The sequence below is a fragment of the Panthera pardus genome, unplaced genomic scaffold (assembly GCF_024362965.1).
Source record: "Panthera pardus isolate Hobbes unplaced genomic scaffold, ASM2436296v1 HiC_scaffold_24, whole genome shotgun sequence".
NCBI classification, from domain to species: Eukaryota; Metazoa; Chordata; class Mammalia; order Carnivora; family Felidae; genus Panthera; species Panthera pardus.
The window spans coordinates 34,190,753-34,479,110 of record NW_026526810.1 but is presented as its reverse complement, the minus strand read 5'-3'; the positions used below and the strand labels follow the sequence as shown (position 1 = coordinate 34,479,110).

The 288,358-nt window shown below is 43.0% G+C and overlaps 5 protein-coding genes and 2 pseudogenes across 20 annotated transcripts; 4 read left to right on the top strand and 3 right to left on the bottom strand.

The window, feature by feature from the left end:
• Window positions 1-658: 658 nt before the first annotated feature.
• On the top strand, window positions 659-16,597 carry LACTB (lactamase beta). Of its 3 annotated transcripts, none has more exons than XM_019441882.2 (6): window positions 659-1,402; window positions 2,314-2,380; window positions 4,600-4,790; window positions 5,082-5,433; window positions 6,633-6,798; window positions 15,810-16,597. In XM_019441882.2, the coding sequence occupies exons 1-6, from the start codon at window positions 1,364-1,366 to the stop codon at window positions 16,339-16,341; spliced, it is 1,347 nt and encodes a 448-aa protein (XP_019297427.1). In that variant the 5' UTR covers window positions 659-1,363; the 3' UTR covers window positions 16,342-16,597. The 3 variants fall into 3 exon arrangements, with proteins under 3 accessions (XP_019297427.1, XP_019297428.2, XP_019297425.2); XM_019441880.2 differs by lacking the exon at window positions 659-1,402 and adding an exon at window positions 1,448-1,878; XM_019441883.2 differs by lacking the exons at window positions 659-1,402; window positions 15,810-16,597 and adding an exon at window positions 1,442-1,878 and having other exon boundaries at window positions 6,637-6,792.
• A 71-nt stretch (window positions 16,598-16,668) lies between these two features.
• On the bottom strand, window positions 16,669-18,935 carry LOC109262572 (CCR4-NOT transcription complex subunit 7-like; annotated as a pseudogene).
• Window positions 18,936-28,487: 9,552 nt separating this feature from the next.
• On the bottom strand, window positions 28,488-31,990 carry RPS27L (ribosomal protein S27 like). Of its 2 annotated transcripts, none has more exons than XM_019441878.2 (4): window positions 31,857-31,990; window positions 30,863-30,971; window positions 30,083-30,193; window positions 28,488-28,684 (listed from the first exon to the last, which is right to left on the bottom strand). In XM_019441878.2, exons 1-4 carry the CDS (start codon window positions 31,860-31,862, stop codon window positions 28,656-28,658), a joined length of 255 nt encoding a protein of 84 aa, XP_019297423.1. In that variant the 5' UTR covers window positions 31,863-31,990; the 3' UTR covers window positions 28,488-28,655. The 2 variants fall into 2 exon arrangements, with proteins under 2 accessions (XP_019297423.1, XP_053744965.1); XM_053888990.1 differs by lacking the exon at window positions 31,857-31,990 and adding an exon at window positions 31,075-31,792.
• Window positions 31,991-61,559: 29,569 nt separating this feature from the next.
• RAB8B (RAB8B, member RAS oncogene family) lies at window positions 61,560-118,117 on the top strand. Its single transcript, XM_019441879.2, has 8 exons — window positions 61,560-61,769; window positions 104,110-104,170; window positions 106,704-106,764; window positions 109,419-109,496; window positions 110,471-110,560; window positions 112,091-112,156; window positions 114,677-114,727; window positions 115,572-118,117. Exons 1-8 carry the CDS (start codon window positions 61,646-61,648, stop codon window positions 115,662-115,664), a joined length of 624 nt encoding a protein of 207 aa, XP_019297424.1. The 5' UTR covers window positions 61,560-61,645; the 3' UTR covers window positions 115,665-118,117.
• A 9,374-nt stretch (window positions 118,118-127,491) lies between these two features.
• APH1B (aph-1 homolog B, gamma-secretase subunit) lies at window positions 127,492-267,974 on the top strand. Of its 7 annotated transcripts, XR_002077998.2 has the most exons (8): window positions 127,493-127,710; window positions 129,137-129,307; window positions 134,867-134,937; window positions 136,557-136,679; window positions 156,281-156,408; window positions 166,710-166,904; window positions 195,518-195,595; window positions 204,064-207,386. XR_002077998.2 is itself a non-coding variant. In XM_019441875.2 (7 exons), the coding sequence occupies exons 1-6, from the start codon at window positions 127,598-127,600 to the stop codon at window positions 166,875-166,877; spliced, it is 774 nt and encodes a 257-aa protein (XP_019297420.2). In that variant the 5' UTR covers window positions 127,493-127,597; the 3' UTR covers window positions 166,878-166,904; window positions 267,538-267,974. The 7 variants fall into 7 exon arrangements, 6 of the variants coding, with proteins under 6 accessions (XP_019297421.2, XP_019297420.2, XP_019297417.2 ...); XM_019441875.2 differs by lacking the exons at window positions 195,518-195,595; window positions 204,064-207,386 and adding an exon at window positions 267,538-267,974; XM_019441872.2 differs by lacking the exons at window positions 195,518-195,595; window positions 204,064-207,386 and adding an exon at window positions 210,830-212,651.
• Window positions 152,928-156,273, top strand: LOC109262880 (keratin, type II cytoskeletal 8-like; annotated as a pseudogene).
• On the bottom strand, window positions 186,676-237,918 carry CA12 (carbonic anhydrase 12). Of its 7 annotated transcripts, none has more exons than XM_019441865.2 (11): window positions 237,702-237,915; window positions 232,588-232,608; window positions 206,432-206,611; window positions 205,423-205,565; window positions 202,989-203,084; window positions 202,049-202,112; window positions 201,708-201,865; window positions 200,317-200,443; window positions 191,008-191,040; window positions 190,043-190,130; window positions 186,676-189,216 (listed from the first exon to the last, which is right to left on the bottom strand). In XM_019441865.2, exons 1-11 carry the CDS (start codon window positions 237,781-237,783, stop codon window positions 189,147-189,149), a joined length of 1,062 nt encoding a protein of 353 aa, XP_019297410.2. In that variant the 5' UTR covers window positions 237,784-237,915; the 3' UTR covers window positions 186,676-189,146. The 7 variants fall into 7 exon arrangements, with proteins under 7 accessions (XP_019297410.2, XP_019297409.2, XP_019297412.2 ...); XM_019441864.2 differs by having other exon boundaries at window positions 186,676-189,219; window positions 237,702-237,914; XM_019441867.2 differs by lacking the exon at window positions 191,008-191,040.
• Window positions 267,975-288,358: the final 20,384 nt, after the last annotated feature.

The following is a 288,358-nucleotide window of genomic DNA, read 5'->3' as shown; positions in this document are numbered from 1 at the left end:
TGCTCTCTGCATGGCTCTGTGCTTCTATTCCATTTTTGATCCAAGGAGAAGTACAGAAGAGTACATAAAATATATGTACAAATTTAAAAAGAATACTAAAATGAGAGCTCATTGTGACCACCACTAGCTATGTCTTTTACCTTTTTGCCTTTGTATTTTTGTTCTCTTGTTGTCATGTGCTTGGAGTAGTGGGGCTTCCAGCAATACCATCTGATAGAATGCACCTGTCCATTCTAACTGCAGGTGGTGCTCTAGAGACCTCTGTGAGTTTCAGTGCCAAACCCCTGAGTCCTAGGATACCCTGATCTCTTGCTGGTAGTGGCTTTGTTAGCAGCCCCAGTGCTTTATAATTTTTTAGCCCCAGTGTCTCCCTAATAAATATATATATTGAAACCTAAATATGCATAATTGTAAAGTTGAAATGGATAAGTGTTTAATTATCTTTAAAATTAACATCGCCATTACTTGTTCAGCAATAATTATACACCTTTTACATGTAGCAATTAAAAAATGTTTTAATGTTTATTTATTTTTGAGAGGGAGAGAGACAGAGACAGAGAGAGTGTGAGCAGGGGAGGGGCAGAGAGAGAGCGGGACACAGAATCCGAAGCAGGCTCCAGGCTCTGAGCTGTCAGCACAAAGTCCCATGTGGGACTGGAACTCACAGAAGGCGAGATCGTGACTTGCGTCCAAGTCGGTGGCTTAACCGACTGAGCCACCGAGGCGCCCCTTTTTGTAGCAATTTGATGTTAGATTTCTTATTTCACAGTAATCTCTGATCATCTACAGATGTCAGAAATGATAGCTAATTGTAAATTATTTCAAGTGCAAAAAAACGTTTAAATGTTTGCAGCAAAAAGAAAAATTGTTTTTAATATGGGCCTGCATATAACAACGCTTGATGTGGTGTAACACGCTGGACCTCCAAAAGTAGATTTTAAAAAGGACTCAAGTAAATGGAAGGAGCTGAAATGAGGCATAAAGAAAGGACATGGCAAGAGAGAGAGTTGGGGGGTTGGGCGCGGTGGAAGGAGATGCCTGCAGAGTGGCTGCTGTGTACGTGGCGCTGTTCCAAGAGCTGAAAATCCAAAGTAAAAGTCACAGCTCTCCAAAGAGGTCATAGCCTGTCTGGTAAGCAATCAGATAAGTTCAATGAAAGCGTTAAGTATTATTAAGGAGGTGTGAGCACTGGGGGGGTCAAAAAGGTGTGGCGAGTACTTCCGCTGGGATGGCAACTGGGAAGGCTTCCCTGAGGAGGTGACAGTTGATCTGAGGAGAGGCAGAGAAGAGAAAACCGGTGCGGGGAAAGAAACATCAACAAAGAGACCAGGCAAGGAGATAAAGGGAAAAGAGGAAAGGCTCGATGCTATCGGCGCTCCCGAATCCGGCGTCGACTGCTAAGGTCTGCGCGCGGTCACCGCCTCCTCATTTCCATCCAGTCCCCTCCCCTCCCCGCGCCTCTGCCGCCCGCCCGGCCTGCGCGAGCTCCGAGGCTTCGGTCTCGCAGCGGACGCCATGTACCGGCTCCTGTCAGCCGTGACGGCCCGGGCCGCGACCCCCGGAGGCTGGGCCTGGGGCCGCGGGCGGCGCGCGGCCCACCACCGCGCTGGCCTGCCGCCCCTCGGCCCCGGCTGGGTCGGGGGGCTGGGGCTGGGGCTGGGGCTAGCGCTCGGGGTGAAGCTGGCGGGCGGGCTGAGGGGCGCCGCCCCCACGCAGTCCCCAGTGGCCCCCGACCCCGAGGCGTCGCCCCAGGCGGAGCCGCTGCCGCCGCAGGAGCAGCCCCTCGCTCCGTGGTCTGCACAGACCCCGATGCTGCCCCCTACCCGGCGCTTCGCCAGAGCCATCGACAGCAGCCGCGACCTGCTGCACCGGATCAAGGTGCGGAGACGGGGGCGTAGGCTGCCGAGAACCCGGCGCCCCGCCACCGGCGTCACCCCGGAATGGGGCGTCTTGGTGGTCATCTCCCGGGCCCGAGCGGACCCCACCCCAGGCGGTGGGATGCCTGCGGTCGGCTTCCAAGAAGGACTTCCCGTTCCCCGGCCGCCCGGCCACGGTCAGACGTTCTTGGGGGTTGCCCAAGTGGGGGCGGAGGTCACCTCGCCCGCCTCGGGGACCGCCCCTTCGCCCTCAGTGCAGACCAGGCACGCCCCTCACCGTTAGCGCCGGTCTTGGCCGAGCCGGGGTGGGCGGGGTCCGGGCGGAGGGGCGGGGTGAGGGCGGGGCCTCGGGAAGGCCCTAGAGGTGGGCGCTGGCGGGCGTGCGAGGTGTTTCCGCCTGTCTTTGAACTGTCTGTTCTTTCCCCTTCGCTCTTAGGATGAGGTGGGCGCCCCTGGCATAGTGGTTGGAGTCTCTGTAGATGGAAAAGAAGTCTGGTCAGAAGGTGGGCTCAGAAAAGTGTTATTTAGTGGTTTGTTTTGTGCCAGTTGGCGAATGAAGTTTTGCTGTTTTACCGCGTGGAGTGAATCCCATGAAATGTTCAGTTTTCCTAAGACCATACGTGTTGTAGAGAAAACAATTCTAACGGAATAAAGAATGGAGCCTTCTGTAAACAGCAAAGTTTAAACGTGACTCTTGAAATCATAAAGACGGCTTGTGTCTAAGGACTAGATTTACCGTCCTGAAAGTTGTATATAGAACAATCTGTTACCTCCTGCATATTTGTAGATAACACTTAATGCTAGTTAAATTTTAGTTAACGATTGAGCCCCCTGTTCTGTAAAATGCACTAAGAACTAGGGGTATGCATAATTCTCTTAGTGGGTTTTACAATCTACTTTATTACTTTTGTTTTTCCAAACAAAAACTAGAGACTTTGGGAGAGAGATTTCTAATCATTTTATGATACTTTTATCAAAGCATATTTTATAATTTGATTTACTTACCCATTGGACACGAATTGGTCCAACTGGTCATTCCAGGCTTTTAAGAACCCTTTTAGGAAATGTGTCAGATATCATTTAAAGGAATGAGTACTTGTGGGGCGACTGGATGGCTCAGTCAGTTAATTCCTATTTTGGCTCAGGTCATGATTTCCGGGTTGATGGGCTCCGTGCTGGCAGTGCAGAGGGATTCCCTCTCTCTCTCTCTCTCTTCTCTTTCTCTCTCTCTCTGCCCCTCCCTTGCTTTCTATTTCTCTCTCTCAAAATAAATAAATAAACATTTTTTAAAAAATAAAGGGCTGAGTGCTTTTTTAATGTTTATTTATTTTTGAGAGAGTGAGTTGGGAGGGGCAGAGAGAGAGAAAGAGAGAGAATCCCAAACAGGCTTCATGCTGTCAGTGCAGAGCCCAGTGCTGGGGCTTGAATTCAGGAACCGTGAGATCATGACCTGAGCTAACATCAAAAGTCTGACACAATCCACTGAGCCACCCAGGTGCCCCCAAAGGAATGAATATTTTTAAGAGAAGTTGATGGGAACAATAAGGTTTTGAATTTAAAGAAAAATGATTCTTCTCCCAAGTATAATTATAGCCTAATCAGAATACTAATTTTATAAAAAATATAATAAATTATATAAATGTCAGCTTTATGGGTGGGGGCTTTATTTTTATGTAAATATTTTTCAGCATAATCTACATTTACAATTTAAAAACAATCATTGTATCCTTTTTGTTCTTTTCAGATTTCAGTTCTTATCGCTTAGATTTTCACACTTTCAGCCTCCAGAAGATAAAAACAAACTTAAAAATTTCTCTAGGACTTTTTTCTTCTGGTTTGCAGCTGAGGTAAACTGATGGTTACCTAGATTGGGTTTGCAGGACACCTTTTCACGTTTACTTTTTTTTTTAAGTTTATTTATTTTGAGAGAGACTGAGTGCAAGCAGGGGAGGGGCAGAGAGAGAGGGAGAATCTCAAGCAGGCTCTGGGCTGCTGGTGCAGGGAAAGTCAGGAAACTGTGAGATCATGACCTGAGCCAAAATCAAGAGTTGGTTGCTTAACCCACTGAGCCACCCAGGTGCCCCTCACGTTTACTTTTCCTGCGTGGTTATTTTAAGGAATTTAGTGGAAACTCAAGAATAAAAAATAAATATAATCTGAGAACAAAGATGTTTTCTTTAAAGAATATAGAATAACTTATGTGAAATGTGGAATAACTGAATTGTTGAGATAAACTAAGAATAATTAGGATCTGAAGCAGATAGAAAATTGCTATCGTGCACAGTGTGTAATTTTGGCTCAGTTAGAAGATTCTTAGCCTTACTGTTGGCAGTGTTACTGAGGTTCTCATCCCTTAAGTGTTGACTTTTTCATCAAAGTGTAATATCAGGGTGCCTGGGTGGTTCAGTTGGTTGAGCCTCCTACTTCGGCTCAGGTCATGATCTTGAGGTTCATGAGTTCAAGCCCTGAGTCGGGCTCTGTGCTGACAGCTCGGAGCCTGGAGTCTGCTTCAGATTCTGTGTCTCCCTCTCTCTGTTCCTCCCCCACTCGCAGTCTCTCTCTCAAAAAATAAATAAACGTTAAAAAAAATTTTTTTAAGTGGAATATCTTTTCCTTTAGATAAATACATGGGATGTTTTAAGATAGTATTGCTTCAGTTTCTGAAGATTCTTTTGACCATGAAGCCTGTTAATAGTGACTTTTTGCTTTTCTTTTTCTAAAGGTTTAGGTTATGCTGATGTTGAGAACCGAGTACCCTGCAAGCCAGAGACTGTTATGAGAATTGCCAGTATCAGCAAAAGCCTCACCATGGTTGCTGTTGCCAAATTGTGGGAAGCTGGGAAACTGGATCTTGATATTCCAGTACAACATTATGTTCCTGAATTCCCAGAAAAAGAATACGAAGGTGAAAAGGTGATGAAACTCATAGTTCATTTTACTGACGGCATGTTAAATGGTTTAAAATGTTTCACAAGATTCTTCAGTTTGTTTTTAATGATTGTTAATGGATTAAAGTTTTTTTTTTTATCCAGATGATAAGTGATTGTGTATTTTTCTGAAACTTAAGGCTGAAGATGTGAACATGACATGTTTTTCCAGCAGCAGTTTAAAATGGAAAACAGTACTGAGGCATTATTCTAAGGCTACTAACTTCTTATTATACAGTTTAATATTATAATTGAATTTCCATGTTTTTACAATTAGGTTTCTGTCACAACAAGATTGTTGATCTCCCATTTAAGTGGAATTCGTCATTATGAAAAGGACATGAAAAAGGTGAAAGAAGAGAAAGCTTACAAAGCCTCGAAGATGATGAAAGGGACAGTGGAATCTGACCACGAAAAAGAGTTCAAAGAAAAAGGAGGCAAAAGTAATGAAAAGAGTGACTTTGCTAAAGCTAAGATAGAGCAAGATAATGATGCCAAAGGCCGGAATTTAAAACCTGGCAAGAAAAAGAATGATTTTGAACAAGGCGAATTATATTTGAAAGAAAAGTTTGAAAATTCAATTGAATCACTAAGATTATTTAAAAATGACCCTTTGTTCTTTAAACCTGGTGAGTGTTAATTCCTTCTCTTAACAAAGTCATCATTATTGAAGTATTAATTTTCAGACAATCTAAGATGATCTCACCCCGAGAGCACTGGATGTGGTTGATGATTGCGGCATGGGTTTCGCTGTTAGACAAGTGTGGGCCTTTTTGTCTGTAGTTCTTGACACAGCCTACCCTCCAGGTAGCAAGTTGTTTAGATTTAGCCTTATCAGTCATTTAGTGGATTTTCTGTATCAAGAGATTTTTGAAAAATTAGGGAGAAATGTTATAACATTCTCCAAATAAAATCTGGACCAAAGAGGGCATGATAAAATATTGCCAATATGTCAGTGTTCAGTGTCTAATTTAGTGTTTAAATTGCTCCACTTATTTTCTGCTTTCCCTCCTTAGAGAAAATAGTTTTCATCAACTTAATTTTATTTCCCAAAAAGCTGACTACAAAAAATGTTTGTAAACATATTTTTTGGTATGATGCCTACCAAAACCACTTAATATCTTTGAATTTACCATAAGCTTATGTACTTCTATTCCATTTCTATTTTAAAAGTTGTTTTCTACCATGAAGACATATTATATAGGTATAATTAACAAGGACAAAGGAATAGAATTCTGGATTTTGTCTTAAAAAATCAGGTTACAATTATTAGCACAGATCATACAATCTGTGTTTCCAGAGTCCCAAATGATATAAAGGTATGTATTTGAAATGTATCTGTATTTGAATATATATTTGTATTTTAATGTATATTTGAAACAAAGTCTTTCTACCTACATATACTTTATTAAAATAAGAAAGTACACAACTAATTCATGCCTTAAACAATGAGTATTAGATATACTAAGAACAAGACCGTTAACTCAAGAAACCAAATTTGCTTTTCTTCCCCTTCCTGTTTTGTTACCATTTTGAAGGATTTTAATTTAATTTTGAGGAAGGATAAGTTTGCTTATTCATTATCGCAGAAGGAGTAGATTCTTGTGAAATTTTAAGTATTCTGATCTTCATTGAATCATGGAGTAAGCAGGGCCATTGCAAAGGTGACAAAATTTATTAACATATCACCCATTATCTTTTTCTAAATGCTGAAGTAAAATATCCCAGTTGTAAAGGTATGCCAGTTTTCAGTAGGAACCGTTTTATGATTATAAATAATAATGAAGCATTTTCTTTTCTTCCCTCCCCCTTGCAATGATGTCTCAAGGTAGTCAGTTTTTGTATTCAACTTTTGGCTATACCCTACTGGCAGCCATAGTAGAAAGAGCTTCAGGATATAAATATTTGGACTATATGCAGAAAATATTCCATGACTTGGATATGCTGACAACTGTGCAGGAAGAAAATGAGCCAGTGATTTACAATAGAGCAAGGTAAATGATACCGTCTGGTGCGTCTAGCTGTATCACATCTTAACGCTGTGTTGTCCATTAAAAGTCAAACTTTCCTTGTCTCCGTTCCAAAATCACATGTGCCACATTTTAGAGCTTTTCCGCATGTCTGTTTTTCCATCTATAAAGTAAGAGAAATTGAATGTATTTGCAAAGTACCCCAAGTTCCTCAGATGAAAGACAGCAATAATAATTTCAACTCATTATTAATTGAACCAAAATTGCACCTATCATGGGCATCTATAATATGCTCTTCCATCATCTCTTTTCTTATGTTGTAGCTAATACTTTACCTTTTATTATTTTTTAATGGTTTTTCAATTTTGAAATGATTTAATACTTAATAGAAAAGTCACAAGATGAAGTACAAAGAATTCCCATATACCTTTCACCTGGATTTCCCAAATGTTGTCTTTTTACCACATTTGCTTTATTCATTCTTTTTTTCTCAACCATTTGGAAATAAGTTGCAGACATGGTGCCCCTTTACCCGTAAATACTTAAATATATATTTTCTAAAAATAAGGACATTCAGGAAATGAATATCAACACAATACTTCTATCAGATCTACAGACCTTATTCAAATTTTGCCAGTTCTTCCAGTAATGTCCTTTATAGCAAAAGAAAGGGAAAAAAAATTATTTTCTGGTTCAGGATCTAGTCCAGGTACATACATTACATTTAGTTGTCATGTCTCTCAGAAGTCACATGAGGTCAGTCCATCCCATTGTTGGTGATGGTGACTTAATTGCTTTTTGAGGTGGCACTGATAGGTTTGTCCCCTCTAGAAGTTTGAGTCATTTAATTGAAATGTATCAAGCTAAAATTTTATCATAATTTTTACTAGTGATTTGTAAAAGGGGTATTGGGAGAGAATTTTTGAGACTAATGACTATGATGAGTTGTATGGTTGTGTTTTCTTTTGCATTTCACTCATTACTATTTGGTTTGTTAGAGAGGTAACACATTTAACAAAGCAACTGTTACTTTTATTTTGTATATGTTTCTTAGTTCATGCTTTGCAAATGGCCTAATGGTACTTTCATAGTGGATTATTTTAGCTTTATCTTCTTATCCCTTTATTGGTTTTGTTCAGTCTTCTGTTATAGTTAGTTAAATTGCCATTTTAAAATTACCAGTTTATTTAAAAGGATTAAATGTACATTGCAAATCAGCCTAAAAGAGGTTTTTTTGGATCTAAAAGAAATTAGGTTAGCAGCAAACAATGAATTTTAATTTTAAAATGGCCTATGGCTCTCAACCTCTTCAAACAAGTAGTGTTTATTATTTTTAGATCCCACGTTACATTCTCCTGGAAAGCATAAGAAAATGCCGGAGTTTGTCAATTGAATCTAAAATGATTCTCTAGTAAAGATGCCATAGATGCATGACCTTATTTTGTTTTAGATCCAGGCATTTGATAAGGCTTATACTTATATGTAAGGGGGAGAGAACATTAGGTGTAATCACTGAGCTTCTTTTCTAAACCGAAAATGAAGACTCTATGAAGGTACAGACTGCAGGGCACTTACTTGCTGTTCGTGTCTTGCACGAAAATCAAAATATGGCATATCATGCTGAGTTAATTTCAGCTTATCTCCCATTCTTAAAAAAAGAAAGAAAAGAAAAGGCCATGGGTTTCCATTTCTTTTGTTAAAGGCTCCTGTCAGCTCTGATTTGTTAGATTTTGATAGTACCCAGTGGAACTAAAGGGGTAGTTGATTCATTTTAGTTCTAGTAAATGGGCTGCTGAAACAGGGCACTAGAAGAAGGGAATATTGTTACCTATGAAAATGGTCTGTCTGTTTGCTTTGCTTTTGTTTTACTTACTACAGTATCTATTTGGGCCTCTAAAACTCAACTGTGATTCTTTTTTTGGTAATAATTATTTTAAAAGAGCTTGAAAGCACTAGCTTTTTAAGTGAGTTCAGGGAGTATAAGGAAATTTCAGAGATACGGTTTTTTAAAGACAAAAAAATCTTAAAGTAAAACTTAGTAAATGCGTATGTTTCTATTTGTTTATGTTAAACACGTTCACTGCTTTGTTAGTCTCCTGACTCCTTGATCATAATCATAAATTTAAGCATATTTATATTATCATAACAGGCTTGTTAGAGTTATTATAACCCAAGAGTAAATACGTATCATCTTTATCACTTCTCTGTGTGTATATCTGTGTGTTTAAAATAATACCTCCCAGTGTCTGTCACCTGTTTAGGGTATTTCCCTGGAATCCCATCCCAAAATACTACTTATATTTCTTTGGCCACAATTTTAGCAACAGGCCACACTTAGCTGTAAGAGATGCAGAGAAATTAGTTTTTAGCTGGATACATTGATGTCTTGAATAAAACTGGGATTTTCTTAAATGGAAGATGAGGAACATTGACTTAGTATACACAAATAGATATATTAATTCTGTATAACAAGTATATTCTGTATAGGCAAGTAAACTAAATAACCCTTTAAGCAAATACCCATGGGGGGAGTGGACTGAATATTCTTGTACTGAAAGACGCTCAGTTTATTGATAGGGGAATCCCTAGTCAGTGCATTAGCTTATTTTCATTTTATTTTTTTAAAGAATATTAAAAAATTTTTTTGATGTTTATTTATTTTTGAGGGAGAGAGAGAGACAAACAGAATCTGAAACAGGCTTCGGGCTCTGAGCTGTCAGCACAGAGCCCTACATGGGGCTTGAATTCACAGACTGCGAGATCATGACCTGAGCCAAAATTAGATGCTTAACCCACTGAGCCACCCAGGTGCTCCGCCCTTTTTTTTTTTTTTTTAAGATTTTTATTTTCATTAGTTTATTTTTAGACTCTGCTCATATTTTCTGAGTTTGGCATAATAGTTGGCAACAAAAATCGCTTTTATAATTGGATGGGACCGAAAGCTAATACAATGGATGCTTTCCAAAGTGTTTGCTATAGTTTGACAGTGTAGATATGGTCTGTACCTCCAGTTATTATCTTTGTGATTATTGCTTATTAGCTTTGTTTCCTACAGTATCTTCCATAATTAAGCATTGTTACTTAGGTAGCTCTTTTCTGTGCCATTAGCTGATAGGCTCTCAAGTAATAGGTTCAATCCAAATGTTAATGCTAAATGTCAAAGTGTGGGATTGGTTTTTATAATATGCATTGTAAATTTTGTGGGTTTTTAAACTTCTCATAACAATATAACATGAACTGGTGCATATTGATCTCTAAAGGGATTTAAGAAGCATTGTAAAAATATATTTTCAATTTCTAAGTTGATATAGATTTCTATAGTTATATAATGCTGTTGTGCAGAATCTGGAGATTCTTAAATAAGTAGGAAGAGGCTGTTTGTCATCTGGCATTATTCCATCAGTTACTCAGTTACAAAGATGTCTCAGTAACTTACTCAAGAACTTGTGTCTATATTCCATTCTTTTTAGAGCAGAAATTCCTTAAGAATTTGAAATGGTAAACATATCTTTTAGCTGAACAAAATTATTTTCACCAAAAGTAATTAACTTGTTCTCTGTGAAAAGGAATCAAGAGATTAAAGCCTAGAATTTGTTTATTTAAAGTTTGGAATTCTTGATTGGAGTCTGAAATTCTCCATATTTTTATATTTTAAAAGAGGAATGCCTGAGGAGTACTAATTTCCAGCTTTGATATAAGCAGTTTGGAATGCTTTACTTTTAAAAGAAAGTTACTCACAGCTGATTATCAGCCAAAATATACTGGTGGTTCTCCCCTAGTTTACAAATTTGGAGTTCACTGTAAAACATACATTACCCAATGAGAAAATGTATTTCTATTATGTGGTTTCATTTCGATTTCACTGGCTGGAATTAGAAGTGTAATCAGAGTTCAGGAAGAAAGTAAGGAGGCCCTAAAATATGGGAGAAGCCATAGGAATGAAGGAAGGGAAAAGGGTAAGTCACAAAGCAGAAGTTGAATCATAGAATTTAGCATCTTGATGGATGTGAGAGTTGAGGGCAAGAGAGTCAACCAGGGTTTTAATGGAGATGAGAAATATGAGAAGAAGTTTTGGAAGAGATTAATTTAATTTTGGACATGTTCATTATGAGAAACGAGAAGACCAAACACATATCAAGTCATTGGTTCTCAAGAGAGCATATTAAGATTCTCTGTAGGTTCCCCCCCCCCCCCCCCGCCCATCTTCAAAGCACTTACCTTTGGCCACCCCTGCTTCTCCCAGTGTTATGCCTCAGACTTTTAGGGGACATATAAGACTCTTGAAGGAAAGAAGAAAGGAGTGATTTTTCAAATTATATATGCCCACATTCCCTCCAAAGTTATGAATTTTGAGGGAAGGGTACAATTTTGAGAGCGGGGAGGCCCACAGGTGATTCTGATAAACAACTTTCCTGCCTTTCCCCAAAACCAGATTTGAGAATTATTAATGCTAGTAGAAAATCTGATTGTAATTTGGAACAGGGGCTGTGGAACTGATGGAGATTTATAGTTATCTCTGTAGAAGAGAAGACTTGGGAAAGTGGGGCCACGGTGATTGAAGGAGATGTAGGAGATGTAGGGAATCGGGATTGAGATCTAGAAGCGGAGAGCAGACTGGCCCAAGGGGGAGTCTGGAGGAAAATCTGGTTAACAGTGCTGCAGGGGCAAATAGGATACAGCCTGGATGAGGGAATTAGGAGAGCTTTGAAAACCTACAAGAGAACTGTTGAGTGACTAAAGACCAGAAGCCAGGTTTTAAGGAGTTGAATGACTAGAGAGGGTGAGTGCGTGGAAACAGAAGGTATGGGCTGCTCTGTGTAGTTGGGAAGTAAATGAGAAGAGAGAAAGGACTGACAACTGGAAGCTGTAACGAGGATAAAAAGATAAAAGGCTTCCCCCCCCCCCCTTAGGATACAGAAAACCAGAGCATTTTGTGAACTAAAGTGAAGGAGTCAAGGCTCCTAGCGTGACATAGAAAGTTCTTTGTGACCTGTCCCCTGGCCCATGTCTTGTCTTCCAGCATCACCTTCTGCCACTTATCCCCTCAAACTCTCTGCCTCAGCTAAAAGAACGACTTTGCTCCCCAGCCTGGCCTCTGTAATTGGCCATTTCAACAAGGCTCACTCTCACTAGTGCTCAGGAGTCCTCACATCCATCTTGCTAATCACCCCACAACCTGTTTCTCAGAGTGTGGTCCAGGATCCAGCAATATTGGCATCACCTGAGAGCTTGTTAGAATTGCAGAATGTTACCCCCTCCCCAGACCCACTGAAGAATCTGCATTTTAACAAAATCCCCAGGTGATTCATATAGTGCTTTGAAATTTATCCAGCAAGACTGTTAGCACCTTGAAAGCAGCCGGTGTATGGTTTAACCTGTCTCTCCAGTGCCTTCCAAGGTGTCTCCATTAAATATTTGGCCAACAAGTGATGTTTTCATGTATTGAAAACTTTTTTTTTAATGTTTATTTACTTTTTTTTGAGAGAGAGAGAGACAGAGACAGAGGCATGAGCGAGGGAGGGGCAAAGAGAGGGAGACACAGAATCCGAAGCAGGCTCCTGGCATTGAGCTGTCTGAACACAGCCCGACACAGGGCTTGAAGTCATGAATGGTGAGATCATGACCTGAGCTGAAGTCAGACACTTAACCGACTGAGCCACTCTATATTGAACACGTTTAATGAGCACTCAGTGGATGGCAAATACTGTTCTAGATAGGGGAATCATCAAGGAGCAAGATAGGTAAGGTTCCTGCTTTTATGGGAAAAAGACAAACAGGCTAAGAATTTCAGATACTGATAGGAAGAAAATAAAAGAGAACATGGGATAAAGAGTAACATGGAGAGAGGTAGGGGATCTATTTGAAATACATTGGTTTTAGACATGACTGATAAGGAAGGCTAAATTGCCTTGTTGCAAATACAGAAATAAGTCTGGCACAAAAGAAGCAACGGAAGATGTTCTAAGTGATGAGATCAAAGAAGGAGGGACAAAATCATATTGGATGGTGAGTCTCAATGCCATTAGACCCTCTGCCCCTTAATTTCACAAATATTTTATAATACTTCTTTTAATATCCTGAAAGGAAAGTTGTAGATCATATAACATATACTCACTACTCTAAAATAAAAGAAGAGGGGCACTTGGGTGGCTCAGTCAGTTGAGCATCCGACTTCAGCTCAGGTCATCATCTCACGATTTGTGAGCTCGAGCCCCATGCCAGGCTCTGTGCTGACAGCTCAGAGCCTGGAGCCTGCTTCAGATTCTGTGTCACCCTCTCCCTCTGCCCCTCCTCTGCTCGCACTCAGTCACCCTCTCTCCCAAAATAAATAAACATTAAATAAAGAAGAAATAAGAGAAATGTAATTTATAATACATAGTAGATATTTCAATATGTTTGTTTACTCAGAACATTGGAAGACATGATAAAGTCAGATGCAACTTAATACATAAAAGCATCCTAAATGTAACAACTGTAAATGCAGACCACCACAGGTATATTGTATTGGTGCTTCAACTCATGCCTTTGTTGGCCGCCTCTGGCTAAAGGTTTGAGCAAAATAAAGTGCAGTCTTTCTTCAGTTTTCACAGTAGTTACTTTCAAGAAAAAGGCATCGTAGAATAAAAACATGCAAAAAGTACTTTGTGTTTATGTACCAAATGGAGAGGTTTGAGGCTCAGCCCACTATAAATAGATTTTTTACTTCCATGAGTGTCTGGTGGGATAGTGGAAGGTCTTACACGGTATGGGAGAATACCACTTTGTGGGACTTTTCCATACATCATAAGAAGTTTAGGACGCTTGAGCCTTTATCCACTAAATGTCAGAGCCCTCTAATAATTGTGCCACCTAAACAAATGCCTCCAAAAATGTCCCTTAAGGACTTAGTTCTGCCTCTGTTGAGGACCATCAATTGTGTTGTAGTCCATCATAAGAAACTTGGGTTTTGTCCTCAAAGTGGTAACCATTGGAAGTTTTCAAATGGATGGAAGAAGGGGGAGGGAGACACAGTCTCAGGCTTCTGCGTGGAGAATAGACTGCAAGGAGATAAAATGATCTCGGAAGTAGAACTGGTGGAACAAGGGTGTAGAGGCAAAAAGGCAGTCAGAGATGCAGGTAGTAGAATTAGTCTTAAAAATAATAGGACATTTTCATAAGTGACCGGAAAGGAGACAATAACGCGTGATAATGTAAATGCACTTTAAGATAAAAATGGCAGTTTGAGGCCATCTAAAGCACCTAGAGTAGGCTGGAATTTTCTCAGTAAAACAAAGGATATAGTTGTCTGCTCACTGGCCAGGGGTGGATGACCAAGGGTGGAAGAGATTGGAAGTAGCTCTTGTGAAGAACATACCAGATAATAACCAGGAAAAGAAGGAGATTTGGTAACAGCAGTGACAACCCTTAGCAAGAGTATGACTTGAGACCAGTCAGCTTTGTTGTGTGAGTATCTGCAGCCTTTCTTGGCAGATAAGGATCCAAAGAAAGGGGTGCCTAAATTTATTCAGGATTGGCAGATTGGTGAGTGAGGAACCCAAAGGTGCTAGTAAGACCACAGCTGAAACAGTAGTTCAGGCTAAAACAGAAAGTCAGGTGAGATCAAGAGGAACTCCAAGACCTGGGGAGATGGGGAAGAGTCGAGGGGGAATAGATGGGAGTCGAGGGGGAATAGTCACAATGAGGGCAAGAGAGCAGGTTCAGTTGGAGAGTTTGGCAGGACTGGAAATCACAGTCCCAGGAAGAAATTCCCGAGTTCGAGACCCTGCCGATAAAGCAGCTGAAAGTAATGGTGAGCTTGAGTCTGACAGTGTTAGGAATAGCCAAGGTGGGAAGAAGATGAAGGTCATCACAGATGGACAGCACACTGCAAACCTGAGAGCACATTTTGTTACGCATCTTGAAAGAACGGATTCTCCTGAACCACGTTTCATTTTATGTCTAATTATTGTGTGATTTCATTCCATTTACCTAATATGGATGGTGCAGTCTCCTCCTATTAGAGTAGAAAGCTCATGAGGTCAGGCGCTTGGTCTCTTTTGTTTAACATTTCATTCCAGCATCTAAGCAGCGCCACATGCATAGTAAGTGCTCCACCAGTAATTGTTGAGTGTGTGAGTAAATGAAAGCTAACGTTTGTTAGGTAGCTACCAGAAATGTGCAAAGGGATTCAGGCACGCATTCCTAACTCAGCAAAGCAGGTATTTTTGTCACCACTTCACAGATTAGGATGCTGAAGCAGAGAGGCAACAGACAGCCTGGGTTTGAATCCAACTCTGTCCCTTACAAGCTTTGTGACCTGGGACCAGTTAATTTATACCGTCTGTGCCTCAGTTTTCTATCTGTAAAATAGAAATTATAGTGGTACCTACCTCCAACTGTCATTAGTTCATACTTACATAGTTCTTAGAACAATGCCTGGCACGAAATAAGAGCTGTGTAAGTGTTAGTCAAATAAAATAAGCATATTTTACTAGCTAGGAAGGGTGAGTTGGGATTCAAACAGCTTTGCAAACTCCACTTTCTCTCACTACACCAAGAAAGTACCATGTGACATCGCTACACATAGTATTCCCATGGCATTTTTAACCAGGAGATGTAGTCTCCTTACAAATATTAATTTTATTCTTAAATATCCGGATGTATACACTTGTAGTTATAAAAGTTACATGTGGCACATGATTCATTGCCCCCAAGGACTGGGAATATCTACCAAACAAGAAGTGTTTTTGCATATGCACAGGGTAAATGTATCATGTATAACAATCAGTACATTTTTACCAGTATTAAAAGTATAATACACTCAGAATGGGCAAGCCATGCCAATAGGGGGGAAAAAACACACATTCTATGCTTTGATTACTCAATTATTTATGTTTTTATTAGAATCTGAATCATACTGAAAATCAGTGGTTTCTGAGAATGATCGCTCCATGAAAACACATTCTGTCTCATGTACATATTTTCCTATTCATTTTCATATGTAAAGTCAGTAGTAGACTATTAAATTTTTAATGACCATTCTTATTTCATTTTAGATTTTACGTTTACAATAAAAAGAGACGTCTTGTCAACACACCTTACGTGGATAACTCCTATAAATGGGCTGGTGGTGGATTTCTGTCTACAGTGGGTGACCTTCTGAAATTTGGGAATGCAATGCTGTATGGTTACCAAGTCGGGCTGTTTAAGAACTCACATGAAAATCTTTTACCTGGATATCTCAAACCAGAAACGATGGTTATGATTTGGACACCAGTCCCTAACACAGAGATGTCTTGGGATAAAGAGGGTAAATATGCGATGGCATGGGGTGTCGTGGAAAAGAAGCAAACATATGGTTCTTGTAGGAAGCAACGGCATTATGCCTCACATACTGGAGGTGCAGTGGGTGCCAGCAGTGTCCTGCTGGTCCTTCCTGAAGAACTGGATGCGGAAGCTATAAATAACAAGGTTCCCCCAAGAGGAATAGTTGTTTCTATCATATGTAACATGCAATCGGTTGGCCTCAACAACACTGCTTTAAAGATTGCTCTGGAATTTGATAAGGACAGATCTGACATATCTTAACATCACAGGTATAAAATGAGCTGTTTTATTCTTGTTGTTGTCTTTGGAAACATGAATCCCAAAATACATGAGGTTTTTTAAAAATAGATTTGTAATAGAGTATAATTGAATGCAGAGAATTATGTACCTCTAATTGCTTACTTTTGTAATTGTCTTTTATTGTAGGATTAGTTCTTTATACTCAGGGAAGTAACTATTATTTTTACTTTTTGAAAAAACGTGTTAATTCTTGAATAAAATATTCTGATAAAAAATATATTTTTGAACGTGTAATATAAAGCAAATGTCATTCTACAGGAAAGTTCAAATACTGTTATTTTAATATGACAGCAGAAACAAGTTTATGAGAAACTGTATATTATCTATTGCAGTTTAAAAGAACAAAAAATTAACTCATGGTTTCTGAGGCTTAAGAATTCAGTAGCCTGGCTGGGTGAGTCTGGCACCAGTCTCTAATGAGGTTGCAGACAAGATGTAGTCATCTCAAGGCTTCTCCTGAGCTGGAGGAAATTCTTCTAAAATGGCTTACTCGCTTGACTGGTGGTTAGAGGTCTCAGTTTCTCACCATGTGGGCCTCTCCGTAGGACTGCCTAAGTATCTTAGTCTCATGTTAATTGGCTTTTCCCAGAGCAAGTGATTCGAGGGACATTGAGAGAGAGGGACAGAGAAAGAGGGAGGGAAAGAGGGAGAGCCATAAGCCAGGCAGAAGTCAGTGTCTTTTATAGCCTAGCCTCAGAAATCATCTACCATCACAGATGCTATATTCTCTAGATCACACAGACCAGCCATGATACAATCTTGGAGGGATTACACAAGGTATGAATATTAGGAAGTGGATGGAGATCATGGGGGGTCATCTACCACAGTCTGACCTCTGCTCTAAAAATCGTAAGATTTTTTATGTTCTCAGCATAACAACCAACTGAGAAAAAGGCACTGATGTCTTCATACTTCTCTCATTTTGAAAAAGGCAATTCCTGTGAGCAATGAATCAGATCCTGCTTGATGCTGTGGTCCTATCCGTTCCAGCTCTAACTGTTCAGCAGCTTCCTGTAAACCACCTTTGAGATTTTTGCAGCTCTTCATGAGGTACTTCACATCATATATGACAGGAAAAAATAATCAAAGGATCTCCAAGAAGTCAAGTTCTTCAGGCAAGTTAGAGTTGGTCAGGATTTTCATTAAATAGCCAAGGTCATAACCACTATGAAATGATAACCATTTGACCCCTTCACAGAGGACCACTCCCGATGTCATAAGAAGTTCTGCAAAGTACTGGGTCTCAATTCCTTCCTCCTCATGTTTCTTAAACTGGATGCCAGATGTTGTTAGTAGCTCTATAGAGTCCTGGGCATACATGTCCTCCGTCAAATTAAATTTAAAATTAAACTGCCAAGTTGAAGTTCCCTGGAGGGTATTCTCCTTGCTCATTCACAAATGTCAGTCCTAGCTGAATTATCTTTAACAAGTCTACATTAATGTCCTTTCTACATACAAAATACGCTTACCTCCTCCCAAGTTTTCCAGAAATTTCTTTCCATTATAGTATCCGCTCATAGCCCAGTATCTATCGTGTAAATCCGGTCTAGGTATGGATAAGGTTCCTTGGGGGTAGTTCCTGAAGTATAGTTCCTCTGTATCTGAGATCTGTGAACTAAAGACAAGTTATTTGCTCCCCACATGTGGAACATGCAATGGCACAACATATGTACAGTTATTGCTATAGACCCTCCTCTTCAGAAAGTGGGGAAACGGAAGACATACATGAGTTCTAGCAATTCTGAAATCCAACCAGACGCAGGTTGGCAGCTCCTTGATTAGTACTCAAGGCCTGGGGATAATTCTTTGTTCTTGGCTATATTCTCCAGGCCGCTGGTTCCGCCCACTGAGTTATAATTTGTTCATGAAAGGTAGCATGTGTTGGTAGCTGAGTGGCTTTCTCAGCCTGCTTTCTGCTCATATAAGTTTGAGGCCCAAAGGCCTCTTTTGTGCTCTGTCCTTTCAGTCTAAGTAGTGTTCCTGCCAATATAATTTGTTTCAACCTGGCAAGTTTCCTACAAATCTCACAGGGAGGTGGGGTGGGGGGCAGGTTCATGTTAGTAAACATTAGAAACACTTGTTTCTAATAAACCCTGTTGTTTATATAGCCCTCTGAGGCACCATCTTGGTTCTTCCAGCAGTGAAAGGATTTTATAGTCAGGACCTCAGCTTCATCTTTAAACCATGTTTTCCAGGAAGTGCCCTAAATTTTATCTTTGCCTTGAAGCCATTTCTTAATTTTAGCTTCATTTGCCATCTGGAGAGTCTGGGAATTTTCCAAACCATCCATTATTGATTCTTTTTATCAAGTAGTCCTTCCTTTAGCTTATGTCTCTCGTGCCTTTGGTATAAGCAGCAGGAAGAAGCCAGGAGGCACATTGAACACTGGACATCTCAGCTGGATTCCCCCGTTTACTGGGCACATTTTCTACTTTCTGTGTTCCTGCAGGCCAAAAGTGTTTCTGCCACTGCAAAATTAGAATTCCTTTCCTCCGATTTCCAATAAGATTTTCCTTACTGTCCTTTAAGGCCACAGCTTCAGCCTCAAAGGCCATCATGCTTCTGAAGGGTTTCTTCGAGGCTCCTGAGGTTTTCACTAACACCCTCTTCAAAGTCCATCCAACTTCCAGCCCCTGCTCTGTTCTAAATCCACTCCCACATTTTGGGTTTCTGTTACAGCCACACTCTATTTCCAGATCACAAATCTGTAATGTGAAAAAACACATACTTCAGATACAATTCACAATTCATATACCTTAAAATTCACCCTTTTAAGGTGGTACAATTCATTGGTTTCTAGTATATTCACAGGTGTACACCCATTCAATTCCAGAACATCTTCACCCCAAAAAAGAAATACTCATTACCAATTGTTCCCCATTCCTTTCTCATCCGAGACCCTGGAAACCACCCACCTACTTTCTGTCTCTTTGGATTTGCCTATTATGGACATTTCACATCAATAGGATCATCCAATATGTGGCCTATTTCGTCTGCCTTCTTTCATTTTGTACAATGTGCATTAGTTATCTATTGCATTAACAAATTATCCCATCTCACAATTTCTGTGTTTCACAAATGTGGGCGCAGCTAAACTGAATGGTTATAGCTCAGGGTCTGTCCTGTGGTTGCAGACACTATGTGAGCAAAACCTTCAGTCATCTGAAGGCTTGCCTGGGACCAGAGGATCTTATGTTAACGTGGCTTCCCCATGTGGCTATAGACAAGAGGCCTCCATTACTTGCTACTGGCTTAAGGCAAGAGATCTCAGTTTCTCACCACATGGACCTAGCCACAGATCTGCTTGATTGTCCTATAGCATCCCCAAAGTTGGGTAATTGAAGAGAGGACGAGGTAAACGCCACAATGTCTGCTATAATCTAGCCTTGGAAGTCCTTTACCATCGCTTACGACAAATTCTTCTGATCACACAGACCAACCCTGATTCAGTGTGGGAGACTGGCTCCACAGATGGTTTCTTAGAGCGTTGACATATTAGGAAATTTTATTGTAACAGCCATAGACGAATATATTGGGGATACACTCAATTCAGGAAAATTCAAAAAGATGCAAAGTTTTCCTACACTCTAATAAAAGAGGGGTTTTCTATACTTCTGAGCCCTAAGCCTGTTTCTTCACTTTCCACTTTGATCTGTAAAGGTAAATACATGGATGTTTCTGAGTTGGTTGAAGTATAGAGAAAGCAGCTCTCTCACTATAACTGATCCTTTTGATCTCCTTATTCCTTTCTGGCTTCTGATCTCTAAGTCTTGTATTCATATTTGTCAAAGTTTTCAATCCATGCTGTTTTTGATAAACGTGAAAAGGTCATGCCTTCTTTTAATTGATTAAATTTAATGTTTAAATTTTAAAATATGTTGTGACTAAAAGCAATAAAATTATAGCAACTTATTTATTTTTAATGTTTATTTAATTTTGAGAGAGAGAGAAAGAGAGCACAAGTGGTTGAGGGGCAGAGAGAGACAGAGACAGAGACAGAATACACTGTCAGTGCAGAGAGCCCACTGTGGGACTCTGACTCACGAGCCATCACATGGTGACCCAACCCAAAATCAAGAGTTGGAAGCTTAACCAACGAGCCACCCAGGCACCCCAAAATTATGGTAATTTAAGAAAATGGGGGTGCCTGGATGGCTCATTCAGTTGACCATCAGACTTTAGCTCAGGTCATGATCCCATGGTTGTTGAGTTCTAGGCCCACATCAGGCTCACTGCTGTCAGCGCAGAGTCTGCTTTGGATCCTCTGTCCCCCTTTCTCTGCCCCTCCCCTGCTTGCGTGCGCGCGCTCTCTCTCTCTCTCTCTCAAAAGTAAATAGACATTTAAAAAATAAAAATAAATCAATGTTTCTGATACTGAAAGATACATACGCTTGCAACCTGATCATGTGATGTTATTGTATGCTTCAAACTTGTGTACAGACTGCAGAGTGAACTGCTCAGAGGCTCCAAAGTGCGGACATTTGAATTAGGGGAAAAGGATGAGGAAAGAACGTTATCTGGGCATTGGGGAGAAGTGCCCTGTGACTGAACTATAGGTGCAGGAGGATCCACACAGCGTGAAGAGCCTGTGAATTTAGTGAGTGTGTATTATGAACAAGGCACTTGCTTTAGATGTTTTTCATCTTCTGTAGGATTCTTAAAGCTCTGAGAAGAGCTGTGAACTTGCTCAGAAAATGAGGTGCTATGCAAATGTCAGGGCTTTGCAGACCCTAGATTAAGAATTCCTGTTTTAGAAAAAGAAAAAGAAAAAGAAAGAATTCCTGTTTTAGATATTTTTGCCATGATAACTTCTTTTCTCAATATTGTTAGAAACAGTCTTGATAAATGTACATATCTCCCAGAGTGCTATCTCTGGTGTGGCGGATCCTTAATATTAGGGAAAAGAACTAAAGAGAACTTGACACAAGTTTCTTGTATTTGGGGTTGTTGTTTTGTTTTGTTTTGTTTTTCCTGCAATTTACAAGTTGTCAAGGTGATCATTAGCTACAAATTATTTTCCTTACCTTCCTGTATTAAACTGATCTTTTATTTTTATTAAACTTTTGTGAAGTCAGAAAAAAAGCAGAAAGCACACAAGAGTCATATGGCAATCCCAATACCCAGAATTTAAAATGTTAACATTTCATTAAATTTTCTTCATTAAAAAAAATAGTATCATAAGAGATAAAGCTGAAGACCCCTTCATGCCAAACCCAAAGTTCCAGCCCTTTTGCCCTACAGGCTACAGCTATCAGGAATTGGTATTTACCCTTCCAATTCCTTGTTTAATTCTTTCACAGCCATGTATGTATCCATATCTAATAACAGTATTAACTTGTATTATTTACATTTATATAAATAGCATCATTGTATACATGTTTTATACATTCCCTTTTTAAATTTAACATTGTTCGGTGATCTGGCCAGTTTATTTTAACTGCTGTAAAATACTACATTGCTTAACTATATCGCATAATGTTTTCTCATTGACAGATTTTTTTTTTAGTAGGCAGTGCTGTAAGGAACATCTTTTTCTTGGTTGGACCATATGAAATTGCTGTTTTTGTAGGTCAAAAATATTTGAATAGGGAGTTTTTTATGATTAACCATTAGCCATTTGGATTTCCTCTAATGTAAATTTCCCACTTACATTCTGTGCTATCTGGAATAAGATAAATGAATGAAGTATTTCAAGAATTTACTGTGGGGGTACCGGAGTGGCTCAGTCGGTTAAGTGCCAACTCTTGATTTTGGCTCAGGTCATGATATCACAGTTTGTGGGATCAAGCCTGGCATCCAGCTGTATCTGATACCATGGAGCCTGCTTGGGATTCTCTCCCTCCCTCTCTCTCTGCCCCTCCCCTGTGCTTGCACACATGTGTGTACACCCTCTCTCTCAAAAATAAATAAACTTTTAAAAAAATCTTAAAATAGTTAACATAACTATACTCTAGTACGGTAATGAGATGGGTAAATAATTTAGAGGAAAATAGAACTTGAAAGTACGTGATTTTTAATAGGATCCTTTTTAATTAAAAACATACCATTAACAAAGTGCTTATTATGTGTCAGGCATTGTGCTAAGCACTTTGTATACGTTACTTCGTTTGATCTTCAAAACACTCTATTAAGTAGAAATTATTCTTATTTTGCCTAAGGTCACACAACCATTAGCCATTGGAACTCATTGCAAACCCAGGTATATCTGGCTGTAAAGCCTGTTCTAACCATTATCTTGCCTTCCCATAAAAAAAAAAAAAAAGTCTCTAAAAATTTACAGATCCAATAAAAGTCACACTTAGTGGCATGCAATTTTATAGATAGTAAAAATAGGTTAGTAAAAACTATAGATATTTATAGTTTATAAACAATAAATAGTGAGTTCTTAAGGTACATAAAATGAATAAAAATAAATATATATTTGGATTTTAATTAGTAAATCTGGCTGAAAATAAAGAAAAGTACACAACTTTTACATTACTGCACAGATAATATAAAGACAAGACGGAGGTGGCACAGTAGAGTCATGTTCTTACATTCCACCTCCTAAATACAGAGCATGGCATATAAAATGGGAAGTGGGAAAATGAGAAAGATATTCACGGACTGAAGAACACAAACACAAAACACTGAGCAGAGCTGAAGCTAATGTCTGGTGAACTCTGGGTCCAGAAGGCAGTGACAGCTTAAGTTTCTGTTCACGTGGAATAAGCAAAACTAAAACTGCTTCCATAAGGCAAGATTTGAAGGTAGGCTTTTAACTAAATCTGACAGGACTATTTTCCCTAATTCTTATCCTAAGGTGAGGTTTTGCTAAGCAAGAAAATAACAATAGACTTGGTATAGCAATGAGGGAACTGAGCTAGGATAGGTAGAAGAGATAAACTGAGAAAATTATTCCGGACTTCCCTTAGAAACAAGATTCGAAGGCTATCTGAGCCTGGGTTTAACTTGATGTAATTATTTATGCCTATAGTTAAGAAAATGTAGCATTAAACTCCTAAGAGGTTATAAGGTAAGGTCATTATTCTATAAAAGTAACTGTTTTTCTCTATAAAATGCAGTTATAAATTCTAACCCTTCCAGACAAAGATTTAAGGTTTTTTTATATGTTTCTTTTTTTTAATGTTTATATATTTATTTTGAAGGAGAGAGAGAGAGCAAGCCTGCATGCATACACACAGGCACCTAAGCAGAGGATGGGCAGAGAGGGAGGAAGGAGAGAATCCCAAGCAGGGCCATGCTGTGAGCTCAGACCCTGACTTGGGTCTTTATCCCACAAACTGTGAGATCATGACCTGAGCCAAAACCAAGAGTCGGATCCTTAACTGACTAAGCCACCCAGGTGCCCAGATTTAAGTTTTTTTCCACTGAGAATTACAAAGACACATTTCCAGAATCTGTTTTAAATTCTGGGATAGAATTTTAAAGCTTTGTATTCTGTGATAGGCAGAATACGGATGCCCTAATCCCCAGAACCTGTGAATAAGTTACCTTACACAGCAAAAGGGACATTGCAGATGTAATTAAATCAAGGATCCTGGACAGGGAGATTGTCCTGGATTATCTGGGTGAGCCCAATGTAATCACAAATGTTGTAAGAGGAAGGTAGGAAGTAAAGGCCAGAGGAGATGTGATGACATAAGCAGAGGTACGAAGATGTGGGGTCAGGGACCAAGGAATGCAGGCAGCCTCTGGAAGCTGGAACAGACAAGGAAACATCTCCCCCCAGAGCCTCCAGAAGGAACATGGCCCCACCAACACCTTGATTTTTGCCATTTTGGATTTCTGATCTCCAGAACTGTAAGATAATAAGTTTATGTTTTCCTTGTTTCCCTCTCCCTCCCTCTCCCTCTCTCTCTTTGGGGTGTGTGTGTGTGTGTGTGTGTGTGTGTGTGTGTGTGTTTTGTTTTATTTTTAGAGACATGGATGATCCATTAAGTTTGATGATCCATTTAAGTTTGTGCTGTTTTAAGCCACTAAATTTGTGCTAATTTGTTACAGCAGCAACAGGAAACTGCATTCCAACTCTTTTTAGACATATTTCTAATATGGAGAATTTGTTGTCGTTGTTGTTGTTGCTGGTGTTATTAAGAAAAGGCAAATGAGAAGGAATTCTAGGAAGATAGCAGCTTATTTTGCCTTTTTTACATTCCCACACTCCTCAGTAAGCAGATATACAAATTAGAGTTACAATGATGTATATGTAACCTTATGGTCATCAAAATGTCAAAAAATTTAGATTCCATTTATTAGTGGAAGAGATGGAGAAGGAGGAGAATGTTTTCATATATTGCTGGCGAAAAGCAATCGGTATTACCTATTAAAATGAAAAATACATTTATCTTTCCAACCAACAATCCCACTCCCAGAAATCTAACCCACAGAAATAAAAGCACCTTTACTAAAGACGTATTTAAATATATTTATGACATTTGATTACAGTGGAACAAACTAGAAACAAAGTGCCCATCAACAGGATAATACTTAATAAATTATGGCACTTCCATACCATAGAATGGTATGCAACCATTAAAAAGAATTAGAGAATAAAGTTGAACCCCTGTCTCACACCATATGTAACAATTCAAGTTAATTCACAATGGATCAAGTCCAAATGTAAGAACTAAAACTAGAAAGTTCTTAGAAGAAAACAGGCATGAATCTCCATAACCATGAATTAGGCAATGATTTCTTAGATATGACACCAAAAGCACAAGAAACAACAAAAAAAATAGGTAAATTAGGTTTCATAAGAATTTAAGATGTTTCTAAGGACAAAGTTGAAGACAACCCACAGAATGGGAGAAAATTCTTTATATGTGTAATATCTACAGTATATAAGAATTCTTACAATTCAACAATAAAACACAACCCAATTAAAAATGGGTAAAGGATCTGAACAGACACTTCTCCAAAGAAAAACAAGCCAATAAGCACATGAAAAGATGGTCAACATAATTAACCATCAGGGAAATGCAAATCGAAACCACAGTGAGATAACTCTTCACACATAGTAAGATGGCCACGATCAAAAAGGCTGATAAAAACAAGTGTCGGTGAGGATGTAGAGAAATTGTAACCCTTGTGCGTCACTAGTCAGAATGTAAGATGGTACAGCCTTTTTGCAACATAGGCATTTCCTCAAAAAACTAAACACAGAATTACTATAACCTAGCAATTTTCCTAGGTATATTACCCAAGAGAATCTAACTTACGTCTACACAAAAACTTGTACACACATGTTCATAGTACAATTATTCATAGTAGCAAAAAGTGAAAACAACCCACTGTCCATCAACTGATGAATAAACAGAAGGTATATTCTTACAACAGAGTATTATTCAGTCACAGAAAGGAATGATGTACTAATACATGCTACAGTGTGGATGGCCGTCTTAAACATTATGCTAAGCCAAAGAAGCCAGACACAAAAGGTCACATATTATGTGACCCCATGTACATAAAGTGTCCAGAATAGGCAAATCCATGGAGATAGAAAATATATTAGTGTTTGCCAGGAACTGGGAGAAAGAAGGAATGGGGAGTGAATGCTAATGAATATGGAGTTTCTTCATGAACTAAGGAAATAGTCTGGGATTAGACTATGTGATGGCTGTACAACTTGTGGATATACTAAAAAACACTGAGTTTCGTGTTGAATGAAATGTTCACTGTTCAACATTGAGTTCTATATACATCGTATGAAGAAGAACAAGGACAAGAACAAGGATAAGAACAAGAACTTGTTTGGATGATTTGCAGGCGCCACCAGGTAAGAAACCATTTGTCATCTGACCAGGTCAGAGCCAAGAATCCATTTTATTTTGTTATCTTTATGTAACTGGATTTTCTATTTAGAGAAGAGAGGAAAGTTTTCCTTTAAAAATCTGTTTACATCTGGGGTACCTGGCTGGCTCAGGCCTTAGAGCATGTGACTCTTGATCTCAGTGTTTTAAGTTTGAGCCCCATGTTCGGTGTAGATTACTTAAAACCTTTTTTAAAAAGTTTACATTTTAAAAAAATGTCAATATAAGAGTATTAAAGAAAAGCATTCAGTAAATAACTAGGTCTATTGGCAGACTCTGACATTTGTAAAAGTCCTAGTGTTCTATTGCATATTTTTCAAACCCAGGAATACTGTTTGGATTAATAATGAAGTAAAAGTCAATACACCATTCACTTCCCAGTGCCAAGTATCTCCATAACTTAATCCTTGGATATGTTTTTCGAAGTACAAACCCTTTCTTTCAGTACTATTTCCAAGGAAATTTTCAGGGATTTGCCCTCTAGATTAGATATCACAGGTTTTGCTCCTTTCCATTTCAATAGGCTGCCATCCCCACTGGCTCTCCATGGGGCCAAGTTTCCTGAACTGTGCAAGCTGAGGTGAGTTGAGGCACAAGAAAAGCTTTGATATGGGGTATCTTTTGGATACCATGCCAACTTGTAGTTCCAGGTAGTTAGTATGTGACACCACATTCCTTCCAATGTATCAGATCTTTTTTTTCTTCCATGTTTACTTTGAGAGAGAGCTGAGCAGGGGAGGGACAGAGAAAGGGAGACAGACCCCCAAGCAGGCTCCACGCTGTCAGTGCAGAGCCTAATGCCCAATGTAGGGCTCGATCTCAAGAACCATGAGATCAGGACCCCAGCCAAAATCAAGAGTCAGATGCTTAACCAACCGAGGTCCTCAGGCACCCCTGATGATGTCATATCTTTGCGAAGCTGGGTTTTGGGTCATTGCTGTGATAAAAAGCAAGCACTACGCAAAAATCAGTGTGGAAGAAAGGAGACGGCAGTTGTCTAGTCTGATTCCAATTTTGAGAAACCGTGCAGTGCCCAAAAGGGACACCCATTCGATTACTAATGTGGTCATTTAAGAATGAGATAAAAAATACCACTTTTGTTTTTAATTTACATGTATTAGAACCTAACTACTTAATGTTAACTGTTAGGTTTTGTTTTGTTTTGTTTTGGCCAAGGAACTCTGAAAAAATTACTGAGACTCTAAAGATACCATAAACCAAGCAAGTTTGGAAACGTTTGGGTTATTTACTTCTCCATATATTAAATACATTCCAAACTTTGGATAGTTCTTCAGTTTTTTTTGTTTTGTTTTGTTTTTTGAGAGAGAGAGAGAGAGAGGGCAAGCAGGGGAGAGCAAGCAGAGGGAGAGAGAGAGAATCTCAAGCAGGCTCCATACTCAGCATGGAGCCTAATGCAGAGGGCAATGCAGTGCTCAATCCCAAGACCCTGAGATGGTGACCTGAGCAGAAATCAAGAGTCGGACGCTCAAAAGGTTGAGCCACCCAGGTGCCCCAAGTTTTTCAGTTCTTGTGCCACATTCCTCTTGTATATGAATATGTTTAAGGATCAGCCTTCCAGATTGGGGGGGTGAATATATAGAAACATCTCTTGATAGCAAAGGCCCATCTTAAGTGCCTACTTTAAAGATAACACATCAAATACAAGCAGTCCAATGTGGCTAGAGGGAGATACACTCCACTTCCTAGCTCCCTAGGATCACTCCATAAACTATCAAAATGACAAGGAGACACCAGAGCCACTCAACACACATCTGTAATCAGGTGTGCTCATGTGTCTGGATCAGAGAATTCCATGCCATCTACCATTCCCAACCAGGACATCCTGGGGTAAATCATGCTACTCCTGATGTCTCCTCTCAAATTTCCTACCCCAAAAGGAGCTTCCTATAGCTCAGACCCCAGCTGCAGTTATTCTACTAAATTATGCAGCATGTTAGGGCCAGAAAAACACAAACCATTACATTATAATTACTCTGTAATTATACTGATTGTTACAGCATTAAATATGTACTTCTGTAAATGTGTTTCCATAGTTGCAATAGCAAACTATTTTTAGAATTAACAAATAATGGACTTCTTTCCATTTTTTAATTATTTAGCCCACTGACAGCAATTTGGAAAAGGGCTGAAAATCAAATATTTAGGGTTTTCAGTCTTGAAATGAGACAAACTAATCAGAATACACTTCTTAAAATGTTTATACCAAATTCACAGACACAGTATACATATAAACTTATAGCATATTCACACATACTTTAAAAAAAAGAAAAAGGGGAATTTGCCCATAATCAAAACTTTATTGAAAAACTGACACCAAAATAGGAGATGACTGTTGCATACCTTACAAAATTAAACATAATTACATTATCTTGGTAGATTAACCGGAATTATTGAACTGATAAGGCTTTCTGCGATAGAACACAAATTCAAGAGGTTGTGTGATCATTAGTGTTGCTTTCTTCTAAATGAACACCCTGCAAAGGAATCACAAGAGCATGTTAAACAAGTGTACTCTATCTCTAGTATAGTTTTAATGACAAAAAGTACTTTTTAAGTTAAAAAAAACCAAAGTTTTAGGAATATTAGATTAACATTCATATATATGTTATTTATCCTTTTATACTAGAACTTTATTATAATAAATCTTGTACATTTGAATTTATTCTGATATGACTATAACTATTATTCCTGTTTCTCAAATGCTATGTTGGAGTCTACATAAGACCATGAGCCTAAATTCAACAGGTAAAACTTTAACGCCAGCTATCAGAAAATGCAATCTTAGTTTTTAGGAATTATTTTGAATCACTTTCCCAAGAAACTAATTTTGATTAGGATGCTCTTCAAGTCTGCTAGGAAAACTCTAATACCCTATTAATCATCCATCAGCACATGGGCACAAAACTCCAAGATCATGGCATGATATAAAGGTTTAAAAACTCTTGCAAGTATACTTTTGAGAGCAACACTACACTTAAATATCGTATGCTGACCTCATACTTAGATCTCACCAGCTCACACAAAATAGATTTTAGATCAGTACCCAAACTACTTATAACTCTTCTGGTGAGAACAATGTGGAATTCACAACTCCCCAAAATATCACAAGCAAATTTCAAATATAATTATGGAACTATAAATCTGTAAGTACTACTATGGAAAACAATATTCATAATTACTTTTTTTTCTTGGTGCACAAAAGTTAAAGAGCAACTCAAACGGGATTTTTAGGGGCACCCGGCTGCCTGAGTCAGTAGAGCATGTGACTTGATCTCAGGGTTGTAAGTTTGAGCCTCACACTGGAGGTAGAGATTACTTAAAAATAAAGTCTTTAATAAGTAGATGAATAAATAAATAAAAATTTTTAAATGAGATGTTTAATTAAGCAGGTACTCACAAATCAAAACCTCTGGCATTTTAATTTATACATTAGTTTTCTGTTGCTTAGCCAGCAATGATGAAAACTGTCTTCAGTCAAATGCGTCAACTATATATGAAACAAAATATTTATGATGGAATTTTTAAAATTCTATGGTTTTAAAAATCTGTATGTCCTATTGTATGTAGTTATTGTTTGGCTCCATTTTGACTTATGTTTAATATTCCAAGTTAAACAAACTAAATGACTAACTGTAACAGAATTAGGTGTTCCAAACTAAGAAAAATAATAGTTACATGAGTTCTTTACAAAGTCAAGAATATAAACTTAGCCATCTGAGCAGGGTACTCTTTACTGAAAAAGCATACAATGAAAGATACAACTATTTTGGTAATAATGAATTTAAGATTTCTTTTAAACTGGTTTTTAGCAAAGGAAGACACTTATAATCATAAAATCTCATCACTGGGTTAGAAACGGGCAAATGACATACCTTCTGTGAGTCTGGCCTTTCCTCCCGTTGGCTGGCACAACACTGTTGAACAGCCTACACAAAGAACCACCGTCTGAGCATGGCTGAAAACCGTGGTAATCTTGTAGCAACCTAGAAAAAGGGCAAATTGAAAGCGAAAAGCAGAAGAAAATAAAGCATACTGTTCAACATATTTCTAGCAAAGACTTTGTAAAAGATTAAGACTTTAATGTTTGCAACAGCAAGCCACATATTTACGTCACATAAAAAATGTTTTTAAAAGCCAACAGGTGAAGTTAGTAATATATTTTATTGAACTCAGTATTTCCAAAATATTATTACCATTGCAACATGTAATCAATATGGTTTTTGTGTGTATATGTGCTACATCTTAAAAATCAGGTGTACATTTTACACTTAAGGAGTATTTCCCATTTTGGCCACATTTCCAGTGCTCAGTAGCTGCCTATGGCTAATGGCCACCACTATGGGCAGCACAGCTTTACATTGAAGAATCAACATACTTTTCATGATTAGTTTCAAGAAAACTAACCATCTGCATAGCTTAACACTTAGTAAGTCAAATGTCATAGCCCCTTTGGAGTCTCCTCTTCACCACCCCCGCCCCCAAATCTTTCTCCCGTGGTTTGAATAGTTTACTAGGAAACTGTCCCTTTTGACATTCCAATTCTGTAATCCCACTGCTAGTCAACAAAGGGTCCTAAGGGATCTAAACATACACACATTAGCAATCCCTTCAGAAATTTTCCTTGAGAAAGGAATTAAGATCTGAAATTTTACCTGGGCATTTTACATCCATAAAATAGGAATTTGGGCTTTGAACTAGACGTTTCTTCTTATGTTTTTTCTTTTCCTCTTCCAAGGACGGGTGGAGTAAATCTCTAGCCAACTGAATAAAAAAAACGTATTATTATTCCCAGAAGGAATCCACAATGGTGGCAGATTTAACCAGACTTAAAATACACACGCAAAAAAGGGAATAAAAGTCATACTCAGCCGACGCAACATGTCAGATACTTGTTATTTTTTTAGCCTGTTAACTTTAATCCATACTTTTTATAATGCTTGCGTTCTCTACGTCCCGGTAAAGGTCTAGAACGATCAAGAAGCATATGGTAAGGTTAATCTCGTTCTTCTTTAGTCCGCTGAGTAACAGTCTCCGATAAAAACAACACTGTGGTGCTAAGTAAGAACTTGACCCCAACCGTGCACCCGCTGAAAGTAGAAATCGCTGAGGTAGACCGGAGAGTGCCAACCCGGGGGTGACTTCTGCCCCCGGGGTTCAACATCTGATCTGACAGGAACTCTGAGCGGCTGAAGCCTGACTGTCCTTGATGCAGTTAACAAGTAAGGTAACTGCGAAGACAGTTTTGAAAAAGGAAACCAGCAGAAAATCGCTTCCGAGACGAGGAGAGAACCACCAAGCACAAGGAGAGCAAAAAGACTCCAAAGACTACAGTCTCGCGAGCGCCCACCCAAACCCAAGAAGGCTGAGTGTTAACGAGAAGCTGTGTCCCCTAGCTAGGGACTCGAGACCTAAGCACTGGGCGGCCCCGGGTCCTCCCGCTCCACGCCCATGCAGGGCCCGACACGCCGCGCTGTCCAGGCAAGTCCCAACAAGTCCGCCACGCGCAGAGGGGCTGCGCGATCCGCGCCCCTGAAATGCGTTCGGCAGGGACCCCCGGGCCCGCGGAAGCGTCGGGCTAACCCGCCCCCAGGACCCCTAGACAGAGAAGCCCGAAATAAACGGAAAGCCAGAAAGTAAACAACTCACAGGCATGTTGATCCTTTCGCAATCCCAGCCAGTCCCGATCTCTAAGGCGACACCCCTAACGAGCAGCACGCGATCTGGCGAGCTGCATCAACTTCCGGGATAGAGGCGGCTGGGCGGAGCGGAGCGTCGGGACCGGCGGGCCGGTCCGCTCTAGGCGCTCCTCTCGGTGGTGGGGGTCGGCTTCGGCCGGGTCAGCCGATCAGGGGCTGCGGGAGAGGCCCTGAGGTTCCCCTCGTGCCGAACGCCCGAACCGCACCAGCCTCGCGGACTCCTGGGCCAGGGCCGCCGACCGTAGGGCTCCGCGTCGAGCCAGCGGTGCCCGGAGTGAGGCTCAGGCGGTGTGTCCGGCTGGGAAACCACCTGGGGCTTAGGCCGCGGAGGGGGAACGCTGACGGCCGTCTGAGCCCCGCGGCGTAGGGGAACCCGGCGGACCCTGTGGGTGGCCCCCGCCACGGTCCTGGCCGCCAGGTCCCCGGCTGTCGCCGCCGTTCTCTGTTTGTTTTTTTAAAAAATAGTAGCGTCAATCGAAACCGTTAACCCGTGTTGGAGAAATTATGAAGGGTTCCTATACTTGAGCATCCACCTTCCAAGGTACCCGTTAAGTTCTTTGTGGGATGCGGCTGTGCCTTGGGTTAGCTTCGCCCTGAAGTTTTTAAGAAGCAGGATTCGCTGCCAGGCTTAGTTCACCGCATGGTTCCTTCCTGCCTCCGCGAACAACTGGGGCCTGAAAAAAATGGTGTCACTGAGAGCCAGACTTGAAATGTGGTGGGTTTTTTTTTTTTTTCTTTTTATTTATATTTAAGTTAGTTAATGTACAGTGTAGTCTTGGCCTCAGAAGTAGAACCAAGTGATTCATCTTTTACATATGACACTCAGTGCTCATCCAGGAAAGTGCCTGCCTTTTTTTTCTTTAATTTTTTTTAGGTTTATTTATTTTGAGAGAGACAGATAGTGTAGGTGGGGGAGGGGCAGAGAGAGAGGGAGGCAGAGAATACCAGGCAGGCTCTGCACTGTTAGCATGGAGCCCAGCATGGGGCTTGAACTCACCAAACCTTGAGATCGTGACCAGAGCCAAAACCAAGGGTCGGATGTTTAACTGACTGATCCACCCAGGTGTCTCCCCACCTCCCCAGCGAAAAAAGTGCCCTCCTTAATGCCCATCACCCATTTAACCTACCCCCCCCCCCCCCCCCCCCCCCCCCCCCGCCAAACCCTCAGTTTGTTCTCAGTATTTAAAAGCCTCTTATGGTTTGCCTCCCTCTCTGTTCATCTGTTGAGTTTTTCAAAGTCCACATATCAGGGAAATTAGGTATCTGTCTCTGCTTGACTTACCTCACTTAGCATAATACCCTCTAGTTCCATCCACTTGTTACAAATGGCAAGGTTTCATTCTTTTTCATGGCTGAGTGGTATTCCATTGTTATGTATATACCACATCTTCTTTATCCATTCATCAGTCATGGACATTTGGGCTTTTTCCATATTTTGGCTATTGTTCATAGCGCTGCCATAAACATTGGGGTGCATGTGCCCCTTTGAACTGAAGTATTTTTGATGAGGATGAACTTGAGGGATGGATGTGAGCAAGTGTAATTAAAAGGATACCAAGGAGAAAAATGTGCTAGATAACATTGTCAGTCACCTTTTATTTCACACATTTTGGCAAATGGAGAAAAATTGAAGAAAATTAAAATGACCATCCAGAGATAAACATTATTGACATTTTGACCTTCCCAACATTTTTTATTTACTTGCATAGTAAACAGTAATATACTTGGGGTTTGGGTTTTACATAATTGTTATCTTGTGCATATTCTTTTGTAGACTTTATTTTCCCCCATTCATTATATAATGAACATTGCTCCGTGTTACATGTTTTCCCACATTATGACTTTTTTTTTAATATTTTTATTTATTTTTGAGACAGAGAGAGACAGAGCATGCGTGGGGAAGGGGCAGAGAGAGAGGGAGACACAGAATCTGAAGCAGGCTCCAGGCTCTGAGCTGTCAGCACAGAGCCTGACACAGGGCTCGAACTCACAGACTGTGAGATCATGACCTGAGCTGAAGTCGGACACTTAACCAACTGAGCCACCCAGGCGCCCCCACATTATGACTTTTAATGCGCACACTGCATTCATACTATCAATATATAGCCTCCTTTCATCCATACACGAAAGTGGACGTTGAATTTAGGATTTTGAAATATTACAAAATACCATTTTATGAAGATAAGTATATGGAACTATAATACAGTAGTGTAGGCAGAATAATGACCCCCAAAGACTTCAGCATTAATCCCCAGGACCTATGGTTACATGACAACTGGAATTAAGCTTGCTAATTAGCTAACTAGGAGCATTGTCTGTGTAGGCCCGATGTGATCACAAGGTCCTTAAAAGTGGAAGAGGAAAACAGACAAAGAGTCAGGGAAAGAGATGCGGTGATGAAAGAAAGGTCTGAGGGATGCTGTGTTGCTGGAATTGAAAATGGAAGAAGGGGAGCCTGAGCCAAGGAATGCGGGCAGCCTCTAGAAGCTGGAAATGGACACTGCCCTGGAATCTCCAGAAGGAACACGGTCCTGCCAGCACCTCAGTTTTAACCCAGTGAGACCCAGGTTGGACTTTGAACTACAGAACTGTGACTTAAAAAATTTACGTTGTTTTAAGCCACTAACTTTACGGTTTTTTGTTCCAGTAGGAAACTAATACAATAATGAAGACCCATGTAGCTACTCCCCAATTCTGTCAAATCTTAACATTCAGTACTCCCTCCTCAGAATTTGTCATTGTTAAAATAACACTGTCGTAAACATTCTTGTAGGTAAGTCTCTGTACACGTCCTTGATTATCTCCTTAAGATAAATTCCTAGAGGACAAACTGCTGAGTCAAAAGTTATGCACATTTTGGGGAGCCTGGGTGGCTCACTCGGTTAAGCGTCCAGCTTCGGCTCAGGTCGCGATCTCAGGGATCGTGAGTTCAAGTCCCGCATCAGGCTCTGTGCTGACAGCTCAGAGCCTGGAGCCTACTTCACATTCTGTGTCTCCCTCTCTCTCTGCCCCTCCCCCATTCTCACTCTGTGTCTTTCCCTCTCTCTCATAAATAAATAAACATTTAAAATAATTTTTTTAAGTTATGCACATTGTAAGGTGTATAATATAAACTACTGGGGCCCCTGAGTGCTCAGTCAACTGAGCATCCGACTTTGGCTCAGGTTATGACTTCTTGCAGTTCATGACTTCATGAGCCCACATGGGGCTCAGTGCTGTCAGCACCTAAAGTGTCATCAGCACAGAGCCTGCTTGGGATCCTCTATCCCCCTGTCTCTTTGTCCCTCCCCCACTTGTGTGCACATGCTCTCTCTCTCTCAAAAGTAAATAAACATTTAAAAATAATAATAATATAAACTATCAATTACCCTCCAGAAAAATCAAACCAATTTACATTCCAGTTATATATATTTGAGATGCCCCTTTCTTTTACCCTTGGCAATACTGGATATTATGTTTTTCCCTATCTCAGTCAATCCTGAAGAACGGTATGATATTTTATCATATTTCACTGTTATTTAATTAATATTTTCCAGTGCTTATTGGCAGTTCACATATTTCCATTGAGGTGATCATCCATTTCTTCCTTTCTGTGTTAATGACATTAACCAGTAATCACATATGCTGCAAGTGTTTTCCCAACTCATTAGTTCCTGTTAACTTTATCCCGTTTAATTTTTTTTTGGTGATTTGAAAACTATACAGAAATTTTTAATTTTGCATGTATATTTTTATTTCAAACTTGGTTTTTCCTTTTTTTTTTTTTTTTTTTTGCTTTTGTGTTTTCACAGGCCTTGGCCATGTGAGGATCAGCTAAACTTTCTTCTAATTCTTTTGTTGTGGTATTCATTCTTTAACTTTTTAATTAACCTGGAATTGATTTTGGCACTTGATATGCAGTAGGCCTCAGAACACTTTTTTTTTTTTTAAGTTTATTTATTTTGTGAGAGAGAGAGAGAACCAGCAGGGGAGGGCCAGAGAGAGGGGGACAGAGGATCTGAAGTTGGCACCAGAGAGCCCAATGTGGGGCTCCTCCAACCATGAGATCATGACCTGAGCCGAAGTCGGACGCTTAACCGACTGAGCCAGGAGGCGCCCCCCTCAGAACACTTTCTAGTGTTCTGACTAGTTATTGCTTCCATTCCTTACTAATGCCCCGTACAGTGTCAAAACCCTCAACTTCTGAGACACAGTACTTGCATGGGAAATAAAACTCAAGGTCAGAAAGACCTGGACGCTACAACTCTGCCTCCTCCTCCAAAGCTAAGCATCTCCTAAAATGTCCCGCTGTCTTTGCACTGCTGGCCAATTAAGGGACCCAGAGGCCCTTTGCCTTGGCAGCCTGCTCTCAGGGATCCGGCAGAAGGAGCCCCCACCTGACTTCCCAAAGTGCCAGTTGGAATTCTGTGTACTGCTGAGAACTCCCCAGCGGTTCTACCTGGCCACGTCCGAGAAAGTGCTTCTGTTATCTCCCGTTCAGTACCAGCCTCACAAGTGCGCAACCGTCTCCGCTCCCTTCCCCCTTTGTCAACTTCAGACACTGGGAAAGCGCACAGGTGTTCCAATTAAGCCAGGAACTTAACCGGTGCTAAATTTCAGGCTAGCCAAGACCAGTTCTAAATAGGTCAGATCCCTACTTGCCCCGGAGTGGGGACGTGCCTCTGGCTTGTGCCCTTCTTTTCCCAGAAAGATGGTGGGAGATTCGTTTTGTCTTAAGAAATTCGGGGTACGAGGTGGGGCCCAAAGATAACTCTTCACACTCCTGCCTTCCTAAGTATTTTTCTGAGGAACTCAGAGAAATCTGTGTCATCAGCAAACTGTCACATGGTTGTATTCTTTTTCTCTTCCTCTGTGCTCCACCTGTTGTCAGGATTCAAAGCTTGAGTGGCTTACTCTCAACACATTCCTGAAATCAACACCAACTTCTGAAAGCTCGCCTCTTCTCTGCTCACCAGTTCTCCAACAGGATCACGATCATTGTCCCAAAAGCTCCGTTGTGGGGGTTGAAGTTCACCTGTCATTCATGAGGATGTTTGACACTCTCAGGTAAGCTCCCGTCTAGAAGGGGTAAGAGTCTCAGGTGCAAACTCTGTTGTCATTTTCTCTTCCATGCCAGCTGAATTTCTGACAGAAGCTGAGCCCCACTGGGCTGTACTATAGGCTGAATGTTTGTATCCCCCTGAAATTCATAGGTTGGATCCTAACTTCCCAGTGTGGTGGTACTGAGAGGTGAGGACTCTGAGAGGTGGTTAGGTCATCAGGATGGAGCCCTCATGAATGGGATTAGTGCCATTATTAAAGAAGCCTGAGAAAGCTCCCTCACTCCTTCTACCATGTAAGGACATAGTGAGAACACTGCCATCTATGAACAAGGAAGTGGGCTCCAAATCTGCCCACACCATTGATCTTGGACTTGCCAGCCTCCAGAATTGTGAGAAATAAATGTCTGTTATTTTAGCCACCCACTCTAGAGTATATTGTTATAGCAGCCTAAACAGGCTAAGTAGTCTGGCCTGGCAGAACATTTCACCTCATTCTTGGAGATTGTGCTAGGTTTTCCCTGACCTGATCTCCTCTCCATCCTTCACCCTTCTCTGTGCCCAGGAAGCTGACTTTGATGGACTGCATCTGCTGAGTTCTCTTGTCCTCTGGTTTCTACTTGAGTTGGGCCAATGGGAGGTATTAGTAGGAAATCACAAGGTGGGTTTAGAGAAATATTGGGGTATTCACTCCCCTGGATCTATCCATGGTGGGCTATTTTCTTCATGTGGCTGTGCTTCTCGAAGTTAAACAGTTGTGGGGCACTTAGGGCTCAGTAGGTTAAGTGTCTGACTCTTGATCTCAGCTCAGGTCTTTTATTTTTTTGATGTTTATTTTTGAGAGAGAAGGAGAGAGAGAGTGTGAGCAGGAGAGGGGCAGAGAGAGAGGGAGACAGAGGATTTGAAGTGGGTTCTCCACCTTCAGTGCTTTCAATGCAGGGCTCGAACTCACTAACCATAAGATCATGACCTAACCTGAAGTCAGACACTTAACCAACTGAGCCACACAGGTGTCCCTCAGCTCAGGTCTTAATCTCATGATCCTGAATTCAGGTGCCTCATTAGGCTCCATGCTGGGTGTGAGGCCTCTCAAAAAATAAAAATAAAGGGACACCTGCGTGGCTCAGTTGGTTAAGCATCCGACTCTTGATTTCAGCTCAAGTCATGATCTCATGGTTTGTGAGAAGGAGCCTGTGTTGTGCTCTGTGCTGAAAGTGTGGGGACTGCTTGAGATTCTCTCTCTCCTTCTCTCTCTCTGCCCCTCCCCCAGTAAGTAAATAAATAAACAAATAAAAATAAAAGAAACTGTTGTTTCAGGTGTCCCTTTCCTACAGCTTTTATGGGATTCCAGTCAATACATTCTCCTCTTTTGGTTCTTCTGCCTGAGGGATGGTATCCCACCATCTTTTGTTCATTTCTGTTAACCCTGCCTCAACCTTGTAAATAATACCTACATGAAGCTATCTTCAGTCATCTCTTCTGAGTGGGCCATTTGTACTCTACCAGGACCCTGACATGGGGATCCCCTGCCAGGATATGCTCCTCTTTAGCCTGCCAGGCTTTGGAGATCTGTAGATGGATCTGTCTGCCCTTCAGCTCTCAATCAGACCAGGTCACAGAAGGATGTCCTTTGCCCCTGACTGTGGAACACTTCACGTTTAACAGGTTGTGGCTTCAGATGGAAATGGGAATCTTAAGAGAGACAGCCTAGAGTCCTAGCCATGAAGATCTTTGACATGTTATGGGCAGCACTGGGATCACCTAAGAACTTTCTGGAAATGGAGACTCAGGCCCCACCCCCTACCTCTTGAGTCAGAATCTGCATTTTAACAAGATGGCCTGGCAATTTGCATGCAGATCCCAGACCTACAAACACTGCCCTAGATTTACCAACTGGCATTCTCTCTGGAGCCTTCCTACCTCCTCTGTGGAACTCTACGAAAACCAGAACCCAGATTCCCACTACTCCAGACAACAAATCAAGGCTATTTCTCTAGATTGCAACACGGAAGTTCCCCTCTTCCCTCCTTTTCCAAGATGCTTTGTCCATTTTAGTAGATCTTATTCTCTCTTACTATGTCCAGGAACCTTTTAAGTCAGTGGGACTCAAACTTGGTTGCACGTTAGAATCACCAGAGGAGCATCCCAGGTCAGTTTAAGAGCACATGGGGGTGGGACCCAGGCGGCAGTGTTTTTTATAACTCCCCAGGTAATTCCAGGAGGAGTCAAGGTTGAGAACTACTACTCTCCATTCTCCAGAGGGCTCAAAATTTTCAAAAGCAAAGCCCAGAAGAACTACAGGCTACTCCTGCTGAAAGGTAGAATGAAGGACAAATACAGAGGGGAAAAAAAATCATTAATATTTGGTACATCAAGACTCGGTAGCCAGGTGAGACCTGCCAGCACCATCTTGCCTGCCTTGATGGCCGGGTGCTTGGTCTCCATGTCTCTCCAGCTGTTGCTTCCTGCAAACCCTCTCATCGCCTGCCTGAGTCTCCAGGGGAGAAGTGAGCTACTGAGAGGCCAGGTGTTCTCTCATACTTCACTGTCTCCCCACAGCTCACAGTGAAGATATTTTATGAAGATGCTAGGGTCAGCAAAAATGTATGCAAATGTAACCTTTCCCTTTTCTGCAGCACTTACTGCCTACATTAATCCTTTCTCAATGACCACTGCTGTCTTGTGTGGTTTTTCTCTGCAAGTTCTTGTACTGCAGATTCATGCTTCTCATGTTCCTCTGAGTGTGTTCTCTTCCTTAGAAGTCCATAGGCTTCTTAAGATCAGGATGTGCTGTCATTCCCCCACTTGTCTAGTAGCATGATAGGCACAGGAATATGTCCAGAGTGCCATCTACTCAATGTAACTGGCTTGATCGTCTTTCTTTGAGAACTAACTCTTCTCCCTCTGCTTTATCCATAACCCTTCTTTTTCTCTCATAACTTTATAGGTCCTTCTTGATGCATGCCTTTGGTATTTCCTCTGCCTCAACTTGGTGTGATGAGAAGACCGAACGACCACAAAATTCTGGCCAAGCCCAAGTTAACTTGTTTTCTGAAACTGAAAAAGTAAGTGTAAGTCATTATAAGGTTAATGAGATATTACAGTGATATAGTGATATGGAGATAGTATAGCCTTCCCTTGGAAGGCATGTTCAAGCAAAAATAAATGAAAATCATTCTGTTTTCCCATTAGATAAAAGCTGATTAAAAGGCTAATGGGTCAGCAGGCTCAGAGTATTAAGAAGAATGGTGCTCTGTTTATTCACATTTAAAAACTTACTCAACTATTTGCAGAATGTCTGTATACAGAACGGGCAGGCAATGCAGAAACTTTTTAAGCCTAATAGCCACTTAACTGTGTTGTTTCCCTATCTGTAAAATGAAAATATTTATGTCTGCTTCATAAGGTTATATGAAGACAGAATGAGGTAATGCTTGTAAAGTGCACAGTATACTAAGTGCTCAGTCAATGCCAACTGTAATTCCTAGAGCTTGTTGATTACAAAGGAATCAGTTGGCTCTGTGAATCTCGGGCTGATGATGATTTCCCTCTTAGTGACTTGTAAAATTCTAGCTTTTTAGAATAGTTCTGACTTAGGGAAGACCATGAATTTGTTCCAGCTGCAGAAAATACTTGCTGGTGTCTTACCTTTCAATCAAAACCTGAGAGACTGTTCTTTCAAAGTCCAATAGGTGGCACAAGGAGCCACTTGCCATGCAGGACAAGCACTGGCCAGCAGAGAGCCTTATCTTGCCAGCTCCAGAGGGCCTTAGTCCTGGCTCTGTCTCCCTATAGACTCTTTAAATATATAGACTGGGTTATTACAAGTTTTAGGAAAAATAGATGTGACTTAGAAGGCAGTTGAGAATGAGTCTAATCTTCCCCAAATATTTCCCCCTAAATATTCCACTCATCTGAAACTAGTTAACTCTGTTAAACTACTTAAATTCCAAATCACCCTTAGGTGAAAGTTAAATACCATTGGCCCTAAGTATATCTTTCATAGAGACACATAGTCCAAAAATGTAGTAGAAGGTCTGTCGTCATTGTGAATTGTGCCAGCTCTGCAGTCATTGTGTAGCATAGACTCGAAGCAGTGGGACCCTGGAAGATGGGGGAGAGTTATGTTGCTGATCTGTAGTGTTTGCTGACTTCCCTAAATGTTTCCACAGTGGTCAATTTCAAGAACTAAAATGAAGTCACTTTACACAGAGCCGGGAAGAGGAGAGCATAATCCTCCTGACCAGGTAATGCCAAAGTCTTATTCTAGGAATATTTCTACCATCATCAAAACTGCTAATAAAATATCCATATCGACACTTTGGGGCATCCTTTTCTCTTACATCAAAAGCAGGAATCAAAAATAGGAGAAAGAATGAACTACTAGACTAACCCACAAACTGTATGGTTGGCTTTAAATGAAGAAGGGCTGACCTGCTGGATCATTTTATCACCTGAGCACAGCATATTACACAGAGTAGAAGCTCTATAAGCCATTGCTCTCGGACTTGCTAATAATGTAGCAACGTATTAAATATGGAATTTCAGGTTAGGAAGGGCCAACCCATTCCTATTTTCAAGAGGAAATCCTTTTATGTCGAAGTTTGCTTGCTTTTAAATTTCCCTATTGATGGGGCGCCTGGTTGGCTCAGTCAGTTGTGTCTGACTTCAGCTCAGGTCATGATCTCATGGTTTGTGGGTTCAAGCCCCATGTAGGACTCTCTGCTGACAGCTGAGCGCCTGGAGCCTGCTTCCGATTCTGTGTCTCCCTCTCTCTCTGCCCTCCCCCACTCATGCTCTGTCTGTCTCTCTCTCAAAAATAAATAAACAAAAAAAAAATAAAATAAAATAAATTCACCTCTTGACTTTCAGGCCTAGGAAGGGAACACAGGAAACACATGTCATTCATTTTCCAACTGAATGCCCTGAGCTAATTAAGGACAGGGTCTCCTCCTCTTAGAATCTACTTCTCCAGGATGAATATCAGAGTATTTGCCGTTTCTCATCACCCTTTTCATGTTTCTTTGGTCATGCTCCGATTTGCCCACATCCCTCTTACAGCGGGCCCAATGACTGAACACATTGTCGCCTCTGAATCACAGGGAACCATTGCTTGTCTTGTTCTGATCATCACATGTGTACCGGCACAGTCCAATATCACATAAGCTCTCTTGGCAGCATAATAGCATTGCACCATTTATTTACCTAACCGTATGGCTGACTAACATCCTAAGTCTTTTTAAGTGTTATTAAGCCTCATATTTCTCATGCTTTAATTGCATTTTAAGAAATCTAAGTCTAGGGGCACTTGGGTGGCTCAGTCGGTTAAGCAACCAACTCTTGTTTTCAGCTCAGGTCATGATCTCATGGTTGTGAGATCGAGCCCCACGCATTGGGGTCCGTGCTGGCCATGGAACCTGCTTAAGATTCTCTCTCTCTGTCTCTTTCTCTCTCTCTCTCTCTCTCCCTCTCTCCCTCCTCCCCCTCTTTCCCCCTCTCCCCTCCCCTCAAGAGAAAAAAAAAAGAACAACAACAACCCTAAGTCTAGTGAATATAATAAAAACCGTTGCACTGCACTCTGTCAGTGGGTTGTATGATATGTGACTATCAATAAAGCTGTTAAAAAATATAAGTTCAGGAAAGAAAAGCAGATGTATTTTATCAAATAACTACGAAATCTTGCCAGACACATTATCTCATATAATCCTTTCAACGATTCTTTTGTGTTCTAGAGGAATTAAGAACCTTGTGTAAGTGAAGGAGCAGGCATTTGAACCTAAGTCTGCTCGAGATGCCCATGCTCATTCCACCACATTGCTTCCTTGTCACCTGTTAAGTGCTAGGCATTGTGACTGGTGCCCAGTTGAAGTGATAGGGAAGAGGTCTTCCAGGCCAGCAGAGCTGCAGGACCATGGACCCTCAGAGTAATAACAAGCGATGTGGCAATTTAGAGAGATTCAGGTACCAAAAGAAGGTGTCCCATAAGTGAAGCAAATGTGACTATTGGCAGCAGTGAAAGTGGGGGGGCAGATTTTGGAAATAACAGTGTGAGTGACCCCGAGTGGCAGTGGGGGAGGGTCACACAGGATGAAGGGCAGGTAGCAAGGTCCCCAGCTTGGTCTGCGTTTCAGGTGTGTTACCTACAAAGAATAGGTGTATGCAAATTACAGTCCTGATTTTGAAGGGGCCACGGTCCTGGCTGGGTTATGGTGGCAGGGGCTGAAGCCTGAGGAATCAAGGAGTCAGGTCCTGTGACAGGGAATCTAACCAACTCAATCCCTGGGTGAAGGCTGAAGCCCAGAGGCCAGAACCAGAGAGTTTGATGAGAGAACAAGTCACAGGGTAACCTAACAGTGTCTCCTGAACTCCTGAGACAGGGCTCCTTGAAACCTTCCCTAGAGATAGGATTTGCCCCTGAATCTGGGGCAGAGCCAAAGCTGAGTGTCAAGTGGCCAGAATGGGGACAGACAGATCGTTAAAGCGACCAGTGCCCATCTGGTTTTTATTTTTCCCCTGCAAAATTCCTGACCGGTGACAGCTGCAGTTACATATGCCCCTGTACAAGTATTCAGGGTTAGACAAAATTCTGGGTGTGCCATCCATAATGCCACTTTCTTCCCTATTACACAAGAAAGTACATCAGGAAGTGACTAAGAACGTCGTTTCAAGAATAGCCATGAATCTGTTCCATTCGGTTTTATCGTCAGCAAAAATGATTCGTGTGCATGTCCGATTTGGGCAGGCTGTTGTGATGGGATCACCAGGGTGGGCATCATCAGGCAGACCCTGCCTGTGTAACCAGAATCCCTGGCTGAGCCTCTCTCTCTCTCTGCCAGACCACTCCCTCAGCCAAGAGTCCTTGGGTTTCACGTAACAGATACATCTTAAGCTTGCCTGAGCTAAGGTGGAGAGTGTGTTGGACATGGGCCAGGGCAGGAAGGGCAGCTGGGCCTCAGAGGGGGTCAGAACAAAGCCCTGAGAGGCCTTGGGAATGGAGACAGCTCTTCTCTTGCCACCTCCCTTTTTCTCTCAGGAGTGACCTGGTTTCTCATCTCTACTTCTCCCTGACACTCTTTCAGCCTCCTCTCCCTACATCCCAGCTTTTCTGCCTCTCAGGGCACATCATGACAGTGACTATGCCAGCCCCTTGTTATATGCTGTCCTACTTCCAGGGCCAATAGTGACTGACCCGAAGGCCTGTGTCCCAATTCCAGATGCCCTGGCAAGAGAATCTGGTTGTCTCAGCTTGGGTCACGAGCGTGTACTCCAACAGTCTGTGAGCATTTGGAGTGATAGTGACTCCTGGGGCCCACCCCTGTGCAAGAGGGTCAGGGAAGCTCTGAGAAAAGGAGGCATGGGCTGGAGAGAGACCCCATAAGGTGCCTGTTCCCTCCAAACATTGTCGCGACTGCCTTTGGTGAGGCAGCTGATGGTCTAAATCCTCCCCTCAGGCTGCCTCAGTGTTGTTCTGTCTTTTCCCTGAAACATTGAGTATTTGCTGGACATATTTGTTAACTGAAAACACCTTCTCCACAAACTTCAGCAAAGTGATGGTAAATGTATGCAAAATTTTTTTTTTTGTTCACGTAGAACAATCAGATCTAGAGACCACATGTTGAGGAGAGATGCCATTTTCAACTAAAGACTTACCAAGTACATTGGAGCTAAGCCCATTTCCAAGGGCCCACATTGCCTAGCAATATATTTTACAACCAACAAAATGCCTTTTAAATAGCCCTTACGTTATGTCTGAATGAGAACTATCTTACTCATACTTAAAGTATCTAAAGAGTAAAATCTGAAATCAGGAGCTAGAAGCAGAAAACTTGGAATTTCTAACCTATGTGGTTTCCTATTTCATATTTATAAGGCATATTAAGGGAACTATGGGGTAGGCTGTGAAATCTGGAGGCAATACTCTAAGGCTCTGAGAGCACCCAAGACTCCTCCCCCTACAATTTCTAATGGTGATGACAGTGATATCATCTGAATGTTACTTCTTGCTTATTTCGTGTCAGGCATGGCACTAAGCACTTTATATGGATAATCTCATTTAATCTTTACACCATCTCCATGAAATGTTATCCACATGTTACAGATGAGGAAGCTAAGGCACAGAGCTTGTTAAGTACCATTCCCAAGAACTCATAAATGGTCATTTGAACTAAGATGTAAGCCTAGGTCTGGCTGTAGCAGAAGAATTTTGATCTTAACCAATATAATATACTTAGATATTCCAACAAGAAATTTTTAGAAAAGATATTTGCAAATGACATATCGGACAAAGGGCTAGTATCCAAAATCTATAAAGAACTCACCAAACTCCACACCCGAAAAACAAATAATCTGGTGAAGAAATGAGCAGAAGACATGAATAGACACTTTTCCAAAGAAGACATCCAAATGGCCAACAGACACATGAAATAATACTCAAAGTCACTCCTCATCAGGGAAATACAAATCAAAATCATACTGAGATATCACCTTACACCGGTCAGAGTGGCTAAAATAAACAAATCAGGAGACTGTAGATTCTGGAGAGGATGTGGAGAAACGGGAACCCTCTCTCACTGTTGGTGGGAATGCAAACTGGGACAGCCGCTCTGGAAAACAGTGTGGGGGTTCCTCAAAAAATTAAAAATAGATCTACCCTATGACCCAGCAATAGTACTGCTAGGAATTTACCCAAGGGATACAGGAGTGCTGACGCATAGGGGCACTTGTACCCCAATGTTTATAGCAGCACTTTCAATGATAGCCAAATTATGGAAAGAGCCTAAATGTCCATCAACTGATGAATGGATAAAGAAATCGTGGTTTGTGTACACAATGGAATACTACTTGGCAATGAGAAAGGATGAAATATGGCCTTTTGTAGCAACGTGGATGGAACTGGAGAGTGTTATGCTAAGTGAAATAAGCCATACAGAGAAAGACAGATAACACATGTTTTCACTCTTATGTGGATCCTGAGAAACTTAACAGAAAACCATGGGGGAGGGGAATGGAAAAAAATAAGTTTAGAGAGGGAGAGAGCAAAACCATAAGAGACTCTTAAAAACTGGGAATAAACTAAGCGTTGATGGGGAGTGGGAGGGAAGGGAAAGTGGGTGATGGGCATTGAGGAGGGCACTTGTTAGGAGGAGCACTGGGTGTTGTATGGAAACCAATCTGACAGTAAATTATATTAAAAATAAATTAAATTAAATTAAAAATTATTTGAAAGTGAAGCTCCCCAGACAGAATGAAAGAATGAAAGAAAGAAAGAAAGAAAGAAAGAAACTCCCTATGAACATTAGGCTTTCCTATCATTTTCATCACCCATTAGGTCTTTTCATTTTCATTGTATTTGATTAAGTGTATTTTTGTGTCTCCTATAAAGAAGACACTGATGTAAAGGGCAATGTAACAATGATTAAGACCCTTTTGGGGTTTTAAAGGAGCTCCAGATTATCTAATAATAAGGAAGAGGTTGTATAAACATAATTACAACATATGATACACCATCCTAGAAACATAAAGTCTTGCAGAGATTAAGAGAAGGAGCAATCATGTTCACTTACTACGTAAATGTTAGGATTTGTTGCATATGAATGTTGTTAGATGAGTAGTGTAAGAGACACAGAAATCCCATGTTAGCCAGAGTAATCAACCGTTCCAAAGTGGAATGCTTAGCAAGGCCAGTATGACTTCTGGTAAATCATATAGCCATGTGTTTAAGTGAACCATGGAATGTGACCCCTATAAATAAGACACATGACTTTAAAGGAAGAAATGCATCCTCATTAGGCTTGATTCTTGTTGCATATTTTCAGTAAACACTGTCCCTGAAGAAAACACCTCTAGTGTGAGCTGTCAGCCAGCAAACTGAGGCAGAGACAATAGGAAGAAGTCCAAGGGAGACCTTTGGGAAGAGTTCTCTACTCGATGTGATGCTTGATAGCTCAAGAATCTTTCCAGAATGGTTCCAGGAATAAATGGATACACCTGTTTTTGAACTTTGCTTGCAGAAACCAGTCCATCATCTGCCACCGGCTAGACCCAGTGGATATTGGTGCCACCGGCCATCCAGGAATCTGAGATGGGCACTGATTACTTGCCCCAGTTCTCCACCTGAATTACCGACCCTGCTTTCTGCTTCAGGTAATGGGAGCCCCGCTGTGCTTTTCTGCACTCTTGAAGTCTGCAGCAGTCTGTGATCAGTACTTAGAGGCTTAACTGTGGCAATGGAAAGCAGGACGCACTCCAGACTTGGCAAAAAATAGTTGTAGTGCCCCTTTCATTTATGTATGACTTTACATTACAAAGCCCATTCACAGTCATCATTAATTAAACCTGCCACTCAATGTCCTCGAAGGTACGACCGAATTAGTCTACTCACTTGACCCCCTACAAAACAGATAGAAAGGCTTAGGGATTTGCCGAAGTGAAGTGGTTCAATCAAGGAAGTTTGGCCCAATTCTTTTTTTCTCATTCATTCTTTTTCGCCTGGAAGAGGCCTTCAGGGCGCCCAGCTCTTAACTCCAAGCAGGTTAAAGAAGTCAACTGGGAAGAGCATTTTGGCAGGGATACAGCAGCAGCCTAGAGCAGAGCAGCAATGTGGGCTTGAATTATTTGAAAACAGCCAAGTCATATTCTTCTGATTCCCAGTGGATGTTAGACATGCACACACACACACACAATTTCCCCTATCAGGCCAGGGAGCAGGACCAGGACATTGGGACGTAGTTGGAACATGGCTTATGAGCATGCTACAATTTGACCTGGTGGCAAAGCTGCCCACCCACCACCCACATTTCAACCCTCTGTTACCAGATCCTTTGTATTCAGTTTTTTAAAAATTTTTTATTTAAAAAAATGTTTTTTAATGTTTATTTAATTTTGAGACAGAGCACAAGCAGGGGAGGGGAAGAGAGAGGGAGACACAGAATGTGAAGCAGGCTTCAGGCTCTGAACTGTCAGCACAGAGCCCAATGTGGGACTCAAACTCACCAACTGTGAGATCATGACCTAACCTGAAATTGGACCCTCAACCAACTGAGCCACCCAGACGCCCCTGTATTAAGATTTTAAACAAGCCCAAAATCAAACCTATTCTAAGAGAGGTCCTAGTCCCATAATTTGTGGGGCTTAGAGTGCAAAAAAGTGGGGAAAAAAACAACTACAACAAACAACAAAAACAAAGAAAAGAGTGAAAACAGAGGCCCACAAATCTTATGTCTAAATATTTAACAATTATAGATGAAGATAACAAGCAAGTTTCCTACCTTAACAGATATATATTTATAATGACCTAAAAAATTGATATGAAATTTAGAATATTTTAGCTCCACAGAGCTCCACACCAGAATGTGGTGGTTTAGGGAGAGCAGTCCTGGCCTGGACCGACGCCCCTCCTTCCCCCATCCCCAACCGCCCCAGGCAGGGCCCATATCATGAAGGCATCATACACATGCGATGAGGATCCCAGACCATGTGTTCAAGCTCTGTCCATGTTAGCACCCCCTTTTGGCCATTGCTTATGGCTGTGGTGCCACACCAATGAAACAGTGCACCCTCAGAAGGATAGATCTGGAGATGAGGTCCATACCATTCCTGGAAGCAGGGCATTCGGCTGAGAATTCTGGGGTGTGGGTACCTGGAGTATATTCTGAAAAGGGAGCATGACTCTGAATGAATACATCTCCTGGCCTATGGATTCCCTGCCCAATTTGGAATAGTGACCAAAAGAGGGCAAGGGTAGGGTTCTCTAAAGAGTGGGCCCCAGGGGAAGGGACCCTCTTGCTAAGACTTGAGAACAAATGCTATCTGGCCATATAACAAATAAGTCAAAAGTCTGAGTTAATACTGGAGTCTGCACAAATCTGGATACCATAAGTAATTGCCACTTAACTATAAAACACAAAAGGCATGAGCTGTTTTCAAGTGTTTTGACTGTTTGCCTCCCACAGATAATTCTGGGCAATAGGCATGGTCTCCGGCAGGTATAAGGGCCAGGAATCAAACGAATAAACTCCATAATTAAATATTTTACCAGAGAGGTTGAGCTCCCATAAAAAGCTAGATACCAAAGCTCTAGGTGGTGATCCTAGCATAGATGACCCTTTTGTTGCCTCCCCAAAATGGACCAAGTGGAAGGAAGAAGAGAAGCATGAATCCCTGGGACACTGGGTGTCTGCTGCCCTGCTCTTTGGTCAGCCAAACTTGCAAGGAGCTGGGGGACAAAACCGATCCCTCTGTCCTCATCATGCCCCTCAGAATCAGAGTCATGATCCCAGTCCTGGCCTGACATACAAAAAAGTTAAAATTATGAGTTTCCTTGTTAACTCATCTGTTTCATTTAATGATTTACAATATTTAATTAAAAAAAAAACTATGTCCATACATAAAAAGTATTTTTAATCATCAATTTTGAAGGCAAAAGTTGTAAATAAGGAAATGTATAAGTGTATACTTTGATGTTAATTTGTTGTATATTTAAATGATGACAGTATTGGGGTGCCTGGGTGGCTCAGTTAAGCGTCTGACTCTTGATTTCAGCTCAGGTCATGATCTTGAGGTTCATGATTTCAAGCCCTGCATCGGGCTCTGTACTGACAGCACAGAGCCTGCTTGGGATTCTCTCTCTCTCTCTCTCTCTCTCTCTCTCTCTCTCTCTCTCCCTCTCTCCCTCTCTCTCTGCCCCTCCACCCCTCATGTATGCATTTTCTCTCCCTTTCTCTCACAAATAAATAAATAAAACTTAAAAAAAAAAATGAGTGATTACCGTATTAAATTCTGGATTCTTGGCTCAGAGAAAGGCTTTAGACCAACTTTCTCTGACAGCATCGTTCCTAATGTATGAAAGATGTGTTTCCATAATGATCTTGGGATGTTGGATGTGTAAATGAATTCCTTACTTTTTTTGCTTTTAAAATGGAGATAAAGGGGCACCTGAGTGACTCAGTCAGTTGAGCGACTGACTTCGGCTCAGGTCATGATCTCACGGTTCATGAGTTCAAGCCCCAAGTCGGGCTCTGTGCCTACTGGTCAGAGCCTGGAGCCTGCTTCGGATTCTGTGCCTCCCTCTCTCTGTGCCCCTCCCCCACTCATGGTCTATCTCTCTCTGTCTCAGAAATAAATAAACATTAAAAAAAATTTTTTAAATGGAGATAAAAATATATCTCAAATCAGAAAAAAAAGAGTCAACTCACATCATCAGGTAGTGGTCACTTCTGGGGTGTGGACCGATAAATCCTCCTACTGCCCCACAACCTTCTCCCCCACAGACCCACTCTCTGTTCAGAGGGAGCTACTCGGCGAGCCAAGGACAATTTGTATGCCTATGTTGACCCCATTTCTGGCTGTCACTTAACAACTTGACCCCTGTATTACTATGTTGCTGCCCAAAGTACCCACCTTCCTGTCATTGTGATTCATCCTCCTCACCCATCCAGTTCAAGTGAATTGTATGTCCAACGTCAGGGACTTAGTGCTGGTCAATAAGACCTTCCTGGGATGGCCCTGTCCTGCTATATAACAAGAAGCATGGCTCCCAGACAATGCAGATCACTGCGAATAAAACTTGATGTCACAGATGCTGCTTATCCAGAATAGTCAGGAGATGGGGCATTCTAATTCACAGGGGAATCTGCTTACCTAGAGACTACCAGTTTTGAAAGAAAAATAAGCTAATTTTGAAAGAACTGTAAATTAACACAACAGCACATTACCAGCATGTTGTAATTTTACCCAGCATTGTAATTATTTATGTGTGTGCCCCACCTCTCCTCTAAGACCACAGGCTTCTTAAGGGATGGTCTGTATCAGTTTCTTTACTGCCCTTACAGTACCTAGTGAGTTGCTTTATATATTGTAGGGGCTAAAAAAAATTGTTTTTATTAAGTGAATGAATATACAGAAAAACTGTAATTTACCAACATGACTTAATCCTTCTTTGATGACTCAGTAGGCCCTCCAGGGTCACACATTGTTTCAGGATTATTATTATGTGTGTTATCTCTGGGGATGTTTAATACAGGCCAACTGGCTGACAGGGGAATTCTACAATGACTGGAAGATAGGAGTCGGTATCTATGGACTCATTCCACATCTAAGTCTATGTACATGTATTCAAAAGTCAAACACGGAAGTGATCCCACTTATTATTTCCTGAAAGAAATACCGCATCACAGTACAACCGTTTGTGAAATAGAAGGTTACAAATAAGGAGTGTTAACTGGCTTCTGCTTTTAAACCTTAACCAGGTCAAGGAATTTATCTTTGAGATTTTTGGAAAGATAGGATGTCATTAGTACCATTAATGTATTATTATCATTATTAAAGTCTAATCATCAGATTGTAATTTACTAATGAATGCAAACATATTTATTACTGTGTGCCTAATGTATGCCAAGCCCTGTGGTGGTCATTAGGGATACAATATGAATATAATTCATGCCCTCAAGAAATTTAAATAATCTATTTTTAAAAACATTTGATTACACAGACCATTTTACAGAACTTTAGATGTCAATGTAGAAAATTGGTCTGGGTGTGATGTGACCCTTAACACATCCTATAACTCACTCAAAATAGAGAATGATACAAAAGAAAAAACCACAAATGTTAGCTTAATTACTTGGCATTAACCTTTTAAAAAAATTTTTTTAAGTTCGTTTGTTTGTTTGTTTATTTATTTAGAGCACATGCAGGGAAAGGCCAGAGAGAGAGAAAGAATCCCAAGCAGGCTCCACGCTGTCACTATGGAGCCCGAATTGGGGCTCAAACTCATGAACCGTGAGATCATGACCTGAGCCAAAATGAAGAGTCAGATGCTTAACCGACTGAGCCACCCAGGACCGTTGGCATTAGCCTTATTTCCTGAAAAAACTCAGCCTCAAGAATGTTCATTTAAGAATCTAGTTTTTTGGGGGCGCCTGGGTGGCTCAGTTGGTTAAGCATCCGACTTCGGCTCAGGTCATGATCTCATGGTTCGTGAGTTCAAGCCCAACATCAGGCTCTTTGCTGACAGGTTGGAGCCTGGAGCCTGCTTCGGATTCTGTGCCTTCCTCTCTCTGTGCCTCTCCCCCACTCACACTGTGTGTCTCTCTCTCTCTCTCTCTCAAAAATAAACATTAAAAAAAAAAAGAATCTAGTTTTTTGCACTTTTAGAATGCTGGGTAAATTTCCTTCTGCACATAAGGTGATTTTCATTTCAGTTCAGTACAATGTCTGTCCCCCAGGACTTGGGGGCAAGTCAACTGCCCCAGGTCAGGAGGAAGCAGCCATCACAGCACCCTAGACCCCTTGGCTAATCTTTCCATGGGTGTGATTGTAACAGAGGTAGCATGAGGGAGCCATGCCCTGGGATTCAGGAGAATCCTGAACAGGGACAGATGTTCTCAGTCCAGCAGGAACTCTGATAAATGGATGTTGCCTCCCTTCCTGACACCTTCCTATAAACATGCTGATTTTCTTCATGACCGTAGGACTTTACAGCTCAATCTTCATATCTAAAACTAGGGTTCAGATGAAATCACTTTCCTGACATATATACTGAACATAGGTCCCATAAGGTGCTCCATCAAAAAGGTGCCTCAGAGCACAAGTGTGGGGAAAGCCGCACTCAGCACCAGACTATGAAGAGTCACAAAGCACATCAGCATATTAAATGTTCTGAGAAGCCCTATCATCAAAACACTGTGATAGCAGAATTTGTCAAAAGGGTTTGGCCATGAAACCCATTCTTCTAGTTTCACCTACTGATTCACTTCGTATTCTGAGATACAAACTTTGGAAACAATAAATGATCTCTATACTCATTGGTTCTATACCATCTTCAAGCAGAAAATAGTCTTAGAAAACAGAAGTCCATGAGGTTAGGATCTCATAGTCAGTAGCCAAACTAGGTCCCTTTGATTTGTCAATTTCTTACATTCTATATTCCAGTAATCCCAGTGAATGAAATTTACTGTGAGGGCTCCAAAGAGCATCAGTAATTGAGATCTATAGATTTCTCTAAGCTCCAGGGTTTCCACGTTGGGTTAAATTCTCAGTTGAAGTTACTCCTGATTAAGCAAAACTAATGGTGTGTATCCATTGGCTAGGAAGGTGTTACTGAGCAGAGAATTATCCACAATTCGAGAAAGTAATGAGAAAGAGGGAAAGGCAAAATGAACAGCACAGAGTCCAAAGCCCAAGTAATTATCTCCTGGGTGACCAAGAGTAAATTCCTTTTTTTTTTTTTTTTATACTGAGTTCATGGAGATCCTTTGATTTTTTTTTTTTTTTTAAGTATTGAGTCATATATTCCTTTGGTGTCAAGATTAAGAAAAGAGAACTGATGCTTGCTATAACAACCTCAAAGTCCAGTGTCCCTAGATAGTGTCTCCTTAATGCCAACTTATAAAAGTCTCACACATCACTTCACAAGGGACTTTGCCTTGAGTTTAAAGGACAAAAATAGTTTTAGGCTTCAATTTCTTTTCATGCCGTTTGCTTGTAAAGAACTCTTTAAGTTTGGTGGCTAAGTAAACAACCGTATGCTCCTTTCAGTGAATTGGCCGTCCCACAGTCCCAGCTATAGTACAGCCTAACCCCAAAGTAATTAAAGAACCAAGCGATTTGCATTCTTTTCCTACAAAAACTACTCTTGAGTAGCAGATGGCAAACACAAATGTTTTGCTCTAGAGACATATGGAAACCTCTCTGTTTCATAAAAGCCTCAATGAATATTAAATGCTGAATGATGCCATTCATGGCAGAAATAAGATGTTGTGATAATCTCCCAAAAAGGCCTAATTAGGCCATATAGCTACTTGAGTTTCAGAAAGCAATACGTGGGAAATTACTATGTGATTGGGATTTCATTAGCAGTTTTTCTTAATCTGAATATTCATCTTGGCCCCAAAGAATCACCTCTTCAGCCTTATTTCTTTAGCATCCTATTATGTTGTCACCATCACTTATAATTGTACATCTTAAAAATGAGTAATCAAAGAGTTCTACTTGATTTCATACTAACTGCTTCAGTTCTGTCTGGAGAGTGAGAGGCAAGGAATTAAAGAGGTAAGGTGTTTTATCCTAGGTTCTGGAACATTCAACATGCACCCTGATTAAGGGTGCCTTGCTGCTGTTAAATTAGGTGGGGGGGGGGGGAAGCCTATGTTTAAGGTTATTTGGGAAATGATTATCCATATTAAATAGGAATTGGAAGCAGGAATATAACTGGATATGGCTCAAAATACAAAGCAGAATCTCATTTTTCTCTTAACCTTCTAGATTGGCAACCTAATAAATTGCTGTTGCCATCACAGAGAGGACTGAAACTTTGCACTCCTTGGAAAGAGAGAAGTACGATAACTGAGTCATAGGGTGAATTGAATGCTGTTTGGAACAAGGAACTAGGTGTCTTGGGCTCCTTTCCCAGCACCACACCCTGATTGGCCTCCAAGAGACCCGCTAGGCCTTGGGGCTGTTGATAAATCCCCTTGATTCAACAGGGTGTTTGGTTGGCCTGGGAGACCAATGTCTGTAAAACCAGAATCCCCAAGGCAGGTCTTGGGTCACCTGTTACGGGGGTTTGGATTTAACACCTAAAGGATTTTATAGACAAAAAGGAATCATCTAAACAAACTCCCCTCATTTTACAGACGAGGAAACTGAGACACAGAAAGGTTGTTGTCCTTGTTTAAGGTCACAGAGTTAGTTAGTGGCAGAGCTGGGAACAGAACCCCAGTCACCTGATGCTTTGTCTGCTCCTCTTTCCATCACAAAACCCCAGAACTTAGAAAGTTCAAGGCTGCTAAAGTGTTTAACCTTAGCTGCTTGCTGAAGTAGGGTAGAAAGGGACCAGGTGTGTAAGTGCCGATGTTAATTCTGGCTTTGGACCACCTATCCCTTCTTTCTTAAGCAAAGTTATTTCCTTCTTGCCTCTTCTTCCCAGTTCAACATCAATCCATTTGTATAAGAGAACAAGTCAGAATTTTCCTGGATTCAGCTCCATGACTTCTGCAGAAATTCCAACATAACTAACCACTTAGAGGTACTCAGTACAAAAACCAATATGCACTTGACACTGAAACAGGTGGTAGTATTCCTTTGTTGCTTCTGTCGCCTTGTCTCCTCTTCTTTTCTCTGTTTCTAACAGAATCCCATGATTTAGGTTGAGCTTGACCCTACACTCAGCCTTACTCCAGTTAGTGTAGGCCAGAATCTTAGACTCTAGGGATTGATTCATGGAAGGGCAGTCCAGTCCCGTGGAACTCAGTTTTAGGGTATTCATTTAAACTTTTGAGGAAGAGGACTCTCTACATCCTGCTTTGTTGAATCTGGAAGCAGTCTCAGGAGTTTCAGGAAGATATTTTGCAACCACATTGGGCTGGCCTGTTGAAATAAGTGTTACTTAGGAAACATTACTAAGAAAATGACAGAGAGAAAAACCAGGTACCAGGCATGTCATTTGAGCTGCTGAATTACTCACCTGTCATTAGTTTTATATCTGATTGTTTTAGTGTGTGATTAAATGTTTTTTCTTATTCAAGCTATCTAGTGTTCTATTATTTACTGCCATAAGCATCTCAATACCTGTTAGGATGCTGATTGTGAGTTTCAGCGTATCTTGACTTTGCCATTGGATCAAAGTCCATTTTAAAGTTGGTCCCAAAACTTTCTTTAATCACCCACGCTTATAAGAAACCCCACCCAAAAATGCATAGTATTTAGTGCATATGCCTTATTTGACACAAAATCCTACATAGCAATGTCTAGGTTACTGAAAGGAATGAATTTTACTAGAATCTTCTATTATTTTTTTGTGAAATATTTTATTGTCAGAAACTTTATTATCAGAAAAAGAAATAATATAAGAGGTAGTGGAATGGGTTCCTTCCAGTCCACCCTTTAGTAGAGTAAAATATTGATCTCAACTCTCTATGCAGGCTAAGGTTGGCCTCCCCTTTCTGTGGGCTGGACAGTGCCCAGAAATGGAGCCACTCAGAATTGTTGCAACTTGGGTGGCTTCTTCTGCATTGTAGATGACTAGGTATTCACTCCTGACACCCAGGAAAGGAGTTTTGCCTTCATCTGGGTGTTGGCTGTGGTCCTTGCCCATATTCTAAGGGCCCATGCTATAGATGGCCTCCCCTTCAGTCACATTGATTAACTCAGGCCTGAACGATGCAGACTATCTTCTCATCCCCTCTACACCTTTGTTATACACCTACTGACTCTGTTCTAAAAAGCTAGGTTTATAGAAATTGGTTAATCAAGCAGATACTGTAATTTCATGCAGCAATTTTTGTACCGTATCATTTTTATTTAACTTTCGTATCTAGTTGAGATATGCAACATATTTAACCATCTGTTTGGCAAGAGCATTTGATCCATCACATTGGAAGCCTGACCAATCAGAATGTATGCCCAAATAATCAAAATGGACACCCAACCAGTCAAATGGATGCCTAACCAATCTGAATTAAAAGCCAACCAATCAGAATGAACACCTGACCCATCATAATAAATGAAGAGTATACAGCCAAATACTGGTCTCCCATTTATTATTGAACTTATCACTTGTGGATTCTCCCCTCAATTAGATGGGAAGCAAACTGAGGGAAGGGATCATATGATAGATCCCTTTGTATTCTCCAAGTGGCCTTGCTGAGCTGGTTTCATAGGGTGAGCTTAATGGATATTTGTTTGAATGGACATTATTCACCCTGTGATTGCTCAGGAAACATCAGTGGGTGGAAAAGGTACAGTTTGTCTCTCTGATGAAGATAATTATAGAATTGTCTCACTGGAATATCACTAAACAAATAGCATGTTTTTGGCTGACACACAGGTGATAGGAGACATTGGTATTTTTGAGAGATTATCATTCAATATGATCTTGACAAGCTAGAGAAGTAAGATATAATCATACTGATTTCTTAAACACAACAATGAACAGTATACTTACAGAATGAATAACATATAAATATACTATAGAGTACAACCAGAAAGGTATTTGTGAGGCCAAAAATACCCAAGCAAATAATAAACTGAAGGTGAACCAGCTGTTTGAAAAACTAGAAAACTGGCATGATCATCAGGTGTTCATTCATTTATTTGACAGCTTAATTGAGTACCTACTGGGGTACACAGTGAGAAATTAGAAATGTTCTTTTCCTCAAAGAGCTCAAGTTGTAAGGGAGAAGACAAAGAAGTACACAAACTATTAGATAACAGAGAGAGAACTTATTCAATGGCTGAGTCATCAGCCAGTGAAAATAATCACCATGAAGGACATCTTTGTAGCCCACCGGGACAGCTGTGCTCAACAGATGGCAGAGGACCAGAACCCAAGAGTGCTTGGGCAGAAGCATCCACACTGCTGGGTGCAGACAGATGATCAGAAGCTGCTTTGCCCCTAGTGTTTCAGGACCATGTAAGCTCCTGGATTCGTATAGGATATAATTAAGAGGAGGAAAAGCCCCAATAATGGTAGATACCAGTTTTGCCAGCCCTTGCCAGGTAGGGGTCTCAGCCAAATTTAATTTCACTTAGGCAGTTAAGAAAGGTAACTCTTCTTACACTCAAGTGCTATAGAGCAATTCAAAACAGTTAAAGAGTGCTTGAATAAATTTGAAAATTTGCCTAGAGAACACACAGACCCTCAAGAATATGTGTAGATTCTTGGGAGCCTTTGATCCCCCATATGAATAAACTGTGAGATGTGAATAATGCCCTTGGAATTGTGCAACATGGCGGTCCTGAGGAAAGCCAGTCCAAGGACATGGTGAACACGTAGAGGAGGGCAGCAACAAGAAAATACAGGAAAACGAACTAAAGCTCTGTTCAAAACCAGCCTGAAGCTCACACAGACCTCCCACCATTCAGACCTCCTTTCAGTATCATTGCCCCACCTCATCAGGAGATTCACAGGGAAGAACTCAGGTTCACCCAGCTCGGCCTTACATCCACCTCTTTGGCTGGAGGAGTAGAGTACCCTGATTCACAGCCATCAGTGGGGGAGGAGCACTTACCAAAAGCAGGAAGAAAGAGTGCTGGTCTCACAAAAACCACAGAGAGTAAACTCCTTGGACATCGAGATTTCTGTAAGTCAAGCTGCCATGTAGATGTTAACCTTATCAAAGGCTTCAGTAAATATTTACAGAATCAGATTGAATGTGCTGGTCTTCCTAGTGCTCTGCAGTGATGCAGCATTTCAAAGATGGGTCTGGGCAACTGGCAAAAAATACTGATGTGGTTTCCTCAGAGCACAGTAGCATGGGTTTTTTGAAAGGGGTCACCAATGCCACTGAGAGAAAGAAAGCAAGGTGGCAATCAGTGATCAGTTACACGTGGTACTCTCAGCTCTACAAATAAACTTATCGTCCAGTCCTTTGAGAAAAGTACCCTGATTAAAAAAAATTTTTTTAATGTTTATTTATTTTTGAGAGAGAGACAGAGTGTGAGTAGGGAGGGACAAAGAGAGAGAGAGGGAGACACAGAATCCAAGGCAGGCTCCAGGCTTATGAGCTGTTAGCACAGAGTCCGACACGGAACTCAAACCCACAAACTGTGAGATCATGACTAGACCCGAAGTTGGACGCTTAACTGACTGAACCATCCAGGTGCCTCTTGATATAATAGTACTGTGCCTACCACCAAATCTGTTCTGTAAGTAACATTGTTGTACAAATTTAAAAATTAATAATGCATAAAGAGAAAAATTTGAATTCTTCTTGAAATAGGGCCCACATATCAAAATTTGTGAATGGTTCAACAGTGATGCACAGACTTACCACCTAGAAAGTCCCAATATTATATACTTGGTAATAGAGAAAAACCAGGGAAGTGAAAATAAGACAGATTTTTTTTTTTTTTAATTCCCATCAATTAAAAAAATTCCCCTAAGGAAATTTAGGGACTTTAAAATTCTTAACTCTAACTTTTTTTCTTTTTTTTTTTTTCTTTAGAGAGAGAGAGAGCAGGCAGGAGAGGGGCAGGAGAGGGAGAGGTAGAGAGAGAATCTTAAGCAGGCTCTATGGCCAGTGCAGAACTTGATCTCACCACTGTGAGATCATGACCTGAGTCAAAAATCAAGAGTCAGATGCTTTCCTAACTGAGACACCCAGGTGCCCCAACTTCTTTTCTGAACTTAAGTTCTATACCACATCTGTATGTTCTTATTCATACGGAAAAAGAATGGCAACAGTTGCATGCAGATAGTAGGACTAAAATTTATTTTAAATCAATACACATTTTATAAAAGAAAGATTTCACTGGTCTTTGAAGATTTTTTTCCTACTTCTTTCTCAGAATGAAGGTGCAGATATAGAACTGAGCTGTTCACCACTTGTTCAGCCCTGGTTGAGGCCAAATTCACAGACTTGCACGAGAACTGACTGGGGCAAGGAGGCTCAGCTTGTGCCAGAGGACAGAGCCCTTCCCTTAACGGGGCAGAAACTGACACTGACCTCCTTAGACCTTTGTTTCCATCAGGCAGGCTCTAGGAACTAGACATTTTATTAGCAGCAACTCTCTGGGTACTGTATTACCAATAAGTGTGAGTTAATGACACATTTCATCTTTTTTCTACATGGAAGGTGAAGGCCAATACTAAGACCAACCAAATCTTCTGCCACAAGACTAAGAATGGAGTATCACTGACACTGTATATAAAGTCACAAGCCACTTGAGGTGTTTTAGAAAAGCCTGCTGTCGGGGTGCCTGAGTGGCTCAATCGGCTGAGCGTCCAGCTTCAGCTTAGGTCATGATCTCACAGTTTGTGGGTTGGGCCCCCACATCAGGCTTTGCACTGACAACTCAGAGCCTTCTTTGGATTCTCTGTCTCCCTCTCTCTCTGCCTTTCCTCCCCCCCCCCCTCAAAAATAAACATTAAAAGAAAGGAAGGAGGGAAGGAGGGAAGGAAGGAAGGAAGGAAGGAAGGAAGGAAGGAAGGAAGGAAAGTCTGACATCTTGTTTACTGTCCCAAGTGTTTTCCTTATTCCACTAATGGTTGAGTCCACTGGTTTCCTTAATAACCTCCTCTAACCTAACCTCCTCTAACCTTCCATAAGGTGTTTCCTTAGATCTAAGGTAAATGCCTAGGCCAGTTGTTCTCTAATATTTTGGCCTCAGGACCCCTTTATCCTCTTAAGAATTATTGAGGTGGGGTGCCTAGGGGCTCAGTCGGTTGAGCCACCAACTCTTGATTTCAGCTCAGATCATGATCCCAAGGTCGTGGGATCAAGCCCTGCGTCTCTCTGGGCTTCTTGCTGAGCATGGAGCCTGCTTAAGATCGTCTCTCTCTCCCTCTGTCCCTCTCCCCGCTCTCTTTCTCTAAAATAAAAAAAAAAATTATTGAGTACTCTGAAGAGCTTTTGTTCATGTGGGTCTTATCTGTAGGTATTTGACATATTAGAAGTTAAAACTGAGAAGAGAGAAGAGATGGGAGATTGAACCCTGACTGGATGAAGCCTCTGGTCCTAGACCTCCTTAGCCATTCCTTGCCCTGTGGCTTTACTTGAGCCAGGAAACTTCCTTTCCAGGAGAACTTGTTCTGGTTGGGTTTCTGCCAGTAGCAAATGAAAGAGGCCTTAATGATACATCCACAAAACAATTATAGAATAGTCTAAAACAGTAAATAAAGGATTACATTGAGTATGACAATGCTGCCCCCTCCCCTTCATTTGTCATCCATGGAGAGAGAGGGCTTAAGAAGGTAACTATCACCACAAACATTTATGTTAGGTATTTCATTTAATTTTCTTTACAACCCTATGAAATGCTTGTTTTATGCCCATTTTACAGATGAGAAAACTGGGGCGCAGAGATTGAACAGCTGAGTCGCTGAGCCAAGACAAAATCCGATTCTCATTCCCAACGTCATAGTTCGGGCCTCGCATAATGATTTTCATTTTATAGGACATAGACCTGTAGCACAAGTCTTAATATTTTCAATTTCCAGATTTTTTTTATCCATCCTCTTGCCTTGGGAGGGGAGCGGTCTGCACAACAGATCTCTAAAATACCAATTGTATTTGGCTCTGGTCTGTGTGCTGTGAAGAGAACACAGCTGAGGTTCAAGTTAGAACGGCAATCATTCTTTTGGAGCTCTGTAACTGAGGAGCTGCGGGAGGGGGCTTGAGGTGGTGCTGATAAGGAACTGCAGGAGAAGCCAGATAACGCACTCTGCAGATAATCCACAGGCTGCGCCACAGCAGCATGAAGCAAAGAAGGCATCTCTGCTCCGGGTCCGGACCGGAGACATACGGGAGTCGTGGGACTCAGATTCCGAGGTCTGGATTTGAAAGGCGCCCACACACAAAGAAAACGGTGAACTTGAGTTCCAGCGACACTACGCGCAGAGTCCGAAAGGGGACCCTCCTTCCCGGCAGGGGTGGAAACGTCTAATCCACCGGGTCACCGAGGCCCGAGCAGCTCCTCTTATATCCCTTGGGGCTGCTCGGACAGCCCGCGCTGGGCACGCCCGAGACTCTCCAAAGGAACTACAAATCCCATCAAGCCCTGGGACGCGGGCGGTGATGACGAAGCCCCCTCGGATTGGCCGCGTGGGGCGGGGCGCGCAGGCCTTCTCCAAGGGAAGGGGCGGGTCTCAGGGCGGGGCGAGCGGTGGTGGCTCGGCGGACACGCCCCCTCGCCCGCGGCCCCCTCCCCGCCTCTCTCCGCCGCTTCTCTAGCTCCCCGGTCAGAGGGCCGGAGCGAGAAGATGGCGAAGACGTACGATTATCTGTTCAAGCTGCTGCTGATCGGCGATTCGGGGGTGGGCAAGACTTGCCTCCTATTCCGCTTCTCCGAGGACGCCTTCAACACCACCTTCATCTCCACCATCGGTGAGGGAGGGGCCGCGGCCGGGGACAGGGAGTGAGATGTGGGGGGCGGGTGCAAGGCGGCGGGGGAGAGGGCTGGAGGAGGGCTTGGGAGCCCCAGGGAGGGGACCCCGGGGACGGCAGGGTGGCGAGGGTAGTGGGAGAGGGTGAAGGCGTGAGGGAGAGGGGCGGGCGGGGACGTGAGGCTGAGGAGGGGGGAGGTGAAGAGGGAACTTGGGGGCAAAGGAAGGGGAACCAGAGGAACAAGGACTGGGGGTATTGGGGGAAATTAGAGGGTTGGGGGAGTGACAGGGAAGGGTCTTAGCAGGACAAAGTGATTGGAGCGGGGGGGGGGGGGGGGGACACACGAAATCTCATGGAGAAAGAGAAGGGGATAGTGGGTGTGAAATGGATTAAAAGACAGGAAAGAGGAAGGAAATGTGAAGGGGGAAATGAAGCTTTGGGGGGAGTAGGAGGGACGTGAAGTAAAAGAAGGGAGGACATCAGGGACAAGAGAGGTGAGAACCCGACAATCGGAAGGGAATTCGGGGGAATGAGTGATCAGGAGGTGAGGGATTGGGGGCACTGGCCGCAAGAGGTCTGGATCCCTCCTCCTGGGAGGGGCAGAACAAAATTGCAGGATGGGGAGAACAGTTCAGGGGGCCAGAGTGAGGATAGGTGGTGGAGAAAGTAAAAGAGAGCTGGGCGTGAGACAGGAGGCAAAAGGGGAAGCGGAATATACAGTTGAGCGGGTGTACCGAGAAGACGGAGAAAATGGGAAAGGGAGGGGAAATGGAAAGTGTGGGGCACAGGACTTTCTGCAGTAACCGAAAACACTGCTTACCATTTTCTCCCTCTTCTTCCTTCGGATCAAGTGCCAGAGAAAGAGCAAAAAGTGACTAAGGGTGGAATAATGTCTACAGGATATTAAATTGTTGTGTGAGTGTTAACGGGTGTTAAGAGAATTGGTGACTCTTGGGAATGGTGTGGTCAGGAAAATATGGTTCACTCCTTTACTACCATCGCCTAAGAAGCAACACTTTAAACTTTTTAAATTCTTGGGCTTGAATGTTTAATAACTTCTCAGCAGAGGAATTGATCTTACATTCTGCCTGCCTTCCTATGCATTTTGCTTTGGTTTTAATTATTACTTGCTAAATGAATCGCAACATGCACTGTACCCACCCCCCCCCCCTCCCCCAGTTGCTTTCAATTGATTCAGTTTTTCCTGATCTTGGTTGGGAGCTGTCCTTTCTGCTTTTGTACTGGCAAGACTTTGTGTCCAGGTAAAGAGATCTCTAACTTACCATAAGCTGAAGAGCAAATCAAACTGGTGTTTTTTCTTTTTGTAATTTTATTTATGTATTTTGAGAGAAAGAGCACAGGAGTGGCAGACAGAGAGGGAGAGAGAATCTCAAGCAGGCTCCGCACTGTCAGTGTGCAGCCCAGTGTGGGGCTTAAACCCATCCACCCGTGAGATTATGACCCGAGCCAAAATCAAGAGTCACACGCTTAACTGACTGAGCTACCCAGGCGCCCCAAAACTGGTTGTAAGCTGCCTATACAAGTGACCTTAACATCATTTCCTTTATTAAATAGCTGCAGTTAATTAAGTACCTTAAGAATCTTAGCTTTTGGTTGGGTGATGTCTGTGGTTTCTAATAGTAGCTCACTTAAGCACCTTTCACATGGTTCTTACAGCATATTTCACCATGAACTTCTGGGGTTATTACGGGGCTAGTGCTATGGTAATAATTGTATGTGAGTATTGTATGTTTTAAGGATTATTTACCATTAAAAAAAGAATATTTGGATATAGAGTGCTCTTAAAATTAAGAGCTGGAAAATTCTTTGGTTTGTTTGTTTGTTTGTTTGTTTGTTCTGGCCTCTTTCATATGGATTGAGTGCTCTGATTCCCCCCCCCCCCCCCCCCCCCCATGTTATGATGTCTGGGCTTAGGGAAGTTTGAGTTGCAAGTTCTTGGCAGTCATTCTTGAGTGGGACTTTTTCTTTTCTGAGGAAGCAGATTTTAAATGTCATGTCTCAAGTATATTCCCAAGAGATTTGGTGGGAGCTGTCACAGCAACCAAAGGACAGTAGTTTTGATGCTGGTACTAATTTCAAAACCCCAAATAAACCTTTTTCACTGTTGAATGCATATTGCAGTCCAGATGGTAAAGGACAATTTCTAACAAGTGGAGTGGGTAGCCTTTTGTCCATTCTCTATGTGACCCTCCCAGAAGCATTCTCTGTGTCGAAAGTGAATGAGTCTCGCTGATGCTGTTTCTGGTAAGCTCCTTGGATGACTTTTGCTCATTTGTAATAGCTTTATTAGTAACCCCCCCTTTTTTTTTTGCCCTAATTTTCGTTCCACATTTCCTCTAAGAGTATCTGCTTCCTTTTGTGATAGTAGCTTTTAAAAATTACTTTTCATGTTGTTGGCTTAGAATCTTTCTTGTGTGGATTTTTTTTTTTTTTATTATTGCAATTGGTTCGGTGAAGGGTTGCAGCCATGAAGGCAGGAAAACCAGTATCCTGAAACTGTGTAGAACAGAAGGGAGACGTTAAATGGGGTGAGTCTCGTATGTGATCTTGCTCTTTATATTTCTGTGGGGTGGATGTGGTTAAAAGAGGCTCTGAGCTGTGTCTTCAGTTGACGTGGAGGAGGGGAAATCCATGCCTCTTACTTAGCCCCAGAACCCGACAGGAAGTGGTATCACACTGCCTTCAAACAGCAGGAAAACTTGTATACCTGAAACCTAATGCTTTGCACTTGAAATTAAGCTGGGAAAAGAAGGTGAATGTTAACACCATTCTAGTGAAAAAAGTTCCACACATTCTTCACTAACCACAAACGTAGGCTTGGAGTGTCCACATCTCTAATAGCCATGTCCACTCCCCCTCCCCACCTCCTCCCCCATCCCCAGGTGATCTGAAGTTGTTGAGGTAAGAGTTGGTGGTCTATCTCCTTCCAGTCATAATTGTTTTTTGAGGTACCCAATTGTGTAAGTTCCTGGGTTTCTCCTAGGTTCTGCTACAGCCTTGCTGACAAAACTTGATAAGGTCAACGTCACAGGAAAGAGTCATTTCTTAATGCCCGAGGGGTGTGTGTGTGTGTGTGTGTGTGTGTGTGTGTGTTTGTGTGTATGTGTGTGTGCGTATGCGCGTGCTCGTGCTTTGGTACCTACGTATGTGTGCTTGTTTCTCCCCATGAGGATACACGTTAAGTCTTAATTTTGCTCTGTCAAGGTGGAAGTCATTTTTTAAAAAAGGCATCTGCCATCCTTAGACCCTGTTGGATAGTGGTTCGGCCATCATGACAGGAAGGAGACAGTCATTTTGATTACAGATACTGTTGTCTCACACACACAAGAACTTTCTTCTTACTTCTCTAAGGTCCTGCTACCTTCTCTGATACCCTGGCTTCCCTCATTTCCTTTCTGCTCTTGGGGGTGGTGGAGGGTACATTTTCCCTCACCTGGCCTATTGGGGATCCTTCAGTGTATCAGTCAGATAATATTTGTTGACTATTGCGTAGGGATGTTTTACCCGCTTGAAATTATAGGCCCAGTGCCTAGGACCAAGGAGCCTTTCAGTTCAGTTGTTTGAGAACTGAAAAAAGTTTTTCGATTAGCTCCCCCCAACCTCTTATGTAATCATAATTAATGTTTAATTAAATGTCTGTAAAATGTGACATTGAGACACTTAGGAAACAGTAGTACAGTCAGCTCTGCATCCTAATTCCTATGGGATGTGGGTGCAGTTTATTATCCGTATGAGGCCATACTGACACCTTGGAAAGGCCTGTCCTGAGCAAGGTACTGATGGAACAGAAAGAGAAAACCTAGCCCTGTCCTTTGACTGGACAGCGTGAGCGTCTTCCCCTGGCTGTCTCTCCCCTGCCCTCCCCCCTTCTTCCTGTTAGGGTATTTCCTGAGTGGTTTCATTATTTAGTTTAGTCATAGTTTGACAGCAGAAAGAGTTAGAAATTATCTACTTTATACCCTTGCCCCAATCTTGTAAATAGGAGCACGAAGGTGAAGTTGACAGCGTCAAGATCACGCAGCCGGGAGCAGCAGAGCTTAGTTCAAGTCTGTGTCACTTTTCACAGTCGAGCTGCTGCTAGTTTTGATCAGTCTGATCACCTCCATAAATCCAAGTCACCGCCTTTCCCAGGGAGGAATTAGATTTTGCACATGCGTTTTTCTGTGAGGAACTTCTGTTGGGATAACTCAGCACGTTATAGCTGTCCTTTGCCCTTTCTTTTGTGTCCATAGTTTCAGATTGGAAGATCAAAGTGCATCCTGTCATTAACGTTCCTTCCATGTGCAAAATAACTAATGAAATCATGTTAATGGCAGTGTGCTGGTTAATTGTCGCTGCCTGGTCTCATCAGAGCACTTTTCCATGTTTTATTCTGTAACAGTGCATTTTTTTTCTTGGATTTGCTTTTCCTAAAATCAGGGCTTGGCAAACTGTGGCCCCCAGGCCAAATGTGGCTTGCAGCTTTTGTGCCATCAATAAGCAAAGAATGCTTGTTAACGTTTCTAAAGAGTTATTAAAAAATAAAACAAAGAAGAATATGCAACAGAGACCATATGTGTTCTACAAAGCTTAAAAATATTTACTCACTGTTCCTTTATAGAAAAAGTGTGTCGACCCCAGCTTCAAATTAAAAACTGTTTTTGGTTGGTAGCAATTCAAGGCTTTTATCAAGACTTATTGACTGAAAAACAAACTTTGTCATATTTACATTTTTATCCAAGATGTTGTCAACATTTGGCCGAGCATAATCCAGATATGTAGAGCAAGTTGATTTTAATTTTCATAGTTGTTTTCCTTGGTTTCAGACTCTCAAACAAAACTATGCAAGGAACATGCAACTTCAAGTTGAACATTTTGTACATAAAGCTTTATTTTAATGTCATTGTGTTCTTTCAAAGCTGTCAGGAGGTTTTCCATCTAAGTGATAGCTTTGATAACCATACTATTTCAGAAAAAGTAGAACTTAATGCTTGATAATAAAGGGTTAAATTTACCTCCTCAATCAGTGTTTTAGTGCATGAGAAAAGCCATCCAACATATTAAGAATGGGTGTGGGGAAACTGAGTCTTGGATACAATATGGATGTGTCCTAAGAATAAGTGTACTTTAAAAAGAGTTTTGCCAACTGTTCTATGTGGCCGCAAATCAGGGAGGAGATTCTCTGGGCAACAGCACTGGCATTGTCTGGACCCACTGAGAAAGCTGGAGGGAAACAGGTTTGGATATTGTCTTGGGGGGAAATAAGTCTAGCCTTTGAAGACCAGGACAAATTTAGCAGTTGATCTGTGAATTAAGTCCCATAACTGAATCTGAAAAGAACCATGGAGCCAGAAGTGGAAGACCAGGGGGCTGCTGGCGTGGCCTGAGGCTGGCTCTAGTCTCGGTCTGCCTGCCTGCACACAGAGCCATCTGGGGCCCAGCTCTCTTGGGTGTAGTCGAATTGGGAATATTTTGCGGGAAAGAGATTTGATACAGGATGAGGGGAGGGTTGGAGTGGGGATGGAGAAGTAGATTTTCAGGGGTGAGTAATATTGTGGAACATAACATAATAGGGAGTTTGTGAAATGCAAGTAGCCGATCAAGTGGACTGGTTCATGTTTGGTGTTAGGGAGATATACGGCGAATTAGGAGGAGCAGTGGGGTCTGCGATCCGTTCATGTCCTGGCATCTGCCGTTCCTAGTGTTCTGGCCTTGGTGAGTCACTTGTTCTTCTAGGCCTTACTTCTTTCATCTCTAATAGAGTCTAATAATATTATACCAACTTTTCAGGGTTGCTGTGAATTGCATAGGGGCAGGAATCAAGCCTTTATTCACCTTTTAAATCTCCAAGGCCTGTATTAAATGACTCATCAACTGAACGAATGAATGGCTGGATGGATGAATTGTGAAAACACTGTATGAGCTCTACAGCATTGCTTGAGTTTTGGTTATTATTCCCTTCCATAGTATTATAATTACAGTATGTCTGAGATAAGATCAAAAGGGCTTAATCTGAATTCTTAACTCAAGAATGCCAGTAGAAAACGTAAAGGGACGTTTTAGACTAGGTACGGTATCACTTGTCTTTCAGTCTCCATAATAAGCTGTTTAACACCCCGCTTCCCACCCCCCACTGACATAAATACCAAATGGAAAATGAGTGGCATCACTGGGTTTGCTTCAGAAGAGCTTTCAGCTTTGTCTCTGCCCATTAGCTTCACACAATGCAACAGATGCCTGTTAACAGTTTCATGCCCAGTTTTAATTAGCAGATGGAGCTCTGTTTGTGTCTGTATGCTGCCTAGCGCTTGTTTGAATGACAAGGTAGCGAGTGGATTGGAACCAGGCTGGGCATTTGGGTTGAATAAAGCCAAATTCTGTTTTTCAAAAGATGATTATAAATATTTATTGTATAGAACTTCTTGTGTATCTCACCAGAGTGGCATAGCGTCTAGAGTAAAACTAATGTTTGCAGTTACGTCTTCCGCTCTTATTGCCACTTTAAAATTACATCAGGTAGAAAAAAATTACCATTTTTACGGCTTCAGTGAAGGCTTTACTGTCATCAAGTGGCTTTCTTTGAAGACCCATTTCAATATCTTGGCATGGTGTGTTGAGGCATATGCAGAGCCGGGCTGAAATAGACTTCAGCACGAATGCCAGGGCTGGCTGGTTGGTAGTGGCCCCCTGGCATGCTGCCTGGTGTGGAGTTCTGAGCTCCTAACTGAGCTCACCAAGGCCAAGGGCCCGATGGATTCCTGACCTCTGCGGTGGTGACTAAGGGAGAGAATGGGTGGCGTTGCCCTACACATTTGCCGTCTCTTTTCTCAAGTGAATAGGTAGCTATTTGTGGTTCATCCTGTTAGGGCTAAATTTCAGTAGTGAAAATGTTATCCTGGAATGATAATTGGATATACTGTATGTAGAAATGTGTCCTTTTCCTCTGCTCGGTTTTGTGTTTGGGGATTTGTCTCGTTTTGAGTTGAATTAATAAGAACCTTAAGGGAAGGTGCCTGATTGTCTTTAGAGGAAGAAGTGTTGCAAAGCAATGTAAAGTGGTGGAAACAATTGGAAACTGTTCTCTGCAGCCAACCTGTTACTTGGCTGCAATGAAACACCTATTTTCTTGCTGTATTGACTGTAGCATTCTGCATCAGTTTAATTAGGCACTCTGGTACTTACCTGTAGCTGAACCTTGGGACATTTTCCAAGTAGCTCTCCTTCCTCAGCCCAGAATTTTAATTCTTGGCACCCAGGAAAAAATGCTAAAGCTCTCTATGTCCTCATGTTCATCAAATTTAGTCTTGCTATCATTAAGAGACAGGCTATGGCAGTGCTAGTCGCAGCCCTGTGACAGCATTACAGGACTGAAGAGCACTTTGCAAATGCCGGGTTAGGTATGAAATCCCGCCTCATCATGATAAACACAACCACAAAGCAGTTAAGCAACGTGTAGTGTTGCATAGCTTTCTGCTGGCAGAGCTGAGACTGGCATGACTTCCCCACATTTTGCATATTTTGGCAAAGAACTTGGCAGTAATTATTTTAATAACTTATAGATGTTTTCCTGATATATAATGTAGAGGGACAATCTCTAAAATATAATATCAAGTTTTGACGTGAGATTTAGGATGATCTATTTAAAAGTTGAATTATAAGGGGTGCCTGGGTGGCTCAATCAGTTGAGCGTCCGACTTCGGCTCAGGTCACAATCTCACGATTTGTGGGTTTAAGCCCCACACTGGGCTCTGTGCTGACAGCTTAGAGCCTGGAGCCTGCTTTGGATTCTGTGTCTTTCTCTGTCTTTGCCCCTCCCCCCCACTTGTACTCTGTCTCTCTTTCTCTCTCTCAATATAAATCAACACAATAAAAAAAATAAAAATAAATAAATAAATAAAGGTTGAATGATAAGAGTTTGTTTCTTATGGCCTTGTGCAAAATTTGTCTGGAATAGGTATTACACAATATTGTAATCTCATATACACAAAAACACAAAGTCCATCACAAAAAAGAAGAAAAAAAGTTTGCATTGTGAGCTGTGACTAACTCCACTGTAATTTGTTTGCTGCCTATGAATTTGGATGGGGTAGCTGTTTATGGTTTTCAACAAAGAATTTTTTACTTTTTCTTTTCGAAAGGTCTCTGAATAAAATCTTCAGATGGCATGGAAAATAATTTTTTATTGAGAGTCAACTCTTTCAGTTTTGGAATGATTCAGACCACTGTCTCAGTACAGTCTCCGTTAACACCTCACCCTTACCAGGGTTTGGGGAGAGGGGTTGGATTGGGAGAGGGAAGAGAATGAAAACAACATTCTACCCTCCTCCCCCTGTCAGTTTCTCTGGCTACGCCTTTAGTCTCTTTTGCTTTTGTTAGTAGTTGGAGAAACTATTGGGTAGGAGTTAGAAACTTCTGCCGGTAAGAGTGTGAGGACTGGGGGGTTCCTGGGTGGCCCGGTAGGTTGAGCATCCGACTTTGGCTCAGGTCCTGATCGCATGGTTCGTTAGTTCCAGTTCCGCGTCCAGCTCTGCCCTGACAGTGCGGAGCCTGCCTGAGATTCGCTCTCTCGGCCCCTCTTCTGCTAACTTTCTTTCTTTCTCTCTCTCTCAAGATAAACTTTAAAAAAGAAAGTGTGAGGATTGGGGCGCCTGGCTGGGTTGTCGGTTAAGTGTGAGACTCTTGATCCTGGGGTTGTAAGCTCGAGCCCCACGTTGAGTGTAGATTATTTAAAATTAAAATCTTTAAAAAAGGAAATAGAGGTGCTTGGATGGCTCAGTTGGTTGCGTATCTGACTCTTGATTTCAGCTCAGGTCATGATCTCATGCTTGCTGAGTTCGAGCCCCATGTTGGGCTCTGCCCTGACAGCACAGCCTGCTTGGTATTCTCTCTTCCCCTCTCTCTTTCCCCCACTGCTCGCAATCTGTCTCTCCCTCTAAATAAGTAAATAAACTCTGAAAAAAAAACAAATAAAAGAGTGTGAGGATTAATAGTGACTTTTGACTTCATTGCTCCCTTACATTGTTTCGAACTCATTAGTAAAAAATTGGTGCTTGTCTCAGTCATAGCCGATAACATGAACAGTGACAGATGAGGTGTATCCACAAACAAAATAATTTGAGCGAGTGTGTTTCCTATTTTGTCTACTTACTTTTGTTTTGAAAATTTCAAATCATACAGAAGCATGAAAAATTGGTGGGACAAGCAAAATAATTTCTTTCACTTCCAGAAAATTCTATTATAATCAAATTTTAAGACATGCATGTATATAATATCAGAGGGGTGTCTCTATCTTGGCCCTTCAGCCTTCAACTTTGATAAATACCATTACATTTTAAATTTGTTTTTTTTTTCAATATATGAAATTTATTGTCAGATTGGTTTCCATACAACACCCAGTGCTCATCCCAAAAGGTGCCCTCCTCAATACATTTTAAATTTGTGTTGTGATCTCAGTATATGATTTATCACAGTTTTTATTCCAATTATCTGTTATTGCAGAATGTATAGTACTCTGAAAAACAATTGGTGCATGTTTCCAATCAGCCCTGCTTAAGCCCCTCCCCAAGGACAGTTAGACTGGGCCTGTTTTCTCATTGTGAAAGGCAGATACAGGCTTCGATGGTTTTCATAGTCTCTTCTGGCTGCATCATCCTGCGAGTCTATGAAATCAAGTAGTGTCTGTAAAGAAAAAAGGGTTTGTCCTTTCAGTGAATGACTGTGGACGAGGGTTCTTCTTGCAGGTGGACACTAGTGTCTTGATGACTTGAAGACAGAGGGAAGAAATAATGGCACTAGTTAATTCAAGCCACGCCTGTGTTGATGTTGTAAATTGGTTAAACTTTTTGTAGTCCTAAGGAGACTGCTGAAAGAATTTGAATCCTGTCTTTAAAAAATGCTTTGCTTTGAATAATAAAGCTAAATGTCACCAGAAAAATAACCATGTGAAGGTTGTAAAGAATATTTCTGTGAGAAGAGACGCATAAAGTATTTTCAAATTCTCTCATTTTCTTCACATAAAACATGGTCAAGTAGGTGAAAAATAATTGAAAAAGGTAGGAAACTTTTTGCTGCTTAGGTATGTTGGTGCTAAATTTCCAATTGACGCTTGGGGGGCCTGAGGCCGGCGGGCGTGGAGATGGCTCCAGGTCACCCAGAGCCAGGCTTTGGGTATCAGTTTTCAGACGTCAAGTCTCTTTACTCTTGCATATCATCTGCCTTCAGTTCCCTTGCTATGAAAAGACACCAGTGGTATAGCATAACATTTGGACATTGTCAACATTCTGTAGTAAAAAATTCAGTGTTTGAACCAGGAGATGTAGGGGCCAAACACATCTCTGCCCTTGATTAGCCATTTGCTTTTGGTCAAGTCTTTTAACTTCTTCTCATGATCTTTGCTTTCTCACCAGTAAAAAGGAGAGACCGCGGGTGGGGAGGTTGCTTACAAAGCTTAGGGTGAGAACTGCAGAGATTTTGTTAGTCATTTACTACTGTCAGAAACAAAGTCATTTTCATTTTCACTACATTCACTCCTTCAGCAACTTTATTTAGTCCACCAATTTTGAGAGGGGGAAAGAGTAACAAGTATTCAGGCAGTTTAACACAATGATGAAGACGGCTCCAAAGTAAACATAAGAGGTTGTGAAAGCGCAGAAGAGAAAGCTTCTAGGAGGAAATGGCGTCTAAGCTGAGATCAGAACCCGAAGGAGTACTTAGTTGGGTAGAATGGGAGAGTGCTGGGAAGGAGGGCTCCCCCGCTGCAGGTGTACCAGACAACTTCTGGAAGAACTCAGGACATCCGGTCTGGCTGAAGCCTCAAGTGAGGTGGGAGGTAAAGTTGAACAGAAATTAGAGGACATGTTGTGATGGGCCTTTAAACCTGCTCAACGGTCTGTCCTGAGAACAGCGGGGGTCACTGAGGGTTTTATGCAAGAGACCAGTTAGATTAGCAGACAGTATCAGTTGCCTACCTCACTGGGACCCTCATGTTCAACTCCTCAATGATCATCTCTATGGACAGAAGTTGCTATCTCCCTGTTCTAGACAAGGAAGCTAAAGTTCTGAGAGAGTAATTGACTTGATCAGTCACATGAGTCTTAGACAAGCCATGAGCACACTCTGTCCACAACAACCTGCTCTTCTCAGAATGGGTCCTGGAGTTTTCCATGGGGCCAAGTGTGTTGGCACTTAGACTGGAGTAGCAGGGCCTTTCAACGGTCTGTCACAACTGTGTAAACTGACTTGAGAAGTGTATTGCACGGAAAGACGAAATCAGCCTCTCCCTCGACAAGCTCCCACGCGGCTAACGCAGACATGCGTTGCATTGCCTCTTGGCCCTGGGAGGTCAGTGGACTTGCGGTTTGGGGTTGTCTACTGGCCTCTAACCCAATCCCTTAGGAAGCAGGCAAACATGTGCACAGCAGAACGGGGGCAGGAAGGGACAGAGTTTAATTATGAATCCAACTCTCTTGTGAAAAGGGAACTAATTATACCAGCATCTCAGCACTGTCTCTCCACATGGGGCCGTTGGTTGTTATGCTTGTATGTTGTTGGCCTTAGATAGATGGCGATGTGCTAGGAAGAGCTGCTTTAATTGTGAGCTTCTTTCCTTTGACAAATTAAGTTTAGACTTCGTGCTAGCCTGTCCCTTTCTTTTTTTCAGGGTGAAATCGTCTCTGCTTTGGGTTTTGTTTGTAAAGCCCTGCTTGTCAGCTTTCCTCAGAATCACGGTGACATTGTAGGCTAGACTAACACCTGATTTGTTTGCTAGCCCTGAGTCCGCAGCATGCTGCTGTGGGCCAAAAAGCAGAAAGGCCCAAGCAGCTAAACTTGATAAAACAAAGTCCATTTGCTAAAACCCATGAAGTTGCCTGCTGGCGAGTCCCTAGGTCTCTCATTTAGCCTTTGCATTCTTGATTTTTACAGTGGTCCTTTGTTTCTCTGAGCCCTTAAAAGCTCAGGAGCAGAGCTGAGATCCTCCTAGAGGCAGGCCACCAACATCAGAGAGAAAAAAGTGGCCTTGTGCTACTGTAGCAGTGGCTTTCAGTATACGACTGTGGGCAAGTCAGTAGTCAACTTCCTTGGCCTTCCCATTTCTTCAGAAGCAAAAAGGGTGTGTTGTGTTCAGTACACTCAAACGACTCTTCCAAAACTCTGATCCTAAGTGATAACCAAAGGATTCACTGACAAAGGGGAAAAATAGACTTAAGAACACGAAATAACATGGTGTAGATAAAAGAACTTGGGCTGCTGAGACAAACTCTCAAGTGAAGTCCTGTTTGAGAGCCTTGGGCAAATTATTTAAGCATTTTCTTTATTGATCAAGGAAGGATGGGAACTCCCTTTTAGGTTTTTTGTTTCATTTTTTATTTTGAGAATGAAATGCATTATAGTGTGTATATTATCTTTGGTACGTGGGACACACACAAAAGAGGAGTGCGTGTGAGGGAACTCAGTCCCAGTTCACTGAGGGTAGACCCAGACAGCTGTGAGGGAGGACGCTGGCAATCCCTCAGGCTTCATTGTTACAGCACTTGCTTTCAATAAGAGCGAACATTTATTGAGTGTCTGCTGTATACTAGGCACAGTTCTAGGCATTTTACGTGGATTAACATTTTTCATGATTGATCCATGTAATTCACAAAACAACCTCTTAGATGCGTTGTTATTATTTCCACTTTCTGAAAGAAGTAGTGGAGAAACAAAATAGTTGAATAACTTCTCTGGGGCATATAGGCCAGTTAGTAGTAAAACTGACCCAGATTTGAATCCAGGCAGTCTGGTTCCAGAGTCTGTGTTTTTAACCACTGTGCCTTTCTGTGTCACCAGCAACTCAGAAATATTAAAAAAAAAAAAAAAAAAAAGGTTAGTTATCTTCAAGGAAGCGGTGTCAACGTGGCACCACTTCTGACCAGTGACCAAGTGGTGACATCACCAAGTCTTTTGACCTCCTTGGTATCAGTTTTCCTTTGTTGCAGAGGATTATTGCGAGGTGGTTTAATGATGGTACTATAGTAAAGTAGTTAGCATAGGGTCTAGCATGCAGTCAGTCTCAGTAATTACTGAAGGGTTTTGTTTTTTTCCAGGTAATTTAGGAAGCCCTTGTTGGAATGAGTTCCATAAAAATTATGAATGGGAACATTTTGGTTACTTAATGAGGTGTGCTGCAGTTTTCTAGAGAATTAGTTCTTACGGTTGAGGCCCACATGCATTTTATGAAGCTAGAATTAGAAATATTTGTCTTTAGCCTCATTGTCACAGTGGAGGTGATTGTCCCTGGCCTTAGCTGGTGTTAAAGGAGGTGTCCAAGAACAAGCCCTTGACCCAGGGACAGCAGGTCAGTGTAATGTAAGGAGCAAATTCTCTGCAGCCTCTGGCCGCTGCAGACTCCCAGGGCATCTTGAATTCTTCCTTTGGGTGAGAACAAAAACAAAAACAAAAAACAGTGCAAAATACCCTGTCTAGGAGGGACAAATGTTTCAATTTAAATATTCCAGCTCAATGTCCTCTGTTAGGGCCCTGAATTTTAAGTGGAACGAGTTTCTGAGTGAAGTCTCCTGAATTTTAATGAGTTTGTTTGCATACATGAATTTGAACAATACATTAAATCTTGAAACACCCTCGCTGATTCTAATGGAGTAAATTACCCAACTTGAAAGTTAGTTGATAGGTTTTTCTTTACCAAATGATCAAGGTGATGATGCTTTAATCTGAAAAAAGTCATTAATCACATTTTTACAATATTGATACATGCTATTAATTTCTTTTTAATCATTAAACTGTCTTATCAAGAGAACTAGGGAAGTAAATGTGTCAGTATGAGCGTGAAGCACAATTTTCCCCCTTGTGATATTTAGTACTTAATGAATGATGACATGAACATGGTAAGCATAAAACTGAAATTGGGTTTGGTTTTGTACAGTACTTGCTTTGGACCACGAGGATGAGGTGAGATGCTCTTCACTTGTTTCAGTTTTTTTAAACATTAAAAAAATACGTACAAGAGGTGACAGGGACCAGGTCATGAAGGGCCTCGAGGGCCAGTGTAAGGAGGATAGATTTTATTGTGACTCTAGTTGAAATAACATATGCAGAGTTATGTGTAGGGAAGGGACACATACATGATTTGTAATTTTATTTTATTTTTTTCTTAATGTTTATTTTATTTTTGAGAGAGAGAATGCAAGCTTGAGCGGGGGAGGGGCAGAGAGAAAGGGGGACAGAGGATCCTAAGCAGGTTCTGCACTGACAGCAGAGAGCCCGACGCAGGACTCAAACGCAGGAGCCTCAAGATCATGACCTGAGCCGAAGTCAGATGCTCAACTGACTGAGCCACCTAGGCGCCTCTATGATTTGTAATTTTAAAAGCCGCAGTGGTTTTAAGAAAGTTCATTTTGGGGCACCTTGCTGGCTCAGTTGGTAGAGTGTGTGACTCTTGATCTTGGGGTTGTGAGCTTGAGCCCCACATTGGGTTTATTAGAGATTACTTAAAATCTTTTTTTTTTTTTTTAAGTTCATTTTGAGGTTTAATGGCACTGAAAAACCATGCCATGGAACTCTCTGGTCCAGTGCATTCCCCAAAGTTATGTTGCATCCAGAAAAGTATCTTGTTAACAACCTTCAGGTGGCCAGAGTCTTCCCTTCTAATAAAACATAAAGATTGTGATGGTGGGTTCAGTTAATGCTCCAAACAGTGAAATATGCCAAAATCGTGGAAAGAGCAGAAGCTTTCAGAACATCACTTCTGATTGTGACCTTCTGGCGGACAGGAACCATGACTCGTCTCTTCAGAGGTGGTTTATCTGATGCTCAGGCCCACGGTATCTGTGGGATAAGTAAACTAACACCATCTATTTCCTTCTGAGGAATGGATCTTGGGCTCCTGAGTAGTGACATCTCATCCATTAGCACATACATAAGCTTCAAAGGATGTGTAATTATCACCTGTTATTGCTTATGGTCTTTTTCTAGACGCAAGAGCGACAAAATCAGTCTGTTTCTTTTTTTACCCAGAGAACAAATGCCTGCTAACTTCATTTATGCTCAGCCATAAATGCACAGTTTGTGGAACATGGAAGGCCCTCAGTGAATGTTTGTTGAATGGATAGAGTTGGCAGCAGATGCCATCTTCTCAAGTCCCAGCTGTACATGTGGCTCACTCACATCTCTTCCCAATCGTTTCCAGAAAAGACCCCACAACCTCCTAACCAGAGCTTCCTCAACGTTTTTTCTTGCCATCTCTGATTTCTGGGTACTTTCACCGTCCCAACTTTCCTTTCCCCTTCTCTCCAAGGAGGCAGTGCTGACCTGTTGGTTGATGTTCCTGTTAACACCTTCCCTTTCTCTTGTGACGGGGCCCTGGCTGTTGTCCCCTTCTCTCTTGCATCTTCTGTTTTTTTCTTTCTCTTCCTCTGCTGGCCCTTTCTGCTCCACTTTCAATCCTGTTGAAATTATCCCCAGTCTAACAAGGAGACCCCATAAATGTATTGTTTCCTCAATCCCCCCATCTCTTCCTTTCCTTTCCTTTGTTGTTTTACTCCCTGAAAGAGAAGTCTTGTCACCTGCACTTTTCTGTGTCTTCACGCCTTAACCCCTCGAAATCCTGCTCCACCTGCTTCACCGCTGCGTCCAGGTCATCCTGTCCTCCTCACTGAACGGGCCAGCGGCCCTTTCTCCGTCCTTGTCCCCCTTGGCCTCTCAGCAGCATTTGGCACTGTCGATCACTTGCTTCTTGAAACTCATTCTCCTACCAGCTTCCAGGAATTGTCTGCTCCAATTTGCTTCCTACTCTTCTAACTGTGCCTTCTGTCTCCATTGGTAGCCTCATTTCACCTTTTAATTGAAGTCATTTTCCAAGTGTCTATTCTCGATTTTTTCCTTTTTTCTCTTTTGGAAATTAGACACTTTAATACACTTTGTAATCACATTCATCTGCGTCATTACTGCGTGAAGGTCTGTCTCCCCTCTAGGTTGGCACTCCGGGAGCACAGGTGCCGGATCTGTTGTTCTTCGTCGTATCCCTAGCACCTGGTACAGTGCTTGCAATGTAGAAAGGGTTAGAAAATCCCCAAGTGGGGGCGCCTGGGTGGCGCAGTCGGTTAAGCGTCCGACTTCAGCCAGGTCACAATCTCGCGGTCTGTGAGTTCGAGCCCCGCGTCAGGCTCTGGGCTGATGGCTCGGAGCCTGGAGCCTGTTTCCGATTCTGTGTCTCCCTCTCTCTCTGCCCCTCCCCCGTTCATGCTCTGTCTCTCTCTGTCCCAAAAATAAATAAAAAAAAAAAAAAACGTTGGGAAAAAAAAAAAAAAAGAAAATCCCCAAGTGATGAAGAAGGTAGGCTTGCCCCCTTCCAAGGCCTTCCATGTGGCACTCCCCAGCTTTCTATCTCATTATATCCCCAGCCTTTCCCAAACTCCTGCCCTGCATGTCCCACCTCCAAATGAATTCATCTCATCCTCTTATCTCATACCCCTTCATGAATTTTTGTATATCTTTTAATACTACCGTCAGCTTCGTTTTGTTTACTTTTTCATTTTCTAGGCTTAAGACCTGGAAGTCATCTTAGGCTCCTTCCTTTTCCTCAAATTCTGCATATGATGCGTTGCTGAGTCCCTTCCTTTCTGTCTTCCACTGCCCTGATACAGGCCCTGCACACCTTTCACCTGGACTTCGCAGCGTCCCCTAGGTGGCCTAGGCACTTCCATCATCACTTAGGCAACAGCCCTGCCCCCATTCCATTCTGTCCACTTTGCTCAAATTCACAATAGAGCATAGCTCTAGGTATTAATCATGTCAACTCCTTACCCCTCCTCTTAAAAGGCTTATTTTTTACTTTGCCTAATTGAGTATAATTTTCTCAGTGTATCCTTCCAAACTCCCTACAGTGAGGCGTCAGCTGTATTTCCTACTGTTTCTTAAAGGAGTCCTACATCCAAACCCAGGGCCTCCTAAACAGGTGTACCCAGCAGGCTGTGGCCACGCTTTTGCCTGACCAGTGTAAGGTTACTAGCTGCCCTTTTGTGAGAAGAAATGGCATTTTTAAGTTCCCGAGATTATGTGCTTCCTACATTTTTGGAATTCAAATGCTCTTTTATTTGTAAAATGATGGTGATGATAGATGGCCATTATTGATCTGACTAACATCTGAAAAATTAAAAAATAAATTGCAATAGAATTCTTGCTGTTTTGCTTCTCTGGGGGAGAAAAGCCTATTTCCAGCCCAGCAAATTTTATGGAATAACAGTTCCTAGGTTAGAATATTCCTTCTTTCAACTTCTTCCCTTCTCCCTACCACTATCTTCCCCCCCCCCCCCCCCCGCCCCCCGGAAACTTTACCGGTTCACAAAATTAAACTTTCTAGGAATCACTGCTCTACCCAGAATGGGTGGTTTCATGAACACACTTCGTATCTGCCTATAGACATCCTACCTTTCATTCCTGATGCTCCTCGGATGTTCCTTTTTTGTGTCACCATGTCACAGCCTTTTCCCAGCCCTCCACCACTGGAAGGTGCTTCCTGTTTCTTCAGTGGTACTTGGTACCCTGTAGTACTTTGGACTTGTGCACGACATCTCCCATGTTCTTCCTGTGTTCAAGTAGAACGGGCTTCCTTCTCTGCGTCCCCACCTCCCCACCCCCATGATAACTTTCTTTAGGACAGAAGCTTGTTTCTTCTTTGTGTTCTTTGCATTACCAGACATTGTACTTGGCACATAATTGTTGCTCAAAAAAAATTGTCATGGAACTGAAATCTTCGCCTGGTGCTGATGAAGTAGTTAGGTCAAGCTCTCATCTTTGGAGGAAAGGGTCTTTTAAAAGTATTCGTTCAGACTCTTTTTTTTTTTTTTTGATGATTCTGAAATTAAAATTACAGTTGCTTATTAAAATGTGCTGAGAATAATTGCCCATTTATCTTTTAAAGACACACTCATCTTAGACTGTAGCAGCTCCAGATATCTGAGTCTTGGATTAAGGTCTGCTGTGTTTGCGGTGGTTAAATTGAGAAATTTACACATTTCATTTGACATCTTTTGTGAAACCTGTGAAATCGTTGTTGGCACGTTGATTTTGATTTCATTTCTACAGAGGAGGCCCTGAAAATGTTCTTTGCCCCAGGTGGTCGGTTACGATTTCTTTGCTTCTGGCCTTCTCTAGAGTTGTCAGCACCCTGTGAACATTGGCCTGATCAAGACCATGAGGTTTTTCTCTGTGTCTATATACAGGCCTGTCACTTCTTCCCACTTTGTCTATTTCTACTGTCGCTCCCCCCCCCCCCGCCCCCCCAAATCTTTGGTTACTGCGTTTGAATTCTGCAAAAGCACACCTGGATGATAAATACATATAAAACAGCTCAGCCTCCTAGGATATGTTTGAGGCACTCTTCAGTGCCAAATACCTTCTTCTCTGGGTTCCTGACCATCCGCAGTGGGGCCATGTTTCCCCATTTCCCACTGAAGTGCTGAGATCATTTTAGACATGGAGAAAATGGCAGGGTTTCTGACACGGAAGCCCCTGGCAGGAGAAGGAAGGGTGTGCCACGCCTTCTTCTGTCCTGCCTTTCCTCCTGAAAAAGGGATGGGGAAGTGAGTAGCACTGGCCATGGTGGCAGCCACAGCTGTGGGCACTGACCACTGGGCCAGCTCTTGGCCTCCTTTTTTAAAACTGTACACTTGTTTTCTATTACGAGTGACAGGTATATAAGTAAAAGATGAGAAACTGAATTGTCTCTCCGGGAGAATGAAAGTTTAGCATCATACCACAGGCATTTTCTAGCAGCATACTGACAAGATATGTGGTATGGTTCTAATTAACTTTGAAGAGCCAGGCCTTAACTCAACCTAGAGAAACTTCTTTTGCCAAAAGATACTACTGCGCGGTGACCCATGGGAGCCCTTGCCGTATTGAAGGATAAAAGCAAGGCTAGAGTTTGGGGGAGGATTCTTTGGTTTGTTGGGGATGTGGAGGGCTTATCTGCAAAAGCCCAAGTAAAAATGAATGATCAACTCTACTTTCATTGGCTTAAGTGTTTTTTGCATTAAAATCTCTTTTGACTTCTCTGGCCTTACTTTTCTTTTTTGACAGGGGAACAAATAATAGAACATCCTTTGTACATCAGAAGTATAGAAATTGCCGAGATTATGGGGAAATTCAGGAACAGATGTTCCTGAAACTGTAGCAAAATTCTTGCCTCTTTACATGTTGGGAGGTTGGGAGATTATTGTCTCACTGGGATGTTATAACTGTCCTCTGTTCTAGGCTGTATACACTCGGTATATCTCTTATTGACTGGCTTATTTAATCTTACCGTATTTTAACTATGTTGGTCATTCAAACAAAAAAGAATATGTAAGACCCTAGAGAGAGCCTGAATTTGAATTTTCTTTAAAGCTTCTTGGTAATGGGGTGCCTGGGTAGCTCAGTCAGTTAAGCATCCAACTTTGGCTCAGGCCATGATCTCTCCACCTGTGAGTTCGAACCCCACGTTGGGCTCTGTGCTGACAGCTCAGAGCCTGGAGCCTGCTACAGATTCTGTCTCTCCCTCTCTCTCTTCCTCTCCCTTGCTCATGCTCTGTCTCTGTCTCTCTCTCAAAATAATAAACATTAAAAAAATTTTTTAAAGGCTTCTTGGTACTGCAGTTGGCAAATACTTCCTTTAAATATATCTTGTTAAAAGTAAAAGTAAGTAGGGGCACCTGGGTGGCTCAGTCAGTTAAGCCTCTGACTTCGGCTCAGGTCATGATCTCACGGTCCGTGAGTTCAAGCCCCGCGTCGGACTCTGTGCTGACAGCTCAGAGCCTGGGGCCTGCTTCAGATTCTGTGTCTCCCTCTCTCTCTGACCCTCCCCCATTCATGCTCTCTCTCTGTCTCAAAAATAAATAAACATTAAAAAAAAAATTAAAAAAAAAAAAAGTAAAAGTAAGTGTGGTAGAATTCAAAATTAGCCCCCAGTTAAATCCAGTTATGGTTTTGGTGGATTTTTGTTTTTGTTTTTGTTTTTGCCAAGCACCACATTTTCCTTCATATTGTCCCATATTGACTGACCAGTGTCTCTCATATGTATCCTATCTGAAGGTGAAATGCCCCTAATTAATTGTTCAACATCACTAGGAGCCCTGTCTTCCCAGCACAATGCATTGTGGTCCTGCCTGAGTTGGTATAAAAGCATCCTTGGTGCATAACAAACGGAGCATGCAAAACTAGTTCACAGCAGAAAACAAAATAAAACAAAAACAAAAAACAAAAAGCAACAAAAACTTGATACCTAAGTTGCTGTTGGATAGGTCACCGTGTTTGTCATTTTTAAACCACTGGCATTGTGAGATAAAGTTGTTAAGGGAGGGATTTTCATCAGCACCTTTTCTGTTTCGGTTTATGTTCACCTGTGACTCATATTTATTCTAGTCTAACCCCATTTTGCTTGGAAATTTTTTGTGTTAGAAAATGTCACTTTCAACTAGGGGAAGGGAAATTCTGCTGGAGTCTCAGAAGAGTCAAGATATTGTAGTGATAATTTGGCATTGCTTTTGACTCAAGGGAAAAAAAAAAGAATCCTCACAAAGAAAAGTGTTGTAAAGTACAAAGTGATTCTTATACATAGACACGGAAAGGAAATGTCATCTCTGAGCTCTACTGTGGGAAGGAGGAGGGTGGAGATCAGGGAAATTATTATAAAAATTTTATACATGGTGGGGGGATCGCCTCTGGACTTCCTCACGTTTCCCTATTCACTAAAACCGGTCTAGTGAATTGCCTCCCGATTGGTATATGAATAGGAAGAAAGACACTAGAACTCTTAAACTTGATCTTGAAAGGCCCGTCTTCACATATAATCATCCACAGATGTCTGTATGTGATTATATATTCCCGTAGAGAGGGAATGATAAATGTAAATGAGAACCATGATACAATTTTGCCTTGCTTGCTTGCACATTTTCAGAATATAATTAAAAGCACATGCCACTGTCAGTAGTTAACTATGAGGTTTGTGTTAGGTTTTTGTAAGACTCTGGCAGAAACCTAAAGCATGTTTTAGTATCTAAGTCTTCCCTCTCTCCTGCTTCCCTCCCTCCCCACTCTTCCTGTGTCCCTTCCTTTTTCTTCCCATTCTCCCCTTTGAAATCAAAAGGAAACTCTCTAGGTTCTAACTAATATCTCTTCAAAACTAGGGATAATTTAACCTTTAATACACAGATTAAAATAATTTTCAGTTTTCTACTTCCTAGCTGGTACCTGCAATTGTAACTAAGTTTTACAAGATAGTTGCTTTCTGACTTCTTTCTTCAAATAAAATCCAGTGAGAATAAATGTCTTCCTGGCACTATTTCACTACCCAAAACAAGTGAATGTGTAGGGAGGTGGCATGTGGGAAGGGAGGCAGAGGTTAGATTAGGGGAGCAATCGTAGATTAGGTCAGTGGATTGGTGTTTGGTAAATCATGGTCTTCCAAATAGTGCCAAATGCCCAGAAAAGCCCCTGTACTGCCTAAGGAATTTATTGTTCACTTGGTCACTCAATTTATGCTCAAAACTGTAATGTGTGCCTCTTCTGAATTCAGCAGGCTGTGCATTTATGAATTTAGATGATGCAGCTTTCATTTTAAAAATAATAATGGGGCGCCTGGGCGGCTCAGTCAGTTAAGCATCTGACTTCGGTTCAGGCCATGGTCTCACCATTCCTGAGTTCGAGCCCCCTGTGTAGGGTTTGCTGCTGTAGGCATGGAGCCTGCATCAGATCCTCTGTCCCCATCTCGCTCTCTGCCCCTCCCCCGCTCACTCTCCCTCCCTCTCTCTCTCTCTCAAAAATAAACATTTAAAAATTACGATAAAAGCTTAAGTTGTAAATTTAAATTGTAATATGGACACTAAAAAAAAAAAAAACCATGAAAAAATAAAACAGTCTTCCTCTGGTTAAGGGCAATTCTTACATGAGTTCTTTCCACCTGCTTTGTTTTGAGTATTGAAACTTAAAATGAGTAAATTTTGGTAACTTTCTACATTTTCCACTTATTCTTATATGTCTTTCATATCTGCTCTTGAGAACAAAACAAAAGTGGCCTCCTTCTCTGCACCAACTTTATAAAATGTAGAAATTTCCAGTGCTGAAAAATCCAAACTGGTCATTCTTCTCAAGGTATTACAGCATGGGAGATAAAGAGTCTGTCTAATGTAACTATCCAAGAGCTTGATTTCAGTTTGAGAAAAGAATTCTGCAGTGGTGTTGAATTCCTTAGAAATGGGTGTGCTCCATTTCTGACTTCATCCAAAGCTCACGCATCTGACAATGGATGTGACCAGGGCGGGCTCTCTTGCCTCCGATTTCAGTTCAACAGTTCATTTCTCTTTTCTTGTGTAACCCTTGTGATTCGAGATTCTGCTTTTGAGAATTCACATTTCTGGTTTTTCCCTTCTAACTTAACCACATGTAGTGGTGTATTTTTTTTTTCCTAAAGAAAAAATATTTTCTGTGGAATATAAATATAGTATTTATATTACTTTTCTTGTTTCATAATTAAGGTCTTTAAAATTGAACAGGATATCTAAAGCTCTTCTGTCCTTGTGACTTCTATCTCTTGTCAGATGTCTGCATTCTCTACAGGATTCTTGGCTGCTTCCCGATTCCAAACAGGGCAGGTACCTACTGTTGGTGGTTATGACCAAATACCACATTTGCCCCAAACCACCAGCCAGGGACCAGGAATCTGGACGTTGAAGACTGGTGTCTGCATAACTTAGTTCCAGGACCCTTCCTCTCTCATACACTTCCCTCTTCCACACTCTTATTTGGACTTTTGCCCTCTCCACCTGGACCTCAGTTTCTACTTGTGTGAAAGGGGCTTAATAGCCCCTGTGCAGGCTTGTTATGAGAATAGTGATAAAGTATAGTAAGTACCTAGCACAGTGCCTGGCACTCAGTGGGCCCTTGAGACGTGATAGCTATTTCTATTAATGATGGTCTGTCTCACAGCTGTCAACATCGTTCTGTGCTGAGTGGGTGAGCCATCGTCTCAGGAGAGGATTTTATCTGATTCCATTATACAGAATTATCTGACGCTCATTGTGATTTACTGCCTCTTGTTCTTTGGTACAGTTTGCGCTGTAGCCATTCTGGATTCATTTAAATGGGGATCCTTGATTCTTCAGGCAATCATTTCCTCATTTAAAAGGTATAGTCCTATTTCATTCATTTGGAGTATGGTCAGTTACCAAACCATGCTGACCTCTTCTGCCTTTTTGTGATGGGCCTTTCTCTCTTTTTCTTCTTGGCCTTAGGCCGATGGATCAAAGCATCTCAGGTGATACAGGAAGCTAAACCTCTGGCAATGTTATGCTCAAAAAAATTGGGCATGTTGCCCAGGCAGTATTTCCATTATTAGAATTCTCCTTTTTCTCCTTTAAGACTTAGTTCCCTGCTCCTTTCTATGTTACTTTAACCACAAAACAGAAACAACAACACACACTATCTTTTTAATGGCTTATTAAATTTAACAAATATTTTAGTGCTTGCTAGGCCCTGAAGTTGTCTTTGTTTTTTCTTTCTTTGTCATTAAAAAGTGAAGCTAGAGGGGCCTCTTCTTATCAGCAATGGATTTTCTAAAAAGAAAGAGCATATGACCTTTGGTTGACTTCCACCATGTTCTTTAAGCCAATGTTTTTCAGTATGGGTTGCAACCTATTATTGAGTCATGAAGTCAATTTAGAGTGTCCAGACCAACTTTTTTTTTTTTTTAGTGGAGGGAGAGAGAATAGACCAGCACATAAGAGAATAGAAATACAGAGTCCATTGCATGTAGAAAAGTAACAAGGGGGAAAAGTCAACTGCTATTTTGTGAAACTTTTGTTTCAGTTATATAACATGTATAACATGCACACATATGTGTATGTGTGTAATGTGGTGTGATATAAAAAGTATTTCTTAGCTGTGGGTCACAAAAGCTGGGAAGTCACTGCTGTGGCTGCATTTGGCCATGAAGAGTTAAAAAACAATTTTTTTTTTAAAGCAATTATCTGGAGGCTGTATTTAATCGGATAAAACCCTTTTTTCCCCCGTGAAAGAAAACTGGGCCTTTTAACTGTTGAGCCTTTTATTGATGGAGGGCTTCGGCTGCTGGTTTGACTTGCTCTGTTTTTGTTAGGGTCTTTTGGGTAATGAGCCCATTGTCTCTCTCCTTTTTTCGTTTCCTGCTTTCTCTTCTCTAAGTGGGGGCCCTGGAAGCCACTCTGGCTGTTGGAGCATTGGCAGCAGTTTTTCTGCAGCAGAGACATCTGCAACATATGGTTGTGATTGTTGCCAGAGTTTTAAGAAAACTGTGGTTTGGGAAGAAAGTAAAACTCTCTAACCAACACAAAATACCCAATTCTTTTTTCCCCCCTAGTGGTAGCACTTATGTTATTGGTCCTCCTGATATAATTACCGAAGTGGTATTTATTTACTCGTGTGTAGATTTTTATTGTTTTTAATTTTTAAAGTTTATTTATTTATTTGGTGAGAGAGACAGAGCGAGTGAGAGAGAAGGAGAAAAAGAATTCCAAGCAGGCTCCACCCTGTCAGCACAGAGCCTAACGCTGGGCTCGAACTCACAAACTGCAAGTTCATGACCTGAGCCGAAATCAAGAGTCAGACAGTTAACCAACTGAGCCACCCAGGTGCCCCAAGATTTTTAAAAATCACTTCCACTCCTAAGCCTGTCTAAATTAACAGGTTACTATTTAAGGATTGGAGTTGAGACAATGGTAACAGAACCTTTCCTTCAGTCCCTTATCTCTAGAAGAGACTGCACTATTGTCTTTTTTCCATTCTAAAATAAAAAGACGTCTATTTTATGTGTGCTTAATACTGTCTTTTGTGATTTGTTCTTTTCTCAATTATGTAAATGTTTTAGTGTTCGTGTATCTGTGTGTTTGTTTCTTTTTATCACCTAAAATTATCCAAATTTGTAACATAATTTGTCAGTCATTAAGATGCATTCCAGTAGGATCAGTTTGGAGATAGGTGAACCTGGTTGTATCCAGAAGTAATTAATCAATGTCAAGAAGTATTTATTGAGTGCCTGTGATGTGCTTAGCAAACAAGAAGGAGTTTCCAGGGCTCCTGCTTCTAAAGGACTTCTCTTTCATTCATCCCCGTAAACATTAATTGAGTACCTACTCATTCACCTGCATACTGTGCTAGGTTGTCTGCCTAAATCTAATTGGGAAGGCAAAACTTATCATGTGAAATAACAAGCATAATTAAATGCCATCTCTAATGATACTTATTCTAAATTTTGTAGAAATTTAGGGTAGAGAGTGAGCAGAATCGGCTAGGATATCTGGAAGAAAGAGGAGGTGGAGTTACTGAGTCTTGAGTTATTGTCAGCATTCCAGTGGGAAAGATGGAGAATGTTCCCGACAGTGGAGGAATCCTGACAAATGCTCAGAGGCAGGGAATATCAGAGTGGAGCATGAAGGAGACATTGCTGAGGGTGTGTTCTGAGGAATTGTGAAAGGTAAGGCTGGCTTTGTTGGGTGGGACCATGTATTTTAAGATGTATGGATAATTGTAGAGTTTCATAAACTGAAAGGGTACCCCACATGCTGCGTGTGCTTACAGTCTACTTTGGGAGAAGGGAGGGATCATAAGTAACTATGAGACTGTCCTGTAAAGACTGTGCTGGAAGCCAGTCGTATGATGGAAGTATTATAAGCAAAAAGCTTGGAGTCACCATTGTCAGTGGTTACCCTTGAGCTATATTGGGACTGCTTGGGCTCAGGGCTTGGCAACATCGCTGACTCAGTGACAGGCTTCCTTTTTGGAAGGCCTGGCTCCTGACTTGCCAGCATATGACACTCCCAGTTCACCAGGTCATCCTGTCCCAAACTGCCCAGTTGATTGTGAAGCTGCAAGATCATAATGGCCAGGGCTGATCATAATGGCCTCGCACCTCCAGCTGGATTCCTACACAGGAATCCTCCTCCTGCTGCATTCCTACACAGGTTCCCCAAGTGCTTCTCTTTCAGCACCAGGGCACAGTTGGAGAGCTGTACGGGTGCTTGCCCTCTGCCCCAGGCTCACAAATTAATGGTGGAAAAGTTTTCCTCAAAGCAGTTGTTGAAAATAACTATTGATATCATTTCATGTTTTTAAAAAAGTTGTTTTAAATGTTTGTTTATATTTGAGACAGAGCGAGATACAATGCAAGCGGCGGAGGGGCAGACAGAGGGAGACACAGAATCTGAAGTGGGCTCCAAGCTGTCGGCACAGAGCCCGACGCAGGGCTCGAACTCACGAACCGTGAGATCATGACCTGAGCTGAAGACGGACACTTAACTGACTGAGCCACTCGGGCGCCCCAATATTATTTCATGTTAATGGAGAACCGTGTTTGCTTATCATGCAGCTTTTGTTGTTACACAGCCCCCAGATCTCTGGCTTACAACAGTAATACACATTTCATTCTTGCAGCGAAGGGTTAACCATATTCTTGGTTAGTTTTCCCTCATCTATATTCCTCCCTCTTTTCCTGCCCAGGCTCCTGGGTTAGCTGACGGGTCAGAGACACTGGCAGGTGATTTGAAGGGAGGAGAAAACGAGACACCAAGGTATTTCTCCTTTTCCCTTTCTGCTGTGGGTAGCTTCTTCAAAGAGGTTTTTTTTCTCTGGGACCACAGTTTTCACCTCTTACTGGGTGACTCTGAACCTTCAGCTCTAGTAACACCATCTCCTCCTTTTGTCTCTCTAGCTTAGGGGTGGTCGTGGCTTCCTGCTGTTGCCAAACTATTCATCATCTCTTAGTTGGCTCTCAGCAACTTCATGGCTTAAGTGATCATTTCCCTGTATTAAATTCCTTCTGTTACAGATACTTGCAGGAGGTTCTTTTTCCCCCAATCAGACTCTGACTGATATACTTTGCTAAAAGAAAAGTTTTTCTTTTGTCTTTTATGGTGTTTTTTCCCTGTGGTGCAGCCTAAGAAATAGGTATAAAATAGCCCATATCATTATCCTATTAAATGTCTCCTAATGAAGCAGTGAGATGTAGTGAAAAGAGGACTGGTTTTGGAGCTTCAGAACAGTCTACCAGCTGGTCATATTTGAATTTTTTTATGAGCATTTGTAGTTATTTCCAACATAGTTTCTTTCTCATTATAAACTCAGAATTGGAAGATGCAACTACAATTAGCTAGAGACAAGTTATGTAAAGCATTCATCTCATGTTGGGAGAAATTAATGTGCATTTCAAAGTTACCCTCCAAGTCGCTAAGAAGTACATATGACCACTGATGATCCCCAGTATCCCACACTTTTTTGGTTCTTCCTTGCTTTCCTACAGACCAAGAGCATGTTCCCTGGGGCAGCATAAGTGTCCCAATCCCTGTTTTGTAGACTAACATGAAATGGATTTCAGTCATAAGAATAGACAATTGCCTCTTCTTCCTTCTCCCGAACTTCCTTTATTTGGGGCCTTGCCTTGGAGGGGAGATTCACTTTGATTCAAAATAAGCTTGCAATGATAGAGTCTTTTCCAGTTTGAAAGATGTCAGGATGATCTGATCTATTTCAGATTAATCCGGAAAAAGAATTCTTTATGCAGTGGTTCTACAAAGCATACTCAAAGGACTCAAAGAATGAATACCTAATATTCAGGTCCATTCAGAGCATCCTTTTGTGACACAGAGATGATCTGGAACTAGGTTCAGCTTCCAGTGCTGCGTTGGAAGCTGGCTCCTCCCCAATATTTTGCAATGTGAATTAGTACCACGTGGTGGGGAAGGGCTCTGAAAGGGATTCCCCTCTTAGTACCATGTGAGTCACAGAATTCTCATCCTTAGCATAGCGGACAGCCCAAGGAAGGGAGCTAGGCAGACTTAGCTGAGCACATAGCCCAGCTCTGCCAGCCACCCGTTTGTCGTCTTAGACACCTCATTGGGCCTCAGCTTCTTCGTTGGTGAAATGGGGGAGAATGTTAGCTATTTCCTTGGGGTATACCTAGCTTGTAGTTAGTTCATAGTAAATGGTAACTCTTCAGTATAATTTCATCATGCTTATCAGATGAAGGACTTTGGAGTCAGGAACTCAAGGTTACAGCTGAGCTGCAGAGGTTTGCCGAGCCCCTTTGCCTTTGCCAACATAGGTTTAAACTGACAGAGTTTTTAATACGTCATTCCTTGTGAATATTGTATTTGCTCATTTTGATTTTCAGCTAGTCACTAAAGTTCTTAGAATACAGAGAAAATTTCAAATTTGACCAAGACTGTAGTATGATCACTGGAGGAGGGAATGTGAAGGTGATAGTATAGTACCTTTTTGTTTCTTTTATTTTATTTTTTTTATTTTTTTTAAATATTTTTTTTTTAACGTTTATTTATTTTTGAGACAGAGAGAGACAGAGCATGAACGGGGGAGGGTCAGAGAGAGGGAGACACAGAATCTGAAACAGGCTCCAGGCTCTGAGCTGTCAGCACAGAGCCCGACGCGGGGCTCGAACTCACGGACCGCGAGATCATGACCTGAGCCGAAGTCGGCCGCTCAACCGACTGAGCCACCCAGGCGCCCCACCTTTTTGTTTCTTTTAAAGTTTACGTACTTATTTTTTTTTTTTTTTAAGTAATCTCTGTTACTTAAAACACAACCCCAAAGATCAAGAGTAGCATGCTCTTCTGACTGAGCCAGTCAGTTGCCTCCCCTTCCTTTTTTTTTTAACTGCCCTAAACCTTCAGTCAAATTGGTTTCTCAACAACAGTGAAAAATTGCTATTACCATGTTTGCCATTTGTGATAGACAAATGCCACTTGTTTACTTTCAGCCTTTGGGGAGATAATTATACGCTTGCTTGTGGAAATGACAGAATTAAAGCAGCCAGTTTCGTATCTTAGGAAATCATGTTTTCTGTTGGTTCATCATCTGTCATTAGTTCCTGCTCCTGAGGAGCAGACCTTAGAATATTATCCTTAACAAAAGACACAAGTGAGGCATAGGATTTTCACAGTAAGACATTTTACTGATCGGTCGTAGCCCAGGAGCTCCTTGGGGCCCGTAACGTTTCGTCTTTGTGTTCCTCAGTGCCTAGCACAGAGTCAGGCTCAGGTCAGGCTCAAGACTTCCTATCAAATTAAATACTAAAATTTGCCCTTTCATTAGTTGATTTGATTGACATTTGACTAAGCTGAACCTCGCTGTGCGTGTCGTATGCGGTTGAGCGCTCCTTAGCAGATCTCCTATGTAGCCAGTCAGGCAGTATATAATTGGTCGCAGGTCGGCTGGGGAATTGGTTACAGAGTTGAAAAAGGTCCGAGTCTGCTCCTTCTTTGCCCTCAGTAATCTCCAAATGTGGAACTGCAGCCTTGAGGCCCACAGTGGTTGGTCTGAAGTCGATTAAATACCAGTTTTTTCTGAATGTGCAGTTGTCTTGCTTTCTTCTTTTACTTCAGAAATTCATGCAAAGAACTGCAGTCCAGTGGTGATGATCTCTTCTTTTCCCAGAATGGCCAGTGACATTTTCCTTCAGGTTCCTCATTCTGCTGACAGCCCATTTGGGGTTAGAAATACACAGTCATTGTGTATCGTGTTTCTTTTTTTTTTTTTTTTTTTCAACGTTTTTTTTATTTTATTTTTGGGACAGAGAGAGACAGAGCATGAACTGGGGAGGGGCAGAGAGAGGAGGGAGACACAGAATCGGAAACAGGCTCCAGGCTCCGAGCCATCAGCCCAGAGCCTGACGCGGGGCTCGAACTCACGGACCGTGAGATCGTGACCTGGCTGAAGTCGGACGCTTAACCGACTGCGCCACCCAGGCGCCCCGTGTATCGTGTTTCTTAAGCCCTTTGCCTCGCTGTCGTACGCATTTCCTGACCTAATGGCAGCGCTGTCCAAACTGGGAGCGCTAACACTGTGACCACCAGATGTGGAAATCCTGCCCCAGGCTTGCCTGAGGACATCCTCGAAATGACGCTGTGTCTGTAAAGTGATCATGTGAGTGGATAGTTCTGTTTTTGCTGTTCATGTTAATAACTGAGGGTTCCACTTAACAGGGCTGCCAGTGTTCGTTTGATCAGCCAAAAACTGGGTCGATGAATTTAACATTGTAAAATACCATCTTTTCAATTGCAGAGGTAGAATTTTTACCTCAATGGTCAAGTTCGTTTTGTTTAATTTTTCTCAACTCTTTATATATGGTAACACTCTGACTTGATCCACCTGCTACACACCAAAGGCCAGATTTCTCTACCCACTGTACCCTGAGTTGACTTTAAAATAATCTGGATATACCTCCTGTTTCTTTTTTCTAAACCATATTGTAATATGGGTCCTTATGAGTAGAAAAATGAGTTGAAAATGTACAAAGCAGATGATTCACCAAGGCCAATTTTGCCCTTTGTATGTGTGGGATTTCACCATGAGCCTCAGCTGAGCGGCTTTTGAAGTCCAGTGAGCTCAGTTTATTAGAGCTTGCTCTGTTGCCCTCTCCTGTTTTACAGCTGATTAGATTAATTGAATATGATTAATAAATTATAGTATGGCGAACTCAGAATTATCTGTGTTAATTAGGGGCAGGGAGAGCATGGAAAAATGAAATCTTCAGATGTTGTCTTTCCTCTTGGGTTTGTTTCTGCAGAAGCCACAAAGATGCATCATGTTAAAAGTAAGCTTCCATTTCTTTATCCCTTTCTTTGTCTTCCATACATTCTGTTGCAGGTGATAGCAAGTAAACTGGAACTGAAGGAATTAGGGAAAGAGGGATAGATTTGTCTGGTCTGTTTGGTAGGTGATGGTTGCAGTCTTAAGACCCTTTCAGATGGAGTGTGTGAATTGGTTATTTTGTGTGCTTTTTAAATGCTTGCCCAACTCCCCCTCCCAAAAAAAAGAAATGACATTATACTCAATGGTAAGATTTTGTAAGGGCAGCCCCTGAAAGCTTCTTTAATCTAGAATTTGAAGTCTAGTTGTAGTGAGTACTGCTTCAACTATATATAGCACATATAATATTTTTTCAATGTTAAAGACATAGTGCATTTTATATTTTGCTCCTTTTATAATACTTGTTTTGCAAGTTTATGTATGATCTTTTTTTTTTTTTTACATTTATTTATTTTTGAGAGACAGAGACAGAGCACAAGTTGGGGAGGGACAGAGAGAGAATGAGACACAGAATCTGAAGCAAGTGCCAGGCTCTGAGCTGTCAGCACAGAGCCCAACACAGGGCTCGAACCCACAAACCATGAGATCATGACCTGAGCCAAAGTCAGACGCTTAACCGACCCAGCCACCCAGGTGCCCCTAGTCTCTGTATAACCTTGATAATGACCAAGGATTGCTTTTAATAGCTTCAGAATATTCCTTCATGGTGAAAAAGACACAAAGCCTTCAGTGGCTACTCTAGCATTGGGAAGTCAAGGGTGGGGATGTTGAAGGGGTGTGTGTTATTTTCAAGGAAGTGTGTGCGTACCTGCCTAAAAGAAGACATAGCTCACTCATAGGTATTCTGTTGTGGGAAATACAGGTCGTTGCCCTCCAGGACCCAAGATCAGACTAGAGACCTCCAAATGAGTCCTTTGTATCTTACATGCTTGTCATTTGGAGCAACCTCCTGCTTGTGACCTGTTTAAAAAACATACTTTATATTTACAACTTTGAAAACCTTACCTGAGAAAGACAAGTGCTAACGTTCAGTGATTCTTAATGCGTTTCTCCAGGATTTGGGAAGAATGGTCTATTTTGAAAGAAGTGGGTAAAGGGAAACATAAAGTGAATAATTCTTTTACCCAAGATTGAGGACCAGTCATTGGAAACTATGCAGTTAGTTTTCTTGCTCTGATGCCTGAGGGTCAGATGGGGAGGGTGGGGATGGGGAGCCTTGAATGGGGTGTTCCACTTTGATGTTGGTTTAATAAAAACAAGTTGATAAAATATAATTTGAAATGTGTTTTGTCAATTTTAGAAAAATTATGTTATGTGCTGCTGGATGATTCTCTGAGCCATTCAAATATCAGGATGGCTTTTTAGAAATGGTCTCTTGTCAATATTGTTCAGGTTTTCTTTCCTCCTAACCCCAAACACTTTCCTCCTAACCCCAAATCCCCAAACACTGGGATTTGGAAGTAGGGAGCATAATGATCAAACGTAAACTCTGAAGTAGCATGTTTTGGCAACTCATTCATTTTATGCTTTGCCTGAGTTATTATTCATTCCTTGTATTTGAAGATTAAAGTGGCAATTAGCTGGGGACAAGGGGTACAAAAGGAAATGGGAATCATTCTAGTCCTTTGTTAGTCCAGACTGCATCTGTAGATCTGAAATGTGAGTGAGAGAAGATCTTGGATTTACCAACTCAGTTGGTATTGGGTATTGGCCTCACTGTGTTCTGTTAAAAGTCAAGCCAAAGAAGTAGTAGGTGACAGAATCCTTTATCACCCTCTGAAGTTAGTAAAATGTCTTAAGTACGTAGAGGTGGATGGCCATATATATTTATATGTACACACACGCACACACACACACACACACACGCACATACGTACATACATACATACATGATAGCCCCATGGAAGTGTTTCCTTCCTCTGCATGAAGCTCATGGTGCTGTTAATTGTTTACTTTTATATCACAAGGGAGTATGTTTACAAATCAGGATGATGTAATCATCTGCAGAAGATTTTCATTCTGACTGGGAAAAACTATACTCTGTTCATGCCATTTGTATTGATCTTCGTGTCATCCTTTTACTTGCATATACTCCATCTGTTTGTTTTAACCTTACTCATTAGCAATAGCTTATTATAATTACCCATCTGTCACCCTGGCTACCGTGAGCTGTAAATGCTGCTTAATTTTACTCTACTTCTGTGGCATTGATGTTGGTTTTGATCAAGAAAAGGCTTTTTTTGCTAACTAGATTCAGAGCACTGTGAGTTTGCAGTTATGTTTGTTTATTTTATAATCTCTGATCACTTTCCTTTTATCTAGTGAAAAATCAGCGGGAGAAGATGGGAAGGGGTGAGGTAGGTATTGCAGGAAAGAGATGATGACTTTTGATGATTCTTCTCTTCAGCTTGCAGTTATTTGGTACAGACCCTACCCCTTTCCCTCCATTAAAAAAAAAAAAAAAAAGAAAAGTTGATTTGTATTAACTTGGTGAGGGAGATGACTAAATTTTGTCTTTTATACCAATATAAGCTGAAATCTTTCTTAAACGAGTGATTTGGAAATTTTCCTGGAAAATGCTAACATTATAGCCAAACTTTATTTCAGTCCTAGTTGCTAACTGATACATTACATCGATAACAATCTTTTTTGTGTTTACTCTTTTAAGAACTCAGTTCCCAAAGGGGAAAAAAATACATCATTTATTTCTAGATAGTTGCACCATGGCATGTTGTTACTTAGTTATATTATTTTATATGTATTTTTTCTTTTTAGCTTTCATTTGCCTCCAAATGAATGGAAAATATGATACATGGTCAATACTTAGAAAGATATAAAGGATCAGTTTTACTGCATTTTTGGTGCGACATCATTGGAATGTAGTTGTAATTTTTTCCAGTGATAATTCCAGTGATTTGGCAGAAGGTTTTCCCATAGCAACAGTGTGTCAAATCAGGGAATTGCTTTTTTATTTTCATTTTCTGAATAACCACTGTATTCCCTTCACCCTTAAATGAAATGGACCTGACCCTGAGTTGTCAAAATACAAACAAGGAAATTCCAGGTTTAGGAAAGTGATAGTGACTCATACTGGGGGGGGGGGGGGGGGGGGGGGGGTTGTGTTTGCCTACTGCAAAGGGACACTTTCTCAGAAACAGTGGATGGAGCAGAGGTGATGCAAGTGGTTTCATTTGAGAGCAGTATGGTTCTTGACATGGTCATGAATTAGTAATGGGGAAAGGGGTGGAAATCTCAGACATTCTGAACTTGTTTTCTTCAAGAAAAGTTTAATTCATATATTTGACTCTTTCTGAAAAAAAGATTTTATTGAAGGTAAAACATCTGTTCATTCAAAACTTTTAAAGTTTACATTTTAACTACTTCAAGCACGTAGCTACTTCCAGATTGAGTAATACTTAAAACACATTTCCTTTTGAAAACGCAAGATTTGCAAAAGAGACTTGTCATGTATTCATTTGGCCATTCTCAAATGCTGATAATGCTGGATAATCTCTGCTGGCCCCTTAATCAGATTTAAAATTCTCAATCTTTTCTAGGTGTTTCTGCCTACTTTTTCTGAGTTGTAGCTGTGTTATTGCACCTTATTTGCTATTTTTGTTGTGTTTTTCCCCCTTATGTGATTCAACACGTAGCTCGTTTAGCAGTTATCACTTGGTATATATAATAATTTGTTATTTTGCCCTATAATTTCCCAAAGACATGTTAAGAGTTAATTAAATCATTATAATTTAATCTACAAAGCCCTTTGAGACTCTCAAATACAGACCTTACATAAAACTATTCCTATCTGCACAATTTTTGTATCTGTTGCACATATGTATATGGCTCAAAACAGTAAATTCTTCCTAATTTCTAGAATTAGTTTATGAGTTTATCTTTTGTTGGTATGATCAAATTGTATGGGTATAGCTGTCTTATGCCAAGAATGCCAAGAGTTGAGTTTAATTCAGTAACAAGTAGAAAATTTTAAAACAGTATAAAGATGTGCATGCACCTTTTTCAGCAAAAAGGAGTAATATGTGTCACTATTTATACCATAAAAGAGTTTTAATTTACTGCTTCCTATTCACAGAATAGAAGAACCAAAGAAATCTGAATACCTCTGTCTTCTTTTGGCATATTAGTTGTCTTTTCTAAGAGCAGATTATATTTGCAGACCCACGTTTGAAAAAAAAATCCTCTTTTTCCTATGTTGGATATAACAAAACTAACATATTTGGCTGCCAGTGATCATTTGAAACTGTTGTTAAATGCCTTCTAAGCTTACTTTTCATTGTTTTTTTTTCCTCCTAAATTTTAGACTTTCTGATTTTCAAAAAAGAAACCAGATTGTAAATTTGAATATAAACAAAATAAAAAATTAAATGATTCTAAATATATGCAGCAAAATTGGTCCTTGGTGAAAATACTTTTGTGAACTTACAGAATGTGTATTTAGAAAAGAACAATGCCTTGAACTCCTCTCATTCCATCTAAGTAACATTCTTAACTTTATTTTTACTTTTACTCATTTTCTCCAAGTCCTTTTTATTTTGGAAAAAAAAAATATTTTAAAGCTCTTTTTTCCTATTTCAGTAATCTATTTTCCTAATTAGAGATTTTAGCTATTTGTCCTAAAGTCAGCTACTCTAAAATCTCATTAATCTCCATGTTTGAAAGTCCACCAAAAAAAAGCAAAATGAGGTTGTCAAAGTTTCAAAACTGGCATTATCTGTCTACACTGCATCTTTATCATTAATAATAACAATCTCAAGTGAGGAAGTGGATGTAGCATTTCTTTAAAGTGGATTTCAATATTTGGGAAACTTTCTTCTATTTCTGGAATATCTCTGAAATGTAAATAGACCAACCACATAACCCATATTCCGATAGCCTGGGATCACAGATGTTTCCAGATGTACTTTTGAAACAAAGTACATTTTTCCCCTGTTTCATTGTGAAAGTGCAGTATTGGACTTCTGCTTCTTAAAGTGGGTCAAAGGGGATAGATACCCCGTTGTTTTTTGGCTGTTGATATATGTATGTATGTTTGGCGCTGTGAGTAAACTCAGCTTTGGAATCTTGCATTGCTGTCATTATTGAAAGACTGAATGTCCCAGAAATAGGACTTCTTTTTTTTTTCATGGATCTCTTGGCTGCAGCCAGAGTGGACTTTTTATAAAAGAACTTGAGTGGGAACCGGGTGTGGAACACATCAGTTGAAGGTCCCTGCTGCTTCTCCATCCCTGATTTTCCTGGGTGAGCTGACTTCCCCAAGTAACCCAAGACAGTTCCAAGGTAGAAGAGAGAGCTATGTGTGTACTTCTTTTTTCTTTTTTTTCTTTAACAAATTACTCCAGGTTTCTGCCCCCCAGAATTTCAGATTGCATGGGTTGGGGGAATTTGCATTTTTTTAAATGTTTATTTATTTTTGAGAGAGAGAGAGAGAGAGAGAGGTAGGGAGGAGCAGAGAAAGAGGGCGACACAGATTCTGAAGCAGGCTCCAGACTCTGAGCTGTCAGCACAGAGCCCAACGTGGGGCTCGAACTCATGGACCGTGAGATCATGACCTGAGCTGAAGTCGGTCACTCAACCAGCTGAGCCACCCAGGTGCCCCTAGAGCTTATTTATCAGCACAGAGCCTGACATGGGGCTGGAAGTCACAGACCGCAAGTTCATGACCTGAGCCCAAGTCGGAGGTTTAACCGACTGAACCACCCAGGCACCCCTAGCTGTGTGTTCTAAGCTACAGTACCCACAGGGCAAAAATGCATCCAATCACAGCGATGCTGAAGGTCAGGACAACTGGCTGGCCCTGGCGTTCCAAAGGCCAGGAATAGTCCTTCTTCATACCCTTTCCACACCCGGCATAGGGTGTCTCACCCTTTCACAAACCCAGGGCAACCTACCTATTCTCTTGAAGCAGAAAAAAGTTATGATAGTAAATAAAACATCTGTTTTTGACTAGTTTGACATTGTGTAAAATAATTTTGTCAATCTATTCCTCTCCATGTTAAATTAGACCTAATTTGTGGAATGAAGGGTGGCCTAGTACTGCTCATTCCAAGCTCCTTGCCCTGCTAGGTCTATTAACTGTGGGCTTGGGTTGAGTTCAAAGGTTCCTTCCCTCTGTTCTGCTGGCCAGGCCCTCCCTCCAACTGCCTCCAACTATACTACTGGTTTCTGAGAAATATCTGATAAGCAGTGCTTTAGGCCAAGTGCTCACACCATATCCCTCCCTGGAGCCTCACTGCCAGGTCTCTGCCAGCTCTTGTTCCTGTGGGTCACCCTGGACAACGCAGAGACCTCAAGTACAACTTTACCTTCTCTTCAGAGGTGCAGGGCATAGCCCCTTCCCCCATCCTGAGCGGGGAGGGAGGCTATCCTCTTCCTTCTCCCACTGGAATGGAAAATCAGAACTCCTTCCTTTGTTCCTCTCCTGGAGTGCCACTCCCAACAGAGACCAAATGTGTATTCTTTCATTATTCTTAACCGAAAGAGAATCTTTTTTTTTTTTTCCCTCCAGGCAGGGAAGGAAATGCTCCTGAACCCCTGCCTGAAATCTGAGTGGCTAGCACTCCTTGCTGCCCCAAGGCCCTGATCTGCCCCCTCACTTTCTGACCTTGATCTAATCTTGCTATCACTCACGTTTGGTCACCAAGGGCTCCCAGGCCCTCTGTATATTGAGCAGTGTGGGGTGGGGTAACGCCTGCTTCCCCCACACCCCTGCCACCTCCCACGAAGATTTTTAAGTTACCTTTCATCTCTAAATTTGGTTTGATTTTTCTGCTATTATTAATGAGTGAGAGTCTCCAGATGTCATTTTTTTAAATAACTACTCCTTAAAAATTATGAACAATTTCAGGCATACAAAAGTACACCTAATATAAAACACTTCCACATCCAGGCACCACTACTGAGTTTTAGAAATAATAAATGACAGAGTTGAAGTCCCTCTGAACCTCTCCTTAATCCCTCCTCTTCCATTTCTCTCCAGAGGTAACAGTGATACTGATTTTGTTGATAGTCATTCTCATGTATGTGTTTTATACTTTAATGACACACAGATGTATATACAAATGATACATAGTACCGTGTTTGGTGTTTTTGAAATTTTGTAGGCATGGTTTGACTGTGAGAGATTTCTGCAGTCGCTTTTTTCACTTCATATTATGTTTTTAGATTCACTCATGTTGATTCGTGTGACTCTTGTTTGCTGCTCCTGGATAGCCCCTCTGTACCAAGGGATTCTCCCACTGCTGGACACCGCCGTTGTCACTAGTGTTAGGCCATAGACCCTTAAAGAGCAGGCCTCCCCAGGGAGACATGGCTATTCTCGTACACATCTCTTTGGGAAGGCCTGATCTTTAAATGCCAAGTTTGATTTTAACCCCTTTTCAATTAGTCTTTGCCAATCTGGATAAGTTGCTATATCTCCCTGGGCCTCAGTTTTCTTAGGCACACACGGAGGACTGACTAATCCATCTCTAAGATTCTTTCCAAGCCTAGAATTCTATGGTTCCTTTCATGCTAGTTTTCCTGGTTCCTTATAATGTATATATCAGTTGTGAGTAACTGTTTAGCATGAGAATCAATTCAGAAAAAAAAAAATGTGTGTGTGTGTGTGTGTGTGTGAATTCAAAATAAAGGGGCGCCTGGGTGACTCAGTCGTTTGAGCATCTGACTTCGGCTCAGGTCATGAGTTCGAGCCCCATGTGCAGCTCTGTGCTGACAGCTCGGAACCTGCAGCCCTGCTTCGGATTCTGTGCCTCCGTCTCTCTCTGCTCCAACCCAGTCGCATTCTGTCTCTGTCCCTCTCAAAAATAAACAAACATCCAAAAAAAAAAAAAAAATTAAATAAATAAATAAATAAATTCAAAATAAAAATGGCTTTGAGTCCTTTGGGAATGTTTTCTTATAATGTAGATTTCCTATTAACTAGATAAATATTAATGACAAAAACTGGCACTGCTTTAAAGCCATCAAAAAATTACTGTTGGGGCATGTTCTAGTACACGTGGAGACAGTGTTGGAGTCTTGTCTCCCGAACGTAGGTGTTGGGCTGTGTGGCCAGCTGGGCAGGCTGCACGAAGCCTGGTGGCTGATGGATTGCTCATGAGTTGGGATGACTCAGGGTCATCATTTTGAACATGAGTTATCGTATTATGTACTGCCAAGAAATGATGCTTTCTAAAAGGCTATTGAAATGTGAAGGGCTTTTTTTTTTTACCCTAAACATAATGCTCTTCAGAAGCTATGTTTTTAGATTGTATAGTTCTTTAAAAAAAAAAAAAAAGTTGCTCCCTTCCTGCCAGAATGAGCTGTGGTGGTTATTGCTGCTGTTGATATGACAGACAGCCCCCTCCTTCTTCATGGTCTCGACAGCCCCCTCCTTCTTCATGGTCTCAAATCATCTGGGCCTGGTGCACAGGCCACTCCTTTGGAGCTGGGACTCGCAGACGGTGAAGTTCATGATCTAGTGCGGAGAGGTCATAGCAGCTGCTTGGTTTGCTCATTGTATTTTTTTTTCCTTCATATTTTCTGCTTGTGGCTGAACACCGCATGAAGTCCTAGACTTATCATTAATCTTAGTAACATTCACGACAGGGTTGTAGTGATAGTGATATTCATATAGCTATGAATATAAAGTTCTACTGATTGGTAGATCTGAGTATTATTCTGACAGATACAATGACCAATTCAACAGCTTTTCCACTCTCTCCTGTTTTTAGCAGTCTTGTGGGTCAAGGAAGTGACCAGCTCCAGGGATGGGTTTTGATTAATCTAAATTTAGGGATGAGTTTAGATTAATTCAATCTTGGTAACTGCCCATGGCAGTGATTGGTTTCTGAACTCAGCATTAGTCCCGAGAACACGACATTCTCATGGTTGTAATTCCAGAAGTGAAACATGACGGAAAGGTCGCTGGAGGCTTTGGGAAAACATTTCCTCACTTCGAAGTGAGAGGCACAAGATGATCTCTTTTCTTCTCAGTATTGCCGTGGTGGTCAGGAACGGTTATCAGTCAGGGGATGAAACTGATACTCCCAGGAGGGCAGAGCCCAAGGAGGTACAGAGAAATGAGCCGGAACTACTGAATTGAGTCATCCCTGAACCCCAACTCATCACTGGCCTTGTTATATGAGTCAACAAATTACTTTAAGCTAGTTTGATTTGGGCTTTCTGTTATTTGCAGCCAAAGCATCCTGATTGATATAATTGTATCCCTGTATTATGACTGGTTTTTCTAATTCTGGAGTAGTCTCAGGAAGTTATCTTTCCTTTAAATGTCAAAGTGAGTGTTAATCCACCATACAGTCTACTGATGTTATTATCAAACTAATTGTAATGTAAAGACCTTGATTTTCATATTGTAATAGATTTCTTAGCATCCTTACTATTGTTACTATGGTGTGCTAAGAAAACTTGGAATTTCCAAGGTTTTCTTAATTCTCTTCACACTTAGTAGAATGTAACCTTTCCTCTCATAAGAGTATTTAACCTTTTATTATCTATGCATGTTTCTGCATGCAACCTAACTAGCAAAGAGAGGCTGGAGCCCTTGTTTGATTTGAGAGCAATTCAGAGGAGTGTGTTAACAAAACCAAATAACACAGGATTAAGCCAGGACTTGCTATGTAAGGGATGGACGTGGCCAAGTAGAGAGCTGAGGGGGGAAGGAGGGGAAGGACCCACAGGTGGCATCCTCAGGGAAGGCTGGGGGCATGAGTGGCCCTGCACGTGCGGAGGGGAGGAGGTGTGGGGCCGAGAGATAGAAGGCGGCAGGTGGAGGGAGGCTCTGAGGGTTGTCGAGTCAGGGGAGCAGTGCCTCTGGTGGCAAAGGCCGTATTGCCAGGCAGAGGGAGTTGGGCCCATAGCTTCTTAAAGATTGAGGTGACATTACCACGGAGATTGTTGACAGTTATTCTTGCAGTGGCATGCAGGGGAGATAGAACCAGGAGAGATGTTGGCACAGAGTCCTGGGACGCTTTTACCATAATTCACATGTGAAGCGACAAGATCTGTAGGATCATAGCATCTGAATATGTAATATTTTACATTTATCTGGAATTTCAGAGTTTCTAAATCACATTCAGACACATTATCTAGTTTATCTAATTAGGTCCCCTCACCTTTTCCTACCTCCAGTCTAGGTCTTTTGGCTTTCAGGGCCAGTGCTTTTCAATAATAATATAAACGACATTTTCCATCTTTAGTGAAATTCAAGTTGAGCTAATTTGACTGTGTTCTATGCACGTGTCTCTCAGCTGGCTCCTGACAGCGGCGTGAACAAAAGCTAACCCCCACAGCTCACGACTCTTTCCGAACGCTGAAAACCTCTGAATTGTGAAAAGCTGGTTAAGTTTCACAGATAATGTTAGAACCGCCTCAAATAACAGAAAGATAGTCCTTCTACAGAAAACAAAAGGCGGAGTCCATAGAAAACTCCCTAAATGTTTTAAATGACTGGAGAGTGACTGAGACTTTAATGAGCCTCAAAATGGCAGCCTTTTTGTGTGTTCTCAACGTTTATATGTAGAAACATTGTAGTAATTTAGCCGTTGAAGACTCTTCTCCCGGCAAATAACTGCATTTGATGGTTAGGTCAATATAGTGGATAATTGACATATTCTCTTGAAATGTCTTGGAGGCTGCTTTTAAGGGATTCTGTACAGGATGCAAAAGAATAGGGAAATCTAAAAGCTCAGTGGCCAGATGAAGGATTTAGCAAATTGCGTTCGAATTGTTTTCATTAACTTGTCCTGTCAGAGGGTAACAGCTTATTTCTGGTAAAATGATAGAGCATTCTGATATTCGTCAAAGACTTTGTGGTTCTTTGTAATTGAAATTGCTAAATAAGTTTTGAGCTACATAGTGGGGGGAAAATGGGTGAGGGTAGCGTTGAACGTTTAAGTGCCAGAGCCCCAAATGACTTTCGCAAACTACCTCACGGTCCCGCTTGAGTGTTATTTAAAGGTTAGAATCACCTGGAGAGCTTTTAAAATTACTAGTGCACAGATCCCACCCTTGACCAACTAAGTCAGAATCTCAGAATTTGGGGAAAGGAGCAGACCTAGCCATTAGTAGGTTTTTAAAGTTCTCCGGGTAATTTCTAAAGTTCAGTCAGGGCTAAAAACCATTCTAGCTATGTCAGGCCCAGTCAGTAAGATGCGAGAAACATTTATTAAAATGTGCATAAGATACTTGCCAGCCGTGTAAAATAAATATGCGGGTTTTCCCATCTCTGAGCTCAAACAGGCAGGTTTGGGAGCCTGGGGTTTTGTTTTTTCCCTTAGCCAGTGGCAGATCCCAAAGAACAAATGGAAGGAGACGGAGGAAGACATTGTAAAGAGGTCCCACGGTGTTTCTCAGGGAAAGATGGGCCAGAGGGGTAGGAATCATTGTTTATATGTATATCAGGAAGTGGAAAATATGGCATGCTCTCAGTCTATCTAAATTATAGAACTTTGAGGGATGTGATCCATTTGTATCAAAATAATGAGGCATATAATACGTTCCATTTAACATGTGTGGGAATTCTTTGCAGAGTAATTAGCATTCCTTTCTTCAGCCTGCATTCAGAGGAAACATACCATTCACACCCTCTCTGTGTTCACATTTTCCAGTGCGTTGGAGAGACTTTTTTTCTTTTCAATAGAAATCTTTGTCCTTTTCCTAATAAGACTTGGATTATATTTGGAGAAATTTAGCATCTCTTTCTTTCTTTTTCTGGCAGGAATTGATTTTAAAATCAGAACGATAGAACTAGATGGAAAGAAAATTAAGCTTCAGATATGGTAAGTAAAACAAAAATTATATACACAGTTTCTACCTTAAGTGGGAATTGAAAGTGGGAATTGAAATGTGAAAAATGTGAATTGTGGTAAGTTAGAGGTAACTTGTGATCACTAAAACGTCTTTTCTTTATCAGAACCAAGGGGAAGTGGGTAAATATTCAAAGGTGTCGCCACCGAGAATGAGAAGGTAAAGAATGAAGCCACTAAACCTTACAGCTGGAGGAGATCTGAGAACTCATTCTACACAAACACTAATTTTGTAGGGAAGGAAACTAAAATCTAAAGAGCGCATACACTTTATCATTGTAGTTGTTGCAGCTTTGAAATCAGATAAGGCAAAAGTATTCAGGCCGTAAGAAGCCTTAATGGCTTCTTCTGTGGGAAGTACAGATCTAGGTTCTAGGTTCTGCCTCTAATCTGAGGATTTGGACCTGTGCCTTCCCTTCTTAGGGCCTGTTTTTCATCATTTATAAATTGTTTGGTTGGACTGAAGACATTGGAGTTCCCCTCCCGATCTGATACTTTATAATCTGTTTTCATATTTCTCCTCTTTAAATAAAAAAATGAGGAACACTGGACTGATCTAATGTGCGATGATGACAAGAGTAGACAAAGCTTAGAAATTTAGAGCAGTATAGATTAAGAAGGAGGCAGGGCAAAATAGTCAAGTAATATATATCAGCTTTTTCCTTAGGCTGTTTTTCTTCCTTGAATCTCAGAACAAGAATAGAACTAGAGCATCATGTTGAAACCCACTAGTCCTTCTTTTACAGAGGAGGAACCTAGGACTTAGAGCAGTTAAGTCCATCTGAGGGCATTTGTCTGGGTTAATGTTAGAGCTGGGACAGCTACCCAAATCTGAAGCAGGATGTCAAGCTTCATATATTAGCCTAGTATAGTGAGTGGTTCCCAGTATATTTGTTGGGAAACATTGTGAAGGTTACCACAGGTTGCCCTTTTCATCTATTGATGTTTAGTAGGCCAAATATTTTAAAGATAGTTTTAAAAATTTTAGGGGGAAGCCAAGAGAATTTCTGACTCTGTGCCGAACAGTCCTGACCATAGCAATAAGAAGCCTTTCTAGGAGCCTGCAGTCGGTCAGCTAATTAGAACTTCATGTAACATCATAGCACTATTTATCAATACTCTCAGCAGCAAAATAGTCTCCATTCAGTCTTCACGACCAACATTGAGTATGGCAGGGCTTCTCCTCCGTCCTCACGGCAGAGCTGGTTCCAAATGCAGCGGTGTGTTAGATCAAAATATGGTTAGTTGGCTCAAAGGTTCTTGGCTTGTTTTCCCCCTGATTTCTTTGCCATATACCAAACCAGTGCCGTGTGTATCTAGGCCTGATCAGTGAGAGAACAGCAGGATAAGGTGACTGTGGTGTGATCCCTGGCCCTGCACTAAACAACTGAGACCTGGATGCTCCAGTGTCGTTCAAGGCGACGAGCTGCTTAGTGGCTTAGTGGTAGACTGTAGCCTACCTGAGCCTGTTGCCTCTCGTGCACAGTGAGGATGGTGGTCATCCTACCACTGCACTGGGTGGTGGGGCATCATGGGAGCACTAGAGGAAAGTATTTGGAAAGGTGGATATAAATGTTAAGGTATTTGTTGTTTCTAATTTATGATATTTCTCTTGGGCCTTCGTCTCTTGTTTGGGTTTGGTATGCATTCGATTTCTAGTACATTTCCACAAATGCCTCGCTCTCCCCTGCAATTAAATTCTACAATTTAACTTGCCTTAGTGGCACAGGGAGTGAATTAGTTCTGGGGCTCATCCAAATTTAGAAATACTGATTTTCCCAGATATCAAGTCAATGTGACTCCCTTTATAGGGATTGCTTCAATAAGCATAATGAGAAATTTGAAAAAATTTTTCAGGATGTGTTTTCATAGAATGCCATCAGCTAAAAAGCAAGAATATATTCAAGTTTATGTAATTTTGAAGCGTTGTCCATATTTTCAAGTCTTTGGAAGCATCGTCACCGCTATGTGTTAAACTCCAGGCTCCCATTTAATCCCAGGCTCTATAGCTGAAAAAGTGCTCGAGGAGATCCATTTTAGTGTGTTCTGAGCAGAATTTCCACAGTAGTAAGTCTAGCCCAATTGCTTGCGTTGTACAGAAATCAGACTTTCGGTCAAGAGAGCTAGATGCCTTAGTCATTAGGCGTTTATAGAAAGGATTATAACTACCTCCAGGGGTCTCAGAATTTAGAACCATTCTCTGTTCTCTCCCACGTGTGTTTGACTAATATGCCAGTTCCTAGCCGGGCCGTGTATTTTCCTGTTGCTGCTTTTATCATCAAGGACCAAGTTTCCCACCAAAGTCATTGTGAGCTCCTGACAGGCTCCTGTGGCCACCACCGCCTCCAGCTCACAGACAGCTGGCTCCCGCTGCGTCTCGTTCCCCTTTCCCTTGAAACCACTGCCTTTGTGAGCAGACCAGAATTATATCCACAGCTTAAGGTCTCTCCTTGGTGATGCCGGCGATAACTTTTAAAACCTCTCTCTCCTTTGTTTCAAATTTTAGGGACACAGCGGGTCAGGAAAGATTTCGAACCATCACAACAGCATACTATAGAGGAGCCATGGTGAGTGTGTTTTAGGGTTTTGTAACTCTTCCGGTGAAAGTAAAACATGAATATTCATTTGTCAAGTTGAGAGGATCCAAGCTAGAGTCTAGTACAATGGGGGCGATACATTTTTGGATGTGAAAACAAGACATTTAAAGGTTTTGTTTTTGTTTTTGTTTTTTTTATGTTCTGTGTTTAGTAACTGCATGCTTTGCCGTTGGTCTTCATAATATTAATCAGGTCAATAGCCTGTAGATGTTTGAGAACTCCTCCACACATTCTGAGCAATTGTAGATTTTTGTGAAAGCTGGGAGACCAGTTAAAGACAATGCCAGCGATTCAGGTAAAGGCTAATAGATGAGAATATGAATAAGGCCGTGCGTGCGAGTCGGGGGTCAGAATCGGGAGATATTGCGATTGTTGGGCCTATAGGATTTAGTTACTGACTGGCTGTGAGGAGGTTACTCGCAGGGGTCTGCTTGGGCGGCCTGGCAGGGTTATATTGCTCTTTATCAAAACGAGTACAAAGAGGAAGAGAAGATTTGGAGGGGACAAAGGCAACCTGCTGGTTCACTTGTTGGGTTTTTGGTGACGACAGGGGATATTTGGGAGCTGATATCCAGTCGTTGGTCTCCAAAGCATGCCTGACCCTGTCTGTCTCTTTGGCCTCATCTTGTCTCCCATTGGATCTGTTCACTCTTACCAAGATGGCTTTCTTTTAGTCAATCCAGTGGGTTCTGGGCCTTTCTGGTCAGCAAGATATTTATAATGTTTCTACTGTGTGTTGGGCACTGTGGGTTTTTTCTCCACCCCTGCCTCAACCCCATTGCCCAATTCAAGTTTGATACTCAGTCCTCAGGTCTTGGCTTTAATGTCATTCTCTCCGGGAAGCCTTCTCTGACCACCCCTATCTCCTCAACCAGATTAGATTAGCATTTATATTCAAAACTCTCCATCGTGGGGAGCCTGGGTGGCTCCTTCGGTTGAGCCTCCGACTTTGGCTGGGCTCATGATCTCGTGGTTTGTGGGTTCAAGCCCCATGTTAAGCTCTGTGCTGGCAGCTCAGAGCCTGGAGCCTGCTTCGAATTCTGTGTCTCCCTCTCTCTCTGCCCCTCTCCCTGCTCCCGCTCTGTCATTCTCTCAAAATAAATAAACATTAAAAAGTATATATATATATATATATTAAATATTAATATATATATTAAATATATATATATATATAAAACTCCCCATGCTTCTTCATAGCAATGGCGAGTTATAATTACTAGTATAATTATTGTTTATTGTTTTCTTTGCTAGCCGTGCTTGAAAGGAAGGGGCCTTGTCTATCTTGTTCACTGCTGGTAGCACTAAGTATGTTATCATACACATAGTGGGTGCTCGCTAAATATTTGTTGAATGGATGGATAGATAGGTAGATCTAGCACTTAGTATAGGAGTGTGGTCTGGTGATAGAGATTTTACAAGCATCGGCTGATACATTTAGAAGATAAGCCTTTTAGAAATACCAGACGTGAGGGTCTTTAAAGATACGATGACATTGCCTTTCATTAAACCTGTATAACAAATGTATTCTGTTTTAAGTGTCTGTGATTTACGTAGATGATAGTGACATTTTGATTAGCCCATACAAAAAGAAATAATTTTATTGTATTCATTTATTGTCAAAGATTTTATTTTTAAGTAATCTCTACATCCAGCGTGGGGCTCAAACTCACAATCCCGAGATCAAGAGTCTTTACCAATTGAGCCAGCCAGGTGCCCCTAAAAATTATCTTTTTGGGGCACCTGGCTAGCTCAGTGAGTTAAGCGTCTGGCTTTTGGCCCAGGTCGTGATCTCGTGGTTCTCAAGTTTGAGCCCTGTACCAGGCTTTGTGCTGACAGTGCGGAGCCTGCTTGGGCCTCTCTCTCTCTCCTGCTCTCTCCGCCGCCCCCCCCCCGCCCCCAAATAAATAAATAAACTTTAAAAAAAAGAAATAATTTTATTTTTATTTACTTTTTAAATTTTTTTAACTGTTCATTTTTGAGAGAGAGAGAGAGAGAGAAACAGAGCACGAGCAGGGTAGGGGCAGAGAGAGGGAGACACAGAATCTGAAGCAAGCTCCAGGCTCTGAGCTGTCAGCACAGAGGCTGATGTGGGGCTCAAACTCATGAACTGTGAGATTATGACATGAGCTGAAGTAGGATGCTTAACTGACTGAGCCACCCAGACGTCCCAGGAAATAATTTGAAAGTAGTATGGCTACAATCTTAGTATAGGGGTAAGAAGCAAGACATTTCTACTTGTAATAAACAAATAGACAACAGAAGTGATTATCTCTTTCTTTCAATGCTATTATCTCTGTTTTAACTTAAATACCCTTTTAGCTCCAGTTAGTGCTGATTCTTATCACTTGAAGTCTGGTAGAAAGGGTGTATCACCTTTACTGCAATCACTAATTCATTAAAGGTTAAGAGTAAAAATGTTTACAGACTATCTATTTACATGGTGAGACGATGGAAGTATTTATTTATTTATTTTTGCTTCTCTGTACTTTAAATTTTTTATTGTATTTCATTAAAAAGGACACAGGACAAAAAATGGTTTCTGGAGGGTAGGGTTACACTGCCATTATATTCTATTACTTTAAGTATATGAAGTACTAAATAAAGATGTTATTTTCTTGTCACAGGGAATTATGCTGGTCTATGACATCACAAATGAAAAGTCCTTCGACAATATTAAAAACTGGATAAGAAACATTGAAGAGGTATGTATGGAAAGAGAATGGTGATGCTACATAGGAGCCCTGCTGAGTACTTTAAAGGGCTCCTTCTGTTTCTGGAAGAGGCGGCTGAGCTGCCACGAAGTAGGGCACGGCCAGGTCAGGCCCCCTCGCTCTGAGGAGCACCACAGAGGGAGAGATCTCTGGTGCTGCCAGCCTGGTGACCCTGTCAGACAGGGGGGTACAGCCAAGACAGCAGTTTCACAGAATTCTAAACTTGGGCCGGATCTTGAAAATAATTTCATCCAAGTCCCCCGTTTCACACATGAGAAAACAGAAGAGACTTGCTTGCGCTCCTTCCGAGAGCTTTAACATCTGACCCCCAGGTTCTTGCCGTTGGACTGGCAAAGATACCTCTCTATTCCAACATCTTATCAGTTTTCCCTTCTAACATTTTCTCCATCTTAACGTATTTGAAATCTGGCTTAATTCCAGATTGACTGGTATTAAGATGTGTTTTTATGTCTTTGACATTTCAGAAAGCAATCTGACTTTAAAATCATTTTGTACACATTTATATTAACCTACATGAATTTATATTTTAAGTAGTTCAGAAGCCAGAGTCCCTTCCTCATTGGCCCACTCAGTACTGGGTTTTTTTTCCCCCCTTCTTTACTAATATTTGGTAATCCTTCTAAATCCTTTAGTTTCCTTCTAAACTAATATTTGGAAGTTTTGTTGTTGGACTAACCGTCCGTTTTATTTCTGTTTGTTCATGTACCAAAAAAAGGCATGAGAATGACTGCAAGCCTTTGAGGGAAAAGTTAGCACGGACTCTTAAGCTGTAGCTCTTCCCTCCTCCCATCTTTTACATTTTCCTCTGAATCAGACCCTGTGTTGAGTAAAAGCTTGTCTTATTATTAAATTTATGGATATGTTTCTGACAGGTTAGGATTTGTCTATTGAATACCTGTGTTTTTCTCAGGCTGTTTTTATAACATACTATTTTCTCCCTGCAGCATGCCTCTTCAGATGTTGAAAGAATGATCCTGGGTAACAAGTGTGATATGAATGACAAAAGACAAGTGTCAAAAGAAAGAGGAGAGAAGGTAAATTTGAACTGAATGCATAAAGATTGGAATCTATTCACACTAAGCGTTTATTTTCTTAGTATTATTTAATTATTGGTTTCAGTTTGAAAAGTATCTGTGATTTTAATCCTTTAAAAAACAACAAAGAGATGTAATCCATACTTGAATGTTGTGAATTAGTATTCGAGATCCATCCCCATATAATGTGTAGTCATGACTCATTCCTGAAGAATTTGCTGTTTTCTGGGAGATACAAATTGGTCCTTTTTCAGATTTCTACAGCTTAGAGTTCAGGCTATTTCTTCCATATCTGTGTGAAAATGTCCAGTTTTAAAGGTCAAGTAAATCATTCTCTTCAAGTAAAAGTAATAGAATAAGTGAAGTCTAAATAGTAATCATAGTCCAGTTCCTTTTTTTCCCTAAGAATATTTTACTACACATTAGGTTTAGGTCATTATGAATAAACTGCTTGTAACTCATCAAAGCTGTGGATCTCATTTACAGGGATTTCTCTATTTTGCATCCTGCAAAAAAAGCAAAAACGTTTATTATATGTACATATTTACTTCTAAATTTTCTAAATTAACATTTTCTAAATTAACTTAGAGGCTTCAATTTTTAAGTCTTGGAATTTTGCTGTGCCTTTTTTTAGTGATACATACAAAATACATTTTGTTTTTAAATCTGACTGCAAACTTTTCCCCTATGAACATTCATTTAGTCTTTGTATTTTAAGTGAACTGGGAGCTTTTGGGGAGTAGATGGAAATAGAAACCAAATAAAAACGAAAGCATTGAGTACCTAGTATTTTAAGCTTTCATTATCTCCTGCACCAATTTATTAAAAAAAATGAAAAGTCCGTATAGTGACTGTTGGGAGAGTTGTACTTTGGGAGCAGATAAAAGACGTCAATGAATCCCAAATTAATGGTAGGAGCGAGTGTCTGTTTCATAGTTTTTCTTTTCTTCTTCTTCTTCTTCGTCTTCTTCTTCCTCTTCTTCCTCTTCTTTTATTTATTTATTTATTCATTCATTCATTCATTCATTCATTCATTCTGAGAGAGAGAGACAGAGTATATGCACGCATAGGGGAGGGGCAGAGAGAGAGAGAGAGAGAGAGAGAGGGAGAGGGAGAGGGAGAGAATCCCAGGCAGGCTCCATGCTATCAGTGCAGAGCTCTATGCAGGGCTTGATCTCACAAACCATGAGATCATGACCTGGGCTGAAACCAACAGTCGGACGCTTAACTGACTGAGCCACCCAGTTGCCCATCACAGTTTTTCTTGTAAGTATATTAGAGAACTGAAGCATAATAGAAAAAAAGAAGTACTCAAATGGTGTTTTGAGTGGAAGCAGTGCCATTTTACTTATGATGAATGAGTTAGATGTCTACATTTCAAAAAATAGAAGAAAGCAAAGAAATTTGAGAACCACAAGAGTTCTCAACTGCATACTGTACCTTTGGGACTTTGAGAAACCTAGAAAATGGAAATGCTTTATATGTTGAAGCAAATTGAACTGAATTTAAATGTTTCTGTTTGCCTTTCAGTTAGCAATTGACTATGGGATTAAATTCTTGGAGACAAGTGCAAAATCCAGTACAAATGTAGAAGAGGTAAGAAAGAAATGTTTGATGACTTCTCTGGGGTAGCATTAGAGCTTAGGTACCTGTGTTCAAACAACTGTCCAAGACTTGTTATTTTCTTTCTTTTTTTCTTTTTAATTTTGTTAAATGTTTTATTATTTATTTTTGAGAGAGAGAGAGAGAGAGAGAGAGAGAGAGAGAGATTGGGTATGAGCAGGGGAGGGGCAGAGAGAGAGAGGAGACACAGAATCTGAAGCAGGCTCCAGGCTCTGAGCTGTCAGCACAGAGCCCGACGCGAGGCCCGAACCCACGGACCGCGAGATCATGACCTGACGTGAAGTCAGACGCTTAACTGACTGAGCCACCCAGGCACCCCGTCTTGTCATTTTCTTAGTAAATGTCTTGTGGGAACTCCACCTCCATCTTGTGAACTTCTGTGCTTCTCACTTTATGCGGACTCAGGTTGTTAAATGCATCCAGCCTCCATGTGGGCTATAATGAGATTGCTCAGTTAAGATTCACGGAACAGAAGGTAAAAGTTCCATTTAAGTTCACCTTTGCCCTTTGTTTGGGAAGCTGGAAATCCTGCACTCGCTGACCAAGCATAGTGTCCTCTGCTCATTTATCATGGTTCGTGTCATACTATAGTAGCCTGTAGCAGGAGAGTCTTAATTACTTTCATGTCGGTACTCTCTCAAGAGAGAGACCGTATATTGAACAGGTTCCCTTAGATTAAGCATGATACATTGTAACACAGCAGTATTTAGTAGAAATAAGTGTGTCTATCAGAGAGTAGTTTTAATACATTTTCAGTAAGTTAACTGTTAAAGACAACCAAATCATCTAAAGACTTCTAAGAATAGATTTTATTTATCACCGGCAGAGTTGTTGATAATATTTTCTTTTTTCTTTTTCTTTTTTTTGGGGGTTAATAATATTTTCATTTTTAAAAACATTTTTTAAACTGATCACAAAAATGATATATGTGCGTTAATACATGTAACTCAATAAACAATAATGTTGATGGTTTTGTAGACATTTAATTTCTTAGGCTACTCACCACTCACCATAACATTATGGCTAAAAATCGAGATTGAAATGACTTTATTGGCTAGTGAACACTGATCAGAACTTTTTCTTTGTTTTCAATAAAACTAATTTTTTTCCGGGTTGGCTAATGGGTGTTAGGAAACAGGAAGCTTCTTTTGATTTATTTACATAAGCATAGATAAGCATAGATCCGCTTGCCACAAAAAAGCAGAAAAAGGGGAGCCTCTTTGGTAGAGAGAGAAGAAAATGTGTTCACTGAGATGGCCCAGATAGGATTGCTCTCCCAGAATGAACTCCATACCCTGGCTTAATGGAGCAGGTGTAGGTCTCTTTTTGTGCACCCTACTCACACCTGTGGCTTAGAGCAAGCTTTGAGTTATGGAAACACAGAGCTGGGGAGTTGCCTGAGCTGCTTATTCTGACCAGGTGTTCTACAGAAATTAGCAGTTTGCCCAGAGCTTTAACTTAGTGCGGTTGGCTTGTCATAAGAACTAGGATGGGCTTCTTTAGAAACTTAGACCCACAGGTGACCAGTGTGACAGTGCAACACTGATAATGAGTGATGATAGTGGTTGTCACATTGTTTCTATTTGGCTTGATTGGACATAATCCTGCTGAACATCTTTGGGGGTATCAGGAGTGTTTAGGAACAAAGAAAGTGACAACAGTGGGTTTAGCATGGAGACAACTGAAGGTGCTTTAAGAGTCTTGGCTCTGTAGAGGGGTGCCTGGCTGGCTTAGTCAGTGGAGCGTGCGAAATCTTGATCTCAGGGTTGTAAGTTCAAGCCCCACATTGGGTGTGGAGATTACTTAAAAATAAAATCTTAGAAAAGAAAAAGTCCTGGCTCTGTAGAAACAAAGTAGAGATGATAGTTAAAAAATGTGTGGTTTGGGTCAAGAGACACTAGACACAAAGTGAGATTAGTCAGATTTGTCCTGCTTCCATTTGAACTGATTTCCATGGTGGGGAATTTAGCTGAGCTAAGACATGGAAGATGATATATTCTCGGTACAAGAGTGAAAGCAGTTTGAAAGGGAGGAGATTGGAGATAAAAGGTAGAGGTTTTTGGCAAAACAGATTCTAGAGCTCTAGGTATTCATTCAGTGATTAAACAGATATTCAGCATCTCCTAAACCAGGTGCTGTGTCCCTCTCTGAGGACGTGGCGGGACTTAGAGCCTCCGCCCCACTAGGTGCTCTTGGTGCACCGAGAAAGCTACCCATAACTCAGCCAGTGTCACATTAGAAACTTGTGCCGGATATTATGTGCAGAAAATATTTGGTGAGTGAATGCATGACAGTTTTATAACACTGGAAGTGTTTACGATATCATTGAAAAATAAGAGGCTATTCAAGTGTGTACTATGATTGTAGTTATGTCCTTTTCTCGATTAAAAGGTGTCAAATAATATACTTTATAATGAATTAATGAAAATTCCACATTTCTATTTTAAAATATGCTATAAACATATAATAATAAAATGTTTGGTTTACCTTTAGGCATTTTTTACACTTGCACGGGATATAATGACAAAACTCAACAGAAAAATGGTTTGTATCACTTATCATTTTTATTTTCTTTATGCTATTTGTTAAATTGGTGGTCTTATTCATGCTGTTTAATTTGATTCGTGCTTTTATTTGATTAAAAGGATAGGCCTGATTATGATATATTCACGTTGCCTCCTTTTTTTCTGGACTCACGTATTCACCTGGTTGAGCTTTGATTCTTATTTCTGTTTCTTCACGTTTCTTACTTCTGAACCACAGCTGCCTCAGTTCTTTCATCTGACTCTTAAAGGTGGTCTTTAATGGAATTTTGACCAGAATAATTAAAATATTAATGACACAAATTAAATTTTTGCCATAAAATTATGTAGCTTAGTTTTCATGCGACAGATACTTATATCTATATGTAATTATGATCTTAAAGTTGTTAACGTTTGCTTAAATTAGACATGATCTCAGTGATGAATCATTAGGACCACATTGGAGGTTTGTTTTAACCTGAAGCCTGAATATAATTGTATACCTTATGTTACCAACTCTTCCTACATCTAACAAGAGGATTGCCTATACCAATATCTTAACATCGTTTCCCTCATTACCCTTGAAATTTTACAGGCCTTTGGCTATAATTTCTCTGAACTGGAAATAGGAGCTTCCTGTCTAATATATTGTTAACATAAAAGGTGCTATCCTAAAAATATTTTTCCCGTTTGAATCCACCATTTCCAAAGAAACAATGTCAGAGCCTAACGAGTTACTTTCTAATAAAAAAACTCTACTGAATACGCATTTATGGTTTTATTTGATATTTGTGTTTTTTAGATAATTGGATCCAAACCATGAAACTTCAATTTGCATGGTAACTTTATTATCTTCCCTTTTTTAGAATGACAGCAATTCATCAGGGGCAGGTGGACCAGTGAAAATAACAGAAAACCGATCAAAGAAGACCAGTTTCTTCCGTTGCTCGCTACTTTGATGAACTCTTTCTGAGAGACTGCAGCACACCTAAAGGACCCTTTCCGGCTTCTCTGAAAGCACAGGTCAGCCAGCCTCAGAACCACACCGCCCGGCTGCTGCGGAGAACACCACTGAACCTAGACTTCTCGACACAGAACGCCACGTGGGTTCCAGCCTCGTGGCCTAGAAAGATAACAGGCTCCTTTTTTCAAACATGGAAGCAATGAAGTGGAGACATACGCAGGACTTAACTTGTTTTTTCTTTGGTTTGTCCCAGAAGCTGCTATCTTTCTTTTTCACTTTGCACATCAGTGTTAGCCTGTCCCTGCTACAGCACAGTCTCAGACTCGTATCTGCACACTTTTGCCTTGTGAAGTTCTAGACAGACTTGTGCACTTGGGGGTGTTTGAAAAAAGTAAAACATTTAACGCAGAGATTAATATGCTAAAACTAAAAGATGTTGGGTCTGGTTCATGTGGCCAAATGTTATTGCATTGATAGAATTTTTTTAAGGGCTCTAGTTTGTGATTTCCTTCAATAAGAATCATTAAATTCTGATAAAATTCATCTTAAAAGTTCATAAAAATGTCCATCTATTCATCAGAGGCCGCAATTTATTTCTCCAGGTGGTTGAGAATTTTGCTTCATTCCTGGCCTTTTGGTCAGAGAGTTTGGGTAGCTGAAGAAATCACTTTTTCAATTGATTACCTCTGCCTCATCTGTAGAAGCTACATTTGGAAATCACCTTAAGCTCACTTTTCCTGGGGTTTGTATTCACTGTTCTTTCCTATTTTTGACCTGTTGTAACTGCTCAGTTATCTAAAACATAACATATTTGAACATTGTTGTCTGTTTCTAATTGTGAACTTCTTGAGCTGAATTTTATACAGGCAGAGAGATGTACCATTTGGGTTTTATTTCAGCGTCCTGTTGTTCCGTCACATCAGCATATGTAATATATTTTTTTCTTAGGTTCACTCCCTAGCTTGCTGGTTTCGTTTGTAATACCCAGTTCCTACTGTAATCCCTGTCTGCAAGAGTTAACAAGAATTATATTTAGACCTTTGTTCGTAGAAAGCTTACCTACAGGGAGAGAGATTAACTTGTTGATATAAATTTAATAGAGATAGCTCTTGGTGATGGTAAACATAAAGATTTTTTATTCTTGTTTTATTTGGGCTTCTTTTTTTTTTTTTTAAATAAAGATAATTAGACCTAGACCTAGTGCAGCCTCTAGGAAAAGTCTTGCCCTTTTGTTAGAGAAAATATGAGTAAGGTTTCCATTCTAAAACAGCTGTTGTTGAATGTGTAGAACCCAGTTCCATCTGTTCAGGTTCATTGTTACAGAACTTGGTCCAGTCATTTGGGTCAAAGCCAACCAAGAGCTTAGCTGCCTTTCTCACCAAACACTGGTACTGGTATACCTTTTGTAGATGTGCCAAATTCAGATAATTTTGACATTGCTTTTATCCTAGCCTTCAGTGTCAAAACACAGAAGGGAGTAATAAATCGGTGATTAGGGAAATGAACTCTCTTAATAATCACTCTTCCTGTTAGGTCCTTTTTGTTTCATGGAGGGTACCACCATGCTTGATAGTTTAGAGTGGAGGGGAAAATGGAAATGGATTGCTTGTTACCACAGAGCATTGTGCTTCAAATTAAGACATAGCGTTAGAATGCTTGGACCAGTCAACCTTTATTTAGTACTTGTTTGAAAACTTACGTCCAGTTTAGCAGCAGCAAATATACCAGAGCTATTTTTGATGGATACGCTAAACTTAATGTTGACAAATTTCAGCCTTCTTGATTTTTTTTTTTTTTTAATTTACCTATCGGTTTAGAGGCACCTGCTGGTGTCCCAGTATAATCAGTAATTGCTCGATTGAAAGCTGATTGTACATCTACCATCTTAAAATTAGATACATTTTTGGAAAGAAAAAATAATTTCTTAGAAACATCTTGTCTTTGCTAATTTTCCGAAAAAATATCCAAGCGGTGAAGCTTTCTGAATGGTAACAAAGTACTTTCTAAAAGGCAAGTGCTATGACACCATGTATGAATGTAATTCTAGTAATTTACCTCTGACTATTTGGTGTCTTAACACTTTGGTTTATATCTCAGGGGTTGTCTGCAAACCAAAACTGACATTTTCTGTGGTTAGACTTTTTTTTTTTAACAGAATGCTTTGCTTCTGATTTATTCCTTCTCTCTTCTTTTGTCTTATATGGGTTAATAATTAGTCTCCATGAATTTCCCTTTGAAAGAGCCTGTAAAAGTGATGAGTCTAAAAGTGCTCTTTGAAGTAGCAGCAATTTGGGGATATATGCTCTGTTATATAGAAATAAATTGTCCTTGCTATTTTCTTACATGTAGCTTTGCTGAATTGTATATAATTTGAGCTAAGACCATAGGAAATTCCCTTTCTGCATGGTAAAATGCCCCAATAAATACTCCACTTTGCTTCATAATGTACCTACAGTGCATTATTTTTTCTATTTGTAGATGAATTTAGTGACAGATAATTGTCTGTTCCCTGCTGAAACTGAAGAAATCTAGTTTTGCGTGAACATGTTTGTGGTCTTAGGGGAAAGGTACACGCAGACTTTGGCAGCAGTTAGTGGTTCGGTGGCTGCACTTTATTGTCCGTGTGCGAATTTTTGACAATGATTGGACTAGACCTTTTCAAATAGAGTCTGAGGATGTCAGACCATGAAAATGTGCTGTAACTAAGTTAGCATGTAAACCAGTTGATTGTAAGACGTTTCGCTGGGAATTTATTTTCGCTATGTTTTACTTCATACAGATTATGAGAAAATAACCACCTGTGCGTCGGTTAGGAGGCGCCACAGGGTTTCTTACTATTTACGTGAGCATTTTGTGCAGTCTTTGTTATAAATGTTCCGAAGACTATACTATTTACTCTGAAGGACTATTTTTTAATTATACCTCATTTAGCTAACTAGTATTCTAATACCTGGTAGAAAAACAGTGAGCCAGCCTTTAAGCATCCGGGACCATTTAGATTTTATGTTTTGTTTTGGACTAAAGACATCATTGGAAGAGGTAGGAGATAGTTTACTTTAGAATAGAACATACACGTCATATCCACTTAGTGCAAAAAAGGTATTCTCGCCCTGTCTACATTAAGAAATTTAGCTGTGCAATATAGATAAATGTTTGCAGAAATTTCTAAGTAAGAGATTATAACTCCATTTTACGGATTCTGAATGCTGAGAATCTGTATTAAGACTTATAAAGTTTTTCCTGTGAACAGTAAGTGATACATTTAAGGAGACTTTCTTTTCTAGTTCATGACTTAGATTTCTTTATAAATTTAGTACTTAATCTTTAAAGATGGACTTCTGAGCTTCAAATTTTAAAACAGCATTTCATTACGTTGGTTTACTTAGCTCAGATTTTAAGCACTCATTTCTGCTGTCGGGTTTTTTAGAATTTTTCTTTTAACAGAAAGGACCATTCCTTTTCCTTCTTGTGATATCCAAAGAAGGGAGGAAAAAGGAATGTCTAAAAATGAAATTCATTGTCCTAGAGGTACATGATATGCTAATAAAAATTTAAATCCCAGCACAATTTTACAGGAGAATCAGTCTTTTTTTTTTTAGACTAATAATATTAACGGGAGTCATGTTCAATATGAAAAAATTCTAAATGACTGAAATTTACAGAAGTGAAAATTAGCAAACAGTTATTTTAGGGATATTTTCAAATTTTACTTTGTTTTTTGCAATGCTTGTGCCATATGCAATTGCATTTCTTATTGCCAAGAACTAATAGAAACTTCTTGTTTCATTTTCTTACCTTTTTTAAAATGTGAATTTAATTATTATAATTCATTCCTATGGCCTTACAGATGGGTTTTATTTTGTTTGTTTGCAGCTGACACTGTAGTTCCTTTAATGCAAAACGCCATGAACGATTTGACTAAAATCATGCCCCTAGTGGGAAATATCTAGTCTTTCCATAGAATTGTCCTATTGTGTATGTTTCGGCATTTTTTTTTCTTTCTTTTTTTTTTTTTTTCTTGCTTCAACAGCTTATTGTGAAAAGCTCCTGCAGATAAAGTGAACCTGTCATGTGGTTAATCTTGTTTAAGCCAATTCATTAACTGTATACTGATAACTGATGCTGTGTGTTTTTTTTTTTAATGGACTTTATTCCAGGTGAACTTTTTTTTACAATAATGTTCGTCTAAAATAAAAACTACATAATGAAAACACCCCCGACTCTGAAATGGACTGCACGTTTAAAAAATGTTTCTTCAAATTTGCTAAGTGTGTGTGATTCAAACCGTGGTAGACTTAAGATATGTTAGCAAACATATCTGACTTGAAGTTGTTTAAAACTTAGAAAAATGGCCACATCTGCTCATACCTACATCAGCATACATTGAGGTTGTTCTATTCTAGAACTGTAGCCTTCCCTTCTTAGTCCTCACAAGTGTGGTTTCTGTTGTTTTGTTTTCCCTTCCAAATCCCATGGATTGAGGCCCTGGACCTATTGCTGTCCTACCACTATGCTTGTGCACATTCCTGGCCACTATGCTTGTGCACATTCCTGGCCATAGCCTTTCGCATTCAGCCCCACCACCATTTTGAACGTTCACGGTTCTCGAGCTTCCTACTTCTCTCCCTTCACTCATAGTAGATAGGTCTTTCACCTCCTGCCTCACAGAGAAAAGCATCAATCAAACACGAGGTTCTTAGCCACCTCTTCCTCCCCAACCGATAGCTTCCTATGGGCTGGCTGCCCATCGCCAATCCTCATCCTCACTCCTTCCTTTTGGAATAGAGGCATCTTTTCCATTCTGTGCACTTTGCACCACTCACTGCCTCTTCTCTGAACTCTTCCTCCCCCCCTACCCTTCAGAGAACTCTCAGCTCTTTCTCTTCTACCTTTACACCCTTCTCCTGTGTCACCCCTGTCCCTTCAGCATCTAAGCAGCCCTGGTGTTTGATGTACCTGCAGCAGATCCCAGGGGAGATGTCTAGTAGGCAGATCAACTTGGAAGTTGATCCAGCCTTTGGCCTCGTCTCTGTCTCACCTATTGCCCTTTTTCCTCTTCTGTTGTAGCTAAGCTTCTTCAAAGAGTTGACTACAGTTACTGTCTTCAGTTTTTCAGTTTTCATTTATCCCTCAGCTCTCCTCCAGTTTGGCTTCCACCCCTGCCACTTCACTGACATTGTATTTACAGTTGCCTAGTTGCTAAAGTAGCTGACAATTTTCAGTCCTTATCTGGGTTAACCTCTTGGCAGCATTTGAGCAGTATATCTCTTCTTCCTAGAAATGTTCTCATGACGGCTTCTGTGACAGTGTTCTCCTGGTTTTCCACTTTTTCCAAAAATAATTTCATCCCTTTTCATGGCTTTTAAATGTTCATAACTTCTGTGGTCAGCTGAATAATGGCCCCCAAGGATGTTCATGTCCTAATCTCTAAAACCTGTGATTGTTACTCTATACAGGGAAAGGGACTTCGCAGATATGATCAAGTTAAGCATCTTGAAATGGGGGGTTGTCCTGCATTATCGGAGGGTGGGGAGCATGTAATCTCGAGAGTCTTTATGGGAGGGACACAGGAAGAGTTGGAATCAAACGGAAACTATGTGATGACAGAAACAGAGGGAGAAAAGGTGTGATCGTGAAGGGCTGTGAGCCAAGGAATGTAGGTAGCCTCTGGAGTCTGGAAAAGGTGAGGGAAGAGATTTTCTCCTAAAGTCTCCAAAAGGAACCAACCTGGCCCTAACAGGTTGGTAAGGTGTATTTCATAATTCTGCCCTCCAGAACTCTTAAGAGAATAGATTTGTGTTGCTTTAAAGCCACTAAATTGTGATTATTTGTCACAGCAATGATAGGAAACTAATACAGCTTTCAAGTTTATATCTCTAGCCCCAACCTCTCTGCAGATGGGCAGACTTCCAAGTCGATCTGCCCACCAGACATCTCCCCTGGGATCTGCTACAGGTACCTCAAACATCAAATACAGTCTGAAACTCATACTCAGCTCTCCATCTTTCCTCCTCCCCAGCAGTTCCCACCAACAGCCCTTAAACCTAAGAGGAAAAAGCTCTTCTGTCTCCTTTGTTCTTCCTTGTGATAGATAGCATCATCACCTACTTAGATCTGTACACAGTTCACTAGCCTCCAAGTCTTATTTATTTATTTTTTTAATTTTAACTAAGTAGGCTTCACGCCCAACGTGAAGCTTAAACTCACAACCCTGACATCAAGAGTTGCGCGCTCTGCTGACTGAGCCAGCCAGGTTCCCCTTTGGAGCATTCTTTTTTTTTTTTTTTTTTTAAAGATTTTATTTTTAAGTAATCTCTCTGCCCAACATGGGTCCCAAATTTATGACCCCGCGATCAAGAGTTGCATGCTCAGTAGCCTCCAAGTCTTATAGATCAAACACCTTAATCTCTTTCTAATCTGTCCACTTGTTCATTGTTTCTGCCTCTGTTCAGGCCTCGTCATCTTTTGCCTAGATGTCTGCAACCTCTCCTAACCAGTCGCCCAGTGTCGAATCTTATTTTCCTCTAAGCCGGTTTTCACAGTGCCAACAGGCTTTTAAAACTGTAATCTTCAGGGGCGCCTGGGTGGCTCAGTCAGTTAAGCCTTCGACTTCGGCTCAGGTCATGACCTCCCGGCTTGTGAGTTTGAGCCCCGCGTCGGGCTCTGTGCTGAGATCTCAGAGCCTGGAGCCTGCTTCGGATTCTGTGTCTCCCTCTCTCTGCCCCTTCCCCACTCTCTCTCTTTCTCTCTCTCTCTCTCTAAAAAATAAATAAGAATTAAAAAAATAATAAACTGGAATCTTCTATCACTGCCAAATTTAATCCTTCAGTGATACCTCATACCTTGGGGTATAAAAAGCTAAACTCTTTAGCCTGGCAAACAGAGCCATTTACCACCCCCACATCTTTCTCTCCAGCCTTGGATCTTGTCATACCCTAACTCATACCCGTTTTAAATGTCACCACTAATTGCAGTTTCCCAAATACACCACGTTTTGTCATTCCTTTTCTTATGCTACTCCTTCTGCTGACTTCCTACCCCTTTCCTGGCTAACTCTTCCTTATCTTTCAAGACTTACTAAGGGTTTTTCAGGGAAGACTTCTTGCACAACCTATCCAGGTTAGGAACCCCCTCCTCTGTAGGCCCAGAGTGTCACTGTACCGGATTCAAATTGTCTGCTTATTTCCTTCCCACTAGACTCTAAGCTCCCAGGAGCTTGAATCTACGGTATCCAGTAAGGAGCCTGGCACATAGTAGGTGTTTAATCAGCGTTGAAGGAATCAGTGAACTTCATCAAAATTAACAAGTGATTGAAGAAAGCTAAGTAATTTAGGAGTTTTTTCCCCCATTTACTTCTTAGAGAAAAATTTAAAGTAAATTCATCAATGCCTCAGTGAGTATAGCAAGAAAAAGAGGAGCTTCATTATCTGGTTTTTATTCTAGCCCTTACCTTACATTATTTTAGTCTTTATTAAATACAGAAGAATTTCCTTTTAATAAAATAAATCACCCAGAATGCTACCTATGTATTGATAAATTGAGGAAACTTTTTCTCTCCTTTTCTTCATGTGTCCTACCTTCAAAATTTGGGTTTTCCAATATTGGTTCCGGGAATATATAAGAATTCCCCCATAGCAAATAAAATTAATTTCTGTCCCTCAGAAATGCCCTGCTTTCTTTCACTTGGAGGCCTTTCCACTTGTCCATCCATTTCTCCCCTGCTTCTCATCTTTGCTAACTCCTAAGCAGAGACCTGAGTGAGTGCATGTTCTTTTTAGCAAAACCTCACACATCTGGACTGGGTGCCCTTCCCTCTTCCTATACATTCTCACAGCACCCTGTACCTGCCTATCCGGCTTCCCACTAGACTGTAATCTTCACGGAGACAGGAGCACATCTGGCTCCTGGTGGATTCCCCTTGCCCAGCATTGTGCCTGATAACTTCATCGCTATTCAGCATGCATTTTGAATGAATGAATAGATGGTTGAGTAACTCTGAATCTATCAGCACTACCAGAAACAAAGCTCAAGTGAGTTCATTAGTATCTTGTGAGTTACACGTAGGTATGTCAAAGCCTTATCTGATAAATTGCTAAAATGTGGTATTACTTTTGTACCCCCCCCCCAACCTCCCTGCCCACACCCAGCTTCCTACATGCACCCAATTCTGAGGAATTCCCAGCAGGCTATATCCAGAGCCATACCATGTGCCAGCCTCCTTCTGCCAGTCACCTCTTAGGGATTTAACCATCATCACTTAGTACCTTATGTTTTCAAGTTTTCAGGGGACGTTAATAGTGCATAAAAGCTTGAGGAGTCAATAGCACTGCTACTTAGCCTCAAACTCCTCTCTTGTAAACAGAATTGTTGAAGTCAGTGTAAAAGTGTTCTTCAAATAACAATGCATTATATAAATGTAAGGTGCTATTATTCAGAGAAAACTTGAAATCAGTTTTTCCAGTAAATAACCGTGAATGCTGAAGATGACTATTTTCTTGGTGATTTTTCCAATTTGGTCTAGTTGCTTTCTTTTCTCTTCCAAAAGACATCACTTAAAGATGTCTTTACAGATGGGGGCGGGGGGGGGGGGCAGACCCATTACATTTTACATTACCTTCCCATTGTTTTTAAGTGGATTTGAGGACCAAGATTGAACTGAAATATGGTCAAGACACTATGAATACAAATTGCCCCAACTTACAGTTCTGCCTGTTGAGTTGCCTACTACAAGATATTTGAGGCAGCTTTAACCAAGACACAAGATCTTAGTTACGATTGGGGTAATCAAATCATTAAAATAGGGATAAAAGAATACGTCATTTTCTGAGGTCATGGCAGTAATTATAATGCTAAAAAAAACCAGAATAGTTGCTATAACCGACTATTAAATTTAGCTCGAAGCTTCCAGAGAGTGCAATAAAGCCTGAATATGATGAGTTAGCTCTCAAAGCTGAGCATGTGTATCTATCGGGAGAAACAAAACTTTTTTCTAGCCCTGAACTCAAGTAGTAAAGCATGGATCTACTAAAGATATTGAACAATGATAAAGTTTTATAAAATATGCAGGAAAAATGTAGATGGCCACTTGTGGTATAAAAATCTTAATTTATGCTAAGGACATGAGTCCATTACGCTTCGTGAAGACATTTCTGCATGGAGCTGAAGTAATGGAATTGCATCTGGTAACTTTGATTCAGGATAGAACCAAAAGAATATGTAATGGTGAGTCACTCCATCATTTTGAACTGTGGTCTCAACCTGAGTTTCAGTAGGTACTATATAAGACATTTCAAAATGAAGTATATTGTGGAGTAAATGGAAAGTATATATGTCTGTTTTCAGTGAGCAAAGGTGACGTTTTATAATTAAATACTTGTAGGGATGCCCAGGTGTCTCAGTCTGTTAAGCTTTTGACTCTTGATTTCAGCTCAGGTCATGATCTCACATTTTGTGATATCTAGTCCTGCATCAGACTTTGTACTGACAGTGTGGAGTCTGCGTAAGATTCTCTCTCTCCCTCTCTCTCTCTCTCTCCCCCTCTGCCCTTACCTCTCTATCTCTTTTCTGTCAAGATAAATAAAATAAACTTAAAAAAAAAGGAAGTAAATACTTGTAGTTGTATTATTTGAAGGCCCATTATAGAGACGAGATGCAAAATATTTTCAGTCAGGTTCTGGCTACCAGCGTTTCTCTTTTCAGTGTTCATTTCCAAGAGCTTTATTCATGATATTAAAGGATGAGTAGGAATGGCTAACACTTATATACCACTTACTGTGCAGGCACAATCCTCAAAATAACACATAAAGTATTATTATCATTATTATTCCCTTTATTATTTTTTTTAAAGTTTATTTATTTTTGAGACAGAGCGAGACAGAGCATGAATGGGGGAGGGGCAGAGAGAGAGGGAGACACAGAATCGGAAGCAGGCTCCAGGCTCTGAGCCATCAGCCCAGAGCCCGAGATGGGGCTTGAACTCACGGACCGGGGAGATCGTGACCTGAGCTGAAGTCGGACGCTTAACCGACTGAGCCACCCAGGCGCCCTATTATTCCCTTTAAACATGGAGAAAAATCTTAGATGTGAAATCCAGGAACTTAACCTTCTGATTTTAATTCTTAAACCTCTCAGACGTTGTTCCATTAATATAAAGTAGCAAATGTTTATAAGTTCCATCTTTTAAATTGTTTCATTCACTTAACAGCTATTTAGTCAGCACCTTCTAGGTGTGTGGAAACAGCAAAACAAAACAAAGCCCCTACCCCCTAAAAATTTACATTTTAATCGGGGACTCAAAGGAGTAAGTGAAAAGAGAGCAGGGAGATTTTACTATTCGTATAGGGTGGGGGGTAACCGGAGAATGTCTTCAAAAACATCTTTTCTGAAGACCTGGGGGTGAGGGGACAACATAAATAGAAACAACCCTGAGGACAGCTTCGTCCACCACTATTTCGTATGTGTGAGTTACCACCTAGGTTACCGCTATTCCAGCTTGGGTTTTATATACGATGGAGCACGAAGTTTCCGCAACTGTGCAAATGGCAAAATGTGCTTTAAAAAGACACATTTAACTTTTACTTAAAAAGTTAAAAAAGACAACTTTATTTAGAGATGGAATCCTGCTTGTGTCCGGCGCTATATTTCTTTAGGGGATCTGGAATCTTCCCCCATTCTGGCTCCAAAGAGGGCTGGGACCTCCCTTCCTAGACGCCTCGCGGCCGGCACCAGCGGCCTGATCGAAATGTAGGAGCAGTGATGGTGGTTTCGGGGACTCGGGGCCCTAGGCTAATGTCGCCAGGTACCCAGGGAAGGGTACCTCGGAATCCGGTCGGCCCTAAACGCCCAATTCGGGGGGTGGGGCAGGAGCTTGGCGATGAGGCCCGGCCTCCGCCCCGCCTTCCAGCATCATTGCTTCACACCCTCCGCCCCGTCCCAACATCCCCCCCGCCCCGCCCCAACATCCCTCCGCCCCGCGCCAACCTGCCACTAACCTTCCGGGCTAAGAGCCGTCCCGCCTGCCCCAGTTCCCTCCGCCGCACCCAAACACCCTCCGCCCCGCCCCCAGCCCCCCGCACCGCCCTATCTCTCCGCCGCGCTCCGCCCCTCCCCCTTCTCCATGTTCCGCCTCGTCCCCCCTGCTGCGCCACGCCCCCGCCCCGTCTCCAGCCCCCTCCGCCGAGCCCTGCCCCACCACCCCGCTTCCAGCCCCCTCCGCTACGCCCCGCCCCCCTTCCAGCCCCCTCCGCCGCGCCCCGCCCCGCCTCCAGCCTCCTCCGTCGCGTCCCGCCCCTCCGCCCTGCCTCCAGCCCCCTCCGTCGCGCCCTGTTCCCGCCCCGCCTCCAGCCCCCACCGTCGCGCCCTGCTCCCGCCCCGCCTCCAGCCCCCTCCGCCGCGCCCCGCCTCCAGCCTCTCCGCCGCGTCTCGCCCCCCGCCCCGCCTCCAGCCCCCTCCGCCGCGCCCCGCCCCCGTCCCGCCTCCAGCCCCCTCCGTCGCGCCCCGCCCCCAGCCCCCTCCGCCGCGCCCCGCCCCCGTCCCGCCTCCAGCCCCTTTCGCCGCGCCCCGCCTCCAGCCCCCTCCGCCGCGCCCCGCCCCCGTCCCGCCTCCAGCCCCCTTCGCCGCGCCCCGCCTCCAGCCCCCTCCGCCGCGCCCCGCCCCCGTCCCGCCTCCAGCCCCCTTCGCCGCGCCCCGCCTCCAGCCCCCTCCGCCGCGCCCCGCCCCCGTCCCGCCTCCAGCCCCCTTCGCCGCGCCCCGCCTCCAGCCCCCTCCGCCGCGCCCCGACCCCGTCCCGCCTCCAGCCCCCTCGGCCGCGCCCCGCCTCCAGCCGCCTCCGTCGCGCCCTGCTCCCGCCCCCGCGCGGCGCTGAGCTCTGTCGGCGCCTGGCGTACTTCGAGTCCCCGCCAGGCCTCCGGGCCGGCTTCCGCGGTCGCCATGACGGCGGCCGTGTTCTTCGGTTGCGCCTTCATTGCCTTCGGGCCTGCGCTGGCTCTCTACATCTTCACCATCGCCACTGAGCCGTTGCGCGTCATCTTCCTCATCATCGGGTGAGGCGGTTGCGCCGGGAAACCCGGGCCCGGGGCTCCCCTCCCCCGCCGGAGATACCGGCGACCCCCGGCGTCCGCACCAAACGGCTCGATCTTGTTGGGCTTGGAGGGGGGAAAGGTTGGGAGGGGTGAGCCGGGACCCCGGTCCCCTAGTACTCCTCGTCCTCCGAGGGTCGGCGGGAAAAGAACAGGAGCCCCGGGACCCCACAGTGGGGGCTCTGGGGAAGGAGCTCACACTGGGTCTCAGAAAACCCTGATGCTAGGCTCCTGAGTTTTTGCCGAGGGTCCATGGGTGTGGGCTTTAGTGAGTCGTGAACCCATTAGAATTACATGAAAAAATTGTGGGTAAGTTCACATATTCACCTTTTATATTTCTTGGGGGGGGGGGGTCTCTAGTTTTCCTCAGTTTCTCACAGGCATCTGTAATCCCGAAGGGGTTAAGAGCACATTAGCACTTGGGGTTTAGGTGCTTTTAGAACGTAATGCCCACCCCCTACCCCGGATCAGCCACTTCGGAATGTCTGGGGGGGGGTGGTGGGTTCGGGCTACGGATTTTTTCCTTAATGCTCCCCAGAAGGACAGCCAAAGGCTGGAAACCTGTGAAAACACCGACGCACCTGTCAGTGCATCTTCTGGCAGGAGCTTGGTAAATACTGAACTCTGGTGGCGAACGTGGTCATAATCCCGGTTCTCACCTGTCCTGCAGCCTTCCCGGGGCTCCCCACGTCCCCCTCCTCCCTTGAGTCTCACTTAGTACCAGGAGAAACAGCCTTGGTAGGCCAGTGATTCCCACCTTCTCTGAGCTGTTTCACCTCTCGCAGCTGTAGTGAAAGTGCTGCATCACAGGTGTCATTTTAAACACAATAGAGATTTGGGCAAAAGGTTTGTAAAGCTGGTTATAATCATTTAAAATCCACAGGTATGTTGCAAAAGCGGGACTGGAAAGCTGATTTAGATTTTCAACCATCAGCGGTTTCCAACCTCTGAATTTTATACTAATCACTGTGTTAATAGAGATGTAGACATTTTTCTGGAAAAGGCTCATACTTACACATCAGTGGGCAAAGCCTTAATTAGGAAGAGTAGCAAATAACCAAGTTTCTAGCTAAATGGCCCTTGGCAGGTAGTCTGCAGATGTACTTAGAAATAGCAGAGTCACTGGAAAAAAAAATGACTGTTAGGAAAAATCTCACGTTCCTCTTGGAGGGCATGTTCGTCTCCCTGGGGAAAACGAACCAGTGATGAAGAACAGTTGATCCAAGCATCACTTTATGAGGATTCCCCCCCCCCCCCCCCCCCCCCGCCCGCCTTGTTAAGGAGTCAGGATATCTGTTGCTTCTCAAGTAGGGGTTGTTTGTTTGTTTTTTTCACTTTTAAGTCTTTATTAATCCTGTTCACTTAACCTTTTCCTCCCTCTAATTTTCAGAGCTTTTTTCTGGTTGGTATCTCTGCTCTTTTCGTCCCTTTTTTGGTTCATGGCAAGAACCATTACTGACAACAAAGATGGACCAATACAGAAATATCTGCTGATCTTGGGAGTGTTAGTCTCCGTCCTTGTCCAAGAAATGTTTCGATTTGCATATTATAAACTTTTGAAGTAAGTTAAATGTTTGCTTTACCTTTTTTTGCATTTATACTTGAATTATGATTTAGTAGTTTGAAAATGTTAATATAGTGTGGTGTTTGAGGGTCCGTGTCTTCCTAACAGAGTTGAAAGTCAAGGGATTGTACATTTTCAGCCTGAAAATACTGAATATTTTAACTGAGTATTTTAACTCCCTTCATTCACTCATTCAAAAAATACTTCTTCAGAATTAAATTAGTGCCAGGCACTATCCTGTGCACTGGGAATGATACATCCTGATTAAAAGACAGTTTCTGTCTTCACGGAGGTTATTTTATAGTGGAAAGAGATGACAAATGAATGAACAGGAAGATACATTGTATGTTAGAAGATAATAAGTGTCTTCCAGAAAAATAAGCCAGAGAAAGAGTTATTGAAACAACAAGAAAAACTGTTCCAGGTTAGAATTTCTGTGTGCTTCTTTTTGCTGCCACTTAAAATAAGTAATTCTTGTGGAGATTATGCCTACCACTGTTTTAAATGCATTAGGGGAAAACTGGGGTTTATTTTGTGATAGTTCATGGCATTTCATATCTATAATAGAAAAATAGATTTAAAAAGAAGCCATTGTCTTGAGTTTCATTTTTTGGTCATAGGTTGTCTGTAGGACCCATGAAGACCTCACATGAAACCACTGATTTGAAACACAGCTTGATCTTGGGACCATGTTTTCTTTCAGGCAGTCATGAGGTTGACTTTGATTATGTAGTAAGAATTAATAAAGTGATGTGTGCTCTTTTTATTTCTGCAAATGAGATGATTAAGGCATTCCACGAATTTCATAGATGAAATCAAGACAGAGCCTCAACAACATCTCTTGTAATAGGCTTCTGATAATTCTTGCCACTATGCCAGGCCTTCTGTGTTTTTTTTTACTTGTTGCTTTTAATAACAGATACTGAAATTTAACACTGAAGCTGTTTTAATTACAAATAACAAACCCAGGAAGCTACTGCTTAAAAGCAAAAGTTCTATCTTAGAACAGGTTTAAAAATGATATTTCCCCTAGTTTCTGGAAATACTAAAGAGCAAAAACAAAATACCGACAATTACTTTTCAGTTTCCACAGGAGTACAGTACCCTTAACAGATGGACCATCTATTCACCTGTGGGTATTTCTGGTATGCAGCAGTTACTTTCATTCAAAAATTTAATTTTGACTTTAGAATATATTAAGGTAGACAAAGTCTCCCCCTTTCTGACCTCTGCCCCACATGGCCAAATGAAATCTTTGTTAACATGGTTGTCATCTTGGCTCTTACAAGGCTACCCATACCTCATTTCTTCACCTGGCCCTCAGAAGACGTAGATATGGCTTCCAAACCTATTCCATCTCTGTTCTTTACGTCACTAGACATCCCCGTTTTTAGTGCCTGGAGTTCACCTGTGCTTAAGACAAGCACAGTACTCTGCTGTGGTCGAAGTGGTACTGAGCAGTGGCCCTTCCCACCCTTGACTGGGCACTGTCCTCTGAACAACTCAGCCTCAGATTGCACTGTTTTTTTCCTGTCAGCAACATCATTGGCTCATGTTAGTTTTACATTTTCCACATGATGATCCTGATTTTGAAGTAGGTTAATTTTGAACGATTTTACAGTGTAGGGATATGGGTTTAATAACCCCTTAGGGCTTTAGGTCTGTAATTCAACTTGCCTGGAGTGGCTAAATCTGCCGTTCTTTACCACCTTCGTTCTTCATGGTGTCTACCTGGAATGCAGCCTTTTATTTTGCACTGTCCTATGTTTCTAAAGGACCGCAGGCTGAACATTACCATTTTTAATAAGGGTAGTGAGGGAGTGGGGCCATATGTGGAAGGAATTACAGGTCAGTCTGATGGCTCTCAGGCCCGCAAGGTAGTAAAGCCACTTTGGCTTTCTGGGGAAACCATGTTTACTCCTCTGAAAGGGCCTTTGAAAATTAGCAACCAGGTAACACGACAAACCTGTATTCATAGGTTCCTTTAAGGACACCTGAGTGGCTCAGTCGGTTGAATTAGGCTCAGGTCATAATCTCACGGTTCTTGGGTTCCAGTCCCGTGTTGGGCTCTATGCTGACAGCTCAGAGCCTGGGGCCTGCTTCAGATTCTCTGTCTCCTTCTCTCTTTGCCCCTCTCCCACTCACACTCTGTCTCTCAAAAATGAATAAACGTTTAAAAAATAATAGGTGGCTTTATTTGCCATTGCAAAATGCATCTTTGCTGAAACTTTGGATTATTGTACCGTATCTTCCTAGCACATTTTAGACCTACTGGCTGTCACGTAGTTATGTGTTAAAACAAGTTTGAGAATTATTATGATACTTTATTCATGACTAACCTATAAATACATTTAAGTTGTTGTCTTATGCTATGCTGTATTTAAATATAGGAACTTTGGTTCAGTCGATATTTTAACTATCTTCACTGTTAAAGTGGGTTCTTAACTTTAAAGTACTGCCTTAATCACATATTTGCTATCCGAATTTGGTGCCAAGATTAAAATGTGAACATTTTGCACTGTTTTTTTTTTTTTTACATATATGAAATTGAATCAAAATAATTATCATTGTAATCTCATCGTTTTATTTCATGGGTCAGGCTTTAGGAAGAGTACTTCATCTTGAATAATGAATAATAATTTTCACCCTAGCAAAGAGTTGTACCCTGAGAAACTGGCATGTGGCCACAAGTAATAGCTCTTCCTATATTAATTTTTTAAAAAATCCAAATTATGGGCCTGTACATTGCCTACAATATACATTAAAAAAATGTTGGCTTGGGTTAACCTTTTGCAATTTAATCCAATTTTGTCTTACAATGCTGATACCATAAATATTTCCTAATTTTAGAAAATCTTCCATTCATAGAAAAGATACTCTTTACTATAGTTTCTTAAAAGGCATAATCTATTTTTAAAAATTTCTAAAATGGAATGTTTATATGCATATTTTTTGATACTGTTTGTCTCTTACTACACATACACAAAAGAAGACAAAGAAAACATGATTTACCAGTAGTTTTTCAAAGTTTGTATTTTAAAAATTGGACTTTTTCTTTTATGTTCTTGAAAATAGTAATAAATGCAAACAAAGAATTTTCCACTTCAGTAAAACTGTCAAAAATGCTGTCCATCAGGAATATGGAAACTACTTTTTCATTTCCTAATGTTAGCGTTGAGAACTGTTAATGCCATTGACCTTTCCTCTCACAAATTTGTGATGTGGAATGAGGAAGTTTATTAAACTTTTGAAATTATATATTTAATATATTTGTGATAGCAGTACTTTGCTATACCAGATAGCAAAAATCTTTTATTCATTATTGAGCAATTTAAACAGATCCTCCAAAATTTAATGATTCTGTTGTATTCTTACGTCCATTTGTTGATAGAGATTATTACTATCATATATGTCTCTAAGCATTTTTTTCTAAGCTTTATTATTTTTTTTAAGTTTATTTATTTATTTTGAGAGAGAGAAAGCACGAGTCAGGGAGGGACGGAAAGGGAGAGAGAGAGAATGAATGCCAGGCAGGCTCCATGCAATCAGCACAGAGCCCAACTCAGGGCTCAAACCCGTGAACTGTTGAGATCATGACCTGAGCTGAAGTCAGATGCTTAACCTACTGAGCCACCCAGGTGCCCCTTTTTCTAAGCTTTAATTAGCCTTTAATAACATTCTTGTGACAGGTTATTTTATTTTATTTAGAAAAATTGAACATTTTAGTTGGTTACTGCTCTAGAGAAAGATGATGACAGGCACTTAATGTCACTGTCCTTGCTACCAAATAATGCTTCTAAATGGAGTACCCTGAAATCGCATATTGTTTGTCTTGAGTCTGGAAAAGCAAAAGGCCTTTTCCATTATGCTTATTGCTATTTTGGTTGAATTCTGCATTGCCTTAATTTACTTTTAAAAAAAAAATTTTTTTTTATGTTTATTTATATTAGAGAGAGAGACAGAGTGTGAGCAGGCAAGGGGCAGAGAGAGAGGGAGACACAGAATCGAAGCAGGCTCCAGGCTCTGAGCTGTCAGCAAAAGAGCCCAACACGGGGCTTGAACTCACAATCCGTGAGATCATGACCTGAGCTGAAGTCAGACGCTTAATCGACTGAGCCACCCAGGCGTCCCCGCATTGCCTTAATTCAAAGAAATCCGTGATATTTATACTTATGTAATGAATAAGCTAGCTGTACTGAATATGTGTACCTTGAAATTTAAATTAATACAATGCCCAGAATATAAGTATGTTTTGGTTAATTTAAATTTTCTGTTTTTAGAGTTAACCCAACTCATTTTGTTTCCGCATTTGCTAAGAAATCAGTCTAAAACGTTCAGTTTCTTTATTGCTTTAACAGATATACTTTATAATAAATATAATGTAGATATCCTTGGAGTCAGGATCATTGTTGCAGAGTTTCTAGCCAACAAATGTTAGTAATAGTGACAGTAGTGGAACAGACCAGCCACGTCTTGCATTCCTACATACATCTGCATGGGAGCAGGGACTCATGGTAAGTTTCTGAATTGTTCACAGCACAGATATGATCACTCTGAAGATCATTTCACATTGAGCAATATTTTAATGTTTCATTTAGGTATTCATTTAACTCCTTTTCTGAGCGCAGCATTTTATTCTCCTCTGATTATTTCTTATCTGAAGCCTGATTGGGATATGAAACAAATATGTTCAATACTTTTATCATCCGAAGACCAGGTTAAGTACTCATATAAGAGTTCAGACCATGGGTATTCTAGGATTTAACAATAAGAAAGTAGAGCACCTTAGGGACCTAGATCCCTCACTGAGTGGCTCAGTGAGTGGAGTGTCTAACTTTGGCTCAAGGCATTATCTCACGGTTCGTGAGTTCAAACCCCATGTAGGGCTTTGTGCTGACAGCTGGACCCTGCTTCAGATTATCTGTCTTCCTCTCTCTCTGCCCCTCCCCTACTCACACTGTCTCTCAAAAATAAGCATTAAAAAAAGGGGTAAGGAGATAATAGCAATCACCAGTCACTGGCAAAGGTGGTTTCTTTGAGACACTGCTGAGTCAGTGAGACTTTGGAGGATGAGTATAATTTAGGTCCTATGAAGTGGAAGGTAGAAGGGAGGGTAGCAACATAACTATAACCCAGGCAGGAGATAGTATAAAGTACCACTAAACTGGGATTGAAGATATAGTACTTTTGAAAGAGAAAACAATTCAGAGTGATAGATGCCATAGGATATTGAATTAAATATTTACTGAGCTCAGAAAGTAGTCAGAACCATACTTTTTTTTCTTACTAAACCCAATCCTTGATGGCTTGTTTACTTACATTTTTCTTATTTTTTTCTCTTCTACATGAAAGTCAGATAAAAGGCAAAATGTTGGTTGTAAATTTCGATTGATTTAAGTTAATTGAAAATTTTCTGGGTTTCGTTTAAATGGATTTTAGATTTAGAGTATAACCTGATTAGAAACCTCAATAAGCATCTAGGTTTTGAAATATCTTGTGTATTTTCCTGATATGCTATTTTCCTTTTAAAAAATTGTCTGTATGGTTTTATTTTAGAAAAGCCAATGAGGGTTTGAGGAGTATAAACCCAGATGAGACAGCACCCTCTATGCCATTGCTGGCCTATGGTAAGTTGGAACTGCATGTTGTCGTCAAGAGAAAAAACCATGCCTGGCATAAGAGCCATTTTTACTTTCATGTCTTTGTAGATTTTAAATAGTATTTTATCCCTGCCTTGGCCTGTTGGTGTACATTGTGTCTTTTTCTAGCTTTTCAGGACCATTATATAAAGAAAAATAATTATACAGGTGATCTGTGTGTCCATTAAATATTAACTAGATTTGAAACTTGGGTTTCTAATATGTATACACCCTAACAGTTTTTTTTTTGTTTTTTGTTTTTTGTTTTTAAAATTTTTTTTTTTCAACATTTATTTATTTTTTGGGACAGAGAGAGACAGAGCATGAACGGGGGAGGGGCAGAGAGAGAGGGAGACACAGAATCGGAAACAGGCTCCAGGCTCTGAGCCATCAGCCCAGAGCCTGACGCGGGGCTCGAACTCACGGACTGCGAGATCGTGACCTGGCTGAAGTCGGACGCCCAACCGACTGCGCCACCCAGGCGCCCCCACCCTAACAGTTTTTAAGTGATGTTTCTCTTCTCTGGATGGTTACCATGACTTTGGCTATACTAGGAGGACTTTTCATATTAAATAATTAATACCCTTGTATAGTCTTCTTTCAGAATTATGTTTTAAAGACTGGATCTAGGTCCCTAAGTTGAATCACCTTTGTTTGACCCAGGAATTACTTTCTATAATCCAGTCATCCCTCAAGATCAGTTCCAGTTTTGAACCCTCAGACTTTTTTTTTTTTCATTTTATTTAGCTTTATTTAATTTTACCTTATTAATTTTTGGAGAGCTGACTATATACATTATGACATAGGTGTGCAAAGATGAATACAGTTATAGACTTTAAGGTGTGAAACATTAACCAAAACAAGAGAAGTATTAACTCCCTTACTCTATGCCTGGCAGACCAAATCTAAACACTGTTTTAAAAATGATATTGATAAAGTAATGACAGCTCAACATTCTGACCTCTTAATTTTTGACCTTTTCATCTTCAAAGACCTACCTCCAACTTTCCTTAGCCTCCCCCTCCCACGAATGGTAGGAGGCAGAGTTAGGAGGAATCTGTACATAGTTTATCCGTGTTGATTCTCTTGTCCTAAGCTCCCAGTTCCCAACCCTGGCTGCACATTAGTGTTACTGGGGAGGCATTAAAATATATTCATGTTTAAAACCCACTCTGGAATAATTAAATAGAGTTGCCATGAGGAAAGGGAAGAGATCTGTTCAATTTTAAAAGTTGCACAGATGTTTGTAATGTGTGGTCAAGGTTGAAAATTAGTTCTACAGACTGTTAACATAAACCAAAGCCAGAACTTCAGCAGTGTTTTTCTCTGCCTTGCCTATTGCTTCTGTGCCTTTCTAGATCTTTTTCTCTCCTTTTCATTTCTCTGCTACATTCCACTGTTTATTTCCCTTCCTTTTACACCATTCTTGCTCTATTTATCATTTAGCCAAGCACTCATCTTTTCTGAGCCAGCTTTCTCCACAGCTTCTCCAATAGCATGTGTCCTTTTTCTCCTTTAAAAAATAATATTCTCTAATCCTTGGAAATTTTATTTGAAGAGAAATCATAACATAAAAAGGGTCTAACAGTGTGTTTCTTCCTCTTTAGTTTCTGGCTTGGGTTTTGGAATCATGAGTGGAGTATTTTCCTTTGTAAATACCCTTTCTGACTCCTTGGGACCAGGCACAGTGGGCATTCATGGAGACTCTCCTCAGTTCTTCCTAAATTCAGGTATGTGCCTACCAGTTGTGAATGTCAAGTCTTCTGGTCTAAATGATCATCCTTATTGAAGTTACCTGGCTTAGGAATTCAAGTGAATATAAATTTATGTGATACCTTTTAAAGGCAAAATACTGTTAGATCTCAGAAGGAAAGGACCTAGGAGGGGCGCCTGGGTGGCTCAGTCAGTTAAGTGTCTGACTTTGGCTTAGATCATGATTTCACAGTTGGTGGGTTCAAGCCCTGCATCGGGCTCTGTGTTGATAGCACAGGAGCCTGGAGCCTGCTTCACATTCTGTGTCTCCCTCTCTCTTTGCCCCTCCTCCACTCACATGTGTGTGTGCTCTCTCTTTCTCTCAAAAATAAACAAACATTAAAAAAAAAAAAAAAGAAGTAAAGGACCTAGGAAAATAAAAATTTGGTTAGGGTATTTAGGATTTTAGGGTGGAATTTAGCATACATAAAATTTATTTTTATTTTTGTGTACTAATAATGTTGCTGTGTAGTTGATATATTGTAAGTGAATTTTTATAGGATATATGCTTTTTGATTTTTATTAGTTTGTATTTATTTTCAGTATAAGCAGTAGTCTTTATTTAGTCATCTTGGCCCCTTTTTGGGTTAGGCAGTATAACTGGATTTTGAAATTGAGAGGGAAAATGGTTGTTTAATGTGATGTTTATGCGTCTACAATGTATATTTAAACATACCCGTATCATTTAGAGACTAACAACAAATCTTCCCTTTTCCTTAAGAACTAGAACACTAATAGAACCTTAGAATCCCTTGTTTTTCATTGTTTCTTCCCCACAGGTAACTATTGCCTTGACTTTGTGTTATTAATTCCCTAGGTTAACCGGGTTTGAAAGGTAGGGTTTGTTTTTTTTTTTAACTTATATACGTATTTTGTTCTGAAGGTAAAACATGAAAGTTTTACCTTCATGTATGTATCTGAAAAGAAATTAATAGTTTTCCTGCTTCTGAATATTTAAAAATAAATCATGCGACATTCTTTGAAAAAAGAAATTGAGAGGAAAAAATGATAGTAGAGAAGTTGACCTTTTTTTTTTATTGCTTTTCAAATTTTTATTTAAATTTCAGTTAGTTAACATAAAGTGCAGTATTGGTTCCAGGAGTAGAGTTCAGTGATTCACCACTTACATACAACACCCAGTGCTCATCACAAGTGCCCTCCTTAGTACCAGTCACCCATCTAGCTCATCCCTCACCCACCTCCATCCATCAAACCTCAATTTTGTCTCTATCATTAAGAGTCTCTTATGGTTTGTTCCCGTCTCTCTTTTTTCTTTTATTTTTCCCCCTTCCATTTGTTCATCTGTTTTTTTCTTAAATTCCACATATGAGTGAGCTAATTGTCCTTCTCTTTTTTCGCTAAGCATAATACATTCTAGCTCCATCCATATTGTTGCAAATGGCAAGATTTCATTCCTTCCGATGGCTCAGTTATATTCCATTGTATATACATACCACATTTTCTTTATCCATTTATCAGCCGATGAACATTTGGCCTGTTTACACAGTTTGGCTGTTGTTGATAGCGCTGCTATGAACATTGGGGTGCATGTGTGCTTTTGAATCAGAATTTTTTTTTTTATGAAATTTATTGTTAGCTTGGTTTCCATACAACACCCAGTGCTCATCCCAAAAGGTGCCCTCCTCAATGCCCATCACCCACTTTCCCTTCCCTCCCACTCCCCATCAGCGCTTAGTTTATTCTCAGTTTTTAAGAGTCTCTTATGGTTTGGCTCTCTCCCTCTCTAACTTTTTTTTTTTTCCTTCCTCTCCCCCATGGTCTTCTGTCAAGTTTCTCAGGATCCACATAAGAGTGAAAACATATGGTATCTTTCTCTGTGTGACTTATTTCACTTAGCATAACACTCTCCATTTCCATCCACATTGCTACAAAAGGCCATATTTCATCCTTTCTCATTGCCAAGTAGTATTCCATTGTGTATATAAACCACAATTTCTTTATCCATTCATCAGTTGATGGACATTTAGGCTCTTTCCATAATTTGGCTGTTGTTGAAAGTGCTGCTATAAACATTGGGGTACAAGTTCCCCTATGCATCAGCACTCTTGTATCCCTTGGGTAAATTCCTAGCAGTGCTATTGCTGGGTCATAGGGTAGATCTATTGTTAATTTTTTGAGGAACCTCCACACTGTTTTCCAGAGTGGCTGCAACAGTTTGCATTCCTACCAACGGTGCTGGAAGGTTCGTTCCCCTTTCTCCACATTCTCATCAATATCTGTTGTTTCTTATATTGTTAATTTTAGCCATTCTCACGAGTGTGAGGTGGTATCTCATCATGGTTTTGATTTGTATTTCCCTGATGGTGAGTAATGTTGAGCATCTTTTCATGTGTCTGTTAGCCATCTGGCTGCCTTCTTTGGAAAAATGTCTATTCATGTCTTCTTCCCATTTCTTAACTGGATTATTTGTTTTTTGAATATTGAATTTGATAAGTTCTTTATAGATTTTGGATACTAACCCTTTATCAGATATGTCATTTGCAAATATCTATCCTTTCCTATTGCGTTGGTTGCCTTTTAGTTTTGATTGTTTCCTTGGCTGTGCAGAAGCTTTTTATCTTGATGAGGTCCCAATAGTTCATTTTTGCTTTTGTTTCCCTTGCCTCGGATGACATGTCTCATAAAAAGTGGGTCAGAGGGGTTGCTGCCTGTGTTCTCCTCTAGGGTTTTGATGGTTTCCTGTCTTACATGTAGGTCTTTTATCCATTTTGAATTTTTGTGTATGGTATAAGAAATTGGTCCAGTTTCATTCTTCATGTTGCTGTCTAGTTTTTGCAACATCATTTGTTGAAGAGACTGTCTTTTCTCCATTGGATATTATTTCCTGCTTTGTTGAAGATTAATTGCCCATATAGTTGTGGTCCATTTCTGGGTTTTCTCTTCTGTTCCACTGATCTGTGTGTGTGTGTTTTTGTGCCAGTGCCATGCTGTCTTGATGACTACAGCTTTGTAGCATAGCTTGAAGTCCAAAATCGTGATGCCTCCAGCTTTGCTTTTCTTTTTCAGGATTACTTTGGCTATTCAGGGTCTTTGTGGTTCCATACAAATTTTAGGATTGTTTGTTCTAGCTCTGTGAAAAATGCTTGTGGTATTTTGATAGGGATTGCATTTAATGTGTAGATTGTTTTGGTGTAGTATAGACATTTTAAAAATGTTTGTTCTTCCGATCCATAAGCATGGAATGTTTTTCCATTTCTTTGTATTCTCTTCAGTTTCTTTCATAAGTGTTCTATAGTTTACAGAGTACAGATACTTTACCTCTTTGGTTAGTTTATTCTTAGTTATCTTATGGTTTTTGGTGCAACTGCAAATGGGATTGTTTCTTTGATATCTTTTTCTGCTGCTTCATTGTTGGTGTATAGAAATGCAACAGATTTCTGTACGTGGATGTTATATCTGCAACTTTGCTGAATTCATTTATTAGTTGTAGCAGTTTTTTGGTAGGATCTTTCAGGATTTCTACAGAGTATCAAGTCATCTGCAAGTTTGGTTTCTTCCTTGCCAATTTGGATGCCTTTCATTTCTTTTGGCTGAGGCTAAGACTTCCAATACTATGTTAAATAGTGTTGGTGAAAGTGGACATCCCTGTCTTATTCATGACCATAGAGGAAAAACTCTCAGTTTTTCCCCGTTGAGGATATTAGCTGTGGGTTTTTTGTATATGATCTTATGATGTTGACATATGTTCCGTATATCCCTACCTTGTTGAGGGTTTTTATCAAGAATGGATGCTATATTTTGTCACATGCTTTTTCTGCATCTGTTGAGAAGATAGATCATATGGTTCTTATCCTTTTATTAATGTGATGTATCACATTGGTTTGCAAATATTGAGCCACGCTTGCAGCCCAGGAATAAATCCCAGTTGATTGTGGTGAATAAATCTTTTAATGTACTACTCGATTTGATTTCGTAGTATCTTGTTGAGATGAGTTGACCTTTTTATTCAAAGATACAGTATAAAAGGACCACCTCATTTCAAATTGCTTTTTCATCCACCAGGTAAAAATTGTCGTCATGCTGCCATGATCATACATTTAGAATTGATAATGTACATAATATAAAATTTATCTTAAATGTTCAAGAAGAATCTTTTAAAAATAGTTTTAAGAAAATTCCATTGTATTTTTTTCTCCACAAGTTATATCATTAGTGCCTGGATGGCTCTGTTGGTTAAGTGTTGAATTCTTGGTTTCAGCTCAGGTCATGATCTCATGGTTCGTGGAATGAGCCCCGTATTGGGCTTTGCATTGACAGCACAGAGCCTGTTTGGGATTCTCTCTCTCCTCTTTCTGCCCCTCCCCCCTCAAAATAAATAAAGATTTAAAAAAATACTTAACATCTTATACTAAAGGAATTTCTGTCCTCAAGGATCTTACCCTCTGGCAGAGAAAATGAGACTAAAAAAAAAAAAAAAAAAAGGAATAACTGTTTTAATACAATTTAAGGTAGCAGTAGAACCAGATATTGGAAGGTATGCCCAAATTTTAAAAACTGCCACAGGTATGGAGGTTCCTCAAAAAACTAAAAATAGAACTACCCTACAATCCAGCAATCACACTACTAGGTATTTACTCAAAGGATATAAAAATACAGATTGAATGTAGCACATGCACCCCAGTGTTATAGCAGCATTAACAACAATAGCCAAACTATGGAGAGAGCCCACATTCCTTACACAGAGGAATATTACTCAGTCATCAAAAAGAATGAAATCTTGCCATTTGCAGCAATGTGGGTGGAGCTAGAATGTATTGTGCTAAGCGAAATAAATTAGAGAAAGACAAATACCATATATTTCACTCATATGTGGAATTTAATAAACAAAACAGATGAGCATATGGGAAGGAGGAAAAGAGAGGAGAGAGGGAAACAAACCACAAGGGACTCTTAACAATAGAGAACAAACTGAGGGTTGCCTGAGAGGTGGGTGGGAGATGGGCTAGATGGGTGATGGGTACTAAGGAGGGCACTTGTGATGAGCATTCGGTGTTGTATGTAAGTGATGAATCCCTGAATTCTCCTGAAACTGTGATTGCACTGTATGTTAACTGAAATTTAAATAAAAACAAATTAAGCTGCTGAGGTAATTTAGTCATCCTGACTGTTTTAGTGATCCCCAAACCCAGTAGACTCTTGTTCTTCATTTTAGTCCAGGCCTTGGTATCTCCTGTCTAGATTACTACCATCAACTCCCAACTGCTTAGTCTTTCCTCAGCACACATTTCATATGAATCTGTCCTATATGCAGGCAGCCACCAAACTGATCTTCTTTATACAAAAATGCATGACTTGCTAAGGTCTCTTCTTTCCAGGGATTAAGTCAGGGCCCATTACATCTGGCTACAAGTTCATGGGTTGGACTTATTTAGAGGCATCTCCAACAAATCTAATTTTCTTCATCGTAAGCATTCCATAATTACAGCATTTCCGGCAGTTTTTTAAAGGAATTATAATGAACATTAGGTTTTTAGAATAAATGTAATGTTAATAGCTAAAGTCTGTTAGAGTCTAGTATAAATGAACAAAACATAATCAGGAGGGAGTATTACTGCTACGCTTTTCTGTATTTTCTGAAATTGGCCTATTATACTGCTACCTAAGCAGTTTGGTTCACGTAGCATTCTCCTAATGGAATTTCTTTTTCTGCCAGCTTCTTTCGCTAGATGGTGCTAATTCCCTTTCATAAGACTAGCTGAAGATGATTCTTTTGGAAGAAAGTGAAAGAAAGATGTGCTAGCAGTTTGGGGATTGTATTTGCAATTTCCATAAATGCAAGAGAAAATGCAATATTCCAAAGAAAATGAAGTATTTTAATGTCTCTGGCTGTTAGGATGGCAGGTTGACCATGCTGTGAATATGACCTATAGAAATAAAGAACAGCTGTCATTTTATTATATGCAAGAGTTTCTTATTTGTTATAGCATCATTATTTGGAACATAAACTCTGAATTATTCATTGAAGACATTTTCATTGCATTTTTTTTCAATATATGAAGTTTATTGTCAAATTGGTTTCCATACAACACCCAGTGCTCATCCCAAAAGGTGCCCTCCTCAATACCCATCACCCACCCTCCCCTCCCTCCCACCCCCCATCAACCCTCAGTTTGTTCTCAGGTTTTAAGAGTCTCTTATGCTTTGGCTGTCTTCCACTCTAACCTCTTTTTTTTTTTTTTTTTTCCTTCCCCTCCCCCATGGGTTTCTGTTAAGTTTCTCAGGATCCACATAAGAGTGAAACCATATGGTATCTGTCTTTCTCTGTATGGCTTGTTTCACTTAGCATAATAACACTCTCCAGTTCCATCCATGTTGCTACAAAGGGCCATATTTCATTCTTTCTCATTGCCATGTAGTACTCCATTGTGTATATAAACCACAATTTTTTTTATCCATTCATCAGCTGATGGACATTTAGGCCCTTTCCATAATTTGGCTATTGTTGAGAGTGCTGCTATAAACATTGGGGTACAAGTACCCCTATGCATCAGTACTCCTATATCCCTTGGGTAAATTCCTAGCAGTGCTATTGCTGGGTCATAGGGCAGGTCTATTTTTAATTTTTTGGGGAACCTCCACACTGTTTTCCAGATAGACTCCACCACAAGTCTGCTAGAACTGATACATGAATTTAGCAAAGTTGCAGGATACAAAATCAATGTACAGAAATCAGTTGCATTCTTATACACTAATAATGAAGCAACAGAAAGACAAATGAAGAAACTGATCCCATTCACAATTGCACCAAGAAGCATAAAATACCTAGGGATAATTCTTTGCATTTTAAAATAATAACCTCAGGGGCGCCTGGGTGGCTTAAGCGTCTGACTTCGGCTCAGGTCATGATCTCATGGTCCGTGGTTCGAGCCCCGCGTCGGGCTCTGTGCTGACAGCTCAGAGCCTGGAGCCTGTTTCAGATTCTGTGTCACCCTCTCTCTGACCCTCCCCCATTCATGCTCTGTCTCTCTCTGTCTCAAAAATAAATAAACGTTAAAAAAAAAAAAAATTAAAAAAAAAATAAAATAAAATAATAACCTCAGATTTGTATATATTTTGTGTTTGTTGTATATGTTATTTATAATTGCTATTGTAACCACTTATTTAGGTATAAGCTCATTTTTTTTAAGTTTATTTATTTTTGAAAGAGAATGAGAACATGTGCGAGTGGGAGATGGGCAGAGACAGAGGGAGAGAGAGAATCCCCAACGGGCTCCGCACTGAGCATGGAGCTCAGTCCCACGAACATGAGATCATGACCTGAGCCAAAACCAAGAGTCAGTTTTTTAACTGACTGAGCCACGCAGGCACCCTGCCATGAGCTCATTTTTAATTTGTTAGTTAAATCTGTAAGTTTATATGTTAGTTTAACATATGTCATTACACATGCCTAAGTAGTAATCAGAATAGGGCCTATGGGGTCACTATGTTAGTGTCAGAGATACACTGTATATAATACCTGTCTGTACATAAATTTTTGTGTTACAAGTAGGCATAGTTTATAAATGATATGTATTTCTAAGTTAATTATTTTTATTTATAGTTGTGTAGCAGGCGAGCATTAAATTTTATTAGAGTCATTACCATCTTAGTAATGCTGTATAGAGGCAAAAATATGGAAATTGGAGTCCTAAGTTCAAGTCTTTTTCTGGCTCATTAATTTAGTATTTTGGGCAAGTCCATTCGATCATTTAATCACTCATTCCACACAGGAATATTAAGTATTTTTATCAAACAGAAGTTATACCAAGCTATGAAAATACAGCTTAATTGGTGTCTGTGCCTTCCACTCTTAGTGGGGGATGAAGACAAACAGCTGATTATAGTAAAGTGTGATAAATGTTATGATGAGGAAGAGCCATGAGCACACAAAAGTCAAGCCCTGACCCATGCTCAGTTGACCTTGTGCTTGCCTTTTTAGTACTTTCTGCAGTTGTTATTAAGTGGTCAAGTGTGTAGTTATTTATGTCTTTCTCTCCAGCTGGATACAAAGCCTTTTAAGCGCAAGGACTGTATCTGTTTTGTTCACACCAGCACCTCGTGGAGTCCTTTATTTCTCAAATATTGATGGAAAAAATGAAAGCTGGGCACAGCTTATGGAGAAAGTGCTATTTGAGTAGAAACTGAAAGATGAATAATAGCTAGGCAGGCAAAAGAAGGAGGTTGTCAGGGAAGAATGTACTAGGTGGAGGGAAGAGGTCTTTTCCCTACTGTCCTGGAGGTAAGAAAGACGTTGTTCATTGGGTAAAGGAAGTACTAGACTTCTGTCTAACCCTCAATTTCCTCATCTTTCTTTTTTTTTTCTTTTATATTTGGCTTTTATTTATTTATTTTAAATATGAAATTTATGGGGCGCCTGGGTGGCTCAGTTGGTTAAGCGTCCGACTTCAGCTCAGGTCACGATCTCACGGTCCGTGAGTTCGAGCCCCGCGTCGGGCTCTGCGCTGATGGCTCAAAGCCTGGAGCCTGTTTCCGGTTCTGTGTCTCCCTCTCTCTCTGCCCCTCCCCCGTTCATGCTCTGTCTCTCTCTGTCTCAAAAATAAATAAACATTTAAAAAAAAAAAAAATATGAAATTTATTGTCTAATTGGTTTCCATACAACACCCAGTGCTCATCCCAACAGGTGCCCTCCTCAGTACCCATCACCCGCCCTTCCCCCCTCCCATCCCCCAAACAAAATTTCCTCATATTTCAAGAAGAACAAAAATGATGCCTAGCTCCGAGTTGTACTGAATTAAATGAAATTAATTTAGAGAGTAAATAATTGAATAAACTGTAAAATGGCATAAAGGTAGGAAAGTCGTTCTTATCAGGGTAGAGAATTTGGTTCTTGAAATTAAAAAACAGGATTTGGAGGATAATTTCTCTAGTTTATGTGGAATCTGGGTTTATTACTCTGAATTGTGTCTCATGCTTTAGAAGAAAAATGTCTTTAACTGGTACTCAGTAAGAAGGGCAGCTAATATTTTATTTTTAAAACTTCCCCAAATCATTTCATTTATATTTTCTTGGCAGTGCTCCTATCTAGGTAAGGTCTTAAACATTGTACCCACTCACTAGGAGAAATCAGCACAGGTCAGATCATCATGTTCAGTTCTGAGCACTGTGATTTAACAGGAATACTAAAGAACTAAAATTGGTACAGAAGAACATTGTGAGTATGGTGAAAGACCTAGAAGCTGTGTCCAATGGGGACTGATTGAAGGAAGAGGAATGTTGAGCCTGAAGGAAAATAAAAGTAAGAGGAACACAGGAGATTCGATATTTGTCCCAATTTGTCATTCCCGTTATAGAATTACGCATCCACATCCTTGCATGGCCTGTCGTGGCCAGGATGTACTTCTCTGCGCTTGAGGTTACACGCAGTAATGTGACGTGAGTTGGTTAATTAATGGATGTAAGGTAAGTCAGAGGCCAAAAAAGCACTTTATGGTTGGGCCTGCCTCTTTGGACTCTGGTCATGTGCCATGAGAACGTGTCCCGCATAGACTTGCATGCAGCTGTAGCAGCCTGTAGCAGTGCTGCCCGGCTGAGCCCAACCTTAATCAGCCAGAGCACAGTCAGTGAGACCTTTAGACCAATGAACATGACTCTTATAACCCAGTGAGTTTCCTTTTTTTCCTATAATATTTTAAGTATAATCCTTATAATATGTCAGTTTGTTATATGTTTAGACTTTTATTATTTTTGTTAATGTTTGTTTATTTTTGAGAGAGAGAGAGAGAGCGTGAACAGGGGAGGAGCAGAGAGAGGTAGACACAAATCTGAAGCAGGCTCCAGGTTCCGAGCTGTCAGCACAGAGCCCGATGTGGGGCTCAAACTCATAAACTGTGAGATCATGACCTGATCTGAAGTCAGACGCTTAACCAACTCAGCCACCCGGTTGCCCCAGGTGTTTAGACTTTTAAATGAAAGCTCTTTGTAAGCAACATTATCTCAAATGACTGTCTTACCAATTACAAAGTGGTAGACTAATAGATTAACATCTATTAATGATACAGAGAAAGTTTTTAACAATGGAGATTAATCTGCAATTCCTACTCTTTTCTGAATGTATTAGAATCTTAATTTCTTAGAATAAATTATCAGAGCTATCTGCCACTGCTTGTGATGCAGTAATATGTCATCAGTGTTGTCATCACATATATTTTTTCGTTATGTTTTCATTATATCAGTAGCATAATAGTCTTTCCTTCAAGCTGTCCATGTAACAGAGAATGGGAAACTCTACTGTTGGAATGTCCTTGGCTTGTTAGAGACTAGCAGCTTGTGATACGTTATCATGGGTGCAGAGCACCGACAACCGTCTTCAGGCACTGTGCAAACAGGCAGCTCAGGAGGCTGCTTCACAGTTTGGCTGAAAAGAACGACGCAGGCTGTGGCTCTAAGACTTGGTGGCTCTTTCAGATATGTTCCAGGCTACTTTCTGAGACACTGATGTCTTTTCTGTCACATGGCTGAGTGGCTGGCCCCTGCTGACCCCTATGCGGCTCAGGCAGTCTACTGGCTTCTGCTGATTTTTCTTCAGGCCATGTTTCTTCTTCTTTGCATGTGAATAAGTCCTTATTTTCTTCATCCACTACTGCCTTTAATTTTTGGTGTTTTTGTGTTTAGTTTCTTTTTCTTCCTAGAGAAATTCCCAGAGAATTTTTTCATAGCAGTGATGAGCAGGATATTACTCTGCAGATGATTTGCACTGGATAAAAGTAACATTTTTGGAATATCATCTGATATAGTATCTTTTTTTCCTTCAGTCCCATAGGGACATATATTTTTTCCACTACCTCACTATTTACAAGTTTGAAAGAGGGGGGGGGGGGGAACCCACCCTGTTTCCAGCTTTATTGACCAGTCTGGCCTTTCTCAGTCACCTCAGCGTGATCCTGTGAGCTCCGTTGCTGTGTTGGGAGCATGTTCTGGGAGTCCTGGCATTTGCTGATCTGTTCTGTGCCTACTTCTCGTCACCAAGGATGCTCTTCACTTCTGGGATCAGTGGTGCCAGTTTGCTCCCCTGCCTCTCCATGGTTCTTCTAAAGAGAACTAGAATGTTCACATCAGGGCCGTTGCATTGCATCATTTCTGGGGAAACCTTTCATATTGTAATATGTTTCACTGGTGTACTCTGAGGTTTTCCTCAGTACTCTGAGTGCTATTACTGGAGCAAGTCTTAGCCAAATTTCCTGGAACCAGACTTTTTGTATTTTATGCATAAATGTTTAGAAATCTTTGTGGTTCTTTTTTAAGGAATTAATCAACCTTGAGGTTTATTTTAAGGGATAGGTCTATTTGATTTTATCAGCTTTTTCATTATTCTGCAGTTCTTCACCAAAGAAGATATATTTTATTTCATCAAAATATCAAAAAATATTTTGATATACAAAGATTTTGATTTACAAAGGTTTACTCAAATATTAACTTTGAATATTGAATATTTTTTTCAACTTTTTAATGTTTTTTATTTTTGAGAGAGAGTGAGCGAGCGTGAGTGGGCAGGTACAGAGAGGGAGAGGGAGACACAGAATCTGAAACAGGCTCCAGGCTCTGAGCTGTCAGCTCAGACCCTGTCTGCTGTCAGTTCAGACCCTGATACGGGGCTTGAACTCGGAAACGGCGAGATCATGATCTGAACCGAAGTCAGATGCTTAGACTGAGCCACCCAGGTGCCCCTTTACTTGAATATATCAATCTTGAGATTGAATTCCCAGTTTCAGATGTTGATTTTCCATCTTTGGGGGATTTTTTTCTTCTTACATTGAATGGAACAATGATTTGAAAATCTGACTTCTCATCAGTAATTCTGGAGGACAGAAAACAGTGCAACAACATCTTTAAAGTGATGTTCTTAAGAAGTCTTCCTCATTTCAATTGATGCCCTTCCATCCTTCCTCTTGCTCAGGCAAAAACCTTGGCACAATTCCTTTCTTGGCACAATTTTTCCTTTTTTCTTATAACTCACATCCAGTCCAGCTACACATCTTACCTCCAACTTTCATTGAAATCTCCATCCAAGTTCTTTTGGCCAACTACACATTTTATCTCCAACTTTCATTTAAATATCCATCCAAGTTCTTTTGTGCTTAGTTTTGGTTTATATATAGCATTAGGAATGAACGGTTTGAGAGCTGGTTTGGAGCAAACACTTAAAGGTAAATCTTGGGATGCCTAAGTGGCTCAGTCAGTTAAGCGTCTGACTCTTGATTTAGGCTCAGGTCATGATCTCATGGTTTGTGAGCTCAAACCCCATGTTGGGCTCTGCGCTGACAGTGTGGAGCCTGCTTGGGATTCTGTCTCTTTCTCTGCCCTTTCCCTGCTTGCTCACTCTCTGTCTCTCTCAAAATAAATAAATAAACAAAGAAACAAACAACTTAAAAAAAAAAAAGGTAAATCTGATGGTGCTGAAACTATTCCAGGCCAGAGACAAACATGGAAAGGCCCTAGTTAATGTCGTAAAGCCAACACAGCATTAATACAAAGCAGTAGAATCCCGAGAACCCACACTCCCGGCCCACTGCCAGAGGATGGGTTTCCCATTAGGGAGTTGTACCCTAGGTTCCCATGAACACTGCCTTAGGCCACTCATGCTCCCAGTGGCAGCTGTAGCCAATAACTTTTGGCATAGTTATCCAGCATTTTTGTGACAATAGCTGAGTAGTAGAGTTTCAGTTTTTTTTAAGTGTGCTACATATGGGAAATAAAAGAGTTGACTCATTCTTCTTCAAAAAGCCTTCCTAGGATCAACAAGCAGCCTTTGGAGCAGAGTTTCTTAATGGCACTATTGACATTTGGGGTCAGATAATTCTTCGTTAGCGGGAGATGGAGGGCAGTCTTGTGTATTGTAGGGTGTTCAACAGCATCCCTGGCCTCTGTCTACTAAATGCCAAAAGTACCCCGCCCCCAGTTGTGGCACCCAAAAATGTCTACAGATATTGACAAATGCTCTCTGGGGGCAAAATTGCCTCACTTGTGAATCACTGAGTTAGAAGGCAGATTTGGGTTCAGTTGGAGAAGAAACTTTCCCACCGTGACTGCTTTAATGAAGTAAGCTTCTAGACTGGATTTGAAGTGGACCCTGTGGGATTTACTTTTTCATTGCACAGAGATTAGTTCGTAAAACATGTAAGAAGTTTCCCAATGCTGACTCCCCACTCTGATGAACTAATCTGAAGAGAGGATTTCATCATTTTTTAACATTTGTTAGGGAGACTTTAAACAAAATCATATCTTTGACAGTCTGTTCAGTTCATGAGAATATTTCAGAAGCATTTTCGTAAATATGAAATGATAAATGCTGTTTAAACACCAGTAGTTAATTCAGATTGCTTTCAGAACATCTCTTTTATGATCTGTATTAAGGGATAGTACTACCCCTTTCTTATTGCTATGTAATATAAGATAGTTTTCAATATGTCTTTTTTAAATCTTGGAGAATGTTATTTGATCAATGTATATATTTCTATATTATTATAATTAGGTCACAGGAATGTCATGTTTTTTAACGCTAAATTTTAAGTTAAATCACTCTTATAGGAAAAGCATTTTCAAAAATATTTAGTTCTGTGGCTTGACTTCTACTTTGGCTAGGTCAATGGAGATTGCTCAAGAATCCAGAGAGTTTCTGCAACCAAGAGGGATGGAGAACAGTCCCTCACTTCACAGAACCTTGACGCCCCAGACTCTTTTCTTACTTAGAGAAGGAAGCCAGAAGCTCATTAGTAACTACATTCTGTCTCTAGGCAGTTGAGGCTAACCCTTGGCTTTGCTAAGTCCTCCTCTGCCTGTTGCTGCCACCACCCAGCAACAGCCTTTGGCTCTTTCTGGCATAGTTGGAGATACTCTGAAGTTGTCGAGGAAAGCCAGATGATAGCAGTGTCTGTGCTGGTAGGATCTAGTATTAGAATCAGTCGCTATTTTAAGCTGCTATCTTTGCAGGGACAGAAAAGTAGATACAGGAATAAGGGAGAGAGGGACAAGCATGAAAATGAGGATATTTGTGAATCTGTGTGCTGAAACATTTAGAGTATATTCAGGAAGAACAAAAGAGCCAAATAGTAAATGTGGCCTCTTAAAGATAACACTGAAACATTTTGCTTAAAAATGGGTTAGATTAAAACATTCTTTACCAAGGGAATTTGACTTAAAAGATATTTGGAAGAGGAAGTCCATTATCAAACTAGCAGCTACAGTTTCACAAACAGATGTACAAAATTCGTTAGAATGTTAATCAGGTTTCTGATTAATGTTCCAAAACACTAGAAATTATAGAACTTCCTTTTATCAGTCTGTATTATAAAGAAGTTGTGAAATTTATATGATTAAGTTAGAGAAGTTTTTTTTTCTATTTTTAAGAATATTAGAACAAAGCACACTTAGGGTTAGATTCATTGAAGGAATTGTTGAATTTTATAGTTAGGAACATGAAATGAGAAAGTTTTACTAATGAAAAGATAATATCCTAGAGTAGCAAATCCTCTAGTTGGAATTCTCTTTACTAGAGACAAGCATCAACATAGTATGTATGTACCTCTAGCTACATGTACATGGCAGGATACTCAGGTCTCCATTTCTCTTGGACCTCTAACCAGTTGCAGAGGGAATAAACAATGAATCGCAGTATTCTAAAGAGCACATTGTAATAGGAAAGTCTTGTGATGACATGGAAGCCAGCCAGAAATTAATGCCAGCCGAGTAAATAAGCAGTCTGGTAAGCATATGCAGTGTTTTCACAAATGTCCGAGAGGTCCCCTTTGGATACTGTTAATAAAACAGGAAACTGAAAGGATGAGGCAGAGTCCCATGGGATTGTGTTTTGTGCACCGTGATAGCCCCAGTGCCTGGAACAGTGCCTGCCCATAATGGACATTGAATAAGTATGGGGAGGAAGAAGACAAATGTAAAAGTAATACCAGGTCAGAGGAAGAAATAAATGTCCAAGAGTGAAGAAGAGTGCATTTTATTTATTTTTTTTTATTTTTTATTTTTGGGACAGAGAGAGACAGAGCATGAACGGGGGAGGGGCAGAGAGAGAGGGAGACACAGAATCAGAAACAGGCTCCAGGCTCCGAGCCATCAGCCCAGAGCCTGACGCGGGGCTCGAACTCACAGACCGCGAGATCGTGACCTGGCTGAAGTCGGACGCTTAACCGACTGCGCCACCCAGGCGCCCCAAGAAGAGTGCATTTTAAAACATAGCCCAGTACCTAGGAAACTTGGATAAATGTGGTAACCGCTTGCTGCTTTGCCTCGCTTTCTTTCCCATATGACAGTATAACTCATTAAAGGCTCTGCCCTACTCATCTTTGAACCTGGAGACGTTGGCAGATGGTAGTATCATTTATTGAAAAGCTGTGGTTTATATTAAAGCACTGTTCTTCCCTGGAACAGCCCTATGAGGTATTATTGGCCCCATTTCTGAAATAAAGGAAACAGAAGGGGAGGGAGGTTAAATAATCTGGCCAAAGCCATATTGTGGAGCTCGCATTCCATCTCAGGATTGTGTGACTCCTGAGCTCCTATACAGAATCTTTAGGCCAGACTATCCAGGTGCTCAGTAAATGTGTGCTCAGTGTTTTTTAAAAATGAAGATTAGGTGTCCTAAAGAATTCACCAAGGAGATGGCATCAAGCTAGATCTTAAGTAAAAGTAAGATTTGGATGTGGTGAAATGTTGCCATCATCCCAAAGGTACATATTTTAAAACTCCTCCTCTACTTTAAAGTATTTGTCATCGTTTCACTAAATGATGTCATTATATATAAAAACTTGCCTTCTAGGGGAGCCTAGATGGCTCACTTGGTTAAGCTCCCGACTTAGGCTCAGGTCGTGATCTCACAGCTTGTGGGTTCAATCCCTGCGTCAGGCTCTATGCTGACCGCTCAGAGCCTGGAGCCTACTTTGGATCTGTCTCACTCTCTCTCTGCCCCTCCCCTGCTCATGCTCTGTCTCTGTCCCTCTCTGTAAAGTAAACAAACATTAAAAAAAAATTAGGGGCGCCTGGGTGGCGCAGTCGGTTAAGCGTCCGACTTCAGCCAGGTCACGATCTCGCGGTCTGTGAGTTCGAGCCCCGCGTCAGGCTCTGGGCTGATGGCTCAGAGCCTGGAGCCTGTTTCCGATTCTGTGTCTCCCTCTCTCTCTGCCCCTCCCCCGTTCATGCTCTGTCTCTCTCTGTCCCAAAAATAAATTAAAAAACGTTGAAAAAAAAAAATTAAAAAAAAAAAAAAAATTAAAACTTGCCTTCTTCTAATCACAACAATTATATCCTTTTAATGTATAAGAGTTTTGTCCTTTTAATATAGTTTTTAGATGTTTTTAACTTTGTATAAATAGTGGTTGGTGTCCTACAATATACTTTTGTCCCCACTAGCATTATATTATTGAGATCATTTATATTATAGAGCATATAGTATTCCATTGTGTGAATACACCACAGTTTATCCATTCTGGTAATGATGGAAATTTTTTGTTAATATAAACAATGATAGTATAAATATTCTTGTATATGTCACTTGGTGCACATATATTAGAGTTTTCCAGGGTAGTGGTTCTCACATTTGAGCATACATCAGAACCACCTGAAGGGCTGTTTAAACACAGGTTGCAAGGCTCATTGATTCAGGAAGTCTGGGGTAAGTCCCAAGAATGTGCATTTCTAACAACGTCTCAGGTACTAATGATCTATTGATCCAAGAACTAACTGCTTCAGAGTATATATCTAACTGTGGAATTGTTGGAGTGAAATAGAGAGCACATACTTTCAATTTTACTAGGTAATGCTAGATTGTTTTCCTATCATCAATGTGAAAGCGAATTGTCAGACTTGAATTTTTGCCAGACTGGTGGGTGTTAATGGTATCTTTTTATGTGGCTGAAAGGGGAAATCGATATGCTTTTTTTTCTTCATATTAAAACTTTCAGAATAGACCCTAGAAGCAGCTTCTTGGCTCCTTCTCGAACCTCAGGCAGGTTCAGCCTACCTGCCTTCACTCCAATTTCCACACTGGCCTCCACCATGTCTATCAGGGTGACCCAGAAGTCCTACAACGTGTCCTCCTCCGGCCCCCGGGCTTTCAGCAGCCTCTCCTTCACTCATGCGCCTGGCTCCTGCATCAGCTCTGCCCTGTCCTGGGTGGAAAGCGGCAGCAGCTTCCAGCGTGGCCTGGGCAGCAGCATGAGTGTAGTTGGGGGCTACGGCAGGCCCGGGAGTATGGGGGGCATCACGGCTGTCTCAGTGAACCAGAGCCTGCTGAACCCTCTTAAGCTGGAGGTGGACCCCAACATCCAGGCCATGTGCAGCCAGGGGAAGGAGCAGATCAAGACCCTCAACAACAGGTTTGCCTCCTTCGTCGACAAGGTGCGGCATCTGGAGCAGCAGAACAAAATTCTGGAGACCAAGTGGAACCTCTTGCAGCAGCAGAAAACCTCTCGCAGCAACATGGACAACACGTTCGAGAGTTACATCGACAACCTTCGGCGGCAGCTGGAAACCCTAGGCCAGGAGAAGCTGAAGCTGGAGGTGGAGCTTGGCAACATGCAGGGCCTGGTGGAGGACTTCAATAAATATGAGGAGATCAAAGAACGTGCAGACATGGAGAATGAATCTGTCCTCATCAAGAAGGATGTGGATGAAGCTTACATGAACTAGGTGGAGCTGGAGTCCCGCTTGGAAGGGCTGACTGATGAGATCAACTTCTTAAGGCAGCTGTACAAAGGGGAGATCCGTGAGCTGCAGTCCCAGATCTCGGACACGACTGTGGTGCTGTCCATGGGCAGCAGCCACTCCCTGGATCTGGATGGCATCATTGCCAAGGTCAAGGCCCAGTACGAGGAGATCGCCAACAGCAGCCAGGCTGAGGCTGAGACCATGTACCAGATCAAGTACTAGCAGCTGCAGACATTGGCCGGGAAGCATGGGGATGACCTCCATCTCCCAAAGACGGAGATTTCCAAGATGAACCAGAACACTAACTGACGCCAGGCTGAGATTGAGGGCCTGAAAAACCAGAGGGCTTCCCTGGAGGCCACCATAGCTGATACCAAGCAGCGTGGGGAGCTGGCCGTGAAGGACCCCAATGCTAAGGTGGCCGAGCTGGAGGCCGCTCTGCAGCGAGCCAAGCAGGACATGGCCCGGTAGCTGCAGGAGTACCAGGAGCTCATGAACATCAAGCTGGCCCTGGACATCAAGATCACCACCTACTGCAAGCTGCTGGAGGGCGAGGAAAGCAGGCTGGAGTCTGGGATGCAGAACATGAGCATCCACACTAAGACCTCCCACCAGCTACTTGGGTGGGCTGGTCTCAGCCTACAGGGGCCACATGAGCCCTGGCGTCAGCTATGCCTTCCAGTCCGGCTTCAGCTCTGGCCAGAGCTCTGCTTCCTCTGGCCATGTCAGCTCCTCCAAGGCTGTGGTGGTGAAGAAGATCGAGACCCGTGATGGGAAGCTGGTGTCCGAGTTGTCTGACGTCCTGTCCAAGTGAACAACCACTGTGGTCCCTCCCAACCTCCCCGCTCCCGTGGCTGGTGGCTGCCGTAGAGCCTGTGGGGGAAGGAGCTGTGCAGGGGAGCGTCGGGAATGGGAGGCCCACCTAAGCCTCACCTCAGTTCTTGGCCTACCCTTAGAGGGAGTCCACCACCCTGGGTACCCCCCTCTTGCCCATGTCCCCAGCTAAAAGCCAATTCAAGAGTTTTTTCCCAAATAAACCCTCAGATGGCTCTGCCAGTCCCCCTCTTCCCCCCAAAAAAACCTTTCAGAATATGCGGAATTGGTTCATCTTAAATAATATTTTCAGGGCACAGGAAACACATTCTTTTCCACAGAAAAATCTGGGATCAAATTCAGTTTTGGTTGCCTAAGAAGAATCTTAGATAATTGTTGTAATTTTTAATGTTTTTATTCTTCCATTGGCCTTTTTAAAAAGGAAAGAACACAGGAGCAATTCCACTTTAGTGAGACTTGTGTAAACTGAATGTACTCCGTTTAATTGAGGATGGTGCAAAAGGCTAATTTGGAAAGAGTTGATTAGATACCACACTAGTTTTATTGCGTTCCTCAGAGATACTCCTTGAAAGCCAGGTCCAAGCTGACTTTAGGTTTAACAGGTTTAACAGGTTCACATTCTGATGAGAAGCTACTGCAGACCTGGCGCCTCTTTCAGAAATGTTGCTTTCCAGGGCCGCCTGGGTGGCTCAGTCGGTTGAGCATCCAACTTCGGCTGAGGTCGTGATCTTGGGGTTCGTGAGCTCGAGCCCTGCATTGGGCTCTTTGTTGACACCTCAGAGCCTGGAGCCTGCTTCGGAAGCTGTGACTCCCTCTCTCTCTGCCCCTCACCCTCTCACGCTCTCTCTCTCTCTGTCTCTCAAAAAATAAACATTTAAAAAAAAAAAAAAGTGTTGCTTTCCAGTTTACTATTTGAGCAAATGTGTGTCAAAGTCCTGCTTCTGGCAGGTGGTAGTTAAACTCTCAAGGTGGTGTACCGCACCCCAAGAGCCTGTTGTATCATGACCAAGTGTGACTGGGCTTTGGCATCCGTGTCTGTATGACTGGACACTAATTGATAACTGTCTTTCAGCTTTCATGACGCTGGTTATCATATTGCTGCACGTGTTCTGGGGCATCATATTTTTTGATGGCTGTGAGAAGAAAAAGTGGTCTGCCCTTCTTGTAGTTCTTCTGACCCATCTGCTGGTGTCAGCCCTGGTGAGTATTGATTGTCACCATGCTCACAGTATTTTTTGGATCATAAGTCCACATACGGTACATTCCACTCTCAATGAAATACATGCTCATGGGAAGATGAAGCTCTTTAATGAGTGAATGGTAGATAGATAAATCATCTATTCCTACAGAAAAAGCCACTCTTAATTTGTTGGTTGATTTCATTAAAGACTTTATTCTATGTATCTATCTATCTTTTATGGGTATAGTCAAACCTGAAATAGTCTTGCATTAGGCTTACATTATGTAACACATCTTAAATAAGTACCATGTTATTAGAAATCCTTTTCATATATACATTTTAATAGCCTTATATCATTACATAGAATTATATTATAGTTTGCTTAACTGATCACATCTATTTCAAAATTTTGTTTCTTACGATGCTGTCTTGAACATCTTTGTACATGAAATTTTTTCAATATGATGTTTAGATTTCATAGAATGAAAATATGAAATTAAATGGTACAAATATTTTTAAAGCCCTTGATATAAATTGGTAAAGTCCTCTCCACAAGGGTTGTACCATTTCTACTCACTCTGATAAATAGCAAGGGTGCCCATTTTATTCCCTCCTCACTGAAATTATAATTATTATGCCAGTTTTCTAAATAACTAAAATTTAAAAAGAAAGCTTGACTAGCTATATTTCTTAAGAATATTTAATGGTTTGGGTTTGACTTTCATGGCAATTTGCCATGTATTTACATCAGAATTATCCCCACTACTGCCTTGTCCAGACCCTTATCATTTCTCATCTCTTAGTTTTAGAAGGGTTCTTTCTGATGGTGTCCTACCTCATGTTTCTCTCTTCTCCATCCACTTAGAATTTATATCAAGTTTTCTCATACTGGGCTCCTTGACCTCTGATGCATCTAAAATGAAGTTTTGCAGGGGTGCCTGGCTGGCTTAGTTGCTAAAGCATGTGACTCTTGATCTCTGGGTCGTGAGTTCAGGCCATCAGTTATAGGCGTAGAGATTACTTAAAAGATAGATAGTTAGATAAAAATGCAGTCTTATTGCTTCCCCTTCCTAAAACCTTTCAGCGGTGCAGGATACTAAAGTTAGTGTGATGGCAACTATGTGAAGCCAAATCTTCATGGAAAAAAAAGACTGGAAAGAGAAAGCATTAAAATACTAATAGTATTTATCTCTGAATGGATTCTTTTCTTCTTTATAATTTTTGGCATGTTCCAAATTTTCTGCAATGTACACTTCTATAATCAGAAAGGAAATTAAATGAAAAAACAAATGTCCTTTTCATGGATCCATTTGGCTAATTCATTCATTCGACAAATATTTACTGAGTACCTTCTATGTTCCAGGCACTGTTTTAGGTAAGCAAAACAGTTTAGTGAACAAAACAAAGATCCCTGCTTTTACAGTTTAGTGGTGAGAGAAAGGCAGCAAGCAGCAGGCATAATAAATAAGAAATTTTATCGTGATAGGTGCTATGGAAAGTAGAGCAGAGTTAAAAGGAATCCAGAGTGTGGGGAGGCAGAGGATGTCCAATTTTTTAATTAGGTGGTCAGAGTAGGCTTCGTTGTGAAGGTGACCTTTGAGCAAAGAAGTGAAGTAGATTGGTCATGCGGCTCTCTGGGGAAGAGCATCCTGGACTGCACAACCAGTAGCAAAGTCTAAGATCAAAGAAATTGCTTGGCGTATTTTTGTAAGTGAGGGTGGCCAGAACAGAGTGAGCTAGGGTAAAGGTAATAGATACTGTCACAGAGTTGAAGGTGGGGAGGGAAGTAGAGGTTAGAAGTGAGAACCACATCTAGATAATGCAAGACATTGACATTTACTGTCAGTGAAATGGGAGTCGTTGCAGGGTGTTAGGGCCATGATCTGACTCAAATTTTTAAAAGATCACTTGGCCGTGTTAAGAGTGAACTGTAGCAGGGAAAGATTATAGTCATCAGGAGAAGGATGGTGATAACTTGCGTAAAAAAGCAGTGGATATAATGAGAAATGATCAGATTGAGGATATATTTTTGAAAGTAGAGCCAGCAGTATTTCCTTACAGATTGGGTAAGGCATAGAGTGAAAGAAGAGGAGCCAAGGATGTCTCCAAGGTTTGGGCCTGGACAATTAGAAGGATGGAGTTACCATCAGCTGGGATGGGGGAGCTTGTGAGGGTGGATCAAGGAGTTCATCTGGACACATTATAAAGGTGAAATAGAGGTGCCTATTGGACATCCTAGTGAAAATATCCATTAGGCAGTTGGATGAGAAAGTACGGAGTTGGGGAGAGAAATCCAGGCCAGAAACCCAAAGACTGAGCTCTGGGACGCTCCCACATTGACACTGGGGAAAGAGAAGGTGCCAGCAAAAGAGACTGAGAAAGAGCCACTAGTGAGGTTGGAAGAAAACCAGGAGCCAGATGTCCTGGAAGCCAGATGTGTTAAGGAGAGAATGATCAGCTGTAGTAGATGCCTGTGGAATAAAACCCAGACTTCTTTGTTTGACATAAGCCTCTTATCAGCCTTACTGGTACAGAACGTAACCTCCTGCTGCTCCCCACAGTTCACATCATATGCTCCATCTAAATTAATCCATTGTGGCTTCCCAGTAGGTGTGCCTTGTCCATGCTGTTTTATCTGCAGTGACGCGTCTCCCCCTAACCTAAGTCAGTTTGGAAAAGTACTCGTTCCATGTAAAGCCTCCCTGGAAAAGGTTCATATTCCAGACTGAGCACGATCACCAGCCCTTATTCATAGCTCTGTTATAACACTTATCCACAGATAACACTGTTTTATTTAATATAGCTATTTATTCATTTATTTATTTTTAAAAATTTACATCCAAATTAGCATATAGTGCAATAATGATTTCAAGAGTAGAATCCAGTGATACATACAACACCCAGTGCTCATCCCAGCAAGTGTCCTCCTTGATACCCCTTGCCCATGTAGCCCATCCCCCCATCCCAAACCCCTCCAGCAGTCCTCAGTTCTCTGTATTTAAGAGTCTGCAGCTACTTTCGAGGGAGTGCTTTTCCTTTACTCTCACGATGTGCTGCACGCTTCTCCCCTTTCTCTGTCCTCTCTCTGCAAAAACAGCTCCCTACCCTCCACAGCTTCTCTCTCTCTCCCCCACTTCACCTCTCCGCACCATGTACCTGCCAAGTTCTGTGGTTCAAGTTATGCAGATTGTTGTGTTAATCCTCAGATCAATTTCCTAGATGTGCAAAATAATGTGGTGCTGATCTAGCTGCATTTCAGGGATGAGAGAATCTGAGAACTTGAGTGCTGTGCTGCTCTCCCATCTTGGCCTCACCATCTTATTTAATATCGTTTTTGTATATCTCTCTCCAACTAGAGTTTGATCATCAGGGATGATCTTATCTTGTCAATCTTTGTATCCTCAATCCTATAAATGTTGTAGAATATTGAATAGTTGATATTCTCTTTAATGATTAAAGAGAACCCAGGAAAATAAACTAAAATAAAAAAGAATTTGGGAAATTTGGAAGATTATCTACCAAAATTTTAATAGTAGTTATCTCTGAATAGCAGAGGGGGGAGGGGAACGGGGTAGTGCTTGGTGGCTCAGTCAGTTAAACATCTGACTCTTGATACCCGCTCAGGTCTTGATCTCCTGGTTGTGAGTTTAAGCCCCCTGTGGGGCTCCATGCTAGACATGAAGCCTACTTAAGAAAAATAACACACACACAGAAACATATACAGATCAAAACTGTACATCTTGTAACCTATGTAACTCGAACCTACATGAAAACTGAAACAGCAGATCCCATGAGCCTCCTACCACGGTCCTGACTTCTAACACCATGGCTTGCCTTGCCTTTTGGTAGTTTATGTAAACAGAACTATACGGTATTTACTCTTGTGTCTGACTTCTTTCGCTTAACATTATCTTTGTGAGATTCATCTATATATATTGCTCATTTATTGCACTCTAGTATTCTACTTTGTGACTGTACTATGATTTATCCATTCAACCGCAGAAATGGTATCTCTAGTTTTTGACTTTTGTGACTAATTATAATGCTTTGAGCATTCTAGAATATATCTCTTTTGAATATATGTGTACATTTCTTTTGGATGTATGCCTAGGAGCGGAATTGCTGATCATGGGGTGTGCATATGTCAGCTGTTCATACCACTCAGCTTTTCAGAGTCGTTGTATTGACTTACATTCCCATTAATTTGTGAGTGGCAGTTCCTCCACCTCCTCACCAGTGGTTGGTATGGCACTGTCTTGTTATTGATCCCCCTGGGTATGTGGTGGTATCACATTATGGTCTTAATTAGCATTTCACTAATGATTAATGAGATTAAGCAGATCTTCATATATTTATTGGCCATTTGGATCATTCTTTTTTTTTTTTTTGAGTTGTAAGAGTTGTTTATTTTTTAAATTTTTTTATATGAAATTTATTCTCAAATTGGTTTCCATACAATACCCAGTGCTCATCCCAACAGGTGCGCTCCTTAATGCCCATCACCCACTTTCCTCTCCCCTCCCACCCCCCATCAACCTTCAGTTTATTCTCAGTATTTAAGAGTGTCTTATGGTTTGCCTCCTTCCCTCTCTGTAACTTTTTTACCCTCCCTTCTCCTCCTCCCTGGTCTTCAGTTGAGTTTCTCAGGATCCAGATATGAGTGAAAACATATGGTATCTGTCTTTCTCTGCCTGACTTACTTCACTTAGCATAACACTCTCCAGTTCCATCCATGTTGCTACAAATGGCCAGATTTCAGTCATTCTCATTGCCAAATAGTGTTCCATTATATATATAAACCACATCTTCTTTTTTTTTTTTAATTTTTTTTTAACGTTTATTTGTTTTTTTGAGACAGAGACAGAGCATGAACGGGGGGAGGGTCAGAGAGAGAGGGAGAGACAGAATCTGAAACGGGCTCCAGGCTCTGAGCTGTCAGCACAGAGCCCGACGTGGGGCTTGAACTCACGGACCGTGAGATCATGACCTGAGCCGAAGTCGGTCGCTCAACTGACTGAGCCACCCAGGTGGCCCAAAACCACATCTTCTTTATCCATTCATCAGTTGATGGACATTTAGGCTCTTTCCATAATTTGGCTATTGTTGAAAGTGCTGTTATAAACATTGGGGTATAAGTACCCTTATGCGTCAGCACTCCTGTATCCCTTGGGTAAATTCCTAGCAGTGCTATTGCTGCGTCATAGGGTAGATATATTTTTAATTTTTTGAGGAACCTCCACACTGTTTTCCAGAGCAGCTGTACCAGTTTGCATTCTCACCAACATTGCAAGAGGGTTCCTGTTTCTCAACATCCTCGCCAGCATCTATAGTCCCCTGATTTGTTCATTTTAGCCACTCTGACTGGCATGCGGTGGTATCTCAGTGTGGTTTTTTTTTTTAAATTTTTTTTTCAACGTTTTTTTTTTTTAAATTTATTTTTGGGACAGAGAGACAGAGCATGAACGGGGGAGGGGCAGAGAGAGAGGGAGACACAGAATTGGAAACAGGCTCCAGGCTCCGAGCCATCAGCCCAGAGCCTGACGCGGGGCTCGAACTCACAGACCGCGAGATCGTGACCTGGCTGAAGTTGGTCGCTTAACCGACTGCGCCACCCAGGCGCCCCTCTCAGTGTGGTTTTGATTTGTATTTCCCTAATGAGGAGTGACGTTGAGCATCTCTTCATGTGCCTCTTGGCCATCTGGATGTCTTCTTTAGAGAAGTGTCTATTCATGTCTTCTGCCCATTTCTTCACTGGATTATTTATTTTTGGGGTGTGGAGTTTGGTGAGCTCTTTATAGATTTTGGATACTAGCCCTTTGTCTGATATGTCATTTGCAAATATCTTTCCCAATTCCATCGATTGCCTTTTAGTTTTATTGATTGTTTCCTTTTCAGTGCAGAGCTTTTTATCTTGGTGAGGTCCCAATTCATTTTTTGCTTTTAATTCCCTTACCTTTGGAGATGTGTCAAGTAAGCAATTGCTGCAGCTGAGGTCAGAGAGGTTTTTTCCTGCTTTCTCCTCAAGGGTTTTGATGGTTTCCTGTCTCACATTCAGGTCCTTCATCTATTTTGAGTTTATTTTTGTGAATGGTGTAAGTTAGTGGTCTAGTTTCATTCTTCTGCATGTTGCTGTCCAGTTCTCCCAGCACCATTTGTTAAAGAGACTGTCTTTTTTCCATCGGATAATTCTGGTTTTTTTTAGAGCAAGAGAAAGAACAGGCATACACACGTGAGTGGGGGAGGGGGTGAGAGAGAGAGAGAGAGAGAGAGAGAGCGAGCATGTGAGCAAGGGAGGGGCAGAGAGAGAGAGAGGGAGATAGAAAATCCCAAGCAGGCTCCATGCTGTCAGCACAGAGCCCAACTCAGGGCTCGATCCCACAAATTGTGAGATTATGACCTGAGCTGAAATCAAGTCAGACGCTCAACCGACTGAGTCACCCAGGCGCCCCTGGATAATTCTTTTGTGAAGTACCTATTCAAATCTTTTGCCTATAAATCATTTTGATTTTTAGGAGTTCTTTTTATGTTCTCCGACAAAACGTCTTTGTCAGATATACATATTGTAAATAACTTCTCCTGGTTTATCTTTATCTCCTCATACTGTTGTCTTTTTTTATAAGCAAAGTTCCTCATTCTAATGTAGTTTAATCAATTTTTCTTTATGGTTTGCAGTTTTTGTGTTCTGTTCAATAAATACTAACCTATCTGAATTTCAAGTTTTAAAATTTGTTTATTTTACTCATTTGTGTATTCTAATTTTCTGCAACAATCACAGCTGCTTTTGTAATTGTTTAAAAGAGAAAAAACATTTAAAGAAACTAAAGAGAAATACAAAAGAGCTTAGCACCCTGTAAAATAAATTAAAATTCAGTGGATTTGAGGTAAATTATTCTGAAGAATCCAGAAAATGCTCAATGCCTGCCATACCCACTGATGCCTCTTGAGAAAAGCACTTTTTCTGCATAAGTAGCTACGTGCAAAATCAGCCCATTTTCCTGGCCAGAGCTGATAGGTGGGATCATGTACAGGTATGGTGAGGGTAAGGACAGTGAGGAGCCGTGGAGGCACTTCCCCTGAAGCCCCTTATTTGCAAAGGTGTATGGTGGCAAGTTGACCCAATCAGATTCTCTCCTTTGGTACGTGTAAGTGCTGGCTTACGTGGGAACCCATCTCCTTATCTTACCCTGGCCCAGTAAAGGAAGTATCCCTCTTTCTGTCAAAGGCCAGTCCCTCCTCCTGGCCACCAGATCCAAATCTCGTTTAAGGACTTCACTCCTCTGATTGTGCCCTTTATCCCATACCACCAGCTTTTCCCTCTTTTCATCAACATACAGACATAACGTTTTGCTTTTTTTTTTTTTAGAGAGCATAAGCAGGGGAGTGAGGTGGGGGGGGGGGTGGGGAGAGAGAGAGAGGGAGAGAGAGAGGGAGAGAGAGAGAGAGAGAGAGAGAGAGAGAGAGAGAATATCTTAGGTAGGCTCCACGCTTAGCTCAGAGCCCGATGCAGGGTTCCATCCCATAACTCTGGAATCATGACCTGACCCGAAATCAAGAGTCGGACAGTCAACCACCTGAGCTACCCAAATGCCCCCATGTAGACATATCTTTAAAAAAAAAAAAAAAAAAAAAAAAAATCTCTCCTCTTGCCTTTCCCCCTCCTAGCCTTCACTCCTTTTTTTCTCTTCCACATCACAGCCAAATTTCTCAGAGTTATGTCCACTAATTTTGTCTCCACTTCCTCACCTCTCCTGCTTCAATCCAGTCTGGCTTCTGCTCAACCACCTTCTTTGTTGTTGTTGTTGTTGTTGTTGTTGTTGTTCTTAAATTTTTTTTAACATTTATTTACTTTTGAGAGAGAGAGAGTGAGCACAAGTAGGGGAGGGGCAGAGCGAGGGAGACAGAGGATCTGAAGCAGGCTCTGTGCTGTGAGCACAGAGAACGATGCTGGGCTGGAACTCACCCAGCATCCCAGCTGGAGCCACCCAGGTGCTCCTCAACCACTCTTCCAAGATTGCACTTGTCAAGGTCAAAACAGACTTTCGTTTCTCCAAATCTGATGGACATTGGTGTTTTGGTTTTGGTTTTTTTTTTTTTTTTTTTTTCATTTCAGCAGCCTTTAAAAGAGTTCACCTTCTGTGAAACATTTTCCTCTTTTGACTGCTATATCACACTGTCCTGATTTTTCTTTTACCTCACTATTTGCTCTTCTCAGACCCCTTTGCTGACTCTTCCAGTACAAGTCAAGCTAACAGATTGGGGTACCTGGGGGTAACAGATTCAGTACGAGTCAAGCTAACAGATTGGGGTACTCAGTCAGTTGAATGTCCGACTTTGGCTCAGGTCATGATCCCGTGCTTCATGGGTTCGAGCCCCGTGTCGGGCTCTGTGCTGATGGCTCAGAGCCTGGAGCCTGCTTCAGATTCTGTGCCTCCCTCTCTGTCTGCCCCTCTCCTGCTTGCACTCTGTCTGTCTCCCAAAAATAAATATTTAAAAAAATGTAAAAAAAAAAAAAAGAGTCAAGCTAATAGAAAGGTGTTGACACTTTTAATTTGCTCCTATAATACTAAGCAGCACAAACAATCTATAAATGTTCTCAGGGCTTATTCTTCTCCTTTCCCTTCTTTCTACAGTAGCTCCCTGGGTAGAGACATGGCTTTAAATACCATCTATGGGGGTGCCTAGATGGCTCAGTCAGTTGAGTATCTGCCTCTTGATTTCAGCTCAGGTTATGATCCCAGGGTCATGGAAATGAGCCCCATATTGGGCTCTGCGCTGGGTATGGGTCCTGCTTTAAGATTTTCTCTCTCTCTCCCTCTCTGTCTCTCTCTGTCTCTCTCTCACACACACACACATACACATTCTCTCTCTCTTTTTTAGAGAGAACTCTAAAAAATAATAAAATAAAAATAAAATTTTAAAAATTTTTAAATTTTATGCTTATGGACTGTGCTTTTGTATTCCTCTTTCCAGCCCAGGCCTCTCCTCTGAGCCCCATGCTCATATACCTAATGCTTACCTGACATTCCGTCCTTTGAAATCTCACAGGCATTTCACTCTTAGCGTGTCCTTATTGGACTTGATTCTTACCCATCATTTCAAGCCTGGTCTTCCTCAAGTCTTTGTCATCTCCTTAAATAGCACCATCATTTACCAAGAGCCAGAAACCTGGAAGTCATTTTGGCCTCCCCCTTTCCCTCACATTGCATCCATCAGCAAGTCCTGTCAGTTCATACTGCCCACTCTCTCCATCTCTACTGCCACCACCCTGATTTCATCAACCAGTGCAGAATCTTCCCAATGAGTCTCCCTGCTTTCACAATTGCCTCCTTTAATCCATTCTGTGCAGTTTTAAACATCTAAGCCAAGTCGTTCAGCCCCTCCATGTAAGCCTGTTCTGTGACCCTCCATTGCACTGAGGATAAAATTTACACTCCTTACCCATATGCTACATAGCTGGTCCCTGCCTTCCTCTCTGATGCCTCATCTCTTGTGCTGCCTCTCCATCCCTACACATCAGTCATAGCCCTCTCTCAGGTTCTCAGCTGCCCCAGACTCTTTGCTTTACTCTCATTCCCTCCCTCAGTCTACATGAGGCTGGCTCTCTCCTCCCAACTATGTGTCTCACTTTACGTGCCACTTACTCAGGACCTCTCCTGAGCAACCTCAATAGACCACCTTATTCTTACTTATCCTGGCACCATCACAATTAGAATTATTCTGGCTAGCATTCATCACAATGTGTAATTATTTAATTCATTTATTCTTTCATTGTCTCTCTTCCTAGCGTATAAGCTCCAGTAGGTACATACTTTGGTCTTCACTGTTGTGTAACAGAGTACCTCTTGGCTTTTCATCATTGTTTTTTAAATAAACTTTTGGAAGCCTCAGCAATTATGCAGCTGAAAAAGAAATGCTGTGCCCTCTTGTTCCCTTAAATACTGAAGGTTCATATTAAGTAACTTGGACGTGTCCTACTTTCTTGCAAATATTAAGAGCCAGCTAACACAGAAATTATTATAAACTGGGCCCAGATTATATAACATGTATCTTCTCTTGGGTATTCCATTAGATGCTGACTTCTAATTACCCTCTAGGTTTGGCATTTGAATATTGCAAAGCGCACACCTATGGGTTAGCGTCTGTTGACTAGGTTAGTTCTGTTCGTCTTTGTGGAACTCCGCAGTACATGACATACATCATATGTTTGTTGAAACACACCCCAGCTGTTGAAAGTATCCTAGATTTTCCTTTAGCTTTGGTTACTCTACATGTTTAATAAGCTTGCTGTTGCTACCCAAACTGCTTTATTTTCCTTTTGCAGACCTTCATAAGTCCTCATTATGGAATAAATTTGGTGTCAACATATATAATTGTGGTACTCATGGGCATTTGGGCATTCTTTGTTGCTGGCGGCAGCTGCCGAAGCCTGAAACTGTGCCTACTCTGCCAAGACAAGGACTTCCTCCTTTTCAATCAGCGTTCCAGATAACCTCTGACAACCAGCACCTGCCAAACAGTAAGCTGCATCTTTAGAGGAAGCACAACTGTGCCTTTTTCTAAAAATTCCTTTTCCTGGTGGGATTTAGAAAAAACGAAACCCTCTAGATAAATAAAATATGACTTCATGCAACAGCTCTCTGGAAGGATACAGCAGTGGATGTACACATCCTGGCTGCACATTAGAATCGAATCCCTTGGGGAAGCGTAAAGAATATTGATATCTGGGGCTTCACCCTCCACATATAATTGGTCTGGGCATTTGGTCATTTTTAAAAGCTTTTCCCAGATGACTCTGATGTGCAGCCAGGTTGATAATCATCAGCGTCCAGATAGGAACTTTCTGAGAACACCATAAATGAATAAAAGTCCGATGTTTAGCCGTCTCTCAACTCAGCTTGTGCTGAGCAGGTAAATCTCTGACTGTCAGATCCTGCTTAGCCTTTGTCTTTTTAAGTTATGAAGTCACAAAACGCTAAAGGGCTCTCACCCCTGTGAACTTTTCATGTTCTTTATTATACCCTAAATTTATGAGAACATGGTAGGTTGTGCTTCTAAATGCAATAGTAAATTGCACTGACTTACTATGATAATTTAGCCAAAGTAAGCTAGTGATTAACAAGCTGCATTTTTTCCTGTAGTTTTACATTCTGGATTCTGCTTTTTGAGGCATTACTTTGTTTGTGAGCGTAGATTCAGTTTCTTTACCTAAAAATCAATTATTTTCTGATTTCTGGGAAGGTATGATAAACCAAGAATTTTTGTGCAACTTCCGTAAATCTTTCCTGGGTTTAAGGCTTTTCGTGAGCTGTGCCCCGAGGCAGTGTTTCCCAGCTGAGTGCTAGCAACCAGCTGGGCTAGTTGGGGTGAAGTCCATTGTTCTATCTCTGAGCAGTTCTGCAGGTTGCTGAGTGATGTACCCTGGGACACGCTTCACTAGAGCTGGTGAAAGTTCAAAAGCATGAGGAAAACAAGCCAGTAGAATGATGTTGACACTTTAAATTTGCTCCTGTGATACTAACCAGTACTTCCTCCTCCTCACCAAGTGATGTAGTGCAGAATTAGAAATATGTCTTAAACTGCCAAATTGATGCTTTTACAGAATCCGTATAATCTTTAGAGCTAGCAAATGTCTCTGGGTTTTAGTAGCAGATACAACACTCCCTTTATAGGAATACCCAAGGTGTTTGTTCAGCTTCTGAGCAACCTTTTGATTTCCTTTATAAAGAGGAAATGCCAGTGAATTGTGCCTTTACTAACTAGAAATTGCTCCCAGTTAATGGCTTTTAGAGAGTGGATGGTGTGAAATGAAAATTCCCTACACATTAAAGTGATAAGCTCAATGGATCCCATATGTGCAGTAGAACACCCAAAAGAAATGGGAGCAGCAATGAGAGAGAGCTCACCAGTGCCATGACAGATGGAAGAATTGAACGGTACTGTGATGGGAAAGAATAATGAACGTGTCTAAAGTGGAAATGTGGCCAGTGTTTTGGGCTAGCCACACATCATTCCAGGGGCCAGACCTTTCACATGAACTAGATCTTTATCGGTGAAATCTCCCCCCATGTTTAAATTATGAGAATTTCTCAATCTAGGGATTCAAGAGAAATAGGATTTCTAGCAAGGCTGTAAACAGTCCCATAGCAATTACAGTTATTACCCTAAAGTTCACTTCACAACACAAATACCGACGCTTCCCCTGGAGTTTGCAGTTTTCCCCCTTTATACCAAGTTTTCCTTAGATGAAAAGAGCCACAGGAAGAGTCAGAGGCATAGAGACTGAGCAGTGAAATTTACTGTGCAGAGTTAAGGGAAACAGGATACCCACTGAACTGCCCTTTATTCCTATAGGAATGTGGTGTTCTTTGATGAACAGAATAAGAAAAACAGATAGTTGGTTATTAGTATTGACTTACACATCTCTTAAATGGATAGTCTGATAAAATGTTTGATCTGTAAAGTATTGAAAAATCCGAGAATATTAGTCGTACACATTCCTGCCCTCTGAGGATATCCTCTGTGCTTTAATAGTTTAATATTAAGTAAAGAAGCTGGGATATGGTACAATCTTATTTATAAAAATTTCTCAGGCCAGAGGAAAATTTTCTTTGATGCTAAGACTCTTGTCTGAGGAAATTATTTTTGACTCCCTATGAATAAAGGAACTTTGTAATCCTGATTTCTCTTAAAATGTGAGCATTGCCATAGTCAGCTTAGGCACTGTTGTCATAAATAGCCCTGATTTGCCTGATGCCAAGGACACCCAGAAGGAGAGGAGAGGATAGTATTCCTCTGTTGCTGTGTATATATCGAGGTGCCTTTTTTTTTTTTTTAAACATTTGTTATCTATGGTGAGCCTTCTGAGCCCTGATAGTATTTGTAGAGGAGGTGGTGTTGATATTTTATGTTTTCCTCCGCACCAAGCTTTCTCAGTTTGGAAGGAAATGTGGGTTATAGAGTTAAAGTTGACCTTGGAATATGAATATTGTTGCAGTGCTTGAATATTTTGCCATGTGATTAATAGAGATTGGTTTTGTTGCTCTCTAATAAATTTGTATTTATTTTGTATTCATTTAAGTCAGTAGTTGTAACTGCAGAAGTTTTGTTACCTCAATCCTGGCCCACCTGGCTGGTCATATAGTAAGTAGCAGTTTCTTTTAGAGCATCTAATGAAAACATGGCTGAAAGGAAGAAATGATGATAATGGCAGATTGTCTAGAAAATGGTTTTTGTTCTCAATGTTAATTTTTTATTTTAAATCACACTTCAGTGTTTGCTGAGAGTGGTAGATTCACATCAAAAATATTAGGTGTTCTTATCCATAGAGTTGGTGCAGTGTATAAGCAGCTGTTGACAGAAGCTTCCTCGTACCTGCTACTCCTCCCACTTCCCAGTCAGCTCATACTAGCGCCAAGACAGGGATTAGCTGTCATTATGGGCCTGAGGGCTCCAGGGAGGCCAGGGTGGCGGCCTGTCTTGGGCAGCGGCAGCCTGATCCCCAGGAAGAGCTCCTTGAAGGTGCTAGCTTTCGTTAGCTAACTGTTTCTTAGGCCCTGCTATTCCTAACTCTGGGTGGACCAAGTAGGTATCACAACAAACCAATTTTAAAGTGCTTTGCTTAGAGCATTTTGTTTATGATTGCAATGTTTACAGTTCTCATTTAATACAAGGCTTTACTTCTATTAAATTCTAGTGTTTAGAGAGGTGGGGTACTGTATGTATCATTTTATGTAAGTATGCGATATGTATCATTTTATATAAGTTACGCCGTTATGTCATGTATCCTTGTAATGTCAGGCCTTGCGTTCAGTACACAATGCAATAGACTCTTTGCAGACCTGTATTTTTCAGTGAACAATAAAAATATTGTTTGGCACTATTCATTTCCCATGTTTCCTCTTTTTGGAGTAGTGTATCCTTCAGTATGTGTTGTTACAGTTTTTGTCTCTTATAAAACTTGGCTGTATATTCTGTTGTTTATGACTGGTCAGCTCTGAGACTTTTTAAAGAGAAATCTTTGTTACCTTAAAGTTCCTAAGGCCTATTTCATTTCTGTGTGTTCAGAAACAGTTTGGTGCAGAGAAGTTCTTTGAGGTGTTCTAAACCAAGTGGAAGATTATTCTTGAAGATGCTAGAATCACCTTGAAAAATCTCCTCTAAGTAATTTTTTTAAAAAAGTTTGAGAGAGAGAGAGAGAGAGGGAGAGCATGAGCAGAGGAGGGACAGAGAGAGAAGGAGAGAGAGAGAATCCCAAGTAGGCTCTGCACTGTCAGCGTGGAACCCGATGTGGGGCTTGAACTCACCAAACTGTGAGATCATGACCTGAGCCTAAGTTGGACACTCAACCGACTAAGCCACCCAGGCATCCATCTTTCTAAGTAATTGTAAAACAATGAATTTATAAAACAGCATGTAATAGTGGCTAAAGATGGGAATTGGTTGACAAAGAGAGTATAGTTTACTTTCTACCCAGTGACCCTGAGCAGCCTATAGAGTCCTTATGTTTTTTTCTCTCCTTGATGTGGAGGCAGGGCAGCTGAGGGGTTGAGCTTGGCTTTCACCATCAGGCTGTGAAGAGAATTGTTATGGCCAGAAACGCAAACCATGTGATACCTGTTCACTCTGGTTTGAAATGAGGCTGCTCAGGTTTATGTTGACTGTGTTATTCTGTGAAATAACCTCAGAGACCAAGAGCCTTTTGGTTGTAACTTGTAAGCCAGTGGAAGAGATGTACATTCTGTAGGTAATAGCCCAGATTTGTGTACAATTTTTTGGCCCCTTCCCACTGAAACTGTGGCTCTAGTTTAATTGTTTGATATTTAGTTGGAACAAGGATTTCTCTGTGACCAGCCTCAACACATGAGAAACCTCCAATGGAAAGAAGTACATATTTTATCTACATCTCATTGAAAATGTTGAATAGAAGGAGCTACTTAACTGGCTTTTGGATTTAGTCTTAGTAAAAGAATTGGGGACTTGACACATTCTAAGGCGACTGTAATTATGAGCCCTGAGCAGGTCCTGGCTTTAAGACTCAATAATACAAGGTACATGTTGCATGAGTGTGGATCACTATAAACCTTTCTTCGATTTTGTAGTAAACCATTCTTTTTTCAGTGCTTGAGCAAAATCAGAGATGGAGTTTGTAGTGTTTAATCAGGGCCTAGCACGCACAGAACACTGTATTAGATACTTTAAAAAGATGGAAAAGAACAAGATGGTGGAGATCTTTGTTCTCTGGGAACATACAATCTCACCGCACAGATTAAAACACATAAATATTACTTTAAGGCAACTAAAAATGTACTACCAATTATGAAATAATACAGAATAGCTTGAGTGCATGATACTTGCAATTTTAGTGGTAGATGAAAGGCACCTAGGTAATGGATGTAGATCCAGAGGAGAAGGTGTGACTGAGGACTGAACCCTGGGAAACTCCCAGCTGAGAGGTTGGAAAGGGGAAGTGGAATTGTGCCCTGAAGGAGGGAGGAAAACCGGGAGGTGGCCTGAGAGGGGAAAGTATGTCACATACTGTTGGATAATGAGTAAGATGAGAAGTGAGAATTGATCATTGCATATGAAGAGATGGAATTTCATTGTATGGATGAACACCTAAATGGAGTGGGTTATAAATATTGGGGGATAAGGACGTAGACACAGCATATTGGGTACAGACAACCATTATAATTGTAGTAGGGGAATGGGATGATAGCCTGAGGAGTATGAGGGGGCAACAGAGGGTGTCTTTCTTCCCCCCACCCCCGACCCCCATAATTTATCATTATAACAACATGTTTGTATGAAGATGGGAATTATTTAGTGGAAAGGGAAAATTGATTGATGCAGGAGATGGGGAGGATAGTTGCCAAAACAAAGTACCTGAGGGAAGAGTAGAGTGAAAGTTTTAGTATTAAATGCTTATATTGGGTAAGTCAGAATGCTTAAAATAGATGACTTCAAGCTTTTTCTTAAGAAACTAGAAAAAGAGCAAACTAAAGTTTACAAAATAAGCAGAAGAAAGGAAATAATGAAAAGAATAGCAAAAAATCACATAGCAGAAAAACAATGGAGAATTTCAGTAAAACAAAAATCTAGCTCTTTGAGAAAATCACTACAATTGATAAAGTTCTGGCCAGATTGGTAAGGAAAAAAAGAGGGTACAAATTATGACTATCACTACAGATCCTACGTTTATTAAATAAAAATAGAATATTATAAACAACTTAATGCCAATAAATTAAAAACTTAGATGAAATGGACAAATAGCTTTAACAGCTCACCCAAGAAGAAATTGAAAATCTGAATGACTCTTCAGACTATGATAATTATTTATTAAACCTGCACACCATATATTGAGTAACAGGAACTGAAATAGGCTTTTAGTGTAAATTTTAATCTGAGCAGAAGTTGGATTGTATTAAATGTTTGTTGCAGCTCTAAGTACCAGAGGCTTCAGATTCCTCTAGTGTCCTGTTTTGGTCTCCCCTCTTGACTTTGGGCTTCTCTATATGCTCCTTGTCAAAGAAAGTCTAAGTCTTACAGCTCTTTCAGCTATAATCCACTGTTATTATGTTGGAAACCTATTGGTGTGACAGTAAAAGACATAAGAGAAAGAAGGTGTCCTATACTCTTAAGAATAAATTTCAATTTTGTAGTGGGCCTGCATCCTTAAACTAAGCGTCTCTTAACTTCTTACCCACCCTGGGTAAGACAGGAAAGCCAAAGAGGGCTAGAGTGGGAGGAATGCCTACCCCCCAGGTAGGATAAGGCTCTTATAAGGTCTTTTTCTGTGGAGAGTAAGTCTTTGTTATGGATAACACTGGGCATAATTTACGATATTTGCTCTTACCCTTTCCCTGCCTGAGCCATAGGGGATGGACCATGAGATTGTGGTCATGTTTCTAGAGGTAAAACCTAGAAAAATGTGAGCCTCTTAAGATTGTGTGCTAGTCTTAGGGATTTCTCACTGTTAGGCTATTACACACTCAGACTGCAGCAGTTTGTTAAAATTAGCCTGTAAGTGTCCCTATCTATTTATGACTCTGGTGGCTTCTGCCCTAGGCAAGCAAATCTCAGTTGTGACTCTGCAGGTTCCCCTGTCTTTCAAGATTTCAGGGTGGTGGCGTGTCCTGAGACTCAGTTCTCTAAGAAGTGCAAAGCATTATTGATTGTTAATTGGTTTAGTGTTTTCTTGTTGTAAGGATGGGAGCGACAACTTCCAAACTCTTTACTTATTGGAGCTAACCAGAATTCCCCTGTCTCTATTAAAGAAATTGAATTTGTAGTTTTCATGAGGGCAATTCCTAGAAGGCTTCATTGGAGAATTCTACCACACAGAAAGAAGAAAGGAGAAGGAAACAATACTGATTCTACACAAACTGTTCTACAAAATAGAAGAGATGGCACACTGTCCAGTTCATTCTATGAGCATTACCAATGATAACAAGACCAGACAAAGATATTATAAAGGAAAACAAAAATAAAAGCTACACATCAGTATCTATCATGTATAAACATGTAAAAATCTTCAACAGTCTTTTGGCAAATTGAATCCAGTAATACATAAAAGATAAGATGCATGTGACCAAATGGAGTTTATCCCAATAGTAAAAAATTAGTTTAACATATAAATACCATTCAGTTCACCATGTTAACAGACTAAAACAAACAAACATGATCATTATCAGCAGATCCAAAAAAGCTTTTGACAAAATCTAAATTCCATTTTTTTAAATTAAACAACTCTCAGCAAACTAGGAATAGAAGGGGATTTCTCTGACCTGAAAAGAAGACATCTATGTAAAACCTGTATCTAAGGCCATGCCTAACGATAAAGTACTGAATGCTGTCTCCACTAAGATTGAAAACAAGGCAAGAATGTCCACATTCACCACTTTGATTCAACATTGTACTGGAGGTACAAAAAGACGAAAGGAAATAAGTCATCGATCAAAAAGGAAGAAATAAAATTTTCTGTTTTCAGATAATAGGAATTATTAGTGTAGAAAATCCTAAGGAAGCTACAGAAAGGTGATTACAACTAATTAGTGAACTTAGTAGGGTCATAGGATATAAGACCAACATAGAAAAATCAATCATGTTTCTCTATACAAGCAGCAAACAATTGGAAATTGAAATTGGTTGGCTCTCTGGAACTAGTTTGCTTCTCAAACTGTAGTGAAGGGCCATTTTAAAAAAACCTTCTAATTCATTGCAGATCAATACTTTTGTAAAATACAACAAAAATGAATTATTATAAAAATGTAATAAAACATTCAAATTACAAACCCAAACTTGTTGTTGTTAGAGTCAACAGATATAAAATTACATTCAGTAAATAAACCAAAGCAAACATAGAGGAAAAAAAGAATTACGAAAATGTATACGTTTTATTGACCATGTGCTTATAGGCAGTTAATATGGAACCAATATTATACTCAAAACTTTCTGTTCTATAATAACTGAACAAAATGTCATAATGAAAAGGATATTCTCCATGTTGAATGCCTGTTTAACACACCATGAAGCTTTTTTATGTGATAAATAATCTTGTATCCTGTTTCTTAATTTACCTAGTCTATTCAAAGAATAAAGCATATTTATAGTATTTCTGTGTTTATCATACTAGTTACCAAAATATACCATAAATCTACAATAATGGATATGGATAGAAGATTCAGGAGCAGGCCAATGTGTATATGAAAATCTAGTATATAATAAAATCAGCATTTTAAATTAACAGGGGAAGAATCAGCTATTCAATATTTGGGCTATTTGATAATTTGATTATATTCGGGGGGAAAATGTACAGCCAGGTCTTTTACTGTAAAACAAAATCTAAACATTAAAAATTCAAATGCAAGAAGTAAAACTATAAAAGAACTAGAAAAAAATTAGACTACAGTTGATCCTTGAAAAATGTGGGGGGGTAGTGGTGTTGACTCCCCCGCCCCCTGCATGCAGTTGAAAAATCTGTGCATGACTTTTGACTCCCTAAAAACCCAAATACCACTAGCCTTACTGTTGACTGGAAGCCTTACTGATGGCATAAATAGCCACTTATCACATTTTATGTGTTATATGTATTACATACTGTTTTCTTAAAGTAAGCTACAGAAAAGAAAATGTTACTCAAAAATTATAAGAGAATGGGAATGCAAGCTGGTGCAGCCACTCTGGAAAACAGTATGGAGGTTCCTCAAAAAACTAAAAACAGAACTACCCTACAACCCAGCAATTGCACTACCAGGCATTTATCCACGGGATACAGGTGTGCTGTTTTGAAGGGACACATGCACCCCCATGTTTATAGCAATACTATAGACAATAGCCAAAGTATGGAAAGAACCCAAATGTCCATCGATGGATGAATGGATAAAGAAGATGTGGTATGTATATATACAATGGAGTATTACTCGACAATCAAAACGAATGAAATCTTGCCATTTGCAACTGCATGGATGGAACTGGAGGGTATTAGGCTAAGTGAAATTAGAGAAAGGCAAAAATCATATGCCTTCACTCATATGAGGACTTTAAGAGACAAAATAGATGAACATAAGGAAAGGGAAACAAAAATAATATAAAAACAGGGAGGGGGACAAAACAGAAGAGACTCATAAATATGGAGAACAAACTGAGGGTTACTGGAGGGGTGGTGGGAGGGAGGATGGGCTAAATGGGTAAGGGGAATTAAGGAATCTATTTCTGAAATTGTTGCACTATATGCTAACTAATTTGGATGTAAATTTTTAAAAAGTAAAAAATAAAATTGAAAAAAATTGTAAGAGAAAATACATTTATAGTATTGTACCGTATTAACATTGTAAGTTTACATCATCTGTTTACAAGATGAATTGTCTGTCAGTACCTACATCAGTATTGCCTCAAATGATACAAAACACTGTAAATGTTATATGTATTACTAACACTAGACATCAAAAATGAAAAGATAATGTGAAAAAGAAACTCATATTTATTTACAGGTATAAGAACTCATGCATTGAGAAGCAGCAATATGATTGCTTTATGATAACCATATTTTTATGTAATCAATAAGATTGCTTCATGGTAGCCTAGCCTACACTCTGATGAATTAATTGTTATAAGATTATTATGGCTTACAGTATTACAGTCATATTCATAATACAGTATTGGAAATATTGTTGCTAAAAAAAAAAACGCTTGTGAATGATAGGCTGATATGCAGTTTCTCTAATTATAAGAAGCATGCTGTAATTCCTGAAAGCAAAATTATAAAACAGAAAACTAACACATTATTAACTTTATGTTAAATATCACTCACCTTATGCCTATGTGAGGATAGGCTCTCCACTCCCATACAGGTTTCACATGCAGTGTTTTACATGATGAACACTTAGGCGATGATGGTAATGGTGACACAAAATGTCTCACACAATTACTGTACAGTTGTTAGATTTTCATATGAAGACACTCACATATATACATAACACATAAGTTTTTTGGCTGTACAGCATGATTGATTATTAAATGGAAGTGAATCACCATAAAGGTTTTCATCCTCATCATCTTCACATTGAGTAGGCTGAGGAGGTGGAGAAAGGAAGGATCGGTCTTGCTATCTCAGGGCTGGCAGAGGTGGAAGAGGTCAAAGGGGAGGCAGGAGAGGCAGGCACACTCAGTGTAACTTTATGGAAATACATCGCAATTTCTGACTTTTTGTATTTTCATTTCTCTAAAAATGTTTCTATCCAGTATCAATTGTTTTTCCACCGTTTGTTTTAGTTTCAGTGACTGTATCATAGAAGGGTCCATGTTGTAGAAGTCACAAGCGGTCTTGAATAATCAGAACCCTTCTGCCAGATTGTCTAACATCAACTTGTTTTCTGGCTTCTGTGACTCCTTCTTTGTCTCCTTCCTCATCGTCTGGCACTATCCAAAGCATTCATTTCCATCAAGTTGTCTTCTGTTCATTTTTCTGGTGTGGTGTCTATTAGCTCTTGAATTTCTCTAAGATCCTTGAAACTCTCACCCCCCACCTTTTTTTGCCGTATATAATCTCTATGACTGGCCCTGTTGTAAATCCTTTGAAGTCATGTTTAACATCTGAGCACAGCTTTCTCCAGCAGGAATTTATTGTTCCTGGCTTGATGCTTTCATGGCTTTTTCTATAACAATGATTGAATCTTCAATGATGTGATCCTTCCAGACTTTCATAATGTTTTCCCTTGCAGGGTTCTTTTCCATAGTGTTGACTATCCTTTCCATAGAGTATTATGTATAATGAACCCTAAAGGTCTTAATGACCCTCTGATCTAGAGACTGAATTAGAGATAATTGTGTTTGTGGGTAAGTAAACCACTTTGATGCCTTCTGTGATGAGCTCATGGAGTTCTGGGTGAGTAGGGACATTGTCCAGTATCATAAGAACTTTAAAAGGCAGTCACTTACTAGAGATCCTGTCTGGCTCAGTAGGAACAGCATGCAGTTCTTGATCTTGGGGTGGTGAGTTCAAGCCCCACATTGGGTGTAGAGATTACAAAAAAAAATAAACATTAAAAAAAAAAAAAAGCCTGGCTGTCACTTACTGGCAAGGTACTTCCTAACTTCAGGAACATTGATGGAACCAATCCAGAAGAAGAGTTCTGTTGTCCTCTTGTCGTATAACCAAAAGATTGGCACCTGGTCTTTTTTTCCCTTCAAGGCTCTGAGCTGAGTAGCATTACAGATAAGGACAACCCTGACTGCATCTGCACAGAACAGTAGAGGTAGCCTCTTCCTTCCTGCCTTAAATCCTGTTGCTTAATTCTTTATTAAGAAATGTCCTTTGTGGCTTTTTCTTCCCCCCTAGAATAGGGCACTTTTGTCTGTATTAAAAACCTGTTCAGGCAGATAATTCTTTTTTCAACAGTGATTTTCTTAACAGTGACTAGGAGCTCATCTGTTGCCTCTTGGTTGGCAGAAGCTGTTTCTCTTGTTATCTTGACACTTTTTAAGCCAAACCTCTTTCTAAAAGTATCAAACCACTCTGCTGGCATTAAATTTTACAGCTTTCGATCCTTCACCTTCCTTTTGCTCTGAGTTGTCACATAATCACTTTTCTTTTTCTCAAATCATGATTAGAGTATATAGGAATGCCTTTCTTATAGCAAGCCTGCACTCACATTAAGGGTGCATTTTCAGTACAAGATAAAGGTGTTTTGCAAAAAAGTGCAAGATTTTTTGCACCTGCTGGCATAGCTGCAGTGACAGCTTTGTGAATTTCGGTTTTGTTGTTGTTGTTGTTTCCCACAATGGTCCTTACACTGGATTAATTTGCCTTGGAAAAGCAGGCAACCGCAGCTGCAGACCTCAAAGTATGGTGCAATTCCACTTTTTCTTGTAACATCGTGACTTCTGTTTCTTGGCAATGTTTCCAGCATTACTTAGTGGTACTTCAGAAGGGTCCTGTAGTGGTATTCAAGGTTTATAGTATTGCACTAAACATAATGAAAACTATGTGAGACCTGAGAGAGATCACTTTTTACTGTGATATGCAAAAATACTGGAGAGGTAAATTGGTCATGCAGAGACGATTAGCGTCACACAGCGTTTTAAGCAGATGCTTGCAATGCTTGAGTCCACCTCAATAGCAACAGGAGGTGGCTGTGAACTATTACAGTAGTATGTTATGGATTGCAGTTAATTTTATGCAGTTAAGATTTAATGCTGCATTTTTGTGTGTTTACATTTCTCCTGACTAAATGACGCCATGTAGGTAAACTTTCACTTTTTATGATAGATTTGTGTATATTTCATGGAAATAAATGATAAAGTAGACCATTATCTACATCTTTTGTATGCATGACATACCTAACATTTTCTTAATTTTTTTTATATTTCTAGGCTATGCAGTTGTCTAAGTTTTTTTAAATTGTTGCAAGTCTCCAAAATTTTTTCAATAAATTTATGGAAAAAAGTCTGCCTGTAAGTGGACCAGCACAGTTCAAACTTGTGCTGTTCACGGGTCAACTGTGGTTTCATAATCTTAAGGTAGACAGAGTATTTCTCAGCACTTTACTATAAATCACAAAGGGGAAAAAATGGATGGATTTAACTGCATAAAATTTAAAACAGCAAAAGATACCCTAAAGAAGAAGACTGGGAGAAATATCTTTGGCATATATTACAAAGAATTGCCACCTATAATATATAAGAAGCTTCTATAAATAAAAAGATGACTGATTTAGTGAAGTGATCAAAGGAGGTCAACAGATAATTCACAGTATATAAATGTAATAGCCAACAAACATAAGATAAAATGCTAAACTATTAATAATAAAAAAATATAACACAATTTTTAGATTTATCAGATTGTCAAAGGTGAAAAAGATTGATAATATCAAGGGTGGTTGAACATATGGTGGAAACAGCATGTTGTGAGATAGCAAATTAGTACAACCTTTTGGGTGGTAATTTAGCAAAATTTATTGTATCTATAAAATGTTGAGATATGCATATTTTGAGCCAGCAGTTCCTTTTCTGGGAATTTATCCTATTAAAATATATCCAAGTGCAAAAGGATCTTGCATTAGTATTGGAAGGTAAGGAATTTGCAATGTCTGTCAGTACAGCTTTGCCTCAAGGAGCAGAATACTTTATAGCCATTAAAAAGAATGAGGATGGGGGCTCCTGGGTGGCTCAGTCGGTTGAGTGTCCGACTTCAGCTCAGGTCACGATCTCACGGTCCGTGAGTTCGAGCCCCGCGTTGGGCTCTGGGCTGATGGCCCAGAGCCTGGAGCCTGCTTCCGATTCTGTGTCTCCCTCTCTCTCTGCTCCTCCCCCGTTCATGCTCTGTCTCTCTCTGTCTCAAAAATAAATAAATGTTAAAAAAAAAAATTAAAAAAAAATGAGAATGTTGTTTGTTTTATTAGGAAACAAAAGCAAGGTATAGACCATTCTTCCATTCAGCACATATTTCTTAGGCTAGGCATTGTGCTAGATACTGAGAATACAAGAGTGAAAGTAGACAGGTATGATCCTAGCCCTTGTAAAGCATGCAATATGTATCCTATTAGTCCATTTTATTAAAAATTTAAAATAAATATTAAAATATGCACACACTTACATAAAAGCCAGAAAGATAAAACTAAATTACTAGCAATTTTTATTTTAGGAGTTAGGATTATGGGGGACTTTGGGTTTTATACATATATTATTTGTATTTTTTAATTAGCATATATTGTTTGTGTAATCAGACAAAATGATAAGCCCTTTCATGATTTTTGTTGTCCTTATTAGAAAGTGGATATCATTCGAGGCCTTTCACAATCTGATCCCAACCACTTTTTCCCTATCTTTGTTTCTCAGATGTTCCCAAACACATCCCTGAGAGCTCTTATTATCTATCCACTGTGGACTTTCACACCTCTACCTTTTTGCTTTTGTTTTCAGTTTCAACCAGAAAGCATCCTATTCCTCCTTCAAGGTCCTGCTCAAATTTTACCCTTTGTGAAGTCCTTCCTGATTAGACTCAAAACAAATGGCTTTCTCCACTGTTATCCTTCAGCATGTATTTTCTTAAATCAAGGAATAATTTACATATGATAAAATGCACAGATTTAGAGTATACAATTGGATGAGTTTTGACAAACGGATACACCTATTTGGTAAACACCACATCTATCAAGATATAGAACATTGCCTTTCCCCAGGTGGTTTCCTCATGCTCCTTTCTAGTCTGTTCACCCCAGAGGTAATTGCCAGTTACAACTTCTATCGCCATTGATTAGTTTCACTTGTTTTGAACTTCATATAAATGGAATAACACTAAATGTACTCTTTTGTGTCTGACTTCTTTCATCTAACATAATTTTCTGAAACTGATCCATGTTTTTGTGTATATCAGTAATTTACAACTTTTTGCTAAATACCATTCCATCTTTTGGATATACAATTTGTTTATCCATTCTTCTGTTGATAGGTACATAGTATTCTTTTCATATTACTGTTCTGTATATTATGTTTAGTGTTTTCTGCTTGCTTCCCCAAAAGACACTGTGATACCAGTTATCACTGAATATAGGAACTCTATCTAAATCATGTTTGAATCTCCATCACTTAATCTATGCTTAGCAGACAGTAGTTATTCATTAAATTTTTGCTTTTGAATAAGGAGGTGTGAGAAAGGAAGGCAGTTGGAAATTACTTTGAATGATAGAGGAGAGATCAAGGAAAATGCTGTTCTGACAAAATGTGTGAGGTTTTCCACACCAAGCAATTCTCCAGTTCTCAGTGGACACTGTGTAGATGTTCTATAATTTAACTCATTTCTAACTAACTCCCCAGACCCACAGGTTAAAGGCTCAATCCCACAAGACTGCCCCCACTTCAAACACCAGTTTGTCTGACACCAGTTTGTCCCAGATTGTCACTTGTACTTCTGACCAGGCATAAGTTGTAAGTTTCCATGGCTCCTTTCTCAGGTCTGATAATTTGCTGGAACAGCTCACAAAACTCAGGGAAACATTTACTTATATTGACTGCCTTATTATAAAGGATATTACAAAGAATACAGATGAACAGCCAGATAGAGAGGTACATAGGTCAAGGTGTGGGGAAGGGGCACAGAGCTTCCGTGTCCTCACTGGGTGTACCACCTTCCCAGCACCTCCAGGTGTTGGAAGCTCTCTGCACCCCATGGTTTAGAGTTTCTGTGGAGGTCCCATTCTATAGGTATGATTGATTAAGTCATTGGCTATTGGTGATTGAACTCAATTCCCAGTACTCCCCTGGAGGTCAGAGGATAGGGCTGAAAGTTCCAACCTTCTAATCACATGGCTGGTTCCTCCGGCAACCTGCGTCCCATCCTCCAAGCATCACCTCTTTAGCATAAATTTAGGTATGGCTTAAAGGGGCTTATTATGAATAACATTTGGGATCTCTGTACCAGGAACTGGGAACAAAGACCAAACACATATTTATTATTATATTACAGTATCACAGGAGATTAATCCAGATTTCACCCAGTGGCTAAGAGAAGGTGGTAAGCTCCAAAGCATGCTTGTCCAACTCCATGAAAGATTGTACGTTATTTAGGAAAACTTTTTTTTTTAATTTTTTAAAATGTTTATTTTTGAGAGAGTGACAGAGCGTAAGCAGGGGAGGGCAGAGAAAGAGAGGGAGACAGAGAAGCCAAAGCAGGCTCAAGGCTCTGCACTGTCAGACAGAGCCGGACACGGGGCTCAAAACCAGGAACCATGAGATCATGACCTGAGCCAAAGTTGGACACTTAACCGACTGAGCCACCCAGGCGTCCCAGGAAAACTTTTCAAATGGTTATGTGTTGGGTGGCTGGGAAGGAAGGAAACTAAGGTGCATGAGAACTATTGTTGGATGTCTAGGTATCTTGGGAAACTAGTTTCAGCAGACGAATGAACTGGTTATATTACCTGACTCACCAGGAGAGTCTTTGCTTCTTGTAGAGAAGGTAGTAGACCCTGTCATCACTGACAACAAAGTTCCTATAGAGGTCTGCATCTGTCCTTGAACCTGTGGCCCTGTGTTTGTTGTTTTCATTGCAGGTAATTAAAAGTTAATATTTGATACTAGTGAACTCAAGCAGAAACAATGACTTTGACTTCCAGTATCAAGAGGTCAGAGCTGGTCATGTGAATAGAGAGCACACTTCTTCCTGGGCTCCCACCCACAGGGTGGGTCCCAGGGAAGGTGCCAGTCCTGGGCAGGCTTCTTCTAGATGGACCAGGAGGATAAGCTCTCAATGGAAACTCCAGGACAGGGCAGGGTGTCATTTGGCTGTGTGTGGGCACATATTTAAAGTGTAAAATTTGACCAGTCTTGACCTATGCAGAGAAACCATCACCGCAAACAGGATAATGAACGTATCCATCACCTCACCAGTTTCTGGTACCCCTTTGTAATCCCTTCATCCCCCACCTTCCACCCCCACCTCATCCCTAGGCGACAACTGATCTGCTATCACTATAGTTTATTTTGCACTTTTGAGAATTTTATACAAATGGAATTAAAGTGTGTGTGTGTGTATGTGTGTGTGTGTGCATGTGCACACGTGTGTATTTATTCCTTCTCTCCAGTTCAGCCGTCAGATAGAGAAAGTTCAATGAATGCATCCTTAGGACACATTTGGTTTGCAGAAGTAAGAGGTGAGGGTTACATCCCAGGAGCTGTGCTGACTCCTTTTTCTACTTGCAGTTGGCAACCTTTGGACCGACTTTTCCTGAACAGAGGCCAGGGGTTAATATGACCAAGCAGAGTGGAGGCAGGAGGTGGTTGTTGACTTTCCAGAAATTGTTGGCACAAATGCCTTTATTTCCTTTAGCCTTTGGGGCTTTATGAGGTTGTGGCATGATTGAGATAAGCATAGTACGTTCTATTATAAGAAGGTGTTTTCATGTCACTGGAGCTGCGAAGGGCAGATCATACTGTCACTGCAGATGCCGCAGGAGCTGTGTCAACTTAGCCCAGAGCAAGAGCCCTGGTTTGGTTTCCTGCTTACAAGGGCAGTGTTTCCTCTTACCCTGGGTTGTGAGATAATGGAGTGAAGGTACGTTCAGCCTAGGATATACAGGTGGGAGACTTACTGAAGCCTCCCTGGTTGACCTGCAGTCATAACAATATGCTGACCTGGTTGCAATGATTTGTTTATGGTGAATAATTCTATTACAAGGCACTGTGGCCTTTATCCCTACCCATTCAATATAAAGTGAAAAGGCACAGGTAGAGCATGGGGCCCCTCCTCTCCAGCACTGTCTGGGCCTATGCCTTCTCTCCCACCCTCTCGTAGTGGAGTCTGAGCCAGATGACCATAGAGGATCATGCACTCCTGCCAGGCTGTGTACAATGTGGACATAGATGGCAATGCCAGAATGTGCGGTGGGCACCTCTGCTTCCCAGCAGGCCTCTCCAGAGGTCTCCTTTCCTCTTGTCTCAAGACTTCTCCCCATACCTGAATGGAAGGCAACTTACAGCCCCTTCCAATATGAGGGGCCAGGCCCAGCTGACAGTTCAAGGAACTCAGGTTTCAGGCATTTGCTCTCTTCAGGCTGGCCAGGACTGGAAGAGTGGAGACAAAGCAGCAATGTTGGGACTCTGAGATCAGGAAGAGGATGTTGTCGGGGAGGTGGGGGGGCGGGGGTGGGAAGAGGGGAGTTAGCACCTGGCACTTGGCCAGGGAAGTGCAGCAAGGTCCCCTAACAGGTTAACCAGGCATCCTTGTGCCTTTAGCTCAAACTCCTGCAAAGTCACCAGAATGCCCTAGATCGAGTCACTACTGAGCATCTGGACCCCAGGGCCTGGCCAGGGGACATTGCCAGGGGGAAGAGGGCTGGGAGCCCCCATGGAGCTACAAGAAGAGGTGTGAGGGAAAGGAGATCTATGCCTAAGGTCTGCTGCTCTGTTCACCTTGTCCTGATTTTCTGTCTGCCCTCTTTTCTTCTGTCGTCCATATCCACCCACCTGGATTCCCCCATTTTCTATCTCTCATCCCCCATCCCTTGCCCCTCAAAACTTTGTTCTTAGGTTGATTTTGCATGAAAGTTCTCTAGGTTTAACTCTCACAAAGGGTATGTCCCAGGAGGTGAGCGGTCCATATCTGCACAGTGGTTGTGCTGGCCTCTGGCCATATGTGGCTACTGAGCACTTAGGATGTGTCTAATGAAACTGAGAAAAAACTTGATGTATTTTCCTTTTTTTTTTTTTTTTTAATGTGTATTTTTGAGAGAAAGAAAGAGAACAAGTGGAGGAGGGAGAGAGGGGAACAGAGGATCTGAAGCTGGCTCTGTGCTGACAGCAGAGAGCCTGATGCAGGACTTGAACTCTTCAAACCACGAGATGACCTTAACCAAAGACACTTAACCAGCTGAGCCACCGAGGTGCCCCTGATTTATTTTACTTTAATCACTTTAAGTTTAAAAGCTGATAATTGATTCAGTTGTTGGGAAAACTTTTAAGTGTGTTTGGAGCAACTCCTGGCATGTGAATCTGCTTTTTCAACTGTAATTTTGTCAAATCTAAATACAGATCAGATATTTTCAATGAAAGTTCAGCATCTGAATCAAGATGTGCTATAAATGTAAAAATACACAGTAGGTTTCAAAGACTTACTACAGGAAAAAAGAATGAAAATAACCTCATATCAAAATATTGATTACAAAGTGTAGCGTTTTGGACCCACTTTTTTCCTTTTGGGAGGTGTGGCTACTGTGAATGTTCATGTGTCTTGCATTATGTTGTCTTGTATTCTGTTGGGCTTTGTGCTCCAGAATGTCCATATAGCTGGATTTACAAGAGGAGGTAATGGCCAACCTGAAGAAGGACTTGAGTGTCACCTGGCATCCCATGGCTCTTGCCACCTCACATCCCTGATCATCAACCCTGATGAATCTTGAGTTCAGGGAATGGGGAGAGAGGCTATGGAGAGATGAGGGAGATGATTTCTGTTGCTCGCCCCAGCCTCCCCTCCCCTGTCGCCCCAGCCCCAATGGGAATGAGAGTCACAGGCACTCTGTGTATGCCTCGCTTCACCTGTCCTCACCCCAGAAGGATGCTAAAGGGGGCAAACTGAAGAATCCCTGTGTTCTGACCAAGAGACCATCAGAACCTGGAGGGTTCTATTCTAAAGTGTTTCTATTCTAAAGCTGGGTCCACTGTTTTATCACCTACTGGAGCAAAATTACCCTTGGACAGTTCATCTATTTCCATCCTTGGGCAACTAAAGTGAAGACTGGAAGCTTTTCTAAATAACTCAAACAATTTTGTAACCGGTACAAGACTGCCTCTTTTAGCAAACCAGAATATGAAATCTGGAATTAGATAAAAATTATATGGAAGGCGATAGCATGTTTTGAAAAAAAAATCCAAAATAGGTAGCAGGCAAGCTAAAGGCTACCAACCTACTAAGTGCAGTAGCTACTAAGACCCATTCTCTATATTCATGTCACTTTGGTTAGGAATGCCTCCCTCTTTCCATCCATCTGTTCAAATGTGACATATTCTTTAAGGCACAGCTCAGATACCCGCTTCTCTCTGAGCGTTTCCCTGATTATTCTAAACTTCCCAGCTGTACTCACTAAGCAGCTGTGTGATCCTAGGACTTTACTGCACATACCATAGGCCTCCTTCCTCAGTAAAATGATTAAATACATTGGTGTATTTTCCTTTGGAGCAGGGTTCTAAGACCTGGATGCAAGTGACATCATTATGATCAGTTACATGTCACCATAGACCAGGAACTACCAAGTGCTTTGCCAACAGTAATGCTTAGCCTCACCTCCAAAAAATCAGTCTGATGTGAAAAACATTTTATTTATAATTTCTCATATTTATAGTTTAGGTCTTCATTACAATCATTCTTACAATAAATACAGAAGTGCTAAACGTCATCATCACAGTGGCCCATGATCCATCCATGACACAGGAATGGAGGGGTGCTGCAGACCCCACTGCTCCCCAGCGGTGCTCAGGAGGACTTCAGAGAGTTTAGCAAAGGGGAGAAGAATCTAAGGTCTGAACTTGAAATAGGATTAATAGTCAATGCAGCAAAATCCTAGAATGTCTATTAAGGAAACAAGTATAAGTTACTGTTTTTACCAGACGGCACTAAAGAAACAGAATACAGAAACTCAGGTTATCCGTTGGTGAAGCAAAGAAGCCAGGGCCTTCCGTGTGTCCCTTTCCCAGTCTGTGCCTGGTTTTTGTGATCTCTACCTGCTGTGCACCCAGCACAGCACCGGGGCCCTCCACCAGGTGCATGGGAGACAGAGGAGCGTCACACACCACAGTCTGGGTTCCTGTAGTGGCCACTGGTGTCAGTGGAATGAGAGAGTATCTGAAGAAAGGCTTCCCAATTCCAAAGCTGCTGGGTCCTCAGAGGTCCCGTAATGATTCACATGGAAGTTGACAGTGTTGATTCTTGGAGCCTTCTGCCTGCCTCCCTAGCATTGCTTTATCTCAGCCACAGGGCAGGAAAAAATGCCAGTTTTCATGGCTCAGTAGATCTCCCTTTCTTTGAGCAGCTGTCATGCCAGGTATGATGATCTCTTTGTTCTCTTACAAAATTTGTTCAAAAAAGGTATAGAGAGACATTCCCATGGCTCTGGAGTGGTTTATGTTGGTTTCTGATGGACAACTTTGGGCCAAGGCCAAGAAAGCATCCCCTAAGTCACATTGCTCTGTCATGAGGGCTGTCCCTACTGTCATTTGATCAGCATCAGGCATGCTAATGGCAAGGTTGGGATGCTGCCCCAGGCTCCAAAGCTGTCAGAGTTCTCATCCACACACATCTGAGTGTCCATTAGGTCTTTCATAACTTTGTTTAGCAAACTAGCTACAAAGCCGCAGGGCTTGCCATCGCTACAAAAAGTCATGACAGTAGAAAAGGGAAAAGACTTCTCAGAGTCAGAGAGAGGAGTAGAAGGAAAAAGATGTTATAAAGAAATCTGTGCTTTGACAGGACATTCCATGCTGTCAAAATGAGACCAGGAATCAGAAAGCTGTCTGTGAACTGCAAGGTGCTGGCCATGAGAGGTTGGTGCTGGAAGCTCCTTCTCAGTCATGGAACTAACTGATCTCCATGGGGCTCTTACATCTAGGAAAGAGTTAAGTCTTTTCAGAAACTGCGACTTGAGTGGAAGACCATGAAGAATCTTTATAACATTCCATTATTATTGGTCCCTAAATACCGTGGTGCCCCCACCCTGCACAGATAACTTCCCGCTTTCATATCTCGAAAACAGATTTTAACCAAGCCCCCCCCAGATTTTAACTCAATATTCCCCAAGTCAGAGAAGTAAGAAGTCCCCATTCCATCCAGCTAGGCACTAGAGATACCACAGAAGTGGCAGAAATGAAATTTGGGCAAAAGAGATGAAGCTCTTCAATCGTTTTGTATCTGCCCGTTTCCTGTAGAATCAAAAGCAGTTTGAGTCATCTCAGAACTCATGTCTAGGAGAGAGAAAGCAACAACACATTTTCAAGGAATAGCCTAATCATGTATAAAGTATGTGGAGTACAAAGCATAACTGCCCCACCTACAGGAGTCTGGGCTTGACCTTAATATTCTGTCCTTCTCACACTTATGGCTTGACAGACAACTTCTGACTCCAAAGTGAGGTTCCTCCAGACCTTAGGTGTCTTCTCATTCTCTCCCTCTCAGGTCCCTTCACTATATTTGAACCAAAGTACAGGACTTTGGAAATGCCTCTACTCTGTTTCAAAGAATCTCTCTTGTTTTCTTTTGTCTCTGATACCTTGACCCTTCCTGAATCATTCTTCCTTCCAATTGTAAGGTCAGACCAAAGCTTTTGTCATAGCAGGAGGAAATCAGAGGAGAACAACAACCCCTTCCCTGAGGAAAGAAACTGAGTCTCAAAAGCAAATCCTAAGCAGAGAGTGCACATCCAGGTCTGGAAGCTTCGACAAGAAGCAGGATTTCCAGGATCCTTGAAATCACACTCAGGTGAATCCCTGGGTCAGAGTGTTTTGTGCCCCCAGAATCCAGACACCTTAATGGTCCACACAGCTGAAGCAGACTCAGAGTTTCTGCCTCCTTGGTGAGTTATTCCCATCCATGCATCGCACTGGCCGGTGGCCGTTGCATCAGGATGGCAGGGCACCCACCGAGAAGCGCCCCCATGGGTCTGGAGTGTTTGTGGGTTGAGCGTCAGAGAACCTCAGCTATTTCAAGTGTCTAGGGAGCCACACTGTGTAGTGTCCAAACCAAAGTCCTTCCTTGGACGTGCCTGGGAGTTCTGGGGCCTCAGGCATGAGCTTCGGTCTCCTTCTTGATGGCCGGTTTGTAAATGACTCCTTTGTTGTCACCTTTTTTGCTACTGGAACAGGAAGAACACACATTTAGTCTCAGTTAAAGAGAAGAGACAGGCAGAGAGTAGCCTGACTCAGCTATGAAATAAGATGAACTTTAGGGGTCAGATTCCTTTCTTAGGGACCTTTCCCCAGTTCTGTCACTCTTGGGAGGAATGCCCCCAAATAAAGCATCAACCAAAAAGGAACCTCATCTCAAGAGCTTGTTTAAATGTAGACTTTTTTTGAGCCCAACCATCAGAGACCGATTCAGTCTGGAGTGGGGCCCAGGAATCTGCAACTGTTCTCTTTTAACAGCTGCATTTTGAAGAAGGTCTCATGACTACCCTGACTTCAAACCTTTGATTGTGTATAACAAAGCTCCTGGAAACTTTTGTTACAAATGCCAGAAGAAATAGATTTTATAAAAACCAAACATGACAATAAAAACATGAGCAAAGGGCATTAATAGCTAATGTGAGTGATGAATCAAATTTTCCTTCTTTTTTCTTTTTGGGTTCAGAGAAGAAACGGAGACAGCCTTGCAGCTTGTATTTAGCCAAATGGGGCCTCCCGCGCCCCAGTCGAGAGACTTGTCTCTTGTCTAAGGTGTTAGCTGGTGCAGCAAGGCTGGCAGACACACCTCCAGCTCTAAGCATAAGGATCCTTAAATGACCAGCATCTCCTGCAGAGGATGCGAGGGGCAATTGTGTTCTGGAAACAGCACCCGTAGGATAAGTGTTGGTACAGGTGACAGGGGCCCTTCGTTCTGCAGGCTGCCTTTCCAGACAGATCAATCCTCATGGACAAATAAGCTACCCACTCTCATTTAGAACCAAAACCAGCTCCTACCTCTTCTTTCTTCTGAAAAGCCAAATGGACACTGCCAGGACAACGCAGATGCCAAGAACGCCAGCCAGGGCCACTGAAAGGATGATGCCTGGTGAAGAGGCAATGAAGACACATTACCTTCCTCCCTTCCCCTGCGTCTCGTCCCATGGCACATGGGTGTGAAGTCATGTGACAGCTGTATAATCTGCCACAGAAAGGTGTCATTTCCCTATTTCTGTTCTCAGGTTCTGGTCTTTAGCTCAGCAGAACTGGCTGGAGTACTTGGGGGCATTTGGCATTTGGGCATTTGCAAACTGTAGTGACTCTTCAGGGGTTCTCAAACTTATACCAGGATCATCTGAAGAGCTTGTTTAAATGTAGACTTTTTTTGAGCCCAACCATCAGAGACTGATTCAGTCTGGAGTGGGGCCCAGGAATCTGCATTTTTACCAAACAAACAGCTCTAGCTGATGCTGATGTAAATGGTTCATGAACCACACTTTGAGAAACCCTGAGCTACAGAATAAGAACTTACTCTGTCTTTGTTTGCTGGATTTAAGGCCCATTGGGATGCCTCTATTGGCTTTTCCCCCAAGCTCCATTGCACAGTCCTAAGCAGTCCAAGACAACCAGGGGTCCATTGCCAAGATCACCTAGCCAGTCACCCAACCTCCACACTGGGCTCAGGCATGTTTTTTTTTTTAGACAATGGCTTCCCACCATGGCCAGCAGGTCTTGGATAGCTCGTTGAATGTACACATGCTATAGAGTGATTAGGTCTTTCATTAGGGAAGCATTTGATTGGCGGTTCATCTTTGAATCACAGAGTGACCTGAAGGTAAGACCCACAGCAAGGAGAGGACCGGGAGCAAGAGCAACAGCACAGAGAAGCAGGGAGATTGGGCTGGAAGTATCACAGGCCCAGATCACACCAAGAATCACAGAGATCACCCAGCTGCAGCATGCAAGGCCGGCAGGCCACATACCCAGACTCAGTCCTGTGTAGGTAAGGTCTTGCACTTCAAAGGGGAGAGGAAAAGGTTGAAAATTAACCAAGTCAAACCATGGTGGATTTGACCAGTGTGCTGAACATTTGGTTGGAAGTACAGGGCTTATACAGACTTTCTGAGAGCATTCATTCTTGACTCAGGTGCCTGATGGTATAGAGGGAATTGCCCACCTTGGGAGTTCACACTGTGATCCTCCTTTCCAATTTTTGTCACAGCAGTCTTTTTGCTAGGGCAAGACTTCAGTTTTTAGTACAACATGGCTAGAGTGGGAACATAAGGAAGGGTAAGGATCAGAGTCTCCTTGGGCAGGCTATTATCTGCTGCTTGGATACCTATCCCTCTTCATCTGTAAGGAATCTTCCAGGTTCTGGCTGTCTGGGGCTGGCAGGGCTTAGCTGGAGCCTGTGGCTAGACTTCTGCTCCATCCCTGTCTAGTCCTGTTATCATGATTTGGTTTTGTTTTTGCTTTGGCCCCACTGGACAAACTGGAGAAACCCCTCCCTGATACTAGCCTCCCTTCTCTGATGTGGAACGAGAAGATTGTGGCTTCTCTTAGTGAGTTCCTTTGGGGGTAAGTTAGGAGTCTTCAGTGGGGCTGAAATAGTGCCCAGCTCTCTGAAATAAAATCCCATAGTCAGCCTCCTAGGGACCTCCCTGGGGGAGGGTAATGGGTGAGCCCATCTTCTTGAGTAAGACAGTGATGCCCAGTCATGAAGCTCCCCTGGGTAACCCCAGCATGCTCCTACTACTCCCCATTCTCCCAATCAGGTCCTGCATCTAAAGAAAGTCTCTGTTACACATACCCTCTTGTCTGGTGGTTTTCTGACCTTAGCAGAAACTTCTAGCATATGTGTGTATGTGTCGTGTGGGTGCTTGTTCCAGCTCACATTGGAAGCCAGAGTTGTGGCCACCCAGCGTGACACTCAGCAGAGCCTGTGCCCACAGAGCCCACTCTGAGACTCAGACCTTGGGAGAGCCCTGGCCAGTTGTGAAATGTCAACAGAGGGCCAGGGACTCAGACTTGGGGGCACTTGACACCCTGGGGAACCAGACCTGAGACTGCAGGATGAGGGTTTTTTTGTTCACTCCCTTCTCCTGTTATGTGGCCAGAGTCTGGTTGATTCCCCCGGAGCCATCAGCCCTGTGTCTTTTCCCGGCTGTCCTCTTCCACAGTCTCACACTGACCCTGCAGCCTTCCTCATCCAAGGCTGGCCCCTAGGAGTCTCTGGTCTGGCCTCCCCAGGTGGCCCGAGGCTGTTGTCAGAATAAGCAGAGCCGGTATGGAGAGGGGCTATCCACAAAGTACAGGGTGGCCTGTTCTCTTGGCTCTTGCTCGCCATCAGCAGCCCATGGCCTCCCAAGTGGCAGAGAGAGTGTGGCTCCGATGGCCTGATTCTCTGCTCCAAGTCTCTTCTTGTAACCTGAATACAAGGACCAGTCTGTGGCTTAGGGAGACACTCAGGATATGAGTCTCCCCTGAGGAGAGTGTCCAGTATTTGTATAGCATATGCTGTGTTCTCTGTACAACCTCTGGCCTCTGCACACCGTAATTTGGTATTTTTGGTTTTTTTTTTTAAGTTACCTAGAGGCAACCAAGGCCTCTAAGATCTTAAAAACAACAGCCAAACCCCCAACTGCTCATGCTTTCTTTTCCAAGCCTTTTGATGAAATACACTTTTGTTCTTTGTTCCTAAAGCTCCAGATGTCTGTGGTACCAAACTAGTTCTCGCCACGTAAGACCATCACTAGTAAGCCTAACCACTGGCTAAGCCGCCCCAACTGAACAGTTTCTAAAGTCGTTGCTTTCACAGTCACCTCAAACATCCTTGAGAAACACACAGGGCCCCGGACAGCTGAGCAGCCCCACTCCAGACTGTAGGGGGCACCCCCAGGGAGCTTGGGGAGCAGAGCCAAGTGTACAGAAGCAAGGCCCCCAGAGATGGGACTTTTCTCAAGAGTCCATGGCCCAAGTTGATGTCTTATCTGGAAGGAAATCTGGCTGCCCTTGGCTGTATTAGGCCCTGTAAACAACGGGCTAATTTAATCCAGGGCTCTAACCAGGGTTCCTTGCTCCTGGATGACCACTTGTGAGGGCCTAAATTGCCTTTCTGTGGAAATAATGAAATGAGCAAGCAGCCACAAAGGCAAAGTAAGCCCCGGAGACTGGGACAGATGCTTTTCAGCCAAGACTTTGATGCAGCAAAGACAAAGCGGCTTGACTGAGCAAGTGAAAAGCGTAAGCCACTATGGAAGAGGAATGGTAGTGAGGGTGTCACCTCCCAAGAATTCCACCCCCAGGGGAGCCCAGGGCAGGAAAATGTTGTTGGGATGCTACCCCCTGCCAGTTGAGACAGCACCAACCATCCAGGAAGCGGGACTTCTCTGCAGAGCCAGATGAAGTCCACAGGGCTTGGGGCCCCCTGGAAGCAGCTGCTAAAGCATCTGCTAATTAACAGGAGAGGGGAAAGTCAGGGAGACTTTGGGGGCACAGGGAAAGCTCTTGAGGCAACTGAAGAAGTAGAGCCCAGAGAGAAAAGCCAAAGCCTGCATCAAGCAGAGCCTGTGTGATGGTGTAGAGAATAGGGAACACAGTTGATGATGGGAGGGACACAGCCAGAGAAATTCATCTGCAGATTAAACAAAGAAATGGTTTGGTTTCTAAATGGCGACTAACACAGGCAGTTCCCACTGAAGAACAGTGAGACAGGAGAAACAGAGACAGGCTGCTTGACGGAGATGGCCCACAAGAGCTACTGCATGAGAACACGACGAAGGGGCTTCCGAGCTGGTTGGTTAAGAGGGTGCATGCCATACAGATGTGGGAGCTATCTGCTACTAGAAAGTGCTCTGGTACGGGTCAGGGTGAGCAAAGATAGGGCAGTATGACACAGAGAATGAAATCACACAGATACAGAAGAATTCGGTTGTCACATGCCTCCCCAGGAGGGTACAGATCCCGGAGAAGGCAGACAAACTGATTGCCACAGGGGCACTGCTACCTGTTGTTGCTGGCTCAGGAGCTGGATCTTCCACTGGTATCTCGCTGGACCGAGGGATGCTGGTTAACTGCTTTTGAGGTCTTCTGAAGCCTCAAGTGCAGACACAGAAAAGCCCAGCAGAAGGAACAAGCCCCTCGTTCACACAGCTTGCCGTTCCTGGAACAACTCTAGCATTTTCGAGATCTATTTGCAATTCTGTTTATTCAAACAGAATTTTAAATAAAGAGGAATACAATCCTTACTGTTATTCCTTTCAAAATGTTATTTTAGGGGCGCCTGGGTGGCTCAATCGGTTGAGCATGCAACTCTTGATTTCGGCTCAGGTCATGATCTCACGGTTTGTGGGATTGAGCCCTGTGTCAGGCTCTGTGCTGACAGCATGGAGCCTGCTTGGGATTCTCTCTCCCCCACTCTCACTGCCTCTCCCTCAGTCATGCTTGTTCTCTCTCTCAAAATAAATAAACATTAAAAAAATATTAAAGTATGGACTATTTTGGTAAGTGACATTTTACATAGTTACATACACGTGTATACATATGTATATGCCTCTTTAGCAGTCTCCAGTCTTATAAAAGAGACAAGAAGAGCTTTGGCTTAGCAGGGATTTGATAGTTTTAAATACATAAAATCCAGTTTGAGATGATAAAAGCTCTTATTATTATGCTTAATACAAGTCATAGAGTGAAGTAACTGAAATGCTAGTCCTCTCTTTGGATGATGCTTTGGTAAGAAAAGCAAGGAAGATGCCCTCAGTGACCACAGAACATAGCTATCTTTGGAGAACATATTTAACTGGGGGACTTTTTTATTGACACTGTGGAATCCCAAAAAGAAATAATTTCTACAGATCTGCCAAAAGGTTGCCACCACATTACATCAGGGTGCTGGTTTTCTACAACCATGATAGGGACTGAGGGCTTTGCCCTCCAGATGGCAGGATTGTAGGCCCAGGACAGAAAGCCACACATTGCTCTGAGGGGCCTGAATCCCAGGGCAGTAGGCATGGGTTACAATCTCAGCACTGGGGGTTTAGTGCGCTCCGCTCCCTTCAGTGGCCAGGCACAGGCTGTCTGTGCTGAAGGAATGGTAGGTGGTGGCACGGGGGCCTCTTACTCCTTTTAGGCCAGAGCAACAGAAAAAGCCTGACAGCATCCCTAGGCGACTCTCTCCTAAGACTTTGAAACTTGCCGGCTAAGTTCTGATCTTTAAGGCTTCTTAAACCAATGGATTGATTTGAATGCCTGTCGGCAACCTGAAACAAAGCAAAAGAAGACTTGAAACTAAAAGGTGACCCCTGGCCAGGCTTATGTTCAAATCATTCTGCAGAGAAGAGCCTGGGGAGGGGAGCGGAAGGGAGCTGGCTTGGTTATATCCTCTCAAACTTGTAATGAGCACCAGGCACGATGCCTGCCACAAAAGTGAGTCCCTGTCCTTAGGGTCTTGGAGCGTGTGGATAATCTAGACATTGTTTTTCTTTTTCTGTACAGCAGTAAATCATTATCCTGTGCTATGCTAAGAACCATAACAGAGATGAACGGGTTGTTCCAGCCGCATTGAAAGAGACTGTAAGTCACCTTCAGGGGAACAGGGAAGATTTCTGGCATGACGTTAGAGTGGGGTCGTGAAGGAATTTTCCAGGTGGAAAGCTGAGGGGCATCGCCGGCAAAGGGAGTCGTGTGCAGAAGTAAATCATATGCACATGTAAAAGCAGTGCCTTGCTAAGGGAGGCCCTGCAGGGCGTGGACGGGTGCCAGGGGGAGAAATGCCGGAAAGATAGCTGGGGCCACCTCGCCGTGGGTGGGTCCAGCTTTCTGACTTTCCACCTGGTCTGCCCTGTGCCAGAGGCTTGTTTTTAAGGAGCAAGAGAACATCCACAGTGAGGTTTTTGTTCTCCATAATGCTCGGCTTGGGGTATGCTGAGGAAACATGTGGTGTGTTGAATTGCACTAGATGAAGGGGCTAGGGACTTCGTAGCACATTTGACAATTACTCCTGACTGTTCAGCCCCCTGGATCCAGGGGAATTGGAAGGTGGGAACCCCTCTGTCTTTCATTTGGATGTCTCAGTAGACTTGGTGATACTTTCCATCTAATAGTTTTTATTTAAAAATAGGAACTTTTAGAAACAAGAGGTCAATAACCACAAAGCATACAGTCTAGTCTCAAAAAGTAGATAATTAGCCATCTTAGCTTTGTAAGAGTTTTTCCTCTTTTTAAAGGTTTTATAAAACTCCCCAGGTCTCTAAGGGTCAAGCAGATTCTAATCGTGCGACTCCACAGATTTAGCACGGGTCAAAGCCCTGCCCCACTACTGTCCAGCGCTCTTGTCTAAGAGTGCCTCAGCTGGCTCTGGGCTCTGCAGTGGGGAACATGCAGTTGCTCAGCGAAAGCCCACTAACGCATGATTATAGAAACTCTTTAGCTTCCCCTTGTCCCTCGAGTGTCCCTTGCCCTGGTATATTAAAAATAGGACTAGATAACATTAGCATTTAGGTTCGATAGGCTCTTGCTTTATTACCCACCACCGTCAGGACCCAGTGTTGCTATCTTTAGCTGGGAAGAGGTCAACGTGAAGGAACTAAGAATCAGGCTCCTGGACTGTAAATCTGCCCGTGCCATCTTTCTCCTTCTTCACAGAAGGCATCTGACTCCTGTGAGATCTGGTCTGGTCACAGGATGTCTCCCCCCTCTCTGGGGTCCCACCTTGAGGGCAATGACTCTTGTCTCCCCTCTTCAGCTCAAGTCCTCCATTTGTACCCCTTGGAAGAGGCACTTTCACAAGAGCTTAAAAAAAAAGTGCCTGACGTGACTTTCACCTCTCCATCAAGAGTGGTCATTTTAACTAAAGGCAACAAGAAACAAAACACACATGAGAGAAAAAAATGGTATAAAAGCGAGGGAGAAAAATGATAACAAGTTTCCGAAGCAAATTGCTGCCTCGGAGGCATCTGGAGCCCTGATAAAGGGGTTTGTATGCTTCTCTTAAGGGTGGATAGTTCTCGCCTGTCCACTTCTCTTGGCCTTGGACATAGCCAATTATACAAAAAGCAGGTATATTCAAATTCTAAAGGAAGATAGGGAACAGGGTTTCTCTTGAGTTTGGTTGTTCTACCTTAGAAACCCAACAACCTTTCGGTTTCAAGGGTAGCCATCACCAGATTGAAAATGTCATGCTGTAATAGAGGAAAGACCAGGGCATATGATAGAAAACTCCAGAATCCTGTCATATAAGTGAAAAAAAATCAGCATGGGCCTAGGAAATTCATCGTGTAATTCCTGGGTAGTGGTTCTCAATTTTGCCCCTCATGCCCTGGAGACATTTGGCAATGTCTGGGGACATTTTTGGCAGTCATAAGTGGGGGGATGCTATAGGCATCTAGTGGGGAGAGGGCAATGCAATGCACAGGACAGCCCCCCAGTGAGAATTATCCAGACCAAAATGTCAATAGCACCAAGGTTAAGAAACCCTGCCCTAGGGCTAAATCATAGACTACCCCTTAAGGACAGATTACTACCTCTTAAGGACAGAAATTAAGTTCTTTATTCGTTTTCTAAGCACAGTTGAGGAAGCCTGGTAAAGTTAAATGATTTAGTCCCAGTTGTTCCAATTTGGCTAAACCTCAGAGCCTACTCTCAAAGTCCTTGCACTTTCTCTCCTAGAGGATTTCCTTAACATCACTTTTCTCCTGGCTCAATGTTCCAACTCCATAGTTCCTGTTAACTTCCAGAGAAAGCTCTGAATAAATCAGGCCCTAATTACAAGTTTGCCTTAATGGAAGTTTACAGATAATTCAGCACAATTGCTAAAGGTTCACACTGACACAGGCTCACTCCATAAACCTGTAATGGCATGTTATGGTCTAAGGCCCCTCCAAGTTGGTGTGAGAGCCCCTCATAAATGCAGGTGCCCCCGGGGGGTGAGGTTTGGGGCTTCTCTCCTTTGTGGCCGTCCTCCCCATTGTTCCTTGGGAAACAGCCCCAGTAGCTGCCTGTGTCTTCGAGAAGTGGGAGGGGACAATTCTAGCCAAGTTTCTATAATCAGCCTCCAAATGAACAGGTTTGCCTTGGACTGCCAGGGTTTCTCACTCCAAGGGGAGAGCTGGGCACAGCCTGGGCTCTTGGAAGCAACAGTTCTGGGTGAGCCGTGCAGGAAGGGCAGTGGCAAAGCTGCATTTGGGCTTTGATCTTGATGTCCTGAGCCTGGAGTTGGTCTCCAGGCTTCTGCTAAGAGGCCCCTCAAGCTCCCCAGCCAGACTGGGAGAGTCTATTGAAGCGCTCTGCTACAAGCCTGACTGCACTGCCCACTCTGTGAGGGCCAACTTAGACCTGAGCTGGTCTAAGAAGATGGCTAATTATTCCCAGTGCCATAGTCCATTGTTACAAGTGGAGGTTACTTTGGGATGTCAGACTCAAGTTCCTGTGTGGTTTCTTCTGATCCTCTGTAACTGCCCTCAAACACTGTCCCTGCAACGTAAAGTCAGGATGGACAGTTGTTAGTATCCACTTTGAATCCTATAGCATGTTAGCGTTGAAAGGACATTACCTCACCTTGTCCAACCTATCATTTTATGGCTAAGGAAACCAAGGCCAAAGAAGGGACATGATTTGCTTACATCATACAGCAGGGAGGAAACAAATTGAGGCCTTGAACCTAGGTCTTCTGACTACAGGGGGAGTCTTTATGACCGTATCCCTTGTGACTTATATAGACCAATCCAGAGAAGAGATCTGATTATTATCTTGAATCACAAATAAGATCTACCTTATCTATGTGGGCCAAGTCCCTTATCTCCAGGTAGTTTTTTTGTTTTGTATTTTATTGAAGAGTTGAAGTATTTTCCATTTACCCTTGACTACTACTCCATTTAGAGGAATGGGAAAAGAGAAATTTATATCCAAACTAGATCACAAAGGGATGATCTGTACATTTGAAGCGTTTTCCTAGAAAAGTTGACAGTCATCATCATATGCGTTCTCTGTGTTTAAGAAGGACCATTGTTCACAGATGACGTTTTCAGACCAGGAAACTGAGAAAAAGAGAGAAACTACCTTAACCAGTGGTGTGTGGCAAGGAGAGCACAAAAGATAAATTCTTGGCCAGGTCTGATTAAGTGATTGACAGGACATAATTCTGATCATATATATGGGTCAGTGCAAAAGGGCATGTTTCTAAAGCTTTCTGGCAAGGGCCCTGAAATACTATCTTCCTATGTTTAAGCTTAGTCAGTGGTAGTTATAATCTCACACAATAACAAAGGAATAAGAAGGTGAGACAAGGAGAACTGATTCTCGGACAAATGGGTTAATGGGGTCATCTTTAGATATGAACACCTGGCCCAGTTCCATCACAAGTGACATAAGGAGAAAAAGTGGAACTTGCACAGACCTACCTGTTTCTGACCATGAGATTCCCATGTTGGGAGTGGCCCAAGAGTCTATGGTGAGAGTGAACTTGGAGGTTTGAAGAAGGGTGTGGCCCCCCAGAGTGCTCTCTTACCTGTTTCCCTGAACCCCCAGCTTCCAACAGTATTGACAGGGGTATTGAACAAGTAAAGATGTTAAATGTCCTTCTGGGGAGTTATGGTTACAGATTTAAGAGGAAGAACGGAGCTTTCATAGCATTAGGAATAAACCAAACTATTCAGCTTCATTCAGTATAGCTCCTGTGTGTCTGTGCTTAGGCAAGCTTAAGGAGATGAGACAAAAAGGCAGTGAATGCAGACGCTTTCTTGCCTGATGGATCCTGCTACATCAGACCATGAGCTACTTATGCCCACAAATGTGGATTATGCCCACTCTCTGAAAGTTTAACGAAGGAGCATCCCTGGACGTTGGTGATGCTGATGGTGCTATGAATCACCTGGTGAGGCTGAAGATGGGCCTTGATGCTAAGAAAGCCTACAGCAAGAAGTTAGGAGTTTGTCTTGTGAAAACAGTCCTACCATGTGTCTTAGGAGACATACTTCTCTGACAGAGAGGACCCCAGAACATCCTCTCTTCCCCATCTGTGAGAGTCTCCCAGACTTAATGGGGGCTCCGGTCCAGGCACCTAGAAGCCCTGGCTGGTGCCTCCCTGCAAAGGCTCAGGGAAGTCAAGAGCAGTGGAGGGAGACCTCAGTAAACCCACACACAATAGCTTCTTACATACTTGGTTCCCTTGGCAGCCAGAGTGCTCTGAACCCACCCCCTAAGTGTATCAGTGACAAAACCCCGAGGGTAGGGCACCCGACTGCAGATAAAATGGGTGTCCTGGCACCATACGCCCCCCACACACCGCATCTTCTCACCTTGTCGGAAAGAGATATACACCAGCCTCTCGTCAAAGTTCTGGACCCGCCGGAAATTGTTGACCATCTCTCTGGGGGATGGGTCATCCACATGTGTGCAGTACAGAGCAGTCTCCAAAGCTAGAAGCTGCAAGGCAGGAACACACCCCATGGGCAAAGTGATGCTCCCTTGCCTGACCTCAGTGGGGAGGAGAACTCTGGGGCTTGGCAGGAGGCACGTCAGAAAGCAGTGGGAAAGCCAGAGAACTGTTTCCCCTCCCTCGCAGGCGTCTGGTTGCCTGGACACCGGGTGAGCTGGTCTGTCACCACCTCCCAAGGCTTGGGGGGAGGTTACAGCTCTTAGCTGCTGGGTGGTGGAGGGGCTCCTCAGCCTCTCACAGGCCTGATTTGCAACCCGACTCTAAATCAGAGGGGCCTGGGGCTTATTCTGGTGGTCCCATCACAAGGAACAAAAAGAGGGAGGCAAGAGTCTCACAGTTCCTCTGACCACTGGTTCCATGGAATTTTCGTACACCCACATACATTATATAATCTGTTTCCAAGGCAGCTTCTAGGTTACTGCTCCCCTGAACATTTCATCTCTTGATTCATCACATCTCTATTCCTGTCTGCCCACCTGCTGCCATTTATCTACATTACTCAGATCAGTAGCTCATAGTAAAAAGAACGACCAACAGTGAGGGCCTTACTGGTCCGGAAGAGGGGTTGGGGGTGGGACGGGCCATGAGCCAGTGTGCAGCACTGCCCCTGGCCCTGTCTCCTGGACAGTCAGTTTTCTTCTTGATGAATTTCAACTGTGGAGTAGGGGATGGGCAGCGACCAGCAACCCCAATCTGACTTTGGGGCTTTGTCTCCAACCAGCAGGCGATCCCACAAGCTCCCTCAACTGTCTATCCCTCACTTTCATCATCTGTAAGATGAGAAGGTTGGAGATGATTGCTGAGGCTTCTGTCCCCCAGTTTTGCACTAGACTTTGAGCTTCTTGAGAACAGAGACCATTGCCTACTCACTGCCGCAGTCCCAGCACTCTGGTTGGTTAAACCATCGAAACTGGGTCTGTCTTTATTCTGCCCTGTAAAGGAACCGTGCTCGCTCCACCATGGAGGCAAACACTATGCAGCCACTGAGGGGTATATTAGGAAATGCAGCCTAACGACTTGCTTGTAAGGAATTGTGGAGATGGGTTCATTTTTCAAGCTTGACTTGATAACTCTGTTTTTGAAGCTCGGCCTGTAATTTTTGCAGTGCGTCCAGGAACCCGCACTATTTGGAGAGGTTTTGCACAGCTGTCAGTGAAACTCTAAGTGAGGAAATCAAGTTGTTATGATATTGGGTGATGGTAGAGATGGAGGTGCCACATGGCCTCTGTCTCAGAAGAGCACGACAGTTACCTGCTCCTGGGAAATTTGCACAGGGTTCCGGAAAACCGTCCAGAGCACTGTGGGGTGGCAAGGAGGTGTGGTCAGGGAGCCTTTGTAGCGGTAGTATTCGTCAGGCCTCTCAGGAAGCAGCTCTTCAATGCTGAAACCCGGAATGAGCACTTCTTGGCCTGGAGAGACATATTGGGGAGATGGTGTCCGCCTTTCTCCCCATGGCAGAAGTGCTGCTGGGCATGCGACTGAGCCTAGAAATGTGAACAGCACCTGCCCCCTGCATTCATTTTTCTTCAGGTCACACGGGGGTGACTGTATTCTCCTCTCTAGGTGTAGATAAGCATCCAAGAACCCCTTACCTTTGTATTTGACATCTTGAAGGTGCCTGAAGATCTTGTCATAAGATGGATTGAAGGAACCCATCTGCAACATAGATGGGGCAGGTTGAACTAGGACAGAATTATATAGGCTGAGCCTGGTGTAACAGTTGCTAATGGAAGGACTGGACTAGGGGTATATAGTCATCACTGCCAAGGTCCTCCCTGAAGGATTCACTTTACTAGGACAATTATGAAGGATCGCTAGCCTGTTACAGAGTGAGGGTGATGGTCCTGTCCTCTTGCATCTCAGGACGCGAGGCACTGAGTCCTCAGGGCACTGGGGCTTGAGCGTCGCGAGGCAAAGAATATAGCCTGTGCTCTTGGCGATCAGGCTTTGAGTCTGAAAGCCACAACTAGCATGTTTTCTAACCAGAACTCAAGGGAGATGTAGTACGTACAAGCCAAGTCAGGCAAGCAAGCATGTCGAAAAACGAGGTACTTGTCTTATTAGGGAAATACATGCAAGCGAATCAGGAAACATTCCCATTTGGGGGATTAAGGAAAGAGCTCACTCCAGGGTCCATATAAAGACTACAACTTGGATGTTAGGAGTTGTGTAAGGGATTCGACACCTGATGAGGCAGCGCTGAATGATCCCCACCCCCCAACCCCATACACACAGGGCCTGCCTCGCTGGACAATTCCAAGCTTTATACAATAGGGCTAGCACCCAGTGCTCATTTTCTCCAGTGTTCCAAAGGACATGCCCATTTCTGCTGCCCAGCTACACAAAGTGCTGCCTCCTGGCCAAAAGACAAGGTCCCCTATGGGGGCATACCTCTGGCTCTAGAGGCAAGACACAGCCAAAATGAGAGTGAGCCACACACATCCAACGGACGGGCAATTCAGGGACCAAATGCCGAGCGTGATACCATCCTGGCTTCAAATTTCATGTAAAACCCCTTTCAACATCTCTTACCTCTATGAGAACAGCTAGGACGGCGAGGCCTTCTGACTTGTTACTGGCGGTGCTGGCGTTGGCATACAGGTCCGAGTTATAATGGACGATATGCAGCTGCAGTGAAAGGAAAGCTGCTCACCATGGGTGGGCGACTCATGGGAACCTTTTGCTTTTGCAGGGGGAGGACACATATTTATCCCTCCGGTGGAAAAAGAAATCACAGCCCGGCTTTTATACGGGTTTAATCAGCCATATTTCAAGAGGCCAAAAAAACAAGGACGTTACTCTCTGAATGTAGATTCTTAGCATTCACAAAAAAATTCTAAGCTCATTTTTTCAAAGCAGGAATTACTTGTGATTATTAAAGTGAGGGAAAGAGAACGTTCTGAGAAATCTTGGGTTTCAAAAGTCTAGGTAACTGGGACGCCCAGGTGGCTCGGTCGGTTAAGCGTTCGACTTGATTTCGGCTAAGGTCTCGTGGTTGTGAGATTGAGCCTCGAGTCCAGCTCTGTACTGAGCCAGGAGCCTGCTTGAGATTCTTTCTCCCTCTCCCTCTGCACTCCCCCCCGTCAACATTGCATGCACACATGCTCTTTCTCTCTCTCTCAAAAAAATAAATAAATAAATAAAAATGTCTAGGTAAGCATTAAGGTATTGTTATGATAAATTCTGACAATAGGTTGCACCTAGTTTTTAATCCAAAATGTGGTGTCTGTCACTTGTCCTCCAAAAAAACTATATTAGTAGATACATCTGTATATGTGACATACATTTTTGCTGAGTCTTTGCCTCTTGAGACTGTGACACGCTGAGATTTTCTCTTTTCCTTCATCTCTTTCTCCGTCTTACATGGTCGTAAATAGAATTCAAGCAGATTTTACTGAATACGGCTTAATGTTCCCCACCTTTCAAGTGGCCCTTTCTAATTTTCACAAGTGACATGACATCATTTCTTTTTTTAAGTAGTCCTCGCTATGAAGGATGTAGCCTGCCACCTTGCCCCCCACCACGTTAGCTTGGCACAGCCTTGAGAAATGGGGGATTCTGTATGGCTGACACCCTGCAGGTCCTAGATCCGTATTTCTTTTTACAGCTGCCCTTTGAGTGTGCGGTCTGCTTCAGCACTTTTCTTACTGTGTTCAGATTAAACAGAGAGGAACAGAATTCCCTGCTGAAGAGATGAAGAGACTCTTCTCTATAGGACCCAATCCAGAAGAACTGTGCACTTTCAAGGACCCTCCACAGGGAATCTGCCACTTTCGGGTCACCTTGATGTATTTTCTCTATTAGAGACATTTATGGCCCATCTTCACCAGGCCCTTGGTGATAATGTGGCTTCATAGCAGAAAATATAATGATGAGAAATCCATTTAAATGCCCACACTCTCCCAGCCTACACCCTAACTCCTTCTTTATTCCCCGGGTGTAGGTAGAAGCCTCCACATTGCAATTAGCCTGAAAGAAATTGCAGTCCTGGGGTTTCAGAGATGGGCCTGGTTTGAAATGCGTGCCCCTCCAAGAGTGCCGTCCTATTGGGCCAGAATTATAGCCCCTCCACACATGTAACTCTACCTATAATTAGCCTGAGACATTAAGCAGTTCAGCAGTTAAGAACAGAGGAGAGTGGTCATGTCATTATTTACCTTGGGCTCCACTGGCTGATCAGTAGCATTTATCTCCTTGTATTTATTGCCCTGTAAACAGTCAGAGCCACACCCCCAAGTTCTGTCCTCTGGGAGCACTTAAGTGGAGCACCTCAAGCACCCCCACCGTACCTCCTGCACACCTATAGTGCAGGAACAATGCTCCACTCCTTCCGTTTCCTCTGGGCATTTTGGGGCAGTGCCTCAGAACGACACAACACAATGTTGTGCCGACGTCCCAGACTATCCTCTTTGACTCTCTCATTGCCGTGATGTCCCGTGAATTATAATGCCAGTCTTCCCTTGGCTTGTGGCCCTGGGCCCCAAGGTTCCAAGCACAACCCATGCCCAGGAAAAGGAAAGCTGGAGTGGGAAAGGCCTGTGCAAACAGCACGGCTTGTGAAGAAAGATGGAGAAGTTGGGGGAAGCAATTAGCCCAGTAGGATTCAGCAGCGAGATACGATACGTCAGCCAGACAAGCCGGTGGGATCCCGATCTATGCAGGCAGAAGAGCGATGCCGACAAAAGGGGCATGTGTGCCCCACTGTGCCACCCCGGGAGCATTGCCTTCTGAGCGGCGCCACTCAGTAAAGACAGAGACAAACTCCGTACGTTCAGGAGGAAGGGGACCAGGGCACCGCGGAAGAACCGCGGGGGGATGGGAGTGGCTCTGCCTTCCCTGAGTGGGTGTGTGGAGCCTGAAGGCAGCCCTTGCTTACGCTCTGATCTTCGCTGCACACCAGCCAGGTGGAAGGGTGCCAGACCACCCACCGCCAGGCAGCCTCTGCCGGCCTGCCCGCTCCACTCACCTCAGCAGCAAAGTGCTTCCCACCGACAGTGTGCTCGGAGCCGTGAGGGTCATTCTGGTTCCCCCAGTGCAGGTGCAGCTGGGCGGCACTGTAGCGGGACCGGAGGCCCTGGATGTGCATGTCCGAGGGCAGGTTCAGCCTCACTGTGGGGAGTGGAGCCTTCAGAGCCCTGGCCAGCTGAGCACTGCCTGAGAGCAGTTAGTGATGCGACACCGGCCCGGGGCCCAGACAGGAGGCAGGTGGATGCAGTGAGTGGAGACACAGCCTGGGGCTCAGAAACCTGGGCTCTTCTCCTGAAAATGTCCCCATTTCCCTAAAGCAATTCTAGTCGCACCAGCCCCTTCTAAGCTCCCCTGGGAAAAGGAGGGCAAGAGCACTAATACTAGATGGGTGGGTGTGTTTTTACATATCCACATATTACACACCCAGCTATCAAGATAGAACCTTTAATGAAGTATCTTCCAAGCCATAGAATAATATAACAGCAACAATAATAATTGCTATTTATGAAGCATCTTCTGTATTCCAGATCCCCAACATACATAATCTCTAGTCTTTCCGCAGTACCCATCAATATGCCCATTTTCCACGTGAAAGCTCAAGGAGGTTAATATTCTTACCCAGAGTCTCATGACTCATAAGTAGTCAAGCCAGGATTCAAATCCAGGTTTGTCTGACTCCAAAGCCTGGGCGACCCCACAGTGAGTTGCGTGGCTCCTGGAGTGTTTGCACCAGGGAGCCCAAGGGCTCAAGCCTGTCCCCCGCCTCCCCCCCACCCCGCCCCTTCCCAAGAAATGTGCTTCTTATGCAAGGCGCTGCCCTGGAATAACTGCCTCTAGCATCCCCCCCAGTGAGTGGTCCAGGCATCTCTCATCCCTCCCCCCTCCCACCGCCCCGTCTCCTGGGGGCTGTATTTCAGTGCAGCCCCCTCCCTGCCAGGGGCAAGAGAGCAGGCCAAGGAGCTGAGGGGAGCTCAGACATCCCCTTGCAGTCCTCAGCATTCTCTCACCTGAATGGCCATCGTTGGTCAGGAGAAACTGCTCATTGGCAGAAACATTGTAGCCTTGGAACCCAAGGGGCACAAGGCTGGCGTCGTACTGGAGGATGTCACTGTGCAGGTCTATTGGGGACTGCAGCACGCCCCCACATGATGGGTACTTCTTGGACCAGCTCTTCTCCCCATCTGGACCTGAAAGGGGAGATTCAGGCCCTAAAATTAGTCCATTTCCCACAAAACTGTTTTCCTCACTTTCTAATTCTGTGTCCAATACAATCACTCCTTTTCTCCTCTTAATCCCCAGAGGTATATTCTTCGAGGCCCAGAAATCTCAGCCTCCTGCCATTTGTCCTTGAAGGGAGATGGGGATAGAAGGACTAGAGCAGCCCCATGCCACGGAATAGGGCCCACCAAGCTCCATTTTCATTGCTCACATTTTGGCACAGTACACATCCTTTCCATGTGAGGACCTGTTGATATTCAGCAATTTAGCCTCTGTTTATGGAGCACCTATTACGAGCAGGAATTACTCAGGGTCTTGGGGCCACCAGGTTGAACACAACCATAGGGCCCCTGCTTGCCCAAGCTTGCATCCTCTGGGATGCTCCAGGCTGGAAAAAGTGGTGTCTTACTGACCACAGCTCCAGGAAAGTCTTCAGGGCTTGTGGATTTATAGATATGATCTTCTTGATAGGAAACCTTTGAGGACATTGACTCTTGATAGCCACATCCAGAGCAAGTATAAAACCCCATCTGATAGGGATGCTTGAAAAATTCCAAGTAATTAGGGGATCACAGAGCTAAGTGCACAGTGTACCCTGAGAGAGGGTGACAACACTACAAACTAATGACAAACGATCAGTGAGGAGGAAGAGACTTAAAAATAAATCCTCCAGGGCTCAGGCTTCTTGCTAACTACCAGGTGATTGTCCTTCCTCTGGAAATGGAAATAAACAATCCAATCCCATGTTCAGATAAACTTTCTTACTCCCACAGGGAAAAATCTTTAAAGAATGTAAAGCTGTGCTTAAAAGATTATCTCCCGTGGTAATTAAATGGATTTTCAGGCTGAGGTTTCTCCAGAAAAGTGAATAATTGGCATGTCATGGCTCGTTAGGGTAAAACCATTGTGCCCTGTGGGCTCTGAGTTGGGGACCACGCTTTGCCATCTGGGGTCCATTCATCAGTATTTTGGCACCAGGAATGATGTTAACTGGAGCAGAGGGGAACAGAACTCCGCTTCCAGGGAGCCTTCCATAGACAGCGGCACCATTTCCCAAGAGTGTACGTGTATATTCTGGTTCCCTACCCCTTGTTCTCTAACTAGGGGACTTCATCTGAGAGTAAGGAGAGTCTAAAGAAGAACTTGGGTGCCCGTGTTCATTTAAAATGCTATGAGGAACTGATCCGAGGTCTGGACACGCAGTGGAACCCTGCTAATTTTTCCGACTGTCAACCTTTGGATAGACCTTTTGGGAAATGTTAGGGCTTGAAGGGATTTCACCATCTCCTGTCCAACCTTCCAACAGACACCAGTTTCCTCACTTGCACAAGCCAGTCAGAGTCTTCACTGAGATATATTTTAATTTCCCAGACCTCAGAGCCCTGGACTCAGAAGGAACTCACACCAAGATGGCAGAGGGAGAGGGAGGCCGGAGGACATCAAAGCTGTCACTCCATGGGGCAAACCGGGGTAAAAGTAAGACCGTTACTCAGCTGAGGGCAAATCCAAATTCCTTAGGGACAGTAGGAAGCATAGATGAAGCAATCATGGGGACCTTTCGAAACCCTCGGGTCAGGAAGAGGTACAGCTACCGGGTGGCAAGCCTTCTGGAGTGAGGCCGCCAGCCTTTTCTCTGATCACAACATCGTCTGGACCCACAGCCAGCGTGGCAGAAGGCTGCCAGCCAGGCACGAATGGAAAAACTCAGTGAGTAAAGAGGCGTAGCGATGAGATGATTTCTCCTTGCCCACATGACTAAAGGGAACTGGGTCAGAAGGACTTTCTCTTCCCAGAGCAGAGGTTCCAAAAGGTGTCATGAAGAGAGCCGTCTAGTGATAACTAAACCAAGAGCTCCTGGGGGACAGGGACATCTCTTGTTCATCTCTGTGAACTCATGCTGTGATTAGGGTCCCATGCATAACAGGCATTTAGTAAACAGCTTCCCAAAGAATAAAAGACCCCAAAGAACAGAGAGCTTGGGAAAAGGTTGTCAGGAGGAACTTTTCTTTTTCATTGCACCCTAAATACTCTTTGTTGGAAGTCACACTGAATTAGGTATTTGGGGGGCAGAAAGACTAGGGATATAAAAGGCAACAGAGTCTGTGTTGGCAAAACCTCCCGAGGAAAGAAAAGCAACTGCACAGGACCAGAAGAGTCCAGAAAACAAGATTTCAGCGCCAGCTGTCCCAGCACCTCAGTGAGTGACCTTGAGCAAGTCACATGCGCTGCCTGAGTCTCCTTTACCCTCGTACAAATGAGAGGATTGAACGCTGCGTTCTGGAAGTTCCATTCTGGCTCTCAGTTCCGAGACTGATTGAGATTACCTAGGACTAAGCACCTCCACCCTCGGTGTCAGGCAGGTTTGAACGGGTTGGAGACGGTTGCTCATGCCAAGGCAGCTCCTGGGCACGTGACAAGGTGCCCAGTGGGGAGCGGCGGTGAGGCTGAGCGCAGGGCGCTGCTACTCCAAGGTCTGGCTGGAAAGCCGTCTGCATCAGGAACTTGCCACAGGTGTTGGCTGCCGTCCACAGGGGGCCTCGTCTTTGAGCCCCACTCACAGGCGCTTTTATAAAAGGGGCAACAGGGTCTAGTAGAAAAGGCTACTCCTCCTGCCTTGTTATTATTTTTAGTAGTTTTGGTTGTTACATCTCTAAACTCTATAGGATCCGAAAGGCAAGAATTGCCCCATTTTACAGATGAAGAATTGACATTGAATGATTTGCCCTAAGTTAGACTTGGGCTCAGGTAACAGAGTTACCTTGCCTGGGTGCCAGGACCTCCATGCCCTTCTGTTTTAGTATGTACCCAGGAGATTTGGTGCATGCCTGTTTCCCCCCTCTCCTGTGCTCGCCATGCAGGTAAGCATCATGTCATGTTCACCTGGCACGGAGCAGGCCCTTACTTGTTTACTGAACTGGATTCTGATGCTAATTTTGTGCTTGTTCCTCTCCAGGGAAGCATGCACCTATGAATGCCCCTAGCTTCCCTTTTACCCCGTATAATTTATTTTTTCCCATTAAAAAGAAAAGAAGAAACTTAGGTCCTTTGCTCAGGTTCAAAATTTACCCTCCTAGCTTCCTCGTTTACCTGCCTGAGGGTTCGTTCTGTTTGGGGGCCACTCACTGAGAACAAAATCCGGTTGCTGCCCTGGAGCCTGGGAGATGGTCTGCCAAGTATGGGGCTTCACCACAGTTCATAGGACCCTCCACCAGCACGTGGCAGCCAGTGTCCCCTTCTTGCACATCTGGGGACACTGTCAGAGCAGCCTCCCATCGTTGTGGCTTGTGAGTGAGACAGGTGTGAGGTGCTGTGTGGGTGGACACCAGGGCAGCCGGTATCAGGGCTGGGGGTGTTGTCAGTAGACCTCTCTCTGCCCCCCACCCCTCGCCTCCGCCTGGGCAGTTTGTGACTTGTTGCAGAGGCAATGCTGGCTTTTTACAGGCAGCTCCAGCCCGGGCTGTGGTTTTTCAACTTGGCCACGATTTTCACACTCATGCCAAGTGCTCTGGTGCCAGAAAACCGCCCTTGGGATGGACTCTTCCAAAAGAAGCATTTATTATTTCCAGCTATCAGAAAAATTCCACTTTTCTCATCTGAGTTTTGACTTTGCCTTTTCAGTTAGTTGGATTCCTCGCATGATCCTGATAAAGGAGATCGTGTGTATCTCCCAGTTTGTTTTTCCAAATAAAGTCCCGGCATTATTTCTTTTCCAGCACATGTTTTTCTGCTTTAGGCAAAACAGAAGTGGACCTCATTTTTGTTTTGAAATGTGACAAGAGATTAACATGGCACAGCTCAAAATGCCTCTCGTGATCTCTGAGTGGGAATTATGAAGCCCGGGGTCCAAGATTTGATGCCCAAGGACCAGAATTTTTTTTCCATGGAGAATTTCAAATACATACAACGGGGGAGAAGGGAGCACAGTGAAACTCCGTGTCCCCCAGCTTCGACAACTAACAATTTGCAGAAACAAATCGCACCCACTCTCCCCATCCCTGGATAATTTTGAAACAAATCCAAATGTATTTTTTCTATACGTATTTCAGTATGTGTCTCTAAAACACAAGGACTCAAAACCACAAGACTGTTACCACACTTCCAGAGTGAACGACTCCTTAATATTATCAAATCTAGTCAGAACTCAGTTTTCCAGTTATCTCCTAACTGTTGAATGGTTTATTTGTAAGCTTCGGGGTTGAAGTACGGTCCACAAACTGCAGTTAATCAATCTGTTATGGCCTGGATCTCAATTTGATGGTGTGATGCCTCATCAGAGAACAACTGGCCCCACTCTTCCAAGGCTCCAGATCTCAGAGCCAAGCTGGCTGTGTCCATCCTGTGCCCTCACTTGGTCATGGAATCAAACAGAAACTGTTACCACCACCGTCTCCACCACCCTGGGGTAAGCCCTCATCATGTCCACCGTCAAGGCTTTCTGCAGAGTTCCGTGCCTCAGCCTCTCCTGTTAGCTGCCAGGCTCCTTTCTCTCGTAACCGAGTTTAACCAGACTAACCAGACGTTGCCCTGCCTCTGTGGCGCCGCCCCTCCACCCCACCCCCCTTCTCCAGAGCACGCCCACTCCACCCAACAGGACAGAGCAGAGCCATAGCCATCTTTCAAGGCCTGTTGAGGCCTTCAGTGGCCCTCATACCCTCCCCCGCCAGCCCCCATGGTCAGGCCGGCTTCCCCATCCTCAGAACAAGCTATGAACTAACTCAACCTTCCCATATGTTCTTATGCTAAAAAATGTGCTTAAAATGCCACCTTCTTTCCTCTTTGCCTTTCTGAATCCTGTTCACTCTTCCAAGTCCAGCTCAAGTCCTGCCAAAACTACTTCCAGGGCTTTCTCCCTGCCCCGGGACTCCTTGGCCAGCCTGCTGGGGGTTCACACGGTGGTACAGTGATATGAATACTCACTTAAGTCTCATGTGTGACTGCTGTCTCCAGACTAGCATATGAACCTGCTCCAGACTAGAACTCTGTCTACAAATTTCACAGTCCTTTTGAAGACTAGAGCTTTTTGTCACGTCCTTCCCCCATGTCTGATATAGCAACACTTACTAAACACTTAATAAATTGATTTGGGGGATTTCTTAAGCTCATTTCAGAAATCTAGCCATAAAGGGTTGAGAAAAGACTCTGTGTGTGTGTGTGTGTGTGTGTGTGTGTGTGTGTGTGTGTGTGTACGTGGGCATGTGCACATGGTTATAGGAAGATGAGGATAACAAGAAGGGTTTTGTTCTTAATAGACAGACTTAAGCATACTTCCATACAGAATGGAAAGGGGAGTAGAGAAGGAGAGTTGGATCCAGGAGAGAGAGGAACCTATGGATGGAATGTGGCTCTGAGAAGACAGCGGGTTGGGGAGGGTCCAGCCAGCAGAGCGCAAATTGATTCCAGGCTGAAGGAGGCACTCAGTAAGTATTCAGCAGATGAATCAGAGCAGGACACTGAAGGCTGCCTGGAAGTGAAACCCATAGACTGAAAACCTAGGCAGAAATCCAGGAGCTCAGCGGGCCCGCAATGCTGATCAGAGGGGATTGGCTATGGGAAGACAAACTTTCTCCACATTCTGCAGTATATGCAACCAAAGTGCGCCAGTGAGCCTAAACAAGTCAGTGTGATTTTTTTTAATGAACTTATATTTTGATATTTTCTTCATACATCTTGTGTCTTGTTTTAAAACTTAATTACAGAGAACTTCAAAGCAGGTGCAAAGGTACCATATAATGTACCCATCTGTCAATCCATGATTAGTTTAGTTTATGTCCCCCCACTACTGGATTACTTTGAAGAAAATCTGTGGATGCTTATCTAAAGATAAGGAGTCTTGGGGCACCTGGGTGGCTTAGTCGGTTAAGCGTCCGACTTCGGCTCAGGTCATGATCTCACGGTCCGTGAGTTCGAGCCCCACGTCGGGCTCTGTGCTGACAGCTCAGAGCCTGGAGCCTGTTTCAGATTCTGTGTCTCCCTCTCTCTCTGCCCCTCCCCTGTTCATGCTCTGTCTCTCTCTGTCTCAAAAATAAACGCTAAAAAAAAAAAAATTAAAGATAAGGAGTCTTAAAAAATAACCACAATATTATTTTCACATCCAAAAACTGTTGGCAGTAATGCCTTAATGTCATCAGATATCCAGAGACTGTTCTGGTTTCCCCAATTGTCACATAAGTTCATTGAACAGTTTGAGTCAGGGTCCAGGTAAGGTTCATGGATTATGACTGGCTAATATGGCTCTAGGTTTCTGTTTAATGGCTTTAGGTCTCTCTTTCCTGTCCCCCCTTCATCTCTCCCCAATATGGGTGTATTTACTCTGTACATATATGAGGTATGTCTTTGCCTCAAGCAAATAATAATTTATGCATTATCCTCCATTTACTCCATTTACTAATGGAGGATAATTTTATTATTTTATAACCTGTTTGCAGACGTGGTATGGGGTAAGTAAAAACTTTATGGGTTGAGTAATTTCTTATATTTTTATGCCTGGTACATATACTAATACATATGTATTATATATACATATAATAAAAGCATGGAGAGCGCCTTCGAAGATGAGAGCTATGTAGTTACTGCTACAATCGGATTCCGGTTTCTCACCGATTATTCTCTCTCCCTGACTGTACATCCTATGTGCTCAAGAATAATAAAAATTTTAATAAAAACATTGTCTGTAACTTGCACTGTATCCGATGAGTCTGGACAAAAAACAAAATGCATTCATTGTCATCCTATTTTGAGGTTTGTCTTTGAGCCTTTCTTAAGTCGGTCCCTCAGATCCACCTGCTGCCCCTGACATTTCTTCACGGTCATCCTCTCTGAGGTAGACTCATCTCCGTGTCTCTGTGAACCCTTGTGCAGGCAGCTGCCTGGGAAGCCAGTCCTGTGCCACAGGCTCCAGGGCGTGTCTCTTCAGCGTGGCCGCCGAAACACAAAGATCAAAACTTGTGCCAACAGATAAAACCATCGTGGGAAGGTTTATAAGGTCTACATATTGTGGATGTTGACATGCCTTTTTTTCAACCAATAGTCAAAGTTTCAGTGCAATAAAAGTTTTCGGTCAGTCCCCCAAAGGATCTGACTATATAATGAAAATGGACCTAGTCCTGGCATGTATATACTTAAGTGGAAGTGATCACAGATGGTGTATCAAGTTTGAATACATTTAATGAAATCGATCATGTTTGCAATTAAAAATGGGTATTCAAATGTTGAATAGAGGAGGAAATTGCTACTCTCCTTGGAATGCTACTTAATTTTGAAGTTCATTCATTCATTTCTCCAACAAATGTGCCTACTATGTGCCCGACACTGTATTGGGTACTGAAGATGCAATGGAGAACAAAACAGATGTGGTCTCTGTCCTCATGGAGCATCCATTCCAGAGGAAGAGTCTGATAATAAAGTGCAAGTAGGCAAACCAATACATAAATATAATAATTACAGTCTCCAGTCAGTGCTATGAAGGAAATCAGCAAGGACTAGGATGGAGAAAATGGAGGGATCACTGTGGACCAGGTGCTACAGGAAGGCTTCTGAGAAGAGGTGCCATTAAAATTGAGATGGAAAGGATGGATCTGAGCCAGCCATGAGCAAAAACAGAGGGATGGCATTCCAGAGAGAGGGCACCACAAGCTCAGAGGACTTGCTGCAGCAGAGAGCCTATGTATTTTATATGCATGTGATGTATCAACTCAGAAAGAACCTAGGATATATCTGGCTTCCCCATGCCCAAGATGGGCATCGCCCTATGACAACGAATCTTTCGGCACCTGCTCATGTACACTCCTCTGTTAGGTCCCCCTTTCAGGGAGCTGGTACCCACCTTTCCCTGAAGGCCATCAGTCATGGTCCTGTGGCTAGAGCCATATGGAGCATGGCTAGGCCATAGGACCCCATTCAGAGGAGAAGGCAGCCTTTGGGGCCCCCTCTAAATCCATCTTGAAACCACACATCTTGAAGATGTCATTAGGACATGGGAGCCACGTTTTAAAACTATTTAATATATACTTTATAGGTCCTGCAGTTTACTTCCAAAGTTGATTAAAAGATATACAGCTTCTCATAGAAGTCCAGTGGGTTCAGCCTATGGGGAGTAGGGAGTTCCCACAGAGTCCACCCTAGCTGGGTTCTGGCCCCCCTGCAGAAGGCCATGTTCTGCCGATTCTGCCTGTTTTCCTGCCAGTCAAGTGGAGAGGCATGGCCACAATAACCAAGATCCTGCCCGGAAGGAAAGGAGGCTAGCAGGGCTGTGGGTTAATGATTGGTGGATGAGGTCTTATGATTTTATTATAAACAAGTGGAGGCCAAGGAATCAAACTGGCATTTTCCTTTGTTAATGTTACAAATGAGTCAGAGACAGGGCAGTGAGCAAGGACTGGAGAGTCAGGGTTACTTATTATTTATACAGCTTAAAGCTGGATTGCTGAAGGAGGCCCATTCTTCTTCCTTGGATTTTATGTTATGGGTTAATAAAAAGGGAAAAGTTTATTTTTTAAGTTTATTTTTGAGGGAAACAGACAGAATGAGAGGGGGGAAAGGCAGAGAGAGAGGGGGATGGAGGACCTGACAATGTAGGCCTTGAACTCACAAACCTTGAGATCATGACCTGAGCTGAAGTCAGATGCTTAACCGACTGAGCCAGCCAGGCGCCCTGAAAAGGGAAAAGTTTTCTAAAGATGCTTTAATCTGTACTTTATCTCAAACTTTCCTCTTTGTTATTTCCATTAGTATTTGGGCCAGCTTGAGAGGGAGAGCTGATGCTGGCGTCAGCTGGGCCAGTTTGAGAGGATCAAGCCTTGCTTGGTGTCATTTCTGGCTTAACCGTAGCAGTAGGGGGAGAAGAGGTGAGCTGTGAGACTGACCGCCAACTCAACTCTCTGCTAGCCCTCAGAAGCCCCTCCCCTCTGCTTGCCATATCTAGAGGTACCCCCACAGTAGCACTGGAGTTGTGTGTGGGGGGTGGAGGTACGAGGTTAAATATCTCTCCCTGCCCCTCTCTCCCCCTAACACAGGACAGAGTGTTTCCCCCTCCTCTGCACTCCTGTAGAGCCCTTGGCGTTTCTCTTTCCTAGTAACACATACACTTTTCAAAATAGTATTTTCTATCTTTCTATCCCAGTAGACCAGTGGTTCAGTCTAGTCTCAGAACAGCTGTTGTCAAGCTTGAGTGACCATCAGAATTCTCTGGAGGGCTTTTTAAAACACAGATTGCTGAGCCCCACCTGCAGAGTTTCTGATTCAGCTACCAGGTGAGGCTGATGCTGCTTGTCTGGGGACCACACTTTGAGAACCACTGTCTACAGTAGTGTTTCTTAACCCTGGATTTACACTGGCATCTCTGAGAGCTTCTAAGTGTGCCCCTGGCCCCAGCCCCTGACATCTGGTTTAATTGGTCTTGGGTGGGATCCAGACACAGGAAGCCTTAAAAAGCTTCCCAGGTGATTCTAATGTGCAGCCAAATTTGAGAAGAGCTGATGAAAAGCCCTTCCCAGATCAAAGGCCTTGAAGTTGGAGCCCTGGCTTTTACTCCCCATCGTCAGGGTAAGATTGCTTTTTTTAAAAAAAAAATTAATTAATGTTTCATTGTGGTAAAATATATATAACATAAGTTTGCCATTAGTGACACTTGGTATATTCACAGTGTGATGCAACATCGTCACTCTTTAGCTCCAGAACATTTTCGTCACCCCAAAAGGAAACCCCATCCTCATCCCCCATTTCCCATCCCCACCCCCAACCCCTGGTAACCACTAATCTACTTTCTGTCTCAATGGATTTGCCTATTCCCTATGTTTCATCTAAGCAGATCGTACAACATGTGGCTTTTCTGTCTGGCATCTTTCACATCATAGAACTGTTTTCATGGTGCATCCATATTGTAGCATATATCCGTACTTCCTTTTTATAGCTGAATTCTATCGCTTTGTATGGATATACCTTCATTTATTCATTCGTATTGTTGCTTTTTATTGTAGTTTAAATATCTGACTCTGGTTAAATTGCTATTCTGTTGTGTAATAAAGCATCAGTGCCTCTCCTGTGAGGGTTTTAGAAGAAGTGTGACTAGAGTCAGCAGAAAAGGAAGATGGAGAAAATGCAGGCTGCTTTCCCGAGAACAAGAGTCTAGGGGTCAACGAGGCTCTTACTTGAATGAAAAGGGGAACCTTCCATCATCATGCTAACAAAGGCATGTTCCATACAAGGTGGTGTAGCCGTGTGCCCTCCCACAAGAAGGAAGTTGGTGGGAGGGCAAATTAAGTGGGCAGAGGCTGCCTTTGTGACAGGCTCTTTGGCGAAGAGAGATGTGAAAATGTCTCAGGTGCTCTGAATCATTGGTACAGCCGTCTCCTCTAGCTGACAAGAAGCTGCTTGTCTCCAACGCCACCCCCACCCCTTTGTTAAAAGGGTGAACCTGGGGGTGACAAACCGTGACTGCATTCAGGGTTAGACAGTAGGTGAGGGACAAAAGTGGATATCTAAGTTGAATGTGGCCTTGGCAAAATACTTAGTTGTGGACCTTGGATGTGTGTTTACTAGAACGAGTACTTCCCCTTTCGCTTTTACTGTGATATCTTTCCTCCACTTTTCAGCCAAGCATCTCACAAGAATTGTCTAAGCTGCTGGCTTCTGCGTCTTCACTTCCCATTCAGACTCCCTGCCCTGCGACTCTGACTTCTGGGTCCATGTGCCACTGAATTCAAATAGACTCTTCAGCCCTCGTTTTTCTTGCAGCCCTTGAACCCAATGCCCCCACCCCCATTTCTGAAACCTCTCCTCTTCCGCTATCTGTAACTCACTGCCCCCTTAATGACAGCTGTCTTATGGTTTTGTTCTTGGCTCTTTCTTTACTTTCACACATGCCTCCGGACTGAGGCCATCCCCTCCCATGGTTTCAACACCACCTCTGCCCTATGCAGTTTCCTCCTGAGCTCCAGACCGGCTGCCTACTGGATGTCCCCATTCGATGTCCATGGCTCCCTGAAACCAGACATGTTTGGAGAGGAAGGCAGATAGACAAACCATCAAAAAAGAATAACCAAACTTGCCATATTTTCCTCTCTTACCCTCCTCCTTCCAAAACCTCCCTTACTTCTTTCAAGGTTCTCTGTCTCAGCTGATGGTACCACCCACCACACCAAAGCCTGGAATCCCAATCTACCTCTTCCTGTCCTCTCCTTTGGCCCCATTGCTAGGCACAGAGACATAATGATTTTATTTTCAGGTATCTTTTTTAAAGACTTTTTATTTTGAAAAATCTTAAATGTATGGAAAATTGAAGGTACCACAATGAATTCCCATGTACTCTTCACCTAGAGTCACTAGTTGTTAACATTTTGCCACACCTGCTTTATTACTCGCTCTATATATACATATATATGCACATTATTATTGTTGTTACAGTTCCTCCTCAACCTGTGACAGGATTATGTCCCAATACACCCATTGTAAGTTGAAAATATCATGTAATTTGAAAATGCACCTAACCTCTCGAACATCTTAGCTCAGCCTCGCCTACCTTAAACATGCTTAAATTAGCCTACAAATGGGCAAAAGCATCTAACACAAAGCCTAGTTTATGAGAGAGTGTTGACTATCTCATGTAATTTGTAGAGTGCTGGGCTGAAAGTGAAAGTCAGAGTGCTTGTCTGGATACAGGATGGTTGTAAGTCCCTCAGGTCTGTACCCTCGTGATGGTGTGACTGCCTGGGAGCTGCAGCCGCCCTACCTGGTGTCACCGAATGGAATCACACCAGGTATCCCTAGCCAAGGAAGAGATCCAAATTCACAATCCCAAGTATGGCTTCTACTGAATGCGTATCACTTTCACACCGTCCTAAAGTGGAAAAATTGTAAGTTGAACCATCACCAGTTGGGGCTATCTTTTGAGAGGAAGTTTTAGACCTCATGCCTTCCTGTACTTAAATATTTACATGTCTGTCTCCTGAGAACAAGGACATTGTCCAACATAATCACAATATAACGATCCCAGTCACGAAATTTAACAATTAGTACAGTTACCTAATATACAATCAACATTCAAATTTTTTGTACCCAGTCTCAAAGGATCTTCCCATAGATTGCCTATGGTAACGTTAAAATGGAAAGCTACAGGCATTATCTTAACCATGTGATCAAAATTATCACCAATCGAGAGCCTCCTGATGAAATACATAGATATTCAAGGACACATTATTTCTACGGTATTCATGCCAAAACGGACAGCCTAATCTCATGAGAAACCCTCAGACAAACTCAAATTGAGAGACCTTCTAGGAGATATCCAGTCTATATGCTTCAGAAATGTCAGAGCATGAAAGGTCTAAAGAGGCATGCATTGAGTTACCTGGATTGACTCCTGTATCAGCAAAAGTGCTATCAAGGACCACATTAAGTTTCTTTTAAACTTGGCCTTCATGTGTTCCCACTGGCACAGCCTTTGTTCAGACCCACAGCTCCATATCTGTCCACCTTGTCTGGCCTTGTCTCTCCAGGCTTACCCCACAGCCCTCGCCTCTCCACGCTAATTCACACCACTTCTGAACATTACTTTACTGAAAATTCTTCAGTGGCTCTTCAAGCCTTTAGGATTAATCCCAAGGCCTTTGCTGCAGCCCTCAAGACCTTTGTGATCCCCCCTTCTCCAGCCTTTGTTTTCCCCACTGCCACCTGTCAAAAATCTGAGGTCAATGGAGGGGGGACCTAAAATTTCAACCAGACTAACAAGTTAGGCTACCACAGTTTCATGGGAAAGACACGAGACTCCTGAGTCAGAGACAAAAGACAGTTTAATACTCACAGCAGTAGCAGAGTGACATTTGTGTCTGTTTCCCAAGCCCCAATTCCACAGGGTACTACAACGAGGGCCAGGTGACACCTGCACATGCCAACTGCTCCGCATCATGGCCAAGCAACTCCAAGTTGGGAAAACCTGCCCAACTTTACCCCCAAGGGAGATACTGTCTTTATCTTATTGGATAGCAAACAAACCTGCTCTCTGCCCTGGAGGGAGACACTGTCTCTATCTTCTAAAACTATTTGCTACATACACATCCTTGAAATGATTGTCTGGAACAAAAGCCATCAGTGCCTCTGCCCACAGATTTGCTGAAACACAAGAGACCTAGGGAGAACAAGCTCCCAACACCACTCCTCAAACGCTAGGCTGCTGCCACCCTGATTCTCTAACCACTCCACACACTCTTACCTGCTTTTTGGACCTCTCTTGCCTTCAGTGGAAAGCCATCCTCATCCCTAAAACACACACCACCCATGCACATAAACATTCACATGCTCTTCTTGCTGTGCTCCTTTGTCTTTCAAGAAACAGCTCCTCAGGCAGTCCTGACAGTCACTCTGCCTCCAAATTGAGGCTTGTTGTCATCTCTCCGTGTCCACAGCTCCAGCACACATTGTCATAGCACTTAATTTGCTCCACTCTAATTGCCTGTTTACATGTCTGCGGGTCCCTTGGCTGTCAACCCATTGAAGGCAAGGGCTGTGTCGTGCTTGTCTCTAATCCCAGGACCAGCCCAAAAAGGAATCATTAAGGACTGCTGGCAAGAATAAGTGACTCTGTGAATGAACTGTTATTTTATAGCAGCCAGCAGTTTCTTCCTGTCACTTGAGGTAGAGTCAGATGTACAAACCCTTGAAGCTGGAAGATTGGCATGGGACAAGGGGTGGGGCAGGTGTGGGGTTCATAAGCACCTTCAACATTCTGGGGGAGGAGCCAGAAATTTGTCCACGGGGAAGCCCTCCCCGTGTTGTAGGATGGAGCACTTGGATAAGCCTTCTTAGCTCTACACACCTGAGGCCTGGAACTACCCAATGTTGCTATGAAAACGTAACCCTGCTGTAGCCATCCAAATGCTCGTGTTTCAGGCTGAGATGCTAAGCGTTCTGTTTAGTGACCCAATGATACAAACTGGGTGCATCTTTAACAGGTCTGTGTCCTTGCAAAGAACACTGTTTTTCTAAATATGAATTTAGGTGTCCTGAACAGGAACATTGTTGTCCCACTTGTGATGTTATTTCCAAAGTTTAAGTCATTGTGGTCAAGAGGAGTGATATTACCCCTCCGGGGACATTGGCAATGACTAGAGACATTTTTGGAATCCCAGCTGGCAGGTGCTACTGACATCTAATGGGTAAAGGCCAGGGATGCTGCTAAATATCCTACAATGCACAGGACAGCCCCGCACGACAAAGAATTATCCTGCCCAGAATGTCAGCAGTGCAGAGGCTGAGAAGCCCCAGGCTAGTCTATTGTGACTTCCTCTTCTGGGCGGTATGGAAGAAGGACCAGGTCATACAGTGCAGAGGAGGTTTTTCTTGAAGGAGTTGGGTGCTCTCACTGTGAATCATCCTGGGGCCACAAAGAGGAATAGAAACCTGGTGTCAGGGAGGAGGGAACACAGTCAGGAGGACTCCAGGCCAGGAGACCAAGGCCGGTGCCTACATGGTGGTAGGGGACCCATGGCAAAGGGATGATTATTGCCCTCAGGGAGATCTGTAGACTGTAATTGCCTGTGTCATTCCAGGGCCTGAACCAATTTTTTTTTTTTTTTTTTTGCTAAATCCCAAGGCCTAATGAATTGTTTTTTAGTATTAGTGTTTTCTGTTTTTGTTTTTGTTTTTTTACACTACCATATAATGAGCGCTTACTATGTACCAGGTATCACTCTGTATCTGAGGTTGGCCAATATTTTCTGCAAAAGACCAGAGAGTAAAATATCTTAGGATTTGCAGGCTGTACTGTTTCTGTCACAACTACCCAGTCCTTTTGCTATAGTGCAAAAGCGTTCCTAGCAACTGCGTCAGTGGATGCATGGAGCCGCACGCCAAGAAAGCTTCGGCTACAGAAACAGGTGGTAGGCTGCCTTTGGCCCACGGGGCATAGTTTGCCAATCCCCATTCTGTATGCGTAACATCTGTTAATTTAATCTGCGTACGAGCCCTATGACATAGGTACTATACTCTCATTTAATAGAGGAGGTGACTGGTGCACAGAAGTTTGAATAATATGCCCAAAGTCATACTGCCAGTGAGTAGCAAGGCTGGGCTCTGACCTTGGCAGTTCATACTGGCCACCATGGCAGCTCCCAGTGCGCTTTATAGGGTACAGAGCCCGGGCATCGGCATTGGTTACAGGGTGGTTAAGAGGTGACCGGCAGGTAGGCCCTGGGTAACCGTCCAGAGCTAGAGAGGAGGAGCAGCCATGGAGGCATTTGTGACCTTGTAAACATTCCCCAGGGAGTCTGGGAATCATGAAAAGAAAGGATCTGGTAACAGACAAACTTTCTGCAGTTACCCTGGGTGGAAGCTGAACTAAAGTGAAGGGTGACTGGCCTCGACACACGGGCCTGATGTTAGCTCAATCCTTCACTTACCAGCTTTCACAATGAGGAAGTTCTTTCTGATAGCTAACCTACAGCACTCTTGCTGTTACTTAAAGCTACTCCCTCAGTTTTCCTGTCTAGTGAGAAAAGCTGCTTTTTCATGGGTCTCTCCCACCTGAAGACCTCATCCCGGCTACTTCTTACTATCCCCTTTCCGGAGAGGCATGAGGCGCAGCAGGAGGGCTTTGGAGCCCTCAGGCTGAGCTGCTAAGCACAGCTCTCCCACTTACAAGCTGTGTGACCTTGGGCACATGTCATCGATGCCCTGAGCTTCACTCAGAAAATGAAAGTGACAGCACCTCCTCCCATCCCTGTCATGAGGAATAAATGTGGTAGCGTAAGATCAGTGTCTAGATGTGACAGACTCCCAAGACAGGCTGGGCCCTGGGCCATTCTGAGCTAAATTGTCTCAATCCTTTCTCTTGCGGGCCATTTGCCAACCTTTTCGAGCAAGTTCTCCCTTTCGCCTCGCTGGAAAGTAAATCTAGGGTTCCCTGTGTGTCTCCGTTTACTTCTAATGAGATATGCGTGGTGATGTGGCATTTCGTTTCAGACTGGCTTTTACCTCTGAAATCCTATCATCCCAGATCAAGTGTCACCTTCTCCCTGGTGACTTCCCCAACTCCCAAAGCCAAAAATAAGCAGAGAAATAAACCCTTCTTTCCTCCTTCACTCAACCAATGTTTCCCAAGCATCTTGCCTGGGCTGGGGTCTGTGCATCTGTCCAGGCAGCCCCTATGGGGAGGGTGTCGCTCCCCACAGGCTATGCAGTTATGTGCTCCTTCTGGATGACCCTCCTTGAGGCTGGAAATGGCTCCTTGCTCAGCCCCGTACCCTGCAGAGGCCCTAGAACACTGCCCTGCTTGCAGTAGGCTTATGCTAAAAAAAAAAAAAAAAAAAAAAAAAAGCCACTGAAGCAAAAACTTCTCCAGTGATAACTGGACACGTTAATCTTCACTGGAAAGCAAGCGCTTGGCTATTATTACCAACCCAAGAGGCACCTGTGCTTCAGGGGACAGTTATGTGAAAGGAGAACACTAAGTTCCTGCAGTTCTCCATTTCTCTCCAGGGTGTAGTAAGCTTTCGGACCAGGCAGCTTTGCATACTCAGTGTTACTTGCACACCTTCCATACTCAGGGATGGGACACTCCCTCCTTCATCCTTGCTGACGGACACATTGAAGCATCGCACCCAAAGGTTTATCAAGAGCCGGGGAGGTTCTTGGGTCACTGCCAGAAGGAGGCACAGAGGAGTCACTTGTAAGATTGCACCTGAGGGTCCCTCCAAGCTGAGTGTGTAAACAGACCATGACTCAGAAACCAGCCGAGAGGCTACGCCAGCTCACAGGCTAGGGGATGGAATTGTGAGCGTGTGTGAGTACAGACGCATCTCAGAAAGCAGATACTCACATGAATATGAATGTGGGCGTGCATGTGTGCATGTGTATGTGGGTGCATAGGCACGCCCTCCTTCCTGAGGAACCAGGACAGAGCACAATGGTCAGGCATTCCTCTTCAGTCTTGCCGGCTGCCTCTAGCCCTGCAGTGTCCCGTGCTCACACACTTGCCCACTAGATGCTCCCTCTGCCCCTGCCACCCAGCCCACTCACTTGATCTGCTTTTCTGACCTGCTTCCTCACCTCAATTCGTCCTCTACTCCCTACTCTTCCTTCCAACGCTGATCCTTCTGATTCCAATGACCACATTCCTTTAGCTGCCCTTCCTCTTCCTAAGAATCTGAGAAGGGTATTGATTCAGGAATGCCCCCAGAGGAACCCCGACAACAGTAACAGCCGTGTGTTGCCAACGGTAACGATGGCGGGGGCGGGGGGTGTGTGTGTGTGGAATCTATTGATTTTTTTCCTACCAACCACACTGGTCCTTGATCTACATTTCCCATGAGTGTGGCACATGGAACCTTATCAGATATTTATCTATGTCAAAACGTATTGTGTTTTCTTTAACCACTAAGCCTTTTATCCTGACGAGGGGAAGGAAAGCATGTTAATTTGGCATTATTTGTTCCTGGCAAATCTACATTATTTACTTTAAAAAAAAAAATCACTGCCTTTCCTCAAGGGCTTTTACACAATGTCATGATGTGCAGTCTAGGGTATGCAACACCTGGTATAAAATAAACATCCGCAAAATGACCAGGAAAGCACATGCAGTGGGAACCGGGAGACACAAGTTCTGGTCCTGGCTCAGTGCCTCCTGCTCTGTTTGGGCCACTGTGGAACTGTGAGTTTCCCCTGCCTCATTTGTAAGTGGGGGTGGGGTTTGGCTACATCAGTGTCCCATACACGCACACACACACACACATACACACACCCCAGGATCCCACGTAGGCAATATGGCAGTCTGGATGCCAGTTTGAACAGAGACAGGCACTCATCCACAATCAGGCTTCACCGTGTCTACATTTCTGTTAGGTGTCTACATTTCCAGCTGATTTATACCATCAGGTCTTTACCCCTATCCCCCCTCCCTTGGTTCAGACCCCTAAGCCCCTCTCCCACATCCCTCTGGCCTCCCTTTCTCCAGTGTTCGCGCTCCATTCACTCTCTACCCTGCAGCTGAGATGATCCTTCTAAACTGCTCATCTGATCACCTCAGGTTTGTACTTGGAATGCTCCAGCAGTCCCCTGCTGCCTCCAGAATGAGGTCCTAACTCCTCAGCTGGCTCACACTCGTCACACTCTGGCCCTGGCCTGCCTCCCCAGCCCCAGTCCCTCTCATCAAGGTTCTTGGGTGGTCCCTAGAACATACCAGCCTAGGTGGTCATTGCATAGGTTGTCCCTTGGCCCCCAGTGCCCTTTCATGCCCTGCCCTTTGCCTGGCTTGCTCTTATCTGTCCTCCAGATCTCAGATTAGATATCACCTCCTCTAGGAAAGCTTTCTCTAGTCCTTTCCCCCAAACCCTAGGTGAGGTCTCTTCCATGCTTCATCTCTCTGTATTGTAAGGCCCTGTCTAATTCACTGTCTCCTCCCAGATTCATAGTTCCACAATGGTAGAGACCATGCCTTACTCGTCATTCTTTAGCATCTAGTCCAATACTTGGCACTTAGTATTCACTCAATATTTGTGGAGTGAATGTGAACCAATTATCTTGGGCTAACTGAAAACTCTGATTGGTTTTTATGTGCATCTTTGATTAATAACAAAGGAGAAAGATTATTTCATTAATGTATTAATTTGCTAAAACAAATCTTTTAAGCAGTGGTGCCCATGGAGGGGGCAGAATAAAAAAGAGTGGTAGAAATCTAGAGTATCCCTACTATAAGGTCCCTTCTAGCTAAAAATTCCAGAAAGCTATTTGTTGTAACCTTTTGGCTCAGGACCAGGAAAAATATCTAGAAACCAGAAGGGTGATATAAGGAAGAATCTTTAGATTTGTAGGTCATAGAAGAATAGACAGTTACTCAAGTTGGAGCCACCAATTTGCCTCTGGGCTTCCTGGTGGCCAAAGCCAAAAGGGAAACAGTCATTTGCATGATTGCCTCAGACTTGCTACAAAATGTCTTGGGGGGGGGGGGAGTTTTTGTTCAACAACCTTAAGAGTCACCTTTTCTCACTTCTCCACTCCTCGTCCACCTCCCAGAAGGTGGAACACCCAGGAACAGCCGCTGCTACGACAGCACTAGGCACCATTTACCAATGTCCTTGTTCCCTGCTTTAAGTAAATCTCACTTTGAACATAAGGAGCCTTTCCAGAGTGATCAGCCCCTGGAAGGTGGGGGCTGCCTGAACCTTGCCCTGACTGTGCTGGTGTCTGGACGGGTCTCATCCAGTTCACCCAGGAGTCACCCAACTGACCTAGTCACCAGTTAATGATTGCAAAACCATTTAAAAAGTTAAGATGATTTAAACAAACCATTCCGAATTACACCAGTTCTGAGTCAGCCTTTATAGGCAGAAGGAGGTGCAGCTGGCGTTTCTTCCTTCCTGGTTGGCATAAAATCGAGTGCTTGTGAGGAAATCGGGGAGCTTCCTTCTTAAAGAAACACTTTTGTTAAAAAAAAAAAAAAAGCTCCTAAATTACTTTGTTTATGAGTACTTGTAATATTATCAAACAGAAAGCATACATCAACCGAAAATGGGAAAACGTTATAGTTTAAAATCAAATATGATGACCCATCATTCCCGTATGCTGTGTTGGGCAGTGTGCGTACCAGCCATTATTTTTACACTTTTTTGCCCCCACTGTTTTCACTATTGAGTTATCAAAAGTAATCATTTCAGCTCCTTTCCTCGTGTTCTTAGCATGTAACAGGGTGCTTCTCAGTGAGTATTTGTGGAACAACTACCATATTTCATTGCTTCCAGACACCATTGATGGTATGTCCCTATTTCAGAGATGCTAAAATGTGGGGGAAATGTGCGTCTGAGAATCAAGCCATTATGGTCTTTGTCCAAGGCAGGCACTTGGCCACATGGTGTGGCCCCTGGAAGTCTGGCTGTGCTTCTGGGCTTCTGTACCCCTCACCCCTGTGGGTGTCGCTGCATAGGACGGTAACAGAGCAGGAAGGAAGGCCCTCCCGCCCAGGGGATTGCAGAAACGGTCTCCCTCCCGGAAAACCAGACTTTCCAGTCCCTGCCTAGAGCCTCCTTCACACACCTGCTTTGAATTCAGCCTTTTTTTGCTTTAAATCTTCCTTTGAGCCAGTTTACCCCAGAGGTTCCTTTCTGTTCAGTGCTGAGGCTGGGCTGCCAAGGGCTTTCACCAGCTCCTGGGGGGCCCTGTTCTGCCCTCACCAGGAGGCCTGGGGCACAGGGCAGGAGGCGCAAGTCTGAGCACCGCAGGAGGCCTGATGGGGCCCCTGAGGAGTCCTGCTCCTAGCTCCAGTCAGCCAGCTCTCACCCTGCGGTCCCAAAGCTTGACTCTGCCTCAGGTGGGTGAGGGTTTCTGCCTGGGGCTGGGCTTACTTAGCTCACAATCCTCACAGCCCAGCCTCAGGTTTCTGCCCAGGTTCAGACCTCCACCCTGGCATCCTAAATCAAGGATCAGCCTTGGCGCTTGCCAGGGGCTGGGTCGGGAGGCCAAGGAAGCTGCAGTGACTTCAGCTGTCTGGCTGAGGTGGCTGAGGTGGCTATGGCTGTGGAGCCAGGTATCTGGTCCCTAGAGGCCAGAAAAGCACCAGGGAGATGATGTCTGACTTCTCCCTGGCCTAATGGACAGAGCTAGAAGGAACATTCTGGCCTGTGAGGAGCTCGTGTTTTTTGCCCGGTCCCTTTCTTTCTCACAAAGGAAATGTCCATTTGCTCAGAATACAAAAGGAGTACCTCCTTGCTATTAAAAGCTCAGGCAATTCAGAAAAGCCCGAAGAAGCAACCCCCTCCCAACCCAGATCACGTCTGTTTGGTGCGATAGGGTTTACAAGGCATTTTCCCACATATTAGCCAATATAATTCCACTCTGTGGGGTGGAGGGAAGGAAAATGGTGATTAGCTGTATTAGGGGCTCACTATGTGCCAGGCTCCACTAGGCTCTTTCCACACGTGATCTTACTCAATCCTCCATGAAGCAGACCCGTGCTTCTCAGACACCAGTGGGCCTCAGGATCCTCGGGTGGGCTTCCCCAAATAGATGGCTGGGCCCAGCCCCAGTTTTTTAATTTGTAGGCAGATCTGGGACGGGCCTGAGGTTTTGCGTTTCTAACAAAATCAAACACGGTGCTTTTGTTACTGCCACAGAACCGGAGCTGAAGAGGTTGCTGTTTCCTCCCAGCCTCCTTCATGTGTTCCTCTTCCAGTTCTTTCTTAGTGTTTGGGAAGGGCATCGCGAGTCCCAGGTGACGCTGATGCTACTGATCTGAGAACCACGGAGTAGACGCTATTACTCCCATTCGGTAGTTGAAAAAAACTGAAGTTCAGAGAGGTTAAGTTCCTTCCCTAAGGCCATTCAGCCAGAAAGCGGCCCAGCAGATATTCATGGAGGTCTGCCTGGGTCTGGGTTCCATACACTTTCCACTTCTTCCTCCTGGTTTTCTGCCTCCCCCACTCCCGAGCCACTACACCTGCCTTTAGGAACGAATCCTGGCTTCCCTATGGTACTACCCAGCTGGTAAGGCCAGCCATGAACACTAAAATGCAGGCATTTTGGTAGCTACAGGCCAGGATCCCCCGGAACACACAAACCTCAATTCCACAGCTCAGAAGAGATGAGAAATGAGTATGAGTAGGCAGACCATACCACATCCTAACAGACCCTGGATGTCACAACCTCAGTTAGAAGTAACTGGAACAACAGCACAGATTTCATAAATGATAGTGGGTTGGATTGCTAGCCTCAAGGGAAATCCCTAAGGCATAGGGCTGGGGATTCAGTTCCCTGGTATGAGAAACATGTTCCAGCCTTTTCCTGCTGTCTCTCCTCACTGTGCTCGGTGCCTCTTGGCATTCACCCTCAGGACAGCAACTGGAATCGGGGGAGGGGCGGGGGGGGGTCACTGGGGTGTTTGGAGTTGGTTGGGCCTCTTACCTTTGGTAAAGACAAGAACTATTTTTTTTTTTTTTTTTTAGTTTATTCATTTATTTTGAGAGAGAGGGAGACAGAAAGAGCAGAGGAGGGGCAGGGAGAAAGGGAGAGGGAGAGAATCCTAAGCAGGCTCCGAGCTCAGCACAGAGCCCAACATGGGGCTTGAACTCATGACCACGAGCTCATGACTGAGCCAAAACCAAGAGTCGGATGCTTAACCAATGGAGCCACCCAGGAGTCCTAAGACAAGATCTGTTCTTAACTAATTGCACGTGCTTCCTACCTGTGTTTTAAGTTCTCCCTTTAGCTCTTAGTCTGCTTCCCATACTACATTTGAGAATGAGGTCACAAGTTGCCTTTATCTATACTAAAGAATAGAAAGTGAAGAGTTTTTCCCCCAACCTCCCCCTTGTATCGTATCTAGCCTGTAGAGTTTGGGAAGGCCTTGGGAAGGATGTCATGTGTCAGGGAAAGCTTGTTTGTGGCAATTTAGTGTTCCAGAAGATTCGGGACAGAAGGTGGGTGGAGCCCAGAGTCGGGAAAACCAGAGAGGTTTGCCCCGTGAAGGATCCCTGCCTGATTCCCAAGGAAAATCCTTTAAGACAGGGAATCTATTGTCTGGGACCAAGGGGAGCAGCATGAGGAATGCAGTGACAGGGCCTGGATCACACGGAGTCCTGCCAGAGTCCAGGGCCTTCTGGCCACATGGCAGAGACGCTGGGCAGGAGGGCCTGTGAGGGGCTGCACCCCACTGCCCGGTGCCCCCAGGCCACGCCACCGTCGTTCCAGAGTTCCCTGCACCAGGATGGTGGGGCTGACCCAGCGGATGTCCTGCAGGGCCCCGACTCTAGGAGAGTGGGATGCCTGCCCCATGTTCCCCATCCATCCCATCTCCTTTGAAGGCTTATCTTTTATCTCCCAAATCTCTAGCAGATGATGGTATCTGTTTCTGAGCTAGCTCACATCTAAGGAGAACCATAGCAATGACTGCTATGCTCAGGGATGGGGCACGGCACCCGTTCTCTGCTCATCTGACGTGTCCTTAGGTCATTAGTTCCAACACATTCATCCTTTTTGGCTGCTCTGTCGTTTTGAACACACTAAGGGGTCTGGGGGGCATTTTTGTGGGGGGAGAAGTAAAAAAAACTTCCAGGGTAAGGACGACTCTCCCAGCCAGCTGGAATTGGTTGACTCTTTTATTGAATATAACACACGTACAGAACAGTGCATGGAGCATCCGTGAACAGCTTGATGAATTCTCCCCACTCTGAGCACAGCACCCACACCAAGGATCTAACCGTGACCAGCACCCTCCTGGTGCCTCCTTCCAGTCACCTCCACCCCATGAGGGCCCCGGCTACCCTGACCTCCGTCAGCAGACAGTGACTTGAGCGGGCTGGCGTTTATCTCCCGCTCACAGGACAACCTGACTGGAAGTGCCCTCCAGTCCAGAGTCGGCGGAGCTTCCCGGGCTCAGCAGGATTGATCTGGGACTGACGAGCGGTGGGGAGGGCCTGCTCGGCAGCTCCAAACCCCGCTGACGCACCCAGCTGCTGCCCCAGCCACCCCAGAGGGGTGCACAGGACTGGGGGTGGGGGGGGCATCTTGCCTATCAGAGGGTTCTCCTGTCTCCAGGCGGGCCATCCAGGAGCTCAGCCTGGTGACTTTGTGGAGGGGGAGGGGGGAAGAGCTCTCTTTCCATGTGCTTCTAGAAATCCTACCCTGTGTTCCAGGCCTTGGGAGGTCCCTGGTTCAGGATGACTCACCCGCATTTACGTGCAGAGTAGCTGAGGTCTGCAGCCTGGGAAAACTAGCACGTGGCATTTGGTTGGACTCGCCTCATTCAGGGCAGCCCTCACTGTTTGGAAACCATTTCCCCCGAGTACCTATGCCAGGCCCTCTGTTTCGCCAGGTGACGCTGAGCACAGGTGCCCGCTGCCAGCCTGGACCCATCCCCAGCCATCCTTCATTCGTCCTCCTTCACTGGCCCCCACTGAGGGCTGACTCCACATCATGTGTACTCATGTCACTAACAGGAAGCCAGATCTGTCTTTGTGCTCACCCCACGAATGTCACGCACCATTAGACTCTGCCCTCTGCTTCCTCAGCAGGGGGCTGCTACAGAGGTGCCGGCCAGAGCCCGTGGTCAGGAAGAAACGCTTCTGCACCGCTCCTGACGCACCCCCCAACACTGACCCTCCCGAGGAGCCCTGGGGCCCAGACTCTGTGGGTTCTTCCTTTGTCACGTCCCTTGCCCTGCCCTTTCCTTCCCTCTTCAGCCCCTACCACCACATTACTCTCCCTAAAACACAGACTACTCCCGGCCCTGCCCCTCCATCTATGGAAAAAGTGGGAAAGCTCCGCCCTGCCCCTGCCTGTCTCCCCTGTTCAATCCAACCTATCTTTCCGAACTTAGAGTTAATCGCTCCCCTATAACTCTTTTTTTTTAATATTTATTTATTTTGAGAGAGAGAGAGAGAGAGAGAGAGAGAGAGTGTGTGTGTGTGTGTGTGTGTGTGTGTGTGTGTTCAAGAGGCAGAGAGACAGAGGGAGACAGAGAGAATCCCAAGCAGGCCCCTTACTGTCAGTGCAGAGCCCAGTGTGGGTGGGGCCTGGATCCCCTGAACCATGAGCTCATGACCTGAGCCGAAATGGAGTCACATGCTTAACCAACTGAGCCACAGATGCCCCACCTCTTTCTGTACTTGTTGCCCCTCAAATACCACCTTATTTCTTGCCTCCACTCATGTGATGCCATCATCATCTTGGCCAATGCCACTTCTCTGAATCTACCACCACACTGAATCCTCTCCATCCTTCATGGCCCAGGTGAAAGTCCTTCTCCTCCAGGAAGCCTTCCTTGACCATCCAGCCCTAACCCTCTCTATCCTCCTCTGAACCATCAGAGCACTGAGCCATTTATTACCTGTCATTATCTATTTAGCTTTGAACTGTGAGCTTAAAGTATTCCCAGGTACAGACCACAGCCCACCCTTCTGATCACCCACACACTCCGCAGTGCCTTGCACACAGCAAATACATAAGGGATGTTAGTAATGATGGAGCCATGCAGTGCTAGGACCAAGGGGACCTTGACCTGTAGGATCATTGGTTAATTAGCTCAGTGACTTTGCTGTGCCTCCTGGGTTAACAAACATCCAGAGGCTAGCTTTTGCAAATCTAAGGCAGACCTTTTTTGGATTCTGCTTACGCTGTCGAGATCAACTCCTCTGCCTGTCACCACTCCTCCTGTGCCAGTGAGGCAGTCCCAGCCTCCTCACTATACCAGTCCATCTTGCCCATTGCTTGTGACCGTCCCTAACAAGACATTATTAACATTCCTGTGCTTGTCAGTGGACCTGCTACTTGGCCTCCATTCCCACCCCAGCTGACGACCAAATTTCCAGCTCATTGCGACACAGCAGCTGGGCTGATTTCAGGCTGCTAACCTTGCAGGCCCGCCAGAAGTGGCTAATGTCATTCTTGAGCCAATCCCGCAGAAACCCCATTGCTTACTCAATGTCCCTCTCTCTCCTCATGCACAAGGCAGGCATCCCTCTTTCACGAAGGACTAACTGTCACTACCCCTGAACTATGCTTGTTTACAAACATGGCAACAAGAAGTTAATCCTAGGCACACTGACAGCTTAACTCCTGGGGCCTGAGCCAAACTTCCAGAAAGGAGCCCTTTGTTCTTTGTTTTTTGGAGAATAAATGTCCTCCATAGGAGAAGGTCTCTCTCCTAGCCAAGGCCCTTGCAGTCTGGAGGTAACCCGGGCACATTCACCTGGGAGGTTTGGTAGAAATCCTTGCAGGAAGCTGGAAACCTTAACGCTGGGATTCACAGTTTAAGTGCACAGAGCAGGCTCCTCGGCTTGGAGAAAGTGCTGCGTGGAACCTGGGTGGAACTGTCCTTTACAGAAGCCGGGGTACCCCCTTTTAATGATAGCAGAGTTGCTCTTCTCAACCCCCACTGTCACCTCCACAGATGGTGGAGTTTCTGGCTTTCTCATTAAATACAGCCATCCATCTCCTCAAAAATAAAAAAGTATGCAAGATCTCTACTTACCAAAATAGCTCCACTTGGATCCTGCAAAGAACAAAACAAGGCAAAGTAAGTGCAACTGAACTTGAGCAAGCTGGAGAAAACTAGAGATTTTATTTTGAAACGGGTGCGGTCACAAAGGAGGTGGACACCCAGGCGTAAGACGTCATTGGAGTCGGTGTCAGCACAACCGGTTCCCAGAGTCACCGTGCTCCAGAGGGAGGCACAAGGCCATGGGTTCGGGCAGGGGATCAAGGATCAGGGAGGGGGCTTCTTGATTAGAAGCCTCCCAGATCTTAAGCCAAATTTTATTTTTCTGAATACGTAATAAAATTCACAAGGCTCAAAACCCAAAAGCTCCCGAAAGGTACCAGTGAAAGCTCCTCCTCCCACCCGCTCTCCCTGCTTCCATTAGAGACAGCCAGTTTTATAGTTGATGAGAACATTTTCACGGTCTGACTACGCACACACATGTAATCACGTTCTTTCTCCCCCTTTGCACACAAACGTCCGCATACTGGAAACATGGGTCTGCATCTTGCTCCTTCCCACTGAACAGCATACCCTGGAGAGCGGTTCACCTCCGTGCATAAAGAGGAGAAAAGTCATCTCAAAAGGCATGTTCTTCGTGGAGGAAGCTGCCACCCTCACCTGCGTTAGAAGGCCAGGGGCGGTAAGAACGTGGAGAAGTTCTGCCGGGAATATAATGGAAGCCGCCTACCCCCTCCCGCTCCACGCCCTTCACAGGTAGAAGTCCTCTGTTCCCACGTCAAAACACAGTTTGGGAAAAGAGGCTGCTGGGCGGCACTTTTAGTACCCCGCCTGACACCTCCCTCGTCACCTCCAGAAGGACACAGAGACCCTGAATCGAGACTCAGGGTGTCTCAGGGGACACCGCCAGGGAGAGGGACTCTCTAAATCCTAAGTGCCTCTCCTGGCTTCTCTGGAGGCCTCCATCATTCTGGGCCCACGGGGTATAGTCGGAAGAGGCTCTCACGGCTCCTTTCTCTCCTGGGAATTGATTTGCAGTAAAGCTTTAACTGACCAGCATTCTGCTCACTTAGCACAACTGGCCATTTTCTACTCAAGCCAATGGTGATTTTGCAAAGCTAAAAGAGTTTTTTAAAAAAGGGAGGGTGCGCTTGGGTGGCGCATTTGGTTAAGTGTCTGACTCTTGAGCTCGGCTCAGGGCGTGACTTCACAGTTTGTGAGTTCGAGTGCCGCATCAGGCTCTCTGCTGTCGGCACGGAGCCTGCTTTGGATGCTTTGTCTCCCCCTCTCTCTGTCCCTCTCTTGCTCATTCTCTCCCTTCCCCCTCTCTCTCAAAATAAATAAACTTAAAAAAAAGTTTGGAAATCGTTGAGTCTCCTTCTCAATCTGTAGTGTGGGAAAGAAGGGGGTGTTCAGATCTCTTAGAATATCCGATGAGTACCTAAGGACCTCTTCCCCAAAAAATGCCTGTAGGCTTGGACACACAAAATTTCACATACAGTTAATTTCCAGAGGTCCACAGACCCTCTAAAACCTGCTCTGGACCCCATAGGAGTTAACAGTCCTAAGATTAACCTTTCCTGAATTAAGAGTTAGATGAAGACATTCAGAACCATGGGGAAACCGAACTTGTACACTACCCCCAAGTGTACCGCTGGACCTTTTACTGAAACAACACTGCAAAGGAACAAAGGAGGCATTGCCGTGGAACCAAGCTACAGAAGACCTCAACCCTCTTTGCTGAACATTTTCCTTCAGCGGTTTTGCCTGAGGGGTTCATTATTAAAATACAATCATGGATTTCAGAGACAGAAGAAAGACTGCCACTTAGGCTGGGCAGCGCACAGGAAGCTCAGGATCTAGAAGTTCACAAGTAACCGGGGAGTTTATCCTCGCCCCTAACCCGGAGAGACGGGCCACTGCGGTGAGCCTGGAGACCACCAGAAACACAGCTGCTGCCCGTGAGCAGTCCTGCCTTGTCCAGAAGTTGAATTGCACCTGCCCCAAATCAAATCATAGCCCCAGTCTTCCACACCTTCCGCTCTCCTCCCCAAAGCTGGCCACGCTGGGGTTTTCCCTACTGTTGTAGCTCTTCCTCTGATGAGGCATCTGTGTGATACTTTGGAAAGCTCAGGGACCAGTGGTATAGAGTGGACATCTGGGACCGTAAAGCCTTGCAGGACCAAGGACTCGGTCTTTAAAAAGCAGCGGCATCCAGAGTAAACGTTCCCACCCTCCTCTCCCCGAGCAGGCCTGCCTTATACAAATGGCAGTCTCTGGAAAGACTCAGGAGCTGGAGGCTGGGGAGAGGAAGCATGATAAAATGAAGGGGAGAGTAGTCTAAGGGGGAGGGGGTTTCAGATGAAGGTCAAGGCCCAGCCTGGTCCATCTTCAGCTCAAAATTAACTTTAGGAAGACTTTCTAAAGGAAATGTGTGTGTGTGTGTGTGTGTATGTGTGTGTGTGTGTGTGTGTTTATGTTTGCTTTATCTGCAAGTAGCACCTCCTGGTTCCTCGCCTCTAGCTTTAGGGGCAGGAGTCTTTTTTTTTTTAATGTTTATTTTTTTTTGAGAGAGAGAGAGACAGAGTACTAGCTGGGGGTGGGGGGAGGGGGTGGGGGTGCCGAGAGAGAGGAAGACACAGAATCCGAAGCAGGCTCCAGGCTCCGAGCTGTCAGCACAGAGCCTGACTCAGGGCTCAAACTCACGAACCACGAGATTATGACCTGAGTTGAACTTGGACACTTAACCAACTGAGCCACCCAGGCACCCCTAGGGGCAGGAGTCTTAACAGACTCACCTGACCATACACAGGAGGCAGGCCAGGCCAAGGCTCCTTCAGCCACATTTCAGAGGCTTCCTGAGGGAGCAGGCTCTTCCAGAAGGAAAATTTTCCCCTTCCTGGAAAGGTGATCTTTTCTGTTAGATGTTGGAGGCTCAGCTCAGTGCCTGTTAGAACCTGCAGGCCTACTCTGTACTGGGCAGGGAGAATGCCCTGAGGGCTCACTGAGGAAGTAGTATGGATAAGGATCCAGGCCAAGGGTTCAGGGCCCGCCTGCTCCCTGTCCTGGGTGTTAGAACCTTCTCTGAGTAACTGTCGTTGGGGAGGCCAGAGACTGTCTAGCTTTCTATACCAGGTTCAGACAGAGCAGGCTCTGCAGAATTCATTGAAATGTTCCCCCACAGCAACTAAAAATTCCAAGGTTTTCTCCAGAAGACACTTGACCTCACTTTATTACATTCCCTCCTTCCCGACTCAAGTCATTTTTTTCAGACATTCACCAGTGCCAAACGCTGGAAGTTTAAGTGCTCCAGGGGGAGGGCAGACCACACTCCGACCTCTTTACCTAGTTTCACCCCCCTCCATTCCCAACCTTGGGTTAATACTGACACTCTACGTCTCAGTGACGTTTGCTTTGACCTTGTCCCCCAAGGCAGTTAAATAGCCAAGAAACCTGCATGAGGAATAGCAGAATAAAACCCGTGTTCTTCAACTCTGGGGGGTAGGCAGGCTGGCTACTCAGTGTGGGGTGAAAGTGAATTTTTTTACTTCAAGCTTCCCCCGCCCCAACTTGGAGAATGGGGAGGGAAGCAAGGCAAAGGAGGAGGGAAAGGAAAGGAAGAGGGAGGGCACGGAGAAGAGGGGAAGAAGAGGAGGGGAGGGCAGGGAGACAGGGGAAGAGACAGCAGGGAGGAGGAGCTGCCCCAGAGTGAGGGGAGTAACAGGCTTTCTGGAAGGCGAGCCAATAAATGACTGTTTCTCTCCCGTCTTGAGCAGCTTGGAACTACAAGGGAGATTTCTAGCAAAACTTGAGGTCTTGGTGCAGCTTTCTTGAGAGGGGAATATATGTCAAAGTCTGCAACTGTAAAAATTAATTTCCACTTTTAAATAACCCCTTTCTCCCACCCACCTTCTATTTCTCGTGGGCCAGATAGGGGAAATAATATCAAGCCTATCTTGCCAGCCAGCGGATTTGAGTTGAATTAAGAGTAATGCCAAAGCTGCAACAGACCAGCTCCCCAGACCTTCCTCCTGCCCTGCCCCACGGGCATACCTCCAGGAGAGGAGGAGGGTTGGAGCTTGCATGCTACAGAGGAGGTCCAATGTCCCATGACCACTGCCTAGTAGGGGAGGAACCATTTCCAGCCATCATAGTCACTTTCAGGCCTCCTATAAATGTTTCACCCTAATCTCGGTCCAGGAACCAGGCACCTACAAATGCCCCTACAACTTGGGACAGACTCTGTCAAGGGCAGGAGCCACCATCGGTTAGCCACCCAGAAGTTTCCACAAATGTCACCATCTACCCTCAAGAAAAGTGCTCTCCCGGCAGCTGGAGAGGCAGGGGACAGGTTGGAGTCCTGCTGTTTGTTCCTAAGGATGAACTAACCTTGACCTTGGCTGCTCACCCAAACTCACTGCCTTGACCTGAGCCTGCAGTTCAGGTCCTCCCCGTCTCCTGTCATCCCATTGGGCACCCTCAGCCTCCAGCCCTTCGGGGTTAAGGGCCCTAATTACACTCAGAAATGATGTGTGTATGCTCTCCTGAGTGCACACACACTTCCCTTCAGGATAGTGGAGCCCTTCTGGAGAAAAACAGTGATTAAGGATGGAATGCATCATCCCTTAGACTTGGAGGTAAAACGTCATGGTAGAGAGTCTCTCCTCCAAAGAAAAGCATCCTCCACTGTGGAAGGTTCTGCAACTGGGACGCGGCAAACCCCTCCTGGTAACCACGCAGCCCAGAAGGCCACACTCACTTCTCTGCCATCTACACGTGGACCGAGGCACAGTACCTTAAATCCCGGTTCCCTTTCTCCTCCCTTCAGCAAGTTCCCAAGCCGCCCCTGCCGAGCTGGCGGGAGCTCAAAGAACACACAAAACATCTTTCAATCCGAAGACGACATGCTTCCCCCAACCGCAACAGGTCGTGCCTTCCAAAAGAAAACGAATTTCCCAAAACGCATTTTCTAGATTGTCTTAAAAACACGCGTTTGAAAGTATGCATGTCCTTCCCGGCTCCCCCGCAATGATTTTGCTTTAGCATGAGAGAGAGAGAGAGAGAGAGAGAGAGCCCTGCAGGAAACCCTCCGTCCAGGTGTAGCTGAGCTCCTGGGACCGGGAGGAAAGAAGAGGCAGGCACTTTACCGTGGAGCGGGGCCGGGCCGGCAGGCTGTTGGTTTAAGCACAGGAGCAGGAGGACGGCGGCGGCGTGCAGGCTGCGGGGCATCGCTGGCTGCCGGGGCGCGGCGGGGGCGCAGCCTGGGCTCCCGCTCCGTCCCCTCCCGGGCTCTCCGCGCTGGGGACCGCGTGCGCGAAGCCCCGCCACCTTGCGAGCACGTCTGCTCTTCGGGCTCCGGGCTCCCCGCGGGCTGCTTTTAAGGAGCGACTCAGCCCCAAACACATGATGTCATCGTGCAGGGGTGGGGTGGGGGGGGGAGAACGCCCTGCCTACGGGAGGTCTGGTGCCCGGGGCTGCGAGGTGAGTTGTAGCCTGACTCGAGCCGCGCTCCGCGGGGCAGCGCTGACCCGGGAATCCAGGGCTCGTTGGGAGCAGCGGGCAGGTGTGGGTCGAGAGCCGCCTGCCTCGGCCCCGCCGGGACGGGTGCGGCTGGGGACTGGCTCCACTGGTCACCGCCTTGATCTGTGGCTGCCCTTAAGTGAGAAGCGCCCTGAGTATAATGCCATAGGGACAAGTGCCTCCTTCGGGACGCCCAGTTGCGTGCCTGCCTGGACCGGGCACACACATCAGGGACTGGAAAGGACAGCAAAGGGGCTGCACTCCAATTCAGAATTTCCGCAGGTTGTGCAGTGCAGCCTGCTTTTGAATTTGCACACAAAGAAATTAATTAATTAAGAATAGGTAAATAGGGTGGGCAGTGAACAGCTTTAGGAAGCAATTAGACTTTCCCTAGTAACATTTAAGTAGACAAGGCTCATATTCGTTCGTAGTACCAATCCGTTCTCTACGAAGCTGGGGGGCAGGGTGTCCCTTCTGTGGGGTAGAAAAAGACTTCGATTATTTATTGAGTACCTTCTATGTGTCAGGCACTGTACTAGGCATTTTGCATCATGCATCAATGTCTGAGTTCTGCTTCCAATGCATATTATCATCACCTGTTGCTCATTTCTGCCCATTTTTCTCACATATCTGTATTCTTTTCTTTTCTTTTTTTTTTTTTTTTTGAGAGAGAGAGAAAGCTCAAGCAGGAGAGGGGCAGAGGGAGGAGAGAGAGAGAAGCTTCAGCAGGCTTCATGCCCAGCGCTAGCTGGACATGGGGCTCAGTCTCATGACTGGAGATCATGACCTGAGCTGAAATCAAGAGTCCCGTGCTTCACTGAGCCACGCAGGCACCCCTGTATTCTTTTAAGTATGTGTATACATACATCTAGTCACATACCCATGGTTCTGATTCCCCTTTGTATTTAGTCCATGTTCATTTGTTAAGTCAAAAGTCTTACTAACCTGCTGCCTCGATACATCTTCCTCCTGCTGTTACTGCCACTTGCCGTTCCCACATCCTTGCCGTTTGTTCTTTTGGCTTCCCCCGGCCGTCTCCATATCTGCACTGCTCCCCGTGCTGGGCTCAATTTCCTTCCTGCTCTGCGACCTTGCCTGTTCTCTTGGCTCCAGCTGCCTATAGACGCTGTACAGACCACATGGTCTGCTGAAGGGCACCCACCGGCCCTGGTACACGACCCCTGCTTTTGTGACTTGGCCCATCCTGCCCTCTTCTCTTGGCCACAGCAGCCTGACCAGCCTCCCATCTCTCCGGTCTGTGCTGACTCTCAGCCTATGTGGACTCTCAGGCTGGCCTCAGTGACCAGGGAAACCACTTGTCCATGCAGGTTTTGGAGGGAAGAGCAGCTTCTGTGCTGACAGTCACCAGCAAGCACATGCCACCCACATTAGAAGGGGTGCTACTGTTCTGTCCCCAGCAGCTCAGCTACTGTTTGCATTAATCAAGAGCCCTGAAGTCTTTGTAAGGAAGTAGCTACAAAGACAATCTTGTTACCGGCACTTCCAGACCACAGCAGGCTTAAGGATGACCTTTTCTGCCTGCAAATCTTGATAAAGAGCCTTGACTAAGCTCCAGAGCAGCGAGTGAACAGTTCACTTACAGTTCTTAAGACATTCCTGCCTCCGATTTGTCATCAAGGGCTTTAGAAGATTAAATGTACTTGAAGGACACAAGAGATAGGGAAGAGCTGTTGCAGGTTCAGAGATGCACACACTGAACCTGTGCAGATGAAATCATTCACCCCACGTCTCACAATGACTTAAAGGTACCCTGGGCCATGCACACACATTTCGTTACTCTCAGTTCAGGTGTTTTCCCATTATGTCTGGCTAAACATTAAGTTCAATTTCTCCTTGAACATGCATCTCTAAGTCTTCTCCAAGGATCCTCTGAGATCAAGGTGGACGGGTTTAGAAAAGAGGGGGGATTTAATAGAAGAGTAAGGCAAGATTGTGAAGTGGGTTTGGTGCAGAGAAAGGAGAGGGCTGGGATGTTCACTGCATGTCTAGAACAGAGACGTGGTTAATTAGTAAAGAATGGATAGCAATCAAAAGAGAATTGAGAATACCAACTAAGATCCAATTGCCCTGCTTTGAGTGATTTTTTTTTTTTAAGTTTAGGGGATCAGAAAGGGGGAAAAGCAAGCAGGAATGGATGGAGTGACCAAATTTCTGAAGTATTAAAGCTGAACATCAAGCACCCCCTCGCTCCCCAACAAACAGCACAAACCTAACCAGCTTAAGTTCCCAACTCTGGGAGCCTTCCCTGCCAGAGGCTCCCTGAAGCCTGCGTAACTGGACATGCACGGGCTCGCTTTGCCATCATCAGATGGGGCTGTCATCCGCCAATAAATAATCCATTACTCAATGGGTTAAGGTGGAAAACGGACCTGTGGCACACAAAATGTGGCAGCTGGCCACCAAACAACATGCCCAGGCAGAAGGCTCCAGGGTGAGGAGCTCCTGTATAATGTTGCCATCTGAATTGACGAGAGGGTGAGGCTGCTGAGTCAAAGGGCAGAGAAGTGTGGGGCAAAGGAGCTTGAGATTTGGTGTCGGGGGGTCTGGGCTGAAGTGCCTGCCCCATCACTACTTACCGAATGGCCTTGACAGTGGTACAACCTCTTGAAACTTCAGTTTCCTCCTCTGTATAGTGCAGGTTGTAATCCTGGTCCCTGGGTGACTAACAGAAATGATATATGGCTGGAATGAGGGCGAGTGGAAACTTTTCTGTTCATTCATTCACCCTCTGTATGCTAGGCGCTGTGCTAGGCGTTCTCCTTGCTCTTGGAGAGTGTGGAAACGTAAAACAACCTCATAAACAACTATATCAGATTGGAATAAGTGTGATGGAAGCTTGATGTATAACCAGACGGGAACCACTCTGCCTGGGGCAATGAGGGAAGACATCATACATATAAGAATTAGATTCTGTGACTTCATAAAACCTCTGAAGCACACTGCTAATACCAATCTCTTCTTTCCCAGAGCTGGCATCGTTTGTCCATACATAAGCTAATGTGTAGCCATAAGCATTCCAGTATAAAGAGTTTGATTTCCTGGGGCACCTGGGTGGCTCAGTCGGTGAAGCGTCCGACTTCGGCTCAGGTCATGATCTCAGTTTGTGAGTTCAAGCCCCGCGTTGGACTCTGTGCTGACAGCTCAGAGCCTGGAGCCTGCTTTGGATTCTGTGTCTCCCTCTCTCTCTGCCCTTCCCCATTCGTACTTTGACTCTCTCTCTCTCTCTAAATAAGTAAACATTAAAAAATTTTTTTTTTAAGGAGAAAAAAAGAATTTGATTTCCTAAGGTATTAACCAACTTTTCACATAGTGTCACTCAGGGTTGCCCAGGTGGCTCAGTCGGTTAGGCATCTGACTCTTGATCTCAGGTCAGGTCTTGATCTCAGGGTCCTTGAGTTCAAGGCCTGTGCTGGGCCCCAGGCTGAGCGTGAAGCCTACTTAAAAACAAACAAACAAACAAACAAACAAACAAACAAACAGTGTTACTCAGCTGGGAATGACTTGTTTATGGGGCTAACGAAAGGACTAGTGGGCAGAGGACTAACATTTAGTGAGTACCCACTGTTTGGCACTGTGCATGGCACTTTATTCTTACAACAGCTTGTGGGGATAGTGTTAGGATTGCCATTTCACAGATAAGGAATCTGAGGCTTGGCAAGGTTAACTCCTTTCCTTGAACGAGGCTGTTGGGTGGCAGAAACTGAATCCTCAACCAGACGATTCTCTGTCTCCAAGACCCAGGCAGGCTCTTTTCACGGCTCCCCTAACAAATACCTTAGATGGGGATACTTTATATCCTTGTAGGATGAGGATTCTTTCATTTTTTAGATGCTTTGATCATTTATTTGTGGATTAGGGGCACAATGTGCCAGAATGCCCAGCATGGGCCGTGGCTGTGTCCTCCCTGACCCCCATGGGGTTATTGAGAGCCCCTGCACTCTGATCAACGCATAGCACATCTGCCAAAATGTGATACGAGGAACCTGAGACCACAGAGCTTTGATATGACACGTCTCTCCAGCAAATGAGAATATGAGCCCGACTGCCTAGTTACTTGTTATATTAATGGACTTGTTATATAATGAACCAAGGAAAGGGAGTATGGAGGAAGGCAGAGGGAAAGGAAGGAAGGAAGGGAGGAAGGGAGGGAGGGAGGAAGGAAGGAAAAGGAAGGACAAGGAAGGAAAAGGAAGGAAGGAAGGAGGGAAGGAAGGAAAGGAGGAAGGGAGGAAGGAAGGGGAGGGAGGAAAGGAAAGGAAGAAGGAAGGAAAAAGCCACAGGTTTTCCTTTGACTGGGTAATAGCTGAGGAGACCTCTGGGCCAAGACTTGCACAGACCCCTTGATCCTGGTGCAAGTGTCTAGGTCTTTGAAAATGCAGTCACTTTTGTAGCTTTATTCACATGGGCTTCTTCACTTGTGAAGCTGTGGCTTGGAGTCATAGCCTCTGTGTGAACCCTAGCTACCCTGCTCACTTTCAGGCAGGAGCGTCACAGGGTAGAGTGACCCACAGGAAAGAATGCTGGACTCATGGCTTTGCCAGGAATGAGCTCTGGGCTTATAGCAGATCTCTTGTCCAGCATAGGCCTCAGTTTTCTGATCTGTAAGTGGAAGTAAGAACGTCTAGCCACACACAGGGTTTCGAGTGTGGGATGAGACCATAGATGTGAAAGTACGTTGGAAAACCAAGTGAAAGTACTCGACAAACACGATATTCCTAAGAGAGGGCTTGAAACAAAAGATATTGTTTTGATCTCGGCCTTGGTTTACCAAAGAAAATGAAAACTGGATTCCAAAAAGGGACCCTAAGTTCTCATTCAGCCCCTGCCACCAGTTACCATGGCAACTTGTGACTCTGGTCCAGCTACTTGTCCGCTGAATCCTTCAGCTGTTGCTTCTGTCAAGTGGGAAATAATGGCTTGTCATCAGGACTTTTATAAAGCACTCTGCATGATTAATAACAAAATGACAGTAATTTAAAATTCTATGCACAAGGAAAGTACGCATTGTCAGTGAAAATAAACCTTGGTGCAATATGTTTCCTCTTTCCAGGCAAACAATTCTGAAAACCATGGTTAGCCGACAAGAGACTGCTTAGGAGATATAATTAGACTATAATAGCTTAACGTTTCTCACATCCATCTCCTTTCACCCCTGCTGGTTGGATCCACTCTTCTCTAACCTCGGGGGTTTGGTCCAGATCCTGGACTATTCACCAAAAGTGAATAGTCCTCATATCAATTCTGACAACTTCCGCCCAGGGTTAGGAAGGCCGAATGGTATAAGGGAAAGAGTTTGGCATCACATGAACCTGGGTTTTGAAAGTCAACAACACCACTCACTACCCATGGGAACTTGGGCAAGTCACTTAACCTCTCTGAGTTTCAGTTGCCTATTTTTCTTTTCTTTCCTTTTCTTTTCTTTTCTCTTCTTTCTTTCTTTTTCTTTTTCTTTTTTTTTTTTTGAGAGATAGAGGGAGTGAGAAGGGAAGAGGGGCAAAGGGAGAGAGAGAGAGAGAGAGAGAGAGAGAGAGAGAGTCTCAAGCAGGCTCCATGCTCAGCACGGAGCTCAACATAGGGCTCAGTCTCACAACTGTGAGATCATGACCTGAGCCAAAATCAAGAGTCAGATGCTTAACTAACTGAGATACCCAGGCACCCCTCCTGTTTTCCTTTTTAAAGAGATGAGGGCCATAGAGTAAGAATACCCCAAAGAGCAATAAGGAGGAATAAACAAAATAAGCTAGGCCTGTAAAGAACTTAGCCCAGTGGCATATAATGAGGACCATATAATGGTAGTTCTCTGCTATAGAAAGGCCTTGAATGGCTGATGGGGGACTATTTCACCCACTGTTCCTGGTTTAGGCAACCCCACCAACTTCCCTGGTTTGGGCAACCACACCAACTTTCATGAACCCTAAGAGAAGAATGAGTGAAGATCTCAAGACATCTCTTTTCCCCTAATTTTACACATTGGCCTCTCAAAGAATGTCACTTTTGTCATAACACACCAGCCTTCCTACAGAAGCAATGATACCTTTTAATCAAGGAGACTCAGAACTACTTTATCATGGGAAATGCCTGATCACTAGAATCTCGGAGCTGGGAGGTACTCCTGAGCTCAGAGATGCCACATGCTATTAGAATAAGCTAGTAATTTCCTCTTGCTTCGATACCCTTGTTTTTTACAATTGCAGGAATTTATAATCTGATCCCTCATTTCCTTTCCTTTCAAAGAAAACTGGCAAGCAACTCCCACCTTCCTTCGGCCCCAGTGCCAGGCAGAGACTCAGTAGGCTGGAAGCCTGGTGCAGTTAACATTGCTGGCTTCATGGCATGGACAGGTGAGGGCCACTGAGCATCTCAACAGACCATCCAAGTTGAGTTGGCTCTCGGGTCAGGTGCCAGCCCTTGGCAAGGACCCAGCTCCATCTCAAGCCCTGAGAAAGGGCTCAGGTGTACCCAGTGGCCAAGGACAGCAGATAGGCAGCCAAGGCTTCATTGTTCTCTCACCCAAGAGAGTATGGCCAGTGAACTAGAGATACCTCCCTGAGGAAAGGCTGCACGGTGAGCTCACTGAGATGAGTAAAGAAATCTTACCTATGGAACTAACTTCTTTATGCCCACCCCGTCCCCCAATCCTTGAAATCAAGAGTCTGAGGCTCAGGGAAGAGGAGAGGGGCCGGAGGTTGAATCAGTCACCAACGGCCAATGATTTCCTCAGTCATGCTGATGTAATGAAGCCTCCAGAAAAAAACAAAAGAACTTCTGGGTTGGTGAGCACATGGAGATGTGGGGAGGGTGGGCCCTGAAGAGGCATGGAAGCTCCATACCCCTTCCCCAGACCTCATCCCCTGCAGCTCAGCCATCTGTTCCTGAGTTGCACCCTTTAAATGTGTGGGGTTTTCTTTTTAATGTTTATTTATTTATTTTGAGAGAGAGAAATATATGCGTGCATGCACACAAAGGGGCAGGGCAGAGAGAGAGGGAGAGAGAGAATCCCAAGTGGGCTCCATGCTGTCAGCACAGAGCCCGACGCAGGACTCGATCCCATGAACCGTGAGACTGGCAAGATCAAGAGTTAGACACTTAACCAACTGAGCCACCCAAGTACCCCTGTTTGTTGTTGTTGTTGTTGTTGTTGTTGTTGTTGTTGTTGTTGTTGTTTTGAGAGAGAGTGGAGAGTGGGCACAGGGAGAGAGACAGAATCTCAAGCAGGCTCCAGGCCCAGTGCAGGGCCCAACACAGGGCTCAGTCTCACAACCACGAGATCATGATATGAGCCAAGATAAGAGTCTGATGCTTAACTGAGCCACCCAGGCACCCCGAGTTATATCCTTTGATTATAAACTGGTGATCCAGAAAAAAAAAAAAAAAAAGAGTTTGAGGCTCACTTTACAGTGGAATAAATTATAACTAGGTTACTTACATCTTCGAATTCTGTTTCTCTTGGGGAGGATGGGAAGGAAAAATGCCTCAGATACCTCAGTCATTCCATTTTTGTAACAGAAACTGTGCCAATTAATTCCAGTGAGAATTTGTAAAATTCTTTTGAAACATTTAGGAAGGATTCCATACTCCATAATTACAAAGTGTACTGATGCTTGTTACTATTGAGTTGTTCATCTTTAGTGAAGGCATCTGATCCCCCTGTGATAAGAAGGATCTCAGAGTCATTACCCCTCTGAGACAAAAAACATGTTAACACAGGCCCAGTTCATAGTAAAGAAATCACTTCAGAGGTAGTGAATAAGAGAAATCCCATCATGGGGTGCCTGCCTGGCTCAGTCAGTAGAGCATGCAACTCTTGATCTTGAGGTTGTGAGTTCAAGCCCCATGTCGGATGTAGAGGTTACTGAAAAAATAAAATCTTTGAAAAAATAAAAAAGAGAAATCTCATCGTAATAGTTCCTATATAACGAGCTGCCAGCAGAAGGGAGATGGTAAAAACTGGGGAAGAAGGCAGAGAAAAGTTATGGAAGGAACAGTGCTAACTTGTAGCCATTGTCCAGACTAAAGGGGAAGAAGCCTGGGGAAGTCAAGGATAACTCCATGGTCTTCCGCCTGAGGGATGAGCAACATGTGATTTTGTGAAAATTCAGGAGTCTGATGCTGGACAAAGCATTCCTGGCCAAGACTGGAAACACAACTTTTTTTTTGTTTCTCTTTTTTTAATGTTTATTTACTTATTTTGAGAGAGAGTGTGAGCAGGGGAGGGGCAGAGAGAGAGGAAGAGAGACAATCCTAAGTAGACTCTGTGCTGTGAGCACAGAGCCCGACATGGGGCTCGATCTCATGAACCATGAGATCATGACCTGAGCTGAGATCAAGAGTGGGACGCTCAACCTACTGAGCCTCCCAGGTGCCCCTGGAAACAGAACTTTAAATGCTCAACTATAACAGGGAAACATCTCAAATGATTTTTATAAACAAAGTTATTTAGAGGGGATTCATAAAAGGAAAAGAAATCACATACGAATGCATCCTAGTTGACAATAACTTCTTGCACGTTCCATTCTTATTCATGTGAACAAAAAATATTTATCCAGTCACTATCAAGTAAATATACCATAATGTGCATACAACTTTTAATAAAAAAAAATGACAGTGGATCATAAGCACTTTTCTACTTTTCTACGTAATCTTAATAATTTTTACATTGACAAATCTTAAGTTTCAAGAAGTCATGAAACCTGGGAAGACTAGCGATTTAAAATAGGGAATCAAATTTCTTGAGGGAGTTCCTCAAGAAGGTCAGGAAACTCCTAGAAGAACAATGGAAGATACAATTTGACGGATTTAGATAAATATGACACTGGGTAGATTGTAAGTCAGTGGCTTGATGGCTTTGGGAACAAGGGGAAGTGATTGCATATACAGCACTGGCTGCACAGGGGAAGTGAGCCCACAAGGATGGGTCCAAGTTCACAGCCCAGAGCAGGAGCAGTCATAGTGTATGACAATGAGTCTCTTTCGAAGTTCACATGCTGCACAGTGTTTCACCAGTAGGCACTCTAAAGAAGCTTCTAGGCTTCAGAGCTCCTAAAAGAGCCCAAGACCAAGACCAAGAACCAAGGACATTCAATGAAAGGAAAAGTTTGGGGAATCATCAGAACCACACATCCAGGACATCCAGAGCTGGGCATTTTCTTCCTTGTCCCACTTCTAGGTTGCCAGCCGCCCTCCTCCCACTCGCTTGTTGTGCTTTTCCTTTCTTCTTCTCTATTTCATTTATTCCTCCCCCGTGAACGTTCTCCATCTTTCAGTCTGAAGAATCAATGGGCTAGGGCGCCTGGGTGTCTCAGTCAGTGAGTGTCTGACTTCAGCCCAGGTCATGATCTCATGGTTTGTGAGTTCAAGCCCTGCATCGGGCTCTGTGCTGACAGCTTGGACGGAGCCTGGAGCCTACTTTGAATTGATGTCTCTGTGAAGAGGGATTAGCTAGGGCAGTAGGAAGTAAACTCCGAAGACCCTGTCCCAGGAAACAAAGTGACAGTTTTACTTGTTACACTTCTGTATTGTTTGAAGTTTTGGGATTGTTGTTGTTGTTGTTGTTTGTTTTAAGCAAATCTGTTACACATTGAAACAGTCACACAAGTCAAATTTTAAAACCATTGAAAGAGGCAAATGTTTTCTTTTTTGAAGTAAAAAGAAGCAACAGACAACTGTTAAAGAACAAAAGTGCAACTGAGTACATTTGAAGCTCTGATTGGCTTTATGAAGCGATTCAAGAATCTCGCAAGTGGAAGTGAGCTTCCGGAGAGGAATTCTACCACATGGAAGGTTTTTATAGGAAAGACAGTGGGACAAAGACGTCATTAGCAAAAGAAATGATTGTTCCAGGAGAGGGCGCTTTCTCTTTGGGAAAAGGGCGGGGGGGGGGGGGGGGGGGTCTCATCATGCAGATTACTTCATCTCCCCTTGGGTGGGGTGGAGAGGACCCTCGGGACAGGTTGCCTCATTGGTGCTGGCTGGCCTGCATTTGTAGGGAAGGTTGAAACTACAGTTAGGTTAGGTATAAAGCCCCCGTTTCAAGACTTGGCCTCAGTAACGCCGTGTTGAGCCGCTGGTTCTTTTTCACACTACCTAAGGAGAGTCTACAGTGCCAATAAAAGCAGGGGCAAGATCCCAAATAGCAAATGCAGAGGAAAGGTCTCAGATGACAGGCAGTCAGTGCCCCCGAGAAATCCCGTTCTGCAAACACACAGAGTGAGCCTCGAGAAAGAACCCTGATAGGAGGGAAATGGCAACTGATAAGAGATGGATCATTTAAAAATGTCAGCAGGGAGGACAAGGAGACAAGGCAAGAGCAGCAGGAGTCTCGAAGATTTGGAAAGCTTGAGGCAAATACAGAGAATAAAAGGAGCTGCCATTTCTGAAGCCAGGAGGGAACATTCCAGACAGAGGAGAGCTGGAGAAAAAGGGACCAAGAGGAGCAAGGAGAGAGCAGTTAGGGCTTGCACTGCAGGAAAAAAATGGTTCCGATTTTTTAAAACGTTGTACTAGGGAAAGCTTCCAAACATATAAAAACAGGGTACAGGGGCACCTGGCCGGTTCAGTTGGTGGAGTATGTGACTCTTGATCTCAGGGTTGTGGATTCAGGCCCCACACTGAATGTAGAGATTACTTAAAAACAAAATCCTGAGGCACCTGGGTGTCTGACTCTTGGTTTTGGCTCATGACATGATCTTGTGGTTCCTGGGATTGAGCCCCGAGTCAGGCTCTGTGCTGAGTGTGGGCCTGCTTGGGATTCTCTCTCTCTCTCTCTCTCTCTCTCTCTCTCTCTCTCTCTCCCTGCCCCTCTCCCCCCATGTGTGTGTCCCTCTCTCTCAAAATAAATAAACTTTAAAAAAATCTTTAAAAAAAAAACAGCAGTGTAGTTACAATGAATCCCTGTGTACCCATCACCCAGCTTCAACAATTGGCAGCTCATGACCAACGTTGCCTCCTCTATATGCTCACCAACTCATTACCCCTTCCCTGGGCTGGCTTGAAACAAATTCAAGATTCAACATCTTTTCAGTGGTTCTCAGACTCGGCTGAGCATCAGAACCCCCTAGAGGGCTTGTTCAAACATGGATTGCTGGACCCCACCCTGGGTTTCTGATTCTGCAGGTCTGGAGGGGGACTGAGAATTTGCATTTCTATTTATTTATTTTTTTTAATGTTTATTTATTTTTGAGAGAGAGACGACAGACAGAGCGCAAGCAGGGGAGGAACAGAGAGAGAGGGAGACACAGAATCTGAATCAGGCTCCAGGCTCTGAGCTGTCAGCACAGAGCCCAACATGGGGCTCAAACTCACAGACCTCAAGATCATGACCTGAACCGAAGTCGGACGCTTCACTGACTGAGCCACCCAGGTGCCCCGAGAATTTGCATTTCTAACAAGTTCCCAGATAATACCAGTGCTGTGGATCCAGGGGCCACACTTTGACAACCACTGTATTATTTCGTCTGTACATATTTCTCTTTCAAAAACGACCCCCTTATCTAAAACATAATCACAATGTTGCCACCACTCACAAAAATCTATCGTAATTCCTTACTATCATGTTTTCCCAGTTGTCCTCTCGGTGGTCTTACCAGCCACTTGTTGATCTGTGCTCCGGACAAGGTCGGGGCCTTGCCGTTGGTTAGTCTATTTTCTACTCCTCTGGTCTAAGGGGTGGGGTTTGAATGAGTAGCGTGAGGGTCGTTTGGGCGGTAGCATTGAGAGATGTGCCGCTGTGTATTGTGAATAGAGCACAGCCTTTGGGTCTGAATCGTGCTCTGCCACTTGCGACTGACAGAGGTCGGACCCGCCACCGCAGTGCTCTAAGGCTCATTTGCGTCATCTCTGAAATGAAGAGAATAAGCCTATCTCATGGAAGACTTGCGAGAACTGCACGAACATCAAGCCTGTGGCATGGTGTCTGGTCACCTGTTGGGCTAAGGAACCAGAAGACATGGTCGGTAGCAGCTCTGTGACCTTGGGACCTCAGGCAGGTGCTTCCCTAAGCTCCAGCTTCCTAACCAATAAAATGGAGATGATAATAATAATACTTTCGTGGGGTGTGAACGAGCTAATGGGCGCAAACAGCTGAAGCATGGCATCTAATGTGCAGTAAGCTCTCAGATTTGTTGTTGCTCTTAGGAAAATACCAGTTATTATTAGGAGCACAACGAATGTCACTTCTCTTTCACCTGAGTAGGAACGCCTTCTTAGAATCTTGGTTTTCAGAGTGACGGGCTGGGAGATCCCAGGCCGTGAATGTTCATGTTCCCCATCTCACTTATTTCTTAGTTTGGTTAATGGCACCACCATCCTCCCGGGTGCCTGAGTTAGAAACTGGGGGTCGCCTCGACTCCACGCCACATTCAAGTGCATCATCCATTATGAGGGTTTCCCCCTTCAGGTTGCCGCTGGGATCCCAAACTGAATGAAAGAACCTAATAGCGCCCGGTATACAACAGGTCCTTAATCAACACTGATGGTTTATTTTTACTTCCATTGCCTCTGCTCTCCTTCTGACCACCGCCCTCCCCCCACCCACACTGCCCAGCAACTCCCCTCCCCAACCTCCCTGGCCCCCCCACCCCCCCTCCAGCCTCTCATTCTTCAGATGACAGCCTTTCTCCCTGTTTCTCCCCCTCCCCCACCCTGTCTGCAGTGCAGTCTCCCTCATTCTCCAGCTGTGTAAGGAGCCACTTTCCTTTTGTTGTGCCTCTCTCCCTTTGTCCCTGATACTTCCGGCTGCCTCCTTCCCATAGGCCTTCACTCTCGTGGGTTTTTTTAAATGTTGATTTATTTTGAGAGAGAGAGAGCATGCACAAGCAGGGGAAGGGCAGAGAGAGAGAGAGAGAGAGAGAGAGAGAGAGAATAGCAAGCAGACCCTGTGCTGTCAGCAGGGAGCCCGAGGTGGGGCTCAGTCTCGTGAACCCTGAGATCATGACCTGAGCCGATGTCAAGAGTTGGACCCTTAACCGACTGAGCCACCCAGGTGCCTGGCACGTTTTTGATAATGTGTTCTTGGCTACGTATGTGAACTTAAAAAATACATTATGTTTTTTTGCGTACATTCTGTTCTTAAACCCACCTACCACACCTACTTATCCGGCCCCCTGGCAAATACCCTCAACTCCCCGCGGCCAGTACTACAGTGAGACGAATGTCTTTGTTGATGATCCTTTAGGACCTGGGCAAGAGTTTCTCTGAAGCATATGCCAGGAGGGGAATCACTGAATCATAATATCTATGCCAATTTCCTTTGACAAAGTACTGCCGGGTCATCCCTAAGAACTACAGAACTCTCGGCATCTGAAGACTCCATTGTCCAAACCCTTCCACTAACAGACTTGATGAAACTCTGGCATGGCTTCAATCGCTTAAGGTCATCCCTGGGATGATCCTAGCCCCCTGGAAAGGCCCACCCGGGATGAAAGTTCAGTGCTGCCAGGAGAATTTGCTGTTCGTTCCCGCAGATGGGCCCCGAACCCCCTCAAAGGGCAGTTACTTTAGAAAGCTTGCAATTATGAATTCTTTCTCTGCCCTTTGAAACGCAAATCTACCACCTCAAACTGTTTCCTAAAAGACCTAAGAGGAAACATTCAGGGAGATAACGCTCCTCTCCCGCCTATCCCTGTGGGAGGACAAAGACCTAACTTGAGCGGGCGCCTCGTTGCATCTCACACCACTGCCTCCTTCATAAAGACTGGAGAATTTGGGGGCGCCTGGGTGGCGCAGTCGGTTAGGCGTCCGACTTCAGCCAGGTCACGATCTCGCGGTCCGTGAGTTCGAGCCCAGCGTCAGGCTCTGGGCTGATGGCTCGGAGCCTGGAGCCTGTTTCCGATTCTGTGTCTCCCTCTCTCTCTGCCCCTCCCCTGTTCATGCTCTGTCTCTCTCTGTCCCAAAAATAAATAAAAAACGTTGAAAAAAAAAATTAAAAAAAAAAAAAAAAAAGACTGGAGAATTTGTTTCTCCTCAAATAAGCACCAATTAACGAATCCAGGTAGCCTTGTCACATGGGCTGAGCCCTCTTAACCCCCATCTCAGTATCTTTCCCCTTGCACATCCTTTCAACACCTCCATGTTGAAACATTTCCAGCCTTTTGTTTTGAGGATGTTGGGTCCCATTCCCTCTGGACTCATTTTCCCTGTTGCAACATAGTTACTGAATAAAACCTGTCCTCGCTGCTTAAACTCGTGTCCAGCTTTATTTGCGACATGCGCTAGAAAAGTCCTAGCAGTGTACTTTCTTCCCAGCAGGCGACCAGAAGAGTTTCAGACCTTGCGAGAATTTCATATTACCCAGTCCCCTAATTCTTGCCAGCCTCCTGGGTAAAAAGAGATCTCTTTTGCTATTGTTTGGATTTTCATTTACCTGTAACGGGTGGAATTGAGCAGAACTAGTGGACTTTCTTGTGTGAGTCACATATTCATATTCTTTGTCCATTTTCCTACTGGGTTCTCCATCTTTTTCTGATTGATTCGTAGGACTCTCTTATACATCTAGGTAATAATCCCTGTTGGTTTTTGAAGTCTCAAATATTTTTTCTCAATCACCTGTCAGTTAATTTTGGTAACAATATCCATCATTATCATTAATTTTGACATAGATCTCTCCATTTTTTTGGCCTATGATTGTACTTTTTAGGTCTTGGTTTTAAAAGAATCCTTCCCCACTTTAAAATCATAACTATATTCTCCTACATATATTTCTGTGTCTTTTTTCGTAGGGATGGTTTTCACAGTCAATCTTTAGTGTATCTGAAATTCACCTTTGTTTATGTGTGTTGAGGCTTCAACTTAAATTTTTCCCATGTAGTGAGTCAGTTTCCCTGTACTATCAACTCAGCAACTTACCCTGTCCCCACTGATTGTGGTACTTTTTTCCTGTACATCAGGTACACTCACACCCAAAAGCATATATGTTTCTGGGCACTTTATGGCCCTTGGTCTCCTCACACGTTTCTGCACCATAGTGTTTTTTATTCCATGACCCTGGAGTATAGTGAGGTAAGTCCCTCCTCTTTGCTCTTTTCTCAGAATTATGGATTTTGATTTTATTCTTCTAGATAAATTTCTGAATATGCTTTTCCTTTCCACTCAAAAAATTATTAGATGTCTATTGAAATTGCCTTACATTTTTAGATTCACTTTGGGAGAATTGGGATCTTTACATGTTAGGGAGTCTTGTCTACCAACATGGCATATGTCTCTGCTCATTCAAGTCTTGTATTGTGCCCTTTAATAGTTTTACATTTGGCTTCCAAAAATGATTTTGAACTTTTCGTTAATTTTTAGGTACTTTATAATTTTGTTGCTCTCATGAAAGGAATCTTATTTTCCATTATATTTTCTGGTTAAATATTGCTAATACAGAAGAATGCTACTGATTTCTGAAAGCAGACCTTGTTCCTGACATCCTTGCCAGGATTCTATTCATTCTGGGGTGATTTTCTATACGGATAATCAAATCACCTGTCAATAGTGACAGTTTTGTCACTTCCTTTCCTTTTTTTTAAATTTGAGAGAGAGAGAGAGAGCAAGCATGCAAGCATGGGAGGGGGCAGAGGGAGAGAGAGAGAATCTTTTCTTTATTAAAAATTTTTTTTAATGTTTTATTTATTTTTGAAAGACAGAGACAGAACAGGGTAGGGGCAGGGAGAGAGGGAGACACAGAATCCCAAGCAGGCTCCAAGCTCTGAGCTGTCAGCACAGAACCTGACATGGGGCTCGAACCCACAGACCGTGAGATCATGACCTGAGCCAAAGTCGATGCTTAACGGACTAAGCCACCCAGGCACCCCAGAGAGAGAGAGAGAGAGAAAGAGAGAGATACAGAGAGACAGAGAGACAGAGAGACAGAGAGAGAGAGAGAGAGAGAGAGAGAGAGAGAGAGAGAGAATCTTAAGCAGGCCCCATGCTCAGTGTGGAGCTGAAGTGGGGCTCAATCCCATGCCCCTGGGATCAAGACCTGAGCCAAAATCAAGAGTCAGAAGCTTAACCAACTGAGCCATCCAGGCACCGCCCCCACCCTTTTTTAAAAATTTAAATCCATGTTAGTTAACATATGGTGTAATAATGATTTCAGGAATAGAATTTAGTGATTCATCACTTAAAACACCCAGTGTTCATCCCAACAAGTATCCTCCTTAATGCCCCTTGCCCATTTAGCCCATCCCCCCCACCCAACACCCCTACAGCAACCCTCAGTTTGTTCTCTGTATTTAAGAGTCTCTTGGGGTTTGTCTCCCTCTCTGTTTTTATATTATTTTTGCTTCCCTTCCTTTATGTTCATCTGCTTTGTATCTTAAATTCCACATAAGAGTGAAGTCGTATGATATTTGTCTTTCTTTGACTAATTTCACTTGGCTTAATACCCTCTAGTTCCATCCACATAGTTGCAAATGGCAAGATTTTATTCTTTTTGACTGCTGAGTAATATTATATATATATATATATATATATATATATATATATATATATACCACATCTTCTTTATCTATTCATCTGCCAATGGACATTTGGACTCTTTCCATACTTTGACTATTGTTGATAGTGCTGCTATAAAGATGGGGGTGCATGTGCCCCTTCGAAAAAGCACACCTGTATCCCTTGGATAAATGCCTAGTAGCGCAATTGCTGGGTCGTAGGGTAGTTCTATTTTTAGTTTTTTGAGGAACCTCCATACTGTTTTCCAGAGTGGCTGCACCAGTTTGCATTCCCACCAGCAGTGCAGAAGGGTTCCTCTTTCTCCACATCCTTGCCTACATCTGTTGTTGTCCAGGTGTCCCTTTCTTTTTTTTTTTTTTTTTTTTAAGTAGGCTCTACACCCAACATGGGGCTTAAACTCACGACCCTAATAAGATCAAGGGCCACATGCTCTACCAACTGAGCCAGCCAGGCACCCATCGCTTCATTTCAAATCCTTATACCTATTACTTCTTTTTCATGTCTTAACATGTTGGCCAAGACCTCCAGTATTCTGTTGAGAAGTAGCATTTCCTGTTCTTAGAGGGAATGTGGATCTACCTGAACCTCTTATCTCCTTCCTATCCCCAGGGGCTAAGCCTGCCTTCATGTAGCCACAAGCTCTATTTCCTACTCGTGCAAGACTGGTGATTCTGTTTTGCCATGTAGTAGAGTTGGGATAAACCCTAATCTGTCCATGGAAATATGGGGGAGATGTAAGTTCCCCCACCTGTGGCACCTTTCCTCTTCCCCTATAGACTGTAGTCACATACACATATACCCTGGGACCCAACTATTTGCTGTCTCTCTAGAAGCTTCTCACAGTTATTACATTAGATACTCAGATTCACCACTGCTCCATTTCTGAGGCGTTCATTCCCAGCACTGGGTTGAGGAAGGTAGCCAGTAGCCTAAAATGGGTTGCCATTTTGTCAAGATCCAGAAGCCAGAGTGACATTTCTCAAATAATTCCCATCATGAGAGTGCTTTAATCATAGACCGTTGAAGGCCCTCATTATAAATTAATAAGAGCATTCAAGGACTTGACAAGGTGGCCTCACCTCCTTTTCTGCTTACCACAGCATACCCCACACTCAGACCATCCTGGGTGATCTCCTTTTCCTGAATGTGTGTCCATTCAACCTTATCTGTTTACCATCAGTTCCCTCTGCAAGGGATTCTCTCGCCGTTTCTCCACACTGAGAAAGCCTAACCACTCATCAAGGCTCAGAACAAAAGTCATCAGTCTTATGCTGTCTTCCCAAGTTTATCTCATTGGTGTAAATCATTCCTTCCACCATGCTCTCCAGAGCACTTGACTATCAGATTTGCCTTACAGTTTGTTGTTACTTATCTAACTGTTCCATTAGATAGCAACGTCCAGAAGGTCAAGGACTGTGTTCTATTCATCTCTGTCTCTGCAACAATTCCTCGCACACAACAAATGCTCAATATAAATGCTTGTTCATCAAATGAAAGGGTAGAGATCACAAATTACAGTCGTGAATAAAGATGAAGTAATGCCGATCGAATGTGTATTTGCAGAGATGTTGTTACCTGCAGTAATAGTCGGCAACACGCAGATAGGAGCGAGAACAGACCCCGTACGTGCCTAGTCATTCTCATTATTCTGTGATAAACCTTGCGGGTGCTATAGTGACAGGTGTTCAACCTGTGCAGTGCGGAGCAACCCTGGGGACAATTGGGGAAGTTAGCGTGTGGGCAGACATCCCTGGGTCTCTCCTTCTGAACGATACTTCTTTTTTTTTTTTTTTTAATTTTTTTTTAACGTTTTTTTTTTTTATTTATTTTTGAGACAGAGAGAGACAGAGCATGAACGGGGGAGGGGCAGAGAGAGAGGGAGACACAGAATCGGAAGCAGGCTCCAGGCTCTGAGCCATCAGCCCAGAGCCCGACGCTGGGCTCGAACTCACGGACCGTGAGATCGTGACCTGAGCTGAAGTCGGACGCTTAACCGACTGAGCCACCCAGGCGCCCCTCTGAACGATACTTCTACTTATGCTGTATGCTACAAAGGCCCTTGAACTGTGCCACTTTACAGATCAAGATTATAAGATACCTGGAAAGGGCTTTCAAAATACTACCTTTGGAGCACCTGGCTGGTTCAGGTCTGACTTTGGTTCGGGTCACGATCTCACGGTTCTCGAGTTTGAGCCCCACGTCAGCCTCTGTGCTCTCAGCACGGAGCCCACTTCAGATGCTCTGTACCCCTCACCCCGTCTCTCTGCCCCTTTCTGCTTGCTCTCTCTCTCTCTCTCTCTCTCTCTCAAAAATAAATAGAAACATTTTTAAGCACCTTTACTTTTGATAGGAATTTTCAATAAGTGGGAGAGATTGGTCATGTGGTAGAGGAAACATGGAAAAAGTAAATGAACAAACTGAAGTAAAATTAATCACGTTTGTATTGTTGCTTTTCTTTGAATGGTGGTTTCTTCTGTGCATTTATTCTTTTTGGTTTGCCTGTCTAGGCAATAAGTAAAGAAGGTAATATATATATATATATATATATATATATATATATATATATACACATATATATATATATACACATATATAATTAATATATAATGATATAAATATATCGTTATCATATAATAGCTGAGATAAGGAGGAATTAAATTCCTTTTCTTCCATAGATTGTTGCAGCAGTGGCCCTCAAATCGTTCACACCTCCCTGTATGTACATCCTTGGGTAATACCTTTCACACTGACTCCAGGCATGGCCATGTAACTTGCTTTGGCCAGCGATAAGAGCAAATATGACATTAGCAGAAATTTTATTTTTTTTAACATTTATTTATTTTTGAGAGACAGAGACAGAGCGCGAGTTGCGGGGGGTGGGGGCAGAGAGAGAGGGACACACAGAATCGGAAGCAGGCTCCAGGCTCCGAGCTGTCAGCACAGAGCCCTATGCGGGGCTCTAACGCACAACTGTGAGATCATGACCTGAGCCCAAGTCAGACAATTAACTTACTGAGCCACCCAGGCACCCCTGACTCTAGCAGAAATTTTGAAGGGCTTGCATATTGACCTTGCCATCTCCTACTGCTCTCTGGTCCCCTGAGACTGCCATGGTGCGATCACCACGTGAAGCCTGGGCTTGAGGATGAGAGAACATATAGAGTAGAGACAAGCCATCACAGCAGAGTCCCCAAGAAAGGAGCTTATCAATCTTCGGGTATGTGAGTGAGGCCAGCCAACCCCAGAGGAGCCACCTACCGACCTCAGAGATCCATCACATCAACTAGATCAGAAGAACTGTCCAGATGACTCACAGAAGCCTGAGAAAAACTAAATGTCTGTTGTTTTAAGCCATTAAGTTTTGAGATGGTTTGTGACACAGAAAAACCTAACTAATACATTCCTCAAGAAAGCCTACTCGGGCTAGAATCTAGAGGTCCTGGTCTCCAGGTTCATGTTCAATTGCTGTTACTCCTTTTCTAGTCAACGCTCAGGTTGAGATATGCAAAACTTATGTATCTTAGGTATGCTCAGGCCTCTTGAATTCCTCGAGGGCAAAGGTCACGACTTTATTTTTCCAGTTGGCTTAGTACATCACTTTATTCATAAAATATGCTCAGTACAGAGTATTACTTTTTCTGAAAGGGAATGAAAGTTTAATTCTTACGAGGATAAAGGTAAATTACATGTGATATGTATAACCCTCAAACTTTATATAGGACGGAGGTATTTCTAGTTACAAAGAAGGTTTTAGACTAGCAATCTATCCTTAGAGAGAAAACAGAAAGGAAGGAAAAAGCAAAGGCCATGTTTTTGTCCCCATGATACAGAAGAGAGTCTTGCAGAGTCACTGGCCTGAACAACTTCAGGGAGCAACCATTCACACTGAGGTCTATACTAATAGTCTCGCCCCCAGTTGTGCAGTGCGCAATGTACACAACTGTACACGAGGCCCCTGCCTGGCACATAGTAAATGTTGAATGAATGAATGAATGAATGAGCAAATGAGTGAGTGAGCGTGTGTGTGTGCCTACACATCATGTTTGTGGCATTTAGCAGAGTTTTAACTGGAAAGAGAAATAAGCCAAATTAGAAGGAGTATCCCTGTTTAGTGGGCTCCCAGAGCGCAAACCACTTTGCTTTTGGTGTGGAAAAGTGAGAAAATAGCCAAAGCAGCTATAGATTCAAAGAAAAAACTTTCACCAAATGTTTGGTTAATGGTGACACCTAGTGGTGGTATCCAAGGTGTGGGTTTTCCTTGGAGTAATAAACTATTTTATTTTACACGTTAGGGTAGCGGAGTCCTTGGGAAGGTCGATTCCTGCTCCCCTAACAGATTGGGCAGTTAAGGCCGATCGGCTTCCCACAGTCAGCACAGCTGGGACATTTGTTGTTCTGGAATTTAGCCCTGGAGAGGGCATTCCCTTGCTGCTGCTACAGAGACCTCGGAATAAATGCCAGAGGTGGTAGGAAACTCCCTTCCTTCCAGTGGCACAGGGTCACTCATTGTCACTTAAGACAACTGTCCTCAGCTTTTCCACATATGTCTTAATCTTTTCCCCTCTCCTTCCTTTGCTTCTTCTATTTGTCCATTGCCCAAATCGCCAACCCATGTGGCCATTTAGAATGAAATGAATTAGGAGCACCTGGGTGGCTCAGTCGGTTGGGCGTCCGACTTTGGCTCAGGTCACTATCTCGCGGTCCGTGAGTTCGAGCCCCGCGTCGGGCTCTGTGCTGACAGCTCAGAGCCTGGAGCCTGTTTCAGATTCTGTGTCTTCCTCTCTCTCTGACCCTCCCCCATTCATGCTCTGTCTCTCCCTGTCTCAAAAATGAATAAATGTTTAAAAAAATTTTAGAATGAAATGAATTAAAACTAAATGAACTGAAAAATTCAGCCCCTCACGTTTCAAGTGCTCCACAGCACTGGTGGCCACTGAAGTCAGTGCAGAACACGATCATTTCCATCATTGCAGAAAACCCTCCAGGAAAGCGCCAGCCTGGAGTTTGGTTACCTACCTCTCCAGCCTTCCCTCTCTTTTCCTTCTCAACACCTCTTCTCTAAGGGGTGATTCTGCCGCCTCCCTCCCTCCCTGCTCACTCCAGTTTATTTGGTGGCTTTCCGTGTTCTGTATATTATTATGTAAACTCGTTGAGGTGACCTTACCAAGTGAACACAAAAATATATAATCATATTGGACAGTTTATTCAGGACAGTCAATGATTCATAGCATCTTGTTTTCCATGCATTGGAACACATCAAAATATTTTTAAACTCAACACATCAACACATCATTTAAAACAATTATAGCTCAGGCTTTCTGTCTCTCTCTCTCTCTCTCTCTCTCTCTCTCTCTCCTGCTTTTTAAATCCACAGGTTTCTGCCCTTCTACTTTGTCTTGAGTTAAAGTGGCTTTAAAATTAAACAGTATATCTTTTTTAATGTCTGAAAAAAATATTTTTTAAGGTTTCATTTTTAAGTAATCTCTACACCCAAAGTGGGGCTTAGACTTACAACCCCAAGATAGATCGGGAGTCGCATGCTCTACTGACTGAGCCAGCCAGGTGCTCCAGAAAAAATATTTTTTATGCATAGAATAGCTTTGAAGTAATATACCAGAAACTTTTGGTTGAATACTCTTTTATAATATCTTAGTTTTTACCAGATTTTTTTGCATGTGTATATTTGTATCTGTGTATGTATTTATGTATAACTTTTTATTACTTTTTAGACTTTTTTAAAGTTTATTTACTTTGAGAGAGACAGACAGTGCCTGTTCAAGAGGGGCAGAGAGAGAGGGAGAGAATCCCAGGCAGGCTCCTCACTGTCAGCATGGAGCCCGACGTGGGCCTCGAACCCACGAAACTGTGAGCTCATGACCTGAGCTGAAACCAAGGGTCAGATGCTTAACCAACTGAGCCACTCAGGCGCCCCTGTATGTATAACTTTGTAAATTAAATTGAATTCTAAATCACTTTTGCAACTTAAATCCTTTCTGAAAATAAATGTCACAACCCTGAGAGGATCCAACCAGAGGCTTTGCAGGATACATGAGCTCTCGGAGGGAGAGTAATTTCTGAATGAGCCTGCAAAGTTTGGATGGTGACCCATCTCTTTAAAGAGATCAGGCGGGACGGGGCGCGGTGGGGGTGGATGTGGCACTGCATGAACTTCAGATTTATGTCTAATGACAACTTGCCAAGAATCGGAATGCACTGACAAGCGGCCCTCTTGACTGTCGATAGGAAGTTACATTGGCTGGAGAGTCTTCCTTTTCCTTCCCACCCATTATTAGAGAAGAGTGACTGAGAGCTTGTCCCCTTGGTGCCCATCTCGAAAGGGACCTTGGAAGGTGCTAACAGCTTGGATCCTCCCTTTCAGGGGCACACTGACCCCCCCACGTCTCTGTAAGGGCTTGATGAACAGGGTGAAAGTTACCATCTCTTGGGGCACTTGGGTGTCTCTGACGGTTAAGACTATGACTCTTGATTTCGGCTCAGGTCATGGTCTCACTGTTCGTGGGTTTGAGCCCCTCTGTGCTGACAGTGCAGAGCCTGCCTGAGATCCTCTCTCTGTCCCTCTCTCTCTCCCTCCCCGCCCCCTCAAAATAAATAAATGAACATTAAAAAAAAAAAAAAAGGAGAAGAACATGGGCTCAGGGCATGATCTCACGGCTTGTGAGTTCAAACCCCATGTCCGGCTCTGTGCTGACAGCTCAGAGCCTGGAGCCTGCTTCGGATTCTGTGTCTCTTCCCCTCTCTCTGCCCCTCCCCCTCTCACGCTCTGTCTCTCTCTCTCTCTCTCCTTCAAAAATAAATAAATATTTAAAAAATTCTTTTAAACAAAAAAAGAACAAAGGTTACCATCTTTCTTCCTTTTCCTGTGATCCCTCGGCTAGTCATGGCCACCTACCCTCCGTAGAACCACCGGCTTTCAAAGAAGAAAACCGGATAAACCCTGAGATTTCTCCTGACTTCAAATCTGGTTTCAGCTCAAAGTTACTTCAGAACTTGGATTTATGCAGCATTTATGTAAAGACATGTATCTCTTTGAAAAGAGATTTGGGGACCAGGACAGAATCACCATACTTCCATGATAAATAACGGCTCTATTGCCAGTATGAGAAAAAGGGAAACTGAGGCAGGGCACAGTAACTGTGGTGTGTGCTGGGATTTGCAGCCACTACTTTTGACTTCCCGTAAGCCAGTTTGCATCAAAACCATATAATCATATGCCCAGACCAAACTGTAGCATCTCTGTGTGGATTCCTCTAAATAAAGTGCCGCCTGGACCATGCCACCCAGGGGAGTTGGTTTGTGGTTCCTTCTGACCGTGGACGCCTGTGGTGCCAGCCTGGCTCGGGCAGAATCATGGTCCTTCTGAAAGAACAGGCGTTTATGTGTCAGCTCCGTGGGACACGCAGGAGTCCGTTTCTAATGGTGCTCTGTGATGGGAAGACAAATAACATCCCATCCCTTCCGTGGAGGACCAGCATGGTCCTTATCCTAAGGCAGACTGGCCATGGGAAATGGAAAACTCAGGATCATCAGTGCTATGAAGGCCCATGAAACACTCCTAGTCCATCCCCAATTTTATGGAGAGGGAAACTGAGGCCCCAAAAGGTTAGGGGGTCAAGCGACCTTCCTAAGATTATATAAAGGGAGTACAGGGCTGCAGCACAACCCCGGCCCCTGCCAGGCCTCCCAAACCATTTGGTGCTGCCTTGTCTGCACCATCCCAGCGGCCCCGAAGCCCCCTGTGCAAAGACTTCCTCTAGCCTCGTGGAAAGACGCAAACACCTTCATAGTGTCCATTCGTTAATATGAAGATTCACATACTGAGGATTACTCGGTGAGTGTTTTCAGGTCAGATTTTTTTTTATTTATTAATTTTGAAAGAGAGTGCGTGCGAGCAAGAGAGGAGCAGAGAGAGATAGGGAGAGAGAATCCCAAGCAGGCTCTGGGCTGATGGCGGGGCTCGAACCCAGAAACCCATGAGATCATGGCCTGAGCCGAAACCAAGAATCAGGCATATAACTGATGGAGCCACCCAGGCACCCCTCAGGTCAGATTTTAAATGTAGATCTGTGCTAATAAATTAGCTAGTAGCCACAGGTGGCTACTGAGCTCTTGAAATGCAACCACATAAACATGCTATAACTGTAAAATACACATCAGAGTTTGAATAGTTGTTATGAGAAAAACAAACTTTAATCATTTTCATACTAAATATTGAAATAATATTTTAGATATATTAGGTATTATTTAATGTATTATTAAAATATGGGTGTATTTCTTTTTACATTAAAAAATTTTTTAATGTTTATTTATTTTTGAGTGAGAGAGAGAGAGAGAGGGAGAGAGAGCATGAGTGGGGGAGGGGGAGAGAGAGAGGGAGACACAGAATCCGAAGCAGGCTCCAGGCTCTGAGCTGTCAACAGAGCCCGCAGCTAGGCTCGAACTCACAAACTATGAGATCATGACTTGAGCCGAAGTCAGATGCTTAACTGACTGAGCCGCCCAGGCGCCCCAGACAGGCTTCTTTTTATGGCAGTCTCAGGGCATTCTGAGTGATAAGGGCAGAAGCTGCAAGTCCTTTTGGGTTCTAGGCCCTGAACTCACGGGATGCCCGCTTAGCCATCTGATATCAGTCAAGGCAAGTCACAAAGCCAGCCCCACTTGAAAGAGTAGGAAAATAAACTCTGCCTCTTGGTGGGAGGAGCTGCAAAGAATCGATGGCTGGATTTCATTCACCACACACATGTACTAAAATATTCATTTACTCTTTTGAAATCTACATAATGCATGGCAAACCTAGAAAGCATCGTCTCAATTTCCACCATCTCCCTTAACTGGTTAAAAGGAAAAGCAACTATCGCGAAACTATCCAAACACAGAAGGTTTAATTCTATTTAAACCTAGATAAATGTGTGGGGTTTTTTTTAATGGAAGAATAAAAGGGGGGCGGGGAATGGACTTTTAAAGAGAATGATGAAATGCAGGCCTGGAAATGGAGTCCCCAGCAGGAACATCTGCTACCACTTAATATTTAACTGTGTGAGCCCCAGACGATGAGAATGGGTGGGATTTTAGTGTTTTGGAACTTACTAAGCACCATCTATTTGCTACACTAATTTTTAGTTGATGTGGTATTCTGTATTTTAGGAAGACAATTTGAAGGGCACAAAATAAAGCTAAAATGAATATAAGTGAGCAAAGTGGGGGGGAGCCCCGCGGGACAGCAGGTGAAGGGGGTTAGCAGGAGTGTAGCTGGGTATTCATTAGATGTGATTGTTACATTAAGTATCAGTTTTGCACTAAGACAAAATGCATGAAAGAGAAAAAAGGAAAGGGGAAACAGCGAGAGGAGGAGAATCTTAAATGTTAAAAAGTGCAATTTGTGAAAAAGCTTTACTTCCAAAAGAAAAGAAAATTCATTTAATTTTGGAAGAAACTCTTTCTCAAACAACTGCCGTTTTCATCTCCAAACCCAATCCACCATATGTGAGATTGCGTTCAGTTAAAGAAAACATGTTCTGGAAATGATTTACACACTCAGGCATCAGGAAAAGTCACTGATAAAAGCGAATGTGCAATTTTCTTGGGGAGAAATGACCAATGACCACAGGGATTCAGAGAGTATGGAGTGGAATCAAGGGCTGGGGGAGCCAGGCTGAAAACAAGAGAGAAAATGTAAGCCAGGTGAGAATGATCTGGATACGAGAATTGCAGGCTACGAGAAAGGGAGATAACTGGGCAAGAATCTGCTCGATTCCTCCCTACCGGGATCCTGCAAAAGCATTAACTGGCCTTTTAAAAATGAGAAAAAGGAGAAGGAGAAACGAAACGAAAAGGAAGACCCCGAGACATCACCAGCCTGGACCAAAAGCCAAAATGGGGCGTTTAGAGAGAGTTGCAAGGCCTGTGGCAGCTGTGGGGTCCTGACCCACCCCTCGCCAGCCATTTGACCTTGGGTGAGTAATATGATATCTTTGAACTTCAAGTTCTTAGTCTGTAAAATGGGAGCCGAAAGTGATGCACATAGCTTGCCAGGCACTCAGTAAATTCCTATTATTCTCTCGGGGCGAGCTAAGCTCCTGCCATTTTGTCACGCTTCCTGTCTCCTCCTCAGCCCTGACATTTAAGCTCATTCAAGACAGGCCCCGACTCAGGCACGGCAGCTTTGGGGGTCCCAGCAGAAGCGGTGAATAGTTTTCCTTCTGGTTGGGATCTCGCGGGGCCCAAAGGGGCAAACCTCAGCACGGCTCTCGTTTTTAAACATTTTGTTGCCTTAAGAGGCAAATGTAAATACTTCCCAAGAGCCTCAGTAGATTTCCAAGCGTTGCCTGTGTTGCGGCATCTGCGTCACCCCAGAGGTAAAATGCTTAACGTTTTTAATGTGGATTTTCCTTCTCCCGAAGGCTTTAAAAAAGATCTATTTCTCTGAGTGCCTTTTGCCAAGAGACAAGAGAGTAGAGAACATGCCTCTGTTGAGTTTTACTTCTAAGCATAACGTCATCCTTTGCATTAGCTGAATTCACTTTAAAAAATACTTATTGAACATTTACTATGTGCCAGGCAAATAGAGGAGCTCAGGTGAAACAAAGAAAAGTGAAACATAGTTCTTGCCCCTGAAGAGGGGCAAGAGGTCCAGAGGGAGCTAAACCGAATACACACTCAGGGACCCCCAATCAGGTAGGAACAAGGTAAACCGGGGAGTTTGAAGGAAGGGTAGCATTTTCTCTAGATTTTTATCACATCAACAACATTCTAATAAAAATAATGCCCTAATAAATAGTGGTTTTCCTTTCTCTGTGCTCCCTTACACAATCTTATTCAAACATCTATGTGATTTTTATAGTATGTTCACAGTACAGTTTTGTGCTCTCCAAAGCATCAGGTTATAAGCATTTCCTTTTGCTAAATACTTTCCATCATAATTTCCCTCTGTTGGTGAATGTAATTGCCTTTACGGTCCCCCATTGTAGGATGGTTGGGCTATTTCCAGTTTTTTCATAGTTACAATTTATGATGTAAAGGGTATCTTTACGCATGTAGCTTTTTTTCTTCTTTAGTATAATCTTATTTAGGTTAGGTCTGCAAAGTAGGATGGATAGGGGTCGAAGGGCATGAACATTTCTGTATCTCTTGAAATATATTGCTCTGTTGTTTCCAACACCCTCCCTCAAAACTTGGACCCATTTACGATGTCACCAGCAACCTGTTTCTTCAAAACAATGTCAGCATTGGGTGATTTTTTTTTTTTTGGCTTTTTGTTTTTTTAATCTGATGTCATAGCTATGCCATGATGCCTCACTGCTATCTTAATTGACATTTCTGCTATAACTTTTTCCATATCCTTCCTGGTTGTACCTCTTAGTGAGTTCCTGTTCAGGGCAAGGGGGCAGAATTCTACAGGCAGAGAGCCGGTGAACAGGCCCGTTGGGGAAAACAAATGGCTCAAGCAGGTGTCGGGATGGAAGGGAAATGCAGACTTTTTGGTTGGGGGATAGGGTATACCAAAAAGAGAAATGGTGGTGATGAGGCTAGAAAGGGAAGTGGAGACCAGCTTGTGCAAAAGTTTGCTTTGAATCCTATGGGTTTTTAGTGTAACTGGTACAAAATGCCTCATAGGAGTGAACAGTGAGATGGCCTGAGTCTCTTTACCTTGATGAATCTATGTGACCAACACCCAGAACAGCCAGCTTCATGACCCCCTATTGCTTCTGCCCAAACAAGCTCCTGCTGCTCCCTTCTTTGGCACCCGGGGCCTGCTGATTCCCTGGCTCCTGCCCACCTGCCTCACCTCCAGTCGAACACTCAGGGAACCCTGGCCCGCCTCCTCAGCGGTGTCCCGCACTCACCCTCAGCATGTGGCATGGGTCATGCTACATGGGCTCTCTCCACCTGACCCAGCCCAGGACCCAGCATCAGTCCTGAGCATTGGATCCCCAGTCCTGCACTCCTCCTGCGCCCACCCCGGCCCCCTTGGGGATGTGTTCTCTCTGTCCCGCAAGACGGTTAAAAACCACCAGACTGGGAAGGAGGCATCCACAGTGTCTTTCCTCACCTACTGGGAAAACTGGGCAGCCTGAAACAGAGCTGTAGAGGAGTGTGTTGTCCTTTGAGAAAGCACCTAGGCCTTGGTTCCTAAGCTTGGTGGAATCTTACACAATAGTGTTTGCAAGTATGAGAATCTCAGCTGTGAAATAAGGCTCCCAAGACAATGGCCTGGGAGCACTCTCTAACCCAAGGGTTGCCCTTGTGACTTTCTATAAGCAGACCTTCTGATAGAAAGCCCTTGGTTCCCAAAACATGCCTGTGGGAAATTTCATCCCCCCACTAAGCCTCAGTCTCCTTATCTGTAAAGTGGGAAGAATAAAACCCATGCAAGGTGTTATGAGGATTAAACATAATAATGTATACAGAGGACTCAGTGCCTGGAGACACTCCATAAATGGTGGTCACGATAATTTGGGTTGATTTGGTCAGCTGCCTGCCTCTGTGCCTCTTCTGAGTGCACCAGCCTGAACACCCACGATGAGATTATTGAGCATCTGGCCCCAAGCCCTCAGGTATACCACAGGCTGGGGCCATTCCCTCCAATCAGATCTGTAGACCAGAGCTTCCTTTCAGACATCTGTGGTGGGTCCAAATGCGGGTCTCCCGATGCCCACCCATGTTAGTAACAACTGTTCCTCCAGGGCAGGGAGGGGAGAGCCAAAACCAAATCCATGCTGGACCTTGATGGGAGGGGCTGCACCCAGGGGCCTGAGGTGGGCGGGTTCCCTCAAGGCATCCTGGCTTCCACGCTGGTTAGGGGCCTTGCAGCACGTGGCACCGCCCAATCTCAGGGGCCACTGGTGGGCCACGTACTGAGCTCCCGGTGCTCTGCTCAACCCACGAAGCCAATGTCATTCTCTCCCAGTGCTCTCCAAATAGGAGGGGGAGAATGCTGAGGGTTCTGTCCCTGGGTTCTCTGTGTGGACAAGCACTACTCTGTCTCCACAGGAGGAAGGTGTGAAATCATGTCTGTGGCAGCCCCGTGGAAACAACAAAGAGCTACACAGTGTCAGGCTCCCAACTGTGAGTTTTGGCGTGAGCCCCGCCCCTACGATTTACTGACCCCTGGAGACCAACTGCAGGTAGCGTGTTGTGATATTTGAGCAGATTGCATGGTTCGCCAGCATGGTTTTTCAGACAAGGCAGGTGAAATCACACCCTCATCAAACTGGATAGACGGCCCCAGCTGGGGTCTGGCGTAAGCTGTGTTGATGACATCATCCAGATTCCAAGCTTGTCCCCACACTTACCTGGTGCACAGCCCGAAGGGAATTCTGGCAGCTCCAAAAAGTAGAAAAACAGTTGCTTTTGATCCTGGACTATACTCTGCTCTCATATTGTGGGAGAGCAATTATTAACTTGTCTTAACTTGACATTCAAAACCATCTCAGTGTCTGTTTTTTATTAACTATATCCCACCAGACAGCCTAAGACAAGTGAAGGAAAAGGTAAAGTTTTGAACGTTATCTTAGAGACAGCTGGAGGAAAATTAAAAAAAGAACAATCATATTAGCATGTATTCAGCGCTGCCCTCCGCTAAATCCTGCCTGCGTTCTCCCTTTATCTTGACAATGATGTGGGAATCTCGTATCGCCATTTGCCAAACAAATGGATTTCAGCTATTGGAATAATCAATATTTGGTTTTTACAATGAAAAATAAATTGAGCTTTATGTCCACATGTAGTAAAGCAATGGGGATGCTTTTCTCTCTACACCAAAACACAAGTTGTGGTAAATGTGTTGGTTGCATGACTTTTGTACGTTCTTTGACTAATTCCATCTGTTCTTCCTGGGGTAAGCTCACTACTTATATTTGCAGAGGCTAAAGCATGCATTTAAAGGGAGGCTCCCTGGCCACAGCTCATGTTGCTGCTCTGTGCACATGCTGTTCTGTTCCTCACTGCAGAGGGCCCTGCATGCACGTAGGCCGACTTCGTCCTCGTGCTCCCACCAGAGCGCCCTTGGCTACCTCCTGGGCCCCTTGATGTGCACGTCAGACACACTACCCGCCTTGGGGGGGACGGATCTGGGGAAAAGTTCATCAAAGGGTCTGGGGCTCATTTCAACAGAGAATTCCAGGGCCCCAGGCACCACAGCCTGATCTGGAAGGTGCATCTTGTCCCCGGCCCCCTTGGCTCCATCTTGCTCCGTGGGGGAAGAGCCCAGGGATAGGAAGGCCTAAGCACGTGGTCCCGTAGAGCTGAGTGTATAGGGCAGGAACCCTGACTGCCTGATCCAAGGGTGACATTTAATGGTGTGTGCCAATGCCAGCCCGGATGGGAAACCAAGTGGAGAAGCATCGGCTGTTCTGGCCCCAGAGGGCCAATAAGTATATCCCTGGACCCAGTGGAGGTCCCCAGAGTGGAGCTGACAAGGACTGGATGCCCTCTCCACCTAGATATCATGTGGGTTTTTTTTTTTTTTTTAAGTTTATTTATTTATTTTCAGAGAGAGAGAAAAAGTTAGCACATGTGCATGCAGGGTTGGGGCAGAGAGAGAATCCCAAGCAGGCTCCGCACTGTCAGTGCAGAGCTCAACACAGAGCGCGAACTTATGAACCCGTGAGATCATGACCTGAGCCACAGTCAAGAGTCAGACACTTAACCAACTGAGCCACCCAGGTGCCCCTATGTCAAAAATCTCCTTAGCCTGGCCTCAACCCATTCCTCCCAACTTAGTCCCAGCATGTTTCCAATTAAAGGTTAACCTCCTGTCCCCAGTAAAAGGATCTAGGCCTAAAGCAGCTACTTCAGGAGGCTTAAGCCATGAGGCCCCCCCAAGCACGCAGAACCGACTAGGTGAAGTAATCAGAGAGAAGGTAGGCTCAAAGGCTAGACAGAAGAACAGATGAGAAAAATGAGTCCTGCTTCTATTCCTGAGTATAGTACCTGGAGAAAGGGGTTTACAGACCTAGAATTTAGTGGGTAAAGGCATCATGCAAAAGCAGGACTTGAAACCTTCCACTTAAGTCAATAAGAGCACTGAGCCTCAGTTTCTTCACTACAAAACAAAAATCTACCTCCTTGCAGGGATATTGTGATGCGTATGTGGAGATAATGCAAATGAAGTGTTTTATGCTATCGAGTGCTTCACGTATGTAAGGGCGTGCTACTGGGTAATCTTGGAGGTCTTTTCGAGTCACTTGGAAAAAATAGTTTTGATGAGGTATACTTTGTGTACCATGAAATTCACCCATTTTAAGTGTACAACGCAGTGATTTATTTTTGCACAGTAACAGAGTTATGCAACCCTCGCCCCGATCCAGTTTTAGAACATTTCCATCGCCCCAAAGGGACCCCTGATGCCCATGTGCTGTAGAGTTCCATTTGCACCACCCCCCAGTCTGAGGCAACCATTGATCTGGTTTCTGTACCTTTGGATTTGTCCTTTCTGGACATTTCACATAAATGGAGTCATACGATACATAGTCATTTACATTCAAGTTACTTTTTACAACATTTTATATGTTGTCTTTTCCTTTTTCGCTCTGTAATTCCCAAATCACCAGACGAATTTATTCTAAAAGTTTATGTCTTGCATTGGTCTTTGAACCTCACTTATGCTTCCCCAAAGAAATACTGTTGTAAGTCATGGTTAAGTTCCCAGACCAACTCCCAATGCCTACTTAACCCCGAACAGAGCCGAACTAGAGTATAAACACTTCCAGCCTGAGCTTTGAGTCCTGAGAGGAGGGGGCCATGGGATACAGAAGGGACATAGGTTTTCTCCTGCTTTCCCTTATACAGGGTGCTCCTAGTAACATCCTTGGGTTGGGCAAAACTTCCTACTGCACCTCTCTCTAGATCAAAATGGGATCCTTGGATTACCCGCATTAGAATTCATTCATTGGGGCACCTGGGTGGCTCAATCAGTTGAGCCTCCGACTTTGGCTCAGGTATGATCTCAGGGTTCATGAGTTCAAGCCCTGCATCGGGCTCACTGCTGTCAGTGCAGAGCCTGCTTGGGATCCTCTGTCCCCCCCTCTCTCTCTGCCCCTCCCACACTTGAACTTTCTCTCTCAAAGAGAAATAAAAATCTTATTTTAAAAAATTCATTCATTCATTCATTCAACAGAAGCATTTCAAGAGCTCTATGAACTATGCATCAATTCCCCTATCCCATATTTGGAAACAGAATATCTGGGAGTAGACCGCAAGAATCTATCATATTTCACAAGCTCTCCAAGAGATCAGAATGCACAAGACAGTGTGCCTCTTCTATGCTGGACTGGCTGTCCCTGAATTTAGGGTGTCCTAAGCCATTCCGGCCTAGGCTAGCCACAAAATATCGATTACCTATCTCCCCTCCAATTAATAAAATTCCCTTCCCTCAGTGTAGCTCTTTTCTGCTAGATAATAAAAGAGCATCCAGCACTGCCCCTGCATGTTTCTGTATTTTCCAAGTTTTCTTGTCGAACGGTTTAAAATTAAAAAGAAAATAAAGATAACAACAGAGGCAAAACTGGATTCTGTAACCCCTTGTCCTTCCCTGCTCAGAGCCCTATAAAAACTGCACTTAACAGCTTGATTATTGTCTCCCTCCCTCCTGCTGGGGCACAAGCTTTGGGGGGGGGGGCGGGAGGGAAGGGGGCTGGGGGGGCTGCCTTTGTCTGGTATATTCCTGCTGCCTTGCCCAGTGGCTGCCAAATAGTAGGTGCTCAATAAGAATCTGCTGAAGATTGTGAAAGATATTGGAAATCTGATTGAACAGCTCAATACTTTGAGGAGGGGGCACCTGGGTGGCTCAGTCGGTTAAGCATCCAACGCCGGATTGCTGCTCAGGTCATGATCTCACGATTTGTGGAATCGAGTCCCGCGTCAGGCTCTGTGCGGACAGTGAGGAGCCTGTTTGGGATTCTCTCTCTCCCTCTCTCTCTCTGCCCCTCTCCTGCTCATGCCCTCAAAATAAATAAACATTTAAAAAAAACCCAACAACTCAATTCTTGGGGTTAATATTTCCATTCACTCAAAGGTAGTTAAATTTTTCAGAGACTGTCTCTAAGAGCAGGAGGGGTACCTGATGATTCCCTGCAGTTTCTGACAGAGAAATTAAGGGAAAATAAGAGTCCAGGCTTTTTGAAGAAAGAGGATTTGGGGCCCAGAGACCATCACATGCAGGCTCTTGCTTTTAACTCCGCCTTCCCAGTTTGTGCGACTCTGTTACAGAGGCCTGAAGAAATCAGTACACTGTCTCACCTCACTTCCATTTTTCCTTCACTTTTGCTGTGCTGTGGGATTATGTCCTTCCATAAAGTGTTTGCCTTAGGCTCTGTTGTCAAAGGCAGTTAAAAATATTATATATATATATGTATATATAATATACATATAATTTTTATATATTACATATTATTATATTATATATATGATTTTATTATATATTATATTATACATTAATGTATTTTACAATATATAATAAAATTATATAATATGTGTATATTGTAAAAATATATATAATATATATTTTATAATAAAATATAATTTATAATATAATATATAATATCTATAAAATTTTAAGTATTATGTATATATTTATTATGTGTATATAAAAATGATGGTAATATTACATATTATGTATATACACATTTGTGTATATAAATATATATTTGTGTGTATTATGTATACCTGAGGTGGAATTCGACCCATGATAGATAGGAGATGATTATATATATATATATATATATATATAATATACATTATATGATTATAGGAGATAATTTTAGGAGGGTTATGTTTATAAAGGCATGAACTATTATTTTTGAGAGAACACATAAGAAACTGGTAAAAATCATTGCCTCTCCGGAGGAGGAGTGTCTTGGGACAGGGATGAAGAGAGAATTTTCTGGTTTTCTTTTTGCACCCTTTGCATGTCGAACTATGTGGATTTATTGTGTTTTGGTTTTTTTAAGGTAAATTTAAAATGGTTCAAAGACAGCCTAAGAAGGCCAGAGGCCCTGAAAAGGACACAGAGAGTACAGAGTAGAATGGCCTTGATGACCAGATAACAGATGAGGTACGTGATATCCCAGAAGCCAGCACATTCTGCGCCAAAGCCTTGTCAAGATGAATCACAGTTCAGGGAGTAAACATGGGCAGGTGTCTTCCTCCACTATTGTGATGACACGTAAGCCCCCAGGATGAAGGAGGACAGTCACCCTAGGGAAAAGAAAAGAGAGGAACAAATACAGACTTCACTGAGCTTAAAACTAAAATGACCAAGAAAACCCTCAAGTGTCTGAATTTTCCTGGAATTGACTATCGTCTGACTGTTACTGTGTCTGCATTTAACCAGAAGGCAGGATGGGAGCTCGTGATAGTATTTAAAGCTAAATTTCAGAAAAATTTGGTATTTTAATTGGTATTTTCCCCATGTTACAGATGGGAAAACCAAGACTTAATCACGGTTAGGCAACATCTACGTGTTAGAGCTGGGTGTTAGTGTCAAACCTAGGTGCTTCTAGCCCCCGAAACTGATGCTTTCTTCAGGACTCCACATTCCATGTTAAGTGGGGTTTATCTGGTCACTTTTCTAAGAGAGGTCCGCACATCTGCCAATTAAGTGGCCAATTGGCTCTTAACCAAATGATGCTTTGGGGTCGGGAGTAGGAAAGACTGAAACTGGAGAGGAATGGAAAAAATAGAGGGAAAGAAGTGAAGTCCCACTCCCACTCATCTTTGTTTCTCTTTCTGGAGAAGGTACATCTTGTCCAACAGGTTACTTCTCCCTTCAGTACAGTCTGATCCAGGTGTAGCTCCCACTTGGCCTGAATTCTTGGTGACCCGGTGTTTTGGGGGACTGATTTGAGAAGGTTTGAGTTGACAAGCTATGGTGTCATGTCACAGGATGTCTATTATTGCCAGAGTGTTCCCCAAGGGACAATGATAATCTGGGTCAGTCATAGACTGTTCTCTTGGTCTGACTCATAGACAGACAGACTGTCTCATAGACAGTCATAGACTGTTCTCTTGGTCTGACTTTATAAAATTCGAAGGATTCTGCTCCCAACTGGTTCTTGTAATTAAAGAGCAACAGTATTCCTGTGGCAAAAACTTATAGATTATTTATATAAAAATAAAAAGAATGCCTGAAACTATAGAAACTGGAATCTTCTGACCTAACTATGGTTAGCAATAGGAGAGCTTCATGTTTACCAAACACTTCCTTTCCTTTGGGCCCCAGAGTTACTGAGTTCATCTTCTACCAATCTACTTATTCTAACAATTATTGGGAGAGAGGTTTTAAAATCTCAGACAGTTGGGGCACCTGGATGGCTCAGCTGGTTAGGCATCTGACTCTTGATCTCAGCTCAGGTCTTGGTCTCAGGGTTGTGAGTTCCAGCCCTGTGTTGGGCTCCACACTGGGCATGAAGCCTACTTAAGAAAAAAAAAAAAAAAATCTCAAACAGTAATTGTGGTTTTGTTTATAACTCCTTGTAGTTCTATCAGTTTTTCCTTCATGTATTTCATGAAGCTCTATTATAAGGTATACAAGTGGTTAAGATTATTGAATTGAATTGACTTTTGTCATTATTTCATTACTCTCTTTATTCCTGGTAATATTCTTTCTCTGAAATCTACATTGTCTGATATTTGTATAACCGCTCCAGTTTTCCTTTGACTAGTGTTAGCATGGTATATTTTTTCTATCCTTTTACTTTTAACCTATTTGTGTTTTTATATTTAAAGTGAGTTTCTTATCGATAGCATATAGTTGAGTCTACTTTCTTATCTTTGTTTTAATTTGCATATTTAGCTCATTTGCATTTACTGTGATGATTTTTATGATTGGCTTCAATTTTCTCTCTTGTTCTGCCTTTTTTCAGCTAATTAGATATTTTTCATGATTCCATTTTTCTCGATTTATTGGCTATAGCTCTTTGTTGTGCTACTTTAGTGACTGCTTTAGGGTTTATAGTATGCATTTTTAACATCACAGTTTAACTTCCATTGACATTATACCACTTCATGTATGATGTAAGAATGTTATAATGATATACCTATGTATAATATAAAAACCTTGTAACTGTATATCCTTCTGGGCTTTGGGTTATTGTTCTCATACATTTACTTCTAAATAATGGCATTATTATCTTTGCTTTAAATAGTCAATTATCTTATTTTTTAAGTGTTTATTTATTTATTTTGAGAGAGAGAGCACACAAGCACGAGCTGGGGAGAGGCAGAGAGAAAGGGAGAGAGAGAATCCCAAGCAGCCTCCACACTATCAGTTCATGGAGGCCGATGTGGGGCTCGAACTCACAAACCATGACATCGTGACCTGACCCAAAGTCAGACGCCCAAACAACTGAGCCACCCAGCCGCCCCATAAATAGTCAATTATCTTATGAGGAGATTAGGCTAGGAAGAAAAAATCCTTTAAATTAATGATACAATTGTCATTTCTGATGCTCTTTATTCTTTTATGTGGATCTAGGTTTCCCTTTGGTATCATTTTCCTTCTGCTTATTAGACTTTCAATAACATTTCTTGTAGAATATGTCTGCTACTGATGAATTTTTCCAGCTTTTGTGTTTCTGAAAAAGTATTTTACCTATCTTTCTTTTTCCTTCTTACAAAACTTTTTTTAAAGATTTTATTTTTTTTAGAGCAGTTTTAGGTTCACAGCAAAATTGAGAAGGAAGTATACAGATTTCTCATGTATCACCTACCCCCATACATGCATAGCCTCTCCCCTTATAAACATCCTCCACCAGAATGGTACATTTGTTGCAATTGATGAACCTACATTGACACATCACAGTCATCCAAAGCCCAGTTTATCTCAGGGTTCATTCTTTGTATCATACATTCTGTGGGTTTAAGGCAAATGTGTAGTAACATGTATTCACTATTATAGTATCATACAGAGTGTTTTTACTGCCCAAACAATCCTCCCTGCTCTACCTGTTCATTCCTCGCACTCCAACTCCTGGCAACTACTGATCTTTTTACTGTCTCCACAGTTTTGCCTTTTCCAGAATGTCATACAGTTGAAATCATACAGTATATAGCCTTTTCAGATTGACTTCTTTAACTTAGTAGTATGCATGTCTTTTCATGCCTTGATAGGTCATTTCTTTTTAGCATAGAATAATATTCCATCGTGTGGATGTACCACAGTTTATTTAGCCATTCATCTATTGGAGGACATCTTGGTTGCTTACAAGTTCTGGTAATTATGAATAAAGCTGCTAAAAACTAAGGAGTGCAATTTCTGGATCATACGGTAAGAATATATTTAGGGTTTTTTTTTTAATGTTTATTTATTTTTGAAAGAAAGAGAGGGAGAGGGAGAGAGAGAGACAGCGCATGAGCAGGGAAGTGGCATAGAGAGAAGGAGACACAGAATCTGAAGCAGCCTCCAGGCTCTGAGCTGCCTGTCAGCACAGAGCTGAACACAGGACTTGAACCCACAAACCACAAGACCATGACCTCAGTTGAAGCCGGACGCTTAACCGACGGATACCCAGGCGCCCCAAGAATATGTTTAGTTTAATAAGAAACCTCAAAATGTCTTCCAAAATGCTCATGTGATTTTGCACTCTCACTAGTGGTGAGTGAGAGTTTCTGTTACTCTGAGTCCTCACCAGCAGTTGTCATAGTTGACAGTGTACCAGATTCGGCCGTTCTAATAGGTATGTAGTGATACCTCATTGTTTTAATTGGCATTTCCCTGATGACATAGAGTGTGGATTACCCTTTCATATGCTTATACATCATCTGCATATCTTCTTTAGTGACATGTCTGTTACAGTTTGGCCCACTCTTTATTTGGGTCGTTTGTGCGTTTAAAAAAAATTTTTTTTAATGTTTATTTATTTTTGAGTGAGAGACAGACAGACAGAGTGTGAGCAGGGGAGGGCCAGAGAGAGAGAGGGAGACACAGAATCTGAAGCAGGCTCCGGGCTCTGAGCTGCCAGCACAGAGCCCAGTAAGGGGCTTGATCTCACGAACCATGAGATCATGACCTGAGCTGAAGTCAGATGTTCAATCGACCTAGCTACCCAGGTGCCCCTAGTTGTTTGTTTGTTTGTTTGTTTGTTTGTTTAATTACATCTTTTTTTTTTTCTTATTGCTATCTTATTGTTGAGTTTTAAGAGTTTTGTGTATGTTTTGGATAACAATCCTTTATCAGGTATGTCTTTTGCAAATATTTTCTCCCTGTCTGTGGCTCGCCTTCTCATTCTCTTGATCATCTTTATTTTTTAAAGATATTTTCATTGAGTACAGAGTTCTAGTTTGACAGATTTTTTTTTTCTTTTTAGCACTTTATTTAATTTTTTGGTAAAGTTTACTTATTTTGGGCTAGAGTGTGAGCAAGCACAAGCAGGGGAGGGGCAGAGAGAGGGAGAGAGGGAATCCCAAGCAGGCTCTGTGCTGTCAGTGCAGAGCCCAGTGCAGGGCTCGATCCCACAAACTGTGACATCATGACCTGAGCTGAAATCAAGAGTCAGATGCTCAACTAACGGAGCCACCCAGGCACCCCTCTTTTTAGTACTATAAAGATGTCATTCTACTATCTTCCAACTTGCTTCGTTTCTGACCAAAATAATCTGTCATCTTTGTTTCTCTGTAATATGTCTTTTTTCCTCCACTGCTTTTTATTCTCTCTTTATTACTCGTTTTAAGCAATTTGATTATGATGTGCCTCGAAGTTTTTTTCTTCATGTTTTTGTGCTTAGGGTTTGTTGAGCTTCTTGGATCTGTGGGTCTGTAGTTTTTGTCAAATTTAGAATATTTTTGGCCATTATTCCCTCAAATATTCTTTTTGACCCCTGGACCCCCATTTCTGGGACTCTAATTTCTAAATTACACGTATGTTAGGCCACTTAAAGTTATTCTTCATTTTACTGATGCTGTAACTTTTCTTCAGTCTTTTTTCTAAGTTTCATTTGGGATAGTTTCTATTGCTATGTCTTCAAGTTCACTCTTCTTTTTTTCTATAATGTACAATCTATTTATCCTACCTAGTGCATTTTTCATCTTGGACATCATAGTTCTCATCTCTCAAAGTTCACTTTGGGCCTATTTTATATCTTCCATGTCTCCACTTATTATGGCCATTCTTTCTTCTAGTTTCTCAAGATATTGAATACAGTCCTAATAACTTGAAAAATACATTGTTGTACATGAATTATAGCATCTGTATTCTTTCTGGGTCACTTTTAACTCACTGATATTTGTCTTCATTCTGGATTATACTTTCCTGACTTTACGCATGCCTGGTACATTTTGTTTGGATGCCAAACATCGTGAATTTTACTTTGATGGATGTGAATACTTTTGTATTTATATAAATATTCTTGAGCTTTGTTCTTGAATGCAGTTAAGTTACTTGGCAATAGTTTGATCATTTCAGGTCTTATTTTAAAATTTTGTGAGACTAGATCAGAGCTGCATTTCATTTACAGTTATTTTTTCCCCCAAGACAAGACCCTCTTTAGTACTCTAGTCAGTGCCTCCTGGATTGTGATGTTTCCACTCTGGCTGTTGGGAAAAGGAATTACTTTTGGCCCAGTGTGAGCTCTGAGTACTGTTCCCTCAAATCCTTTTAGGTGGCTCTTTTCCTTGTCTCAGCAAGATTCTTCACATGCATGGGCTGACGAGTATCCAAATGTGTACCCAAGGGGCCTCCTTTGCAGATCTTCAGTATTCTCTCTCTGTGCAGCTCTCTCCTCTCTGCTACTCTGCCCTGTGAGCTCTAGCTGCCATGACTTCCCTGGACCCCACCTCTGTTTATTCAACTCAGAGAATCTCTCCTTCTGAGAGAAGCCTCACCTGAGATCAGGCCCTCCCCAGGGCAGCTCACATCTGGAGACTTAGAGAGGCAGACGTTTTGCCTCACTGTGGGACACTCTGAAGGCCACTACTCATCCCTGAGTTCCCTGTGGGTTGACTGAAGCTTTGTCAGTCCTGCATAGCAGTTCTTCTTCTCCCGATGCCCAATCCTGGTTTCTCTGCCTGCGTTTTGCAGGCAGTAATTCCTAACAAATGCCTTGTGCCCAAGCTCTGGCTCAACATCTGCTTCTGGAGAAGCCCGCTTGAGATGATTATCAAGCCAGTGACTACTGTGGGCAATTAAGTGGAGCTTAACCTCCAGGGACCTCTAGGAGACAGTGCAGGGCGTGTGCCTCAGAGTTATTCTGTCTGAGGATCAAGGGAGCTGGAGAATGTATCTACCAGCTCCCCTCAAGCAGGGACTGAGGGCTGCTCTGGGAGCTGTTAAATCCTGGCCCTCTGGTCTGCCCCGCGGGCAGTACAGCAGGTTCCAGCAGCCAGAGAAAGCCCTCCAGCAATTATGTGGGATGCTGGAGCGGGGCCAGGCCTAAGTGCTGGATCCAGGCAGGCGAGATTCCTGGTTGGTACAGGGACTGCTACATTCATACAAAGGAAGAGTAAATAGCAGGAAAAATGAACGAAATATTTGTATCTATATGAATAAATCTCACAAAAGTAATATTGAGTGAAACCAGCAGGTTGCAGGAGGAGATATGTAATAGTATATAATTTAAGGAAATGTTTAAAACATGCAAAACAAGAGCAAATATTTTTGCGACTTAGGTATTCATAGTAAAAGTAGAAAATGTGATGAACAGCGAATTCAGGTGAGTCATGACCACTGACAGGGAGGGAGGGATGGGATTAGAGGGTGCACACAGGAGGCCTTAAAATAAAAGTGTATTTTAAGTGTTTTGTTTTTTATGCTGGGCAGTAGGTATACCTATGACCACGACATTATAGTCTAAAGTTTTTCTAGGTCTGAAATTTTTTTAAACGAAAAAGTAGTATTAACCAAAGTAAAATCTTACTGAAAGAATCCAAATGGTTTTAAGGATTAAGGATCTTTTTAAGTTGAAAAATGCATCTGTGAGAAGAGCAACAGAGAATGTAATAGGAATTGCCATTGGAAAGTAGAAATACTTCCAACTTCATACTTTCCCTGTCTGAACTTTTTTTAACATGAGCAGAAACTGCCTTTTAAAAGTTTTTTTTTTTAATATTTATTTTTGAGAGAGAGAGCATAAGTGGGGTAGGGGCAGAGAGAGAAGGAGACGGAGGCACTGAGACGGAGGCACACACTGGGGTGTGTGGTGTATGGGGATACAACCCTATTACCATACCATTGCCGGGATTCCCTCCGTTGCACCTTCATTCCCCTGACTTATTCATTCCCAAACTGGACACCTGTATCACCCTCTCCCTGCCCTCTCCCCTTCACCCATTTTGCCTGGGCCCTCACCCCTTCCCCTTGGGCAACCAGTTTGTTCTTTGTATTTGTAGGTCTGTTCTGCTTTTTTTCTTTTTCTTAGATTCCACATCTAAGTTAAGTCATAATGGTATTTGTCTTTCTCTCACTTATTTCACTTTGCATTATACCCTCCAGGTCCATCCATATTGTCCCAAGTGGCAAGATCATTCTTTTTTTTTTTTTTGTGGCTGAGAAATATTTCATTGTGTGTATCTATCTACCTACCTACCTATCTCTTTATCTGTGTCATATCATCTTTATCCATTTATCAAGTAATGGACATTTGGGCTGCTTCCATATCTTGGCTATTATAAATAGGGTTGCAATAAACATAGAGATGCACACATCTTTTTTAATTAGTGTTTTCATTTTTTGGGGTGGAGGGGTAAATAACCCAATAGTGGAATTAACTGGATCATATGGTATTTCTATTTTTAAGTTTTTGAGGAAACGCCATACTGTTTTCCCCAAGAGCTGCGCCAGTTTGCATTCCCAGCAACAGTGCATGAGGATTCCTTTTATTCCACATCCTTGTCAACACTTGTTCCTTTTTGTCTTTTTGATACTAGCCATTCTGACAGGTGTGAGGTGATATGTCATTGTGGTGTTGATTTGCATTTCGCTGATGATTAGTGAGGCTGAACATCTTTTCATGTGTCTGTTGGCCATCTGGATGTCTTCTTTGGGAAAATGTCTATTCAGGTCCTCTGTCCATTTTTTAATCAGATTATTTGGGTTTTGTTTTGTTTTATTTTGTTTTGTTGGTGTTGAGTTGTAAAAGTTCTTTATAGATTTTGGATAGTAAACCCTTATCAGATATGTTATATGCAAATACCTTTTCCCATTCAGTAGATTGCCTTTTTATGTTGTTGATGGTTTCCTTCACTGTGCTAAAGCTTTAACACCACTATTTTAATTTCCATTAATCCTTTTCCAGGTTTGCCCACACACATACATAGTGCTGAACTGCAATCATATTGCACATGTATTCTATACTCTACTTTTCTCACCTAATCATACATGGTATGTCCATAAATGTTTCTCCATTTCTATATAGTCTAAAGAATCATCCTTTTAAATGGCTGCACGATGTTCCGTTGTGTTGATGCATTCATCCAGTCCTCTATTTTGGACATTTATATTGCTTCTCAATTTTAGATATTGAAATAACTTTATGATAAATATACTCATAGAGGTTTTTGTTTATGTTAAATATAACCTTAGCAGAATCCCAGGGGTACAATTACTAAGTCAGGGGGTGTGACTGTCTGTGTGGAATTTTGCCACGACACACATAAAGCTTTCCCTCTGACAATGGCTGTTTACTTAAAGCCCTGGCCCTCCCAAATGCCTAGGAATCTTCATTTTAGAAATAATCTATTTTGGGCTTGTTTTTGTTTTACTAGTTTGTGGGGAGGCTAAAGAAGACAGCTGGGAGGAGATGGGCAAACCCCAGTTTGCCCAAAGAAATGTCTATTTTCTTTTTTAAGTTTATTTCGAGAGAGACAGAGACAGCACAAGTAGTGGGGAGAGGTGCAGGGAGAGAGGGAGAGAGAGCATCCTAAGCAGGCTTCGCACTGCCAGCACAGAGCCTGATGCGGGGCTCGAACTCAAGAAACTGTGAGATCATGACCTGAGCTGAAACCAAGAGTCAGATGCTTAACCGACTGAGCCACCCAGGCACCCCAGAAATGTCTATTTTCGAAGGGGCATGAAGAATTTAGGGGGAAGGCAGTCCTGACTTCTAATCCTGACTACTACTGCTGAGTTATGCAGCCTTAAGAAAGTGGTCCCCTCTAAGACTCAGTTTCCTCATCTGTGAAATAGATATCAACTATGTCTACCTCACGGGTATGTTCTGAGGATGAAGTGAGAAAACGCACTGAAATGCCCGATGCAGAGCTTGGCCCCTAGCAGGTGCTCCCCAGATGCGGACTGATACTACGATCAGCAGAAATACTCCCCCACAGACCAGTGCATCAAAGGCACAGCCCAGCCCTGCTGATGCAAAGGGTGCAGAAGCTGGACCCACAAATCTGCCTGGCCGCAAAGTCGCTTCCTACGTGAAAGGCTGGTATTTCTCAAGGGTTCTGATGCTGGTGATAGTTAAATGGTTGAAGGAAGGGGAGGGAAAGAATCTTCTCTGAACTTGGGAACCTGTACTTTCCATATTAGCCCAGAAATGAGAGGAGACTGGTGTTCCTTGGACAACTATGATGTCCTAGGTGTTTCCCAGGCACTTGTTGCCCCACGGTCTCTGTGCAGTGTGAGGAAAACCTGGAGTCGTCTAGGTAACCCATGTTTGCACCCTGACCCCCCACAGCTGGGGAATTGCACAACTGTATGCAGTGTTTCCTTGTGCGTAAAATGGGGGTGATCAATCATCCTCGTGGGAAGAAACCATGCCTCTAAGGCGCCTGGTACATAGTAGGCACCCAGTGGCAGCTGTAATGGAAACTTGCCCCAGCGCTGAGCCTGGGGTGGGGTCTCCTGCCTCCAAAATCCACATTCTTTCCACCACCATTCTTCCTCTCTACACACATACCATGGTCTGTGTGACACAGAACACTGAAGGAATACTTTCATGTTGATTCAAGGAAAGGATTCTTCTGGGCGTCTATGTTCAGAGCATTCTATAATCATGAAATTCATCTCTCCACTCACTTCTGAAAGTTTCCCTTCTTATTCAGGACCTCAAAAGGGATGGAGACCCCGAAATGTAGATTTTCCCCAGATCAGAACAGCCACTGGGAACAGAAGCCCTGATACCCTCGTGTAGAGCAGTCCCTGCCTCTTCTTGGATGACGGCTTTCCCTGGAATAACTGGACATTCATTCGTTCACACAAGGGGAAGCAAGCTCAGAGAAAAGCAAACCCGTGTTTTAAAGCCTTGGGGATATTCACCACACCTTGTTGAACCTGTTTGGTTAACAGGTAAGGAAACTGAGGCCCAGTCAGTCACGTTGGTCACAACTGCTCCACGCTTTCGTGTCTGAAACAAAATTACTAACCACCCTGTGCTTCTGGTAAACAGTGTTTGAGGTTTCACATCAATACGAGCGATCATATATGACAGCGTCTCTGGCTGTGCCGTTAAATTACCACCTTTCTAGAGTAATCTCTGCCCGAAATACGCTGCGGCTGGAATGGCCTCTTGCACGTGAAATGACCGCGGGCCCCATGGGCATGCAGAGGTCTGAATCAGGAGAAAGGTGACCCCCTTGGCAAGATGGGAGGAAACCTCACGTATTTCAACTTGCTGGTGCCAGACTCCACACAGGGCCTGCTTCTGTCAAACAGTCCCTCTCTGCAGCCATCCTCACGTGACGGGGTGGAGCCACCACGCTCGCTTATTTTCAGCGGGAGCAAGCAGGGGCTGCTTCATAGAGGAAAGAGCTAAGAACGCACTCTGCCCACAGCGGGTACCGCGTTTTGCTGTTCTTAGCCTCGGTTTCTTATCTAGAAGGTGGGGAAGGTAACCTTTCCCGCATCCAGTCCTATGCATGACCGGCAATACCATCGGTAGACTGATGCCTCCCACATTCGAATCTCCGTCCCCAGTGGCTCTCCTGAGCTCTAGATTCATGCATGTGACTGTCCCCTGTACCTCTGCTTTGTCATCCAATAATCAACACGCCTCTTCTCTGTAACCCATCAGTCTTCATCCACCTGCTCAGGCCAAAGATCCGGGGGCCCCAACTCCTCTTCCTCCCCTCCCCATGCTTAATCCACCAGCTGGCTCTGCCAGCTTCACCCACAGGATGCATCCAGAACCTATTTGTTACCACATACCCTATTTCCACTAGTGCTGGCATTTTCTTCATTTTCTTGCCAGGAACTGAAGGATCCCTGTATCAGAATAGTGTTTTTTCAGTACATAAAACGCTGGGGATTACAAAGAAAACCAATCACACTGAAATATAGCTACCAAAATATTTTAAATAACAGACTTGTGGTATATTAATGTATGTGCTTCACTGGTTAAGTGAAAAGACCTAGTGGCAAGTCTAATAATTATTATAATTACAAAGTAGTGACGAGGATAAGCAGTATTTCTAGACACCTGCAGAAACTGTATGTAACATGATGTAAAACCATCTGTGATTTCTAGCGGTGACAAAGTCACAGGCACTGTCCGTACTGTGATCGTTGCCTACATTTATCATCGCAGGCAATGCTAACGTTTAGTTAGAGGTTAATAAAAATAAAGCGAAGCCCCATCTAAGGGCATGAACTCCCCGAATTCTGCATGCGAACACCTGGAGTTTTACAGGAAGCCTCCAGGCTTGCAACCCGGCCTCCCTCCGTCCATTTTCCACACCACAGTCCCCCTGACTGCTTCCTATGTATGTCCTATCATATCACTGCCCTGCTTCAAACCCTCCAACAGTGTCCCATCACCAAAAATAAAATACCAAGGGACCACAACAACAGGGCTTCACCTGATCCGGGCTCTGGCTGCCTCCCCGCCCTCATTCTACCACTTTTCCCTCACTCGTCACACCTGGTGGGCCCACAGGGTCTTGGCCCAGTGACACTCCTTACCCTAGTACCCACACGGCTCCCTCACTTCCCAGGGGCCTCTGCTCACATGGTGCCTCCTCAAGACACTTCCCGCGGTCCCCTCCCCACCTACCCTGTCTCAAAAAGACCAGCCCCTCTTCTCAGTCACCTTCTATCCTCATGCTCCACTGTAGGTCCTTTCTAGTGTGTATTCCTACCTGAAACGTGTTATATGTGTCTGGTTTTTTCTTGCCTGTCTTCCCCACTAGAGCGTAAGGCTTTATTCACTGTTCTTGGGGAAAACAATGCCGGCCCTATAGAGAGAACTCTAGACAGAATGAATGGAGAAATGTAAGCTTCAGACTCCTCAGCCTTGAGAGCACCGGCCAGGAGAGGCCAGTCAGGGTAGTTCCTGGAGAAACTGGAAGGCGAGCAGGGCCCCTGCCAGTTGAAGTTGTCCTCTGTTTCAGTGCCTCACTTCATATGCTCCAGTCCCCACGTCACTCATGTTGCCAGTGGACAGCCCATCTCAGAACCTACAGAGAGCCCAGAGGAGAGCGGGGCACCAGGCAAAAGGAAGTCCTGCAGTAGCCGAGCCCAGCCTTGGAGGGCACTGAGTGAGCTCTTGATGTTACCAGTGCAGCACCAAGGCTCTCAGCCCCTGCCCCAGGCTGAGGTCCCCTTCCCCAACCTCATCGTGCTCTCCATGAGGCATGTTGAGAAACACACTTCCGGAGGGGAACCGTCTTAGTCCATCTGGGTGGCTGTCTCAAAATGCTATAGGCTTCATGCCTTATAAACAGCAGGAATTTATTTCTCACAGTTCAGAAGGCTGGAAGCTCAAGATCAACATGCCAGCATATTCTGGTGAAGCCCCTCCTCCTGGTTCATAACGAGTGCCTTCTCACTGTGTCTTCCTATGGCAGAAGGACAAGCAAACTCCCTGAGTCTCTTTTATAAGGCGCTGATCCCATTCATGAAGGCTCCACCCACCGTGACCTAATCACAATCCCAAAGGCCTACTTCTTAATACCATAGGCTTGGGGGTTAGGATTTCAACATATAAATTTCAGGGGGACACAGACATTCAGACTATAGCAGGCTATACTGTCTTTATTGGTCAGTGCTCCGCCGATGCCCCTGTAATCGACCGTAGTGGGCTTTTCAGCCTCACGGTCTTGTCCTGGACAAGGACTGGGACCTGGACAAGGACAAGGATCTGGACTTCCCTCTCTCCTGGCCTGGCCTACCTGATCTCTCAATTTCAGGTTTTGGCAGAGCCCCAATAACCTTCAGCTCCCTCCAATCATCATGCTGCCTGTGCCCCAGATCTATGGTGGACCTGCCTGAAGAGTCAGCCCGTCGGCCACAGAAGAAAGGGGCTGCCCTCCCCTTTAATGGCCTGTCACATCTTGAAGCAAACAAAAGCAATAATCTAGCTTAAGTCCCAGCCCGATTCACCAGATTTGATTCCCAATCGTTGAAATTTCCTTCCCAGGCCTCTCAGGACCCAAGGCTGGGTGGAGGAGCTGGGTTGAGCTGGCCCCTGGGCCACATGGCATGACACCACGGGGGAGCTCTAAATCAGGATCTTGGGTGAAGTTGGGGCCTTCCAATGGAGCCATGCTGAGAGGCCGACACCAGCCCAGAGCAACAGGCCTGCCAGCTTGGGTCTCCTTAACATACACAGGCTAAGTGTTCAGAGGTCACAGACCATATACATCAGTATTTTAAAATTACAAATCAAGGGACACCTGGGTGGCTCAGTTGGCAAGCCTCCGACTCTTGATCTTGGCTCAGGTCATGTGATCGAGCCCTGTGTCTGGCTCTGTGCTGACAGTGCAGAGCCTGCTTGGGATTCTCTCTCTCTCTCTCTCTCTCTCTCTCTCTCTCTCTCTCTCTCTCTCTCAAGAGAAATAAACATTAAAAATAAACAAATAAAATAAAATTACAAATCAAGCTAACAACAGCATGAAATAAATATGTTCTATCCTCCTACCTTGGCAAATACACCTTTATACCATACCTTCATTCCACAGGATGGAATCCCAGGTTCAGATGTAGAATTTTCACATTCCTCAAAGTTCCAAGTCCAAATACGATAGCAGAGGAAAGCCCCCAACCCCCAACCTGTCGGTCCCCCTGCCCAGTTTTCTTTCCATTGCCAACTCTGTGTCATACCACGAGGGGACTTAGGTGAATGCATCTCGGCACCCCAACTCCCCACACAAACGTCATACTCACAAACAGCTGCCCTTGATATCTCCTCAGCCGAGGATAAGCACAGCAGCAGTGTAATCTAAGAGGGAGGTCATGCAGCTTAGAGGCTCTTGGGTAGGGAATGTGGGAGCCCCTGGTACCCTGAGGATGGTCCAGTAGTGAGGGCACAGCCACTTGGCACCATGAACTCCTGACCCCACGGGGAAGGCCAGGGCTAGAGAAGGGCCAGAGCAGGCCCTATAAAGTGTGAGGCCCAGGGCAAGTGTCCCCCTTCCCCCAGGTCTAAGGGTGCTACCTCCCCAGACCTCACAGCTGAGCTGGTTGTGACATGGGACATGGGAGGGTACTGGGGAATGGAGCGTAGAGCACTTGCCTGAGGTGGGAAAAAGGAGTGAAACTCTGTTTAGAGGGTGCTAAGGATAGACCCGTTATAGCATCAGAGGCAAATCCAAACCCATCTTCGGCTGTTTCTAAAAATCTTCCCTTAAAGGACGATTTTGTTCTCATTGAGGATTTAAAAAAGAATCCCCTACAAATAGTTCCAAAACATTCTCTTGTAAAAATTCTAGTATGTTGGCAAAAAATAAGCTTTTCTGCTTGATGGCTTTACCATTCATAAAATATTCGATCCATCCAATTCAAAAATTGGAACAGGATATTTAAACTTTCAATAAATACAGGTAAGGACAATGAACCTTGAATTGTGGTTTTTAACCTTGTTTTTTAGTCATGACCAGTTTAGGGGAGAAATACCAGGGGAAATGGGAATAAAAAGGTAAAGTAATTTTTTAATGTAATTTATTGTCAAGTTGACTAACATACAGTGTATACAGTGTGCTCTTGGCTTTGGGGGTAGATTCCCGTGATTCATCGCTTACATGCAACACCCAGTTCTCATCCCAACAGGTGTCCCCCTCAATAAGGCAAAGTAATTTTTAAAAAATAAATGAAGTTGGGGGGCACCTGGGCAGCTCAGTCTGTTAAGTGTTAGACTCTTAATTTCAGCTCAGGTCATGATCTCACAGTCATAGGCTCAAGCCCCGCGTCCAGCTCCGTGCTGAACATCGAGCCTACTTGGGATTCTCTCTCTCTCCCTCAGCCCCTCACCCCCAACTCGTGCTCTCTTTCTCTCTCTCTCAAATTAAAATAAAATAAATGAAGTGGAATAGGTATAGGAAGAAACAGAGATGTGTGCGCAATGAGAAAAAGAAGCATAAAAGACCTACCCACACTGATGAATATTATACTAGTGCCTTTTAAAACACTAAGTATTTTGAAACCATGTGGCATTTTTACAACCATAGGCACCAACAGCGATATCATCTCTAAGTACTTGCCATATGAGTTGTATGAACTTGTGTGACAGACTTCTGGTTTCTCAACTTTTTCTAAAACTGTCTGGGCATGAATCACAGAGGCCGGTTTATCTTAAAAGCATTAAGCAAGTGGCAGGGGTCAGATATCTGAATCAGCAGGACTCTCTTTTGTCCCTATAGCAACCAGTCATCCATAATAACTAATTTTTAGATAGGACTGGTACCTTTTAGCCTGTGACGTCATATTGCCTCTAGTGGTCCCACTATAGCCACGGGTGGGTGCCTATCTTTGAGATACAGATAAAGAAACTGGAGAAAGGGGAAAGTGCTTGCCTAGGGTTTGAAAGCAAGCGAGTTACTAAGAGATCTAGGGCAAGAAGGAGCAAGCACCTAGGTCTCCTGCCTTCTAGTGCTAAGTGCTCGCCATTTTGCTGGCACTCAGCCTCCCCTCCCCCACCTTCCCCACCCACTCAGTGGAGAAGAG

What these genes read in the sequence shown, in the direction of transcription:
- LACTB (XM_019441880.2), top strand. Translation starts at nt 1,516, where the DNA reads ATGTACCGGCTCCTGTCAGCCGTGACGGCCCGGGCCGCGACCCCCGGA. An exon ending in AAGAATACGAAGGTGAAAAG is followed by an intron (nt 4,791 to 5,081) that starts GTGATGAAACTC and finishes TTTTACAATTAG; the next exon opens with GTTTCTGTCACAACAAGATT. An exon ending in CCCTTTGTTCTTTAAACCTG is followed by an intron (nt 5,434 to 6,632) that starts GTGAGTGTTAAT and finishes TGATGTCTCAAG; the next exon opens with GTAGTCAGTTTTTGTATTCA.
- RPS27L (XM_019441878.2), bottom strand. An exon ending in TATGGATGTAAAATGCCCAG is followed by an intron (nt 30,194 to 30,862) that starts GTAAAATTTCAG and finishes CCCTTTTTCTAG; the next exon opens with GTTGCTACAAGATTACCACG. An exon ending in AAAGGCCAGACTCACAGAAG is followed by an intron (nt 28,685 to 30,082) that starts GTATGTCATTTG and finishes ATTCCTTTGCAG; the next exon opens with GGTGTTCATTTAGAAGAAAG.
- RAB8B (XM_019441879.2), top strand. Translation starts at nt 61,646, where the DNA reads ATGGCGAAGACGTACGATTATCTGTTCAAGCTGCTGCTGATCGGCGAT. An exon ending in CACCTTCATCTCCACCATCG is followed by an intron (nt 61,770 to 104,109) that starts GTGAGGGAGGGG and finishes TTTTTCTGGCAG; the next exon opens with GAATTGATTTTAAAATCAGA. An exon ending in CCAGTACAAATGTAGAAGAG is followed by an intron (nt 112,157 to 114,676) that starts GTAAGAAAGAAA and finishes GTTTACCTTTAG; the next exon opens with GCATTTTTTACACTTGCACG.
- APH1B (XM_019441875.2), top strand. Translation starts at nt 127,598, where the DNA reads ATGACGGCGGCCGTGTTCTTCGGTTGCGCCTTCATTGCCTTCGGGCCT. An exon ending in TCAGTTCTTCCTAAATTCAG is followed by an intron (nt 136,680 to 156,280) that starts GTATGTGCCTAC and finishes ACTGTCTTTCAG; the next exon opens with CTTTCATGACGCTGGTTATC. An exon ending in ATCTGCTGGTGTCAGCCCTG is followed by an intron (nt 156,409 to 166,709) that starts GTGAGTATTGAT and finishes TTCCTTTTGCAG; the next exon opens with ACCTTCATAAGTCCTCATTA.
- CA12 (XM_053888987.1), bottom strand. Translation starts at nt 237,783, where the DNA reads ATGCCCCGCAGCCTGCACGCCGCCGCCGTCCTCCTGCTCCTGTGCTTA. An exon ending in ATCCAAGTGGAGCTATTTTG is followed by an intron (nt 206,612 to 232,587) that starts GTAAGTAGAGAT and finishes CTCCCCTTTCAG; the next exon opens with GTCCAGATGGGGAGAAGAGC. An exon ending in GGAAGCACTTTGCTGCTGAG is followed by an intron (nt 203,085 to 205,422) that starts GTGAGTGGAGCG and finishes CTTTCACTGCAG; the next exon opens with CTGCATATCGTCCATTATAA.